Source organism: Lemur catta, chromosome 5 (assembly GCF_020740605.2).
Source record: "Lemur catta isolate mLemCat1 chromosome 5, mLemCat1.pri, whole genome shotgun sequence".
In the NCBI taxonomy this organism is placed as follows: Eukaryota; Metazoa; Chordata; class Mammalia; order Primates; family Lemuridae; genus Lemur; species Lemur catta.
This window is the reverse complement of record NC_059132.1, coordinates 11570454-11858811: the sequence shown is the minus strand read 5'-3', so window position 1 is coordinate 11858811 and position 288358 is coordinate 11570454. Positions and strand designations below refer to the sequence as shown.

Sequence of the window (288358 nt, the reverse complement as noted above, 5' to 3'; positions counted from 1 at the left end):
TTTACACCATGCTGCCACATTCCAGAGCAGGTGTTACTTTGGTTCAAGACTCAAAAACAACCTAAGTTCCATGAGGCTGGAGATTGTGTCTGTCTTGTTGATTATGGAGCATCTAGCATAGTGCCTGGCACATTGAAGTTATCCATAATGTTTAAAGGAAAACTTTAGATAAAAGTTAATAGAATTTATTTTAGTAAAGAATAATTCATAAATCAGGCAGGTAACCCAAAAGGAAAACAGAGGCAGGAGAGGTGCAGAGAGCTCTGCTCTGCAATATGAGCAGCAAGCTTTTGTAGATTAAACATGAAAGCAAAGTAGTAATAGAAAGATTACTTGATTGGCTACAGCTAGGCATTTGCCTTATTTGGCTATGATTTCTGGTGCAAAGTCCCCAGTTAGAGGTTAGTTGGCAGTTTCTGATTGTTTAAGCTTAAGTTCTGTTTTACTGTTCACACTGAATTGAGTTTTGCTTTGCTTATGTGGGAGGAGTTCCAATTAGAGAGACAACCTGAGGCAAACCTTATTTGCTTGAACACTAAGTGTTTGTTTAATGAGTAAGTGCTGCACAACAATACAGGATCACATTGTATTACTGATGTTTCACAACAACCCTAGGATTATTATTATTATATTCATGTTAGAACATTGAAATTCAAAAAGAGACAGTAACTTGTCACAAGTTCATGGAGCTAGTAAATAATAGAAGAGTCAAAACTCAAAACCAGGTCAGTCTGACCTCAAAGTCCATAGTCTTTAACTACAATTATATACTAGTTCCATATTTTCCAAATCTTGACATGTATATGAACCATCTGGGTATATTTTGAAAACGCAGATTCTAATTCAGTAAGTTAGGAGTAAGGGTCTGCAATTATGCATTTCTAAAAAGCTACCAGGACGAATTGATTCTGCTGTTCCACAGATTACACTTTGAACAGAAAAAAGCAGTAGTTCACATTCATAGAATGTCAGGGATTTTAAAGGAAAACTTAAGCCTGTCAAGTTAGAAATACAAAGACCAGATGTTACAAAGTGCTCACTCTTAGGCCATTTATTGATGCTTGCATCACTACTCTGCACTAACACCAGGCCCCATCCCATTGCACCCTACTACAGACAGGACACCACAGAGGGACACATAGCCAACACACAGTGATACAGCATGGAGGGAACCTGGGGGCTTTGGAAGTCCTGACAAGTGAATGCCCAAATTCTAACTATTTCAATTGGAATAGAACCAAAATCAAATATCTCAGGTTAGTAGATTTCTGCAAAATCTTACAAAGTAAAAGTCTTGACTTGTTTAGCAATCCTAAAAGTTCACAGAGAAAGTATTTTTCAACTACTGCAGCAAAACATACTTAGAGGGATTTGCTAAGAAACACGATGAACACGTGAACACCAGCTTTGAAGAGGAAGACGATGAGGATGAACATAGAGGTAATGAAGATTATGTGGAGGATGAGTTGGTCCATTCACAGAATGTGAGGAAGAGGAGGAAGAGAATGAAGACAAGATGAAGGAATCCCAGAATTGGGAAAGGGAGAAGAGAAAATATACCTCTCATTTTCAAAGAAAAGAATTTTAGAATAAATATTATGATGCCTATGTTGACAAAGAGAGAGAGAGTAGAAGATAAAGAAGAAGGTCTTTAAAGAAAAATGAAGAAAAAAGGATGAGCATGAGGAAGAGATAACAAGGTCATTCCAAAACCAGACTCCCTAATGCTGTCAGTTTTGTAATAGGATGGGCATTATTGTTATTTCTGTAGAAAGTATCATGTAACTTTTTATAGAAAGAACATGTTCTACTACTTTCACATTGTCATCATGCAAAATACACTTTATTAATCTGTCAATGATAATATTTGATATGGAGAAAAATACTCATTGATATCATTGTCAAATTCCATAGAAATTTATTCACAATTTTAATTTTTGTCATCTTTTTTCTTGTTAGTCATGATTAACCATCAATTAAAACATGACTGATTTTACATAGGTTTAATATGCTTTGTTTTATTCATGATGTGTTAAAGTTGTTTTTTAAAAAACAAAATAAAAGTTGCTATAATATGAAAAGGCAACAGTTTTTCTTTTTAATAACAAGTTGATCATTTTCATAACTGAGTCAGACTTCTCTCGTTTGAAGGCTTTCACTTTTTTGTTTGCTTTTTTGGTGACGGTTTTTAATGATTTTTAAAATTTATTTGTGTTTATTTGTTTTACACAGGAGTAGTTTAGACAGTAGCAGCCAAATAATAAAGATTCTATTTGACTACATAGTTCATCGATTTTAATATTCTCTGTATATCAGTATGTATATTGTGTGTTAAGTGCCTCACTATTGCTCCTTAACATTTTGAACTTACCACTTTTTGTGTAGCCATGTTTTAAACAAAACTCTAACTTTAAAAAAAAAAAGTAATTCTGGTTATTCCTTACTGCATCTGATTTTTCTCTATTTTCTCTGTATTGTAACTTAAAGATTTTCAAACCTAACCAAGTCAAATAAAAATGAACGTTTGTGATTTTAAAAAATAAAAAGCACACAATGGTTTTGTATTTTAAACCGCAGCGGCAATTGCTTTTCACAGCCGATTCAGCTCCACCCAGGCTGGGTCGCAGCCAGAAAGAACGCTATGGGCAGAAATGACTCCACCTTCTTCTCAATGACTGGCCCCAACCCAGCCTAAGCCCATCCACATTTTCCTATCTCTTGTGCCACACTGATTGTGTCAGGCATCAGTCAGCACATGACACTCCCTTGGCCACAATAAAACAGCACAAAAGTGGGCAGGGACATAAATAGGGCAAGTCCAGAAAAGAGCAGGAATTTCCATTCCTATGGTCAAGGTCAAGAGGAAAATAAGGTCTCTTCTGAATCATGTCTGCTATGGTTTCAACATGTCCCCCAAAGTTTGTGTGTTGGAAACTTAATCCCCAAAGCAACAGTGTTGAGAATTGGGGCCTTTAAGAGGTGATTAAGTCATGAGGGCTGTGCCCTCATAAATGGATTAATGCTGTTACCTCAGGACTGGGTTGATTATGACAAGAGTGGATTTGTTATAAAAGTGAGTTTGGCCCTCTCTCTCTCTCTCTCACTATGTGGCACCTTCCACCATGTTATAACACACCATGAGACTCAATCTCAGACTTCCCAGCCTCCAGAACTGTGAGCCAATAAATTTGTGTTCTTTATAAATTACCCAGTCTCAGGTATTCTGTTATAGCAACATAAAACAGACTAAGATAACGTCATTTGGAATTTCAGACCTAGAACTACTGCAGCCATTTCCCTACCCTGGAAACACAGCCTGAGGATAAAGCCAATAAATGGAAGAGAAAAGACAAGAGAAAATCCAATGGAAGCTGAGCAAAAGCTCTGAGAGAGCTATTTCTGAAGCACAGGTTATTTCTGGACTTTTCAGATACTTGAGCTAATAAACATTTGTTGTTTAAGCCAGTTTGAGTTGGATTTTCCATTTCTTTTAACCAAAAATATCCTACTTGATACAGTAACACAATAAAGTTCAAACTCAAAAGCCGGTAACAGCTAACCTTTTATTACTTCTCTGTACACAGCCCCAGTCTTCAGCCGACCATTGCCCAGTAGAACTCTCTGTGATGATGGAGCTGTTCTGTATCTGTGCTGTCCGACACACTAGCCACTAGCCATGTGCAACTACTAGCCCATGCAGTGTGGCTAGTACGGCTGAGGAATTGAATTTTAACTTAATTTAATTAAGTTTAAAAGCCCACATGCAGCTAGTGGCTACAGTATTGGACAAGCATAATTAACTTAATGAAATTTTCCTTGAGTGTAACCCAGTCTTTCCACCTTCCCTTGCTTACCTTGTTCTTTCTGCCTAGACTACATTGTTGTCTTTTGTCACATAGTTAAAATATAGCCATGTTTATAAGTCAAGTTCAAATACCTCTGGTTCTATGAAGCTTTTTTTGATTACACTATCCAGAACTGTGAACTTCCCAAATGCTTTATTTTTTTTTTCAAATTCCCTGGCATTTGTAAAGAAAGTATTGCTTAAAAAATGGATATTAATAAACATTTGTTTGTTTGTTTGTTTTTAAGGGACAGGTGTATCCATACTTGACATTGTAGGAAACAGGGAATCTAGTGGATCCCCTGAAAGGACAATGCTTCAGAGCCGGCACTCCGTAATGTTACAGAGGGTTTAGCTTTCAGGCTGTCACACTGATATTGAAATATATATTATATTATTATTTATTTTAATTCTTAATTGTACTACAGCTAAGAAGTTCTATAGATAATTAAAATTATGTGTGTTAATAGGATATACTCTCTACTAATTATAATACAATGAAAAGTATATTACAAAATATATGCCAAAAATGCAGCATTAGGGCTGATAAAGTAAAAAAAATCTTACTGCTCAAGTCCATCCACGCATCTGCATTACCACTGGCTCTAACCCTGCTTCAAGTCACTATCATTGTGGGCATTATTATGATAACGATAAGATTACTATAATGGTAATAATCTTCTAACTGGTCCCTTTGCCTTCAGTCTTGGTTCACTCTTCTTTTCTACTACAGATTCAAGAAACTGAAAAATAAAATCCGATCCTGTCACTTACCTATTTAAAACCTTTGCATATGGCTCTTTAAAAAAGTTCCAACTACTTAAGTAAGTTCACAGAATTCTAGATGAGTCAACCTCTGGGTATTTTCTCAGTTTCTCTTCACACCACTCAGTGATGTTTTACTTCATAGCCTTGACCTACTGAGCTACTTGTGGTTCTCATTTGCTGTCATGCTCTTCCCTACCTGTAAACCTTTGTCTAACTCCTGCGTATCTTTCACATCTCAGCATAGATAACACTTCCCTTGGAAAGATTTCCTTGGTCTTTCTTCACTGCTTGGAATATTCTATTACAGCAAGTATGATGCTGAAGCTTGATTCTCTGATACTTTGCTCATGTCCCTCACTAGACTGCAGGTTCCGTGGTGGCAGGGACAGTGTCTGTCCAGCTCACTGTCGATAAATGAATAGATGAAGGAGTGAAAACATAAATATATGAACAGTAACCAGGTTCCCATATTTCAGACTGGAACCCAGTTAGATGCATTCTTATTAGTGGTTTTGGCATCAGATAGAACTGCATTTAAGTGCTAGCTCCGCCCCTAACTAGTAGATTGACATTAGGGTAGTGAATTAAAATGTCCACACCTTCGTTTGTTTTTTCTTTTGTCATTGCTGGGTTTTTTTCTTTTTAATAATTTGTAAAATGAGGATAATTATACCCATCTTGACCTACATTTCGGGGTAGGGTAATTGTGAGGAATGCATGGGTTCCCACATGGGAGAAGGCCTTAAGTATGGGAATTATTGGCCGGGCGCGGTGGCCCACACCTAGAATCCGTAGCACTCTGGGAGGCCAAGCTAGGAGGATTGATTGAGTTCAGGAGTTCGAGACCAGCCTGAACAAGAGCAAGATCCTGTCTCTACTAATAGAAAAATTAGCTGGGCATGGAGGCACATGCCTGTAGTCCTAGCTACTTGGGAGTCTGAGGCAGGAGGTTCCCCTGAGCCCAGGAGTTTGAGGTTGCAGTGAGCTATAATGATGCCACTGCATTCTACCTGGGGTGACAGCAAGAGATTCTGTCTCAAAAATATATATATTAAATTAAAGTATTTCTTCCAATATTTAAAAAAAATTTTAAAAAGCAATGGGAATTATTCTTACTAAACTCTGTTGAGCTGTTCAATCAAAAGAGACAGAGAGAGCAGGATGCCTGATAGTGTACAAGGTAGATGTTCAGTTTTTTGTCTGTTTGTTTTTAATTCATTCCCAGGCTCTGGGTTGCTGTTGATGGCAGCTGTTCACAGCTCTGTCGTAAACAGCTTAGTGAAGGAGGCACGTGAAGGGTAAAAGGGTGGTGGCCAGATTAACTTTAGCCATCCTTGTCCACAACACACACCTCTCTGTCATGTATGGAAATATCTCAGAACGTGGGCCCAGCCCAGACCTCAGCAAAAATACTTGGCCTCAAAGATTGAGGGAACATTAAAACAACCTAAAAAATCACCTCTTCAGTCATGAATGCCAGTGCTAGAAGGAACCATAGTCATTATCTCACGGAACCTACTCATTGGAAATATGTAGAAACTTGGGCCCAGGAAGAGGAAAAAGAAGTACTCAAGATCACCCAGCAAGTTGTCACAGTTGCAGAACTGGTATGCAAGCTTAAGCCACCAGTCCACTGTATATTCTAATAATTCTCACTACCACCATCATCAACAAGACTATAATATTTTTTCTTTTCCTTTATGGGGGTGTAATTTATACACAGTAAAATGTTAACATGTATTTTATATACAGCTTAAATTTAACCTTTTAAGTATGAAGTTTTACCAAACGATTTTGTAATCAAACCATACTCATGACATAATACGTCCGTGATCCCCCAAAATTCTCTTGTGCTCATTTATAATAAGTCCCTCCCTTCCTACTCAGCTCCTAGCAACCACCCTTCTTTTCCTGTCCCTATAGTTTTGCCTTTTTCAGAATATCATATGAATGAAGTTAGAGTTATACATTTTGCAGCATTTTGTGTCTGGCTTCTATCGCTTAGAATATTGGAGTGAGATTCATCCATGCTGTTGCGTGGATCAGTGGTTCATTCCTAATGTTGATGAACAGTGTTCCAGTATGCAGATGTGCCACAGCTTTATCTGTTTACAGTTTATCTATTCACCAGTCAAGGGACATTTGGATTATTATGTTTGGGGCTATTACCAGCAAAGCCACTATAAACATTCATATATGATTTTTGTGTGAACATAACTAGTGATTTCACTTGAGTATATATCTAAGGGTAAGATTGCTGGATCATATGGTTAAGTATATATTTAACTTTATAAGAAACTGCCAAGCTGTTTTCCTATATTAATTCCCGCCAACACTGTATGAGAGTTTCAGTTTCTCTATGTACTGTTTAGCACTTGATTTTGTTTGGTTGGTTTTGGTTTTCTAATTTTAGCCATTCTGATAGGTGGGTAGCGATATGTTATCATAGTTTTAATTTTTATGTCTCCGATAACAAATGGTGCAGAATATCTTTTCTCATACTTGTCATTCACATATCTACTTTGATAGACTATTTGTTCAAATCTTTGGCCCCCTTTGTTTAAATTGATTTGCTTTTCTATTACTTAGTTTTGAAAATAATTTATATATCCTATTTATAATACAAATCCTTTAACAGATATGTGAGTTTTTTTCCAAGTTTATGGCTTATCTTTGCTTTGTTTTAGCACTATCTTTTTGTGTGTGTGGATCATGTTTTTGGTGTTATAGATAAGAAATCTTTGTCCAACCCAAGGATACAAAGATTTCCTCTATAATTTTCTTCTGAAAATTTTAGAGTTTAAGTTTTTACATTTATATGCATTCTGGAACTGGGGAAAAAAATAAATTTAAAAAAAAAGTTTTTACATTTAGGTCTGTGACCCATTTTGAGTTAGTTTTTAAGTATTTTAGAAGGTATAAATCAAGATTATTTTTCTTTTTTCTTTTAGCATTTCTTTTTGTCCAACTGTATCATACTATATGTTGAAAAGAGTATCTCCATAGGATTACGTATGCACCTCCATTAAAATCAACTGATCATACAAGTGTGAGTATATTTCTGGACTCTATTCTGCCCCACCAATACGGCTAGCTTTACTCAAATACAATGCTGTCTTAATTACTGAGCTTTATAGAGGCCTTGAAATTAGCTTGAGTGATCCCTCAGACTTTGTTGAATTGATTTATGCTCTCATCTTTATTATGTTATTTCTTTTATTTATTTTGAGTTTAATTTGCTTTTTTCCTAGTTTCTTAAGACAGAAGTCAAGGTCATTTTTTTCACTTTTAATACAAGTGTTCAATGCTATAAATTTACCTCTATACAATGTTTTAGCTGCCTTCCACAAATTTTTATATAGTATATTTATTTGTTTTTTAAGTAACACAGTAATTGTACATATATATGGGTACTTTTTCTCAATTCAAAATATGTTTGTTTTAGTGTCTCTTGGGACATTTTCTACTTGACCCATGGGTTCTTTAAGACTTTTTAATTTAATTTCCAAATATTTTGAGATATTTGACACATATGATTATTTGATTTCAAGTGTGATTCCATAGTAGTACAAAAGCATTCTTTGTATTATTTCAATTCTATTAAATTTCTTGAGGTTTGTTTAATGACCCAATAAACTCTATCTTTATTCATGCTTCCTCTGTACATGAAAAAAAAAAGAACCTTATTTGGGTTGGAGTATTTTATTAATGTTAGTTAGGTCAGTTTTGTTAACTGTGATATTCAGGTTTTCTGTATGCTTACTGATTTTCTATCTGCTTGTTCTATCACTGAAATACTAGTTTGAAGACTCCAATTAGAATTGTCAATCTATGTACTTCTCTTTTTTCATCTGCCACTTCTTACTTCATAGCTTTTGAGGATCTATTGTGACTTGCATACACACGTAGGATTGTAATGTTTTCTTAATCAACTCCTTTATGATTATGCAGTGTCTCTTTTTTATCTCTGGTAATATTCCTTGCTCTGAACACTATTTTTTCTGACATTAATATAACCATTCCAAGTTTCTTTTGATTAGTGTTTGATGATATATCCTTTTGCATTCATTTACTCTTATCTATGTTTTTACATTTAAAGTGGATTTCTTGTAAGCATAATCTAATAATCTATTTTACAATTAATGTGTTTAGATTGTTTACATTTAATGTAATAGAAAATAATATAAATAATTATTAATATGATTGTGTTAAAATCTATAATGTTACTAGATGTTTCCTTTGGTTTTCCATCCTTTTGGTCTGCTTTTGGATTAATTGACTATTTTTTATGTCTTTATGTTACCTCCATTATTGACTCAATAGATAAATCTTCTTTTATCAATCATAGTTTTCCTTCATTTTATAGTTTTCAATTTATAGTTTGATAATTTGTACCTTTAAAATCAACTCTGCATCTATTATTTCATTTGGTCCCACAAAAACCTTGTGATTTAAGTATTATTATACCCTTATCTGGCATAGATAAATTACCCATGACTGACACAGAAATGTTTACACTATTATTTAGTGCTATGGTCTTCATAATTTAGGGATAAATTGCTATTTCTATCTGACTACCTTATGCTTTTTTTAAAAAAAGTGTCCTCTTAATTCCATCCCATGTGCCAAAATGAGGCATGTCAAAGTAGCTCTTTTGGAATGCTGCCTCCACCCTCAGCCATAGCTCCAGCTGCTAGGAAAACAAAAGCCACTGAACTCTTAAATGCCTTCCTTATTTATACATGATCCCTTGGCTGGAGCCTTGGCTCTCATTTCAGTGGGGCTCTGGATTCACCTCTGCTACTGACCCCAATTGTCTATTCACACGCTTCATGATCACTCATTGCACACTCACTGCATTCATTCAACACTCTCTATTTGTCAGCCATAGTTGTAGGCAAAGAGTATTTGAGGATAAATAAGGCATGACCCATGCTTGAGGAGCCCACAGCTTAATGATGGTGGCAGACACACAAACAATAAGTTATGATTCAATACAGTCCATGCTGTAATAAAGGTGTGTGCAAAGTTAGCCCACAAGAGAAGTGATTAATTCTGCCATGGGTTAGGTCAGGGTCACAATGTCTCTCTGAAGGATGGAATATTTGAAGGATGAGTTGGTGAGGTTTGGATATTTCAAGCAGAACAAGTATAGTGATAAAGTAAAGTTCTGGAGGAGGCATGCCTGATAAGGTCAGATTGGAAGCCACATTGTTAGAGAGTGGCAGGAGGTGATAATGCAAGTAGTCAAAATTTATTAGATGCACATGGAGCTAAACTCTTTATAGCATGATCTCATTTATACTCACAAAAACTTTATGAGGCTGATACTCTTTATCTTCGTATTGAAGCCAGAGAACTGAAGTTTAAAGAGTATAAGCAACCTGCCAAATCACACTGTTAGTAACTGAAAAGATATTAAATTATTTTAAAACCAGGGTACAAACACCGGCCCAGCCTAGTAGACTAGATATAAACAACCAGAGTGAGCATCCCAGTACATGGCAGGTAAATACTAGCCCTGTGGAAGTCAGAAATGGAATGCAAGCCACATGACTCTAGAAGCTGTGCTCTAAGAATTATTCTACACTATTGCTGAGATGAGGCTGGAAATATTGATTTGAATTAAATATTAAAGGCCTTATTTGTATGCAATAAAGAGCCATGGACATTATTAGAGAAGGGAAATGATAGATGATATAAACATAATGATGTTTTATTTTGCTACAATCTGGATGGAACTGGAGACCATTATCCTAAGTGAAGTACCTAAAGAATAGAAAAACAGACACCACATGTACTCACTATGAAACTGGAACTAATTGATGAGCACATATGTGCATAGAGGGAAGTAAAACTCAACAAAAAGCAAGCAGCGGGGAAGGGGGAGGACGGGATGGGCGAAAACCTACCTAAACGGTACGATGAACGCTGTCTGAGTGATGGACACACTTTTAACCCTGACGCAAGCATTTTAAAAGTGACCCATGCAACCAAAAGATTTGTACCCCCTAATACTTTGAAATTAAAAAAAAGTAATGATGTTTTAGAAAGATAAAAATGGCAGCAATGTGGAGGAAAGCCTGGAATGGGGAGAGGCATACATCAGGGAGACCTTAGATTGCAAAGTCCCAAACTATGACACTTATTGTGGAAGTAATAGAATTTGATACATTTTAACGCTAGTTGGGAGAAGAATTGATAGGACTTGGTAAGAAAATCTGTTCTGTGGTGATAAAGAGTTAAAGAAAATTCACATTTCTAACTGGTAATTTGATGGGTGGCGATGTCCTTATCTGAAATTCTAATTAGGAAATTAAAAACAGAGGAAAAACTCTTAACTATGAGTTTTAATGCTTACTGATTTTTTTTACTCTCCACTCCCATTCTCTGTTCCTCACTCTTTTCTCTTTCTCTTCCCCATCCATTATCTCTTGCTAGCATGCTCATTAATTAAAACAAATTTCAGGATTCAGTTAGCTCGCTTTAATTTTCTCTTCTAATATCAAAACTAAAGAGTTTGAAGGTTCTTTCCTAGAAGTATGCTATGCTCTTCCATGCTTCTGTGCCTTCGCAGATGCCATTCCTGCTACCTGAAGTGTCTTCTCCACACCTTGCTTGCATAGCGAACACCTACACAATCACTTTTCACGGCCCAAACAAATGATACCTCCATGATCCCCTCCTCCCAGGCAATGTTAACCACTCCCTGTTAGTCTTCTATAGGAATCTGTTCATAACTCCATTAGCATTTCTCATATTTAAATTGCAATTATTTAGTTACATGTTTGCATCCTCAACGAAGGTGAGGTCAGGGACTCGTGTTTTGTATTTTCCTGTCCCCAGTACTTAGCAGAGCACCTGGCAAATAGTACAAGCTCAATAAATGTTCATTGAAAAAAGTAATTCATAAATGGATGTCTGGCATGAAGATGGACTAAGTTATAAGCTGCATTTAGAAAGGTGATTAGGGTGACAATGAAAATGGCCTCTCCTCAGCATGTCGACAACCTGAAAATGGGGGAGCCCTGCCTAAAGCCACATGCACCCCTTCTAAGGCTGGTCTGCAACTTTAGCCAGAATGAACCAAGAACAGGAGAAGGGTGTATGATTTCCTTATGAAACTTTCAGTATCCATATATGATTTCAACTTTTCATAGACTATCTAATCATTTATGTGACATTGCCCCCCCAAGTCCTATACTTCACTCCTTCACCTGAGTTGTATACAAGGAAACAGTTATGAGGGATTCTCCAGGTAAGATTGCCAGATTCAGCAAATAAAAGTACAAGATACTCAGTTAAATTTAAATTTCAGCCAACAAAAACTTTAATTAATTAATTTCAGCTAAACAACAAATACTTTTTTAGTATAAGTATGTTCTGTGAAATATTTGGTATATACTTATACTGAAAAATTAGTTACCCATTGTTTATCCAAAATTTACATTGAATTGGACATCACATATCTTATCATGCAGCCCTATCTCCAATTCACTTTCTGGCAAGGATTAGGAAGGCACTGTGTAAACTGCATGTTTGCTGTACCAAACTGAGCCAAAACATAGCTGAATAAAGTGGGCCATAACGTTATTCAGAGGCCAGTGAGAAAAACGGAGTAAGCACAGACGAATCTGTAGACCAACAGGCTGGTAGCTGCAGTGTTCCTGCCTGGCATGGGCTTTTGGCCAAGAGCAGCCACTGAATGCATACCAGTGCAACATAGTGGCATAGTTAAAAGCAGGCACTTTGGAGTCACGTGTTCTTAGGTTCAGTTCCCTGCTCTGGCTCATACATGATTTGTAACCCCAGGCAAATGACTTAACTTATCCAAGCTTAAATTTCCTTATATAAAATGAAGATAATAATGGTAGCCTCTCAATAGCTTGTTGATATATTGCATCTAGTTTGGTACCTGATCAGAGTAGGAAGTCTATTATTATTATTAGTCCTCATGCTGCTTGCATGGCTAAGTGTCACTCCCTCCCCTGAGACAATCTAAGGTAGATGGAATGGAATGGAATGGAATAGAATAGAATAAGTCTATTATTTATTTATTTTTTCACTTAATGTGTACAAGGCACTGTGCTAACTGCTTTCACAATTCAATCTTTATAACCCCAAGAGGTATCATTCTTCCTTATTTTATAGACATTGGATCCAAGGCAAAGAGAAATTAGGAAATATTTTAAGGTCACAGGGTCACACAGCTTATAACTGGCAAATCTGAAACTCAGACTCAGTTCTGTCTGATTCCAAAACACATGCTTTTAACTTTTAACCACTAATACATAAATTGAAATCTGTCTGTGAGGTTGCCAACACAATTGCAATTCTTTCCTACCCTAAGAAAGAAACTCTGATGATTTTAAATTAAGTATAGAAATGTCCACAGAAATTAAAACATTCCTTATTCCCTTCATTCCCATACTTTCTTGCCAAGTTAGAACTGTGTTACGAAAGAAAGTTCTCATCTTACTTTTTTTTAGCTTGGGAAAAACCCTCTTTCATAATCTCAGTTTCTCCTCTACCTAGAGTCAAACTGATTTGCTTATGCCAATGAAGAATAAGTCACATCTTCTTAACTGCTATGAATAGGACACACATTAAAGGTTCTGTACAGTTTATCAGGCATTTTATCTTTGTTATCTCCTGTATATTTAAAACAGTGCAGACAAATAGGCAGGAAATTATATTAAACCCCAATTTTACAGAAACAGATTCAGAATGGTATCAGTCATTTACCAGAGCCACGCAGACAATAACCAACAGACCATTAGAGAAGTCCAGGCTTTTCTTCTCAAAATGATGCATTAATTTATTTATTTGTTGGATATCTTCTAAGTACAAGGTACTATTCTAGAGACCAGAGCTATCTCAGTGAACAAAATAGACCAGAATCCTTCACTTCTGGATTTTAACATCTCTTAGGAAAAGAAACATTAAATCATCAAACAAAAATATTTAAGTGCTAAGAAGAAAGAACACAGAGTGTATAAAAATAATATAATGGAGAGATCTGATTTGGATTACAGTGTCACAGGAGTTTTCACCAAAATAAAAGGGACACTTTAACTAAAACCTGCGGCTAAGAGGAACATACTGAGAGAAGAGGAGAGGGCTAAGAACACAGCAAGTAGAGAAAATGGAGGACGGGCCTGGAGGGTAATTTAACCAAGGTCACACAGTGGGTGAGGTAGTGTTGATGACAGGAATGGGGGCCAGCTATCCTGATGCTCAGGACTGTGCTATTTTCTTGACACCAGACCATGGAAAGCAGCGGATTCAGGACTTGCCTGCATGCCTCATCCAGCTGCTATCCCTGAGAAGCCACTGGACTATCTTCAGTTGCAATGTCTAGAGCTTTGCTTGTCTCTACAGTGCATTTGTGGTGAATTTGAAAAATGATTCCAAGGCAAACACAGCCATAGGTCAGGATCCATGGCATGGCTAACAGAGGGCACTTGACTGTCATTCCCCCTCTAGCCCTTTGACAAGCACACTGCTCGATCATGAGAGTGACCCCAATGGGGTAAATCTACCTTGCTGATAGCTCCCTAATGTGGGTGACTATCTCTATATGACAATCCTTTGTATAGGACAGAGAGTCAGAGTCTACTTGAGAAGATAGGTTGGAGAACCTGGGAAGGTCATTGCATGCACGGTGCAAGCCTCTGGAGCTACCTGATGGCTTTTGGTGCCTTGTCAGGAGTACTGACTGGGGAGGAAGAGGCATTGCCCTAGCCTTGGCTCTGAGACACTGGACAAGCTTCCTTTTTCCATACCCCCAATAATTTTCCCATTTATAAAATGGTCCTCTGACACACGTAGGTACCCCCAAGTCCTCACCCCAATTAACTGGATTTACATTATACCATTTCTCAGGATAACCAGTATCATCTAGACCTGAGACAAGTTTTATCCACTTAAGTGGATCCAAAAGGAAGAGTATTTTATGCCTGAGATATATAGCAGCATCTCAAATACAATATTTTGTTTCACCAAGTGCAAATAAATTTAATCCAGGTAACTATTTTTTCTTTTCTTTTTTTTTAAGATAGTAAGGTAGACTTTATTTATCAGGGACCATGGTGATAGGTACAGGAACTATCACAATGGAGTGTGGTAGTGGGGGAGAGAAATTGGACACAATCAACTTCCAAACTTTTTTCTTTGATGTTTGCTATATTCCTTGCATAATATGTATTCAATTCTAAACAGATAGTTTTGCCCTCAAGAAGCTGATAGCCTATTGGTGAAGACATTTAAATAGGGACCTATCAGATACATCAGAGGATCACCTATCTTTGCTTGGGACAACCAAAACAAACCCAGAGAAAGTGAAGTCAAAGTTGACATCAATGCCAATCCTTGAGGATTCAGAAGAAATAAAACACTCTTCCCATAACAGACCCACTGGCTAGGAATCAACCTAAGTGTCTATCAACAGCTGAATGAATAAGGAAAATGTAGTATATATATATATACACACACAATGGAATATTACTCAACCTTGAAAAAAGAAGGCAATGCTGTCATTTGCGACAACATGGGTGAACCTGGAGGACATTATGCTATGTGAAATAAGCTAGGCACAGAAAAACAAATACATCTCACATGAGCTCATTTAGGTGTGGAATTTTAAAAAGTTCAACTCATAGAAGCAGAGAGTAGAATGATGGTTACCATGGTCTAGAGGTTGGGTCAAGGGATTGATCGGGGAGATGTTGGTCAAAAGATATAAAATTTCTGTTAGAAGAAATATGTTCAAGAGATCTACCCTACAACATGGTGACTATAATTAATAACAATGTATTGTATACTTGAAAATTGCTAAGAGAGTAGATTTTGTGTTGTCACCACAAATAAATGATAAGTATGTGAGGTCATATACATGTTAATTAGCTTGATTTAGCCATTCCACAATGTATATATATTTCAAAGCATCACCTTGTGTATTGTAAATATGTACAGTTTTTATTTGTCAATAAATAAATAAGTAGATCCACAGGCTGAAGGAGAAGAGAGCTACTAAAATACTTAGTTCTCAAACACTGGGGTCAAGGGTTCTATAGGACAGATGATGAAGCAACAAACTCTCTCTGGAGTAGGGTGGAATGGTCATCATGAAGGTTTCACGGAGAAGGGGGCACTTGAACTGAGACTGAGGAACAAGGAGGAATGCTCCAAGGGGAGATGGAGGGGAATCCCAGGAAGAAGAAAGAACAAGAGCAGAGGCACGGGGGTGTGAAAGGACACGCCCATGTAGGATGGGGGATTAGCTCAGTGAGGGAAGAAGCAGAGTGCACAGGGAGGGTAGTAGGCACGCCTCGCGCCAATCTGATTTTGTGCTTGCTCCTTGAGCCTGATAAATAAATTTGCCTGGTATCCAGCTCATTATCAATGCCAGCATTGAAGCTACCCCCGAAGATTCACTTTGGCGCCATTTACAGATACAAATTAGAAAAACCAAGAGAGTTTTTCTTTCCCTATAAGAAAAACGTTTAGTTTGAAAGATAGGTCAGGGCTCATTAGTAGGGATCCAAGAGCAATCTGTGCGGTCATCTTATGCAACAACCTAATTAAATTCCATAGCAGATGATGTCACCAAATATGCCCTATAAATGGAGCAGCGTTTCAGGTGCATTTCAGCAATTTGTCTGCACCAGTATCCAGAGGTACAAGAATGGCTGCCTCAGTACTTCGGCTGACAATTGTCCTGGGACTGCTCTTCTTAATCTTGACCTGCCATGCAGGTAAGTGCTTCTGATCATAGCCCGTGGCCTGTGCCGTGGTTAGCAGTGATTGGAGGAAGTTAGCGGCACTGATCTAGAAGCTAAAAGGAGGGAGGGGCCTGTGGGCACCACAGAAAGAGCACTGGACTGAAGACAAGAGCTGTACCTTCTAACACAAAGAAAGGATTTTTATTAAAGTCTGCTTCAGTTATAATCTCTATTCTCAGTGAATGTATGAAGTTTGAAATGATTTTTCCATATATATTCATATGATATAGTAACAATACCACATTATAAATTCATTGGGAGCTAGAAGGTATTTAATTTTTAATGATTATAGCTAATAATGTTCAATGATGAAGAATATGTTGTCTGGAATAAGACTCCTAAGCCTGGCTCTACCACTAATCAGAAATGTGACTTTAGACATGCTATTCAACCTCTCTAGACCTCAGACATAAATGGGAACATTTAACATTCCCCTAAAGTTATCATGAAAATTAAATAAAAGAGACAAAACACATTGGAACAGTACCTGGTCAATAGTAAGCATGCAGTAAATATTAACTGTTACTGTTGTCATGTATAATCTCATTTGAGTTTCATAGTAATCCTATTAGGTAAACATGCACAGTTTTATCATTTCTCTTTTTATAGGATAATAAACTCATCTTGCAAAGGGAAAGTCTCTTGAGCATAAATACAGGTGGAAGTGGCACCTGGGAGTGAAGCCTACGTTCCTAGATTCTTTCCGTTATAACTGAGGATCTACTTCTTTCCTATCTGTTCTATGCCCACAGAGGACCAGAAGGCAGCAGGCAGCATTCTCGTTAGTTAGTTTATTTTTTTGTCTGCAGAAGACTGTGAGCTCCTGACTTATCTCTATTCAGAATAATAGGTCAAAAAACACAGACAGTGCCAACATTTAGTAACAGTCCTTCGAGTGTAAGTTGGCAAACACTACAACAGGCAGACACTGTGACAGAATCACTCTAGGGATGGCCACAAGATTATTGTGTCCACTCCAGTCCTAAAGTAGTCACCACAGTGAAGTGAAAGGTGAAATTTGGGCCAGGTGTCGTGGCTCATGCCTGTAATCCTAGCACTTTGGGAGGCCGAGGCAGGAGGATCTCCTGAGATTGGGAATTCCAGACCAGCCTGAGCAAGAGCAAGACCCCATCTCTATTAAAATAGAAAAAATTTGGCAGGCATCATGGTGCAGTCCCAGCTACTTGGGAGGCTGAGGCAGGAGGATTGCTTGAGCCCAGGAGTTTGAGGTTGCAATGAGCTATGATCATACCACTACACTATAGCCTGGGTGACAGAGCGAGACTCTGTCTCATTCATTCATTCATTCATTCATTCATAAATAAATAAATGGTGAGATTTGACATTGAAGACCAATCCTAGATCTGTCTCTCATGAACTGTGAAACTGTAGTTAAGTCAATTTACTGCTTTGAACCTCAATTTTTTCATCTGTAAAATGGGATAACAATCAACAGTACCAGATCAAATGAATAGACTTTTATAATCACTTAGTAAACCATAAGAACTGTGCAAATATCAGTAATACAGATAAAAAAATTGAACAAATACAGTATGCCTGTATCTGTTTATATTGTCAATATTCTTTACAATCACTTTGTCTAAGAAACTCAGCCAGGTAGTTACTATAAATAAAGGCTATCCAGACTGGGCACAGTGGCTCACACCTGTAATCCTAGCACCTTGGGAAGCTGAGGCAGGAGGATTGCTTCAGGCCAAGAGTTCAAAACCAGCCTGGGCAACATAACAAGACCCCCCATCTCTCCAAAGGTTTTTAAAAACTAGCTGAGCATGGTGGTACATGCCTGTAGTCGCAGCTACTCAGGAGGCTAAGGCAGAAAGATCGCTTGAGCCTAGGAGTTTGAGATTGCAGTGAGCTATGATGATGCCATTGCACTTAACTGCAGCCAACAGAGCAAGACACTATCTCAAAAAAATAAAAAAAAAAATTCTACCCCATATTATACTTGAAAAAAGAAAATGTTTAACTATTGGCTGTGGTGATTTGTTTCTAGAATATCAAATTGCTTTAAAATTTAAAAGCATCTTTTAAGATTTTTATAATCTCCCAAGGCAATAGAGGACAAAGTGAATTATAAACCATTTTGTTGCCATAATTATTAATAATAGTAATAATAATACAGTAAACATTTATCGTGAGCTTACCTTGGACTGGTACCCTCATAAGTGTACACATACACATATATATGATATATAAAATATCTTTCAACTCTGACAACACCACAATGAGGAAACTGAGAGACAGAATGGTTCAGCGTTGTGTACAAGGTACATGGCTAATTTTATTTGAAGACAGGAATCAGGCCTGTAGGATTCCAAAGCATGTGATCCACCACGCTCTCAATATCTTTCAACATATATGTGGCCCACAGGCTGAGGCCAAGAACCAGATCTTCACCCTCTCCAATCCCAGGCTCCCTGCATACTGAAAAGCTAGCACTTAGTGTCATATTAAAATAAAAAGTCAATAAAATTAAACTGTTACACAAATAGGTAGTTAAGAACACAGAAAAAATGAACTCACCTTTCATGCAAGAAATTATTGTTTTGCACTTGGCAAATGTCTCCAGAGAACTTGGAGTTTGTATTATATAAGGTGAGTAACACGCTCTGTGGAGTTAAAAACAGTCAGACACCTGGTTCAGCCACTTTCTAGATGAGTGGTTTCAGGTGAGTCATTTAATTTCCCTGAGTATCTGTGTTCTTTTCTATAAAACTGTGATATCATTACTGAGCTAAATGAGGATTAAGGCATGCGATGAAAGCTTTGGCCCAGCACCTGCCCGATAGGTACCCCATAAATGAGTTCTGTTTACTGTTTTCCATGATAAAAACAAACCAATTCTTCTGGGCACTTTGGCAGCCCAGTACTTTAAGTGAGGGTCATATATATATTTGTCCCTTTTGGTCTTAACTCTTAGCATAGCTATGCATGTAATGGTAGGCTCAGAAAATACCTTTTGAATGAAAGGACCAACGGCTGAATGAATGATTATACTTGATGATTAGTATTCTGATTTTGTATATAAGTCTCAAACTGGTGCTCCCGTCAAATCTTTGGTTGTGGCCCAGTAAACAATAAATGTTTGCAAAATTGCATGACAATCTTTTTACAAATAGTTCTATTTTAGGATATAATATAGGTGTAAGGCTTCTGACATAATTTGACAGCCTCCACACAAAGGGTTGTTACATCTCCTTCATCCAAAGGCACAGGGATGCATTGTCTAGAAGTTGGGACTTTGTGGGTGGAAACTTATGGTGGGCTTGCCAGATAAAATACCAGACACCCAGTTAAATTTGAATTTCAAATAATCAGTGAATAATCTTTTAGCATAAGTGAGTCCTAAATATTGCATGGATCATTCTTATAGTACTAAAAATGTATTTGTTGTTTATGTGAAATTTAGATTTAACTGGGCATTCTGTATTTTTATAAACCAAATCTGATAACACTATCTGTTAGGCTACAATAAAACTGAAAAAATACAGGTCCTACTTCATCCTGTCATCAGGGTCCAGAGAGGAGGCCACACATAGCTGCTGTCATTCTTGTATCTCTTCTCTTCTCCTGAAAATAAAGACCACTAAGCAACGTCAACACGCTCTGAGGGACCTTGCATTTAACCAACCTCACTCTCTGCATCCTTGGCCCTCGATCCAAAGGGCACTCAATTAAGAGTCAAGTGTAGAGGCCTGCAGTAACACTCATTGGCTGTAGGGCAGGTGAGAGGATGGGTATATTCACACCTAATGCACACCGTCTGGGGGATGGACACACTTGTAGCTCTGACTTGGGCTGTGCAAAGGCAACATATGTAACCTAAACATTTGTACCCCTGTAATATTCTGAAATTTAACAAAATAAAAAAAAAATGCTACCCACAGACATTTTGCCATTATTATTATTACCACTGGCAAGCTATATTTCATTCCTGGCACCAGCACTTACTGGTTAACTCTGGGAAAGCTACTTAACCTCCGTGAGCATCAGTTTTCTCACTCACAAAATGGAGCCCATGTCTACCTAAGTATCAATGTCTGTTGGTCTGTTTCTCTGTTTTTAGGAATAAATGAAATAATGCATGTGAAGAGTTTAACCAGGCGGGCATTAGATGTTCAATGAATATAACTCTATAAGCCTTCATAATTAGTGAGACGGGTACAAAGGGCCCCAAGGTTTCCCTGCATGGAAAAGAGACTTCCTTGTTGCTAAGAATCACCTCTGAGATTCTGTTCTGTTTTTCAGATGATAAACCAGATAACAAGCCAGAAGACTCAGGCAAAAGCCCAGAGCCAGATTTCCCCAAATTCCTAAACATCCTAGGCACAGAGATCATTGAGAATGCAGTTGAGTTCATCCTCCGCTCCATGGCCAGGAGCACGTAAGCACCGAGACAAACCTTGCTTTTTCTCCACTTTGCTGTTGGTAATGACCACATCACATTAAAATGAATGAGAAACAAAATTTGTGGCACATGCAAATGTACGCTTTTTTATTGAAAAAATGTTGCCCTGCTTAAAGATGTGTTTTGATACAAAATGGTTCATCTCGAGACCAAACAGGGAGGAGGAGGAGCACTGCACCAGGGGACAGAAAGCCCAGTCCTGGTCCTGACTCAGGTGCTCTCTCATTGCATGATCTTGGGCAAAGCCCTCCCTCTTGGAGTACCTCTGTTTGCTCATCTGTAAAGTTAGAGAGTCTCCCCCAACCCCATGAAAGTACTGCAGTTATGTGGTGAAGGCAAGGGATAATGATAGGTTCATTAGTGATGGGGGTGATGAGCCCTGTCTTTATTTTCCAGTTTGAGCAGCTCAAGAGGCTTAGCAGAGACAGTAGATATCTCTCATTGGAGACAATCTAGAGACCCTCTCAGCATGAGTGTTAGTTTCCATCATAAGGGATTGCCCTAGGGGCAGATCACCCAACCCAGATGCTTCCCCGTGCTCTCAGCCTGCTTCCAAGCCCCTGTGCTCAATTCCTAGCACATCTTATCCCAGCCTACATAGCTCTGATTTTATACGACTACTTCACCCTGTTCTCAACTCTCCCCACATTAACCTCCCCAGTTCAGTACTCCAGGATCAAATTTGCTCTCCAGAACTTCCAGGAGCTTTTCATCTCCATCACTTTAAGCCCTCTGCTCTCTAGGTTTTACTTTCCAGCTCTGTAAGCAGAACTTAACTGTGGGTTATTACCCACCTGTTTTAGAATCCCCCAAAGAACTTACAAAAAAAAAAAAAAATGCAGGTTTCTCCATCCTATCTTGCATCCCTCTGGGGGGCAAGGCTAAGGGCATGCTTTTTAACAAGATTTCCAGGTGATTCTGACGTACAGAAATTTTTGAAAGCCATGTCCTTAAGCAAATGCTCTAGACTACATGGATGAGCCTTAAAGTTCCATATAGCATTTACACTTTTATTCATATTTTATATAGATGAGAATTTTTGCATTTTGATGAAGAAAGTATTTCTGACTTGTATTAAATTCTCAAAGGGGTCTATAAGCAACAAAAGACTAAGAACCACTTCTACATATTAATAGAAGCAGTGAGAGTCTTATAATCACTGATCTGCCTAAATCAATTTATTATCATCTGGCTGGGCAGATTATGCATGCAATCCTTCTCCACAAATTGTTAAACTCCCAGATGTTTCTTTTTTACTGTTACATTTCCTTTTGTGGTTTCTTTTGCAACTGTTGCCTTCCCATGATTGTTAATGTAAACAAGAAGGGAAGTAATAAGCAAACAATGAGTACAATCCATTAGGTACAAAGTACAGATTAGACTCCAGTTAAACTGAAATTGTTATATTAACAACAGAGCATAGCAAGCAGTTGGAACAATAATACTTCTTTTTTATTCCTTCCCTAGGGAATTTTCCAGGTATAAAATAGCACATTTTTCTCTATGTTAACCCTAAACATTGACTATCTCATATGCTAAAAAAAAATCAGTGTCAGCTCTAGGCTTGGAAAAGGCACCTCAACTTCTACCATTTCCCTTTTCATTTGTTATATTCCAAATGTGCCTCCTTTTCCCTTGCAGCTTCCACATTGGGAATACTGCCTATGATTTAATGACTTCCAAATTCATATTCCTATTGCATTCTTTTTCCTGAGCTCCAAACTGAAATAACCGATCGCCTGCTATAAAACTTCATCTAGGTTTTCCATGAATATCTCAAATTCAATTGATCAAAACCCAAGCCCATCATCTCACTTAAAAACTCACCTCCTTCTGTCATTGATTCATAACACCATCTGCCCAGAATCCAGAAACATACAGGTCTCATTGGCCTCAACTCCACTGACTATTTGGTCAAGTTGAGTACCCCATCATTTCTTTCCCAAGTTCCTTTTGTCAGATTTCTAATGATTTTCACTGCAATGTTTTCTGTGTTTCCTCATTCCAATCCATCTTCTACCTACTACCTGAACAACATATCAAAAATGTAAATTTGGTCATATCACTGCCATGCTTGAAACCCTTTCATGAATTTCCGTTGTCTACAAAAGTGGAGCAAATGCCTTAAGCTGATGTTAAAGATCCTTCCCTGATGCCAATGAATCTTTCAGTTATATCTCTCACCCTCTAAACCAAACACCTGATGCCCCAATGACAAATGATTTTTGTCTTCAGAGCAAGTCACCTTTGTATAAACTAGTCACATACTTTTTTTTTTCCTGCCAGCAATGCCTAGCCCCAAGCTCCAACCCCATTCTGTTCACCTGTCAATCTAATCATGTTCTAAAGTCCATTTCAAAAACAAAGTCTGTGAAGAAGTCACAGATGCCCACAATTAGAAAATTCAGTTTTTCATATTCAGGGATTTCATAATGCTTTGTAGGAATCTTCATAACAGGTTTTCCCCCATATTATTTTAAATTACTTATATCTGAGTGTGCCTCTTTTCTCCATGGGACCATAATCTCTTCACAAACCATATTTTATTCATCTTTTACCTCTTAGCAGCTACCCCAGTACCCAAGCTGGAGCAATAGGGTATAGAGTTTCTGGCATTTAGTAATGACTCTGGAAAGCTAAGTTTTAAACTTGGCTTTGCCATTTATCAGCCATGTGGTTTGCACAGGTTGGTTAATTTCTTTGAGCTTCAAAGGTTTCTTCACACATCAACAGACATAAGAAAAATTTATTCAACAACTATTTATTAATTTATACTACAGGCCAGGCACTGTTCTAGGTACTGAGGATATATTACTGCAAAAATATACCAAAACATATGCCTTTATGGAGTTTGTGTATGAACAGACATCAAACTATTAATAATAGGTTTGGTATCAGGTTCAAAGACATAATTATTCATAAATGGCTTGTCCATTATGAACTATTATGGAAATCTTAGGTTTCATTTCCTTCTGGCATAAGAATATCTGGAGAAGAAAAATGTGGCTCAAACATTATAAGACACCTTAGTGATCATTCTAACACTCCTGTTCAGTCTAAATCATAATTCATTATTTTCTCTTTATTTTTTTTTATTTTCAAGAGGATTTATGGAATTTGGTGATAAAAAAGGAGAACGTTCATCAAAGTGACCTCCCCAGGTGATTTTTAACTTACCATTTACAATTAAAATAATAGCATATTAGACAAAGGAAAAAGGGCCTGTCTGGTTTTATTTAATGGTTTTGGGTTCCCATGCCTATCTACAAGCAGAAAAGATGTATTTTTTTGTTCTTGCTGTTGTTTGTTTCTAAAATTAATTTTAAATCATTCTGCTAAGGGAGGAGGCACAATTGTGGGGATAAATGAGAAAGCACTGGGAGTTAGTACATGTATGCTAGGAATTTGCTTTGCTAAGAACTTACTTTGAATAAGTCCAGCCTATGAAATGAGGGAATAGTGCACACTAAAATCGAAGAACCCATGTAATCACTCAGTTAGTTACTCATGAGAAGAGTGAAATTTGCTGAACCTTATTAGAGGAGAAAGAAGTAGCAAAATCTCTCTATCCCACATGGTTAGATTTATGTGCAAACAATATAGTTTGAGTACTCAGAAATACCTGCTTTTTCCTTACTCACCTCTCTAATATTGGATAGTGACCACTGAAAGATAAAAACAGAAATGTTTTAGCTGGAAAAGTAATATCGGTAGCTTGAATGAACTCAGGATTTACTCTGTTTTAGGCATCAAGCTAAGTGCTGGATAGGTAGTATTTAACTCATAATCCTTAGGAAAATAGGTATTGTTATTTTTAAAATTTTATCGATAAAGAAATGAAGGCTCAGGAGTTTTGTTATGTCACCATATTAATAAAGAAGGAGGCAAGATTTGAACTCAAGCAGCCTGGTTCCAGAGTCTGTGCTCTGTCTCTAATCCATAGTGCTACTAGAGAGTAGAGCATAGTAGTATAGGAGGAGGCAGTAGATAATAATGGTTAGTTATGCCTGCATGTGTCCATAGAAATGAAACACTACTTTGGTTAGTCGGGTTACCCTTTAATGCATTGCCAAGAAGCATGGTCTTTCCCAACATCTATTTGTGACCCAGTCTGGAAACACTCCTTTCCCCTACTGGCTCCATTTCATAACTTGGATGTGATTAGTGTCAGTTCAGAAAGCTACTATCCCATCACCTAGAACTTAGCCCACCCTTTCCCACATGCTTCTAAGGATGAAAATCAGCCTTGGGTGTTGGAATCAAGTCAAGACATGTTCAACTCAGACACTCCTGCATCTCACCCCAAAGCCAGTTAGACTTCTAAAGACATTTGTTTATGTTTGCATGTCTTCCTTCCCATTTTCTCAGGGAACAGCCTACCTCTTATTGCAGGTGGCCTAACACCTTGCCTTCATTCAGCCTGCTGATACACACCTATAATCATTAGTAGTCACACCCCAAACCCTTGGGGTGTCATCCTAGAAGTTCAGTGTGTGAGGTAGCCCAATAGGCAGGGCACCATGGAGGAGCAGAAAGAGCAGAAGACATAGAGAAGATATAAGTTCTAACTTGGCCACTTATTGGTTCTGTAACCAAGCACAGGTCACTTCATCTCCCTGAGCCTCACTTTCTTCCTTATGAGTTTTTTAAATGTAGGGAATTAATTGTTCCAGATCTTAATGCCAGAACTTTTTTAACTGGACCTAAAAAACTTTGATTAGATTCCTGAACCAATTTTAGATGCCCTAATGAGCAGGGAGGAATGGCTCAATCTAGGGACATAAAAAAAATTGGTTGCACAAAATGGTAGTTAGGAAAAAAAAACATTGGAGTAAAGAGAAGGAAGCCTCTAAGGCAGAGGTTAAATTTTGGGTAGTTTGATCAGGAGTATCTCTTTAAACCCAAGTGACTGTGCATTTAATAAGTAGCTTTAGAAATTGCATTTGTATGATAATTGCCTCATCTAATCAAAAGTAAGTCATCACTTTAGAATTAAGTGAGTCACAGCAATACCTGTTTCTCCACTTCAGAAAACTTGTCCAAAGTTCTAGGTGTTTCTTAAATGAAGATGGATGAATAGATAGATAGATATCATGTGTTTCTCCTAGCAACAAAGATCTCTTTTTTCAACACATTCCTTTAATGCTTTTTTAATCCATGTCCACTATGTGTTAGATTTGGCCAATGCTGCTAGGATGAATAACACTAGCCAGCCATTGAGAAGTCTGCACTATCACATAGCACAGCATATCCCATAACTGTGGAAAGCAATGATAATGTATGCAAGGGTCTTGGGAATGCCTAGGCAAAAGGAGCTAAGAGAGAACACTTGGAGGAAGGTACGAGCATTATGAAGGCTTTACAAAGAGAAAGTGAACTCTGTGTGATTCTGCATGCAATCTCAGATGATGAGTAGAGTGGTACAGTACCAGAAAAAAAAAATCATGTAATAATTGGATATCTGATTGATCTGAGACTCTCTCAACCTCTGCTCTACCACAATAGCATGATTTCCAATACGCTAAAAATTTTCAATAGACTTAAAATTTCAACTCCTGTTGTTCTGCATTACTTCAAACCACATGGATTCAAGTCATCCCCCTTTGTGCTTAAGTCATTTGTCATCTTTAAGTATGAATTTCCTTTCCTGCATAAAAAAATCTGATGAACCTCACTAGATTATTAAAATTAATAAGAAGTAGTAGATGGAAAAGCACTTTTTGAATTCTGAATTTCTATATACATTTATTTATTGTATTTAGGAAAAATCTGCTACGGACACACTAGATCTCATGCTTAGACTTGTTGAGTCAGAACTTCCTAAGGAGAGACCTGGGAACAAGTAAACTGAGCAGGGAAGTCTGAGGCACCTGACGAGCAAAACTGCAACTGGGAACAACATCACTTAATGTTCCCTCCATGAAGTCTTACGGAAATTTTTTCTTCTAGAATTTAGAAGAATAAAAAAAAAAGGCTTCCCCTAAGGTCCACTTCCTCTTTTCTGAACACAAGATTTATGTGATCGGTGTATTTCCTTTTTTCTCCCATCTATCCAGAAACTCACCATGAAATTAGTGTCTTCATTTATCCTTATGTTTGTTGTATGTAAATTCGTCCTTTCTCTGTTTCTGATTCTTTCCTTATATATGTTGAATGTTTCTTTTTGTTGTTGTTGATCATTTCCTCAAGTATCTATGATAGTCGATTTCATTATGAATCTTCTTATATTTTAAAATGCAGAAGCATACAATTTTTAAAGAAACAGTTAAAAGGTTTTTTGAGGTTGGGGGGCTGGTTTTTTTTTTTTTTTTTTTAAGTCTTAAACCCTCTCTGCTTGGTAATTGTTTCCCTTTCTCTGGCTTGTGTTTCAAAGGACACACCTGTCTGGCTCCTGGACAATCCAAGGGCAGCCAAACCCGCTTTTCCAGTTCTTCTGCTTCATGAGTTTTCCAGGATCCAGGCCTCAAAGCAGCTCCCAGGAGTTCTCAGGATCAGGTCCTGGTTTCAGCCAAACACAACCCATTTTGAACACCCTGGCTTTGCAATTTCACTCCTAGAAAGTCAGAATAAATGTTTCCTCTTTGAGGTCACATACCTTAGTTCATGGAGAAGAAATTTGTGGGTGGTAATCATTTTTCCTGGGCATGTTCAAAGTTTTAATCACACACACAAAAATATGAAATATATATGTGTATTAATATGTATATGTTATGAACCAGGATAACCAAAGAACGGTTCAAAATAAGAAAACTAAAGCCCAGCCAAAGTAACAAGGTCAAAGGCACAGAGCCAGTAAGTGGCAGAAAGAGGATTTGAACCTGATTCCAAAAAACAAGCTCCTAACTCCTAAAAATATATGAAGTTTCAGTGTTTAAAGTTTCCTACATATTTTTTGGAAAATATTTACAAAAAATATCTGAGCCCACTCACCTGTGCTAGTAAACCAAAAACTGACTTTTTAAAAAACTGACTTTTTAAAAAACTGAAAAATTATTGCTGTTCCACAGTGGCATTATTTTTTCTCATAGAATAGCAGTGTCAGGGATGGAAGAAGAGTCCCAGAAAAGTTTAGTGCAGCCCTTTCAAGCTACTACCTCATTACTCACAGGAGGGGCCTCTGCATCCATTGCTGGGGGACTTGCTCACTTACCAGAGATAAAATCTGACCCAGCTGAGCTGGAAATACAGTATTCTTCCAGAATTATTTAATGTCGACAATAAGACAAGCCTGAAATCATAGAGCAAGACCACAATTAAAGCTGTGCTCTAGTCTAAAGTAAAAGTTCTGTATGGTTCTACTGTGTTCTCAAGAGCTGTCCTGGGTCCTGTCCTTCCCAAACATATAGGCTCTGAAAGAAACTCTTGTGGATTTTCAATAAATCTTTTGTTTGTTCGTCTGTCTTCCTGTTTTTACTTAGCCGGAATAAGTTTACATGCAACACAAAGAACCTTTAATAATTAGGTATATAAACTAAAAGTGAAGGCCTATTAAATATTTAAAAATGCATGTTACTTTCTATAATAAATTCAGACAACACCTGCTCTGCATTTTCTAGGGATTATGGCAATTTCAAATGCCATATTCCTCTTAACCAAATTACCTAGGATGTCTCTTACATTCGATATCTGGCACACAGCCTGCTTCTCCCCACCAAATGTAGCTGCAAAATATCTTTTCAGATTTTGAGTCACTAATTTTTGCCTGGAAAATGCATTTACTAATGTACTACCTATGTGTGAGAAACAAGCTCTTGTAAGAGCTTTCCTGCCTTTACCTTCACTTGTCTGTTGCACACTTTGAATTCACACTTTTGTATTAAGGGGAAACAAAACCAGGTACCAAATCAGTACTGAATTTGTTGCACTGCCAAGAGGTAGCCATCCAAGATTTCTGATGTTCTGTTGAGATTTTGAAGCTATCCCAATTGCTTTACAGTGAATGTTTGCTCTTCCTACCCTTTGTTGCTTCCCTTCCCTACCCTCCAATAAGAAGCATGTCCACAGCCAGCAGGTACACTGGTTTTTAAAGATCAAGAATCTCTTTCATCTGCGTAGTGTTTTTCTTTCACGACCATTTCACACCATCATCTCCCTGTAACCTCATAATTGCGATGTGATTGAAGCAAGCTAGTGAGGCATGATTTTCCTCATATGACAGGTGAAGAAACTGAGGCTCAGGGAGGCTAACTGATGTGATGCCTAAGATACCCAAGCTAGTAGAGGCTGCACGGGAGCTCCAACTGTGTTTGTCTAATGCCCAACACAGCATTCCTCCGTGACACCCTGAGGACATCACCCATACCGTCACTATTCTGTCCCCAACCTAAAGTTCCTACCATGACTCAAGTACTCGAGGGAATTTACATCTTACTCCTTACAGAAATGCTGAGCAGAAAGAGTACTTCTATATAAATAAAAATAAAACTCAATGGAAATCAAGCAGGGAGGAGGGGGGAGGATGGGTTGGGTGAAAACCTACCTAACGGGTACGATAAACACTATCTGGGTGACGGCACACTTATAACTATGACTCAAGCATTATAAAAGTGATCCATGTAACCAAAAATATTTGTACCCCCATAACACTTTGAAATAAAAAAAAACATTGAACTATACACCTTAAATTGGTGGATTGTCTGATATGTGAATTAGATCTCAATAAAGCTAAAATAAATCAATAAAAATTATATAAGATCAATGTCTTCTGCCATTTCCCATCTTATTCAAAGCAAAAGCTACATTTTTAAATACATAGTTGAGTGAATGGCATTTGCAAAAGCCCTGTGCCAGGTATCCCATGCTCCAGCCACGCGAGAAGGCCAAGGTGACTGGGAAGCCAAAGAGAGCCAAGGAGGGAAGCAAGTCTCCCAGGACTGTGCAGGTCACGGTCAGGACTTTACTCTTAAATCTGGGAACAGTGGGAAGTCACCAAGGTGTCTTAAGCATTAGAATGAATATGATCATTGTTGCATTTTAAAAAGATCAGTTGGCTATTGTACAGACTAGACTGAGGGGGCCAGAGCAAAGCAGGAAGCCAGGTAGGAAGCTCCTGAGTGAGGGAGCATCAGCACAGATGGAGTGGTGCGGGAGGATTCAAGAGAATATTAGGAGGTGAGGTTGACAGATGTGGTGATGAGCTGAATATGACATGTCCGGGAGAGGGGGTATCAAGAGGGACTCCGGAGTCTGACTAATACAACTGGATATGTGATGGTGCCATTGAGGGATATGAAGAACACTGGACACAAAACTGCCCAAGCCTTTCCTGGGCTTTTAGGATAAAAGTGCCCATGACAATAGCACCCAGTGCATGGTTTACCTCTGTCTACCTGTCTACCTGTCCAGGCTCAGTTCATGTTCCTCTGCTCTTCCTCACACAGCTTCAGCCACACAGATGATGTTTCAGTTCTCTGAAGAAGCCAAGTTCTCCACATCCTCGGGATAATCACACGTTCAGTACTTTTCACCCAGAATAGTGTTTGGCTGAGATGGGGTCTTCATATCCTCAAGTCCCAAGTTAAATGACACTTCCATAGAAATGACCCAAAATAAAGTAGGGAACTTTCCGTCCTATTCCCATTCTTAGATTCCAGTTCTTTTTCTTTACTGTTCTTGTTATAATTCATAATTATCTCTTTACCCATGTTTATTTGCATAGCTTCTGTGTCTCCCCTTACACTCTAAAATCTGTGGGGATGTGATTCACAACCATTTTTTTTATTGCTGTATGCTCCATGTCTAGCAAAGATGCTGCAATCAATATTCAATCATCATTTGTTGAAGCAAAAAAATATATATAGAAAACAAATGACCAATAACTATCATTATTATATTGCCATTACTGTTATCTAATCAAGAAAGTTTTCATTTGATAAAGATACATAGCAAGCTGGTGACAGAGCAAAGGATGAACATTTTAAGAATGCTTGAAATGAAAGCAGAGGTTGTTACTAGAAAGGAGGAGAATCAGGTAATTGCTGTTTGGTTGTGATTTTCCAGTGAAAAATTTAATACAATAGAAGGCACTGCTTCTTAAATATCTTGAATATATACCTAAGTAAAATGTCTTCCTTGATTTTGCTAATAACCTATGAGCGCCCCCTGCTGTTTTTAATCTGTCCCAACATCCTAAGAGCTCTTCACCTGGTTGCTTTATAAAATAAAAAATAATGCAGCAGATAAATTGTATTTATTTGTCTGCTTGTATTGCCTATCTTAGACATGGGAATATGCAAATATATAAATGTTCACTGTAGCACTTTTTGTAATAACAAAAAAAATATTAGAAACAATTTGAATACTCACAGAATTAACAGCTTAAATAAGCTATGGCTCATTCATGTATGCATGTTTGTAAATGTGTAGAAATTATCTCGAAAAATGTTACATCAAACTGAACAGTGGTTTCCTCTAATTTATGGGACTTATGAAGAAAGGGAATGAAAGTTACATATATGTACATATGTAACTACAGTTATAGGTCATTATGGTTATATATAACTTACAATAATTATATTTTATATAATTATGTGTATATCCTATATATTTACATATTCTGATTATCTTTACAACAATTTTTGAACTTTTTATTTTGAGATAATTGTGATTCCCATGCAGTTGTAAGAAATATACAGAGAGATCTGGCATATTCTCTACTGATTTTCCCCAATGGTAGCACCTTGCAAAACTATGCTACAATATCAAAACCAGTATATTGACATTGATACAGACAAGATACAAAACATCGTCATCCCCACAAGGATCTCTCAAGTAGTCTTTATTTAATACACTCACTTCCCTCCTGCTCCCACCTCCATAACCTTTGGAAATCACAAATCTGTTCATTATTTCTGTATGTTTGTCATTTTGAGAATGTTATATAAATAAAATTATATAGTACTTAACCTTTTGCAATTGACTTTTTTCTGCTTAGCATAATTCTGTAAGGATTCATCCAGATTATTGTGTATATCAATAGCTTTTTTCTTTATTGTTGAATAGTATTCCATCATATCGATGTATGACAGTTTGTTTAACCATTTATCCATTAAAGGATGAACAACTGAGTTGTTTCCAGTTTTTGGTGACTACAAATACAATTTCTATGAACATTTGTGTATGAGTTTTTGCATATACATAAGTTTTCACTTTTCTGGGATAAATACCCAGGAGTACAATTGCTGGGTTGTATGGTAGTTGGACATTTATTTTTTAAAGAAACTGTCAAACTATTTTTCCAGAGTGGCTGTACCATTTTATTTTTACATCAGCAATGTATGATTGATCCAGTTTCTCTATATCCTCACCAGGACTCGGTGTTACCACTTTTATAATAATGTTTATCATCAGTTTCTTTTTGTGCCATGTAGCTTCCCAGATATAGTCTGTCCTTGGATTCCTTCTTAACTCAATCAAGGAAATCTCTTTGATATACCCATGGGAAAAACCTCCAGTCACAACAGATTGCAGATTACTGCTATTACTCAGAGCTCAGTGATACGGAACTCTATCCCCAGCCTTCTGCATGTAGTACTTTCATGAAGACAGAGAGATATACTACTCAAATATACAAAACACACCAAGCTGGGAGAGAGAACAATGAATGGCTTAATAATATGACTGATGGAAGAAAAACAAAGAGGGCAACCCAACAAGGTAAAACTTAACAGAAACAAACCTATCCATTCAGTAAACACAGAGCCAACATTTTCTTCAGATTCCATGCAATGTGCTTGGGTCACTATCTATTTGACTGTACTGTCTAAAAAAGAAACTTTGAGATAAGTATGAAAACAAGTATGTCTAAATCTGTGTTATGAATATGTCTGTTGATTTAAAATAGCATCTTACTTTTTTTTCAGTCAGCACTGAGAGTCTGTTGAAGATTTTGAAGTTGGAGAATGATGCTTGTATTTTAGGAAACCATCTCTTGTGCTGTGTGGCTGATGGCCTGGAAGGAGACCTTTGGTAATACAGAGGACATTTGAGAGATTAACACAGTACTTTAGTGAGTAATGACAAGGTTTTAAGAAAAGTAGTAGCAAGTGAGGATCATGAAAAATGTATGCAATGGATGTGAAAAGGGTTTATAATGAACAGGGTTTGTCTACCAAATGGAAGGAAAGGTTCATGAGAGGAAGTACGTAGGATGATTCCCAAGTTTCTGTTTTAGGCAACCGTGAAAATAGTTGTGCTATAAACTGAGATAGGAAATTAGAACAGAGGACTGCATTTTGAAAGAGAGATAATAAGTTTAGGTGGAAATCTGTTGAGTTGTACATTAAAAAAGAGCATCTCTTGTAGGTATCTTTAAGATAACAAAATCTCTTCTCCTTTTACAGGACACATAAGTTACAGCTATAGATTTTGGAGTTTCTAACATGGAGATTATATTGGCACCCACGGCAGTACACAAGATCCCCCAACAAAGATTACATACAAAATGAAAAGAGAAGAAGAATCAAGTTTAGAACCTTTGGAGGCATCACCATTCAAGGGAAGTAAGAATAATAAGGCTCATTTAAAGAAACAAAAAAATAATGGTCAAATAGTAGAAAACTTGGGATAGGAGGGGCAGATAGCACATAATTCATGAAAACAGAAAATTTCAAGTAGAATGGAAGCATCTGAGGTGATGATTACTTTGAAGTGGTCAAGTAATGGGGTAAATTACATTATAATAATCCATATTTGGTGCCTTCTATTCCTACAGGAGAATTATACATCCCCTTCCTAAAGAAGTCAGGAATGGTCAGATGACTTGCTTTGGCCAATGAAACATGACTGAAAGTGATATATATCACTTTTAAGAAATGTTAAGAGTTAGCCCGTGGTTCGCCAAGTTCTCTTTCCCTGTGGCCGTGATAATCCGAAATGCTCAAGACAAAGACTATTCCATCAGTTCCAGTTACAGAATTCAGACAACTCAGGGCAGAGCTATAGGCAGCCAGAGACGTCCATATAATGTCAGGAAAAGTCACATGTTGTGCACATAAGCCACTGAAATTTGGGGTTATCTGTTACTGCAGCTGCCAACCTAATCTATTATTACAGACACAGGTAAAATGAGGAAATAAAACAGGAAGTTTCACAAAGTGTAACTATTTTAGTTGCCAAAAAAATGGGGGTCAAGCAATGGCAGGAAAATCAAGATAATACTCATAGAGATGACATTTAACATTGTCCTACCCAGGAACCAACCAAGAAACAGAAACTACTGCAAGTACTTAGAACAGAATGAATGCAACGCAAAGAACTGATTGAATAGATGTTAAAAGAGTTAAAACGTCAACTGGATGGTGGTGAGGCAACCCAGAAACTGACAACAGTAGGAAGCCACCACCAACCTCAGCTGGAGAGAGAAAGAGAAGAGGTGGTGTGACCAGAGCCCACAGGCTGGAGTCCCCCCGAAAAAGCTGGAACAGATGCAGACCCTTTCCAATAGGACCTGGAGTCTCTCTCAGACATGGTGCAGCTACTTCCAGAGTCTTTTCCCAAATAGAGAGGCAGAGGGGGCCACACAATGATTTTCCCCTTTTCCCACCTCCTACTTACTGCCTAGGCCTCCCAAGGGCAGAATTCAGCCCAAATATCAGCTGACCTGGGAACCTGAGAAGTGCAACCTGCAGTGATCAGTGTCATGTCCCCTCTCCCCTCCCCTCAGCACAGAGCAGAACAGGGGAAGGGTAGGGACTGGATCCAAGGGCAAACAGACCCAAGACTGGCATGGGCCCTGTCTGAAGGCAGATGGTGGCAGACATTCTAGGTAGTAATTAACTTGGCTTTTCATTAACATGTGATAGCATTAGCAGGAAAGGGATTTAGTTATCTGTTCAGGGTGGCTGGGGGAGACCACAGGTGATGAAGGGAATATAGCTGAGAGCAGACAGATAAACAAAGGCCAGATACTGAAGGGCCTTGCATGGCACACTCAGGATCTTGAAATCTATTCTATAGGAGGTCATGACAGAACCAGAATTACACCTTGAAAAGAATTCTGTCATCATTGCAGATAGAGTTGGGGGAAGAAAAGACAGTTCATAAGCTATTTGCCTAAAGATGTTGTAGTAAAGGCCTAACGTGGTAGAGGGATCTGTGCAAGCTATTGAGTAGCCCTCAAGTCACTACAGACTTAATAAAAACTAGCATTCTGGTGATATAGACTCCAAACCAATGAAGTTAGTAAGACACTTGTCTTGTCAGATAATACTTTGAAAATTCTTTTTCATTTTTTAAATTTAAAAATTTCTGGAAATACTGTCAGATAAAGAACAGTTGGAAAAAAATGGAGATACTTGACTTAGAGATAAGGAAAGGGGAAGAAATGATTCTGTCCCACTTAAAATGCCTGGTTATCCTTATAAAAACAGGCACTCTAGAGTTTATGATCCGAGGGAAAAATCATCTAGCTAGACCCTTCTGAAGGGAGCCCCAAGAAATAAAAACAGGACAAACTGAAAATCTATGCATTGCTTTAATCATCCTTTTCAGAGGTCACTACATTTTAGGGCGTTCAGTCTATAATTGGGTAGTTTCAGTTCAGGACATGGGAGCATCATCCTCCTTCCACTTCTGCCTTTGTTCTCTCTTTATCTTGCCGTCACACCAAATATGACAGGGCCTCCTGAAAGGCAGAAGGACAATAAAAATCAGAGCAGCTTATATGTAATTAGCATGTTTAAAAAATATTTACTTTCATTTTCCCATTTAGCCACCATTTTATTGATGGGGACACAAAGACTTAGGGTAGTTAAGTCCCATCGAAAATCACCATGGTGGTCAGTGGTAAAATCACAGCTAGAACACATGTCTTTGTCATTTAAAAATTCTTTCTGGAAATGTAGCCATTGTACTTTCCTTGAGATTCCAGGACGTGCAAATTTTAGATGAGTGCAATCAGTGAAGGGGAAATACACCTTTCCCAGGGAGAATAGGACGGGGTGGGTGTTCAGGGTGACTCAGCCCCTCCCCCTTGGCAAATGCACCGCTCCAAGCTGCAGTTACCAGCAGTTTCTTCACAGATTCAGAAGCCTCCGGTCCCAGCTGGTCCACACACTTCTTCAGCCCTTCCACAAGGTGCTCCACCGAAATGCCAAGAGTTCTCAGAAGACGCTTTAATGGATCCAAGAGGGAAAGAATGCTGTCCAGAGGTGAAGGTAACACTTTGTCGAGTGGGACAGGAAGGGGCAAGCTGTTGATGAGGAATGCAGTAGCTGCAGAACAAGAGAGAACCCAAGTGAAACAGGCACATCTGTCTCCTATTTATGACCTCATCAGCCTCTGCTCCGTCCATCGGTAGCTCCAGCCCAGACCCACTCATCCTAATTTGCCATGACGACTTCTGCATCTTTCCTCAGCGAACTCTGTGTCCATCTTTTGCACATTGTCTGGTCTCTCTTCAAATGTTACCTCCTCAGAGAAGCCTGCAATGACCTCCGTATTTGGTATGTGGTTGTCTCCACAGCCATAGCCTGGAGGCCAAAGGAGATGCTGTAACGAATCTCCACACAAGGACGAGAATGGATCCAACCACACCACGGAGATTGTTCCCAACCAATTCAGCTCAACACTACAAACACAGCTGAACGCTGGCTCTGTGCCAGTGGGTGCGGGTACACAGACACATAACACAGGGAGACCTCACACAGTCCAGTGGACAAGAAAGATCTATCTGCTTTGCTAACACTATAGACAAAGTTCTATGGAAACACAAAGGAAGAGATAACTAATTCTATCGTGGGAGAGTGTTGCAGGAATCTTCCAAAGGAAGTGATGTTAGAGCTATGTCTTCAGGCAAACATCAGGATCTTAACGTAAAGAAGAGGGGCAGCATTTTAAAAACAAAATCAAGAAGGCACTAAGCTGTTAAGATGAAAGCGTATACACAGAATGGTGGGCTTTCTGCTCAGAGAGGCTAGTATGCAGATACCCAGTAGGCTCTTGCCAGGGGATGAAAGATAAAGAGGGTGAGGCTGCAAAAATTGAGTGAAAGTCAGATTTTTCAAAGCCTTGGATGCCATACTGATGAGTTTGGGAGCTATCATGGCTTTTACGTGGGACAATTGCATTTTATATCTTTGGCTTTAGAAAGATAACTTTCACATAAAGATGAATGGGAGGGAAAGAGTAGAGATTGGGAAAAATACATGACACATATATTTACAAAGACATGTATGCAGCTGTATAAATGCATACGTGTATGAGCACACACAGAAGAACACACATCCTCCTGCTGGTTGAGACCTGCCATTGTTCATTTTCCTTTGGAAACCTTTCAATTTCTGCACTCAAGTTATAAAAATGGAGCCTATGCACCTATATTCCTTCCAAAATTCTCCCCCAGAAGGAAGATATTTACTTCCCTCCATCCTCTTTTCTGCTTCCACCTTTGTCCATAGGTACTTGTCCCTCAACACTACAGAACAACACAATATCCAAAACTAGTGAAGTTACAGATTCCTCCAAAAATTCAATAAAAAACAAAAGCCAAAGTTGCCAGTGCAGGTATAGGCAGCAACTGGTTTCCCATGATTAATCTCCATACTTCTTATTTTCGACATTTGGTGAATGTCTTCTCTATATGTATTTATGTCTTCATGGGGGAAGATCTTCAAACCTTTTTATTCTGTCAATGAGCAGTCGCCATCAGAAAGTGGTTTTTTCCAATGCACCCAAATGTATCTTTCTGACAGTTGCAATGATTCCTTCCAAAAAGAATGAAGCAGTTCCCATACTGCTCCAAGAGTACAGCTTCTATACCCTTACTAGTAAATTAAACCCTTCACCCCTCAGTACACCCACAGAACTCTAGCTGTATGTCTCATCATGCATTTACAGTCATCTTATACCATATTTAGTAATAACTCCTGTAGAAGTCTCATTTGCCCTACCAGACTATAAGCAACTTTAGAACAATATTTATAAAGGATTAATGTCCGAATCTTCCAATACTTATCCAGTGTCCAACAAGTCGTAGCCACTCAATAACTATCTGTAGAGTGGCTGAACAGATGAATGTAGCTGTCTCAAGTGAACCAACCTAGTAACCTGCCTAATTGGAGATATTAGCAAGAATGACTCCACATAGCTTCTAAGTACAAAAGAAATAAGTTACAAAGTCAAATATTTTACCCAAGATTATAAGGAAAACTAGTGGTGACCAATGTCCAACAGTGAAATGTACTTTGTTCACCTCAGTGGGAGTTAGCTAGCTTCCTACATAGGGTGCATTAGGGCTAGTACATGTATTGGATTAGAGCTTGGGTGGGGGGCATCTGAAATACTTTCCAACATTACTATTTTCTGTGATTCCCAAACTCCTTCCAATTCTATAAATATGTACAATGATTATGAGTCAGTTAAAAATAAAACTTAAAAAACAAAATAAAAAATACAACTCCTTTTATCATACTCCACTGTCCGTGAGCTTAGGCTTACTGGTTGTGTTCTTATTAACAGAAAAGTAGAGAAACATCCATGTCTGAGGCTACTTACCAGAGTAGCTACAAATGCTGATGGTCACCAGCAGAAAGACAGTTACCAGCTTCATGACAGATATCTGTTATTTTCCTGAAGTTTAGAATTCAACCAGAAAACTCAGTGAGTCCCCCAAACCAGTGGTTTCACTTGATACAAAATGTGACAGGGGCTTTTGCACACGCATATTTATACACTCACTACAGATTTAAATTCCAGTCACTACCACTCACCCCGCCAAAGAAGGACATAAAGGTCATGTTTTCTTACTAAACAAATTGGAAGGTTTTCTGCTTTCCCTCACGTTCCCACGAGAAACAAAGCCTTAAACTAAAGCCTTCTCAAGTGCCTCTTGCACAAGCCCTTGCACAGAAATGAAGGTGGAAGGCAAAGAGCCCTCAGAATCCTTCTCCTGGAAGAACGCTGAAAAGAAGTGAAAATTGGGATCCAGAGGAGTGTTTTCCTGCAGTTTTCTGTTTTCCTCCAGTGTTCCATTGATTTAAAGTTTGGAGAATCACATGATCTGATGAACTACCTACCTGTGAAAGCCATCTGGGGACCACCTCAGCCCTGGTACGATATGGGGCCAGCTTAATGACATTTAGTGCCTCATTTTTCTGGAATTCATCTGCCTCATCCCCCTCACTCACCTACTATGGCAAGATTTTCAGATATCCGTTACCTTTACTAGTGTCCTTCAGTTATGTTGAGAATCTTCAAAGCATGTCTTCTCTGTGCCCTCATATAAAATAACAGGCTCTGGATCTAAAATCAAATACCTTTTTAAAAAATCCTGTAATTCAAGTTTTACTATTAATATTTGTGTCATCTTGGATTAGACTTTTTAAAATTATCATGGGTACATGATAATTGTATATATTTATAGGGTACATGTGATGTTTTGATACAGGCATACAATGTGAATTAATCAAATCAAGATAATTGAAGGATCCACCACCTCAGGCATTTAACATTTCTTTGTGTTAGCTACATTCCAATTCCACTTTTATAGTTATTTTAAAATATGCCAAACTTACTGTTGATTATAGTCACTTTGTTGTGCTATCAATTGGGTCCCCAGCAACAGGGTGTCCCACTACTTGTAGTGCTGTCATCTGGCCCCTTTGGGTGTGGTCCTTTCTGATGTGTGCAACCGTAATGACAGGGCGCTGGCACCTTTGTCTTATTCTTTTTCTAGCTATCTAAGTAATAAACTGGCTAAATCTCAAAGTGGTTTCTCGTATCTTTACCGACCAAATCAGTCAAGCTTTGGCCTTGGCCTTGTCTTGCCATGTATGTGTGAGCTCCACACCCTTCCAGTAGACTGCCAAGCTGCACATTCATCACATGGGTGTGACTCAAAGAAGAACATCAGAAGTTCACGTTGCACTTTGCCAAGTTAGAGGTCCTTGATTAGTGCTTCTGCTATAAATCATCTCCCCACTTCTAAATGTTTACATTCCCTATGATTCTTTTGACCAGCAGTACAGGGTGGGAGAGGCCTTTTGACTAAGGCATGTGGTCTCCTGGCAAGCTTGATGTTTGCTCAACACTGTCTCCAGCTTCTCTAGAAGATCTCTAGATCTTCCTAGAGTGGACACTGCTCTTTTATTCCCTGAGTGCCCTTGTTCTTTGCTTAGTAATTAAGAGCTCATGTCCTGAAGCCAGCCTGTATAGATTTATGGCCCAGCTCTTCCATTGGGGAAGTTATTTTACCTCTCTGGGCCTCGGTTTTATCAACTATGCTATAGTTGGGCTAACAAAACCTAGTTATAGGAATACTATGAGGGTTAATGAATTAGCACATGCAAAATGTTTACAAAAATTTGTACCTCTCAGAATGAGTACTCGACATATGTTAGATATTATTATCATCACCCTCTTGATCTCTAGTTTTAGTTTTCTAACCTCCCAACCAAAACCTTAATCACAGCAGCTACCATCACCAACAAGTTCATGAACACTACTTCTTAATTATTTAATTTTGAGTGATACTTGGGGACCTGTATTTATAATTTCTCTTTAAAGAATTTCACATTTCTTTGGCTTCTACACAGAACAGAAGGAGACTGGATAATCGCTGTACCCAGTAAACAAAAGGATAAAATTATATTGGCCTGCAAATATTCATCAGACAAGCCTACTACTGACTGAACAGCCTTGTAGCATTTATTTGATTTGAAGTTTGTTTTCACTTTACCTCTCTGAATAACTACAAAACCTGACTACCATCTACTGACATGACTTTCTTTTATAAAACTCTGCCCTTCAAGTTTTTCCCCTTTCCATGGTCCTCTGCTACAGGGTGAAAGAGAGGCCAATAGGCATCTAAATATTTACCAAAGTATTTTGGTTTTTAAGGTTTCTGGATAAGAGTTGCAGTCAAAATATATTCTGACCCCTTGGGTGTGTAATCATAGCCATTTGTGATGATATAATGGAAGAGGCTTTGTCCAGTAGACCCCTTTATCAGAGGCAGGTATGTTCTAAGACCCCTAGTGGATGCCTGAAATCTCAGATAGTACCACACCCTATATATGCTGGTTTTTCCTACACATATATACCTATGAGAAGCTTTAATTTATAAATTAGGCACAGTAAGAGATGAATAAAAATAAGTAATAATAAAATACAACAATTATAATGATATACTGTAATAAAAGTTGTCACGTACTATAGCCATAACTTTTGAACTTGAAATGTGAAAGAAATACTAACACATTTTTTTTCCTTCTTCATAATTTCATGGATAAAAGAAGTTCTTATCATAGATCTTAGCAACATCAGCACCTGATTATTTTTGTTTCCTTTTTAAGTCAAAAATTTTTACTTTTTCACTTATAAGAAGCACTTTATGATTTCTCTTTGGCATCACTACTCTTGCACTTTGGGGCCCTATTAAGTAAAATAAGGGTTACTTGAATATAAGCACTGCAATGCAGCAAACGTTTATCTGATAACAGAGACGGCTACTGAGTAAGAGGCTGGTAGCATCTACAGCATCGAAAAGCTGAACAAAAAGATGATTCCTGTCCCGGGGCACAAGATTTCATCATGCTACTCAGAATGGTGTACAATTAAAAATGTATGTACCTGATAGGTAATTTTTGAGTTGTTTATTTCTGGAATTTAATATTTTCAGACAGTGAAAAGTGAAACTGTGGATAAAGGAGGGACTACTACACACTATAGATTGTTCTGAGCTCTTGTTGACAAGAGTGTACCAGATTTATATTTATGATTTATAGTAATATATCTATATTTAATATTTAAATTCAGATATATATTCATATATTTGTATTCAACATTTACCTCCAGCGCTACCCTTTCCCCTCTCTTCCAGTTTCAAAACTTCACTCGCTTGTGGGTCCTCCCACAAAGTTGTCCCTCTCATCTCTGAGGAGGTACCTGTTTCTGACTTTCTGTATGTGGGGGAAATCCCTCGCTGTTCCTATGATTCAGTAGATGAGCCATTCTACCTGTGCCATGACCAGAGGGAAGTTCTCTGAGCCTCAGTTTTCTCATCTACCTCCATATCCCATGAACGTGGCCTTTGCAAGGACTAACATTTCATCCTTAAAATGTCAAACTATTTTAAACCAAATTATAATTCACACATTGGTATTGTGCTTTCTGGTTGTAAAATTATCTTTATTAACTGGCTTATTTAAGCTTCATAAGAATCTATACTATCTATGGCCATACTACCCTGAACTTGCCTAACTTTGTCTGATTTCAGAAGCTAAGCAGGGTCAGTCCTGGTTAGTACATGGATGGGAGAAGCTATACTGATTTTACAGCTAAGGCTCAATTAGATTAAGCTTATTTTTGTAGCCTGGTTTCACAGGTTTTCCAGATTCAAAACCAGTCCTACAAAGTCCAGTGATCTTATTGCCATCTGTGATTAAGCAACCACCCCTTCCATCCCATAGGATATTCTCTGATGTGGTTGTTAGAATCCTACCATGATACCCTTCTGATGCCAAAGTACAGGACCACAAAAGGGTTAAATTGGCTCTATAATGAGCACCCCATAAATATTAGCTGTTACTGTTATAATTAATATCAAGCTTTACTCTGCCCATGTACTTTTAAATTACTTTTTTATTTTTTAAAAATATTAGACATAAATTTCATGAAAGATAAAATCATATTTCCTAAAGTCTCATTTATCTGGGCCAGAGGCCACCAAACTTCAAGTCTTTGATGAGTAAAAACTGTTCTTATCCTGCACTCTCACCCTGAAAGAATTCAAGGCTTTTAGAGAAACCTCAACACATGTCTCCATGTTCCTCTTTTCAATTGTACCATTTAGGTCTTCAACACACAGCCTTCCCCAGTCTGGCAGCTGACCCAGACACCTGCAGAATCCTTTGGACCCGTAGATCCAAAAACCTCCAGGAAGGATTTGGCCACTACAAAACCCACCAGGGAAGCAGAGCCCTGAGCTGGCCAAGGTGAGTGGGGGGCGCTCCACTGCCGAGAAAGGCACGGGAGGACCCAGCGATTGTCTGGAGGTGGCCATTTGGGGAGACAAAGAGTGAAAAGTCAGGCAGGGATTGGGCAAGAAGAAGGAGGCTTCACTTGAATAAATGAGCAAATAAGACAAGGGAAGAAATTGGTGATTTCTACAAGAGGGGTTCTGCTTTGTATAACTCTTTAGATTCCATAATTTATATATACACGTATCATCTCATTGAATCCTTGTCCTTTATCAGCACTATAATTAGTAAACAAATGTTTATAGAATGGTTAGTATAAATCAAGTATGGAGGATAAAATAATTTGGATAATAATAACATCAACAAAAATAATGATATCAACATGTTGGGTGTTTTTGATGTATCAGATATGTTTCTAAATATTTCACAGAATTGTCACCTTAGACCTTTGCAACAACCTTGTGAAGTATGTGTTAATATTATAGATTCCTTTTAAACATGAAGAATATAAAGCTCAGAGAGAGTAAATCTCTTGCCTGAGGTATTAGGTGGTAGAAGTAGAATAAGACGTGACCCCTGAGACAGATATCAAGACAATTACTTCTGACACACAGGTGCTACTGCTGGAATTAACATAGACCAAGTGCTCTGAGCAACCAGAGGAAGAAGCAACCACATCTACTAGTATGTGTGTGTGCAGGATCCCACTGGTAGAAAAGCATGGAGAAGAAGGCGTGCCAGGCAGCAAGAATAGCATACACACAATCATAAAGGCATTAAACAGAACTGAAGACTGAGACACCTTGAGAGTTAAAAATCAAAATAGGAAAACAAAACAAAAACAGACAGCAATTCCACCCATGTGCAGCAGAAGTTACTAGGTTTTTCACAAGGAAGTGATAAAACAATAATTCATACAGATTAGACATTGGTGTAACTCATGCCTGGCCCCTAAACACAGCCGATGTGACCACATTCCCTTAGGGGAGCTTGAAGGGTCAGTCAATGGGAGAGAGTCCAGCTCCTCCAGATCACCACCTTCTGGCTGCCCCTTCCCCATAACAGGGGAGCACTGTGATGAGGTGAGGGAAAGAGAGGGTTTGGCCGCAGGAGGTCTTGGTTCAAGACCTGGATCTGCTAGTTCCTAGTGCGGTGAGCCATAGGAAAACGGCTTCTTTGAGTTTTTGCTTTCATCTCTGTAAAATGAGCTCAATTATAAAACATGTCTCACCTAGCTAATATGGCACTGTGGAACTTACTAAATAGTGTGAAGCACAGGAAAGCCTTTTCATAAACTAAATCGAGGATATAAATGTGAGCCTCCTTCAGGCCAAGGAGGAGAAATATACAGTGAAAACCAAAGATCAGGCCAAGTATATGAATTTTTAATTAAGCAGAACTAAGCTCAAAACTCATTTCTACTTTTTTACTACGGGATATTTGACTTTCAGCAATTTATTAGCCTCTCTGAACCTTAGTTTCTTCATCTGTAATAATTCCTTTCCACATCATAGATTTGTTATGAGAAATAAGTTAAGTGCAATATAGAAGCAGAGTACTGGACACATAGTAGGTGCTTAATTCATGATATGCAATGTATGGAAAGCAGGTAGCATGGTGGCTGGCACAGAATAAGTGCTCAAAAATGTAGTTAAGACAATGATATGGAAACAAAGAAGAGGAGGAGGAAGAGCAGGAGAGATGGGGAAGGAGGAATGCCACAATGGGGAACAGTGCTTCCTACAGCAGGGACAGGAAAGCTGTCTGCCGTTTCCACAAGAAGGGAAGAGGTAAGAATTCAAGCAGTGTATGTAGCTGTGGAAGTTTGAGTCTAGCTGAACCTTGTCTATTTTCACAGTAGCATGGAGACTATGTCCCTGCTGTCACTGCTGACCACGGAGAATCCCACATCCGTGCCAGACTATTATGACTCTAAGGAGAGGGTCAAATCTGCTCTTAATATCTTTTCCATGATAGTCTACTCAGTGACTTTCTTCCTCGGCTTGGCTGGCAACGGCCTTGTCATTTGGGTAGCTGGCTTCCACATGGCCCACACAGTCAACACGGTGTGGTACCTCAATCTGGCTGTGGCTGACTTCATCGTCATCCTCTCGCTGCCTCTCCAGCTGGTCATGGTGGCCCTGCACTACCACTGGCCCTTTGGCCGCCTGCTCTGTAAGCTCAACAGCACTGTGTCTCTCCTTAACCTCCTGGCCAGTGTCTTCCTTCTGACCCTCATCTCCATGGACCGCTGTGTTGCGATCCTCTGGCCAGTCTGGTCCCGGAACCACCACACACCAGCTAAGGCAGCTGTGGCTGCCTCAGGGGGCCTGGCTTCTGGCAGTCTCTTTCTCTATTCCCTACTCATTCTTCAAGGAAACAGTCGTGCTGGAAGGAGTCACCTATTGCTACAACAAATATGACCTGTGGAATGAAACTCAAGGAAGTTATTGGCTGTGGAAAGAGATCATCATTCCACGATACCAAACACTGGTCACCAGCCGCTTTGTCTTTGGCTTCATTCTCCCTGTGGCTGTCATCACCAGCTGCTACATCCTTGTAGCCTTGAGGTTAAGAGAAAGGCAGCTGGCCAGGTCCAGCCGACCCTTCCGGGTCCTTGTGACGGTGGTGATTACCTTCCTCCTCTGCTGGTTGCCCTTGCAAGTTTCCCTGTGGCTGGACTTTGTATCCTCCCAGGAAGACAGGGAGGACATGGACAAGGTGGCCAAGCTCGTAGGCCCCCTGGCCTCCTCTGTGGCCTTTATCAACAGCTGCCTCAATCCGGTTCTCTGTGTCTTCATTGGGCATGATTTCCAGGAGCGCCTGCTTCGCTCCCTGCCAGCTGCCTTAGAACAAGCTCTCAGCGAAGAGCCAGACAGAAGCCTGAACCCCAGCTCCCAAATGAGTCCTTTATGATGTGACCCAATTTCCTACTCCATTTGATCGCAACTCACTCCACCTTCCTCAACAAGCCTACAGGAATCCAAAAACCAACAGAATTTAAGAGAATAAGTAATAAATTTTAAATGGGCTCCAGGTCCAAGGCCATGTTTCAGGAATAAAACCTGAAGTCCCTGGGAGGCAGAGGCAAGAAACAAAAAGGGTCTCATTCTAAAAAGGAAGACATACTGAACAGTTCACCGAGATTCAAACACAGAAAAGATAGGAATCTAGGGACAGAGCTGGTCATAAAGTAGGATCAAGACCTGCAGCAATGTTAGAGTCCAGAGCGCTGACAGGAGCCTGCTCACATTTTACCTATGCAAGGTTAAGTTTGAACATAAGCAAAGGTAAAATCTGGTGGAGATAAGCTAGCTTGATTTTAAAACTTCAAGGGAGAGCTCAATGTCATCAGGGTCCTTTTGATGACCAGATGGCCATATGGAGTCTTGGCACCAAGGACCTTGGGAAGATGGGCCTAATACTCTGCTTGTGTGTATGTTATGTACTACGTGCTGCGTGACTGTTGAATAAATAAATGGAGAGAGGAGAAAAAAATTATCAAGAGACCTCAGTCATTCCCCATATTTAAAGAACCTCTATCAATGGGTACAAAGTTACAGCTAGACAGGAGAAATAAGTTCTATTACAAAATGGGGTGACTACCATCAACAATAATGTATTAAATATTTAAAATAGCTAGAAGAGAGAACTTTGAATATTCTCACCACAAAGAAATGGCAAGTGTTTAGGGTGCTGGATATGCTAATTTCCCTCATTTGATTATTACATATCTGTATATGCGCCAAAACATATACTGTTCCCCATAAATATGTACAATTATTATGTGTCACTTAGGGATGGGATTAGAATCCAGATCACCTGCATCTCACTTTAAATTTCTTCCTGATACTCATGAAGCAAAACTTGAGACTCTAGCCAGGAGTCGTGGCAAGTGCCTGTAGTCCCAGCTACTCAGGACGGAGGCAGGAGGATTCCTTGAGCCCAGGAGTTTGAGGCTGCAGTAAGCTACAATAGCATCATGCATTCTACCTAGGGTGACAGAGAAAGACTCTGTCTCAAAATAAATAAATAAATTAATTAATTATAAAAAACTTGAGGTTCATCATCAGGCTATTTCCCAGTAACCTATGACCCTCTTCAAATCTGAGTGACTGACACAGACCTAGGTAAATGATTAGATTGATCAGATTAACATGCTATCCAGGGAGGCCCCATGTCCCTAATCCAGCCTTGTAAATGACTGGGTCTACACCCACTCTCTTTTCCAGGAAAAATAAAAAGTTACAAGGTCCCAAATAACAAGGAGCAACAGAGGTAGAATTACATTTTTCTGTCACCTGATTCTGGCTTACTCAGCTGCTTAAAAAAATAAATAAATACATAAAAATTGCATCTTAAAATTGCTTATCAGTGAGAGCTGCATGAAGCCATTTATATAGAACAGTGGTTCTCAAAGTATGGTTCCCAAACCAACATCAAGGACCTCTCCTGGAAGCTTGACAACAAACTCTCTAGCGCCCTCTTAGACCAGCTGAATCAGAAATTCTGGGGGTACAGCCCAATAATCTGTGGTTTAATAAGCTCTCCAAGTCATCCTGATATATGCTTAATTTTCAGAAGCTCTGATATAGAAGAAAGAACACTTGTCTTAAGATAAAATAGACCATGATTCTAGATCACCCTTGTTAACAGGATAGCTTTGAGACAGATACTTCATTTTAGTTGCTTTACCTTTTAAAATTGAAAACAGTCACTGTCTTATAGTGTTGGTGAGTGTTAGATAGGTCATGTGTATCTGAAGGCATTTTGTACATAAAAAACTTCAAGGAAAGTGTTCTCACCACAAATAAATAAATACATAAATAAATATGTGAGGTAATACCTATATTAGTTAGATCTATTTAACTGCCAGGAGTTTGTGACTCTCCCAACAAATTGGGTCCCAGGCAGGAACGTCGCAAGAGATTGGAAATAAAAGAGATAGAGACAAAGTATAGATTAAAGTGATGGGGAAATCAGGGGTCCTCCAGCATTCCCATGAGCCAGGAGGCCACGAGTGGAGTCACACATCAATATTTATTCTTTCAGTAAACAATTATTATCAGTCGTTGGTTTACATGTACATATCATGAGTTTAAGTTTCCAGGTCTCCCAAAGTAACAATAAACTGCCTAAATATATACAAATTAAAGATAAAATCATGAGTCAGCAGTAAAGCGTATAATCCAAAGGGGAACAAAGAGACCACGTGCTTCTTTCTACTTTATCTAGTTCCTCATTTACTGAGACATGAACTCAGGAGAGAGATAGGAACATTGCCTCAAGCTTAGAATAGCAAACTGCTCTTATCTGCTGGGCTGACATCCTTTGATCATTCTGTCTGCCTTTGGATTACAAGCCCAGGTCCCTTTGCAGACATCCAGGCTGTGTCCCTCAGGCTTCAAGGCAGGGTTTGTTTGCAGACATCCCTGGTCAGTGGAATGTCCCCCTCAAGGTCAAACAGCTTTTGCTCAGTGAACTGACATGTCCACAGGTTGCTCTTTGGCAAAGTCCTGTCCCACTCCTGGGGTTCTCATGTCTCAACTCTAACCCTCAACATTTAACCATTGCACAGTGTATATATTTTTCAAAGCAAGCTGTTGCACATGATAAATATATACAAGATTTATTTGTCAATTTAAATAAATAAATAAAAAACTTTAAGCAAATGTAACGGATTATTATTCTGCCAGACAGGTCCTACCATGCCAATGGAAGGAAGCTGCCCCCTCCCCCTTCCAGCTCCTGTTTAGTAGGTGACCACAGATCATCCACAAATCACCAATCCAGTGGCTCCAGAGCGGATGAGCTACAGGCTGGCCAGAGAACTGTGGCATGACCTAACACCCACTCCCCCACCGTGCACACACACACACACACACACACACACACACACACGCACACTGAGCGAGGTTGAAGTTTATATTTCAGGAATAGGAAAATGTTAATTCAAGAAAAGGAAGCTGTGTGTGGTAAAAGCTGAAAATGAGAAAAAGTCTGCTGTGAGCCAAAAGGGGTCATGGCAAAAGGAAATTATAAGGAAGCAGAAACTTTAAGAAAGGTGAGTGAAAAAGTATAAAGAAATTGCTGTCTGGAGAAAAATAGTAAAGCAGGGAGGAATCAGAGTTGCTTTCAAAGATGGCAAGCTTGTGCCCGCTAGAGAGAGCAGAGAGACGGGCTGATCTCAAAAGGAATCTCTCCAGCACCAACTTGAAGCCCCCCTATTGAATGACGTTTTCCCTTGAGTAAGTCCCTGTTTTTTTAAAGCCAAAAACCTCAATTCAACACATTTTCATTGTTATCCTGTTTAGCCAGAAGACAAGAAGCCCCAGACTGTCCAGGACACGGGAGAATGGGTCACTGCCTTCAGGTACATGATGAGCTATCATAAGGAAAAGAGAATGGGCTTGCTCCACGTGTCTCCCAGAAGCCCGATCCAGGACAAACAGTCAGAAGTTATATGATCCATGAGGGCTTAAATAAGGAAGGCTTATTTAAACAGCTAAATGTAATCAAAGATGATATTTACCTTGCTATATAGTGATCCCTCTGGCAATGGTGATGTTCAATTTATTGGAGGTAAACTATATAAATCTCTAATGTTTCTGCCTAGGGTAAGAGTTGATATTCTGGTATGGAATAGTAAAAGCAGTGTCCTAAAAGAGTCAACAACCACGCTTTCCTTTGTGTTCCTAGCACCCTTGACCACACTTCCTTCATAGCTTATCCCATCATATTGTAGACACGTGAGTGCCTGCCTGCCTTTCCGTGGACCTGAGGTCCCTGGAATGCAGGGTCTACAGCTTCTTTTTTTCCAGTTCCCTGAAGATTGTCAAGCACATAGTAGGTGCTCATAAAGTGAATGATTAGACCAAGTAAAACTGTATTTAAAAATTATTCAGGCTTCTGGAGACACGTGGAACAAACCCATTCTCTTTTCCTCATTGAAATAGACTTGTTCTCTTTGTCTCCACTCACATTTTTTCATTTTCTAACTCACTTTAAATGACGTTTATATATTCCTTCCACCAACCCCTAACACCTAGCAAGTCTACAGAAGTATTTGATGGATAAGAAGGTACATCAGTTACAAAATTTCCCAGTGCTAAAGAATTGGTGAGGTGGAGGTGCTTCCCCATATGGTTCACCCCAGATGAACTGATACCCTGAGGGTTAGCAAAAGGACAGAACTGAGAAAAGAAACTTAGCATCTCATGAGGAGAAGAAAAACAAAACACGTAGGTAAAGTTCATATAGTAAGGGAAGTAAAAGCATAACAGAATTGGAAGGTAATTAATGGAATTTTAGACATCATTATTAAGGTTTTAGTGCCTAGTGTGAGAGACAGAGGGTAAGGGTCCTATAGGCCACTGTACTGGTCACACTGTCCTTGGACAACATTCTAGGCTGTCCCCTTTAACAAGTACAGAGACAAAATGGAACCATTCTAAGGAAGAGAAACTGGAAACAACATCAAATGAGAAGTAGTTGATGGACTGAAAAACAATATTCATATCCTCTAAGGCCAACAACTATGGGACTTTCATGAAGATGATGATAATGATGCTAAAACAGTCCATTGATTAGAATGAGGAGGAGCATCTAAGCTCAGTCCCTCACTGACTCCTGTGCAGTAATGTGCTCATCTCTACCACCTTCAACATTCTTTGACTGTCAGAAAGAAAGCCTAATGAAGGGAAGAACATTTCAACTCGGGTTAGAGTCTTAGTAGTACCAAAGACTCTGTTGCAATGACACCAAAGTGGTCTGACAGACAGGTCAGGGTAGATTTTCTGCATCCTCTAGGTGCCTCTGCAAAGTCAAGAAACATTGGGCAACAGCAAAAAAAAGACATCATGGGAGAGCAGGCTGCCATCTAATGTGCATTACAGTAAGCAAAGGTGGTTCATTTGTGTGGGGAGAATCGGTGACAGGAGAGGCAAGCAGATGTTTTATAGAGAGAAAAGCATATTGGATAAAAAGCCCAATGGTATCTGAGCAAGGATGGACAACATGGAACAGAGTTCAGAAACCTACCCACAATTATGCAGACAGATGGTTTCCGACAAGAGTGATACTGCATTGCAATGGGAGTAAATGGTATTTTCAGTCACTGAAAATAGGTTGACTATCCACAAATCCACACTGAAAAAAATTGAATTTGGATACCCATTTATAATACATCAGCCACAAATATTAATTACAATGGATTGTAGATCTTCTAGAATTATATAGAATATCTTCATGATCCTAGGGCAGGCAAAATTTTCTTTTAACAGGGTACATAAAAACACTAAGAATAAAGGAAAAGATTCTTAGATTGGACTCAATTAAAATTAAAAACCTTTGTTCTTTAAAATATATCATTAAGAGTGTGAAAATGTAAGCCACTCAGTAGGAGATACTTGTAATATTTATATCTAAGGAAACTGAAGCCAGCAGAATGAATAGACCTTGCAAAACATCAGACAAGTTTTCAGTGGCAGTATTAAATTAGCAATCTTGACCTCCTGAAGTTAAAGCCAATGTTCTAACAGTGTCATTAAGCTCAATTATATGTAAGATCTCTGTGACCGGGAACAAGAAAACTGAAATCTGTACCTGAATTTCTTTACTTATAAAATAGAAATAATAATCCTACAGTAATTAAAATGATGGAAATAAAATACCCTAGTGACTGACAAATGGAAAATTTTGCAAAATTTTAGAAGTAGTGGTTATAGCAATAATGATGAGGGTGATGTAATTAATATAATTATTATTAAGTGATAACTTTATAAACTGCCACGGGAGACAAAAAGGTGAGAAAATCGTTACTAATTGAATCAAGCACCACAGATATTTTAGCCACGCTGCAGAGAATGTGTTACAATCAAAACCATGGGAACTAGCTGGAGCATAAACAGTGGAATAAAAAGAAAAGGCTATTTAAGAAAAGCCATGAAGTTCCTTGAATAATGGAAAATAAGATGCACCTCTGTCAAAGAGGGTTTCGAATGTCAGGCTGAATATAATAGGCTCTCTATCTCTAGTTTCTGTCATTTTTCTTGCGAGTCAAACTCTGGGCAGGGGATGTGAAAATCAACAGGTGCCCAACAAACATCCCCATTCCAGCAAGCATTATCAACACCCATTAGAGCAATTCTTTTAAGTTTTGTCATCATTCTTTATTCACGTGAATAATTAGTCCTTGAACCAGAGAGGTGTAGGTCAGAATATGTTTGCTTTAGTTCCCAAAGATATACGTGCATAAATATGTACCCAGAGAGGTAAAGAAGGCAGAGATTTACACAAGGCTAGGCAATGTAAACATACTCAGTGTGACTAATAGTCTAGCACAGTAGCCGGCCTGCTCCAGTCCATGCACTTCCCATCCCCCGGGGCAAACAATATTTATTCTGTCAAGACACTGATCATATATAGCCTCAATATAGCATCTCTTGTTCCAAAATATAGATGGAGGATGATATCATTACTAGCAATTATAATTCAGGGGGAAATGACAGATAATATTTTTGCACAATATTTATTTATAATTTTTAGGTTTATTCTCACACCAAATGCATACATGATGATATGCAATTCTGTAGTTGAGAAAACTGATTTACCCAGAGTCATGTAACAGGTGAAATGGCGGACATGTAATTAGAGCCAGGATGTCTCTCCACAAGTTTTGTTTACCCTCTTCGACTTGCTGTTTTCAAAGGACCATTTCCCATCACAATTTTAGGGCCAGTTACTAACTAGATTATATCTTAGTGTTGCAGTGATTTAAAAAAAAAAAAAACTGTTTGAGGTCCACAGAGTATTATTGTGGTAAAACGTTTGTCAAATTACAGATCAGGATTGGTGAACCATGAGACAGACTGAAACAAAAAACAAAAAGTATCAAGAGTCATCTCCTGTAATAAGACTACATTTTGTTTTTTTAACAATTGTGTTTGCTCATATGTGTACATATACTAGTCCATAACACAAAGTTTATTTTTAACGTTAGGTTCACAGCCAAAATGTTTAAAAATCACTGTTTGGTGGAAAGAGCCAAAGCTTTGGCATCAGACAGGCCTTATTCTGAATATTATTATTGCTGCCGCTTTTATCTAAAGAGTTCCTGCAACAAGGTCCCAGCCAATTCCCTTCTCCCCATGCTGCTTGTCAAACCCAAAGAAAAAAATCCTTTTCTCGAATATTAACCCCCCTCTCTTAACAGTGGCTATTGGAACTTTCTTACTGGCAACAAAACTACTATTTAAATAATGATTTGAGACAAAAAGTAAAAAAAAAAAACAAAAAACAAAAAACTACTCATTCAACCAATATCTATCAATGCTAAGATTAAACTCTGAGGGCAGAAATCATAGCCACTACCTGGCACTCAGCTGGGAGCTTTTAAATAGTAGGGACCCGATGAATGTTGAGATTATACCAATAGTTAAATGAATAAAATGCTGAATGAACCAATGAATGACAAGTCACTGGAGACACAGAAATGAACAAGGCATAAACCTTGGCCTTCAAGAAAATCAGTATACACATTTATTACTTAATGCACATTTTCAGCAAATATTTATTGAGCACCTACTACTTTCCAGACATTTTACTAGGTACTACAGTAAACAAAGCAACCATATTTACTCCCTAAAAATGAAGAGATATTACATAATAACCATGCAAATAGCTATAGAATTAAGCTTATTTTTAAGTACAATGAAGGGCATCATGAAATCATACAGTAGGAGGGCCTAATCTCGATGTGAAAGGAATGAAGGAAGACTCAGAAAAAACAGCTTCATAAGGAAATGCCATTTAACTAGAGTCTTGAAAGTTACAATCTTTTTTGTTTGTTTTTTTTTTTTTTTGTCCTGATAAGAAGGAACAGAGAAATGACCAGTATAGCTTGGCAGATGGAACAAAGAGGAAACCGATGAGGAATAATAAAGTAAAAAAGGTAGACAAGAGTCCAGTCTTGCACGGCCTACCCTTCCTGAGGATTTTGAGCAACGAGAAACTGGAGAGAGACATGATCACATCTGCACTCTGTAAAGATCCCCTGATCGTTCTGTGGGCAGCAGCGTTGAGGAAAAAACAACAATACAGGTTGGGAAACCGTCTGAAGGAAATTGCAGAATTCCCAGGGGGAAATGGTGGTCTCATCTTAAATATGACAGTGGCAGGTGATGAGAAGTGTCTAGAACTGAGGTTAGTTTGGACACAGACCCAAGAACAGAACTTGGTGACAAATTAAGTGTGGAAGACGGTGTGTGAAAAGGGGAAGAAGCGTCGGGGAGGACGCTGAGCTCTGGGCTTGAGCAATTCACCGGAAGCAAAAGAAGCAGTGGGAAGAATAAAAAGAAAAATATTTGTGCTGAATGATCAAAATAGCAGAGTGGGATGTATTAAAGTTGAGGCGCCTATAGGATATCCAAATGAAGACGTCGAGAAAGCACTTAACACCCGCAAAGCTTTTCCCTTTGCTAAAAACCAAAGTCCTTCCTATGGCCTGCACAGCACGTCACACTCTAGGCCCTGCCTGCTTTGTTTATTTCATCTCCTCTGTTTCTCTCTCTCCTTTGCTTCAGCCATGCTGTCCTCCTGGATGTTTCTCAAACATGTCAAGCCAGCTTCTGCCTCAAGGCCTTTGGCCCTGGTCGTCTGTCTGTCTGGAAAGCATGTTCCAGAATATTCGCATGGTTCAGTTGAGTACTTTTTTCAGGTCTCCGTTTGAATGTCACCTGATCAGCAAGACCTTCTCTGACCACTCAATAATAAATATCTCCCAAATCCTCCAGCATCCTTTATCCTCTCTTTTCTTTTCTTCATGATATTCATCAGGATCTGATATATTTTGTATCCTTTATTATTTTGCATTGTCTGACTGCCTCAACTAAAATGCAATGGAAGCTCCATGAAGACAGAGACTTTGGAGACTTTATTCACTGATCTGTCCCAAGAGATTATTACAGTGCTTCTTAAGACCTGGGAAGAGTCTGAGAGTTTACCCTGCAAGTCAGCCTGCCACAGTATCATGGACGCTGGCAGAAGACACAGAGTCTTGGGTCCGAGGCAAGGGACTTAATTATTCCATAGCCATAGCCAGAGTGTGAGCATTTATTCTGTGCCCCAAGCCCCAGTGTCCACAGGGCTATGTGAAGAGCGCCAAGTGATACCTGCACAGAAAGTACATCGTGTCACAGGAAAAGGACGCCAAACTTTTAAAAATCTCAAATCTTTTTAAAAGATCAGCAAACTCACCTGAGCTTATGCTGGAAGAAGATACTATCTTTATTATACTAGGCAAACCTGCCTTCTGCTGCAGAGGGAGACGTTATTTTATTTTCTAAGGGCATTTTTTACACAAATGCCCTTGCAAAGAGAGTCTGAAGCAAAGGTAATCAGTGCCTCTGCTCACAAGACTGCAAAAACACAGAGAGAATAGAAAATTAGCTCCTAACAACATGCAGTAGACACTCAATACACATTTTCAAGTGAAAGGTCAACCATTTCAGTTGGGTACTATTATTATTTCAATTTTCAGGTAAATAAATCAAGGCACAGGACAAGTGGACCAACTTTCCAAGAACACACAGCTACCAAGTCACTCCAGCAAGCACCCTCTAGCTCCAGAGTACACACGTTAAGGGTCTGAGTCCTCCTTCTCTCTAACCTGCCCCTCCATCTGGGGCAGGTTACTTTAGGCTTTGTGAATGACAGAAAAGCAGAGAAAAGAGAAAGAACAAGAAGGAAAGAGCAGAATAAAGAAAGAACAGAGGCGGGTCTTTTAGCTATCCATACCTGCCCAGCTATGCAGAACGACAGAGTAGAAGCTATCTTTGAGTTGACCTTACAGATGAGAAAACTGGGACCCAAGGAGGGAAGGGCCTTCCTATAACCACCGAGGGAGTTAGGGATCAAATTAACCAAACACCAGAGAACTATTTTCCGGACACAATTTTGGCCTTGCATATTTCAGACCACCTGGCTCCTCTCACCTTTCTTACATCGCGTCCCCTATCCTGGAGGCTCAGCTATGATGACACAGTTAATCAATAACCAAGGAGACCTGTGCTGGAGCGCAGGAGGTGGGGCCTCGTGGCCATCTGTTTATATGACCCTTCTAGCCCCAGGGTTCAGAATAGAGGTGGTAAGTTCAGTGCAGTTTTCAACTGACCTCTGGATACAGAACTTCAGCCATGAAGATAACAAGCATCTTTCTTCTCACTGTCTTGGCCCTGTTGAGTTCATCAGGTAGGTAACTGCATATTTTTCAAATGTTAAGTAAAAACCTTTCCGACCTGTTGCTTTGCTGAGCACATTAACTTCTGAACTTTGGACACAGTCTAGTCGTAGACAGATCTTTTGGTCCCCATAAGATGAAATAAAATCAATGGATGAGAACTATAGGAAGAGGAGTTTTTAATGTAAAATTGAGGGAAACAATTCTACTAGTGATAACTGTTCGGAGATAAAATGGTTTTCCTTTTGTAATAGGAAACCTTTGTCAGGGAGATGCTGGAGGAAAAAAATGGTGGAAATACTTCAACCGTAAATACCCTTCTCATTCTGTAAATGGCTAAGGCCAATTTACAAATTTTAGATTCTCGTGGAATTGCATAAAATAGATAACAATGACTTCTGGTTACTCAGTATAAAAGGCATAGTTTGATTAAAAAATTTAACTTTTGACCTGCAGAATGTTTTGAAGAGAAACATTTTGCTTGAATAGATGGTGTACGTATGTCCAAACTACATCTTGACAATGTTGACAGAGAATTCTGACCCCATAGAATTAAGATCAGTTTCCTTTCTATCATTGGAAATGATTAACATTTTCAACTTCATCTCTGATCTGGCAAAGAATCCTCCTGGGAGCCGAATCAGCACTTTGTTAAGAAGAGGAAGAATATTGTTGGTTGTACTTGCTAAATATTGATACAAACAGTGGTCCGCCTTCACTACATAGTGAGCTAAGAGCTACCTCCCTAGCTAGATCACCTCAGTGACTGCTGATATTAAAATTAAATCTCACCAACCTTTTCTCCATTGGGTGCTATCAGAGTAGTTCCCTTTCCCTTCAATGAACTCATTCACAGTTACCATCCCCTACATGATGTCAGCAAGACCTGCTATTTTCTGGAGAATGCAGAATGGCTATTTTGACTAACTGTAAATTCATAAAATATAAGTTGGACCTACAGTCAGCATAATGCCACTGTGGGAACTAGCTCCTAGGGGACTGATGGTGAGTTGGCAAAAAGAGCTCCATTTCTTAACATTACTTACAAAAGGGGACTTAAATGTAACTGTCAAGATTAATTTTGCATCAGAAGACCTGGTTACTGCTAGTGAAATAACTGTTTCATAGCTAGTTATATAAATTCTCCATACCTTCATCTGTAAACTGATAGAAAGATACTTATACCTCACTAATTGTGAAATCAAAGGTGAGTAACTAATTGTTGTGAGAATGTAAATGAACGTTCAAAAGCTGCTTGCTCAGTGCCTGATACATTTCAAGCAGTAAGAACATTATTTCTATTTTCAAGGAAATAGATCAACTTTTCTGAAATACCAAACTGAGATACTTTGGTCGTAATCAAATTTTTACTTAATTTTTTCAAGGTTTCAGCAGGCAAGGAGTAGGTGGAAACCAGACCTGCGTCCTTGAAGGTGGATAGATATCAGAAGGGTTGGGGAGTGGAAGAGGCCAGTAGAGAAGTCTAGTCTTCAATGAAAGCAGAGAATTCTGAATCTGCATAGATCTGGCTTCTCTCCTTTGGGACCCACTTAACATGTCTGATTTATGTCTTCTAGGCAACTGTAGACTTAACAACCAAGGAAGACAGGTAAAGAGAATTTTGTAATTTCTTATTTCTCATGCTGGAACTGTTGGATCCAACTACAGCACAGTCTATCTGTTACCTTTCAGCTGAGCCTGAAGTCAAAATGAATTCTGGAGAGGCTTAAGCTATGAAATACAAATAGTAATAGCAGTTTTCCCCCATGGGCTTATACTCAAGGATAGATTCACTGATGCATAGACAGGTTCTATGCAGTTGTATAATGCTTACTGTGAGGGTTTTTTATATATACTAATGCTAGCCATAGGACAAGTATTTTAGGTAGAAATCTTCTCAAGTCCACTCCAAGTAGCCCTTCCTCCTTAGAGCCAATTTGATCATGTTGGCATGTGGTTCTCCCCATCACCAAGGCACAGCTCTAATTTGTAATGAATGACAGAAAACAATAAGTTAGTTTCTCCCTCTAGAAAAACATTCTACATCTAATTTTTTTCATGTTTTCCTTGTTTAAAAGGTAATTTCAGTAAATTTGGAGACCAAAGGAAGAAGTGTTCGTTTTCTCATCACATTTATATCTAGTGGGAGGCCGCTGATAAACCAAAAGTTCATGAGTGAATAAATTATTACATTTGTGATAAGTGTTATGAAGAAATTCTAGAGACCAGGCACAGTGGCTCACACCCATAATCCTAGCCCTTGGGAAAGCCAAGGAGGGGGCATCACTCGAGCCCAGGACTTTGAGTTTGCAGTGAGCTATGATGAGGCCACTGAACTCCAGCCTGGGCAAGAGTGAGACCCTGTGAGAAGAAAGAGGAGGAGGAGGAGGAGGAGGAGGAGGAGGAAGAGGAGGAAGAGGAGAAGGAGGAGGAGGAAGAACAACTAACAAGTTGTTCTGGTGCCATTAGAAACTTACCCTAGAGATCAGGGAGGGTGCCCCTAAGTAAGGGAGAGTTATTTTGAGCCATAAAGGATAAATGTGTGTTAGCAAAACATAACTGGTGGTGAGACATATAGAATGAAGGGGTTAAGAGCTAAAGCTCAGGAACTGGAATGATTGAGTTTGAATTTTGGATCCAGGAATTATTTAGCCGTGTGGCCTTGGGTAATTTCATCACTTTGTGCCTTATTATCGTCACCTGGAGAAGAGTATAATAATAAGTTCACAGGACAGTTGTGAGGTGCCTTAGGACAGTGCCTGGCCTAGAACAGTCATTTGGTTATTATTAACTCTTACCAGAATAGAGTGTGAAGACTCCAAGAATGGAAGACATCTAGTACCTTTAAATGCCTAAGAGAAGACCAGTGTGTGTGCTCTCCAGTGGGCAAGGGGGAAACATGCCCTAAGGTGTGGCCGACCTGAGAGGAGCCAGCACCTGCAGTAATTGTAAACTTGAACACCATCCCACTCATAACAGCACTATGAGATTGGTGGGAAAATAATATTATTCCCATTTTGCAGATGAAGTGACTGAGTTTCAGGGAGGCCAAAGGGCTTACCGATATCATATGGCTTGGAAATAGCAGAGGCATTACTTAAAACCAGTTTTTCTGACTCCAGATCTTGGGTTCTTTCTCTTGGAACATGCAATAGCATTCTCCCAATCACAGTCATGCCCCAGAGAAATTAAAACTATTTGGGAGATTTTGTTATAAACTCAAAGAATGGAAAATGATGGGAAATTATTGTTTCATTCCATTTTTAGCCTACTTGTATAGAAATTGGTGGATGCAACAAGGTTTATGACCCTGTCTGTGGAAATGATGGGCGTACTTATCCCAATGAATGCACTCTATGTCGTGAAAATATGTGAGTACAAACTTGAATTTTTTAAATATATTTTAAGTTAGTTGTCTTTAAATTTTTATATATCTATCCCTCTAAATCCCCAATCAATATACCGATAACATGAATCTTACCACAAGAAAAACAAAATATCTACTTTTCCCAAAAATAGTTCTCTTTTTTCCCTCCTTTTTACATATCTGGTATGATCATCTGATGTTTAGAAATCACCTATATGATAAAATACCACATTTCTTACAGCAAAACCCTATAGAGTTTGGATTTTTTTAAAAAGCTCATATACACAGAATACCTTTAACTTTAAAAAAATAATTCTTGGTGATAGCAATAATTTTGTTTTCTAAAGCCGTCAAATATACAAATACAAACTGTATAGATTGGGTGAACAGAAATGTATTTTTGTAACATTTTTATTTGTGGATATGAGAGCCAGGCTCAGTAAAGCTTCATTTTCTCAAGTGTCCGTAAGCAGATTTAGGTCCTACAGAGAAATAGATTTGCCACACATTTTCCGTCTCGCTCAGCAACTGAACACTAATGTATGCCAAGTTTCATGGTCGTCTCCACTGCTTTCACTGTGCTTATGACTAAGAGAAAAATAGGTCACGAGCCCATACATGACTTCATATAACTTAGGGAAAATGCCAGAAAATGAGGTATAAGTGCTGTAAAAGGGAAGCAGAGATACAGATTTCTTCTCATCAAAAAAGGGTCAAGAAAGGATTCATGGAAAGAATGCCATGTCAATTTGGCTCTGAATGCTGACAGCGTTGAAAGAGCATTCAGGTTAAATAAAGATGTGGAAAGAGGAAAACTAATCAAAGAGATTCCAGAAGTGACCTCAGTTCTTCTGGGATTGACTTGATATTAAAGACTTTGACTCAGGCTCAGAGGACTGCATACATTTCCATCATTCCACTGAATAAATTCCCTTACCTATAACACAAACCCTCTCCTTGGGCTGTTGTAAACAATTTCAGAAAATTCTCAGCGTTTAGCAAGTATTGTGGAAATAGGGCCCCAGGGCAAGAGGTCTAATATCCTAAAGTTTTATATGCGAAATATTTGGTGTTCTGCTTTGTGGTGAATCTGTTTCCACAACTGAGACTTGTAAAGAAATTTGTAACCACTTGTTACACTTGTTCATTTTCTCATGAACTATGTTGTTGACATTAAGATCAAACATCATATTTCCACCCAAGGGGAGGAGAAAGCAAGAGAACAGCCTTGAAGCTTGAGAAATTTCCCAGTGCCAAGACCAAAAGGCCCAATGTATAATTTATAGTGAAATATTAGGAAAATATGAGCAGAAAGCTGGGATACCCTATTCCCCCTTAGCCTTTAAAATCTACCAGTTCCTGCTTGTTCTATTAATAGTCTTTCAAAACTATGTGGGTATGAGAGGAACGGTTGTATGCCAGAAAATATAACATCTCTTCCTTTATTTCTCAATAAGAAAACTTAGGTCTAGAGACAAAATGTGGCTTTCTCAAATATAACATATCTCTTAATGTACTATATTGCCTTTCTGTTGCCCACTGAAGGTCCCAAACAAATCCACTACAGAGTAACTAGGAGCCAGGCCTGGACTCTGGATATTGGGTTTTGAGACAAGCAGATAACACCTAGCAAGGCGTTGCGTATGGTAGTCTCCTTGGTCATCATGTGCTTGGAAAATATGTTCAGTGAAGACTTTTTCTATTTCTTCTTAGGGAATCTATACTGGAAAATTCTTGTCTATAGACCAGCACTGTCCAATAGAACTTTCCATAGTGGCAGCAATGTTCTATGTCTGTGCTGCCCAATACAAAACCACTAGCCACTAGCACTTGTGGCTAGTACAATTGAGAAATTGGATATTTAATATTCCTTTACTTTAGCTAATTTAAATTTAAGTAGCTATATGTGGATAGTGAACATATTAATCCATAATGAACAGCACAGCTATAGAAAATCAACTATTGTTTACTCTGTTTAGATATTTGGTTTATGTATTTTAACTGATTTGGAAATCAGTATTATGAGCATAACTAATGACTATGGGACAAGCAAGCATTAAAAACTCTTAAAATGAAACGTCAACAAAATCCAGATAAATGCGTGTATAAAAATATATGAAAGTCAGACAGCTACCCATGATAGAGAAACAGAAGAATTTTTGTAAGCTAGCATATTCAAGGAAAGGATGGTTAGAAAAATGAGAGATTTGGAAACAGTCTTCTAAGGAACAATTATAGGATTCAGAGCTATTTAGCTTAGAGAAGAGAAAACTGTTCAGTGAAGGTGATGTGGGGCAAGTAGAGAGGTTTTAATCTGGAGGGAAGGATGCTTAGAACTGGCAGGAGCCATATGGGGTAAAGATATGATTTACTTTTACAAGACCTCACAGATATGAATCCTCAAAGTTCTAAGAAGAAAGTTCAATCAATTAGAAGGTCCTGCAATAGCCCAGGCACCAGCTGGAAACCTGGTGGCAATGGCAGTGGCATCAGAAACAGAAGAAGCAATAATGAATTCAAAATTAATTTCAGGGGTTCACTGTAACACCCAACTAGATCTGTAAATTCTATAAGGATGGACATCTTTCCTTTCTGTTGTATTCTGAATGTGTGTGATAGTAATCAGTAAATATTTGATGAATTAATGAATAAATAAATGAAAGAAAGAAGGAGAAATGGAAATAAATCTCAAACCTTTCTATTTTAAATGAAGCTGTTTTTCTCCTATAGTCACTTTTTTGTCAGTAAAGTTTAAGCCGATTTTTTTTTTCCGATCTCTACCACAGGCAGCGACAGTTTCCTGTCTTGATTAAAAAAGAAGGGCCTTGCTAAGAACCAAGGTTCCAAAATCCCATAAGGTCACCACGATGCCTGGCTGGCCTGACTGTTGAATAAATGCATCTGAATACTTCTTGTTCTTATCTGCTTTTCTTCAAAGGTATGTTTGACTAGATCAGGGACAGGGGACTTGGGCAAGGCTCAGACTGGACCAAGTTTTACAAAATACAGAAATCCTGTCATTTGAGACAGTCTCCCTCACAATACTTTTTCCTTTCCCCCTTTCTCACATTCTGAGGCCTCTGTTTTGCAGATATTAAGTGACAGGACACAGTTAATCATGAACACATGTAATCCTGAAGAGAACTGGACTACCATTTTAAGGAATAATTGGAAAATTCTAAGCCCAGAAACATGTTACCCATCGCATTTAGCTGATTGAAATTAGGCTTCCTTGGGATTTAGTTGAGTATCTATTATGCTTGGCACAGGTCTAGGTACATGGGCATAGAGCTGCCTGTCTGGTGAAAAAGAGTTTAGATCTTGTGATTTTCCATATATCTCAGAAGGTAGACTTTAGGTTAGACATGACCTTCTCAAAGACTATCCCTGTCTTGTGAGTAAACTTACAAAAATGAAATCACCTGCCTAATATCACCAGCAAACAAAGTGGCAGAGTTAGGCTTTTAATTCGGGACTTTTTGAATTCAGGACTTTAATTCAAGACTTCAAGTCCAATGCTTCTTCCTGTAAACCACAATCACCTCACATAGACTACTCTTCCCCTATTTCTTCTATGGGAACTTTAGATAACATCCTCCTATTAAAAGGGCCTATGCATTTCTACCCAGGGACAGAAATAAGACAGAAGTAAAGAAGTGCCCCCAAATTAAAAAAAGTGACTACTACAACTACTTAAAAAAAGAGAAGGGAAAGCAGCTTGAATTTCTGAGCTCATGAAGAACTAACTAGCCTAGAATGGAGAGGCAGGTATTAGGCTAACAGAGCCTGAGAAACACCAGATTTTCTGGTTTATAATAGATCACCCGTTGAACCAGAAATAACGAATCAGGGCTATTCAACACTTGCGAAACACAGTTGCTCGACACTCTGAAGTTTAGGTTAACTTCTTGTGATATTCAAAATGTGCATATCTTGAGGTTTCAATCTGACCACTAGAGGGTGGTGTAGGCTGCCAAGCGACTCAGCCCAGCCAGAGCCTAACAGCTCTCAGCAAACATGGTGCTAACAGGAGTTACAGATGCAAGATGGCTTCCAGCACCTGTCTGGGATGCTAGAGGACACGTGAAGGGCACCTCTAATATTAAGGATCTCTCCATGGTAAATGGAATTTAAATCATTGAATGTTACAGATCGTCATGTCTAATTGGACCATTCTACAAGTCTGGAGAGATGTTCGGAGATTATAAGCAGAGGCAAGACATAAACCCAGACTGTCTGCCTTTGATATTTCTGCTTTCTCTCTGAGCCATCACAAAGCACGTAGATTGCTATGTTCGTGGATGGTGGTTATGTTTTAAAAGAGATGATTTACAAACCGGAATGTGTTTAGAGAAGGGTAACTACCAATGTTGATAAGAATTGGAAATTTTGTCCTATGATGAGTAGTTGAAAGAAGTAGGAAAATTGGGGCTGAGAAAAGGAAACCCCTTAGAACAGGTGGGTCTTTTGAAACAATTTAAAAGATAAGAATGTGAACACCATGAAAGCAGAAATTTTGTCCTTTGTTCAGTGCCATATTATCGCCTCAAAGACAGTGTCTAACACACAGGAGGTGCTCAATTAATATTCTTTTTGTTACATAAATTAATGGGGAAAAGGAATGAACATGTTCTGGTTGCCCCTAAAGGGCAGAGTTTAGACTAATTGGGTAAAGATTAAAGAGATACTAACTTGGGCTCAGTTAGAAAATATACACTGTAATGTTTAAGATCAGAGGCTCTGATTTAGTGAGCCTGGGCTTGAATCTTGTCCCGCTGCTATCAATCCCTGTGTCCTGGGAGAAGTCACAGGATTCTCAAAGTCTCAGTTTCCTCGTCTCTAATATGGAGTTAATGATAATGATGCCTTCATAGAGCAATTAGCACAATGCCTGCCGTATAGCAAGTGTTTGAGAAGTATTAGCTATTATTTTTATTATTGTCTTGTAACCCTTTGAGATCCCTAAAAAGGCAATTAATTGTCTCCTGCTACATACACATTTCTATGATAGGAACTTTACTTCTTCATGTCACAATTCATTGCCTCATCGAATGGTCAGGGATTTTGGGGAAGACATTCCTCAGCTGGGTACAAGATTGGGCTAAAGTCTCTGTGCTTTTAACTGTAAAAAAATTCCAGAATTATAAACCACATCTCCAAAGTAGAAGAAATTCAAGAGTAGTGACAGAACAAATTTTATAGACTGAGAAGGGTTTTGTAGTCCTAAGAGGGAATAGGGTAATAAAACTATTAGGTTCGGAGCCGAGAAAGAGACATGAAGCTTCATGTGTAGCAAAACGCTGTTTATTTTGAGCATCTGGGTACAGATGGGCGGAGGCAAAAAAGCGTCCACTCCAAGGGAGGGGAAAGCCTTGGGTTTTTCTGGGGGGAATGAGCAACACCTGCAGAGATAGGGGAGGAGGTAGCTTCATCCTTATCACAGGGGATAGGAATGCTGGCATGGCTACAGCTCTCTGTGGTTGAAGTTAGATTTATAACCTCAGATTCTCCAGACTCCTGCGGCTTTTGTTTCACAGGCTTTAGGATAATTTTGGGGTTCCCACCTGGAACAAACCTAACAAGACCCAGCTCACATTATTAGGTCCCCATCCCTGGATAAAGAAAAGACTACAATTGTCATTAAATGCAAGACCACAGAACCACAGGCAAATTCCAAAAGGGCACAGTCATAGGGTCGATGCATTTTTGTAGTTTCCTTTATTGCTTTCAGAGTATTTGAAATATAAAGCTATCTGAATAGAACAGTATAGACAAAAAAAATTTTGTCCCATTGAAGAAGTAAATTTGTATGAAATTAAACATTTTTTAAAAATAAATTACACTAAGCCTCCTGAGAAATAAGAACATGAAAAATATTGACATTTTATTTCCATTTCTCTGAACAAATTTATCCCTTAAAAACCTTAGGTTATTCCAAGCATGTAGAAATAAAATTTATTTGCATACTAAAGGAGGCAATTTCATAAAAATGTACAAAGCTCTTATTTTTCCAAGCTCTAGCACTGCCAACAACTTCCTTTGTTTTCTTTCATTGTTTAAATGGTAGCTAACTTTTAGCTAAAAATATGGAATATGTAGATAGTAAAATGTTTGCAAAAAAGGAACAATAAAGACGTTTGTTTTTAAACAAATCAAAAGTTACTAAAAAGTCAACAAATAACAAAAACAGTATAGGCTGGTTGGAGATCAGGTCAAAAGCCTCTTAGTTGGGTGAGATGCTGTTTGTGGTCATTTGGTTTTTAGATGTGTTAAAAATAAGTAAATAAATAAAATAGAGGCCATGATTAGATACACCAAGGCCAACTGCCCATAGCCACATAACCAAAATTTAAATCGTTCTGATTTTCTACAGACAAATCAGTGTTTCCAGCTCTGTGGCCTTAAAAACAAACAGATGCCAGCCAATCACAAAAAAGGTCAAAATACTTCTTCATTTCTGCTCTATAAATTGTGCTGTAACTGCTGTAAAATTGAGATTTCATGCCATTTCTCTGGTTTCAGTTTTCCAGTTCATTAACTGTTCTTTGGTATTCACTATAAACTTTTAAAACAATTCTAACTTGATCTGATTGTATTTTTGACAGATACTAGGCAACTCATTTTACTCACTGCATTTGTAGTCATGAATAAAAAGTGTAAAATAAAATAAATAATTTTTTACTTTTATATTCTCTGTAGGAGGAAGACAAAGAATAAGAAAATTGAGGATTAGGATCAGAGGAAAAGTTGTATTAGAAATAGAAAATAAGAAAGATGTCTAACCATGGAAGTTAGAAAAAGGCAGAAAATGCCATGCATATGATTAAACAAAATAAAACAAAACACAGACGTATCACCTGAATAGACAAAGAATGAGAAGCAGAGAAAGACCGTGAACATTTAGTAAGGTGTATAGTGAATATGATTCTGGAAAGCCACATGCATACCACGTTATGTTTAATAGTTTGAACTGCTCATTCTAAATGTCAGTTTTTTAAAAGCACTTTTAGTGAATTGAATTGCATGTGTTTTTCTTTAAAATTTACAACTGCATTTTTGAGATAATGTTTTTTGGCATTCTAGAGACCTTTAAAAATCTTTAAAAGAATGACAATAGAAATCAACTTGCAAACCTTACAGATGTAAATTAGCACAAGGTGAAAGTTAATGAAGAATAATAAAGATATTAGGCACTAACGTCAAGGTTAGCTAGAAGAAATTCTATGTACCAGATCTGTTATTAAATGTTTCCCGTTCATCCTCTCAAGGCACCCTGAGATCTTCATTTTAGGAATGAGAAAACTGAGATTTTAACTCACTCAAGGTAAGAACTAGTCAAACTGCAGAGCTATCTGTCAATCACTCTTACTGCTGCTATTGCCTCCACCTCCTGTAGCAGCACTGATGACCTCCCTTTCTTTGAAAAATAATTTATTCAAAGTTCCCTGAACACACACACCATGCTCTCTGGCCTCTGCCCTACTCCTCTGACTGAATTGTCCTTTTTGTTTTTCTTCCACACAATTCACACACATGCAAACACACACATTCCCACGCATGTACACACTCCATCCATCTTTTTCTTGGTTTATTAGAATGCAGGTGTCACCTCTTCCCGGGACCCTTTATCGATCCCCTATAACTCAGGTAAGTACCCTCCACTTATTGCTCCTTATATGTGCTTACCAACTTCTGAGATGTCCTTCTAAGATTTCTGCCACTACGAAGTTTTCTGACTTTTTCTGTTTTCTTAGTTTTCTAAGTATCCTAAGGGTGGCATTGGAATGGGGTCAATAAATCTGTTTCATAGGTAGACGCTCTGTCTCTTTTCCCACCCCATGCTCCCCAGACAATTACTGGTATCTAGCAGGGCTAAAAGTCAAGGACCAACAACATTTTCCATGGAATATAAAACCCGTTCCTAAAATGCATTACCTCTCAAATCTAACGTCTTCTCCATTTCCTCAGCAATGGCCCTCCTTAAGCCCAGCATTGGTTCTGACACGGTTTAATGTAACTGACTAGAGGCTCCACCTGTTACTCAGCTTATCTTCCCTCCCATACATTCCCCAACCCTGCCCACTGCACAATGCCAGTTCATCCTGAACCAGAGGATGCTTCTAAACCACAAAATAACTACAGTAGTACTCTGATGAAAAAGCTGTGATGGCCATACATTGTCTACTAAAGTTCTAATCCGACCTGTTGCTTATAGCCCTCAATTATAAAAAACCTCACATGTTCCTGTCTTTAAGCATTTTTCCCACTATATTGTCTTTCCACACTCCTTTTTCACCTGTCAAAGATTTTACCTACTTAATGAACATCACACACACACAAATGCTATCACTTAAGGTAGTGGTTCTCAAACTTTATTAACAGAAAGCATAAGAGTCACTTGCAGAGCTCCCGTACGATTTGGATGGCTCGGCCTCCCCCTCCTGATATTCTGGGTCAGCTGATTTGGGGTAGGGCTCACTGATTTGTAGCCTAACTCAATTGTTGTATCCCCCATACATTTTTCCTGTTTTCTCAAACTGATCTCTTCCAAATTCCCATAATAATTTGTTGGTTCCTCTCTATTAATAATTGCAGTCAACCTGAAATATAAGAAAGTATGTGCATATTTGTTTTTTTGTTTTAGTTTCTCAAGTAATTATCTTTATATCCTGCATTACACAATCACAGCACATTGTCAGTGTGCTACCTCAATGTGTAAATAAATGAAAGTTCATTTTATTGCAAGAATACTGAAGTACTCAACTTTTTTTTAAGAATTGAGTCTTACCCTTTTATTTTACCTGAAAATTCCTGTTTGAAAATTGATCCGATCAAATGTTTAAAGAATTTAATCAAATGTTTTGATTTAATGAGGTTGAAATGAAATTTTGAACAGTAGAAAGCTAAAGAGGAATAGGAATATTTTTGTAGGGGAAAAAGAAGCCTTTAATGAATAAGTGGTTGATTTTCCATTTCGTACTTGACTATCTGTATTTCTGTAATTTTCAAAAACCAAACAAGATTTTAAAAATTACATAAATAGTATCCAACATAGAATCTGTTTTTGCAACTACAGTCTTACTGTGCTACAATAATTAATGAACCTTTTTTGTCCCCATTAAGTAATACTCTGTCTAGTGTCTCAAATGTCAAGCATTAGATATCTTTTCTCTTTATCTACTAGCAAAAACAAAAAGAAAAAGCCTGCTATATTCCTTTTGGAAGGATTTTTAAATGCTAATTAAGAAGTATTTTTTTTTTTACCCTTTTCAAAACAGTTTTTTTTTTTTTTAAATTTCAGCATATTACGGGGGGACAAATGTTTAGGTTACATATACTGCCTTTGCCCCACCCAAGGCAGAGTTTCAAGCATGTGCATCCCCCAGATGGTGCACACCTCACTCATTAGGTGTCTATTCAAGATAATGAGCACTTAGAGTTAATTCTTTTAGAGCTCAGTACAAATAAACCAAATGTCTATTAACCGTACTCTCCATATGCCACCTGCCAAAATCCATATCTGAGAACTCAGAAACTCTAAAATAAAGGTGGGGAGAGGGATATCATTTAGCTTTATGAAGATATGTAACACTCCTAAAAAATAGGATACATAGTCTGTCATGAAAACAACTCTAATTTTGTTGATGATCTGAATAATGTTTCATAAAAATTTTCATAATGAAAATACAATCACTTTCAGCTGGAAAATATATCACCTTAATACATTCATAGGAAATAATCCTTATTTAAATGCTGTACACTTATATAGTTCAGTGAGTATTTACAAAGATATGTGCTTATGAAATCACACTATAATAAAAAAATTAAATTTTTCTATCATACCCAAAAGTTCCCTGTGCTCCTTTGTAGCCAACATTGCCCCTTCCAACTCCATACAATCCATCCCTGATCTGCTTTCTGTCACTCAACCTTAAGTTTGCCTTTTCTAGGATTTTACATGGATGGAATCAACATTATGTGTTCTTTTGCATCTGCCTTCTTTCGTGTATCATAATGTTTTTGAAATTCACCTGTGTTGTTGTATATATCAATAGTTCCTTCTTTTTATTATTCCTCAGTAGTATTCCATTGTTTCAAGATACCACAATTTGTTTGTCCATTCACAGGTTGTTGGGCATTTGCGTTGTTTCCAACTTTGCTTAAAACATTTCTCAACCATTATGATTAAAGTTGCTGTGATCATTCACATATAAGTATTTGTGTGGGCATATTTTTCATTTCTCTTGGGGAAGTACAAAAAAGTATAATTGCTAGGTCATACTAAAAGTATACTTTTAACTTCATCAAAAACTGTCAACTGTTTTTGAAAGTTATTGTATCATTTTACATTCCCACACTAATGTATGAGAGTTCTAGTTGCTACACATTCTCATCGACACTTGGAATTGTCAATCTTTTTAATTTTAGCTATTTTAGCAAGTTAGTACGTATACTGATATCTCATTGTAGTTTTAATTTTTATTTCTCTGCTGATTAGTAATGTCGAGTATCTTTTGTGTATTTATTGTCCATTTCTCTATCATCTATAGAGTATTAAAATCTTTTGCCCACTTTTAATTGGTTCGTTTTTCTTATTATAATTATTAAATTGTGAGCAGTATTTATTTTCTCCCAAGTATGTGATTTTGTTTGTGATTCTGTTAATGGTGTTTTCCAAAGAGCAAAATATTTTTATTACAAGGAAGTTCATTTTATCAGAGTTTTTTTCTTTTATGTTTTATACTTTTTATGACTTATCGAAGAAATCAGGTCACACAGATTTTGTTCTGTGTTTTCTTTTAGAAGTTTTATAGTTTTATCTCTAGGCCTATGATCATTTTGAACTCATTTCTGTGTGTGGTACGCCATGCTACATTATTTTTGACGTCCAGTTTTTTTCATATCATATTCTGTTTTTCAGTCACTATTTCCTGATATCCTCTTTTTAAGATGAACAAATGAAAGAAAAAGTAGTACACTTTTAATGCTCTTAGATAAAGAGGATATGGTATCAATTCTCTAAGGAAGAAAGAAAAGAAAAGGAAATAAAAGAAAAGAAAAAGGAGAAACAGAGACAGGGTCGTAGAGAGACAGGGATGGCAGGAGACAGGGAGGAAAAACAGAAGAAAAAAGATAAGAAAATAAAGAAAAAAAATCCAAGTACCCTTCTGAATCAATAGCTACTTTTTAATGCTTTCTGTGGTAACAACTTTTAAAGTCAAACTCTGTTGCCATGACTACAAATACAAATGAGTTTCTACCTCTTGGTTCAAGAAAAACCTCCAAATGAATATTGTCTTAATCCAAAAGAGATCAAAATAAGCTGAGTGCAGTGGCTTCTGCCTTTGGGAGGCTGAGGCAAGAGGATCACTGGAGGCCAGGAGTTTGAGACCAGCCTGGACAATAGAGCAAGATCCTGTCTCTAAAAAAAAAAAGAGAGAAAGGAAAGAAAAAAAGAAATCATAAATAAAATCATAAACATTTACTTGAAGAAGGCTCTTAATATTTTCTGCTGAATTTTACAGGTGCCACAGGATGAAATGTGGACTCAAGCTTTGAACAGTTTATTTGAAAGCAGATGTCTGCATCACTAGGATATGTGCCTTGTAGGGGAGGAAAAGATTATTTCTTCACCCATTGCTAAATTCTAGATTCTTGGCTGTGACACTTATAACAAAAGACAGATTAACAAGAGAAAAGCATGCAAGTTTATTTAATATAAGTTTTATGTGACATGGGAACTTTCATAAGGAAATGAAGACCCAAGGAAACAGATCAACTTGTGTATTTTTATTCTTAGGCTTGATGAAGAAGTAGCTGGAAAGCGTGATTAGACAAAGGGGATATGATGTAATGATGGTAAGTGGGGGAACTAAGCAAGGCCTGTTTGTTCAAATTCCACTCTGTGTCCTTGTGTCTTTGGAATAAGGATGTTTTTTTCCTCTGAGTAGAGGGAGGGATTTCTCGAATGAGGATCTAATGACCTCCACAGGAGAAGGGAGAGAGGAAGATGAAGAGATCTTTCTGCTTCTGTGGTTTTCTCAGTGCCAACATGCCGTATTTTCAGGTAGCCTGTCCTGAATGCCAACAGCCTCCATTCTGTACTTCAGTTTTCCAGGGATAATCTGTTCATGGAGGTATTCCTTAGGTATTTCCAGAAGGGATGATCAACTGGAAACTTTTCCTGGAGTGTTCCATGTGAAATAAATGATATTCATTACTATAATGTAGCAATTAGGGAATGATGTAATACTCTCCCCAGTCGGCTTACTTAAACTGAAGGTGGCTCAAGAAATCTATTCCTCTCTTTCCATCACCTCTCACTTTCATCAGCCTGTGGTGAATAATCCATGCGTCTTTACCTCTGCTTTTGGCACAGAAAAGAGAGGAAAAAGACAAGAAGATAGTAAATAGCTAAAAGATTGCAGCACTTTGTGGAAGGACTTGACTTAACCTCCATAACAGTTGGCAGATATTGATCAGAAAAATAGAACTTCAAATTGAGCCCATTTATTTGCCTCTTATTATGACATGAGACCTGAAATACCAGTAAAGCTATCAGTATTTTAATATATTATTAAAATATTCCAATTTGTCTGTTTTTTATTGAATAAGTATTTGATGTAGACAGTAATAGGTTGGGCACTATTTTTACATTGTTTGTCTTCCTTCATCCTTTCTCTTCTAGAACTTTCAAAACAGTCCCCTCTCTTCTCCTATGTCTGCTCTCATTCTGTCAAAACTTGTAAGTAGGTGAAGTAGGTTTGTGTCAGGAATGAGTGTGCTCTCACTGTTGTCATGCTACGAAGTTTTTTCTGTCTCCCCAGTGGGCGTTCACCATCCACACCATTCCTTCTGCTTTCTCTCTCTATCTCTCTATTTCTCTGTCTCTTTCTTTCTCTGTCTTTGTCTCTCTCGCTGCCTATTAGTGACTCAACCATCCACCTCTGCCTACTGTTGACTCTATCCATCACCCAAACTGGGATTCACACTTAGCTCCTTGCTCCTAATCACCCTCTTCCCCTATATCACAAAATCATTTATATTTATTCCTTTAAAAATCCACTTAGGTAAGTCTTTTTATTCCCATTTTGCAGATGAGAACATTGAAGCTCAACAACTTCAGTAACTGCCTGCTATCAAAGACTTAGTAAATGGAAGGGCAGGATGTGGATGCCTAACTCTTTGACTCCCACTGTGCCATGCTGCTTCCTCTGTGCCTTAGAATATTGTGTCTCTTGATGTGAATTATAATACAAGAGATCAGTTAACCTCTACATGTACTATGCGTTGTTTGCAGACAAAGGAAACAGCTCCCATAAGTAGGTAACAAATTGAATACATTTATCTGCGGTCTTGAGTCTTAAAAAAATAATTTAAAGGCAATATTAATTTTTATTTGAAAAACTATTTAAATTTCTGTGTGTATTTTCCCAATTAATGGATAATAAACATTCCACTTTTTGGCATTAAGGAGTTCCTCACATGCAAAGAAATCGGCAACCAGTGGCTTTCAGAATGGAATGTGAGCTTTTATAGGACATACCTGTTGGGATTCAGCTTTTGCCTCGGTGCTAATTTAAACTCCAGTTATTCCTGCCCTTTCCTTTTCACACGTTAGACCTACTTCTAGTTGCTCTGAATACACTTTGCTTTTGCTCGTTTACTGCATCTCTTCCCCCTCCATGACCATCTTCTTGCAGGGATGGAGGGAGTGGGTCAGTCCTTTCCCTTGGGCTTGGTGGCGCTGTGCACACACCACTGCCATAGCACACCTCGTGTTTTAATCATGCATTTGTGTGATCTGTATCCCTCATATCAAAATTCCTTAAGAGCAGAGGACATGTCTTATCCATGCCTTTGTCTTCAGGAGGCTCAATAAGTGGTTATCAACCTAAATTTCCCTAAATAACTGAGTTTACTATTATACAGCCCCCCCAAAACTATAAATCTATAAATTAAAATGAAATCTTATTTTTCAGACTAAAAACAAACTCCAGTTAGTTGCAAAGATAGATTCTGTTATTCCAGATATATTGTAGCAATAAAATATAAACAAAAATATTTTATTCATTGGAAATCAATTTGATATAGTTTCTTAGTTCTGTCTTAAAATGATGTGTGGTTGTGCTTAGTTAACCTTTTTAGGCTTTAAACAGGGCCTTCTACAGAAGGCAGGCTACAATGGGGCTTAATATGATAAGTTAACTCTCAATTATTGGAAGAGATAGTAAGAGACTGTATGGTAAGGGCTGTCTGTGATTAATTATTCAGAGTTGGAACAAGAAAATAAAGCAGCATTTCAATTTTGCTCTAACGTCTCCTCAGGACACAAACTGGCTGCTGAAACCTCTTTATTATTCAGAGTACTTCTTGCCTTTTATCTTCAGTCAACCTATTAGTTCAGCTCCCAGAAAGTATTCAAGGGAAATAATTCCAAATCACTGTAAGGACCGGTCCACAAGCCTTTTCCTGTAGAACCCGGTATTCTGAATTCACTCATTCACCCGTTAATTAATTCATCCAATACAATGGCCATCTACTATATGCCAAGCACTGTTTCACTGTTCTAATCCCCGGGGCTTCAAGAATAACTGAGTCAGAAAAGATGCTTCCCACCGTGGAGCTCAAATGGAGGCAGGAGGAGTCATTATCTTTAGATAATGCTAAGAACTGTAAAGGAAATAAATAAGACAATGTGGTAAGGAGTAATGGGAGGGCACAGGAGAGAGGACACAGTAGATTAAAAACAGCCACAAATTATTTGCAGCAACTCTCATCAAGAAGTAGGGTCTATTTCCCACCCCTACATCTTGTCTAGCCTTGTAATATACTTTGGCCAATTGAACGTGACCGAGATGACACTGTGCAACTTGCAATTTCCAAGCAACACCTCAAGAGGCCTTTGAGTTTCTGTTTTCACCCTCTCGAAGCACAGGTGTTTTGTGAGGAAGCCCAAGCTAGCCTGCTGCAGAGGCCATGTGAATAAAACCAAGGCGTTCCAGCTGACAGCTCAGCCAACTTCCAGGCAGGCGAATGAAGCCATTTGAGAGCCAGTCCCAAGGAGCTCTTCCAACTGACGGCAAATGCATGTGTGAACCCAGCCAACCGGATGTAGAGCAACGTAAGCTATCCCAGTAGAACCCTGACCAAATAACTGGCTCTCTGAGTCATGAGTAAAGAAATAGCTGGTTTCTTTATTTATTTATTATTTTTTTAATGTTGAAAATTTTTTAAATTTTTATTTTTATATCCCATTTGAAGCTTTTTCCAGGAAACAAGTAATACTATAACAAGCATGTATATAGCACTTACTATGTGCCAGCCTGTTTATACAATTAAACATGTATTAACTCATTTAATCCTCACAATAACTACATGTGGTTGGTACTGTTATGACCCAATTTTTAGATTAGAATCTAAGGCACAGAGAAGTTAGCTGATTTTCCCAAGATCATACAGCAAATAAGTGCTGGAGCTGGGATTTGAGCTCAGGCAGTCTAACTTTAGAATCTGTGCATTTTAACATTGTATTTTACAGCTCTTTGCCTCTAGGAGTGCTGTACATGTATTTAGAGAAATGGTTGTTTCAAACCAGGATGCATTTGGTGATTTGTTCCATGGTAATAGATAACTGAAACTGAAACAAAGGTGATAGAGCTACTTTGGATGGGATGGTCGGGGCGGGCATTCATGAGGAGGTAGTATTTGAGCAGAAACTTAAATAATAATAAGCAGCCAGCCCTGCAGAGTGGGTGGTCAGCTGGGCGAAATGTTCCTGAGAAGTTCAGGAGTGGGACAGGGAAGACTTGCTGGATGTTTCAACAGGGAAACCATTAATGACAGACAAGCAATTTCAGGGAGTGAGCTGAGGACTGAATGGGGGGTGAGGAAGTGGAGAAGATTCGTAAAGAGAACTATTTCAAGAAATTTCATGGTCATTGAGAGAGCAGAGAAATGGATCTGCATCTGGAGGGAAATGTGGAGTCAAGGGAGGGCTCTGGAACCTTCCAAAGCATGTGTGTGTACCAGTGTTGGGTAGAGAGGGAGAAATTGATGATGCATGAAAGTGGGAGCTAGTTGTAGGAGTAATGTGGTCAGGTTTAATGACTAGAAAGCTTAATTACCCAGGATACTGTTTCATGTTATTAAAAAAAAAGCTTTTGGGTCATGCTTTTGCTCAGAGCTGGTCTTAAACTCCTGACCTTAAGCAATCTTTCCGTCTCAGCCTTTCAAAGTGCTAGGATTACAGGTATGAGCCACTGCGCCTGGACTAAAAGTCTGTATTTTCTACCACTGTCCTACTGCACTGTAATGTGGGGCAATAAAGGATGAAAAGTCAGACAGATGATAGGAATGTAGCATGGTGCTGCATTGCATTGCTACAGCATTTCTGCTCTGAGAAACTTACCTGTCTGCAAGGAAGATACAGGAGATTGGATAAGGAACTTGAAAATAACTACTTGTTGTATAACCACATATTCTAAGTCCTGATTTGCCTGGATAAATGAATGAGCCCTGACTTACTCACACTGAAAGGCTGCGTGCCTGCTGAATATACTCCCTAACTGGCCTCTGCATCTTCTGCTTCAGTGTTTCTCCAAAAGTCTCCAAAGGGTTTATTATATGAGCTCAAGAATCAGTGCAGCAGTCTCTGGCCTCTGCACATAAGGACCTGCCCTTCCTCAGTGCCACTAAGCACGCAGACCCTGCTGTTTCCAGATGCAAACTCACACGTGGTCTGCTCTGCTTCTCGTCACCTTGCAGGAGTTCTCATCTTCTCACAGTGGTCGACCACTTCACCCTGGCCACCAACGCTCTCCAACCTTGTCAGGCAGAAATGCTTAGTAGTATCTTTCAAGGTAAGGAGAGTTCACTCTCACCTCTAGTTTATGCTCTTTTAGACAAGGAGAAAGCTCTTTCTCCTTCATGTTAAGCTCTTTTAGTTTGGTAAGAATTGTCTCCTTCTTTTAGAAGAGTTGTCAAAGCAGGGCTACCTGGGCCTTGATTTGTGAACGTGTTGAGTAGGCTGCTTCTTTCAGCTTCCACCCAGAGCACAGCATACCTGACACCCCCAGTGTGACAGAGTTAAGACTGGCTCAGGGTCCAGTGCCACAGTCTACCTGGAAATGTCATTTTCATCCACTCTTCTTTTCATTCCTCTATTTTCAGTTATTCCTCCATCTGCCATAAATATAGCTATAAAAATGGGAGGATATTATGAGAGATGAAGCAAGAACCCCAATATTTAACTGTGATTCAATGGATTAATTTAAAATACAATCTGGCACGACCAAGGAAAGTTAGGAAAAAGAGTGTGAAATTTCATCTCTCTGACTTCAGGATCAGATCATTGTGCCCTTGCTATCGTGTGTGAGGTCTCTCCTAGGAGCAGGAAAAGAAATTAATATTTATTCCATCTGTTGATTCAGGTAGCATAAGGGCTGGCTGTTGTGACCTCAAAAAGTCAACCACTGGCTTAGTTTATTCAAGGTCATAAAGATCAAGCCTGTGCATAAAATATCTCAAGCTTGAAGCCCAAATGAGATTGCATAAGTAAAGCCACTCTCATCCTCTCGTTTGTATGTTTTCTATAAATATCTAGCTTCTCAAATGCTCCTTGGGCCAGTTTCACTATCTCATTAATTAATTAATTAAAACAATTGGCATGTGCTCATTTTGCCTTTGTCTCAGGGTCCTGATTTTACCATTTTGGGAATTATACTTCAACAAGGGTTAAGAGTTTAATAGATTTATGTGACAGATAGATTGGAGCTTTATTAAGGATTGAGAAATTTATTAGAAGGAGAAATGGATGCTGAGATAAAAGAAGGAATTTGGACTTAGGGTAAAAGAAAAGAGGTTTAGAAGAGTTGAAATGAGAAGAGGGGCTTCCCTGAAGTCTAAATCCCCATCTCTGGGCTTGGTCCTGCCTTTCTTCCATGGTTTTCATTCAGAATTAAATGCACTTGGTCCAGAACAGTAGTTTCCGATGACACATGAAAAGCCTTCAGCTTGTAGCGGTAGCTAGAGCCAGGGACACGTTAAGCAAATGTACCAGGAGGCAGTGGGGCAGTGGGCAGATGCAGAGATCTCAAAGATTTCCTCGCAAGGTTTTGTGTCCTTGGTGGGAAAAAGGAAAAAAAAAAAATACCCACAAAAGTCAAACTCCCTCATTGTGCATTTTTCTAACATGGATTTGTTGGCAAGCTTCAGGCTCCCAATTTCACACTTCAGATCAATTGTGAGGAAGAAATCGAATAATAATAAAATGTAAATACAGGATGTAAATATTTAAAGAAAGCTGGCTCATACATATGTGAGACAGACCATGAAATCTGCAAGCTCCACTTTCGGACAACTCTTTTGTCCATCGGTCCCTCTGCACCTGGCATGCCTTTCAGAGGGAAATAAGTACTTAGCTGTCTGCAGGACCTAAGGGATAATTTGGGGGTCTTGAGGTAGGAGGTGTTAGGGAAATTTTTCAAAAACTTGAGGGCCTGAAGGCAAAGATTGGGGCTTTAAGACTTTCATAAGAAAGGTTCCTATCTGGGGGAAACGGTCATGTAATAGAACAGCGGGAATTCAGGGAGATCCTTCTACATGCCAGACATGTGCTCAGGTCTTTACAAACGTAATTCATTTAAGTCTCCATTTAGTGGACAAAGGCGGCTATTACGCTGGCCTCATAGATGAGGACAATGGGCTGAGAGAAGATAGGGTTACAAGGTCACACGGTTAGGTGGTGGCAGGATCAGGACTGGAACCAAGGAAGAGGCCAAGCTGGCTGTGGGAGGGGACACAGTTTGGAGCCCTGGGAAACTCAGAGTGAGGAAAGCCATTTTTGTTGGCTCCCCGCTTCTCAAGGTCCTTGGGAATTTCCTGAATGAAAATCACGATGTTCCCCCAGGGCCTCGCCTGCTCTTTGCAATCAAAATGCTTCCTTTGCAGCAGCATAAACTCCGTGACCACTTACCTGGATGACTGATTCATTGTTAATCCTAATCCTCGAGAGCACCAAGCCTAGGGAGGCAGGTAGGAGGGACTCCATGCAAGTTGAGTGCTTAGAACGCCCTCAAGTTTCCCCACATTTCCCCAAAGCCAGAGCACCGAGATCTTTCCTCTTTATTGCAGGTGAGAACGAAAACTTGACAGTGCCTCCTTCCGAATGGAGGAAGTTAGCTGTCTGCTTAGAAGGAATTCCTCCCTCTCCCTCAACCCCAGCACCCAATCCATCAGCAAGTCTTTGCAATTCTACCTCTAAAATGGATGTGAAACAGTCCAATTTTCTTTATATCCATTGCTACCACCCAACCTAATCATTCTCATCTCTGGCTCAGGTGACCATACATGCTAACTGCTGCGTCCACAGTCACCCACCACCAGCTCATTCCCACAATGCTTTAAATCAATTTAAACTCTTCAACAGCCCTTTGTACCATTTAAGAAAAACTCCAGTTACCCTACGGTGGGCCGCAAGGGTCTGCGTGATTTAGTGCTGCCCCAACTTCCCAACTTCCCTTCATGCCCATCTCACTCACCATATCCCAGCCTTCCTGGCTTTCAGAAACATTTCTCTTTCCTGGCTTTCTCTCCTCAGAGCTCATCCTTCCGCATGAAACTCTCTTTTCTCAGCTCTCACATGATTGTCATAACCCAAATGTCATTTCTCAGTTTAAAGGTCACACCTCCGTGAGTCACTCCCACGTACCTTACCCTCAGTCCTGCTTCATGCTCTCCGTCTTTCATTGCTTCATACTACTTGGGAAAATTCAATACTATTTTAGGGCTGATTTTTTGTTCTTTTGCTTCCCTACCCACTAGACTCTAAGCTCGGCAAGGGCAGGAACTATGTCTGTTTTGTACACTACATGTGCTAATTGTACTCCCTGGCCCATGTTCTCTCCTCCTAGTGCTGTTGTAAGACATTTTGAATCCCTAAAGACTGTAAAAATTATAAAAAGTATGATGCTTACCATAGATAACTAAAAATAAAATCCACACTAAAGTTAAAATAAAACTTGCACATACACTGAAATTAAACTGGCTTCTTCGTAGATTTTCTGATTTTGAAAAAGGTCATTGAAACAGAACTTTTCTCTTTCCTTTGGTGTCTCCGATTTTTTTATTAACCTAAGCCCATGTGTTATCTGCCATTTGGGTAATATACAACTGCCCAGGACCTGAAAGGGAAAAATTGTTTCTTGTTTCAGCCTCAGAGCAAAGGTTTTTATCATCATGTAAATCTTACTTAATAAATCTGTAATGGAGCTGTGGTCACTGTTAGCATCATACCTCTGTTCCTACTGTAGGAGGAATTGCTCTTTGGGTCTCTCTTCATTCCTTCTGATGCCACACAGCTTGTCAGTTCGTTAGCTCTTGACAAACCCTAGTCCCCTAAATAAATAAATAGGCACGTTCAACAAACATGTAGGCAACCTATAATAGGTATTAAGGGTCAAACAAAAATTGAGTAACATGCCACGTTCTTCCACGTATCAGGACCTGCATATTTGAAACCACCTGCCCCCAATCCGCCTGACATTCCCTCCAGTAATATTTCCCCTGGGCTCCCAAACTAGGTTATAGCTTTCCTTTGTCTGCTCTCAGAGCTCCCTGTATTTCTCTTTTGTAGTGCTCAACATAATTTCTTTTAAGTGATTATGCAATTTCTCTTTCCTTTCAGACTATAAGCTCCATGAGGGGAGTGCTCATGTAACCTGATTCACAGTTACATCCCTGGTGCCTGGTACCAGCACACAGTAGCAGCTAGCTGTAAGCATTTGTTAGATTAATGGGTCAATAAATGAATAAGTGAGCAGCATCCCTAATCGCAAAGGGCTTACACTAAAATTAGAGAGAAAGACAAAGAAAAAAATATCTATCATTCACCATCATGAGTGTAGTAATTAAGATGTGTCAGGGGCCCATGGGAACCTCAGTTTTAATGCTAATCCTGGTATTGGTGAAGATGCCCTGAAGGAATTGATAGGTAAATCTTAAAGGCTGAAGAGTTGGGGAAATGAAGACAGTTTGGGAGGAAACAGGGTAAGGAAAGACAGAAGAGTCCACCTGCTACGCAGAGAGTCGCCCATAACACGGTCGGCCACAGGAGTGTAGAGTTCGTGGGAGAGTTCTCCTAACATATTTGCTTACTGATACTGCTGAGAAAGAGTCCACAGTGAGGTCAGAATGATATCCTTATTCTTAGCAAACTCAAGAAGATCCTTACAGTGAAGTTAATTCAGGAACAGAAGAATAAAGGCTGCATGTTCTCACTTACTAGCAGGAGCTAAGCTATGGCTACACAAGGACACACACTGTGGTACAATGGACATTGGAAACTCAAAAAGGGAGAGGTGGGAGGAAGATGAGGGATGAAAAATTACCCAGTGGGTACAATGTACATTATCTGGGTGATGGATACACTGAAAGTCCGGATTTCACCATTATACAATATATAATATACATGTAACAGAATTCAACGTGCATGTTCTAAATCTACTGAAACAAAAAGAAGGTCCTTACTGCTTACATTTAATGTTCTCTGTAAATATACAATGTGTTAATAATCTCTTATAGAGAAGATAGGTGACAAACAGCAGTCACTTCTGAACTCCTTTCTTTCTGCCACTTTTTTTGGGGAAAGCAGGGCGTTTGACTATCTCTGAGATAAACGTCTCTAGAATTCCTTATAGTCTGCTGACTGCTGGTCTGCAGTCATAACAGCAAGTTTTAAAAATAATCCTGAGTGATCTGAGTATTTTGGAAATATCCAGAAAAATGTGCTGTGCATAACAATAGTTATTAAAACATATGTCCATAACAATATCAGTTGCTATTATTTATCATTTGTTACCTGCCAAGTACCCCTTAACACTTTGCACACATAAACTTTAATCTTCAAAACAATCCCATGGGACCCAGGACTTCCAACAACCCTGGGAGTGGGCCTGGAAGCAGATCTTTGACCTCAGTCCATCCTTCCTATGGGACTGTAACCCTGGCAGACTGCTTGACTGCAACCTCTTGAGACCTTGGGCCAGAAGCTTTGAGCTAAGCCATTCCTGGATTTCTGACCCACAAAAAACTGTGAGATCATAAATGTTGTTTTAGGTGCCAAAGTAAAAAACCCTACAAAATAACATTTCAGTAGGGTTGATACTGCCATGATGTCATACATTTAAAGAAACTGAGGCAGAGCAAAATCAACCAAATTGCCCAAGGTCACTGAGAAAACCAATGAAGCCTGGACTCAGTCCAGGCAGTCTGACTCCAACGTCCACACTTTGCAGTTTCCTCCCATTATGCTGTGGTATCTCCTGAAATTTTAATGTGGCTTTTGGAGCCAAGACCCACGCTCTACTTTTTCAGACATCTCACAGAATTCAGAAGTCAAAGCTGGAAAGGTCCCAGGAGAGGCAGACAGTTTGGTCACCATTAGTCCTATTGGATGAGAAGGTCTTAGAAGGAAATCAGTGTTTCCCAAAAATTATTGTGCATGCCGCTGAGGATATTCTAGATGACTTTGAACATACATGGGCAAACTTTTTTACTTTAATACCTTTGTATTTGTAAAATCTGTGTCAGATAAATATTATGCTAATATGCATATATGCTAAAGAAGATAATTAGTATAATTGTCTTAACATTTGATTATGAGAAATATCAACAATATGTAGGCAGTCCCCAGGTATAGACAACACCACTTATGATGTTCTATACTTATGAATGGTCTCTCAAGGCTCCCCATAAGAATAATTTATAATTGAATAATTAAATTAATAATTTGGGAACTAGTTTCTTCCACACATGTAAACAAACCCACATGGTGTGAATGGTTCACTGATGCATCATCTTACACTAGTGGCTAGTCTCATAGATACAGAGCCAAGAAAGTTTATGACGAAAGAATTAGCTGAAGACTTTTGTCTCATTGAAGTGGGATTTGCTAAGCTTGAGGAGTAAGATCCTAACATTGGGGGGTTTACAAAGCTTTACTGTGCAATTAGTGAGACCATCAGCTGCTACAAGGTTATTTATGATGAAAAAAAGGAAAAGGCTGTGCAAACATCCCTAGATACCTTTTTTAAGAAACTGACTTCAGTGGTAAGCTCCCTCCTGATTCTCCAGCCCCCACCTCCATCCTCTCCAGCACCCTCTCCATCATCATCTTCCCATTCATGTCAGCCTACCTTCTTGCCTCAAAAATGTCCCTTCCAGTAAGCAAGATATTGATGCGACATTGGGTGAATGTTAACCTTTAATATTCTTTTTTGAAATTTCTCCTATCTCCTATCTAAACTTTTTGTATGAGTTTATTTTTATGTCCTGTTTATTTGAATTAAAAACAAGAGCACAATAGATTTGTAACTTATTATAACAGTACAGGGGTATTATTATTATTACAGTATTATACTGTATTATTATTACCACATATGAGCCATTATAGTGTTATTATTATCATTATTATTATTATTACCATCTATGTGCTGTTCCTCAGGGATCTGAGTTACATACAAATCAGACCCAAAGATGTTCCCGGGAACGTATCTCATCTGTAACCTGGGAACTACCTGGATATGCGAACAGATAATATTATAATAATTTATAGAGCCATGAGTCAATGAAAAAAGTTGTTATTTTATTTATTTTCTGGCTTATTCATCAACAAATATTTACTGAGGACCTGATATGGCCCAGACACTGGTCACATACAAACAAATAAACAATTCCTGCCCTCTCATGGCTTTCATTCTAGTGGAGAGAGACAAATAACAAAATATTTAAAAGCACAAATAAATAATATAATATATTAGTAATATTATAATATAGTATACTATATCAAATTATATTATACTGTATATATTATAACATATGTTATATAATATAGTATATTATTAATATTAATTATTATAGTAATAGAAAAATAGGGCATGGTAAGAGAGGGGATGGTAATAGGTATGAAATTTTAAATTTTCTTTTTTAATTAAAAATTATTATAAATGAAGTTGAAGTTTCTGTTTTACTAAAACAATTAAGAATTTGTTTTTAGTTCCTTTGTTTGGGGCCACTCTCTTGCCCGTGCCTATTTTTATTTATGTTCTGCTGAAGCCAGAGACAAATTTCATTTTAAAACGACTACATGACAAATCAAGTGAATCATAGCTAATGAAAATAAATACTTAAAGAAAACTATTATTCAATAATGATAACAGTGCTACATGGATATGGCCAAAAATGGCTAAGTAGTATTTGAATGGTGACATTGGGGAACTGCTCAAATAGGAAACACCAGACTCGTCTCTCCCCCAGCTGACCCCTGAGCAGTGACTCCTGTGTTTGTGTTGACAGAAGAGGGGAAATCTATTAATAGAATCACCTCAACCAAGTCAGCTCTTCTCACTAAAGACGAAATGCTGTCACGAGGCCAGCTGGGAAGGTGCTGTCACCTCGGTGTCTGGGCTTCTACAGCCTGCAACTTCCTTCTCTGCCTACTTACAAGGCCATTGCTGTGGACAAAGCAGAATGCAAAAGAAGCGAGATGATCACAACCCATCCCTTTATGTCACACAACTAACACTGTATCATGCTGATTCGGAAGTGTGTGCAGGCTGTGTGGACGGTTGAGGCTCTGGTGGAAGGCAGGGGCCAGTAGCTCCACAAAGTAAGGAGCAGGCATTCCCTTGGAGAGGACCGGGAACCGGCGTCCGGTGCCAAGGAAGAGCTGCAACTCTTTCCTAGACCACAAACAAGAGTCGGCGTTGTTAGAATAAGCCCCGGCGTCAAGAGTGACCCCATGCAGGAAAACATCTTCTCATGTTTTAATATTAATTACTTACAAGCCAGTAACAAATAATTATAGCTAACATTTGTTGAAGAGTTACTATGGGCTACATATTGTGCTAATGCTTTACATACATCATCCCATTTAATTCTTATGACTCATGAGGTTCTGTGATTATTTCCATTTTACAGATGAGGAGACATAGGTTCAGGGAAGTTAATTAATGTGTCTCAAATCATACCTACAGTAAATACTGGCCCCAGAAATCGAGCCTAGACAGTCTGACTCTGAAACCTGTATTAATCCCATTTGGATTTATAAATAAGTCTGAGTTAAGAACAAAGATTACCACCATTCCATGGAGGAGTGGCAGAAAAGTACAGTGGTTAGAAGAGCAAATATTAGGGTGAGAAGGGTCAGCTTTAATTCTGGCTCTGCTGTTTATTACTCATGTGAATCTAGGAAGTTTATCTAACTCCTCTAAGATTTACAATGTCCTCAACTGTCAAGTTTTAGAGAACATTTAATCCCTTAGGGCCTCCAAGTCTTTGCCACCACCACCACCATCATCATTATCATCAGGACAGCTATCAAGTATTTAGGGTTTTCTCACCTTAATTTTTTCTACCGTGAACCTGAAATTGCCATGTTGTTTACCTAACCTCTCAGTTTAAGAGGTGGCTACAATGTACTACTATCTTACTAATAATGGCAATAATAGTAAATATTTATTGTACACTTACCAAACGTCAAGTGCTTTTAGTGCATTATATCATTCGATCTTTACAACCACTGCATGAGATAAATACTAGTGTCATATATAATTTATAGTTAGAACTTTCCTGGAACTCCACACTGCTGATTTCACTTCCCTTTCTCCTACCTACCACCCTGACTTTGGAACTCCATGAAAATGGCATGAAATTGCCTGCAGGAAATTGAACACTCTAGGCACTTGACACTAAAAAGATCTGGAACTGTCCTCCAACTAGTGCTACTAAGAACCATAGATGGTCAAAGAAATTTACATTTCCTCTAGTCTAACTTCCTTTTCCTTAGGGAAGTGTCAAATGCCTCCAGGTCCTCTTCGGAGGGGGAGCCGGAAAAACAGTGAAAGTAAGTAACTCACCTGAGAACCGGAAATAGTGCAAAGGAATCAGACTCTTCTTTTATTACAAAGTACAGCCACTCACTTTGCTTTTTCACAACCTCAACTGGCATTGAGTAAAAGAGGCTATAGAGGACAAACCCATTCGGAGTAATAATGATCTACTATAATTTTCTCCCTATTTGTGATTATTTTTTCTGATCGCAAATTTAATACATTTTATTGGAAAACCATAGAAAATGCAAAAAAAAAACCAGCTAAGCTGTTTCATATGTTTCGATCTAGATTTCAATCAAATTTTAATTATTCTCTTCCCTTGCCTATCCACCCTCGCCCCATTTTTAAAGACCCGGCGTCCAGTGTAGGAGAGACCAAAAGCATCCCGGAGGACAGCACCACAAATTCGCTCCCCTCCAGCCCCTGCGGCTCGCTTCGCCCATCCTCCCTCCCCCTTAGCCTGGTCGCCTACCATTGGCCATTGCCATGACAACCGGCAGCTGCCGGGCCGGCAGCCTCTACTGCAGCAGGGGTGGGGCCGAGGGGGAGGAAGAGGGAGAGGAGGAGCCAGAGGAGGTGTCTGCTGCAAGTTCCTGGCTGCTTCCGAGCTCACCCCATCCTCCGAAAGGGAGGAGGCCCAAGTGGTGATGCTGCTGCTGCCGCCGCCGCCGCCGCCTCTACTGCTGATACTCTAGTGGGGCTGGAAGGGTGGTTCCTATTCGCACCGTCGCCAACCAGAGACGGAGGGGAAAAAATCCCAGCAGCCGCTGCTGATGTTGGGTTCGGAGGCTGCATCCGACTTGGTCACAAGGAAAATGGATTCAGTTTGTATCTCTCTCTCCTTTAAACAGCTTCTCCGGGTCTCAGCATGGTGAGTAGGGGACAGTGGGGCTACCTTCGTGGTTTAGCACGTTATTAAATGACCTGTGCATACATTTGTGGCCTGCACTTGAACAATGACTCCCGTGCATCAGACTGGGGGGGGGGTTGTGGAGACAGAAATGGGGATGGAGGGAGAGGAAGGTTGCCAGGGAGAGAGAAGTGAGAAGGCAACCAATTGTGTTTTGGTTTTTTTTCTTTAAAGGGTGTTCTGATTTTATCTCGAACTGGCTCAGAATGCAGACTGAGCCACTTGGTGCCTTTCCTCCCAAGCTTAGCAACAGAATCAGGGGGTGGAAAAGGAGCTAACAACAAGAAGGGGTGTTATTGAAAGGAGTCGTTTCATTTGCAGCTCTCACATATAGGGTTGGGCCTTCTTAAAAACACGTTTGGTGTCTCATGGGCTTCTCGGACTCATTAGAAGGTGGTTTTGCTTATTTTCTTCATTGCTAAGAAAAAGTGGCCACAGAATTTAGCATTCTATTTTATATTCTAATGTACTCTGGTTGAGAAACCATTTGATGGATCCAGAGTTTCATGTTTAGGACGTAGCTTTTATTGTGCACATACACATATATAACTTATGGATCTACATATCATATATACACATGTTACTTAGCATTTATATTGCATTTATGAAGCATGTTAATATGTAGAGTGCGCTAAGCAATCATTTTCATGGGTTTTAAATGTCCTTGCATGCTTGGAAGTAATTGCATATTTTTGAAACTATGCTTCTGGTTTGCATTATTATTCATTGGCTTCATTTGGATTAATGTGAGATTTATTCTTGTTATTGTCTCTTAGTTTCATTGTGACCAATTAGGACATATGCCTGATCTGTATCCTAGAACTAGATGTGAATTCAGAGCCTGCCTCTTTTCTTTATTTTTAATAGGGTTTGTGGAGAGTGATATTGAGGGCCCTGAATTTACAACGATGAGAAAGGGAGGTGGCTTGTGGTATTATTTTGTGTCCCACATCTTGCCAAATGAATGTTGAAACAAATCAGTTTTCTTGAAATTCCACCCCAACCTTTTCACGTTTGTGCCTTGTGTCCCAGGAAGCACAGCTGAGCTGGAAGGTGAAATGAATTCATTTTATTTAATAGTGCTGCTATCTGCTGTTCATTCCTTCAGTATCCAGGCACCATTTTATAGTGCTCTCAAAGGTTGTATTATGGGTCTGCTTCTGTTAAGCGATTAAGGAGGAAAGGAGAATTGTTTTGAAAATTTAGGTGTTCCCAAGTACTGTAGCCTAGCCATTTCCAAATTAGTCTGCTTACACAATGAAATGAAACAAGAGAGTGAGCAAAGCTTAGCAGGAGAACATGTGGCTTACAGCTGAAATGGGGGGCTATTGTAGTTTACAAATGCTTACTGAGATCTGCTTGACCTTTTATTATGTCAAGGCTTTAAGGCAGCTCAGGAGACTAAAGACGCCCGAGATGAGTAGGGTGCATGGCTCCATTACCACCCAGGATAATGGATTTTATTGAATAAAAGCCAGAAAAAATCCTTGCAGGTAAAAGTGTATTAGAAATATCGCATTCATCATTTTATCCATCAACCTTTTCTCTAACAATATCATTGTCAGTGCAGATATTTTTTATAATGTAAAATAATTTTTTTTACTTTCATCTTGCATTTTCTTTTACTTAATACATACTTCCCCTTCATTTATAATTTTTACATTTACTTGAATCAGGTTTATAGTTAATTTCTCTGAGAATAATTCTTCATTTGGTTTATGCATTGGAAGGCTCCTGAGTGACTTGATTTAATATGCTCATAGCATGGCATATAGGACATAGATTCACAACTCTGCAAACTAATGTTATCGTGTGCTTAATTGTAACAACTACATAAAGTAGGACAGGAAAAGACATACTGAGTTTGTCTATCATGTTAAAATACCACAACACACTGCGTCCTGAATCTTTTAATGATAACTTTTGACTTCCAAATATTGAACTTTTAAATATATCTACAGTAAACTTTAAAAAATTAAGATATGTAGTATTTACCCTGTTTCATGCAATGTTTTTATCTTTTTCATTGTTGAATTTTCATTTGGATGTGGTTCTATAGGTAGGGATGGTACAGTTTGAACAGAGGCAAGCCCCTGTAGGCCATGGGCTTAGAACTCCCTATAGATAGTTTGCTTCTTCCGTATGGCCAAACCCTGACGGAGACACAGGTCTAGTTTTTGACCCTACAACTTAAGGTGATTATATGGCTTTTGCTAAGGGGCCACAAAAAAGTGAAAAATGTTTAAAGGACTATAATTTGAACTCTCCGAAGAAAGATAAAGAAAACTAGGATGACTTCATTTGGAGAAGAGAATACTGAGAAATGACAGTCATTTGTTTCAGATAAGCTGAGAGTTTTATGTAGGGCATTTCTTATTGCTATTTTTTGAAACCTAAAATATGGTCAATAGCCTTCAACTTCATTAGGAAAAATGAAGATTAGAAATATAAAAATGTGGAAGTCCCTTAGAGCAAGTGTGAGTAGTTAACTGGGTAATCAGATAAGGCAGTGCACTCTTCTCTCATCAAAGCCTCCAAAAATATGACCTAAATATGCTTTTGTCTGGGATGGACTAGATTTCTTCTCAAGATCTTCCCTGGCTTTTTCTAACATAAATCGTTCATTTAAGAGTGTGTATTAGTTGTTTAGGGTCAGGTACTTCTAGACCTATGACAGTAAGTCTCCATTTTGTAATGGGCTTCTAAATTATGGTATCTGGATATTTTTAAAGAAATCCATTGATCATCTTCCTGGAGAAATTTACGTGTAATCCTGCCAGAATGCCAAGAACTGAACATTGGCTGGTTCATAAGAGCTCATCTTTCTCAGCAACTTTATGGAGTGTAATGTCAAATCCTTACATTAAAATTATTCCTTGTATGGTTAATTTTGAAAAATGTAATGTGTTATTTAGTGGGGTCTAGATACAAAACAATTCAAGAGCCATCAAGATGATGTCAGAGAAAACCAAATTATATCAAGATATATACAAGTTAGTGTTTAAATGTGCCATTTAACAAACTAATTTATTAATTACCTTTTGCTCAAACACTGTCTTGAAAATGCCATTCTTGTTGGAATGTTAAAGTTAAATATGCTGACTGGTTTGCAAGCCTTCAGTAAAACTTGTGTTCATTAAAACACACATTGCTTAATTTCTTGCTTTGTGATAGAATGTTTCTTTTTTCAAGTGACCTCAGAACATGTTTCAATTTCATGTACATGCTGCAAGTCTCCTTCAGGATGACTTAGGCAGTATGTGGAGAGTAAAACTGTTTTCTGCGTTTCTCATCGGTTCATAAAATGTTTGTTTCTCATGGTTGGAGTCTCAAAGAAAAGCAAATTTATCATGTTAGTTTCAACATAAATAATAGTCGGCTTTTACTGAAATAAATGTTAATAAATTTATACTTGGTTGTTACTCTGAGAGGTCAGTTACGATTCCCTCTGTTTACATATCCCACTATTATTCCCTCAAGTGCAAATGTGCTTTCAAATAGGATGAATTAATCAATTGACTAATAATTATTTATAGATCTCTTATAGACTACGATAATTTGCATAGGCTAGCAACAAAGAATTTCCTTGGAGGACATAAGATACACACACGTGAAATAGTTAATGATGAAAACAATATAGTTGTAATTAGGACCATGATTACACCTTACGTTAATATAGTCTTTTATAGTTCTCAAAGTCATTTTCCATTCTTTATTTTTCATTTTATATTCCCGGCAATTTTATCATATCTGTAAAGCTGGTATTATCCTGATTATTTTAAATAAATGGAAACAGATTCAGGGAGGTTAGACTTTTCCAAATTTGTGTTTGGTAAATGGGCTACCACGGGCTGGATACCAAGTCTCATGAGCCCAGGTGTATTAGGAAAGGTAACAAGTTACCTTGCTGATTTGAATTTTAGAATATCAAATATATTAATAGTAAATCTGCATTGTGCAGCTCACTCGTTTTTATTTGGGTTTTTATTTGAATATTTCAGGTACCATGATTTGCTTTTTGGCCATATTGAATTGTCAAATAAACTGTCTGCTTAGGCTATCAGCCAAAAAAAATGCCTCACATGCAAAAATAGTTTGGAGAAAATCTGGGCTTCTTGATATTTCAGGAAAGCATAGAAGTGGGCCAGGTGCGGTTGCTCACACCTATAATCCTAGCACTCTGGGAGGCCAAAGCGGGAGGATCACTTGAGGCCAGAAATTGAGACCAGCCTGAGCAAGAGCAAGACCCTGTCTCTACCAAAAATAGAAAAAATTAGCCAGATGTGGTGGTGTGCACCTGTAGTCCCACTACTGTGGAGGCTGAGACAGGAGGATTGCTTGAGCCCAGGAGTTTGAGGTAGCAGTGAGCTATGCTGAGGCCACTGCACTCCACCCAGGGTGACAGAGTGAGAATATGTCTCAAAAAAAAAAGAAAGAAAGAAAGAAAGAAAAGCATAGACGCATTTTTCTGGGTGAAAATCAGAACTTTGTTGGACTGATAGGCACTTACTTTATGGCTAAGTATTGTTTTATTTTTAATGACATAGAAGTTTTCTGTGCTTAGGACTAAATTAAGATTCCTCTTAGTCCTGTATCTTGAAAAAAGTTATGTCTCCTCTTACCTATATGTCCTAAGCATCTTGTCACCCATACTTTCTTAAAAATAAAAATGATATTAAGTCACAAAATAAGTGTTCATCAGTTCAACAACTTTCTGATATTTTCTCTGGACAAATGCTCCCACACTTCTCTGAAATATCAAAAATCAAACAATTGTTTTCCAAATATTCTAATTTTTTGGTGTCTCCCTTTCTTTATTAATGACCTAGGCACACACTTTGTCTGACTATTTGTAATTCAGCCCTGGCCAAATAGCAAATCATACCATCTGAACTGTCATTCCACATTTGGAAAAAAATGTCCTTTATAATTAATTAGTTTGCAGTAAAAGTGCACACTAAAGACATTCTGTTTTGAATCATTATTCACTATTACAATTAAATTTTGTCTTTTAAAGATTTTTTTCACATTTAAAAAATAATGCATCCCCATTGTGGAAAAAAAAGATAATACAGAAATATGTAAAAGGAAGATGAAAACCACCCCGTAAGTCTACCATCACGAAATCATTACTGTTAGCATTTTGGAATATTTCCTTTTAGATGTTTTCTAAATGCACATAGAAACACATGCAGACACACAATTTCGTAAATGGACTATACTTTGTGTTACTTTGTATTTTTTTTAACTTTATGTATGGTGGCCATCTTTCTAAGTTAATACCTATGTCTTCACTAAATTTTCAATCTCTGTGTACATTTTTCTTGATGATTCAACTATTTTTCTCTTACTCAGGGGTCATTATACTTTGCTGTTAAATACTTCTTGTGATACAGGTAGATTCTGCTTGTTTTACAGCAGCTGTGAGTCAGGCATTACTTTTCAGGAAATAGGAACTCTTTTAGCCTAAGCTGCCACTGCATCTTACAACGGGTATTAAATTAACCTTGGTCATCTCCTGTCTGCTGATAATGAATGAGCTCTGAACCCAAGTCAGTGAAATCCCTGTTTGAATCACTGAGAATTTCACCAGGTACATGCATCGGCAGCAAAACGACCAAAAACAAAAACAAGAGATGTGTTTCATGTTATTTTTGCCCCAGTATGTAGTGGTGCATCCTGTAGTTTGAACCTCTGTGACCAATCGAATTCTTCATGGGGAAATATTTAAACAACATACATTAGCTGTCCCATGACTTTTCAGAATAAACCAAGATGCATTTTTATCATTTTTTCACTATATTCATTAAATATGTATATAATAGTTTTCAAATGAAAGCCCAATCATTGGACTCTTCCCCTTTTAAAATATGAATGATTGGATTCTTCTTGTACTTTAAGTCTGAACTTTGTAACTCCTTGGAGAGGATCCCTAGGTATATCTCCCCCGTTACTGTCTGCATGCTGTGTAGAAAGTACTTCACAGAACTTAATCAAAAGTTGCAATTATACAGCTATTTATTTGCTTTCTTGATTTTTTTCCCCCTACCTTTCATTAGCTTGTAAGCTCTGTGAGGGCAGAAAATGAAACTGTCTTGTGCACAAGACAGATGCCTTGGCACAACCTGCGTGCTCAATAAAGACAGGTTGACTGGCTGAACGAATGAATGAGGGTCCCCTGAAGGACCTCTGGCCTAAGATTGTAGAAGAGATTTCCACTAGTCTAGTTCTTTAAACTGTAATTCTCATCCTTTTAATTTGGCTGGAAAAACAAAATGGATTGCATTCATATGTATGATATTCTCAGGATGTTGTTAAGATTTTGATAGAGAAAAATCAAATCGTTAAAGGTAATAAATCACAGCAATTAACAATCCATCATTAAAGACTGTCCACAACATGCTATGACATAAGCATATTACCACTTCCGTGGCTCCTTTCATTCCTTTCAAAACCAAATTGCAAGGCAGATATAGTAACATCGTTACATTAAGGGGTTAACTCTGAATTCACTGTAATGTATTAAAATACGTTAGTGATTTAATTATTATTTGCATCAAATTACATGATACACACTCACAGCCATTTTGCTATTCTAGAAATCCACTCTATCAAATTCACTAATCATAAACAGATCGTTCTTTCATATCAATATCCAAAAGTTAAGTTGAAACACGAATGTATCTTACTCCAGAGGTAAATTAAGGCAGCATCCTGCTTTCATAAAAGTTTTGAAATCAAATACAAAAGGAGTGACTTGAGAGAGAGGGGTATACTTGGCAGACACAGAGACATCCCTTCAAAGATCATAGAGATGGGGACAGCCGTCTCTACGGGTGTTTAACCTGCTGATACACTGAAACTTAAGTATGAGGAAAAAGTCTTTGTTGCCTTTCTTTGTTCAGCATCTAAGTCAAGATCATGGCCTTTACTACAATTCTTGACATTCAGGAGTCCAACTGCAGTTAAAATATACACAGAAAACCAAATTTGACGCAGTTTAGCCAACAATATCTTGTCAGAAAACAACTCATTGGTATTATTTTCAAGAAGGAGATTTTGCTGAGATTATCATGACTCAAAAAAAAGCCTGTGAGCATGTGCTTAAGAAAAGAGGGTGATATTTTCATCATGCCTTCTGTTCCAAACTGGAAATATTCCCCTGGAAAATGCTTCCCAATATAACCACAATAAAAATGTAAACCAGGCAAATGTTTCTCACTCACATTTCTTATCTAGCTCTTTCTTGTGCAGCATTTCATGGAGAGAGGTGCCTTCTAAAACTAAGCATAGCTCTTATTCTATACTTACCACTGATCTGTATTTAAGGCCTTTAACCTGCTAATAGGCCAAGCATACTTAATCTGAACATAATTTCCAAAACAAAATTTGTGGGGTTTTTAAAGTGCAAGCATACTGATGCAGACAACTAGACAGAATATTGTAAATAACTGTTATTCTGTAAAATCTAGGCTGTTGTGTCATTCTACCAATAAACTATTAAATGAAGGACAAAACAACCAAGAATAAATTTTTATATAATGATAACCAATTTGGAGAATTGATATTAAAAGATTGCTGGTAGGAATTCCCATGGGAATTCACAAGCTGCAGATTCTGCTATTTGACACTGACAACATAAAGAGAAGGACTTAGGTTTTTTGAAGATATTATAGACCCTAAATTTGCTTTCTTAGGAATTTCCTAGGTAGTTCACATTATGAAATCAATATTCCGGAATTACAGGGGCTTCTTCATAATCTATTGCGCTCTAGTTACCTAGACCCAAAAGGAAGGAATTATTCTGACTCCACTGGCTCAGTCTTTGTCTCCTGTGTCCCTTAAGGAGTAGCTTAAGTGGTAGCTAATTAACCGTAAAATGGATTTTGTATTTTAGAGAATATGTAATTTGTAACTGTATTATGGAAAACTTTTGAGTTTTGACTTCCTTTTATTTTTAAAACACTTCCCTTAATTTAGATACTAAATCCTTTAAATTTAGAATTTATTGTATTTTGAGCCAGATGCCTAAAACATTAGCAATAATTAAAAACAAGTCTCAGCTTTTTAAAAATGAAGGAACAAGGGACACCTTTCCCCAATTAATTCTGCATAGAAGGAATGTTTTACCTGTCTTGCTCTCTTCTTAGCTGGATTGTCCACATTTTTGACCCACAGGATGCAATGCTACACTCTGAAACAAGAGAAAGGAAAATATCAGCCTGTAACAAGGGAAATCGATTCTTGCATCACTGTGCGACCTTCAGGTTTTTATCCTCTATAGGTTGAAAAGAGCCCCATGTCCAAATGCATGCTGCATTTATACTCATACTCTTATCTGGGCAGGTCTGACTATCCAATCTCTTTTGATTTTATATTTTTCTTTTACTCTATTTATGGGTTTTGAAACCTAAATGGTTTAGCCAAGGACCCTAGAAGATAGTAAAGAGACAAGATTGATATTTCTAGTCAGTCACTGGTCATTTGCTTACTGAACTTTCACTAACATTTCTATGGTTTGAAAACATTAACTGTCTAAATTTATTTTGTGTAATCCTCTTGCTATGAAGCATTGATCTTTGGTTGTGTAGTCAACTGTAATCTAAGCGAAATTGATCAGTTCTCAGTTCACTTGGTGCCATCACCAGCCACGTTCTTGATGTGCTTAAATGCTGTTTGCCTAATGAAAGGATCTTTGTGACAGAGAGTAGCTGATGAAATCATAGGGAAGCATTTGGTTCAGGACTCAGACTTTTGGCAAAGAGGCACTCTACTCTGGGTCAATCTGAAAATTTTTTCAGACTTGATGCTGACTCATCTTTACTCTTTAGAAGAAGTGGGGAGATCCATAGTTAAGAATTTTCTTAATTCAAATAAAGTAAGTTATTCCAATTAATGGAATAGCTCTGACCCTCTTAATAACAGGGATATCTGATATGCTTTGAATGTAACAAGTATGAAAGGAATAAAACAGAGCAACTCACTTTTTCTAAGTTATCCTGAAAAAGAGAAAAAGAGCTAAATTCCTTGAGCACCTATTATATATCTATTATGCTGAGTGTTTTTATCCATGCCCATTTTTGCAATCCTTACAATAGTCTGGTGAAGTAGGCATTTTTCTTCTTGTTTCACAAGAGAAAAGTGAAGCTCCAATAGATTAAATTTCTTATCCAAAGCCAGTCAGTTAGTGAGTTTTACAGTTCAGATTGAAGTAAGATCCAGCTCAAGGAAGTGTTTGTAAATATGAGTAAAATGTTAGCAAGAAGCAATATATGCTTCCAGCACAATATTTTCTAAAACACTTTTATACAAAATTTTATATTAATAATTTTGGTATTTCAAGAGATATCAGAATATCTGCCTCCTCTTAGAAAATAAGAATATCTGGCAATACCAGGCCCACCTTTGCTCATGGCAGACACATTTGGAGTTGAACCGTGGGCATTCTGGATGGGTGTTGTTCTCTGCTGCGTGTGCTACATCCAACCCCCATCTCATTCTCATTGATGCTTATTGTTCTTGGGGTAAACATTCAGGTTTCATTAGGATAGAAGCTGAAAATGAACATATAGAGTAGCCCTGCAGGCAAACATTTGATAAAAATGAATTATCTGTTTGAAATTTAATGCCATAGAAGATCTAGTTCGTGGGCAGTCACAATGACATTTCAACAGGATAATTTGCAGCTTCAGATGTTTGCTCTTACATCTCATCATTTATTTATTTTATGTCTTTCATAATTAGTAGGCTAAGGCATTTTTTGCAAAATTAATATGTGTTGAAGACTTTATTTTACAAGTTACAAAAAACTTTTAATATTTTACTTAAATCCTCACAAGAATATATATGGGATAGATATGATACGTTAATATATATAACTTAGGTCTCTTGGTTCTTCTCATCAGATCTTTGCTTTCACGTAGAATCAGTGCCAGCCAATCTATGGGTGCCTGTATGTGGAAACAACCAAATTAAGCCAAGGGTTGTTCTTCTTTTTTTGGTGGGGCACGGAGAGGAATAGGAATAGATAATCCTTGCACGTGTACCGTTATCCTCACCAACATCACAAAAGCTTCACTGAAGATCCTCAAAATAGAAAACATTCATAGACTTCTGATTATCAGCCCTGATCCCTGTCCAAAGGGAACTTATGTTTTTAAAGGAAAAAAGTGCCAAATATAAATAGAATATTAACACATATAACAACCATAGGGGATGCATAAATAGCATGACACTTCCCTACAGAAGTCTTTGTTTTTGTGAACTGACTACTGTATCTTCTAACCAATGGGCCTAAGCTAGCAATACACACATTTATAAGAAGGGCTGTGAATCAATATCCAATACAGTTCCTTTCCAATTCCTTTCTTCTCTTAAGATATATTTTTCATTTGATGAGTCAAATATCATAATGTTTACATCAGTAAATGGAAATTATTGAGATTTGTCAATTTACTTTTTGGACTAAATCCAGGTTCAAAAATGTCTAACGGTTTCTTTCAAAACATATTTGACATTAATGTTAGTTTTTGTTGTGTTGGTTTATATTTGTTTTACTACCCTCGCTAGATACCAAGCATTGCACTAAAGTTGTTGCATACCTTGTACTGACACACCTTGAAGAAGGTAATACCATCCCTGTTTTATACATAACTAAACCAAGTTTTATTGAGGTAACACAACTCAATATTTACTCAAGATCATCCAACTAATTGATGGAACCAGATTCTGACCTTAATTCTAAATCCAAAGTTGCTCTTAACAAATAAGTAAAACTACTTTCTCTTGTTTTAATGAAAACTTGGCTGTGCTCCAGAAAATTAAAGTAAATGAAGGGAAAGACAAATATGTTTTTAATGTTATTACTACTGTTAAATATCAATCAAGACCCAATTCTTGCTACAAAGGATAGCAACACTCTGCTAAAATTTACATTCAAGAACAAAGTCCCCATAACCACGGTTTTCTCAGTGAGGAAAGAAAATAAGGGGCTGAATGCATCTCAGTCCTGAAATAAATCATTTGGAGATTTGTGTTTAAATAACTATTAAGAGACTATGTGTGAGTTATGTGTATTTCTATAATATAATCCGAAATTCTCTTTTTAAAACAAGATTTCAAATACGCATCAAATACATTTTTAAAAAGAAAATTACCTACCTAGTTTCCCTTTCTACTTTTTTCAAACAATAAAGATGCAAGACAACATTTTGTGCTATATCTTTGACAGTTCTGTAAACTGTGAACGTTTTTCTTTTCCTCTGGATTCAGAGAGCAGTTTCATAGGAATTTCTGGAAAAATTCCCAACTGCAAAATAGACTGAGCAGCACGTATTTTAGAATTTAATGCAATGAGCAATATAGTTCCTTTGGTCTTATAGTTCTCATGGTATAAATTCGTGCAACTCAAGACTTTCTTGTTTCAATCTTTTGCTTATAGTAAATGGCAGGAGTTATAACAAGAATAAGTTTGGATGAGAGAAGATTGAAACCTTGATTTGTTTGTTGGTTTCTGTATACACGATAAATTAATTGTGACCTCTCCCAAATGTGGAATACAGTGAAGCCCTTTAAATAGTATGCTGTAGAAAATGTTTAGTGATATAGGAAAATACATAAGATATGTCTTTTAAGTTAAAGAAAAGGTCAAAAATCAAAAGATAGAATTTAATCCCAATTTTGTGAAAAGGGAAAAAAATTACACAAACATATATACATTTTCTATAAGGACCCAAATAGTGTAAATTAAAAGATTAACAGTAATTAATTCTGGGTGGTAAATTTATAAGAAATTTTTTTGAGTTTCCTATGATTTCCAAATTTACTAAAATGCATTTTATTTATCTAGTTAGCAAAATGTGGTACATATTTTTAAAGGAAAGATTTTTGTCATCAAAATTTTAAAATCATCCACAACCTCAAATATTTCACTGTCCAGAGTGACTCTACCGGGCTTCTGAAAAATGGGAGTTTTGGTCTACCGGGTCAGAGGTTCCAAAGTGGTTTCCGTAGTCAGCCACAGTGTCCTGTGAGCCAGGAAAGAAGGGGCGGCTGAGAGGGAGAGGATCCAGCTCTCTAGACAAGACACCCCCTGGGTGTTCTCCTAAAGTTTTGAAAAATGATCTTCTCCCAGGATAGTTTGGAAACCAATGGTATAATTAGTGCGATTGATACACTGTGTGCCAGAGTACCTAATTTTGTTTTTCACCCAGACATTCAGCATCCTATTTTCAATAGTCTCTAATGGTTTTAGTTCATAGTAGTTACTAGGATCCATGGTGATAAGACAGAACTCTAAGTTGAACCCCATGTGGCTCAGTCACAATCCATTTTTATTGAAAATGTCAAAGAAGGGTTATTATAGGAGGGACAAAAATCCACACAAATGTTTCAAAACTCTGAGCTTCTTCTCTTTAGGAGGTAAGGCATAGTTGTCCCCGTCATGAAGGACCTGCTTATACTTCTGCTACTGTTTCTGTAATGTAGATGAAATCTTTCTGTTCGTGGTCCTAATAATAATGATGACAATGCTAATGATGATGGTGATGATGACGGCAGCTCACGCTTTGAGGATGAGGTCCGGAGTGGCATGACTCCTGGGACAACACGTCTCCTTGAGTTCTGTGGTGGAGGATACTGACGTAGCACCTGCTCTGTGCCGGCTGAAGTTCTGAGCACTGGACAAGCCCAACGTCTTTGAGGCAGGGACTATTGTACCCCTCTTTTTGCCTCCTTTGTTGAGGAAACTAAGAGAAATGTTGAACATGCCCAACTTCAACCAGCTGATAAATGGTTTGCTGAAAGGCTCCTTAGTGCTTGACTTTACACTAGGTGTGTGGAATAAAGATCAGAACTCTGTTCTCAAAATGCTTGCAGAGTAGTAGGGAGACAGGTCTATAAATAAAACTAATTAACAATAAAGCATTACAAACCTTGTGATAGTATGGCCTTCCCATTCAGCCACCAGAGGATATGGCCTCAAACAAAAATTTGATACTTTAACATTTGCTGTCAAGGCATAGAGTCTTATTTCAGATAAAACATATTTGTGCTTTACTGAAGAAGTAAAAGCAGAATGTGAATTATTTATAGTGCCTATTTTTTATTGTTCTTTATTACATACTGTAATGATATATGTTAGACAGTATGTTTTAATACTGTCTAACCAAACCCATCTAAATGGTGAATGTTAAGGTAACTAACATACCTTTTATTTCTTATGTGAATTACTAACCAAAGAACATATTTTTTTAATGACATCACCTGGTAAACCTGTTCAGTTAGGAACGAGAGATATATTTGAACACTTTGAATTAAAACAGAACTTTAAAATCCTCTTCAAGCAGAATGGAAGTGGGTGTTCTTTAGATTTGTGGTCTCGATTTTAATACAAAGAGGAATTAAGTTTAAAAATAACTCAAACACCTACGATGGGTTGTTCTAAGTTAGGTGTATGTGTGGGGGAGTAAATAGTGAGTGAGAAATCTACAAAGACGAATAAGACTCAATCCTACAAGCAGAGTAAGCAGTAAGCATCGAGGCACTAAAATTCTGCCAAGAGACCCAGAGGCCTTTATCAGAACATAAGAACATTTGCAAATTTGCTATCTCACATGTGAAAATCTACTCAAGAAAACTTGCTCAGGGACATCAATCAAAGCATATGAATAGGGAAAAAAAACAGTAAATTCCTGAAAATTGGATTTATAGACCTGAAAGTGTGTGTATGTGTGCGTGTAGGGGTGTTATAAGATACCTTGCCTTAAAGTTAAAAAAAAAGTTACAGTTACCTGGAATCAAGCCACAAATGGCCGTTATTTAGGGAATAATGCAGAATATGGATTTTTAAAGTAAAGCAAAACAAAACCACACAAACAAATCCCTTGGCAGCATTAATGGTTTGCCGTGTTCTCACTTGCAGCCTGCTTGAAGCTTTATCACTTGGGATATATTAGAAAACAGCGTATAAGACTGAAGTTAGAAATGACCATTAAATCCTGAAAGGAAAATTATGAATGGCTTTCTAAATTTTTTTTCCCATTTGAACTCTTTCTTGCATGTGGATCTAATGAGGGCATATGCATGTATTGAAAGTAATTGAAAACATGTTAGATACACTGATTCCAGTCTCAGTCCAGGAGCTCTTTAATTATGATTTTTGTTCTATATTTAGTACATAAAAAATAATCGTGAAAGTAAGAAAAAATATAAACCTGGAGGGAAGAAGGTCACTGAGTAATTAATCAGAGTATTGATCCTGATTCACTTGCTTTCACTTTGGAGTTTTTCCTTCTTTGAGCTACAACTATCAGTGCTTCAAATTCAGCATTAAATAACCTGTGAGCTCTGTCTGTGTGTAATCAAATGCCTCTGAGGCAGAAACCTGTGAAACCATCGCAAGTTCCTAAACTCTTTGTTTTCCCTTAAGTAAAAAGGGCTAGATTACCTACCAGAAAGACTCTTGCAGCTGTAACCCTATATGTTTATGACTCTGTTAGTGTCCATCACGTGTTCTGTCAGTCCTTTGTCATAATAGATGCTTGCTAAGGTAATAATGCAATAGCGACTTTTTGTCATTTCTCTCTTTCGTTGTGTACATGTGTGTGCATGCGCAGTGTTGCCTTTCAGTTTAGCAAACAGGTCATTAAATCCAAGCTGTGCATCAAAAAGTGCATATAATGTGGTCCAGCTGCCAGGCTAATTAGTCAGTCCAACATGTAAAAAAAAAACTCATTTCACTTTTTCTGCTTCAGCATCCTTGAGTGCTGATGTTCAAGCACAAGGTGAATGATTGATTGACAGAGATATTATTGAGAGGTTTTCTGGCTTATTTAAGGGGTTATATGAGATTCCATTTAAGGCCTCTTTCCACCCAACATTATGAATCTATGATAAGCAGACTCCCAAGGTAGGGACATTCTCTGTCCTGAGAAACATTTGCTCTTGCACATTCAGAAAGTCACTGTCTAGATTTCCCTTTCTACAAGGCCATGTTGGAAGCCAGCTTAGCCATATGTGTGATATTTTAATCAAAGTATGAATATAGCTCTCCTTGAAAGAAAAAAATCAAATGGAAAAATAAGAGGTTATCTTTTTCCTTCTGTCTCATTTCCTGGGATATGTATTGCTGGTGTATATGGAGTCAGAAGAGTATCTCTTATAATCAGAGAATCTTTTGACTGGACAGGTTTTCTTTTCCCACAGTCATTATCTCGGTACCAAGTTCACTTACTCTGGCTGTGATATTTTTAGGGTGAATCATTGTGACAGTGCAAAGACACAAACCTGGGAATTAGAAATCCTGACTTTAATTTTGTTCAGCTACCACCTAACTGTATGACATGAGGAGGCATCTTGCCTATTCTTGATTTTTTGTTTTTTCAATTGTAAAAGACAGAGATAAAAGATATCACCTCCTTTTTTTTGTCCTTTCAAAAGGAAAAAAAAGAGTTGAAAATGTCTACATCAGGGTCTCTCTTAATTGCTTTCAGATATGTAGGCATATTTGTAAGCTGATTGAAGAAATTTTCTGAAATTCAAAGTCTTTTTATTTGCCCTTTCATTTTCCAGTGGTAGTGATGACAATTATTTATGAATATTTATGACTTATTGTCCTATTAGCCTACAGTCTCCTTGAGGGAAGTGAGGTGGGAGGGAGAAGGAGAAAAGAAGGGAGAAACAAAACCCTAAAGAGTAGATCAGAACCCAAAAAGGGGCAAGGGAATTGCAGATGGCTCAAAAATGCTTATTAATTTAACATTTTAAGTTTGTAATATCTAGCTACAAAGTATAAAACTGCACAAAAGTGCATTGATTGGTTGAAATATAGTGAAGATATAGTGAGAGAGCCTCACAGGAAGTATGTGTTATAAATGTGTTAATGGAAAATAATCCAAACTCTGTAAAATAATTTAAAGAGGTTTATTCTGAGCCAAGTTTGAGGACCATGGCCCAGAGCCATGCTCAGGAAGCCCTGAGCAAGGGGACTCGCAGTGGTTGGGTTACCATTTGGTTTTATACTTTTCAGGGAGACAGGAATTACACATAAAGTCATAAATCGATACATGGAAGGTGAACCTTGGTTTGGCCTGGAAAGGAGGAACAACTCAAAGTGGAGAGGGTCTTACAGGTTATACGTGGGTTTAAAGATTTCTTTGATTTTTTAATTGGTTAAAGAAATGCAGCTTTGTCTCAAGGCTTGGAATGTTTTAAGTTAGGATAACGAAGTCTTCTAATCAAAGACAAGGCACCTGACATATACCCAGACTCAAGTGAACTGTTAAGTAAATTGAGGACCTGCAGGTGTGGTTCAAGCTTTGTCTTGCATAGCCTTAGGCCTGTTCATGAGTTACAGAGGACGTCTCCAAGGCATGATGACATGCCTCACCTCCATTCTCATGGCCAGCAACTCAGCTTTAGGGCACTTCTGGGGTCCCCTTGGCCAAGAGGGGGTCCATTCAATCAGCTGGGGCAGGGCTTAGCATCTTATTTTGGTTCACAAATGTTTAAAAAACTATTACAGGTAAAAAAATTGCAATGATTACAAAGATGTTTAGAGTGAAAATGTAGATTTGGAAACACTGTATCTATTAAAAATATGTTTGTATGTTCATAGGAAAAAAAGGCCTGAAGGAAATACAAAAATATAAGAAGTGTTTAGGTGGTAGAATTACAGATGAAGTTTATTTTTTATTCATCTGAGGCGTGTTGCCCAAGTTTTTTTCCAATGAATATATATTACTTGATAAATAAGAAAAGAAGCAAACCAAAAAGAACTTGTAAAGTTTCCTTTACCTGAACATTTTAGAAAGTTCTTGATGGATATTAGGTAGGGTAAGGTACGTGGCCTCATCTTTTTCCAACTTTGAAGTGAATGGTTTCTTTGTTCCCTTGGTCTTTTTTATTTTAATGTGAATTAAAATAATTATCAACCATAACTCTATGCAGGAAGTGTACACTGTCCTGCCAGTATCACAGCTGTAAAGATACTGAAGGAAAAGCCACAAGACCAGGTCCAGCAAGCCAAAGCAATTACGTCATCACCTTCAGAAGGAAAACACACAGCTTTCTTTATGTTTTATCTACTAATAGTTATGCAAATTAATATTGGCTCATTTCTTTTTTGGAAAACGCAACCATTGGTTTATATTCAAAATCTTTTTTTTTAATTTTCAAAATGAATTATGATAAACCATTATTGTTATCTATTAGTATTTATTCAGTACATATTCATACTGTGATCCTTCTTAGTCATTCTTGTTATTTTTTTAATGTATCCGTTGTGAGCATGAATTGCTCTTTCCATAAATTATAGATCAGTTGAAGAATTTCATTTGTCCTTTTTGCTTAACTTAATTCAATCTCCCTACCATTGTTTCGTGTCTTTGCTCCGGCATCCCTCCTCCACCCCTCCTTCACCCTGCCCACTTCCAATATCCTCTTTCTGCAGTTTGCTTCTCTTCTATTGCTATGTTGCCAGTATCTGTGACCCAGCAATTGGACAAATCTTGCACGGGCAGAGTAGTCCAGCAACTCAGACCTCCCCTTGCCTGAATTCCTGTCATACTTGTGATCACTACTGAACTGTTCAGCGCATAATTGTTCTCCTTGTTTCAAATGTTCTCATTTGAACATCTGGATTCCACATCTAGATTGAAAGGCCATTGAAGAATTTACAGTCCTCCTCCTGCTCACAGAAGTGCAAGGAAACCTCTTTTTAGAGGATCAAATTCTGTGTGCTGTGTACTATTGCTAGGTGTTTTGTATCGTATCTCATTTTTGCCTGACAAGTACTTTGTTAAGTTGGTATTAATATCCTCATTTGTCACAAGAGGAGACTGAAACTCAGAGAGATCATTTTTGTACCTGAGCCCAAACAGCTGGTTACTGTCAGAGCTATCTGTGTCTTGGTCTTTAAATGTTTTCCATTCCACCACGGTGTCTGGCTAGTTGATACTAGGTGACTGTAATGTGGTAACTCATTATTTACAATTTTATTTAATTTTCTACCTTGTCCTACTCTTGCTTAGTTTGACACAACTGAGGTAAAATTTAATGGTAGAAAACATTAAATATAACCAAATTGATTATTTGCTTTTAAATGACCTTCCCTTATTTATGCCAAGTTTTCATTCCTCTCTTGGTATCTTCCCCATGATAGTTTTCCACTCCCCAAAGCTACATTAAACCCCAAAATTTCCAATTCATTAACCTACTCCCCTCTCCCAGGAATTATTGATAAGCCCTCTTCATTCCCTGTGTGAAAGAACCTACCTTCTCTATGTTTCAGTTTGAGATTCCTCCACCTTGAAATTAAAATATTCACCCAACTGTGGCGGCACCAGGCTCCAGAGACAAACTGCAATGAAGAGGAAGCATTGATTCCATATTTAATTCCCTGCAGTGCCTTTAGGGTATTCAGAAGCCCGTGGTAACCCGACCCCAGCAGCAGACAGCAGAACAGAATATTTAGGGAGAAAATGCTGAGTAGGAAAATGTTCTCCTTCAACTGCGATAGCTTAGCCAGAAGAAAGAGAAGACAGCCTTATAGCTGCCCCCAAATTAACCAGCATGTTCCCCCTCTTTTGTCCACCGTGTGTTTCTGTTTGTCAGTGAGATGAGCTGGGTTTTATCTTTCCATTAATGCCTTGTGAGAACTGAAAGAGAATAGTTGAGCACACAGGCAACAAAGATACTGAAGGAAACCGTCTGAACTCAGCTATCCAGGCTATTCTAACTCTTTGCCTCCCCTGCAAAGTTCTCCTTTGTCCCCCCAAAATTTGTATGGAACTGGGTGCCAGTGGTCTGGGGTTTGGTGCTGGGGTAGTCTCAGGCCACTCACCCTCTGTCATGGGCAGTCAAGAGGTGATGGCCTGAGCTGAGATTTAGTTCAGGGTTAGAAAATCTTACACATGCACATTGTTCATTAAAATGGTTATGTTTTCATTCTCATACTCTGTCGACAGAAGTTTGAGAGGGAGAAACTTTCCAAAAGGCTTTTGTCAATTCATATCAAAACCCTTTGAGTGATTATGATATTAGGATATGTCTTTGGGAAATAATTAGGTAAGAATCACTTTATAATTTATCATCAATATGCTTTGTACTACCAAAAATTTGAAACAACCTGTTATGGACTGAACTGTGTGCCCTCCCCCAAATTCGTGTGTTGAAGCCCAAACCCCCAATGTGACTGTATTTGGAAATAGGGCCTTTAGGGAGGTAATTAAGGTTACATGAGATCATAAGGATGGGATCCTAATCCAATATGACAGGTGTACTTATAAGAAGAAAAAGGGACACTAGGAATGTACACACAGAAAAGGCCATGTGAGGACACAACAAGAAGGCAGCTGTCTGAAAGCTAAGGAGAAAGACCTCAGGGGAAATTAAACCTGCCAACACCTTGATCTTGAACTTTGAGCCCCCAGAACCCTAACAAAATGAATTTCTGTTGCTTAAGCCACCTCGTCTATGGTATTTTGTTATGGTTGCCCTAGCAAACTAATATACAACCCAATCATCCAAAAATAGGAGAAAATTACATGAGAGTACAATTTAACATTAGTATATAGTGCAATTATTAAAATATAGGATTTATATTATAGTTATTGATATAGAAAATGATACAAATATACTTTTAGTTAGAAAAGTAGGTAACCAAAAAATACACACAGTATGATCCCATTTATATAAAAATGTATTTATCTGTGTGTGTGTGTGTGTGTGTGTGTGTGTGTATGATGTCAAGAACTACATGCAACAAACCCTCAAATCCTTTTTAGACAGTTTTCTTTTCTTCCCACCCTCTCTTCTTTTCTTCTTTCCTTTTTTCACTTGTCTATAAAGCCTGTTTTTTCCTGATGAACATGAATTATTTTTGAAACTATTCATAAGACATGCATTTTCTTCTTTTTTTAATTTCAAAATATTACAGGGGTGCAAATGTTTTGGTTATATGTATCAATTTTTGTTATGCTTGAGTCAGGGTTATGAATGTGCCCATCCCCCAGATAGTGTTCATTGTACCCGTTAGGTAGCTTTACGCCCATCCTCTCCTCCAACCTCCTCTCTGCTTGATTTCCACTGAGTTTTACTTCCTCCCTCTGTGTACACGTGTGCTCATCAGTTAGTTCCAACTTAATAACAAATACATGTGGTGTTTGTTTTTCCATTCTTGAGATACTTCACTTAGGATAATGATCTCCAGTTCCATCTAAATTGTTGCAAAAGGCCTCAATTCATCCTTCTTCATAGCTGAGTAGTAGTCCATAGTATACATATACCACATTTTTTTAATCCACTCATGAATTGATGGGCACCTAGGTTGATTCCACATCTATGCAGTTGTGAATTGGTTTGTAATAAACATTCTAGTGCAGGTCTGTTTTTGATAAAATGACTTCTTTTCTGTTGGGTAAATACCAAGTAGTAGGATTGCTGGATCAAATGGTAGGTCTACTTTTCGTTCTTTGAGGAATTGCCATACTGTTTTTCATAAAGTTTGTACTAATTTGCAGTCCCATCAACAGTGTATAAGAGTACCTTTCTCTCTGCATCCATGCCAGCATCTATTGTTTTTGAACTTTTTAATAAAAGCCATTCTACCGGGGGTAAGGTGATATCTCATTCTGATTTTAATTTGCATTTCCCTGATAATTACTGATGTTGAGCATTTTTTTCATATGTTTATTGGCTATTTGTCTGTCTTCTTTTGAAAAGCTTTTGTTCATGTCTTTTGCCCAATTTTTAATGGGGTTGTTTGTTTTTTCCTTGCTGATTTGCTTGAGTTCTTTGTAGATTCTGATTATTAGCCATCTTTTGGATATATAGCTTGTGAATATTTTCTCCTATTCTGTAGGTTGTCTATTTGCTCTGTTGATTATTTCCTTAGCTTTGCAGAAGCTTTTAAATTTAATCAAGTCTTATTTAATTTTGCTGTTGCTGAGATTGCCATTGGAGTCTTGTTCATAAATTCTTTGCCTAGGCCAATATCTAGAAGAGTTTTTCCAACATTTTCTACTAGAATTCTTATGGTTTCATACCTTACATTTAAGTCTTTTATCCATCTAGAATTAATTTTTGTGTGTGGTTAGAGATACAGGCCCTGTTTCATTCTTTTGGGTGTGGCTATCCAATTGCCCAGCACCATTTATTGAATAGGGGTTCTTTTCCCCGGTGTATATTGTTGTTTGCTTTGTCAAAGATCAATTGGGTATATGTGGAAGGTTTTATATCTGGGTTCCTCTGTTCTGTACCATTGGTCCGTGTCTCTATTTTTGCACCAATACCGTGCTGTTTTGGTTTCTATAGCTCTGTATAGTTTGAAGTCCGATAATGTGATGCCTCCAGATTTGTTCTTTTTGCTTATGATTCCTTTGGCTATTCAGGCTCTTTTCTGTTTCCAAATGGAGTGTATAATTGTTTTTTCTAGATCTGTGAAATATGATGTTGATATTTTGATGGGGATTGCATTGAATCTGTAAATCATGTTGGGTAGTATGGACATTTTAACAATGTTGATTCTACTGATCCATGAGGAAAGTATGTTTTTCCACTTGTTTGTGTACTCTGCCATTTCTTTTCTCAGCATCTCTTAATTCTTTTTGTAGAGATCTTTCATCTCCTTGGTTAAATATATTCCTAGGTATTTTATTTTCTTTGTAGCTATTATGAAAGGTACTGAGTCTTTGATTTGACTCTCAGCTTGAATATTATTGGTGTATAAGAATACTACTGATTTGTATACACTGATTTTTGTAGCCTGAGAGTTTGATGAATTTATTTATCAATTCCAGGAGTCTCTTGGTGGAGCCTTTGGGGTTTTCTAGATATAAGATCATATCATCAGGCCGGGCGTGGTAGCTCACGCCTGTAATCCTAGCACTCTGGGAGGCCGAGGCGGGTGGATCGCTCGAGGTCAGGAGTTCGAGACCAGCCTGAGCAAGAGTGAGACCCCATCTCTACTAAAAATAGAAAGAAATTATCTGGACAACTAAAAATATATATAGAAAAAATTAGCTGGGCATGGTGGCGCATGCCTGTAGTCCCAGTTACTCGGGAGGCTGAGACAGTAGGATCGCTTAAGCCCAGGAGTTTGAGGTTGCTGTGAGCTAGGCTGACGCCACAGCACTCACTCTAGCCCGGGCAACACAGCGAGACTCTGTCTCAAAAAAAAAAAAAAAAAAAAAAAAAAAAAAAAAATCACATCATCAGCAAAAAACAATAGTTTGACCTCCTCTTTCCCAACTTGGATACCCTTTATTTCTTTCTCTTGACTGATTGCTCTGACTAGCACTTCCAGTACTATATTGAATAGAAGTGGTGACTGTGGGAACCGTTGTTGTTGTAGTTCTTTGGGGGAATACTTTCAACTTTTCCCCATTGAGTATGATGTTGGCTGTTAAATATGGCTTTTATAATCCTGAGATATGTTCCTTCTCTCTCTAGTTTGTCAAGGGTTTTTATCACGAAAAGGTGCTGAATTTCGTTGAATACTCTTTCTGCATCTATTAAAATGATCATATGGTCTTTGTTTTTGTTTCTGTTTATGTAGTAAATCATGTTTATGGATTTACGTATGTCAAACCATCTTTGCATCACTGGGATGAAGCCCACTTGGTCATGGTGGATTGTTTTTTTGATGTGCTGATGAATTTGGTTTGCTAGTATTTTAATGAGGATTTTTACATCTATAGTCATAAGGAATATTGGTCTATAGTTTTCTTTTTTTGTTGTGTCCTTTCCTGGCTTTGGTATCAAGGTGATACCTGCTTCATACAACGAGCTGGGGAGGATTACCTCCTCCTCAATGTTATAGAATAATTTGTGGAGTATGGGTACCAGTTCTTCTTTTAGGTCTGGTAAAATTCAGCTTTGAATGCATCTGTTCTGGGGCTTTTCTTTGTTGGAAAATTTTTTATTCCTGCTTCAATCTCGTTGCTCATTATTGGTCTGTTCAGGAGTTCTATCTCTTCCTGACTGAGTCTTGGGAGGTTGCATGTTTCCGGGAATTTGTGCATTTTTTTTCTATGTTTGCAAGTTTATGTGCATAGAGATTTTTGTAATATTCATGGATGTTATTCTGTATTTCTGTGGTATCAGTTGTAATATCTCCTTTTTCATTTGTGATTGAACTTATTTGGGTTCTTTTTCTTCTATTCCTGGTTAATTTAGCAAGAAGTCTATCAATTTTGTTTATCTTTTCAAAGAACCAACTTTTTTTCATTGATCTTTTTTGTTTTCCATTTAGTTTAGCTCTCCTCTGACCTTAGTTATTTATTTTCTTCTGCTGGCTTTGGGTTTTGTTTGCTCTTTCTTGAGATGTGTCATTAGATTGTTAATTTGTAATCATTGTCTTTGATGTAGGCATTTAAGGCTACGAATTTTCTCCTTAGGACTGCTTCTGCTGAATTCCATAGCTTTCGGTAGCTTATGTCCCCTTCATCATTTAGTTTGAGGAATCTTTTGATTTCTATGTTTATTTCATTATTGACCCAATAATCATTCAGCAACAGGTTGTTTAATTTCCATGACTTTGTGTAGAATTGTTTCTCTTGGAGTTGATTTCTAGTTTTATTCCACTGTTGTCTGAGAAGATACATGGTGTGCTTTCTATTTTTTAAAATTATTTGAGACATGTTTTGTGGCCTAAAATATGATCAATCTTGGGGACTGTTTCACGTGCTGATGAGAATAATGTATATTCAGTAGTTTTTGGGTAACATGTTCTGTAAATGTCTGTTAAACCCATTTCTTCTACAGTCCCATGTAAATCCAGTGTTTGTTTATTTTCTGCTTTGATGATCTGTCCAGTTCTGTCAGTGGGGTGTTGAAGTCCCCAGCAATTACGATGCTGCTGTTTATCTTTTTGCTTAGATTCAATAGGGTTTGCTTTATGAATCTGGGCACTCCTGTGTTCAGTGTGTAAATATTTAGGACTGTTATGTCTTCTGTTGAATTTCTCCCTTTACGATTGTATAATGACCATCTTTGCCTTTCTTTACTATTGTTGATTTGAAGTCAATTTTATCTGATATGATAATGGCTACACCAGCTTTCTGTTGTTTCCATTTGCATGAAATATTTTTTTCCATCCTTTCTCCATGAGTCTGTGTGAGTCTTTGTAGGTTAGTGGTATTTCCTGAAGACAGCTAATATTTGGGTTGCATTTTTTGATTCATTCAGTCAGCCTGTGTATCTTAAGTAGGACATTCAGACCATTCACATTGGTTGATAGAATTGATATGTGGGATGCTGTTCTCTTCATCCTGTTGGGTAGTATCTTATTGCTTTGCTTTACCTTTTTTGCTGTTGTTTTATATGAGCTTTGAGCTTCAGCTTTTGGGTGGTTTCACACTGGTGGGTGTCACTTGGGCTGATCCATGTACAATCTGAGTATTTCCTGCAGGGCAGGTCTGTCTTGACAAATTCCCTTAGTGTTTATTTGTCTGGAAAAGTCTTTATTTCTCCTTCATACATGGAATTTAGTTTTGCCAGATACAAAATTCTAGGCTGGCTGTTGTGCTGTTTAAGAAGACTGAAGATGGGACCCCAATCCCTTCTGGCTTGTAAGGTCTCCATTGAGAAGTCTGCATTTAGCCTGATGGGGTTTCCTTTGTAAGTTACTTGCTGTTTTCACCTCAAGCTTGCAGAAATTCCTCTTTCATGCTGACTTTGGCCAGTCTGATGACTATGTGGCTTGGTGATGCCTTTTTGCAATGAATCTCCCAGGTATTCATTGAGCTTCTTGTACCTGGATGTCTAAATCTCTAGCAAGAACAGGGAAGTTTTCCTAAATTATTCCCTCAAACAGGTTTTCCAGCCCTTGTATGCTTTCTTCTTCACTCTCAGGGATGCCTATTACTCTTATATTTGGTCATGTTATGTAATTCCATATTTCTTATAGGCTTTGTTCAGTCCTCTTAATTCTCTGTTCTTTATTTTTGACTGATTGAATTAATTCTAAGGAGTTATCTTCAAACTCTAGGGAGATTCTTTCTTCTGCCTGGTCTAGTCTGTTCCTAAAACTTTCCACTATGTTTTGTATTTCCTTAAATGAATCTTTCATTTCCAGAAGTTCTATTTGGTTTTTCTTTTTTTAATACGTTGATCTCTTTAGTAAATTTTTCACCATTTCCTGAATTGTTTTTCTGATTTCTTTGAATTGGTTTTCTGTTTTCTCTTGGATTTCATTGAGCTTCCTTATAATCTATATTTGGAATTCTTTATCTCTCATTTCAATATTTTCATTTTGGTTGGTATCCATTGCTAGAGAGCTGGTGTTCCCTTTTGGGGGTGTCCTTTCACTCTGATTTTTTATACTTCTGGAGTTCTTTCACTGATTCCTTCTCATCTGAGGCATATGTCCCTTCTTATTTTTGGATTTTCTTTTGTTTAGATAGGGCTTTTTTTTTCTCCCCCCCACTTGTAAGAGAGTGTCTGTGGCATAGATTGAGTAAGAACCTCTGGCTTTTCTTGTGGGTGCTCTGATGGGGGTATAAGTTCTGAATGGATGCCTTGGTTATAGATAGCCTTCATGTGGTGATTTTCTCAGGTGCTAGTTGTTTGTAGGCTGTAGTGGTGGTGAGCTATGTGTGTGGGCAGATTCCCTGTCTCTCATTGATGAGGGAGGATGGAGGTCTTTGAAATCCTTTCTCTTTCCCCAGCCTTGTCTTCTTAACAGTGTGGATTGTATTGGCATGCCCATTTTAATCTCTGAGACAGCAGGTGGAGCTTATGGGTAAGAAGCAACCACACCCTGTATGATTGAGTCAATAAATTATGTAAAGGGTTGTGCAAATTGAGTTCCCCATTAGTAGGTGGTGCTTGCTGGAAGGAACAAGCTGCAGTGCTGTATTTAAGACCTGTGACCAGATCTAGCCTCTCAGGAGAAGCACTTGAATGTCCCAGGTAATGTGTTTGGCCCTGGAACTTACAGGTGAGTCCTTATTCTCCACCACAGCAGAGGTGGGTGGGGGTGTAAGGCTGGGCAGGTCTGGGTTGGGTGAGCTTGCCCTCAGGCTTCACAAAAGCTGGTAAAGTAGCTGTTTTGGCAGGGGTCAAAGATCTGCTCCCAGCCTTCTGGGGAAAGCTGACAGGAAGGGGCTGAAGTGGCCCCACTTACCCAGAAAGTCTGCTTGTCGGGGCAGGGCCATCTGAGATCCACAATCTGGCTGCTGAGAGCCAGGTTTTGCTGTTCTCTCCTCCTCACCTGCTCCTCAGTCCCCCTCTGGCATCTGCCAGCAAGCAGCAGCTCAAATGAGGTGAGTTCCCCCATGATGGTACTGTAGCCTGGGAGCTTCCCTGTCCAGGATCCCACCCTGGGCTGAGAGCATGGCCTTCCCATGGGGGGAGGAGTGTTGTCCAATTGTGCTGTGACTGGGACCCACACTGCACTGTCTTTTCAGTGATACCCACACGAGCTCCCTCACCTCCCGAGATTACACAAATCTCCCCTTCTTGCCCCCAAGGAACATGCTTGAGTCCTGGGGGTGCAGAATCTGGCCTGTGGGCCTGTCCCTGGGTCCCCGAAGATCAATCCCTGACCATGCCAGAGAGGAGTGCTTGTCCTGAGTTGCCCATTTGGTGTTTAAGCAGGTTTGATGTACCTTCCCTTGAAAGTACTGATGGAACAGCTGGGCAAGGAGCACAGCGGAGGGCCAGGGAGAAGGGAGCTCACAGTCCAAGCACCCCTTGGTCCTCTGTAGGTCTTTAAGAGGAATGATTTGAGCCCTACTCTCTGTGGAAGCCCCAACAGAGGGGAAGCAGCTGCTCCTGAGAGCCCCTGCTCAATCGTGTCTCCTGGCAGCTGCGGGCAGGGGAGGGGAACAAGAGGAAAAGAGTCTGAATGGAGGAAAGCTAGCACTCTGGTCCTCTCTGTTCCTCTCTCCAGAAGGCAGTCCAGCTGGAACATCCAAGCTCTGAGGTCAAGCAGTTCCCCGGGGACCCACCATGCCCCTGTAATTCCCCGAGTTTGGGCAGGAGTTGGGAAATGTTTATGTGGGAATGAGCAAGATGAAAACTGAGGGGCTGAAGCCCCATGGGGATGACAAGCAATATGGTGCCTGCTGTCTTGGCTTGTGTCTGTGGCGATGGGAAGGGGCCTGGCAGCCTGATGCTTTGTGCTCAAGAAGCTCTCAGTTCACTGGCGGCAGCAGCTTTGGGGCTTGTGAGGGTGGAAAGGCTCTCCAGCTGCTCAGGAGCCCACTGACTGCCAGAGATGCGAGGTGGGGAGAATGGAACCACTCCACCTCCCCTTTTCACTGGACTCCAAGCCTCTTGGGGGTTGGTCTCTGCCGCTATCTTGCTCCTTCTTGTTCTGCTCCACAAGTTCTTCCTGTGGATTCTCTGGTAGGTTCTGGCACTTTTCCCTCAGAATTATACCTGAACTATAATTGTTTATTTATTTGTTTTTTCTTTTTCATCTAAAATTTCCCTTCTTTCTGAGATGATCTGGCAGCTAGTGTCTCTGGTCAGCCATCTTGTCTCTCAAGACATGTGTACTTTTATCCCATGTTTTAAAAGTGGCTTTCAAATGGAATAAAACTTATCTGGATCATAAAATTCATGAGCTCAGTATGTCCCAGTATCTTACAAATCCATGCCTGCAATATCATTAAATATTTAATCATTGTATCATTATAATTTAACTGTTTTCATTCCCATGATCAAAAAGTTCACTTTGTACACTACTTGTCGTATTTATTTAGCATTTTTGGGTGATAAAACATATACCCTTTTTACTGTCTGTTTCTAAAACTTAGTCTAGTATTAAGTGTTGAGAGTACACACTTGCAGAGAGAAATGTCTGGATTTAAATACTTGCACAGTCACTTAGTGTGACCTTGAGAAAGTCACCTAACTTACTCAAGTCTCACTTTTGTCTGCTGTTAAATATAGAATAATTATACTTTTCTTGTAAGTTTGTTGTTAAGCTGAACTTGGATAATATATCCAAAGCACTGAGGTTAAAAATAAAGGTTCTGGCATTTGTGCCTGGGTTTAAATCACCTGTCTGTCTTACTGTGTGGCTCTGGACAAGTTATGTAACCTCTCTGTGCCCAAGACTCCTCATTTGTAAATGAGAATAGTCACGCTACCTACATAATATTATTTTTGAGTATTAAATATGCTAATATTTATAAAACTATTGTAACAGTACCAGCACATAGTAAGACTATGTAGATATTTATGAACTATATGAAGAATTAATACAGGGACTGGCATATAGTACTTACCATCAGAAGAAACTCATTGGCAAAATATAGTAGCTCAGGTGTTTTGTATATTTGGGAAGCAACTGTGTATTTGTCAGCTCTTTTCTTGCTGTACAACTGTTGAGAACACTGATTGAGGAGCTTTTTCCAGAATCTGTTACTTTAAAAAATTCTATTTATTATAATATAAAAGCAGATATCAAAGTTTACTAAAAGAAGGAAGATTCACCCTGTGTCCTTATTTACATGTTTTTTAGTTACTCATATTTCCTTCCAGCCTGCCTAACACATACGTGAAGTGTAGTTATAATTAAAATGTCTATGCCCTGGTATATGGGCCTTGTACTTTTCACAGTGGAAGAGTGTTCCTGTACCTGTCAGGCCATGGGAGGCTGTGCGTTCTGGGTGCCATCCCCTCTCACCTTCTCAAGGGCTTTTCTCTGGTCATTATTTTCTCATTCTCCTGAATTGTCCATTTCTTCCTCTCAATTGGATCACTCACATCAGTATATAAATAGGCTCTTGTACCTAAAATCTCAAAAAGAAATTCCTCTTTGGCCTCAAGATCGCTTTCAATCACTATCCTATTTCTATTCTACCCTTTACAGCAATGTCTGTTGGAAAAGTCATCTCTCAGTGCTGTCTACACCTGCTCACCCCACACTTTCTCTTTCACCTCCTGAATGGGTTCCTGTTCCCCTGCCTTCCCCTTCCTGCCTCCAAGCGTACATAAATGCATACATTTCTTCCATGATCAGCAGCATTGACGCATGGGGACTCTCTTCTTTTTCTCTACAAAATTCAGTTTCCTTTCATCGAATAGGATAAACTTTGTGAAAGAGAAGAAAATAAGCATTATTGGGCACCTACTGTAAAAGGTGACAGCATCTAGCACAGTTTCCTGAACATAGGAAGTACTTTGTAATTGTTCGTTTTTCTTGTCTTCCTTTTACCTCCCTCCTCTGCACTTCTGGTGTTTCGTTCTCTGTTGTTCACCTGCGTTAACAGATGGTCGATCTAGGAACAGCAGCTACCGTGTGGGAAGGGTAGAGTGCAGGCTGTTATACTGACAAGTCCTGTCGGAGGACAAATGTGTGGAGCCCTGCACGTTTTTGATGGCTTTAGACAACGGCAGGCATCCGTCCGCCCTGCTTTTCTTCTCTCAGTCTCTGTTCTCCCTCTACCTGTCCCAGTCTCCACAGAGTGCAAAAGAGTTTCCCCTGACAACTGTCCTAAAGAGATTTATTAGATCTTGTTTGTAGAGCTTTTTCAATTCCTTGAACAAAAAGCAATACAAATACCACACATCATGCTGAGCAAGTTCTTTTCTGTTTAATGTTTTATAACCATGAGAACTTTTCGTGAACAAAAGCTTTTCTGAACAGCTCAAAAGGTGAAGTATGCAATAATTCTCAGGATCAGTGATTAGAATGCTCTGATCTGTGTGTGTATCAAAGGAAGGGGTGAGGGCAGGAGCCCTCCCTGTCATTTTTTGACTGACCTTTACTGACTTAAAGGATGTCTCTTATAAAGACAACACAAACACAGATTGTCTTTGATGGAATTCTTCTCTCTGATGCTTTGGTCACTACATGAAAAATATAAGGTGCTTTGAAAAGAAACAATTCTTTCAAACTATTATTATACTTTCATTTAATTTACTGTAGTTGGACTATTAGTAATCGCAGTGAATATCCTTTTTAAAAAAGAGTTTAAATATTCATATTGATCCCTTCCCTTGGCACTGATACGGTCATCTGTTTATCATACTTCCATATGGAGGCTTATAAGTCACCTGTGTTTCTTTTTGTTAGAGCAATGCAGGATATGCACACACATGCGGGTTAATTTAAATTATCTCAATTCTCACTGTGGGTCCCTAAAGGGAATGTGTTTACTTTTAGCCTAGTATAAGTAAATGCCCAGAGGACCCTAGCCATTAAATTCTTGTAGATGGACTAGTTACTAAAGAAAAAGAGCCAGGCGTGGTGGCACACACCTGTAGTCCTAGCTACTTAGGAGGCTGAGGTGCAGGATTGCTTGAAGCCAGGAGTTCAAGGCTGTAGTTACACTATGATCATCCCTGTAAATACCCACTGCACTCCAGCCTGGGCAACATGGCAAGACCCTGTCTTTTAAGAAATAAATAAATAAAACATAAAAACAAAAAGTTACTCTGCCTTGGTTAGTTTCTACCAATGAACAAATTACCGAGGTACTGAGAAGAATTGCAACCTGTCCCATGAACAAATTTCAATATCTTTTCAATGACTTCTATATGTTTTTTATAATCTCCCTTAACTAACTATTTGACCTTTTGAGTCATTTCCCAGAAATGGTGGATTTAGTGCAAGACAAACGAGCTGAAGTCCCCTGGGCAGACTTCCTGATGCCAAGACTCACCGTCCCCACAACCTTCTGACCAATGCACATAGCCCCTTATTAGTTACACCACGGCCTGCCCCATGGCGCGTGGTCTCTCCCTTAAAAGCTCATGATCTCTGTTAGCCATTAGTCGGAGAGAGACGGATTTAAGGCAGTTCCTCCCGTTCTCCCAACAAGATGTCGTATTAAAAATTCCTTTCTTCCTTGGCAGTCTTCTTCGGCTCAATAATTGGATCTTTGTGCAATAAGCAACTGGACCTAGGCTGAAACCCCCTTGCAGTTTTGACAACAGAATGGTGCCTGATCCAGGTTAAATGTTATTGTTAACATCCATGTATGAGTATAACTATTACTTGTGTTGTTATTGTGTCTTAACTCTTTATTTATTCTCATTCCACACACTTTGCCTGGGGATAGGCGATCTCCCCTCTCTTGTGGCTCCTAAATCTATGTTTTTGGGACAAATCTCTCTGTTACCAATTATTTCTCAGATTTATCCACTTGAACATCCACAGGCCTTCCTCCTGTGTTCCAAATTTCACATCAACACCTACCCAGTTATTCAAGCCAAAGTCCCCGGTGTCATCCATGATATCTCTGCTCCATCCATCCAGTTAGTCCATTCTGAAAGCACGTTGATTCTCCCTCCACAGCATTTTTGCATAGCCTCATCCTCTTTGTCCTGGCTGCCAGTACCCTTGCTTAGACCATCATCATCTTTCGTCTGGATTATTTCAGTAACCTCCTAATGTTAATAGGTAAGCTAGCATTTGGTTTCTCCAAAGTTTGTTCCCAGCTCTTGGATTTATCCAAGGAGCTCATCCTTGATCTTGTTATTCTGATTCTACAAGCATCCAGAAAGTCCTTGCTGCCTTTGGAGTAAAGCTGCATCTCTGTAGTGATAAAATCTGTACTCAGTTTACTTCACAAGGCTTATACTGAAATATTCACAGCCGATCCCCACCTGTGCACCTACCCGACACACCTCAATACGAGCTGTCTTCTGTTCATAATGTACTAATCTCTAGTCTCAAATCAAAATATTGTATGTGTACATGCTCTACCCTACCTGGTGACAGAGTTTAGTATTTAAAAGCCTAGGCTTTCAAGTCTTACAGACCCAGAATAGAATGCAAGTTTTGCCAATTGCTGGCACTGAGAACCTGGCTAAATTAGTTCACCTTTCTGGGCCTCAGTTTCTTAATCTGAAAAGTGGAGATTTAAAGCAAGCTTAATTTATTGGGTTCTTGTGAGGAATGAGTTATAAGTGCAAGTAAAATAACCTCACTGTGGTAGCTTTTAGTAGCTTTTAGCTTGTATTACCCAGAATGTACCTGTCATCATACCTGAATTCTGAAACTGTAGCCATCCTTAGAGCTGAGCTGTAAACTTTCATGTATAGCTTTCCTTGACCTAGACTTCTCCCAGCTCTACCCTCGTGAAATCACTATTAATCATCCTTTTATCTAAGTTCCCAGAGCATTTTGTAATCCTTCCATTATAGCATATGTCTCAATGTATTATTTTTATGGGTCTGTCTCCCTGACTGGGAAGTGAGTGCTCGAGGGTGGGGACAATGGCTCATTTATTTTGTACCCTGGGGCCTAGCACAGATCCTGGCATAGAATAGGCATTCAGCAATTGTTCACCAAATGGAACTTGTTACAAACTTTAAACATCCTATTTCCCTCTTTGTTACACTATGTAGGGGTCGTTATGCTGAAAACTGAAAAGCTAATCCAATGATAGCATTTTTAAATCTCCTGTTTTTATGAAATTAAAGCTGGAACCATCAATGGGACATCCACTCTCCAAAAACCAAACTTAGTAACAAATAGAATCTTAAGAAAGGTGGGGGGTGGGAGAAGGAAACGTTTAATATCTTGAGTGCTAAAATCACATGGTTTGTTGGCACAGTGAAGTCAGCGTAGCTGCATCATTGCATTAGGAGGACTGCAGGAATTCATTAGCCACTCAGACAATATGGTTTGAGGGCTCACTCTAGTCATCGGGCAGATGTTCAGACATCTGAGAATGGCTGTAATGTTCCAGACACAAAAAGTAAGTGCCTACTGCAACCCTTAGCTATTATAAGAAACATCTTCAACAAAAAGTACATTTGGCTGGGCGCACAGGCACAGTGTGTTACACCAGACTCACCAATAATATTTACTAAGGAGGTGATTAGCTTTTCTCCCACTAGAAAGATGATTAGTACACAGAGGAAAGTGTGAGAGGTGGCTGCTAGGATTGGATTCTTTAACGCTTGCTCTAGGGCAATGTCTTCTTTTTTTAATTGAGAAATTTTATATTTACAATATAAAGTGGATTTCTAGCTTTTCTTGAAAAAACCAGGCCTGGCAATATTGCGTGGTTGCATTTGCACAGAGCCACGCTCAGTGGCAGCCAAACTGCCCACGTAAGGGAGGCTGTTGCCCCACCCGTTCCCATCCGTCAGTACGTGGCCCCTTCGCCATTTATATCTCCTGAGTCGACCCTGTAGCAAAGGCGTTTGTGATTCTGATCCCTTCCTCTCAGCCTCAGTCTCCAAATCTGTAGAATGAGTACAGCAGCAACTAGCTTGAGGACGTGTTGTTTGGATGAAGTCATGCAATTTATGTGAAGTGCCTCACCCAGTTCCTCATGCCACAGTAAGTTCTCAGGAAATGGTTGCTGATTATCTTTTCACTTCAAAACCAATACTTCTTGCACCTCTGCTGTGTGTCCGGTACTGGGGGTAGGTGCGGAGATATAATGTTGAGCGATACAGGCATGGTCCCTGCCTTCAGAGAGTTTATGGTTTAGCATCCAAGGAAATGCCAGTTGTAATGTCATCAAGAAAAAAACAACGGACAAACCCTGTAGAAAAGGTATTTCAACCTTGACAGTTTCCAACAGCTCTTCATTCTCGCTTTTCCCACAAAGCTGCCCCTCCCCTAGAACTCCCTGTCTCAGCAGATGGCCATGATACCCACTCAGTTGTTCTAGCCAAAGAGCTAGAAATGTTTTGAGTCCTTTATATCTTCTCCTCTATCCCCCATGACGATCCGTTCGCCACCAAATTCTGTCGTCTCTTGCAAGGCGTGTCCTAGATCGGTTCACCTCCCCACGTCGGTACTGCTGCCAACCACCGTGGTCCAAGCCCCATCACCTCCGCAGTGGGTGACCGCACAGCTTCCTGACTGTGGCCCCTGCTTTTCCACCAGCAAACTTTTTCTGTAAAGAGCTAGCTAGTAAATATTTTAGGTTATGTGGGCCATAAGGTTACATACCACAACCAATTATGTCACAACCAATTATGCCCTTATAGCACAAAAGCAGCTATAGCGAATACAGTGTCCTGGTCAAACTTTGTTTACAAAAACAGGCTGCAGGCTGAGTTTGATCTGTCTGCAGGCCATTGAGTGGGACCCATCACAGTTGTCACTCACTTAACCAGACCCCAGCGATGGTTTCTCAAAGCACTTGGAATACAGCCCGGCTTTCCCGATCATGGTCCGCAGAGCCCTCCTGATCCAGCAGGGCCCCTTTTCACCCCAGCCACGCCTGCCTTCCTCCTGGGTTTCAAACAGAGCAAGGTAACTCCCTCCACGGGGCCTTCGTACTAATTGCTCTGAATCCTCCTCCCCCATCTGAGCGTGCCTGATCCCTGGTTATAGTTCAAATGCCATCCCTGAGAGAAGCCATCCTAACCCCAGTCCATACTCACTCCATGTGACAACTCAAAGTCATCGATTACTCTATTTTATGTCCTTTTCCATACATCCCACCATCAGAAAAATCTCTTACTTGTTAATCTGGCTGATTTTGTGTGGTGCTCTGTATTTACATACCAGCTTGTGGGCCACCGTGTGGCTGCTCTGTCCCCAGAGTCTTGCTCAGTACCAGGCACAGAGCAGGCCTCAAAAGGACTTTTTGGGAGGAAGAATAAATAAATAAATAAACACTGGAAATCGGCACAACCCACAGACTCACTCCAAGACTGCAATCCCTAGAGGCCCACAGAACCTCGTCAGTCCACACAGACCACCGCTGTATCCTGCCCTCCTTGACCAAAAAGTGCCACGTAGATGCAACTGTACAATCCTTTCAGCCAGAAAGAATTCCAGATGGAAAAAGAGTAAAATTCATCTAACAAAGAGCCTGTGTCCTTGCCAAGTGTGCACTGATTCGGCTGTGCGGCTGGTCTTTGTCTCCCGCTGGCCCGTGCTTAATGTCTAGAGGGAGGTACTTGAGGCAGAGATGTCCCCGTGAAGATTTGCTTCACAAAACAAGGGTTGTGTGTGTGTGTGTGTGTGTGTGTGTGTGCACGCGCGAGGGTGTAATTAATTTTTCTTTTTGTCTGAAGTATGAAAGCCACCGTGATCCAAACTACATCTTCCAAACAGACTCCTTGAGTTGAAAGGGACACAAAAAGGTTCTTTTTCTTAAAAGCCATCTTGACTCTTCATTGGAAAAATATAGCCATTACTTTTATGGGATGATGGGAAATAATTTAATACCGATGTTAGTGTACTAGTCTGCTTAGGTTGCTGTAATGCAAGACTATAAACTGGGTGGCTTGAACAGCAGAAATTTATTTTCCTACAGTTCTGGAGGCTGGAATTCCAACAGCAAGGTGCTGACAGAGTTGGTTTCCAGTGAGGGCTCTCTTCCTGTCTTCCTGGCTTGCCAATGGCTGGCTTCTTGCTGAGTCCTCACATGGACTCTTTTTTTCTTTTTTTTTTCAGACAGAGTCTTACTCTGTTACCCAGGCTAGAGTGCCATGGCGTCAGCCTAGCTCACAGCAACCTCAAACTCCTGGGCTCGAGCAATCCTCCTGTCTCAGCCTCCCGAGTAGCTGGAACTATAGGCACGTGCCACCATGCCCGGCTGATTTTTTGTGTATATATTTTTAGTTGTCCAGATAATTTCTTTCTATTTTTAGCAGAGATGGGGGTCTTGCTCTTGCTCAGGTTGGTCTCAAACTCCTGAGCTCAAACGGTCCTTCGGCCTGGGCCTCCCAGAGTGCTGGGATTACAGGCGTGAGCCACCGCCCCAGCCGTCATGTGGCCTCTTATCTGTGCACTAGGAGAGAGATTTCTGGCCTTTCTTGCTCCCCTTATAAGGACACCAAACCCATCAGATTAGGGTCCTACCCTTATGACCTCATTTTAACCTTAATTACCTTAGTAAAGAACCTGTATCCAAATATAGACACATTGGGCATTAGGGCTTCAACACGTACATTTTGAGGGAACGCATTTCAGCCCATAGCAGTTGGGAACCTTCGAAGGCTGCAATCTCATGTAACATAGGCATCTTTATCAAGGTTGGGGGAGAGGTATTGTGTGTGTGTGTGTGTATTTTCTGGCGACATGAGTGGTGTCTTCCTTGGGAAATCTATGTGCTTACTCTTTCTTTTTATTGCGTCTCACGTTTTCCACCAACTGTAATTGTGCAGCTCCTAACAAATTGGAGATGAGTGATAGTACAACACGTGAGTTCACTCTCAGTGCGATTGGGAGTAAAGGAAAACTCTCACCATGGGGGCCTTTATCACACGTCTTAACAACACAAAGGCAGCCACTGGGAATTATGTCCTCTGGGTTCAGAATGAAGCTGTTTACCACGAAATGACACCCCCTTCCTTCCATTTCTCACAGGGCCCTTTTGGGGAATCTTTCCCAAGTGAGCTATTTACTTTCTGTTCTTTCATCTTCACTCAAGTTTATTTCACAATATTTGTGGTCTTCTCTGAGGAAGGTTTTACATCTAGACAAGAGTGATTGCTTAGATGTTAAGGAGCTCTTCTTTAATTATTTGACTTTGTGAAAAGAAATAAGTTTTGATGTTATCAAGCAAACTTTGCTGAGTACTTACCATGTATGAGTCACAATGCTAAGTGATTTTCATGAATATTCTCATTTAATCCCATCAACAACCCTGAGAGGGGAGGTATTATTCTTGTCTTCTATTTATAGGTAGGGAAACTGTGGTTTAGAATGAGTAAGTAAAACAAACAAACAAAAAAGTTAGTAAGGTTGGGGCAAGGTACCAGCTCAATCCAATTTCATAGCTGAGCCTCTTAACTAAAGCAAAAGTTGTTTCTCATTCATTAGTCATCCATAGAGCAATTGAACTCAAACCCCTTGTCATTATAAAGTGTCGGCATATATGCAAACTATTTTTTTTTTGCACCACTTGATTTTTCATAATCTAACTTTCAACATGAAGATTAATTCAGTCCAACATTTACCAGGTATCTACTACTTAGAAGACAAAAATATTTATATTGTAATTACAATTTTCCAGGAACTGTTCTGTGGGATTTATATGTATTATTTCACATAATCCTGATAATAACTCTATTAGGTATTAGCTGCATTATGATTATCCACATTTCATACACAAGGACACTGAAGCACAAAGAATCCAAATAAATTCCCGAGTTCGCGTAGCCAATAAGCCATAGAGCCAGGATTTGAACGCTAGCATTCTGTACTCTTTAAAATACTATGTTATACTTTTCTCATTTGTTAACTCTATGAAACCTTAGCAGAGTGCTCTGTACAGTGTCAGCATTCAGTAAATGTTCCCAATTATTATCAGAAACATAAGTGCTGAGATCTCCATGGCAGTCTGGCATGATTAGGGAAGGATGGGTGTCATTGTCCTTGGGTGGTCACTAAGGGCCACAGCAAAGACAATCACTGGTCATTATGGTGAGGATACAGAGATGTCAGGCCAGGGCATTGTTACTCCTGGCATTCTCTGTTAAAAAAGCAAAGAGTAGTTAATCAAGCAGAATCCAGCAAAATGCAAAAGTTTGGGAATCTAAAAGAACAGGTCTTGAGTTGTCCAAATCGTTTTAAGACCGTTCAATCTTCATTTTCCTGCACCAGTTAGTATTTTGCTGGTGTGCTATATCCTCAGGCCATTGGTGTTTGTTAGTGTAAAGCGAAGTTTCATCCCCCAGAGTTTGGCTGTCTTTGTTTTCCTGTAGGCTGTGGTATTCAAGAAGCACCCTATGGCTGCTTGCAGAACCTATAGCAGGGGCTGAGAACAGACCTCATTTTAAAACTCTGATGCTATGTTCACTTAAGGATTGGTAAACAGTCGCAGAGATTGAAAGACATCCTTCATCCATTTTAAATCTTTAAATTTTTGCACCATTGCAAGACCTTACAGCCTATAGCGAGTTATGATTAATTTTACATCATCCATATTGTAATTGTTTTTGCAAGGAGCACACATACTGTTCTACATCTTTTTCTTTAAAACAGTACCTCTGGATTTAATAGGTTTGAAATATATAACAACTTGTGGAGAATTGGTTTGGATTTTTATTCATTTTCAATACAACTGGAACCTCCAAAATGGGAGTAGCCTAAGCCTCACTTGGCCTTTGAGAGTCTTTGGTAATTTATTTATTAATGTCAAAGAAGTCCACTGAACTTTTAAGAATCTGGGCATGCTCTGAGTGATGTCACATAACGAGTCAGGTTGGATGCTGTTGGTTCCTTATCATAGACATAGTGCCCCCATCATCAGGAAATAAAACGTGATGGCCCAGAGAAGACTCACTTTCCTTTGGCAAGCATAGCTGGGAAAAAATTTCATTCATTATCCTAGATATTAGTATTTCCTGTTACCCTTTGGAAACAGGCCAATTTGCTGTGTTGGTTCATTTATTTGGCTTTTTCTCTTTGAGAAGTAAATGAGGTGACTTGCTTTTTAAAAACAGCGAGGGAGGAAGAGAGAAAAGAAAGAAAGAATGAAAGGAAAAGAAAGAGAGGAAGAAAAAAGAAGGAAGGAAGGTAGGAAGAGGGCAAGCTGAGTGTTGCAGGGAAGGGAAGGCTTCTGATTAGCCTTGGGAAAATGCCAGCCTCCGTAGAGGAGCATAATTTTCAATTCAGTTTTTCAAGGCTGAGCCTATTGGAGAACACCATTAAGAAATTGAAGGCTCTATGGGCCTTCTGATATCTCTGGAGAATTCACAAGGAAACCAGAGCCAACTCAAATGAAATACCCTAGACCAAAAACAAGAGAAGGGAGACAAATCCCCTTGGCAGATGTCCTGTACTCATTAGGATATTAGGAGCTGTGGAGCATTCTCAAATAAAAACTCAAAGTAGCTACCCAATTGGACTGTCCAATCAGGCAGCCTATCTGTGAATTATTCTCTGGAATAAGGGAGAGACAATAAGGATAAATTACTAATCCAGGTTCCTGTCTCGCCCGACCTCGACCCCAGCCAATTAGTGAACAGTAGAGACTTAAAAAATATCAAGACTATAAGTCTCCTTTGAGATCAAATCCAGTGCCTACATTTTATTGTGAGGGATGCACAGATTCTGATTAAAATAAAAGATCTCTCCTCCACGCACACCCACCCACTCAAGGACTATTGTTCAAGTGCCATCGGCGATTTTCGTATGTTTAGCAGGTAAACCAGCCTTCTACGTGATCGTTACTTCACGTTAGATGAAGACCGTAAGCTTGATGTAGGCAATGTGCTTGAGTGTGATAAGGAACCTTGGCTTGTCTCGGGTCAGACGGCCTTGGCTGGAAGCCTGTCGCCCCTCCTGCAAGCTGTAGGATGCAGAACAGTTTGTGTAACCTCTCTAGGCATGTGTCCTTATCAAAACAACAACAACAACAAAATCAGCAAGCACTCCCTCAGTGTCAGCGTGAGGATTCGTAAGATGATGATCTCAAGAAGTAACACAGCAGCTCCTTTGTTTGTTATAGTAAGTGCTCAGTAAGGTTGATTATGATTATGATTATGATTTGAAAGGTTTCTCACAGGGAGAAATCCAAACACTGCAGACTGGGAAAAAAGTGTATAGAATTCTACAGAGCGAATCAAAATTCAGACCTACTTCGGGTTTTTAATGCTATAGGTCAATACATCTTGTAAAATGCCTACTATGTGCCAAGTGTTGTGCTGTACATTTTTCTAAGCCATTAGTACTCATTTCAATAATTAATTTGCTCCTAACCCCAAAACAGTGTCGGGATGATTAACAACCTAGTAAGTTAAAAAGAAAAAGCCTAGGGGAGGGAGTAACAGAGTTAAGTACAGGTCATCATTTCTTGAGGGACCAACTAAAAAATGTAGGATGATGGACAGCTGCTCTCATTTGTGTACACAACAAGCATTTTTTAAGCACCAACAATCTGCTTTCTTGATCACGCTGCATAAATTAACCCCCATCTCTCTATTCCCTTACCCTGTTGGACATTTCTTCTCAGCACTTATCACCTGCTGTACTACACACTTATTTTTTTTTTTTTGGCTGTCTTCTCTAAAATATTGCAAACTTCATGGGAGCCAGACTTCATCAGTTGCTTCCCATAGACCTGGCACACAGGCACATGGTAAATGCTTGATAAATATTTCTTGAGTATTTAACAAAGGAAGAAAAGATTGAAAACAAACTTGCTCCTTGCTACAGAAGAGCTCAAGAATGAGTTGACTTAGAAGAGAGCAAAATATTAGCCAGTGTGTTCCCAGGAGACCAGGGTTGAGAGGGGGACATCGTGCACTCTAACTACATTGAATGAATAAGCATCTGCGTGTTTGTGACAGCTAAGGACATCTCTGGTTGTCTTAAGGAACATGTTGTAACCCTGCCGAAGACCCACAAAAAATTCAGTGAAAGATATTGATATAATAGGATAAGAATATATATGACCCACAGGGCTTGTGGGGAACAAAGAGAGAAGGTCCCAGATGAGGCAATATCAAAGTAGCAATACGCTGTTGAGCAGTATGGTTTATGGTGGCAAAGCTGTTTTCTTTTAATACAGTGTGCTTGTCGGCATGGGTGTGTATGTGTGTGTTTGTGTGTGCATATGGATGTGTTTAAATAAAATCTTGAGCTGGACTTTTTATAATTTGGCCAACATTAATACTACTGCCCCCTTGACTGTTAAGGTTAGGTGACAGGGAGCAGCAGGTGGAGGTCATCTTGAGTTCTGTTTCTTTTCAGCACTTTTGCTGATGCCTGTACCCACACTTTATTCAGGCTTGGGTATTGATTGTACTGACTGCTGATTCTAAACTAGTAGCATTAATTCAATACTTAATTATAGCTTACAGGCTTTCCCTGGAGCTAGAAAGAAAACACTTTCTTGTGCTTTGCTGAAGCAAAACTATTTTCCTCTAGTTAAAATCTAGAATGAATATGGCCCATTTCTACCAGCTTTCTGTGTAATTATTTTCTTTCACCAAGTAACAAATATATTACCAAGCTTTATGGATAATACACAGCAAAACAAAGATTTCTTAATCTGGCAAATTAATCAAGCAAGTAAGCAAAATTCCTTGCTTCTAGGAAAAAGTAGATACCTATAACCTTTACTTTTTTATATATTAAACAAGTTATGTGTGTTCATTTTAGAAAATTTAGGGAAAAAAAAGTAATGCAACTCAAATGAATAGACAAATAAATACCACACATAATTGTACTCTCTAAGAAATAGTATTTTGATATATCACATTCTGAAGCTGGAAAAGTTACATTTTTTAAAAAAAGTATATACCTGATAAGTTTTTGGCAATACAGTTATCATTGGAATTATGTTAAATATACTCTGTGCAAACATCTTTTAATTTATATTTGGAGAAGTACTGACATTTTAATATTTGGGTAAAGTAAAAGATTTTTTCATCAAGTGATATGCTAACACCTGATTTAGCTTATTAGCAAGTTTGTATTTTAGTTAACTGGGGTTTTTGCAGCAGGATATATCTGTAATACATTTTCAGGCCTGAAGGGACAGGGCTCTCTGCACTGATAAACTTCGTCCTAAGTCAGGCCTGTGTGAGGATAAGAAGTTACTTGTCTGGGATACTGGGAGGGGCTGCAACGAATGATCTCATTGGTCCTTCCCACTCTAGCGATTTATGATCACATTAAAATACCTCCCTACATAAAAGAAACCCACAGCTCATTTTGGAGACAGTGTTCCCCTTCACCAGCCCTACAGTGAAGTCTGCTCTTCAAGCTGGGTTGTGCTAATGATAATAAGACCCCTTTCCCCTAGCTATCATCTATCAAGCACATACTAAGTGCCAATCACTGTGCTAAGCTCTGGTCTTGGAGACAGAGCCCGACATTAGAGCTTTACCCTTATCCTTCATTATGCCAGGGAATTCCAGGACGATGAGAGAAGAACATGCAAGACAAAGATTTCAGGCTTAGTGTGACCACCCCATACTACTACTTTTAAGTTGTCCAAAGGTTTCTGGAAATGCAGGTATGCTGAGCATCAGTGGGAAAGCCCTGGCGTCGCAGGGCATGTTCATCAGGACAACCATAAGGTTCTGGTCCGGGAAAGGCTCTCAGTCCACTGGCAAAAGGAAGAAATTTCACAAAAGCTGCTTGTCCTTTAGGAACAAGGCTGTGACTAGACCTGTCTGCCACAGCTCCCTAACTTCCAGCGATGTGCAGCCTGGCTTCACAGTGGACTAATAACCAGTAAAGTTTTGTGATGTATGTACTGGCAGCCAGTCCCCAGTTTCTTCTTTACTTCTGTGATGAGTATGTGTCTTGCATTCTGATTCTGTAACTAGACATGAGATCTTAGTGCTACCTACCTTCCCATTTGACGTATTATTTGGCCTTACATTGTGTTGTGCTGGAGGATGTGTAACAAGCACTCCTTACCCATGGTGGCATCTGTCTAAAGCCAGGATGGCAGGTTACAAATGTAACTCAAGAAGCACCATATGATTGTGTGGGTGACAGTCTGATGTCCAGCAAATAAGAGTTTCTAGTTGATTAAAAAAAGAGAAAGATCTGTTTATACCCATAATCAATTGTACTTTGAACAAATACAGCTCATGGAACATGAATCAAAACACTTTATTTTTATTTTCCATTGCTCTCTTTAAAATGTACCTACTAGATATACTCTTTCTATGACCCTGGGCAGCAAACAGGCAGGGGCTATGACTTCTCTGGTCAGTCTAGAAAGTCCTGTGATTTCTTTAAGTCACAGATAATCTCATTTCAGGAATTAGGCTGTCTAGTCCCAGAGGATGATCACAGCTCTGAACTTGATTTGGGGAGGTTCTTCTTGTCTTTTTTCTCACCCTCCAACTCCCTCTCTGAAGCTGGAGCATTGGAAGGGGGAAGGGGACAGGACAGAGAAAGTGTCGTGAACTGAGGCTCTGATGCTGCTTCAAGAGGGCTTCATGCTCTCTCCTGTGGAGCTGTTGTTGGCCGCAAGAGAAATGCATTTGAAGCTGACTCTTTTACCTTGTGGACATTTTTGTGGGTTCTTCAGAGGCTCTTTTCCGGGCCCCTGGAGCTGTTACTGTCATGGCCCAGGCAATGCAGCTCTTGGGCTGGCCACCTCCTCGCTCTGGTGCCGGGTGTTGGGAGTACACTGTCCATAGACCCTCATGGATAGAGTCCACTGCCCCTTCCAGATGGTACTCTTGGGCGTATGTGAAAACACCCCGGGCTGGTTTTTCTCTTCCTGTGGCAAAAATACAGTGGGAAACTCACATATTCTTTCACCTGCTGGAGAGGTTAGAGAGAATGTAGTTGCCCTGTAGATGCAGCAGCAACTTGTATTCACTGTCCCAAGAAAGCAGCTCATCCATTTCTCTGCTGCCTTTCACATTTTCTTGGCGAGAGTCACACTCAAGTCCATTGCCGCTATGGTGCTGAGAAACCTGTATTAAGCTCTCCCAGTGGGCTTGTTCAAGCCTCTCACTAGGCTGCCGTGAGCAGGGCCCTGTCCCCTTGGTGAGGGTTAAGGAGCAGGTGTGACATATAATCCTCCAGTCCTCTTTCCCCAAATCATCTAAACAAACCCTTCTGCTTTTCACCCTCAAACATTTTATTTCCTACATCTTGTTTAAAGATCCCTGGGTGAAAAACCCAAGGGTCATGAATCTGGTTCTCTAAATTTAGATTTTGATCTGGTATCTCTCTTTGATTTGCAGAATCTGTTATATCTTGAGCATCAGTTAAGACGTTAACATTAACACCCTTTTACTTTTTTTCATCTCATGATCTCATTAAATCCTATTAGCAATCGTGTGAGGTAGTGGCCACGCTTACCACTCTTTTCCTGATGTGAAAATTAAAACTTTTCAGAAAAGCAACTGGTCCAAGCTCATGCATCTGCTAAGTGGCTATATCTGTTCCTAAGCTTTTTTTTCATTCCAAAGTCCAGGTTCTAAATCACCAACTTCATGTTTACTAACAAACTTACCATCAAAAATCTAATGTCCTATAAAGGAAGTTCTAAGGTAGTGTTCAGAACTAAATTGTCTGCCTGACCTATCTATGCATTCAATTTTCTTATAAAACACACATCTTAAATTCTTTTGTCTTCGAGACATTGATACTTGAAGCAATTATAACATTTTATAAAAAAGAAAGTATATCTTATATATTTCACTCAATAAGACACTTGTATTAACTCAGATACTTAAGTCACCCAACTTAATCAATCAAAAAGAATTTTGACTACCTTTTATGGGAAAATTATTTTCCAGCAGAAGAAAGAACATGTTTCATGAACAGAATCTGAAAATCAATCAACAGCTGCCAGAGTCAGTCCTTGTATGTCATTGTAAATAGCTAAACTACAGGCCTGTCACAGTTTAATTGCATTTTTGGTGTGGATGTATACCTTAAAGATTACGAAAGTAAGAGAGTTGTGGTAAGATCCTGCTCAGTGTATCATTTGCAACGTTTGAGGATTTCAATTCTAAATTTATATCATCACCATCTCAGTTGAGGGAAATAAAAATCTCAGGGCTATTTACTAATGAGTGCTTTCTTCATTTCTTCCTGCCTACAGGAAAAAGGACTTGAATATCTCAGCCTAAAACAAAAAAATAAAAAGTTACATCCTTCTTTATTTATAGTCATGATTTATAACACTGCAAGAGCAGAGTTACAAGGCTAGCACAGGGCACAAGAAAAAATTTTTTGATAATCCTGTGCTTCAGCTCTATATTTAATTAGGAGATGTTTTAACATTAAAGTGGGAAGTATTTTCATTTTTCCAGATCAGGCAATATGTAAGTCTCAGAAATTTAAATTACATACAGCATTCAAAATTTCTATCATGACAATAAATATTTTTGGAAATATTCTGACTTTTTCCTCTAAATTTGTGTTCTTGAATGGAGATTGCTAGGCCTGAAATCAGATAGTCAGCAAATATGTTACCTAACAGGACAAATGTTCATCCTTATGGTAAGAGTGGTAAATAAATACTTATATGGTCTTATAAATCACATATCTCATGCATGAATAGTAACTAGATCTCACCCTATTAGGTGCAGTGTCTCTTCTAGAAAACCTCTCTCTTCTTCCCTAATTTGGAAACTCAGCTGTAAAATAGTTATACTCATCAGATATGTGTGAAGATTGATCCTAAATTCACTAAATTGCTACCAGTTACCTGAATACCTTCAGTATTGAAGCAGTACAGGGCTCACCTGAAATTTATGCAAAAGATACATATAAATAGTCAACATCAGAAATCTGTAAAATCCAGCATTTTGATTAAATGAATTCTAAGATACTCCCTTAGTAGCTAATGTTCTTTAAATCAAATGGATTAATCTTCCTAGAATGTTTTTGGCAATGATTGAAGCAGAATTGTAATTTTAATTAATTGAGAAATTAAATAAGCTAGAAAACCTCAACTCTTCAGAATTATAGGTGAGAAATAGTTCACTTTATTTTTTCTTAAAGCAGGGTTAAGGAGTGAGGGGTGGGAAAGAGCATTAGTGCATAGGTATTGCCTCGTTTAATCCGCCCTGAGGCTCAGCAAGGAGAGTGACTTGCCCAGAGTGATAACAAGTTGCCCTCCAAGCTGAGAAGGAACTCTGAAACTCCTGACTTCAAACCAGCACTCATTCTAGTCCACTGGGCTGATTTTAGTATTTCCTAGAAATAGAATCTACACTGAGTTACCAATAGCAATGTTTGCTAGAAAGTACAACAGCTAAAAAACATTAAGTACTATGCCTAATAAACAGAATTTTGAGGTGGCCAATTATTAAACAAAGCTAATCATTAACAAACCATTAATCATCTGATTTGTGGAAACTTTTGAAAGATGATGCCGGTAATAACAATAAGCAACATTTGAAGAGTGCTTTAGCATTTGAAAATCACTTTCATATGCTGTAAATTGTCTGATCTGAGTTCACACCACCCCGCGTGTTTCAGTAATGTGGCCAAGGTCACACTGTTGGCAGAGCTAGCACGCAAACAGGTCTGGCAGGAGAGAAACATTGAAATAGACACCTGTGTAGCAAGGATCTCGAAGGAGCCCTTCTTCGGGGTCCTGACCCAGCATATGCAGATCCACAGGACTTCCACTCTCAGGGTATTCCCACTCTGACCCTCTGCTTGTAATCTTGCAAAACTCCTGAAAGAAAGATGTTTGTTCTACTTCTTGCAGTAGAGCATTTCTTTCTTATAGGCATGTCTGCAAGGGCCCTCAGGGTGCCCCCTCCATCGCTCCCTTTTACTCAGAGGATAAATCAGACTCTGTGTTCACAACCCACTGGAAACAGAAGGCAGCTTATTAGCGGTTTGTTAAGATCTGCATGTAGTTTGTAAATCTTACCCCCAAATCAATTACCGTTGTTCTTGGAAAGCAATCAGTTTTGTCAATAACCTTACGTACAAAGATGCTGAAACAGCAATGGAAAATGGAAGGACGGAAAGTTTATCAAGCATAAATAGGAAAACAAAAGAGCATAGGTAGCAAAATGGAAAATGGCAGCACAAAAGGGTAATAATTGGGAAAGGCAAGAATGAAGCAGTGCAGTAATCGTGTAAACATGATAAAGACATTCTTTGTTCATTCTCTCCTTTCTTGAGCACAGTGCAGCATAGACGGAAGTTGTCCATTTCAGCTTTTCTATCTCTGAGCTACTCTCACATCTAAACAGATGATATTATCATGAATAATGGGTTTTGTTTAAATTTCAATCCACATTTATTCAATAAGCATTACTTGGTGACACCTACATTTCCACTATTGTGCTCATTGATGGGGATGAAATGATTGATACCATCTCTCTCCTTAAGAACCTCACAGTTTAATGGATTAATAAAATCCTCACCTAAAGCATGATTTAATCACAAGTAGTTTCACACAGCCAATGTCTATCAATTGAAAATTCTATAAGCACCATCAAAATCTTAATTTTGGATATTTTTTTGAAGGTGCCAGGAAGACAGAAGAATTCTAATATAAGATCAAATGGCAGGATGGTCTCAGATGTGTTTGAATGTCATACTGTGAAAGAGAAACGTCACAGCATGAGGTTAAGAGCAAATCCAAAAGTCAGACAAACCTGAGTTTAAATCCTGATTTCATGTAAAGGTACCAGCTGTGTGACATAAAGAAAGCTCCTTAACCTCTCTAAGCCTTAGTTTCTTAAAAACATGAATAACAAAAATAAAAAGGAAAAAGAAAAACATATGAGTGACAGTATTTACCTCATCGGGTTTTTGTGAGGAATGATGTCAAGATGCAGGTAAGGCTCTCAGCACCTCGGAAAAGTTCAAGGCAAATTTGTCATTAATTAGTATTAGTATTATTTGTCAGTGTTATTATTGTCTAAAAGAACACAATAAGCCCTATTTTTTTTTTTTTCTTTGAGACAGAATCTCACTCTGTTGCCTGGGCTAGAGTGCCGTGACATCAGCCTTGCTCTCACAGCAACCTCAAACTCCTGGGCTCAAGCAGTCCTCCTGCCTCAGCCTCCCGAGTAGCTGGGACTGCAGGCATGAAACACCATGCGCAGCTAATTTTTTTTCTGTATATTTTTAGTTGTCCAGATAATTTCTTTCTATTTTTTAGTAGAGACAGGGTCTCGCTCTTGCTCAGGCTGGTCTCAAACTCCTGAGCTCAAACAATCCGCCGGCCTCGGCTTCCCAGAGTGCTAGGATTACAGGCATGAGCCACTGCGCCCGGCCTAGCCCTATGTTTTCTCCTGTATCCACCATTGAGGCAGATAGAAACAGCTATATTTAAATTCTAACACACTCAACTTTTTAAAGAGATGGAGCTATCTCTGTTTTCTGGGATGATAATTTGCAGCTGTGAATAGAAATCTGGCAGCTCTGCAAAGAGAAGAATATTAAGAATTTCTCCAGTAAGTTGGAAGAAAGGAACAAAAACAACGATGATTGCAAATGCATCCACTAATCTTTTTTATACTTATTTTGGGCATTATGGGAAACACATGGGGTCACATGACCTGCTTTCTTAGATGCTTTTTTTTTTTTTTTTTTTTTTTTTTTTGAGACAGAGTCTCGCTCTGTTGTCCTGGGCTAGAGTGCAGTGGCATCATCATAGCTCACTGCAACCTCAAGCTCCTGGGCTCAAGCCATCCTCCTATCTCAGCCTCCCATATAGCTGGGACTACAGGTCCACATCACCATGCCTGGCTAATATTTCTATTTTTCATAGATGTGGGGGGTCTTACCCTTGTTCAGGCTGGTCTTGAACTCCTGCCTCAGCCTCCCAGAGTGCTGGGATTACAGACGCGAGCCACCGTGCCTGGCCTCTCAGACGCTATTTAATCAAAGCTTTATGCAGAGTCAATTAAATGTGCTGAGAATAAGTCACCAAACATGGACTAGAAACCTAAGGTAGTAGAGATCTAGAGGTGCAAATCAGGAGTCTGTATTAACCACATTTCTTAGAAGTAAATTTAGGGATGAGAAAGAGATCACCTGGTGCAGATTAGAATTTAACTTGCAACTACTCATTGACATTTAGTTTTTAAAAAACCCACATAATAATACAACATGTTCGAAGACTTTCTGTAGTAATGTTTGGTATGCGCAACACACTGATTCTAATTGAAATGCTGAGCAATTTGTTTCTCCAAGGCTCAAATTCCTGATGCATCGTCTGAATATCAAATACCCAGAACAATGCTGCAACGCTGGGAGGTGTGCAAATAAATGTGCTATGTCGGGCTTCTGCCATGATACCGAGAACAGCTAATTTCAAAATCATCCTCAGCCCCAGATGGCTGGAAACAAAATAGTTTTGAAATCTAGGTGACCTATTTTTCAAAACTATTGCTGCGATTATCTTGGAGGAAAATAATCTGGATAAAAAGAAGAGGAGGGCGTTGCTGTGCTTTCTGGACTTTAAGTCTGAAGCTCTTCTTTCTGGGTAAACATGACCATGAATTTAAGCAATCGTGGGTATAATTGCATGCTGTTCAAAGAACTACCGCTTTCACAACTCCTGTAAAAGCTGCATCCAGAATCCCTCCAAAGAGGCCCTCTTTATTCCCAAAGCTTCAGAAGTAAAAGGATTGTATATAATTCATTGTCCAGACCTATATACTTTTAGACCACTGTTAATAGTTACACCAGGAGAGCAGGTGTGAAGCTCGTCTTTCAAAAGCAAACTGAAGGCCGGGCGCAGTGGCTCACGCCTGTAATCCTAGCACTCCGGGAGGCCGAGGTGGGAGGATCGTTTGAGCTCAGGAGTTCGAGACCAGCCTGAGCAAGAGCGAGACCCCGTCTCTACTAAAAATAGAAAAGAAATTATATGGACAGCTAAAAACATAAATATATGTACAGAAAAAATGAGCCGAGCATGGTGGTACATGCCTGTAGTCCCAGCTACTCGGGAGGCTGAGGCAGTAGGATCGCTTAAGCCCAGGAGTTTGAGGTTGCTGTGAGCTGGGCTGACGCCACGGCACTCACTCTAGCCCGGGCAACAGAGTGAGACTCTGTCTCAAAAAAAAAAAAAAAAAAAAGCGAACTGAAATACTGAAATAGTACCATCGTTTTACCTTGAAGTCTACCTCACATCCCTTAAAGGATTTCTTTCATCTTTAATGATTTATTTTTCTAAAAGTTCCAACCAACGCCTTCTATGTGCACACTAGATCGTCCTGGTCTCATTGAACTGTCTCCCCTAGTTCATCCAAAACGGGACTGGTGTGGTTCTTGTTTCTTCATCACGTCACCTCTGCACATCTGGCCTGAGACACTCACCCTCATTTCCTGCCTGTTCGTTGTGTTCCAGTGTAACAACTCTGTCTCAATTCTTCTGTTATAGAAAAAAATTATTCAATGGCACTTGTTAAAGCATGGTAAGGAAGACTTTATTAAGGACCATCATGGTAGGTACAGGGACCACTGCAAAGTGGGGGAGAGAGATTCAGCTCAACTCTGAACACAGCACGAGCAAGTGGGAATGTACAGCCTGGCAGCAGGGTGGGGGGCAGTGGGTAGAAGATTGCTAAGCAGAAACATCAGTGGAAAGGGGAATTCTGGCTAAGCTGACCTAACAGGATGCTAGCCAATGACAGGCCAGGGCGATCAGACATCACCTGAGGCATATCGAGGGTGATCACATATCAAGGGTAGGGGGTTCTTGTCAGACTGACTTAGCAGGGTTCTTTGCCAAAACTGGATTTTACAAATATGTGCACAGTTGGATCTGGGAGAAGGTTCAGGACCCTAGCTAAAGTTTGTCTGGGCAAAGAATCTTTGTTACTTCCTAACACCTCTAATCTGCTAGTATTCTTTAGCAACCTTCTAAGCTGGCCTGAAATCACTCAGGCTTGGCCCACAACTGAAAAAACAAATAAAAGCATGTTGGTAGGAAGTCACCCAGCATATCAGACTCTGCAGAGACCATTTATTGAGCATGTTCTATGTGCCAGGCACAATGCCAACCACTTTGCCTACATTATTTTTATTTAATTTTTCCAGCTATCTTGTCCGATAGTGGTTATTATCCCTATTTTATAAATAAGAAAGAGAGGAGACTTTTTATGTGACAGTATCTAACCTGCCTTAACCTTTTAAAATTATAACACTTTAGAGACATAAACCTTAGTGATTTTTCTGTCCTCCCCTCCCCCAGTCAGGTTTCTCATGATGACACCTGAGCATCTTTTGGATTCCAAAGGGTTGTCTCAAGCGTCCTCTCATTTTATCCTCAAGAAGTAAGGTGACAAGCTAGGCGAGACTGAGATTATAACTTTATAAATGAGAAAAGAAACATGGAAGGGTTAGATATCTTGGACAAGGTCATGCATCTGTGACTACACCTGATGTCAGCCAATTCTTAATTTAGGGACATCCTGACTTACTATGTGAGAGAGAAATTTCTTCTTCCTTCCTTCCTTCCTTCCTTCCTCCCTTCCTTCCTCCCTTCCTTCCTCCCTTCCTTCCTCCTTTCCTCCCTTCCTCCCTCCCTTCCTCCCTTCCTCCCTCCCTTCCTCCCTTCCTCCCTTCCTCCCTTCCTCCCTTCCTTATCTATAAGGACAGTTATTAAAAAGGAAAAGAAAACTTATCAATCTGTTGATCCAACTCGTTGAAAATCAGTTCAAACATCCTTAACTTAGGAAGACATCATGAATGAAGATGGAGTGGGTACAGGAAACTCTCCCTCCTGTCTCACCATTCTAGGTAACAGACCTGGGATGAAGTTTGAGCTAAGCCTCCTAGTAGCCTGATTAACTCAAGGGATTTAGTAAACCACTCTAAACTGGAATTTCTTTTTATTACATTAAAATGATAATAGTTCTTACCTGATACATTTTTAGATGGATTTTTAAGGGACAGATTTTAAGGCACTTAGTCCAATGCCCGGTACAACAAGTACACAGCACAGTGGATGTTTTTCTTTTTATTGTTGTTGTTACTACTGAAGAAGAGCAAGAAAAACCTAAAAAGGCAACTGCTATATAAAACCTTGTCTCCTTATATCAAGCTGCAGGTGTGATAAATAAATAAGAAAAAGATGACAAAAATAATGGTACTAGAAAATGTGTGTTTGGCATGTTTACATGAGGCCATCATTTGTAAGCATATGGCACATTAGATGGTGAAAGAAAACTACCTTGCATTATAAGTACTTTAGAATAAAAAAAACTGAATTTAAAGTCAGGTCCTCAGTAACTCGGTGCTTGACAAACAATGAGTATTCAAAAAATGTAGATCTGTGAATAAAAGGATCATTTATTAAATTAGCTTCTTGTTTATCTCTGTAGCCCTATTATCTCACAGCACACAAAATAAGTTCTCAGTTAAGTGTCTGGTTAACTGAATTATTCTTAGTAATGAATAGCATCTTCTGGATATTGAATTGGGTTTGATCGAAGGCTCTTTGGAGACGTGAAAACCCTTTCCCACATGCAGTGAGAAACTATTAGGTCATTTTATCACAGTATCTTCAGATATGTTCTACATCTCCCTTTTTTAGGTTTATGACCATTCATTATATTTTTTAAAGAGTTAATATGTTTGGGGTGGCTCTCCCTGGGTTACTGTAAAGAGACAATTACGAAGCGATGGCGGGTGGATGAGACAGAAAGAGTACTTTGTAAGCCATGTGGTATTCTTTCCTATAATGTCTAATGATGGTTGATACAGACTGCATAATGAATGAGACACAAGGCAGAGCTGTAATTGCTAAAAATAACCATGTCACAAAGCATAGAGGAGTGAGAATCATCTTGTGAATATTAAGGAGGAGTATCAGCTTTTTACTATATTTGACCAATGGTTACCTGTTCTAAAAAATTGCCTATGATTCAGTGCCCAGTTTTGAGAGAAGAGAAAGCTCCTTCTTTGAAAACGATGACCAACCTTTACCCCCTAGTATTTCTCAAAAGTAATGTTAATAGCCCAAAAGGAAAATTGTAATGGAACATACCACCTAGAATATGCAGGCTTTGTGTTAAATGCTTCCTCTATTCTGTTTGAATAATTTTTAAAATCATACAAATGTTTCCTATTTTTGGAAGAGTTATTTTACATGATCTCCACATTAGTTTGAAATATATTCCATTTAACATATGTGGGATTTGTGGAGTAGAATTTTATCTTATTCTCTAAAGATGAAATCTTTTTTCACAGATTAAGTGCAAGATATAGAATTATTTTTTCTTAAAGATTTATATAAGCTAGAAAAAGGGGGTTCAAATCACAGTACTATATGGTAGTTTATAAAATGTTTATTAAAATGTTAGGATACCAAATGTCTTGTAAATCAACATATTTACAAAAGTGCACATGTATCTGGATTTTGTGTATCTCATTATGTAGATATGTGATATTCTCTCTAGTGTGATATTAAAATAAGATTAACAGGACATAAAGCCCAAGTAGCTTTGAAAGCCCAACCCTGCTAGTGAAATGCAAAATTTATAAGTTATACAGTATCCTGAAATGACTGTTATTTCCTTTAGTTGTACCACAGTGCTAATTATGCATGATTAAATTTTTCAAAATTCAAAAAGTAATTAATAACATAACATTCTTACTTTTCTCTCCCAGAAATGCTTTGCTGATGCTGTGTTAAGTATACTCATTTTTTAAAAGTAGTGCAATCTCCTGCAATAACTACATGAAATGGAGTTTCAGCAGGGGAAAAAAAAAAGAGATACAAGTGGAAATAAATTGTTTACTTAATTATTATTGAATATTGTCATTGTAACTATTTTCTACCTTTCATTTTTAATTAGATAATTCTTTAAGAAAATTAGTTACTTTGACATCAAGAGTTAATTATAGTCTTGTTTCATCAGACGAAACACCAAACTTGTCAGATAATTTAGTTTCTTCTTCACTTTACTTCTAATGAGACCAAAATATTGTTACCTTCTTCCTATGACTGACATTGTACCATATGATCCTTTCATTAGCTACACTTTGCTGGGGCTGGTCATATATTTAAAAATCTCAGGTCAAATACTCTTCGCCCTATGAGACAAAAAAGAAGTAAGAAATGTCAGCCTGTGATATTCTGGAGCTTACTTGTGTAAGTCCCCAAGGATTTAGACGTTTGGGAAATCATGGAGGGGAATTTTTAGGAAAAGCTGTTACTTACACAAGGAACCTCCCATGTGCAAAGCACATAATGCAAAACAAAGAAAAAAAAAGAGAGGAGAAGGGAGAGGAGGGGAGGGGAGTAACTAAAAAAAGCAAGGAGATAAACCTGAAATCTGCGTTGGCAAGTCATAACAGCATCCTTAAAAGGTTGCACAGGTGTTTATAAAACCATCAAGGTGAGAATTGCAACCAGGGCAAAATGCTAAGATTAGTCATTTGCAGCAAAGTAGGGTAAAGAGTACAAAACAGCAATCAGTTGATTTTTCAAATGTTCCGGAGGACCCTTTAGAAACCATTCAGTTCATTGGCTTTAAAATGTTGCACTATGAAATACTTTTGTATTACAAATTATTTATCAAAACTTGAGATAAATAGGAATGATACGTGTTGAAAGGAAATATGATGTTCCATAATTATTTTGAAATATTTGTCATCTTGAGGGTGACTGCTTTCAAAGAGGTCTCAGTCCTGGGAAAAAGTCAGGAAGGTGATACCTATTTCTTCCCACACTTATTATGGAGGAAATATAATTTAAAAATAATATCATTAGATGTCTTGAAGGGGCTCTCTTTTATCAGAGAGGAATGTTTAAAAGAAAACTCCTACTGTGCATTTGAATTTGTCCATTTCTCTTTATAATTTGGTCAACTTTTGCCCTATGTTTTTTTAGACCATATTTATTAATAGATAACATGCAAATTTAGAATTGATACATCTTCCTAGGGTACATTGACTTTTATCATTATTAAGTTATCCTATTTGTCTCTAGTAAAAGCTATTTTTATGGTATTAATGCAGCCACCACAGGTTTCTTTAAATTTTGTTTTTACGTTTTGTATAATATGATAACAAATATACAAATATGTATATATTTTTTAATTATTCTATGTCTTTGTACAATAGATATGACTCTTTAGAGAGCCTCTCATTTTGGCATTTTTGTTTGTTTTATCCCAGTGTGCCAATTTTTATCTTTTAATTGATGTATTCAGTTTATCCAAATTTAATGTAATCTCTGACATTTGAATTTACATCTACTACCACTATATATATTTTGTATGCCCAACAGTTCTATATTAGTTTTTCTCCTACTCTCCTTTCTTGACTTCTTTTGGATTGATAGGAAATCTTTTAATCATTCAGTTTCTTTCATCTATTAATTTAGAAGTCACAGACTCTTTATTCTTTTAGTGTTAATTCTAGTAATTATATTCTTGTCTTATCAAAGAATAATACATACATTTATCTTCCTCCTACCCCTTAAAACCATATTCACCCTTCCTGAATTATAGAATTAGATACTATTATTTTTGTGAATATTTCACAAGAAATATTCATATTTTAAAATAATTGGTGTTCATTTACATTTGCCCAGATATTTATGGCTCTTTCCCACTCCTTATTCCTTCCTGTATCATTTTCCTTCTGCCTGAAGAACATCTGTTAGATTTTTCTTTAGTGTGCATCTAAAATGTCTTTGATTCGCCTTCATTCTTGAAGGATATCTTCAGGGGGCACAGGATTCTAATTTGGCAGTTACTTCTTTCATATTAAAAATATCCTTCCACTGTCGTCATCTTCTCATGTTTCTGTTTAGAAATCAGCTGTCAGTTTAATGGCTCTTCTTTTATAGGTCAGCCATCTATGTTTCTCTGACAACATTTAAGATTTCCTCTTTATCTTTGGTTCTTCCTGGTATGTCTCTTTAATCATAATTCCATCTTTTGGCCTCTCCATGCTTTTAACTTGTCTTTCATTCCCTGATTCTTCTGTTGCACCTAAATTTCCAATGAATTCGTCTATTGATTTCTTAATTTTGGTTGTTTTCTTTTTCAATTTTATAATTTCTCTGTTTTTCTTTGCCAAATTTCCTGTATCATTTCTTTTTTAATTTTCAGGTTGCCTTTCAAATTTTTTAAGCTTAACTTTTATCTCCTTGAATCAAGTAAGCATAGTTGTTTCACAGGACCTTTGTAATACAATATTTGAAATCTTTGTGTATTTCTCTTGTCTCTTGGTTCTTCTGGTTCTTACCCATGCTGTTCTGTCTCCTCATGTGTTGGTTACCTTTGATTGTGTGCTGAACATGGTGTTTCAATAATCGTTAGTATTTTGAGCTCCCCAAGTCAATTTTCTTTTGCTTTTTCCAAGCTTGTGTATAATAGCAATCTGGGATTACCTTAATTTAAATTCAGGGTTTGAGGTTTTCTGGGTCACCCAGATGACTATAGTCAGGCTTCAGTCTTTATGAGTACTCATTTACTTTTATTTTACCTTTGCCTTTAGGATGTGGCACTCTGAAGTCCCAGCCCAAAGCAAGGAAGGTTTATCTGGATTCAAAATTTTCCCCTATAACCCCCATTAGTCTATCAAAAACTCAGTTCAGCCTCCTAGCCCTCTCTCCTGGGTCAGCAAATACCACCAGAGCAAAAGCCCCTGAGTGCTCTGTATTCTTGGCTGTGAGCTTTTATTTTCCCCCAGATCTCAGCCTGATAATTTTTTATAATCTCATTTGCTTTTAATGCTTTTTAAAATTTGCAGGGTTTTCTCTAGCCTTTTAAATTATCTTTATTGGTTGGGGATTATTGAGAGTTACCCAGGCTGCTATTAATTAAGTAGAATCCCCTATGTACTTATAATTTTATCATTTTTCATATTGTTCATTTCCTCATAAGTAAAAAGGGGATTACCTATTCCTTGGACTGTTTTAAGAAAATCGATGCATGTAAATCCTCAAGAATAGTACCTGGTATATATTGAATATTCAATAAAGTTTAGCTTATATTGTATTTTTCTAATATTGTTACTGTTTATTATTAATAAAAGTGTGTAATGTAAGACAAGCAAACTTTTATGTTAATGAAGACTCACATGTGCAGAAAAGCCTTCCTAGTTTGTCAACTGTCAAAAGAAATTAAAAGTATGTTAAGCAATTTTGTATTAGTATAATAAAAAATATACTAGTTCTGCTACAATCCTTGAAGTTAAAAAAAAATCTGAGCCAGCTGCATTATATCACCCCTGGCTAAAAATGTGTTAAATGTAAAATGTACCAATTTAATTTTATACAATATATTATTAATATTCAGGATGTGGTTTATTTTTGGAGGTTGCCAATTTTGATAGGTCCTTTTATTCTCTATTTCCTCCCCTTCCCATACACATATTTCTAAATTATTAGCTGTATTCCTTAAAGGAACCCTGCCTCGCTAGAATGACTTGAATTTATGGACTCAGCTTAACAAAGAGAATTTATTTCAATTCTTAGCATTCTCAAAAGGATTATTGCTTAGGCTTTTACTTGAAAAGGAGAATAAGTGTCTGTGTTTGAAGCAAAATGTATGCCCTTCCATTTTTGCTTTAAACATTCATAGACATGGCTATTATTTCCATTAGAGTGGAAGGAGTGGGTGCTAGCTAGGTGCTGTGTGGTTATGGTGTCAAAATCAAGATGGATGAGGGAGCAACCAAGTGAAACATCCAATTCCTAGTTTTAAAATATCCCCTCCTCCTCCCTCCATTAAGTGATATTGGCAAAGCAATTTTATAATGTGAGAAAGCCACACAAAGAGATGAGAATGCAGCCCTATGTAAGTATTAGTAGTGGAAGGAAGGACTCAAAAATTTGTTCCCTGGCCTATTTGTTCCTACTATTTCAACAGATATCATATGATTTTAGAAGGGTTTGTATGAAAAATATCATCATTTTTCCCACCAAAGTAAATTTTTTTAAAAAAAAGAGAGAAAGAGGAATTTATAAAATGATGGATAAAAAGGCACTATCTAATCAAATCCTGTCATTTAACAGATGTGGAACCTGAGACCTAGAGAGGGTAAATTGCTTCATCATGAATAAAATTGGCTGAATCCTTTGTAGATTCTGGATATTAGCCCTTTATCAGCTGTATAATTCGCAAATGTTTTCTCCCATTCTGTAGATTGTCTTTTAACTCTGCTGATTTTTTCTTTTACTGGGCAGAAACTTTTTAATTTAATAATTCCCATTTATTTTTATTTTTGCTGTATTTGCCTTTGGGGTCTTAGTCATAAATTCTTTGCCTAGGCCAGTGTCTAGAAGAGTTTGTCCAGTGTTTTCTTCTAGAATTTTTATGATTTCATGCCTTACATTTAAGTATTTTACCCATCTTGAATTAATGTTTGTATATAGTGAGAGATAGAGGTCCTGTTTCATTCTTCTGCATATGGCTATCCAGTTTTCCCAGCACCATTTATTGAATAGGGCTTCCTTTCCCCGGTGTATGTTGTGTCTGCTTTGTTGAAGATTAATTAGTTATAGGTAGATGATTTTATTTCTCAGTTCTCTCTTCTGTTCCACTGGTCTATGTCTCTACTTTTATACACTTTTATACCAGTACCATGCTGTTCTGATTGCTATAGCCTTGGAGTATGATTGGAAGTCAGGTAATGTGATGCCTCCAGATTTGTTCTTTTTGCTTAACCATTTGAACTCTTTTTTGCTTCAAATGAAGTATAGAATTTTTTTTTCTAGATCTGTGAAATATGACATTGGTATTTTGATAGGGATTGCACTGAATCTGTAAATCACTTTGGGCAGTATGGATATTTTAACAATGTTGACTCCACCAATCCATGAGCTACAAAGAACTCAAATCAGCAAGGAAAAAAAAAAAACCATTAAAAAGTGGGCAAAAGACATGAACAGAAGCTTTTCAAAAGAAGACAGACTAATGGCCAAGAAACATATGAAAAGATGCTTAACATCACTAATCATCAGGGACATGCAAATTAAAGCCACAATGAGATGCCACCTTACCCCTGTCAGAATGGCCATTGTTAAAAAGCTAAAAATCCATAATAGTTGCTCACATGGATGCAAAAAGGAACGCTTATACACAGTTGGTGGGACTGCAAATTAGTACAACCTCTATGGAAAACAGTATGGAGATTCCTCAAAGAAATAAATGTAGACTTACCATTCAATCCAGCAATCCCACTACTGGGTATCTACCCAAAGGAAAAAAAGTCATTTTATCAAAAAGACACCTGCACTTGAATGTTTATTGCAACACAATTCACAATCACAAAGATGTGGAATCTACACACACACACACACACACACACACACACACACACGCCCCCCATGGAGTACTACTCAGCCATAAAAAGAAATGAAATAACGTCTTCTGCAGCAACTTGGTTGGAACCAGAGACCATTATCCTAAGTGAAGTATCTCAGGAATGGAAAACAAACACCACATGTACTCTCTAATAATCGGGAGCTAAACGATGGGCACACACAGGTGCAAAGAGATGTAAAGGACATTGGAAACCAAGAAGAGGGGGAGAGTGAGAAGGGTTGAGGGGTAAAAACTTACCTATTGGGTACAATGAACACTATTCTGGTTTTGGGCATACTAAAATCCCTGACTTAAGCGTTATACAAGGTATCCATATAACAAAACCATTTGTACCTCCTTAATATTTTGAAATTAAAACAAAATTGCCTGAATCCCTTCACCAGGCTGAGGCAAGCCCAGTGGGAACCTTGATTTAATAGGCCCGAGGAGTTATTTCCTGGAGTAGCTGGAAAACATGACTGCTTCGAGTGAGTGTGGATTGTGGCCAACAAGGGCAGGCTAGAACGGGAGCAGCAGCGTGAGATGTGGGTCAGATGGCAAGTGGGGAGTTGAAGACAGGAGACAAAGCCAAAGGTGAGATTTTGGGAGATGTGGATCAGAAAATAGAGTTCAAAGTACAACACGGTATAAAATTTCAGGTTCTACATTATGAATAAAGAAGATTCCTTGTAGAATGTTCTAACACAGCATGAAATCTGTTTAACTAGTTTAAAGTTGTATAGCTGATAAAGACCTCTTTATCAGCACCATACAGGCTACATTTAATAAGAATTTACTATGGATCACACTCTATGATTTACATCCATTACTTCATTTAATATTCTCAAAGAGCCGTAAGATCAGTGATGACACTATTCTGTTTTTATCAATGAAGAAACTGAGGCTTAATAAAATTAAGTTACCCCCAGATTCCATAAGTATCTGTCTTTTAAGCTGTCTGCACTCTTACCAATATGCCCCCCTGCCTCTGTGTACTGTAGCATTTTTTTCTCTGCCCGATGGAAAAGTCTGGGAAGGAAAGAAATCTATCCTTGTTATTCACTACTGAGTTCTCACTTCCAAACAAAGTACTCAGTGCAAAATAAATAGTTGTTGAATGAACTAATAAATGAGTGAATAGAGTATACCATTTTATCATCACTCCTGGAGACTGGCAACTACTTTACTGTGACTCGAGGAAACCTAGGCTCTAGGTTTGATGGACATTTCTCCATGTACCAGGCACAAGCATCTATTTCTTCGCAGTAATGATCGTATTTGCTTTTGCCATTAAGCCCAGGTTCTCAAAGTTCCCATGAAAATAAAAATTTAAAAAGTTTTTTTTAAGGTAGATCCATTTATGTCTCTACTATTGCAAAAGTTGGCATTTAACATGTTGTCTTTTCAACCTGGGTGAATAATGTTTGGAAAGATTTAAGAGCCTAAGACTTTTGCTTAAATAAGAAATAGTATAAAGGTTTTTATTCCTCTCTCTGTTCAGAAGCATTCATTTGTTACCTAGACACTTTACTGCTTGGAATACATCTCTATGACTGGTTCAGAAATCTGCATCAAGGTATAAAATAATATTATCTTACATTTGCATAATGTAATTAAGTTTTCAGAGCTGTTTCCCATCACATCTATCATTTTATGTTTCTCTTTAGCAGAGCCTTGGTGAATTTTGAATCTATTATGCCATAATAATATATAGTTGAATACCATTAGAGGGATAAAACTACAACCTTCATTTGTACAGCGCTATATAACTGCTTTCACATGTATGGTCTTCATGGACCTCACAACAACCCCGAGAAAGAGATAAAGCAGGTATTGTCATCTTTATTTTACAGACAAGAAGTTAATTGACTTATTTTTGGAGGTCACCGTGCTAGAAAGTGGCAAAGTCTAGAAATTAATTGATTACTTTTGAAGGTCACCCAGCTAGTAAGTGACAAAGCCCAGACTAGATTCTAGAACTAATCCTAGGATTTTTAAGTGTGTGGGGATTTTTTACATTTTTTTAATTATTATATCAGCATATTGTGGGGGTACAAAAGTTTAGGTTATGTATATTGCCCTTGCCCCCGCCACCCCGAGTCAGAGCTTCAAGCGTGTCCCTTCCCTAGACGGTGTGCATTGCACTCATTATGTAGGTATACACCCATCCCTTCCCCGCCCCATCTGCCCGACACCCAATTAATGTTATTCCTGAATGTGCTCTTAGGTGATGATCAGTGAAACCAATTTGATGGTGAGTACATGTGGTGCTTATTTTTCCATTCTTGGGATACTTCACTTAGTACAATCAGTTCCAACTCTATCCAGGAGAACATAAGAGATTCTATATCCCCGTTATTTTTTATAGCTGAGTAATACTCCATGGTGTACATATACCACATTTTATTAATCCACTCATGTATTGATGGGCACTTGGGTTGTTTCCACATCTTTGCAATTGTGAATTGTGCTTCTATAAACATTCGGGTGCAGATGTCTTTTTTATAGAATGTCTTTTGTTCTTTTGGGTAGATGCCCAATAATGGGATTGCTGGATCAAATGGTAGGTCTACTTGTATCTGTTTAAGGTATCTCCATATTGCTTTCTACAGAGGTTGCACTAGTTTGCAGTCCCACCAGCAGTGTATGAGTGTTCCTGTCTGTCTGCATCCACCCCAACATTTATTGTTATGGGACTTTTTGATAAAGGCCATTCTCACTGGAGTTAAGTGATATCTCACTGTGGTTTTGATTTGCATTTCCCTGATGATTAGAGATGTTGAGCATTTTTTCATATGTTTCTTGGCCATTCTTCTGTCTTCTTTTGAAAAATTTCTGTTCATGTCCTTTGCCTACTTTTTGATAGGGTTGTTTGACTTTTTCTTGCTAACTTTCCTGAGTTCTAAATAGATTCTAGTTATCAGTCCTTTATCAGATGTGTAACATGCAAAAATTTTTTACCATTCTGTAGGTTGTCTATTTACTCTCGTGACAGTTTCTTTGGCTGTGCAGAAGCTTTTTAATTTGGTCCCATTTATGTATTTTTGTTGCTGTGATTGCCTTTGGGGTCTTCTTCATAAATTCTTTGCCTAGGCCTATGTCTATAAGAGTCTTTCCCACATTTTCTTCTAGAATTCTAATAGTTTCATACCTGAGGTTTAAGTCTGTTATCCACCATTATTTGATTTTTGTGAGAGGTGAAAGGTGTGGGTCCTGTTTCAGTCTTCTATATGTGGCTATCTAGTTTTCCCAGCACCACTTATTGCATAAGGATTCTTTTCCCCAGAGTGTGTTTTTGTCTGCTTTGTCAAAGATTAGATGGCTACAAGAGGATGGTTTTATATCTGGATTCTCGATTCTGTTCCGCTGGTCTGTGTCCCTGTTCTTGTGCCAATACCAAGCTGTTTTAATAACCACAGCCTTGTAGTATAGTTTGAAGTCTGGTAAATTAATACCTCCCATTTTATTCTTATTGCCTAAAATTGCTTTTGCTAAACAGGGTCTTCTCTGGTTCCATACAAAGCGTAAAATTATTTTTTCTGTATCTGTGAAAAATGATGTTGGTAATTTAATAGGGATTGCATTGAATCTGTAGATCACTTTGGGTAGTATAGACATTTTAACAATGTTGATTCTTCTGATCCACAAGCATGGTATGGTTTTCCACCTGTTTACATGTTTTGTGATTTCCTTCCTCAGTGTTTCATAGTTCTCCCTGTAGAGGTCTTTTACTTCCTTAGTTAAATGTATTCCTAGGTACTTTATTTTCTTTGTTGCTATTGTGAAGAGTATTGAGTCTTTGATTTGGTTCTCAGTTTGACTGTTATTGGTATACATGAATGCCTCTGATTTGTGTGTATTGATATTTATCCCAAGACTCTACTGAATTCATTTATCAATTCCAGGAGTCTTTTGGTTGAATCCTTGGGGTTTTCTAGATAAAATATCATATCATCAGCAAAGAGTGAGAGTTTGATCTCTTCTGTCCCCATTTGGACACCTTTGATTCTGCTTTCTTGCCTGATTGCTCTCGCAAGGACTTCCAGCACTATGTTGAATAGCAGTGGGGACAGTGGGCAACCTTGTCTGGTTCCAGTTCTAAGTGGGAATGCTTTCAGTTTTTCCCCATTTAGTATGATGTTGGCTATGGGTTTGTCATATATGGTTAAGCCTGTGTTTTTAAATTTTTTTCTTCTCTCTGATACTTTACTATATATAAAATTCATACCTTTTGATTTTAGGTATTTAACTTGACTATTCTTTTATAGACAGCTAATATATGTGATAAATGAAGTGATAAAATTGTGTGTTGCAGCAGAATCTATATATCTCCATAATGTTATGAAGCACTCATGTTATTTAAAAATATTTTAAAATATATGAAATAAAAAGTCTCCACAATCTCTTGAAAAATAACTAAACCCAACTACAGGATGAGTAAATTGGATTCCAAGAAAATTAAATGATTTACCTAAGTTCAAGAAGGTAATTGGTAAAAGAGCTGAAAATGGAGCTCGTGTTTCGTGACTCATTTATTCATGTGGCACTCTTTCAGACTTCATTAAGCCTCTAGTATATGCAGGTCACTCTATTAGGCACTGAAGAAGGCAAAGACAAGGAGAATGTCATTGCCTTTGAATAATTTGTAGCCTAACAGAGACATAAGGCATGCACATTGATAAATAAAATGAAATATAGAGGATAAAGGGACTTAAAAAGAAACTACAAATAGGAGAACAATGGAAAAAAGATTAGAATAATATTTTCACCTCCTGTTTTCTTCACACTGACCTCAGAGTAAGTCATTAATACATGAAATGCCTAATTATATTTTTAAATATCTTGAAACATATGTTACATACATCAGTATATACACCCATACATGTTTACACAGATGCTTTTGTAGATCCATGTAATTATGTATAGAATATGTATATGTGTGTAATTGTAGGCATGTGTATAAGCGTAGATGCATATATAAATACTTTTTAGGGTGTGTGTGTGTTTACATATACAAATATATGCAAGTATACATAAGGATCTCATAATATAGAACCTGAACATTCTGAGTTGATACTGAGATATTCTCAACTCCCCTAATGTAATTTAAGTTTTCATAATACAATGATAAAATATCACTTGAACGTTGGACAGCTCCATAAATCTAAATTATGTATGTCATTCATTGAATAGATCTTATTTGCTGCCACAGTTCAACTCCTTGATTTATTCAAAATACCTCCTTTTAGATTAAAAGATTACTCTTGGACTTTGCCGCTCCCATCGCCAACATCAACCATTGAATATATTTGGGGGGTGATTTCAACAAGGAAACAAAATGTGCAGTTGAGGGCGGTGTCTGTGGTTTCACTACTTCAGCAGAGTCGCCGCATTTCTAAACAGCAAGGCCGGCTTGCCACGGGGGTGGTTGCTGAGGTCTGCTCCTAGAGGTAACCCCAGCTGCACGCTGGCTTCCCAAGACTCACAGTTTAAATCTAGGAACACACAATGTGGCAACTGGCTTCGTGTCACGGACCTTTGAGGTTTCTCACAAATGTTGTATTTGTTTGATTAGTACACACTGATTTACTAACATCTTTTCAGGAATAAACACATCAATTTTAAGAAGCATCTCAATTTCAGAAACATGGAAATGTAGAGGAGAAAATTCATATTAGAATTGAAGGAACAGAAGTTAAAACTGTGGACAAAAAATAAGTTTAAAGAACTATTTATTCTGTGGATTGATTGTTAAATTAATCATAATGAAAATATAAGTGTTGGTAATCGTAATTCCAACCTGTTTCTCTTCCTGCATGACTAGCTGTTAATTAAGTTAGTGTTTTGAAATGTGGTGTGCATCAGAATTCACCAGGAAGCTCCCTAAAAATGAAGATTCCCAGTCCTCCACCTTAGAGCTCCTTGTTGGGAGTTTGTATGGCTAAAGCCTGACTTCTGTATTTTGAACAAACTCCTCAGGTGATACTGATTTTCTTCAAGGTTTGAGATTTAATGTCTAAAACCTAGTGCTGAGGGAAACATGAATCTTTCTTTAGTCCACATTCAATTTTAAATTTTATTTTGATTTTCATTCTTTTGTTTGCTTTATTGTTTTCAAGTCTACATTATCTTTCCATTGTCACCTGAATCCTACTTTTTTATAATTTCATCATATGTATCTAACCTACAAAATATTTACATATTCTTTGACTCAATAATTATATGTTTCCAAGAATGTGTCCTAAGGAAATCTTTTAGAAAATAGGCACATGTTTGTTGATAAATATATAATAAAAATTTAAATGGCCCTCCTCTCTAACTCATAATCTTTGGAAAAAAAGTCAAGATATGATCCCCAACTTAAGCTCTTTTCTAACTGCCTTTCCCCAGACCAACTGATGCAGCTCGCATCAAAACAGCCCAAGTTCTGTCCTGTGGAAGCATTTGGTTCAGATCATGGCTCTTTTCTATCCTCTTATTTCAACTTATTTTGCTACGAAGACTCTTTACTTACTATTTCTGCACTGATTTACTTATCACTCATTGGCTCATCACAACTCTAGCATCACAACCCACTGTTATTCTTTACGTCTGTAGCCAGTTAGACATTTGGAAAGGGTAGTGCATGATGGAAAATGAATATTTTTATTAGTTGTGGAGCAGAATATGTCACCAGGGAGGATGTACCAATGCTAGGGCGACTCTGGTGGTTACATATTTAGTTTCTGAAAGCAGCAGCATGATGTGCCATGTCACCCTGAGAAAATCTGGTGTTAGTCCAGTATTTCCTGAAGTATAATGTTAGATGGAACATGAGTGGATTTTTTTCCCATAGTGATGTGTTTATTGTCACATGTATTAGAAAATATTACTAACACACCACAGCATTGGTTTTATAGATGTGTGTGCTTAAGCTGAAGCTAAAATGGATGGACTTTATGGAAAAGAGTAGATTTAAAGAAAATTTAATTGAACAATATTAAGTTGATGTGGATATGGTGAAAATTGTGAGGATGATACAAAAACGCCTACAGTTTCAGAAACCCTGCGTATATTGATGCTGGTTGCACATCTGACTTGGGCCCCAGGCGTCACTGGGCGCACGTGTTCATTTCTGTCCCTTCTTGGACTCAGCCATCTTGGCTGCACTCGGTGAGGATTTAACACAGTGCTTGGTATGTAGAATTAACTAAAGTTTCAGATTTTGGAGCATTTAAGATTTGGGATTTTCAGATTACAGATCTCCAACCCTGTAGTATTTATTTAGGTAGATCATAATTTTAAAAATAAATAACATAATGTACATAATATTCTAACAATACTGCATGGCACACGGAAAATACTCAATACTACATTATTATTAGTATTAGCTTTTTTAAAGAGATGTCTGTTATACCGGATGACCCTAAAAAAGTATTAAGAAAACGAGTTTGTGAGTATTTATGACCAAAGATGTTAACACACAGGCATCACTGGGAAGGGAACAATTCTAGGAAGTGGGCTAAGATAGAGGAAGAACACATTAATGGAACATCTCAGCCAGAGCCCCCATGCCCCTTCCTTGCCAGTGTTGTCCTAAAAGATTGCTGGTCAACTCTTTGTTAGAATGTACTTACACTCATTCCTGATATTCAAGTTTTAGGGAAGATGGAAAAAGCCAGTATCCCTTTGGAGCCTGTCTTGAATCAGTCAGCTGAGGCAATTCGCTTCTGCAAGGGTCTTTCCTTATTAACAAATTTAAGATTTTTGTGTCAGATCTAAATTTTATTTTTTAATAGCTGCATGATATTCCATTGTAGAGATATCCCATTATAGATTCTGATATGTAGATTGTTTCCAGGGTTTTGCTACCAGAAACAATACTATAATGTTTGTATAATGGACCTTATACAAAAATCATTTCACACATGTTCAAATACTCCTATAGCATAGATTTCTAGAAGTAGAATTTCTAAATCAAAGGGTGTATTCATTTTCAATTGTTAAATATGTCACCAGATTGCTCTATAGAAAGCGTGTGCTAGTTTACACTCTTGCTAAAACCCAAGAGTGCTTCCCCACATCCACATTAACACAGTGCACTTAAAACACGTTTTTTATCTGATATGTAAAAAAAAATAGAATGATAGTTGTAAATTACAAGTCCTTAATTAATGCATAAGGTTGAGCCTCTGCTCTCTTTTAGTGCTTCCGGTTAAACTGAAAGACCAACCTCCCAGCCACACCTTTATCCTGAGGATAGCAAGTTGGAGCACTTTTCTGCCCTAGAATTGACCTTAGATTTCACTAAGTCCAGCAACTTCACTTTGCAGATCTGAAAGGTGAATTTCCAAAGACATATTCTTTACCTGACAAAGTGACCACTCACTCTCTCTGAGTTAAGTGCTCTGAATTCCCTTCCCAGCTGTCATAATCCATTACTTAAGACGCAGAAGATAAGTGACTTTATTAGAATTTAGGGGTTCAAACTTAGCTTGATCAATACCAGGTTTTCACACATTCATAATGGGCTCATCTGATGCAAAAGGCATTCCAAGGAACCAAGAAATCAGACGACAATTATCCTTAAGAGCAAAGAACATTCTTTCTTGCAGCACCAACGAGCATATTCCAAAGAGATTTTACTCACGCATCCTGGATATGGCATATGATGAGATAAAATTATCCAGGCTGATCTGTGTGCAGATGTTTGCCTGTACCTTGTTATTCACACTCTGCTATGTTGTTAGTGCTATTTTTTCTCCCTGGTTCGTCCAATAAATGCTGTGTCCTTCAGAAAAGTGAATAGTGAATAAACGCAGCTCCAGCAGGCCTTGGACTACCTTCACATGCAAATGAAGTGCTTCCTTGGAGAAGCTTCCTAACTCCACCCAGAGCCTTTCTGCAGAGTTAGAATAATCAGCAGTATCAAGTACACATGATTATTGACAGCCTGTGATATTTAGAAGTTCAGGAAATGAAACTTCTATCCAACTTCAGTATAGAATAATGACTGTAAAGATTGATTACCAAAGGGAATTCAGTTGATTTTCCATGAAGAAACAGATTGATTATTAATGGATAATTCAGTCCTCTGGGAGAATGAGTCATTCCTCCTCGGTTGCCTTTCCTCTTACCTTGTTCTATCTCTATTGCTGGAGACTCTCTCCTCTCTGTCCTCCCTAACACCAAAGTCCCCAGTAGGCAGAGGCAGGGAAAGAAATGGAAAGTACAGCCAGGCACCCCATAAGGATGTTTCAATCAACAGAGCACACATACAGCGGTGGTTCCATAGATTGTAATGGAGCTGAAACACTCCTATCACCTAGTGACGTCATAGTCATCATAATGTCATAGCATAATGCATTATTCGCATGTTTGTGGTGATGCTGATGTAAACAAACCCATGACACTGGATACTGCCAGTCATTTGTCTTAACCACTTACATATGTTTAAAATCTGTCTTTTTGTTCATGTTATTGAATTTCTTCAGATCTATCTTCCAGTTCACTAAGTGTCTCTTCATCTCTATCTAACCTAATGTTCACCACCCATTTAATTTTCAATTATAAATATTTTTTTCCTTGCTGAAGGTTCAATTTATTTATTTTTATAACCCCAAATTCTTTGCTTATATCCCTTATTTTATTTTTTAATATGTGTGGCATTTTTAACTATTTTTAGCATAGCTTATATTCTACCCCTAATAATTTCAATATTTGAATCTTTGAGAGTCTGATTTTGTTGTCTGTTCCTCTCCTCTCCGTGAACTTTTTTACCTGGGAACTGTACATGGGGAAATTTTTTGAGGTCTGTGTTGAAGGGGTGTTTATCCAAAAAGGTTTTGAGTTTGCTTCTCTTTGTTCACTGGGAGAACCAAACTTTAAGCCAACATGTCTTTAACTAACCCAGGTCATGTACATTTAGGTCACACACCACCATGAAGGATGATGACTTGTGGCTCCATGTCAGGGGATAATTTTCCCCCTTATTCACATATCAGCAAGTTTGAAATAGACAATTTGTCTTGGTGCTCTTCTGATAAAGCAGGATGTTTTTTAGTTCTCTTTGGGAACCCAGTTTTACACAAACTCCTTTATAAAAAGTAAACCCTAATCTTGAAGCACTAGGGCATGTTTCCTATCCCCCGTGCCCAGCAGTCATCACATTTTGGCTGACGCCCTTAGGATAAAACCATCTGTGGTGTTTATTTATATTTCTGGAATCCTATTTTTGTTTGGTTACTGGGTTTTGCGACTGTTGTTAATCCACAAATTTTAGGTAACTTTTTTTAAGTGGGTAAAATATTCAAGAAAACTGGTTTACTCTATGACTGGAAAATAAATTCTTCTTAATTCCTCCTTATTCCCCAAGCTACTAAGCCCTAGTCCCACCTCACATGCCTCTATACCTATCCTTTTGCTCATGGTCTTGCCTTTATGTAAAGACTCTCTCTCTAATTGTCTTTCCACTAATGTAAACATGTTCCCAAGATCTGTCCCTCCATTATCTTCTCTTACCCAGAAAATCTCTCCACATCTATGCTTCTCCATTTCTACCTTAGGCTAGAGCCTGATTCTGTCTTGTTCAACAATTGCAGAAGTTTTCTCACTGTAGCCTATCTTGACTTACTTGTACCCATGTCAACACCTACTTAAACCATAGGCAATCCCTGTGACCTGCTAAATGAGGACCCTAGTTGGCCTAAACTACCCTTCCAGCTTTATTTTTTAATTTCCTTTACCCTACACCTCAAACATGATGTGCCCTAGTGTTTTTCCTACCATATGTAATCGTTGGGTGTATATTTTTACCTGCTTTATTAGATTAGGGTCACAGCATGAGCAAAGGCCTGGAGGGGTAGAAGAATATAGACCAGTTACAGAAAAATGTGGGCAGTGAGTAGATCCCATACAGCCAAATCTTAGAAAATATGGATTGTGATAAGTGAGGTTCAAGCTCTATTGTTAAGAGCTTTCAATGCTGACGAGGTGCATCATTCTATAGGCCACAGGGCACCTATAAAAAATCATATTTATTTTTGTACTACCACTCAGGCAGCATACATGAATGACTTCCCCTGAAGCTGTGCAACATTTTAGTCTTAATAAACCTGATACCATATAGAACAACATCTTAAACATGGTTAACACTCAGTATATGCTTACTAAGTTTTGCCCAACCTCCATAAGGGATATATCTTAATATTCTGTAATTTCCTAACCTTTGCTGAGATAAGGAAAGTTAAGGCTGTTAGCAGCCTATATATTGGGAAGACCTCCATAGAATATTGTTGTGTTTCTGTCTCACCTTTAAAATGGAAGCAAATATCATAATATTATATTCAGATTTTAGATACTGGATCTGTTTAGGCTTAAAAATGTGTAATTTAATAGATAGAACTATGTATGATTCTGCATAACCTTGCCGTAAAAAAGTGTTTTGGTTATATGTAACTTACGCCTCAGTCTAAGAGGCAGGTATGCCGGTTGTTAGACCTTAGCTTCTGTAAATCAGCATGTAAGAAATGAATACAAATGAGGGGGGAGGTCCCTGAATTTGTGCACTCTCTCTCCTCTGTCTCTGTCTCTGTCTCTCTCTCTCTCTCTCTCTCACACACACACACACACACACACACACACATACACACACACACACACCCTTCATTTCCATAACAATAGAGGAAGAAAAGAGAAAAGTAAGCCTAACTTTGCTGGTCAGAAACTAAAGAGAAGCATAAAGATGTGGGCCCAGGGCATAGGCTAGGGATGTTGGAGTTGGAGCAGTGCCATTCCCCCTCAGTAATGCCCCAGGAAGGAATCCTATTCACCTGGCTCTCTCTAGACCAGAAACGTGGGAACTGGTGTAGCCAAGCTGCAGACTAAAGGAAGCTGTTAACCCAGTGTCTATCATAAACTTTGCCTATCTTGAGTCTATGAAAAGAAAGCCTGGATGGATGCCTGAGAGTTTTCTACCTTGGGGGCAAGGGTGGAAGGAAGCCAGGCAATTGGTGCCATTTTGCTTTTCTTTCTTATCCTCTCAACCACTAAATAGGCTTCTCTTTGTTTAAGCTTGTGTTCCAAAACACTTAATTTAGTTGGACCATTGGCAGCTATTTCTGAATTGCCAAATTTAGTACAAAAAAATCATTCTGTAAGAGTCCTGGCCGTTAATATTTATCACATCTTTAGTTTGATTTGATTCTAGCTTGTTTGTGAATACTCAGCCCTATCTGAAATTTGAGAATGAAAGGAGAAACCCCTTCTGGTCCTGCATCTAAAAATGGTCACATATAAAACAAATTGGCTTAGTTGCATGTGCTTTTATAAGTTACTCAGCCTCCAATGTAGAACCTTAAACAAACAAAATTTGTCACAATTTGGTAAGCTCTAAGCCCATATGTGCGTTCTTTGGTCAAAAGGACAAGAGACAAAACATTTAATTCCTACGCCTGACAAAACAGTTTAGTTCTCTGTTTTATTTTCATTTGACAGTTGTTTCCATTTTTACTATATAGTTTTCAAAGATGAACTCTGACTCTTCAGCAGCAAAGAAGAGTGAATCTGAACAATACTAAGAGATGAGAAAAGTTTGAGAAAGATGCAGTCTCAAAAGAAGTAACAGGAAGGCACATTCAGGGTGGCCGGAGAGGCCAAATTATACATCGAACTCTAAAAGCTGCAGATGGAAATTGCCAGCCACAAGGAGGGAGGGAGGAAGGCAGGAAGAGAGAATGACAAACAGCAGCTTTATAACAAGCATAGCCTATCAATTTTGCTAGACGAGTGTAGCATCTGTAGGAATCTTGTTGGCACACTCATTTTCCTGTATGGCCTCACCCTCTCTCAGGAAGTCCTGCCTTGGGGTAATGACTGCTTGTGGTGTAGACAACCCATCAAGGAGTCTTGTTTCTATTTTAGTTGCCCGTGATAACGACTGTGGCCCCACTACTAACCACAGAAACAAAATGGGAGACACTCAAAAAGAGAACAAGCTGCTTAGCATCTGCCTGGAAAATGACCTTTCTCTTCTCTGGCCAAAATAGATCATGAAAGGAATTTTTTTTAAACGTTGATATTTTCTTAATGTAGGCAGTAGTGATTTCCAGCTGACAATTCAGCATTAAATCTGAGGTTGAATGAGAGTGATCATATGTGACACCCGGAAAAGAGCTAAATTCTGGCTATTCTGGTATCAATTTAAATGTATTAATTGTCTATGAAATTCTTTACCAAACAAGTTCTCGAAAATGTTGTTAGAAGAAAGTATTTCACTGAGAAAGGGCAAACACCACAGGATACCCCTTAATGGTTTTGATTTTCTGAAATCTGATTTTTCCGATCAGAAGTTTAACCCCCAAATTCATTGTAATTCTGAGTATTTAAACCACCCAGTTAACCCGAGTTTCTAACAATTCTTTGAAATTTTGACTTGACAGGACTAGAAACTGAAGTGTAAAAACTCGAATTTAAAAAAAATTACCATAAAAATAAATGAATGCCTTTAAAAGAATGAAAGCAGGGAGTTTTAATTCCTTTTATTTTGACATTTTATTGTATGCCCCTCACTCCCTTGCCAAAAAATAAAAAAGATTAATTAAGCTTTCAGCATTTTTATTACAAAGAGAGGTGTTTGCAAAATCTCTTTCCCATCCTTAACTCCACACATCACTCACCTGTCTATTTTGTTCATTGCTTTCTAATTCCTAAAGATGAAAGAGGAAAATTATTTGTAATTTGTAGTTATGACATAGAATAGGTGAGATTAGCTAAACGAATACTCATCATGAGTTCATCAGATGTCAGATGTCTGAAGTAATAATAATAGTGAAAATGTACTGAGTTTTACATGTGCCAGTTACCCTTGTATGTTTTTACCTGGACAGTATTAGCTTATTAGATGCAGGCAACTGCTCTATGAGGCAGACACTAAAGGCTGGGCAGAGAAGAGTTACGTAATGTGTCCAAGGTCACGCAGTAAATGGTTAGAGCTGGTCCTTAAGCCTGGGTCTGACTCCAGAGCTCTTGTCCTTAAGCCTGAAACAGCATCATTTTTTCCAGTAATTTTTAAGATAAATGAATATGTGCTTATGTTTATAAATAGCTAACTCAAAAGACAGAAAAAAATGTATAACTTGTACTGTTTCCATCAAACGAAAATTATTTCCAGTTTTCAATTGTATACAAAATTGATGGTGCAAATAATTACTATTGTGCTGATAGTAAGATAAAATGATAAAGAACATTTAATTTCCATAACTTACATTCAGAAAAGGATCTGTTTTCATTTTTCATAGGTTTACAGTAATTATTATCAGTGGTAGTGTTAACGTTTTTTCCTGATATTATGAACTGTTTTATCAATCTTATCATTACTTGCAGACTTTTTAAAAGATAAGTGTTCTTAATCTAACTCAGTGAGAAAGAGAGAGAGAGGGATCTTTGTTTTGTTTTTAGATAGACGCTTCCCCCATGTCCCTAGGTCAAAATTGCAAACACAGTACTCTTTTTAACATTCACCAATGCATTCATTCATTCACTTTTTCTTTCACTTAAAAAATATTTATTGAATATTATACTGATTTTATACTGGTCACTAGGGTGAGCAAACACAACGCTATCTCTGCTTCACAGGACTTCCATTTTAGTGGAGGAGATAAATATTGATCAAAAATCAAATATATAACCACAAGCTGTGACACAAGCTATTTAGAAAAAATAGCTGATGCTGTGAAAACATGTGCTAGAAGAACCAGGCTAATCTGGAAAACTCAGGATGATTTCTGTATTAGTTTCTCAGGGCTGCCATAACAAGTGACCACAAACTGGTGGCTTAAAACAAAAGAAATTTATTCTCTTACAGTTCTGGAGGTCAGAGTCTAAAATCAGGTTTCAGCAAGGTTCGTTCTTTCTGAAGGCTCTAAGAAGAATGTATTCCACGCCTCTCTGCTAGCTGCTGGTGGTTGCTGGCAATCCTTGGTGTTCCTTGGCTTATAGACACGTCACCCCAATCTCTTCCCTTATTTTTACATGGCATTCTCCCCTCTATGTGTCTGTGTGTTTGTGTCTAAATTTCCCTCTTCTTAAAAGGACAGCAGTCCTCTTAGTTTGATTACATCTGTAAAGACCCTATTTGCAAATAAGGTGATGTTCCTGGGTGCTGGGAGTTAGGACTTGAGCGTATCTTTTGAGGGGCGCAGCTCAACCCACAACAGCTTCCTTGAGTCAATTACATTTGAGCTGAGATCATTAGAATCTAAGGAAGAGGTTCCCTGTAAACGTCCTCAGGCAGGAAGGAGCATCCTATTTGAAGACTTAAAGGACACAGAGACAATTACATACACAGGGAAGCACAGAGACGAAGAGACCAAAGGATGTCCGTGCACCACACATCGGCTCCCACACACAGACCCGTCCTCCCACCCCACGAGGCATGAATATCACAAACCTAGTCTTCATTCCAGGTCTGCATAACCGTTGACCAACCAACACCCTCATGTGCCCTTGAGTCGAACAAGGGGAAAACACTCCCCTTTTCTGGGCCAGACTTTAGGAGAGAAATTCTATGTGGTAAAGCTTTCTTCAGGGCCAAAGCTTGGGCCGTGGCATGACATGAACTCAGGGTTTGGTAGAAGAGTTGAGTGAGGTAAATCCCAGCTTTGTAACAACTTGGATAAGTGCATGATTCTGAGCCTCAATTTTCTCATCTAAATAGTGAAAAGAGTAGTATTTGCATCAGGGTGTTACTGTGCATATTAAATGAGACAAAGCATATGCAAATACTTTGTGAAATTCTAAAATAAGGGAAAAGAATGTTACCTGGAATAGGGAAGATTCAAAATGCTTGGCCTTTTAAGCCTAGCACAGTCCACCCAAATGCCTTCACAGTGACAGAAGGCGCTGGGGTGGGGGAGGGGAAGATTATTAATAGCATTTCTCAGTCTGTATTCGGTGGAGGAGGTGAGAAGGTTAATAATAACAATAACATTTCATCTGTGCACAGTGGAGGGAGTGGGAGAGTTAATATTAGTCATTTTAATAACTGAATATACGTGCAGTGGTTTATCAGTAGCACTGTTTTCTCATATCCAATCTTATGCAATGTTTGTGTCTCCAAAACCCTTTTTTAAAATAAAACTCATATTGGTGGATGAGAGGTTTTTTGGGTTTTTTTGTTTGTTTTTAGTATAGACCTATGACAATGATTGTTTTAAGATTTCCTGCTTAAGTAGAATATGATCAGAAGTAAAAATAACAATGTTACAGATGCATGGAACAAAGAAGTCTAGGATGGACAGTGGCGGATGAGAATTTTTAAGCACAAATCTTCCCATCCACTAGGGCGTTGGCAGGAGTGGTTTATCACAGTCACTGATCTGAGAAGGTTGAAGGGAGTGGTGAGGAGATGATAATTAATAAGGAAAAGGAGAAAGGAGGCTGGAACAGAGCTTCGGGCACCCCCACCTCCCAGGAAGGCGCTGGAGATGGGGGAGACTGGAGAAATCACCCAGCACTGATCCTGCCCACCCTAAGGGTCTCAGTACTGCCAGAAATTGATCACAGTAAGTAATCTGTCAGAGTTGTGGTCCAGGTGTGGTTTCTCATGCAGGGAGCAACGCAGTGTGCCTCATACAGTGGCCACCGAGCTGTGGAGGGTTACCTGCAGACTCACCTGAGGGGGACGAGGGGGCGGCTGGAGGCGAGTTTCCAGAGGCTTTGACATGAGCGATGTAAAGCATCCAGGAAAACTTTCTGACCGCCTTGTGAGCTGGATCCCTTTACCCCATATATCTTTCCAAAATATTTTTATGCACTTGTATACATGTATGTACACAAAGAGTGTGTGTGTGTATATATGTGAATATATATATATATAATTTCTTTAGTTTTTACATGAATGGCATTATGCTTTGTGCTTCATTCATCATCTTGCTCTTAGACTGAATAATGTTTGGAAGTGCAGCTAGCCTCGTTGGTTCATAAAGATCCACGTATGTATTTTTAGACTATTGGGTAGTAATTTGTATATGGCACATACCACTTTATTAAGCTGTTCCCTTTTACATAGACAATACTTTGTTTCTGATTTTTAATTATTACAGTGTTGCACAGGTGTAGGTTAGATCTTCATTGTTACCTTTTAATATGTTATATATTTTGTATGTTTACCTTGCTGATTTTGTTTCATTCTACTCGAGCATAAACTCCATGAGGACAAGGATCTTTGTCTATTCTATGCAACACAGCTCTGTCTCCAGCCCTTAGAACTATGCACACAGTAAATATACTTTGAACAGAACTCTGCCTCCACGTAGAGTTTTGGAATAACTGTTGTCCTTTTATTAGGAAGACAGCTCTCTGAAGGCAGGGACAGTCACCCTCTTCTCTTTTAGCTGTGGTGCCTGGCACAGAGCCTTGCTTAGAGTGGAAGCTTAACAGATTTCAGAGAAAAACAGTGTGGTGTACCGTTTAATACTTCATCAGCCCGTCCTGGCCCTGCGTCTCAGCTCAACAACTTCCTGACCCTGTGCTTCTGACCAAACATCAACCCACAGAGGATTACCATGGGCTTGCGTGGTCCGTCTCCTCACCGCCCCTGCTCCCACACTAAGCTAAGCCGCTACCTGCTCTGGATTCTTGTAGGAGCCTCCAAACCAGTCTCCTTGCTTCCCCCTTATGCTAATTCTCCTCTTAGCAGGAGCAGTCCCAGTGAAATGTGAAAACCTAAGTCAGATCAGGGCACTGCTCCTCTCACCCCCGCCTGTGGCTTCCCACCCACTTTGGGTGAAAGCCCAAGTCGATGTGAGATGCCCTGCAAAGCACAGCATGGCCTGCACATGCCTCCCGCCCATAGTGTGCCCTCCGCTTGGCCGCTGGCCCAGCCCCTCATTCCTCCAGCCTTCCTGGCTCCCTGAAGTTCCTGGACTTTGCACACCTCTGCTCACTACTCCCCTGAACACCTTGCGCCCAGACACCAGCCTGTGGTCAGACAGCAGCTACTTAGGCCTTCCACAGCTAAGTGTCCAACCCCACCTGGACACTTCCTGTGACTCTCTGTCCTATGTTTTTTGTTTTGTTTTGTTTTTTGGCATGACACTTTATCATAATCCAGCAGAGTTTATTTATTTATTTATTTATCGTAATTATTGCGTGTCTGTCCCCACTAACACGTTAGTCCTGTGAGTCTGTTTTACTTATTTTATTTATTCACTGGTCTATCTTCCATGCCAAGAACAGTGCTTGGCAGCTGTGACGTGTTCAGTATGTATTTGTTGAATAAACTGATTTTGAAACAGAGCACTTATTTAACACATAATCTGCGTTATGAATGCATAACCTGCAGTATTGCATGTGACTTTCACGTAATCCTCTGAGGAGGGTGCTACAGTGATAGAGGAAGGAGAATGGGCTCCACAGGCAGAGAGCTTGGATTAAATCCCAGCTCCATTGGTTACCGGCTTTGAGCAAGTCAGTCATTTATCTTCTCTAAGCCACTGTTATGCCATTTGAATGAATAAAAGGGAAATATTGGGTGGATGTGGTGGCTCACGCCTGTAATCCTAGCATTCTGGGAGGCTGAGGCAGGAGGATCGCTTGAGGTCAGGGGTTCGAGACCAGCCTGTGCAAGAGTGAGACCCCGTCTCTACTAAAAATAGAAAAATGTTTTTGCTGGGCATCGTGGCACACACCGGTAGTCCCAGCTACTCTGGAGGCTGAGGCAAGAGGATTGCCTGAGTCCAGGAGTTTGAAGTTGCTGTGAGCTAGGCGGATGCCAGGGCACTCTAGCTGGGCAACCAGAGCGAGACTCTGTCTCAAAAAAAAAAAAAGGAAACATTAATGATTATTACTATTTCTTGCATTTCATCAGTCTCTGTATGAATCAGCCAATTCAAACTTTAAGTTTTTCAACCACAGTCCTAGATTTAGGCATCAAATTCCTTCTTATTTAATTATTTATCTTGTGTGATCATTTAAGACGTAATAGCTACTATGTGTGCACTTTTTTGCAGGAGTAAAGTACTCCCTTGTCTGTCCCCTATTTCACACTGGAAAAATGTTAACTGCTAGGTTATAAGCGCCCTGAAGAATGGGATTTCTAAGTGAAATGCCCTAAGCGATTAACTCAGTCCAAACTCAAGGCTGTGTATTCAACAAACAGTGAATACTCAGCCTTGTGTTAAATCTTTGTAATGCTCTGGACAACAAATGTGTTCAGTGGCCTTATACTTTGATTTCTATAGAACAGGACTTGTTCTTAAGTCATCTGAGAGTTTTAAAGGCAATAATAGATATGAAAAAAAAATTCTTTCTAATCCTCAAGCAGAGACAAGTGCCACATAGTGGTTAAAGACAAATGTTTTTGAATCAGGCTGAACTGGTTTTAAATTTTCACAGACCCATGATAGGTTGTCAAGAAACATCAGTTGAATCAATGAATGTGCATACGCATATAAGTTCTATGACGCTGGGCAAATTTAAAACTTTTCATTTCCTCTTTTGTACAATAGGAAAATGATAACTACTTTATGCGTTGTTTTAGTGAGATAATACATGTGCGATGGTAAATACTGTGCTTGAGGTATGGAAAGATTTCAATAGAGTTATGATTAAACAATTTTTTCTACTCTACAGTTCAGAAAATAGAACCCTCCTTCTCCAAATTAAATGTTTTACCTGAGTTGTAAGAATACAGATGAGTTTAGGGTCAGACATAAAAATGAGCTCTTTCCAAATTCTCTCCTTCTGCGTCTTACCCCAACTCCAAGTTAATCAGTACCCTTGATTCATGTGTAATTCTTGCCAAATTTTCTTATACAATATTTACTCATTCCGTGGATCACATGGCAAATCCTCTCTCATCTTTCAAGACTCAGCTTGGCCCTCCCTTCTGCTAGAAGCATTCTTTGGCCTCCCCAGGGAGCTGTCTCCTTCTCTGAGCTCCAGTCCTGCCTGGTCTGCTTCTCTATGGTAGCGCTCATTACACCTTTGGGCCTGCAGTTCATTATTTTCATGTTGGTCTCTCCCAGTGGGGAAGAGTTGTAGAGAGATTCATAAATCATACATTCAGGGCTGGACTAGATGACTTGTAACACCCACCTCAGAGCATTAAAAAGATGATGCGTGTAAATAGCTGACCACAAGGACCAGCAGTAGTAAACGGTCAACAGTAATAATTATTAATATGATGCTGATTAGCAGCAGTGGTAGTATTCATCGGTCACAGTATGAGGCGAGTAAGTGGATGAAGTATAGTTATTATCTTTACAAATGCTATTATGACCTAACATATCATAGGCCAGGACTCCAGGGCTTTGGAATATCAAAGATTGCTTACTATCCAAAGAGGAAATACTGGCTCTCAGAATCTTCTGAGATTCTGAGACTTGGAAGAAAACATTTTGAGCCCTTGGAACTTATTTTTTGTAACAAAACTGTCTATAGAAATAGCTTAAAACTTACAATGAGAGATTGTACTTCCTAGTTTCTGTGCCAGGAGGTAATAAGTCAAAGAAAATACTGGGGAAAAAATGTTTCTCAAATATAAATTGCTTACCGTTGAAAACTAATACGTTTTATAAGCTTAATATGGGGTAAAATAGCATTATGATCAATGGTGAATTACACCTCCTCCTGTAATAGTCTGTAGTTTGGGAGAACAGCATTAAGATTTTGTGGGTTTAAGGAGTTCTTTACTCTTGCCAATAACAATTTCATTTGACTCCACTCAGGTACTCCTTCAACAAATATTTTCTTTTTAAGTATTTGCTGTAAGGCACTATGGGGTGAACAGGCCCAGGGAAACCCCTGCCTCTACAGAGCAAAAGGGGGTAGAGATATTGAAGGGGAAAAAGTCAATATCCTAGGTAATGCGATGTGTTTCCCTGAGTGACCTGTATCCTTGAGCTCTGTAGGATACGCATGGAAGAGGCTGCAGGCAGGGAAAGGTGCTCCCCTGAGAAATGCAGTCTTGATAGAAAATAATGTCCCCAGTGAGTTCCCCAAAATGACTCATTCAAGCTCCAATCTGATTGACTACATAGCCGCTTCGTGAGAGGGCTGGCGTACGTTCAGAAGGAGTTTGTTACGGCCTCGTTGATTCCAATTAAGTCAGGTTTTGCAGACTGGACAATTGTGCTGTGACTTGCCGTGGCTAATGGCTGGTTCTCTCTAAAATGAAGAGGAGCGTCCAAAGCATTCCAGATTAGGAACAAAGTCTCCCCCACCTTTTCCTGATGTGATGTCAAAAGCATGACCAGTGTGTCCCAGCCTTCTGCCCAGCTTCAGCTGGTTGTCTACCTTTATTTTCACTTTGCTCCCTTTCCTCACCAAGTTCTTGTGTTGTGGTTTCTTCACCTACCTCCTCCAGAAACATTATTTCATTTATATTATAGAAGTGATACAACAAATACAGAAATCTTGAGGAAGAGAAAGAAAAGCCTCAGTTTAAATTAAGATCTTTTATCATCTACCAAAGAAATTATTGCTATTTGAACACCTATTTTTATATCTTTATATATGTAAATACATGTACTACCTCCTTCATCTTAAATGTCTTAAATCATATTATATTGATGTTTATTTCTGTAGAGTGCTTGGAAATTGTTTTCCATTAATGTGTGGAATAAATTTTTAAAAATAAATAAATATGTAAGATAGCAGTACTGCTGTCCCTCAAATGAGATTTCTCTAAAAACAAGCTGGAGTATTTCTGTTACAGCATTATTTGGAACAGTTGGCTTTATAGGCTCTGGAGTGAGGCTGTCCATGTTATGTACCAACTTTGCTATTTACCACCTACAATTTTGCACAATCCATGTTTCTTCTTTGAGCTTCTTTTTTCTTAGCTGTAACAGTTATAATGTAAATTAAATGAGAAAATGAATACGGATCATTTAATGTAGTGCCTTGCAAATATTAAGCACCCTGAAAATATTTGTTGTTATTATTTCTAAGCACATGGATGACTCCTTTCATCTCACTGAGTCTATTGATTCCACACACATTCTTCCAGTGTCCCTGCGTAAGAGCTGGGTGTCGTCTTCAAACTTTCCTTCTCTCTTTCGCTACTTCCCAGGGATCTTCACATTATACAGATTTTTCCTGCATCACAGACCAGCTGGAGAGAAGCACGAAGAAGCTTCGGGCTCCAACACATCCTCATTGGACCCTTTACCTAGCTCTGTGACTTTGAGTAGGGGAACTGACCTACCAACTCAATTCTCCCATGTGTAAATTGGTAATAATAGCGACATTATCTCATACTCTTGTTTTAAGTCCGAAATGGGAGGATGCACATAAATTGCTGCATTGTACAATGCTTGGCACATATTAAGTGCTCTATAAAGAGATGTTGAATGATGTTGAAGAAAGTTCCTTTAACTTAAGAAAGAGAAAAGCCCTTCTTCCCCTCCATTAGAGTCCAAGCTTCACTTTTTATGTCTGAACACTGGCAATGAATCCCTATGCAGACTTCCAACCTCTAGTTTCTTTCTCTTCCATTCTGCCCTGCACATAACTTCAATATTATTAATAATTTTTCTTAAACTGGAACATGCCTCTTCTCTTAAAAATGTTTACCAGATTCCCAGATACCCATGTTCTAGCCTGCTGTTTTGGTGAAGTCATCTATTTATTCAAAAATATTTATTCAGAATCTTCTTGTGTCCAGTACTGTACTAGCAGTGGGATTTAACAAGGAGCCAGATAGACATAGTCTTCACCTCATGATACATTTCGTCTTGTTCTCGCTGTGTGTGCACATATGTTCCTTTGACACTTAAAATGGCAGATTTATTTGGTAGATACATATTGTATCATCTTCAACTCTAACATAATACCTTGCACATAATTAAGGTTTAAGAGATGGTTGATCTGATTTTTAAAATGATTTTCCTGTGGAATTTGGCCCATAGGGTTACACCAACTACATTTCATTAATCAGCTTCATAGTCTTGCTTCCACGATACCATCGACTGGACAAAAAAAATGTAGATATGCATTGCTCTATGGGACAAAACTCAAAACGGAATCCTAAATCTTAAAAAGAAATCTATATTGCTCTATAATTTATTATTATACCATATTATAACATAGGGAAAATACCAATAGCCAGTTTCTCTTATGTAGAATATGGAAAATTAAATATACTTCTTTATGATAGAACTATTAATATATAACATATCCAAAAGCTATTTTATTTAAACTTTATGTACTTTCACTTGAGTAACATTAATCAGTATATATTCTTATATTGAAATTGTTCTGCCTTTTCTTAATAGGAAGTACACATTCTTCACCTCCTGTCTAGAAATTTCTGCTCATATTTGATACTTCGTAAAAGGTGCCTTTATAATAGTTTTTTTTTTTAATTCACAGTCCTTTACAGTCACCAAGGAAACAACAGAATAGGTTATGCATGCTTCACTTATACCTAAAATAGAAAATCTTGCTGTCAATTGTAAATATAATTCCATGAAGGCCACTCCCTCTAATAATTTTGGGTGCTTTTCTTTACCTTTATTACCAGCTTGTTTTTAATAGCAGTGCACATATACAGCACGTGCTTGCTTTAGACAGGCGCTCTGATGCATGTTTCTTGTTGCTCTGTCTGACTTTGAATACATAATTGTTTCCTGCTGTGTTTGAGATTTCCTCCACCATGTCCAATGAAAATGATACTTCTCGCTCTACAACAGCTGCAAAATACTTTGAATCCAGAAAGAAAAGACAATGAAATAAGAATATATGGCACTTAGAGATGTACTTTGCTAAACTCATCCTTGTGAAAGCTTTCTAAATCCAGATAAAAGAGTACAATGCAAGATGACTTGCCCAGTGCTGAGGAGTAAAGTTAAGTTTGGGACTATGATGGATAAGCAGGATTAAGAAATCTCAGCAAATATTTGAGGTTGCAGTGAGCTATGATGACACCATTGCACTCTGGCCCGGGAAACAGCGAGACTCTGTCTCCAAATAAATAAATAAATGTATCTCAGCATATGGCTTAAACAAAAATTCATTTAATTTTATTGTTTAATCCTTAGATCAATCTTTTAACTTTTGCCTGAAATCAAAATAGCCGTTCAAGGGTTCCCACAAAGTAAAAGAAATTTCCCATAATAAATCTTATTATAAATGATGTCTGTACAAATTGTGAAACATGTACCTCAATCTCAGTATTTTCCTTGGATTGGGATCAATGTTAATTAAATTGAACTCCATGATAGTCATTGTTGACAGGTACTATGAGCGCCAAAATGAACAAGACACAGTTTTACCCTTAAGTGGGAATCAGTCACCTAAAGAAGAATGACAACATGAATGGATTATGGCCACAGTCCCCTAACTGTTCTTTGTACATTTGTGTTTACCACTTCCATCCATTCCACCCTCTATTGCCAGAGGACTACGACTAAAACCAAAATCTCATCAAGTCACTCCCCTATATGAAGCCCTTCGGTGACTACACATTGCTGTGAGGATAAATTCCATGTCCTTTAACATTGCTTATAGTATCCTCTGCCTCCCGCCCACTGCTTATCGCTCCAAGCTCATCTCCTGCTGTTTTCCACTCACTTACCAAACTCTTGCCAGGATTTTCCCCCAGCGCACGTTCCTATTCTCTTTTACCTCTAGACCTTCATACTCAGTACTCCTTTGGCCTAAAACATTCTTCTTTCCCACCCTAACCCTTTGCTGACTGATTCATTCGCATCTTACGGATCTTTGTGATGTATCACTTTTCCTAAGGAATCTTCCCTGACCCACCAAGACTCCTGTGCTTCCCATCTCCTATCCTTGGTGTAATTATCACACTGTGTTAAATCGCTGATTCCTCCTCTGGGAAGGGCAGGGAATCTGTCTCTTGCTTAGCACAGACTTATCCTCCACCAGGTGCTTCATACGTACTTGTGAATTAATGAGTGGGTAAATTAATGAATCAGTGATGAATGCTGTAAGAAGTGTCTTCAAAGTGAAAAGGAAAACCAAGTTGAAGGAATAATTTATTCCACCCAGGGTATGCTGAAGAGGTGCAAAGGAAAGTGATATGAGATGACTTGATCTGGCCCTAAAAGATGAGTAGGAGGGAGTTCACCAGGGAGGTGAGGAACGAAGAGGGAAGTCAAAGAACTGCATGAGCAAAGTCAAGGGTTTGCGTAGTAGATCAGTTCTGGATGAATGCCACCTGCTTTGGATTTCACCTTACACACTGCTTTTGCCAAGCTTCCATGCAATCCCCCTTAAAGATATGGGATGTCCCTCGTATGTGTGCTGAGCATTCTCTTCCTCTACACTTTATGAAGTATATTTCAAATACAAAGTTTGAAACCTAAGATCTAAGACACAAATCCATCAAGAGTAATAACTTTTTAGTTATATTCCTTTCATGTTAAAAACAACACATTGACTTTAAATCATTTGTAATGATAACAATTGCTATTATTATTATGTGATAAAGAGGGAAATTTGGTGGAAGAATAGGAGACAGAAAAACAAACATAAAGAGACATGCAAACATGGCAATTTACAATCCTGAAGATGCATAATTGCTACTATGCTGAATATCAACATTTCAGATTCATTTTCTTCTGAACGATGTGTAATGGATTAAAAGCCCTTTGACCCCATAGCCAGGCCACCACGTTCCCTTTATTTAGGGAAACTAGAACTCCAGGTCTGGACCGGCTTAAACAGCAGCCCTCCCTCCTTTACATTAAATTTCTGTGTCAAGTTCACGAATGCACAGTAAGACACTTTTCCTGCGTAGAGAAGGGTTTAAGAAGTGACAATATGTCTCTGCAGGTGACCAGGAATAAAATATGCAAGATTAATTCATTCATTTTAAACACTAACAGCATCTCACTCAGAAGCATCATCTTTGGAGAAGAAAGGAAGCTTAGACACACTAACAAGGCTTTGCTAGAGTAGACATTGTCCAAATATTAATTATGGAGAAAGATTGATGCATGCAGCTCCCTACATGTGAACTCTAGTTAGTTTATATAGCAGTTGCTTTCAAATCATAACTCAGTGACAACAGGCATATTGGAAACCCTGAGATTAATAATGACTTTATTCAGCTTATAGCTCGGGGCAGAACCAGCTACAAAGCCAAGACCCCCGGGAATACTGATCCTGTCAATGCAAGTCCCATTTCCCCAAAAGCATAATCATGAATTTCTTTAGTCTTTTCAGGGACCTCTGTGCTTTCCTTGCCCTGTCTTTTTAACACAAAGTGATGATAAATCTGTGTCTTCTTTCCTTGAAATTTAAGCTGGTGTTTAGAAAATAGTTAGGTCCTGGAAAAACAATAAATATGACAATGACCGTAATAATTTGCTAATTATTTTACACATTGTAACTCATTTATTCTTTGAAAGAGCTCAGTGAGGCCAATCCATCCCTTTCCCCATTTTACAAGGAGAAAACAGAAGCTGGGAGAGTTTAAGTAACCTCTCAAGAATATACAGCTAGGAAATTTGATTCAAAGCCAGTTTTTCTGATTTCACATCCCAGGCTCTTAGCCACTTCCTTCTACCATTCTATTTCATAAGCCCCCAGCTGACACTTTTCATTCTTTGCCATCTCCGTAGCCTACCGGCAACCAGAGCTGAATCCTGCCGCCTCCTTAAGAGAGGGTCATGGTATCTAAGACGCTTTGGAGACTGACAGATGTGTATTTGAGTTTCAGCACTGCCGTTTCGTAACTGTGTAATTTTTTACAAGTTAATTAACCTCTTTGATCCTCAGTTTCCCTATCTGAAAAATAATAAGATTAAATATATGAAAGGGTTAACTGGGATAGTTCAGTGAGTTAGTGCATAGCAGTGCCTGGCGCAGAGTAAGCTCATTAAGGTGGTAGCACCATTCGGGCTGAGCCCAATGTCGCCCTTTTCCTGAAGTTTTCATGTTTTCTCAGTCCACTGTGAGCTGCTGTCACAGCATTTGCCATTCACTGCCCTCCTGCTATGTCAGACACCATCAATGACAAGGGCTCCTTGGGTGGCCCAGAAATATTCCTCTGTGTGCAGTGCTGCCTCCAGTCACTCTCCTTTGTGCTCCCCAGCCTACTCCTTAAGGGGTGAGTCCCTCTTCATGGCCGGCAGCTTCTCTAGAAGCCTGACCTCACGCCACTGACGCAGAAGCAGCACAAGCGTCCATCGGGCGATGAATGGACATTGGGGGAAAAATGTAATTTATCCACATAATGGAATATTATTCAGCAATAAAAAGAAATGAAGTATCAACAACATGGACGAACCTTGGCATAATGAAAACATTATGCTAAAGTGGAAGAAGCCAGTCACATACATGCGCACACACGCACACACACACACAATGTTGTATGACTCCATTTGTACAAACTGTTCAGAATAGGCAAATCCATAGAGACAAAAAGTAGACTAGTGATTTCCCTGGGCTGGAAGAGTTTGGGGGAGAGTAATAGTGATTGACCCCTAATAGGTATAGGGTTTCTTTTTAGGGTGATAAAAATATCTATTAATAAAACTGATTGTGATGATGTTTGCATAACATTGTGAATACACAAAAAAACTACAGAATTGTCCATTTTATTTTTTTTATTTTTATTTTTTTTGAGACAGAGTCTCACTCTGTTGCCCGGGCTAGAGTGAGTGCCGTGGCGTCAGCCTAGCTCACAGCAACCTCAAACTCCTGGGCTCCAGTGATCCTACTGCCTCAGCCTCCCGAGTAGCTGGGACTACAGGCATGCGCCACCATGCCCGGCTAATTTTTTCCATATATATTTTTAGTTGGCCAGATAATTTATTTCTATTTTTTTAGTAGAGATGGGGTCTCGCTTTTGCTCAGGCTAGTCTCGAACTTCTGACCTCGAGCGATCCACCCGCCTCGGCCTCCCAGAGGGCTAGGATTACAGGCGTGAGCCATCGCGCCTGGCCAGAATTGTCCATTTTAAATGGGTGAATTTTATAGTATGTGACTTACATCTCAACAAGCTATGGGAATAAGAGGCAGCACAAGGAAACAGAAGAGTTGTAGTGCAATTAGAGCCTGAGAATCATGAGATTGCCAGGCGCCCATCACAACTGGAAAAGTCTTTGCAAAGTTCTTCTCCACCAGAGGGGTGTATAGGATCATAGTTATAAAGTCACTTACCTTAAGGTGTCCATAAACTGATTCTATCAGTCATTTCCTATGATGCCTTTTTCTCTTCTGAACATGCATCTAATTTTTCCACCCTTTCCTTTTCCTTCCTGGGACTAAGGTCACAGAACATCTCAGATTAAAAATACATGAGGGCAGGCACACAATATTATATTTTTTAGAAAGGATTATAATTTTCAATATACAATGTATCTATTGTATCTGTTGCTTTGCACATTTTTGCTGGCAGAAATTTCAAAGAGCCAGTGCCCATTATTTATAATGGGAGAGGGAAATGTTCAAACCAGTAATAATGTTTAAAAATAGGGCATGATTCCATCCACGTCTCCATTGTGTCAAAGTTGCCACCTCCTTTTTGTCTATGCAGGGCTGTATTATCTCTCATATGGGCCTTTAGAGCAGCCTAATTGCTTCCACCGGTCCCATCTTCCGTGACACGGACAGCCACCTCCCTAAAATGCAAACGTGAGGCAGCACAGCCCAGAGGATAAGAACTTGGGTGTCAGTCTCAAACTGCCTGGATCTGAATATCAGCTTTACCACTGATCAATTTGGTCAATTTAGGCAAGTTACTTAATCTTTCTGGGAATCATTTTTTTTTTCCTAAATTTTTGTGAAGATCAAATGAGAGCAGTATGTTATATGCTTAGTGTAATGACAGGTACATAGTAAGCAGTTAGTCACTATCAGCTCATTAGTATTATTGCATATACTCAGATGCTGCCATGCTTCCTCATTTCTGCATAATCCAGTCCAGATTTTGAAATCTGACTCCAGTCTGTCTTCTCCCAGGTCACAGCCTTCACTAAACACATCAGGCAAATGTGTGGCTCCAGGTTTTTGCTCAAGCGCTTCCCTCTGCCATTCCCTGTCTCCAATCAGAAAAGCCCTTTCTTCATTCAAGAAGACTATACAACTATGCAGAGACCATGAAGCTTTTCCAAAGCTCCTTTTCCCTCTGTGTTCCAACAGCATTTTAGGGATTTGAGAGCAGTTGGCCAAAAAAAAAAAAAAAAGTCATATTTTGTAGATAAAGTAAACAGAACTTCCTGGTGAACTGCATAAAAGAAACAAGAAATAAAGTAGAAGAAAGGATGACTTCGAAGCTTATATCTGGAACAACCGGGCATGTGGTGGTGCCATTTAATGATAGAGGAAAATGTGGGGAAATTAAGGTTTCGGGGACTCATAATAAAGATATATGCATTAGTTACACTTGGTTTGAGATGCCAGTCAGACACTCAAGTGGATTTCCTACATAAGCAGTTGGATGTACATAAAAGTCTGAGGCTTGGGGAGTGGTCGGGGCTATGGATCTAAAACTGAGAGTTATCACTATATAGGTGAGGCCAGTGGAGGTCACTTGGAGAAGCGAAGGGAACAGCAACATTTAAGGATCAACTAGAGGAAGAGAAACCTGTTCCACACGGATATGTGAGTTTGCTTGCCCCGGTGCCTACTTGAGGTTAAGTACTGTCTTCTTTATCTTTACGTCTAGAAGTGTGGGTCACACCAATGTTCAATAAATGCTTGCTGAATTCACTTCAGTACTAAAAGCAAAGAAAGCTGGCCTCTCAGAGTCTCCCAGCCCTGCAATTTAGCGATTTGGCAAGTTTGCAAAGAAGCATGAAGGGCAACTTCAGCATCGAGCACAAGACGGGACATGGTGGACGGTAGAAAGGCTCACCCTCCCTGTCCCCCAGCCTCTGCCTATCTCTGTGCCCCCAGGGACACTCCAAAGAGCATAACCCCAGTGCTCATGAGGGGATGGCACAAAGCCCAGGATCCCAGCATGGTCCTCGAAGCTAAAGGGTCTTAAGAGAGCAGCAGCTGCTGGAACATACGGGGGACCAGCAGGAGTTCCCCTCAGCCCTGGCCTGAAACTCCTCAGTGTACACAATACCGGTTCTCTGAAAGGCTGCGTGGGAAACTTTCTCTCGGATCTTGTCATGTTTTTTCCATCGACTTCAGTGGTTTAATATTCATATTTTTCTGCCCCCTTGTCCTTATGAAGGATTCAAGGATTTGTAAATCAAAACACACGTGCCCTCCTCTTCTCCCCTCTTGCCACTGTTGTGATTAGACTTTTATCATCGTTTGCCCAGACAAATTCAGTAGCTTCCTACCTGGTCTCCCTGCCTCCTTCTCCTCCCCCCGCTCTGCCACCAGAATAACCACTTCAAAGTGCTGCTCTGTCAGGGCACCCGCCTGCCAAGAACGTCAACAGCTTTACCACAATTCTAAGCTTGGAATTCTAGGTGTCCCCACCATCTACCCTCTCCAGGAAAGTTTTCCGGCGTGATTAGTTTCCTTCAACCATATCCAGGGTTGTAATTAATCAGGTCCCATTTTTCCGCACAAAATCGTCACTGTGAATTCTCTCTGTTGTGTCTCAGCACCTGCCATTTTCCTCCTCCAAGACGCTTCACCTGTTTCTCCATCTGTTATTACCTAACCCACTCCTCAAATTCCAGGCCAATGGCATCTTGTTCAGGGAGTCTTCCTTACTCACCCGAGGCAGCAGGAGAGGCCCCTGCCTATACCTCTGAAACATTAGTGTGCATTTCTTTAAAAACTCTTATCAGAGAGATGATGGGTGATGACGTTGATTAATAAATAAATGGGTAGCTTTTTTTTTTTGCTTTGAAACTCTGACTTATTTTTTTAATTTAACATACAGTACCTACCACAGCACATGGAAGGAACTCTAACAATATTGACTAAATGAATGAATTTATGAGTGATTCAATTAATCCAGTAATCCATTAATAATTGTTAATCCCCACTTTCACAGTTTAGCCACTGCATAATCCTCTGTCTTCGTATATTGAGTTTTCTTAAAGTTGAGGCCCTCTGCTTTATTAGGTCACTAATAAGGTGCACAGTAGCTGTGCACCTTATGGCCGGAGCATCAGTGAGTGACATGCAGGAGAGAAAGATAGAAGAGTGGGAGGGTTCTGGCACATGGGAAAGATGGATGCTTATCGGGAAGGATGTTAAGCAGGGCACTGACATGGTCAGACTGACCTTTGAGAAAGATCACTCTAAATTTACCTGCAGAGTGGACAGGAGACACTGGGGTATGGGAGAGGCTGAGAGTGGACTGACTGGCGCTTAGCCCGGGTCTTTGTCAAAACAGTGACTGCGGCCTCTTTCTCTTCCCAGGGCTTCCAGGGCAGCGGTTGAGGAGACCTTACCAAGGAGCACCACGCAGTAGATGCGGAGACATCGCCCTCCAGGATAAGAAACAGTAACATGGCAGCACCTGTCTGAAAGGAATTAAAAACCAACAGACTCCATTTAGAAAGGAACAATGTCCAAGAAAGGGCGAAATAAGGGCGAGAAGCCCGAGGCACTCATCGTAGCCCTTCAAGCTGCCAATGAAGACCTCAGGACCAAGCTCACAGACATTCAGATAGAGCTGCACCAAGAGAAGTCCAAGGTGAGCGAGGGCTACCTGAGGCCAGGCCTGGCTGTGTCCACATGCAGTGAGCACAGCTCTGCCTGCTGGCCTGCCCCAGGGGACTTTGCTAGAGAGGGCAGCACCCTGGTACACAAGGAGACTCTCTTGCACAGGATACACAGGAGTGAGAATAGCATGCTCACTGGACAGACCCTGCCTCCTCAGGAAGCCTGGTTCAGGAAGCCAGATAGAAGAATTGAGACCATGTCCCCCCCACCACCACTATCTCCCAACACTTAGTAGTTGTTTGACCTTGGACAAGTTTCACCCTTGCCCTCTATAGCCTTTTCCTCATAGAGCATTCAAAGCAATGCTTCGAAAATGGATTACATCATGTCACTCCACCGCGTAGTACCCTCCCACGGCTTCCTACCTCTCTTGAAGTCAAAGGACTTTCCCTACGACTACAGGATACCACTTGCAGCCCCTCACTTCTCTCTCTCTCTGCCAGCTCCAGCCCCTTCGCTAGATCTAGAGAGATGCTGATCACACTTAGGTTCTCTGCCCTTATTCTCCCACTGGTTACCTACATGATCCTTCCCTCTCCTCCTCTAGACGTCTGCTCAAGTACTACTCATCTGACCAGTGTCTGAAACAAAACACTACCCCATGCCCAGTTACTCCCCATGGCCTGTTCTTGACTTATTTCATAGCAATTTATACATTTATGCATTTACCTGTTTAGTCCTACTTCTCCCCAATCCAGTGTAATTTCTTTTTTTTTTTTTTTTTTTTTTTTTTTTGAGACAGAGTGTCACTCTGTTGCCCGGGCTAGAGTGAGTGCCGTGGCGTCAGCCTAGCTCACAGCAACCTCAAACTCCTGGGCTTAAGCGATCCTACTGCCTCAGCCTCCCGAGTTGCTGGGACTACAGGCATGTGCCACCATGCCCGGCTAATTTTTTTTCTATATATATATTTTTAGCTGTCCATATAGTTTCTTTCTATTTTTTTTAGTAGAGACGGGGTCTCGTTCTTGCTCAGGCTGGTCTCGAACTCCTGAGCTCACACAATCCGCCCGCCTCGGCCTCCCAAGTGCTAGGATTACAGGCTTGAGCCACCGCGCCCGGCCCAGTGTAATTTCTATAATAGCAGGGACTCAGCTTACTTTGTATCTCTAGAGCCTAAATCATACCCAGAACTTAAAATCTAAGCATGTATTTGTTGAACGAATAGAGGAATAATTGAAAGAAAGTTCATTCCTTATACTGTGGTTTCTTCATCAGTAAAATATCACTGCGATCTCACAGGGCTGTGATGAAGTGTAAATTAGACAAGTACGTGAAGTACTTATGAGTATTAAATGAGAAAATTTATGTCAAGTGCTCAGAGAGCTGCCTGGCACATAGTAAATTCTCAAAAAGTTATTCGTATTAGTATTTTTCCTAATAGTCTCTTGATTTGAGGCAGTTGCTAACAGAGTTAGTAAAGTCTCTTTACTTCTCTAAATCTCATCATTTGCGTGTATATACTAACACATATCTCACCAGGACAGTGTGAACATCAAATAGGGCCATGGCTAGGAAAACATTTTGAAATATCCAACCTGCCTAAGACCATGAGAGGTTTTTGCTCGTTGCAAACCAGAGACAAACATGGCAGCATGAAGTTGCCTTATTTAGATAACTTTTTGTATAGTAAGAAAACATTCTTGATCAACAAGCAATAGGTCACAAACCAACAAATAACCTTATTCCATCTTATCTATCTCTTCTCCCTTAACATCACTATTACATGTCGATTTGTTATTTCTCCCAAAATCTATTTTTCCTAGTTTCAACAGTAATAATAAATAGGCTTTAGATCTGCCAAAACCTGTGGCCACCTGTCTTAGGTAAGCCTTCACCTTAAATAAAAAGATGGCAACGTAAAGTTTGCAAAGGACATTTTTTAGTTTCCATGAAACCAAAGGGAACATGATGCCATTTTTAAAAAAAACATTTGTTTGAGACTCAGAAAACCTGGGCATTATTTGTCTTTATCTGTCCTTGGAGACAAAGGTTAAGTGTCTCCATTTCTCCATCTGTAATTCAGATGACTGAATCTCTTTCTCCATGTCTGTGTCTTTCATGCATCACTGTGCAAGAGAATAACCTGGGGGAACTTATTAAAAATTGAGATTTCTGAGCCCGAGGATTCTGATAGAATAGGCAGGTGAGGCCTGGACTTATCATTCTGAAACAGTCCAGGTGGTGCTCACTCAGCCTTTGTGTTGACAAACAGTCCACCGTGAGATTTCTTCCAGGTCAGACAATCTATGAACATTGCACTGGTTTCCCCTTTCCCTGGGGCAACGTACCATATCAAGGGAAGCAGAACTCCTTTAATTATAGTAAGGACAGGATGACAAACTGTGTTCATAGGAGGCAGCTTGTCAGTCTGGAGACGGGAAACCATAAATTGCCGCTGCTTTACAGAAAACAAACTCACGAGATTCCAGAGAAGCAGAGGCCCCGGGGACTTCACCGCTGCCAATTTTTCACACATTCAGACCTGTTTAAAATGGGGAACTCTCGAGCTGGAACGAGGCTGCCTGCTTCTAAGGGGCTGGCAGCGGTGTCTCAGCCGGCAGGCCAAGCACAACCTCCCCTTCCTCTGACAACAGCCAGGCTGCCTCTTGAACCAGAGCACACGGCCTTCCCCTTCCCCTCTGCTGGCTGCCCCTGCCCGGCTCGCTCGCCTTGGCGGTGAATGACAGTCCCAGCACAAGAGCCCAGGCAGAGTCTCCCTGCCTGTCTGCAGCCTTCCCTAAAGAGCAAAGGGAATTTGGAGGGCAAACAAGTCATAAAGCAGTTTTATTATAAATAAATATGATTGTGTTTTCAAAGGGCCAGGCTTTAAAAGAGAGCATACGAACAATGCCAAGATGTGAATTTACACTCCCGGTTTGGCTCCAAGGCTCTGATGACAAAATGACAATTCAGCTACAGGGGAAAAGATGCGTTAAAGAGTGGAAACCTTCGGGGTGATGGAGCATTACTCATTTTTCCAGCAAGACAAATAATCCCATTGACATTTACAGAACCTCCATTGTGTATAGAGCAGAGTCGTTGAGTGCTTTGGGGGGACAATATAAATAGCTACAACTTATTGAATGTTTACTCTCTGTCACATTCTGTAATAAGTGCATTGCCTCCTGCCAGAATCCCAGCTCTTCACGAAGCAGCCGAGTGACCCCAAGCAGGTGACAGAATCCCACTGTGATTTTCTTTCATCTGTCAAATGGGACGATCATGGTATCAACCTCACAAGGCTGTACTGTGTGTGTGTGAATTTTTGAGCAATTGTTTGTGTCAGGCGTGGAAAGCCGTTATCTCATTTCATCCTCATCTCCCGCCTTGGAGGTGGGCATGGTTGTTATTCCCATTTTCCATATTAGGAAACTGCCTGGCATGTGGGAGGTGCTCAGGACTACCTGTGGCATCAATTTACATGATTCCTTCATAAGCTTTTCCAAAACCCTGTGGCGTAAGTATTGTCATGGCAATTATTTAGGTGGGAAACCCCAGGCTGGATGGAGAAAGCATTTCTACCCAGGTCTGTCTTTTCCTTGGACCAGCATCTGGGCCATTAAATGGTGATATTTGCCTTTGTTTATCTCTTCTATGGACACCATGAAGTCATGATCTGATGCTTAGTGTGTTTGAACACTCCAGGGACTGCCCCAGGGCTTTCTACTCTTTTTTTTTTTCCCTTGAGACAGAGTCTCTCACTCTGCCTGGGCTAGAGTGCCATGGCGTCAGCCTAGCTCACAGCAACCTCAAACTCCTGGGCTCAAGCGATCCTACTGCCTCAGCCTCCCGAGTAGCTGGGATTACAGGCATCCGCCACTGTGCCTGGCTAATTTATTCTATATATTTTTAGTTGTCCAGCTAATTTCTTTCTATTTTTAGTAGAGACAGGGTCTCGCTCTTGCTCAGGCTGGTCTTGAACTCCTGAGCTCAAACAATCCTCCTGCCTCGGCCTCCCAGAGTGCTGGGATTACAGGCGTGAGCCACCGTGCCCGGCCAGCTTTCTATTCTCTCTCAGACTATAGTTGCATGAAGAGCATGAGCACAGTGACAGAGCGGGAGAAGGGACAGGAGCAGAGAATGGGGTTCCAGGGGGTATAGGCAGCAGGGCAGCAGGCCTGGGAGAATCTGCTCCAGACAGGAGCTGCCATGTTGGAACAGCCCAAGCCTCACAAGCATTACAGCAAACCTGCGATGACAAAGGCCCAATTACTATCCTGATTTCACTGAGAAAGGAAATGAGGTTCAAACCATTTAACTCATTTGCTCCCAGAGACACAGCAGGTGGAGGAACCCCAGTGGGAATTCCCATCTTCTGTAGGAAGGTGGATGGCAATCCAGGTGTGATGCCGAATGTCTCACTCCACTGCACTCTTTTGCCTCCAGGGCACCCTCAGAAAATCGGCCAACCTTTTATATCCTCAGTGACTGTTCCCAGAGTCTCTCAGGGAGCAAATTTGGGATGGGGTATTTCTCCCTATCTGCACCTTTAGTTTTGTTTTTAGGAAGCATAAGTGGCTGAAACCAAGAAATTAAAAAAAAAAAAATAGAAACTTTTGCACTTCCCCAGGTTGTGTGAGGCTTCTGTTACAAGCCCCTTCCTGTCATGGCTCCTTCATGTCTCCTGTTTGAGAGTTACTTTGTGCCCAGGAAAATCCCTGCCCGCTTACTGTGAGTTTAGATCCCAAGGAATAGCCAATGCAGATAATCCAAGCCGAAGTTTGTGTTCACTTGTCTTGCCTTGATGACCTTTCAGCTCCTTCCTTACCTTTGACTGAGCTGTCCAATTTTTAATCCTAGATTCCTAAGATCACTTTAAAGCTCAAATCACCACCATCTTTATCTTGGCAGAATTTACACTGACATTTTCCAAAGGCCAAACTAGAATTAGAGAAGAAAAGAAGAAGGAGAAGGAGGAGAAGGAGAAGGAGGAGAAGAAAGAGTAGGAGGGAGGGGGATATTTTATATCATTCTGGGCAGTAAGTTATTAGCTTGATCCCAATATCAAACTATGAGCTATCCCGAGACACCCCTACGTGTCGGTTTGGATCTAGCTAGGGTTGTGCAGTTTGAAAAGCTTTCCAAGTGATCTGTATTGACCTTTTTCCCCACTACTGGGAAAACTACTATAGCAATACTTTGTAATTTTACTGTGCATACCAGTCACCTGGGGATTTGCTAAAATGCACATTGTGATGCATAGATCTGGGAGGGAGCCCGGGATCCCCCATTTCCAGCGAGCTTCTGGGTGACCCTGGAGCTGCCTGTCTGCAGACCACGCAGCGCAGGTAAGGCCCCGGGACATCAAATATCTGTCTGAACAAAGTCATACCGCCATCCTTAGGTATTTCCTCCTCTTACACACTGTATTCCTAGCTTTCCGGCTCGTGGTTCTGTTCCCTCGGAGGGCCTGGAATTTGAAAAGAGACGAGGGATTAAGAGATCACAGGGGCCTGAGCCGCAGATCCTGCCTCGGAGCACACCTTTCCTCCCAGGCTCATTTCGCTTCACCCTCTCGTCTCTCTGCCTTTAGGTATCGAAGCTCGAGAGAGAGAAGACTCAAGAAGTGAAGAGGATCCGGGAGCTGGAGCAGCGCAAGCACACGGTCCTGGTGACAGAACTCAAATCCAAGCTCCACGAGGAGAAGATGAAGGAGCTGCAGGCCGTGAGGGAGAATCTCATCAAGCAGCACGAGCAAGAGATGTCGAGGACAGTGAAGGTGCGAGACGGAGAGATCCAGAGGCTCAAGTCGGCTCTTTGTGCTCTCCGGGACGGCAGCAGTGACAAAGTAAGGACAGCGCTCACCATCGAGGCCCGGGAGGAGGCCAGGAAACTGTTTGACGCAGAGCGCCTTAAGCTCTTGCAGGAGATTACGGACCTGAAAACGGCCAAGAAGCAGGTGGACGAGGCTCTGAGCAATATGATCCAAGCGGACAAAATCAAGGCCGGGGACCTCAGGAGCGAGCATCAGTCCCACCAAGAAGCCATCTCGAAGATCAAGTGGGAGTCGGAGCGGGACATCCGGAGGCTGGTTAGTACCGTAGGCCCTTCCGACCGCTGCGGAACCGTGTTGCAGACTCCGTGGCATTTGCTTCGTCAGGGGTTTGCTTGTCAGTGGCTTGTGAACGATGCCTACCTTTCATCAAATGCTCTAAGATACGGGGTAGATCAATAGGTAGGCAGGTAGATAGATAGATAGATGTGCTCAGGCCAAACTTGGAACTGTAAAATAAATGTGAGAGATTTTGGAATCACCTTTCCCATAAAAACTAGATTCTCCCAGCCCCACATATAGGGAGAGTATCCGTTCAGTGACTCCTGTTTTCTTGGATATTTATTAAAATATTATAAATTATGAACTCTTGCAAAGTCAGCCTAATTTTGTGGGCTTTTCATTTATAAAATCTTATTGGGTTTTTTAGAGAGGGTAGGGGAACTTCTGTGGCTTTCAAGATGCCTGAAAACGGTGGCCACTGGGAACATCTTGAGTGACTCACCAGCCTTTTGTTCAGGAACTAAGTCTGGAAGCAAGACACAAAACTATAAAATCCTTAGTCATTTTAAAAATAGATTTTTTCCCCAATATAAGCAGGGGCCATTTAAAACAGGAGCCATTATAATTTTTTAGTTGGGTGTCGCTCCTAAGTAGCTTGTTTGCTGTTTATAATTTCTAAGACTTACCTTGGCCCTTACTGAGTTGGGGCTTTTCTTCTAACATGTATGACCAAAAGCCACACAGGCCTCTTGCCATGCTTAAAAATAAAACAAATGTGACTATCATCTGAAAACTAGAATGTCCTTGTTGACCTTATCCAATTATTGGGGTAGAAGAAATATTTGTGTTCATCTACACTCCGATCTTTAGCATTAGTTATATCTTAGTTGCGTCTAATCAAATTAACCATCACCTGTTATAGTGTACTTTGTGCTTCTCTAAAAATAATGTTTTCTTAGGAAGAACTACACATCTCTTTTGTCTTCCAATTCTAAGCAATTACTTTCTGAGAATCTTAATTATGTTCCATGTATGATATCTCTAGGATTTTAATTTTAAGGTCAAAGTGCTAGAACATTTTTAAAAGCTAATGTGTGATTTTCTTTGTACTGTGATACAGTGTGACTGTAAAATATTGCCTTTGCCATACTTTCTGAATTCTTTATCTGCAACTTATTCTATTGCACTGTTTGACAATAACGACCAAACACAGTGCAGAAATATTGGTCTCTGCCCTGCCTTTGGTTTTTGAAATGACAATGGCTGATGAAGAATGAATCGAGACTTGAACTCTGGAGTTGGCAGGTAGGTAAATGAAAAGGAAGTTTTGCATTAAATATTTTGTTTGTTAATGGTTTTCAATGTAAAATCTATAAATATATCCACTTGTAAATCTGCAAATTTTTGCCATGACTTTTTTTTTATTAGCATATTGCTGAAGGAGACGTGAAATCCCTTTTAATAATAGTATAAAACCTAAGCCACCTGAAGAATAGTTAAAAAAAACAAAAATGGGTGCAAAGAGAATAACATGGGAAACTTTTCCAATAATGCAGATATACTTACTTGTCTTCATTTTTTCCTTCTTATTGCCTTGTCCCTACCCCCAGTCCCAGCTCCATTTTTGGAACTGGAAGGGAGAGAAATGGGAGCCTTTCTGTTTAGAAAATTTCCCCAGAGAATTCTGTATGTACCCCTTGCCATCTAAAAAGTGGAGCCTTGGCTGATTTTCAGTATTCTGAGATCAGAGCCCATGCTCATAATCACGATGCAACAGAGTCTCCTCAGTACTAATTACTTGGTACTCCACAGAAAACCACTCTGGGAGATGCTGGAAGTATATGAATAATCTTGGAGCCAGTGTAGCATAGTGCCTAACAGACCCCTAACCTTTTACAGTCAGAATATTGAGTTAAAAGTCAGGTTTCACAATTTACTAGCCACATGATTTTGACCAAGTTTTTGACCTTTTGCGTTCTCAGGCATTATCTGTAAAATAGTGATAACAGAACCTACTGAATGGGATTGTTATAAAATAAGGTGTGTAAAGCTCTGAGTGCAGTCCCTTGGGTATAGTAAAAGATTGGTAAGTTTCAGTTATGGTGATGGTTATGATGAGGATGAATATGGACAGTAATGGAATGCCTTCCCAGCAAGTTCATTTAGGTAGAGTACATAAAAACCAACTGGGAACACGCAGATACGGAGCTTTATTAAACTGTAGATAAAATAACACTTAGATGACAGATCTGACAAATGAAGGTGCTACTCAGTTAAGAAAAACACTGGACTCAAGTCTTCTGCAAGGAGATAGAAACTGAAGACAATACTTTTATTCCCAAATTAACAGAACAATATTTGATTCCTCACCAGGTTATCAGATAATATTATAGGATCATGTGGAATTTAGTCCAGTGCCCTCCCAAAATTGACCTAAAATTTAGTCATGTGACTTAGAGGCAATAGCTCACAGATATTTATATGTAGAAAATATGTGACTGTGTAACATCATTTCTGTCCCAGATATTTTTGTTCCTGGTCTAAGAGCACGGCAAAGAAAGATTCATACAAAGTGATTTGTTTTGTATAAGGAGACACTATTAGAAAAAAGGGAAACAACATATTGATGTTTGTATCAAATATCTTTTCCCTATCGCCATTTTGAATATTCGATAGAATGTAATGAAATGAGAAGAAAGGTTTCACCTAATGGCTACGCTCTCTTTGAAAATTGTTTCCAGACATTCACCGGTGGAACTCTGATCAATTGGTATTGAATGCCTGTGATCTTTAGTTGAGAAGTACCTCTGAGGCCATGTTCAGGTTTAACAGAAATGAGTGTTAAGATCAGTAAACGTATCCCACAGATGTGCAAGGGGGACATAGTGGCTAATATTACCAGTTATTTTCCATCCGTTTCTAGTCCCAACAGTGATTTTCTGATAGCAATGGTAAAATGGTTGCTAAGAACTGGCTGCTCTGAAATACCCATAGGAATGGAAAAAGCCATAACACATGAACCATGGAAGGACGTCCGTCCAAATTCACTACCTGAATGCAAGCATGTTAGTCTTTGGAAATGACTAGGCCACTGGAGGTCTGTAGTTTCTTCAGTTGCAAATGACCTACTAATAGTAGCAACTACTGTTTGGGTTGAACTTGAATGCCCAATCCCCCAAAGAGGAGGTAACATCAAAATTTGTCCTAGGGAAACACTGTAGTGGAATGTTTAGTATTCCTTTTTGTTAAGATTAATGCCCCATTTCAAAGTTAGCCTTTCCTTTCCATATCTAACCAACCCAGACCATTTCAAACAACATATTGAATCAAAACATCTATACAGAATATACTAGAGAGAAAAAAATTACTCTCCTTGCCATTAACCTAGGATAACCATTCATTATACAATGTTGCCTCATCTTACTCATGAAACCAATACACTTAATACATTTGTAGTAGTAATGATTTTTTAATCTATCAGTCAGATGAAAGAAGTTACACTCATATCATAGTAAAAATGCATTTCTTTAGAGCATTGTTAAATAAAGTGTCCTGGGTCTCATTTAATTCAGATGGATGAAATCAAAGCCAAGGACAGGATCATCTTTTCCCTGGAAAAGGAACTGGAGACTCAAACGGGCTATGTACAGAAACTCCAACTGCAGAAGGAGGCTTTGGACGAACAGCTCTTCCTGGTCAAGGAGGCCGAGTGTAACATGAGCAGTCCAAAACGAGAAATTCCAGGAAGGGCAGGAGATGGCTCCGAACACTGCAGCAGTCCTGTAAGTCCCCTCCAGCTAAAGCCGAGAACTCACCAGTCATCTTTTATTTAGCTCCCAAGTTTTACTTTTCACTTAAGCTCTTTTCCTGTTTACTGCAAAGCAATCAATTCTACCTCGTATGATAACACCGGCTAGTATCTTGGGAACAGAGTTTTCTAAACTCAGACAACAAAGTGGTCTGCCCTGCATTAGCAGATCACACGAGAGTTTCAGATTTCTTTAAATCCTTTATAGAGCTTTTCCAGCCAGATGATACCTATCCAAATTTAAGTCTGTTATAAAAATCATAAATTAGATGAAAATATTTTCCTCTTGCCAAGATTGGTAAATTTCCCTTTTGTGAACAATTGGGTTGGAAATTGGTAAAAATGGTTATCATCTTCAGGGCTTAAAACATATAACTGTATAAAAGCTGAAACCATTTTATAATCTTTGTCTGAAAGCTTCTAGTCTGGTTGCACTTGCCACTTATTTCCCTGGATTTTCATCATTTTATATGAGAAACTATTTTCAGAAGTGCATGATAGAAATTGGCTTGCATGTAGTTGGCTATACATATTCTACCTTTCAAATTATTTAGCTGCTATAATGATGAAAATGTATTATTTAGGAACAGAGATGGGTTCCAAAGTACTACTTAGAACTAAGTAATGAATAATTTATGAATCAGTATTCAGGATATATATATCCTAGTAGGTGGTGGGATGAATACTGATCTAGGATTTAGCAGATGTAAGTCCTGTCACTGACGTGCACCTGCAATATAGTGTAATTGTCAAGGGAATAGTCTCTAGAGTTAGACCCTTTGGTTCAAATCCTGGATCTGCGATTTATTGTGTGACCTTAGGGAAACCACGTTACCGCTCAGCTCCCTCACATGTAAAATAGAGGCTACAGTAGTACTCCACAGGCTGGTCTAAGGATTAGAAGGAATGATATATAAAATGTTGAGCATAGAGTCAGGCACATAGTTAGCATTCAATACATATTTGTTATTGATCTATTGATATTAGCCACAAGATCTTGATCGAGTTATGAACTACCTGAATCCTCTAGGCTATTGTGAACCTAAGGTTATAATGTGCGTGAAACTGCTTTGTCAACAGTACAGCACTATCAAAATGTAAGATGATAACAGAATTGCAAGCATGTGATAATAACAGTCCTATCCACTCTACAGCAGAGAATTAAGCCATGACTGCGGTGTGTCAGGTGATTCATGGCAATTCTGCCAATGGGCAAGCCGGTCGCATTGGGTGAAATATACTAGTGAGGGCTAGCCTATAAACTGCTGCCTTTTATACATGAAGGTCAGGCACCAACCTTTTCTCACTCTGACCTTTTTCTTCAGGAGAATGCAAGAATTTACAAAGCCCGTCCCTGTCTCCTACTCTGTTCCCTCTGTGGCTAAGTATAATGGCCAGACAGCTGTCTGAGCTGTGGGAAGCAATGTGCAGCCATGACACAAGGGATGCTCCTTGAACCCTGTGTAATCACAGCGTGACCTTGGTCTCACCACACACAACTCTGATAAGCTGATCCAACCCTCTGCATCCCCCCTGCCCTAAATCCCGGCTCCAGGGAGTATCTGCCACATGGAATTCATCTGCATTTTCAACCAGGCTTGGTCTGTAACCCAAGTGGTGATTATTGGGAGTTATAAAAGGGTAAAATTTACTGTTCTCTGAATAAGAGAACATGTTACTCTCACTTCATGGGCCTGATAAATAGAACTGAGCCCATTACTTTTATGAGTAGTGAGTGGTATTCCAGAACGTTGTGAAAAGTGTTACTGAAGAATTATCCATTTTAATTTTCATGTGTAGGATTTGCGAAGAAATCAAAAGAGAATAGCTGAATTGAATGCCACTATAAGAAAATTGGAAGACAGGAATACCTTGCTTGGAGATGAACGAAATGAATTGGTGAGCTATACTCAAAATTTTGTTGTTGTTGTTGTTATTGTTAAGCATTATGTTACAGAAGTGTATATCGTGTCGTAGAAATATACCATAATAGAAGAAAGTGCACAAATAAGAAAGTTACAGTTCAATAAATATTCACAAAGTGGCACACCCATATAACCACCACCGGGATGAGTAGGTGGAAGATTACGAGCGCCTCAAACCTCCTTCTAGAAACCCATCCCAATCACCATCCTGTTAAAGTTAACCACTATGCTTACTTCCATCACCATAGATGTCTATCACTTTTTAAAAATTCTTTGTAAATGGAATCATACAGTATTCACTGTTTTGTGTCTGGCTTCTTGTGCTGCTTTTGCTCAGCAGTATTTCCGAGATTCATCCACTATGCTGCGTGTAGGGTTCATTCATTTTCATTACTCGATAGTATTGATATATTATAATATATTTATTCATTCTAATGTTAATAGACATTTATGTTGTTTCCTGACACTTTTCAGCTGTTAAGAATGGTGCTGCTACATGTCTTTGGTGAAAAATGTGCCCATCTCTGGTAGGAGTATACAAAGGAGTAGAATTACTGGATCTTAGCGTAGGCATGTAGTTAGCGTCAGTAGTTAATACCAGTTTTCTCAAGTTGTGGTAACAATTTACATTCCCACCAACAATGGATGAAAATCGCGGTTTCTCCATATCTTTGCCAACATGCAAAAATGATTGTTAATTTTAGCCATTTTGGTGGTCATAAGGTATATCTGATGCCTTATATTGTGATTTTAATTTTAATTTTCCTTCTTATTTTTTTTTATTTTTTTATTTTTTTGAGACAGAGTCTCGCTCTATTCCCCAGGCTAGAGTACCGTGGCATCAGCCTAGCTCACAGCAACCTCAAACTCCTGGGCTCAAGCGATCCTCCTGCCTCAGCCTCCCGAGTAGCTGGGACTACAGGCATGTGCCACCATGCCCGGCTAAATTTTGTATATATATTTTTAGTTGTCCAGCTAATTTCTTTCTATTTTTAGTAGAGATGGGGTCTCGCTCTTGCTCAGGCTGGTCTCGAACTCCTGACCTTGAGCAATCCTTCTGCCTCGGCCTCCCAGAGTGCTAGGATTACAGGCATAAGCCACCGCGCCAGGCCTATTTTCCTCCTTATTAATGAGCTCGTACAGTGGCCTTTCGGATATCTTTTACGATTTTTCCCTTAGCCCATTTTCTGTTGTGCTACCTTTTTCTTTTTTTTTTTTTAGAGACAGACTCTTACTCTGTTGCTAAGCCTGGAGTATAGTGGCACAATCATAGCTCACTGTAGACTCGAACTCCTGAGCTCAAACGATCCTCCTGCCTCAGCCTCCCAAGTAGCTGGGACTACAGGCATGCGCCAACATATGTGGCCTATTTTTATTACTAAAATTAGGATTTTTTTACATCATTTGTGGGATATTTGCATTTAAAATATCCTGCTTTGTGGCTTACATTTTTATATTTTAAATAGCATTATTCAAATAAAGGAGTTATTTTCAGCCTTTCATTTTTTCAAATATATGCATTTTAGGCTATAATTGCCCCTCTAAGCCTTGCTTTAGCCTCATCCCCCAAGTTTTGATGTGTCATAATATATTGCTCTTTCATTCAGAATCTTTTCTAGTGTCATGCAATTTGTTCTTTCATCTATGGGCTACTCAAAATGTATGGCTTAATTTCCAAATATTTGGAGATTTTGAATTATCTTTCTGTTATCAATTTCTTCCTTAATTCTACTATAGTATGAAACATACTTTGTATTATTTCATCCCTTTGAAATTTGTGGAGATTTTCTTTATGATTCCAGCACATGGTCAATTTTAGAACTGTTACATGTTTACATGAAGAGATACTCTACAATTACTAGTTGCAGTTTGATTCGAGTTTATTACTAGCCTTGTTTAAAATTTTCTATGTCCCAGCATGGCACACCTGTAATCTTAGTACTTTGGGGGGCCGAGGCAAGAGGATCACTTGTGATCAGGAGTTCGAGACACTGTCTCTACAAAAAAATACGAAAAACAATTAGCTGGTTGTGGTGGTATGCACCCGTAGTCTCAGCTAGTTAGGAGGCTGAGGCAGGAGGATCACTTTAGCTCAATAGTTTGAGGTTGCAGTGAGCTCTAATAACACCACTGCACTCTAGCCAGGGCAGTAGAGTGAGACCCTGTCTCAAAATATATTGCTTCTTAGTCCTGTCAATTTTGCTCTCTATATATTTGAATTAATTACTAGATGCACATAAATTAATATTTATTATATGTTTTTTGTATATTGACCTTTTTATCATTATGAAATTTTTTTTTCTCTAGGAATATTTCTTGATTTAAAGTCTTTGTTATTAATTGAACTATATCAATTTTTTTCTTTTAGTGTTTGTATGACTATATACATGCATGTGTATATATATGTATGTGCGTGTATATTTAAATATATTTATATATAAATATATAATATGTATTTTTAAGATACATATTTATAAATATACACACATACAGACATAATATGTATATTTTACTTTCAACCTTTCTCTGTTATGTTTAAGGTATATCTTAAAAGGAACATTTTGTTGGGTACTTTGAGACTGTGATTAATGAAGTATAGAATGGTAGAATTATAGATATTTTCTTTGTGCTTATCTGCATTTTCCATGAATAGTATATACTAAATAAATTTAAATATTTAAAACTCATGTCATTGACCTCCAGGAAAGAGACCTAGATTAAAATAGTGAACCTAGTGGAATAATTTATTTGTCCTATGTACACAATATTTCATATTAGTGCTTCAGGTACTACAGTTCAAGAACTAAGGATTAAGTCAGATTATTTATGAAAAATAAATCTAAATCTGGCCTTTAATATAAATGGAGTTTTCAAACTGAGATTGAGGTGGGGTTGGGGCCGTGCTATTTAGGAACCACAAGGGGAGCTTTTACAAACATTCATAGGTGGCTAAGTCTCCTACCTCAGCACTTCCCACGTTTGACTCTGAAGGACGGGAGTGAATACTCTTAAAAATCCTCCCAAGTGTTTCTGATACACCCCTTCCCTTTTCCCTGCTTTGGCAGCCCCTCCCCCAATACATAGTCACATTCTGAATCATTAGTATGAAAAGAATGAACTAACCAAGAAAACTTTAAAATGGAAATCCACTATGTATAGGATGATCATAAAATGTGTCATCCAAACTGGAGAGTTTTAAGAATAAAAGGGGAGACTATTTACAATTACCCCAAGACAACAACATTCATAAACTTAAACCAGTGGTTCTCAACTAAAGGTGATTTTGGCAATATCTGGAGACATTTTCGGGTTGTCACAACTGACAGGTTGTTACTGGCGTCTAGGAGGCAGAGGCCAGGGACTCTGCTAAACATCCTGCAATACACAGGATAGCTCCTCACAGCAAACCAAATATCTGGCCCAAAATATCAAGGCTGCCGAGGCTGAAAATCTCTGCTTAGACTAATCTGGCGAACAAGAGTGTGGTAGCTCTTAATTATGGGTGGGTAACAGCACAATCATACTTTTCCTAGGCTTGGTAAAAATTAGATATTCTTAAACACAAACATCAATATGGTTTCATTACCTAGGTGTGTTTTTCCCTCCATAAAACTTCCTTAAAAATAACCTTAGTGCAAGTCAGGAGATTTCAGTAAGATCTCCCAGGGAAAGGACTGGCTTTGGGGATGACGAGTCCTGGATTCAGGTCCTGGTTGCGTCACTTAGGGACCCCATGACTTGGATGAACTCCTTTATCTCTCTGAGCCAATGAGGACATTGCAAGTCCATATTGAGGCTGAGCACAGTGGGGAAACCGAGGTAGAGGAAGCGAAAGGGAAAAAGAACAACAGTTACTCTCCCAGGTATTTCCAAAAAGCAGTCTCTCTGCAGCACCTCCTTTAAGGTTATAGATTGATACGGGGTTATGAAGAGTACAAAGAAAAGCCACTGAAGAAAAGCCATTAAAGAAAAGGGAAAACAGAGCAGTCAGTCCGCTGCATGGAGGACTGGAGTGTCGGTAGTTAGTTCTGAGGCTCAGAGTGAAGCAGACAAAGGTGACTCCAGAGGTGCTTTCACTCCCACCAACTTAGTTCCCCTGCCCCATATCCCCCAAACACAAGAGACAAATGTTACCTTATTTCTTCCCAGTTAAAACGCGTGCGGGAAACCGAAAAACAATGTAAACCTCTCCTGGAAAGGAACAAGTGCCTTGCCAAGAGAAACGATGAGCTGATGGTGTCCTTGCAGCGCATGGAAGAAAAACTAAAAGCCGTTACCAAGGAAAATTTGGAAATGGTGTGTATCACAGACTCTGCAAAACTATAGCTTCCTTCTTTGTATTACTCCAATAACCTGCCTTATTGTTCTCAGCTTATTCTTAAAATACAATGCTATTTGGATTTTCCCTTATGTAAGCAAGGAAGCTTTAAGGAAGAGAGCAAGAGAAGCTTGCTGGCTCTGAATTTTATGGGGTTTCTAAATTTGCAGAACTGTGGGAGTGCTTCCAGGAATCTACACACTCCCCAAAAGCTCAGAAATGGAGAAGAAAGCTTCAACATAACTCCTCAGCCACAGAAACCCTTCTTCCAAGATTTCACTAGTGTGCTATTTACAAACCTATACACCAGGCACACCTTGTCTTCTGAGCTCTTGCATAATAGTTGGGAAATAGATACCATTACTTATATTATATATGGACAAGTGATATGCTGATGTTTTCCTTAATAGACTTCCAATACATCCACAGAGATCTTCAGACAATCCCCAACAATTTTGACTTATTATAGCAGATAAAATATGCTTGAGGATTCTAGTTGGTGTGTGTGTATTCAAGCTAGGGCAATTTTCAAAGTTAGCTGGAGCTTCATAAACTTTCTACAGGTATTTTATGTTAATAACTAAAGTTTGGGATCCTTAAATTTTCCACCTTAACTTCTTTTCCAATCCAGAGAGAAAAAATAACATCCCATCCACCATTGAAGAAATTAAAATCTCTGAATGATCTCGACCAAGCTAATGAAGAACAAGAAACAGAGTTTCTAAAACTTCAGGTCATTGAGCAACAGAACATTATTGATGAGCTCACAAGGGTAGGTCTTGATCGATCTGTAAATTCTAAATTGTTCCCAATGACAAGTAGCCAATAAGACATACACTGAAAGCATTTAATAATTTTGGATAACCCCAGAGGTCCAAATTCATTTGTTCAATATGTAATTATGTTTAAGAGACTTTATTCCAAAAATATTTTATGTTATTAAACTGCTTTATACCTTTTCAATTATAACCCTTTGTTAACTAATTTGATAACATAAATAATAACTGCAAAACACATTAAAAGAACTTTCAAAAGCGTTGTTATATAAGTTGGTAGGTAGGGTGGGTGTGTCTTGTAATTGCCTTCCAATATCACGATCCTGAGGGTCAGAGATTGAATATGTTGCCTACAATAACAAGGTCACATATCCCTCTTGTTTCCCAGCACCTAATTCAGTGTCTAGCACATAGTTACAGTTTAATAAATGTTCATTGGGTGAACAGCAACACCACAATTACATAACAGAGCTGAAATTCCAGTCCAGATTTTCCGACCATTGCTGCAGTACCTGCTGAGTGGGCAGGGCAGTTATTACTCCCATCTGTGTCTGGCTGAGGTCTGCACCAGCAAAAATGGACGAAGACCTCTGGATGCCTTTGGTTTTTCTTCTTTGCCTCTCTTTCTTCTGTGAATGACATCTTTGGTTGCTCTCACTTCAGGACCAAGCCAAGGCCTAGAGACCTGAAGAACCAGGGGGATTTAGCTAGTACTTTCCAGAGCAGGGTGAACAAAATGATTCACTGCCATTGAGAGAAAGATTATAATTTCTGTTTATAGTTATAGTTCATCTTTTTAAGATTTTACGTTGAGTATATGTTATAATGCATATACTAGATTAGGAGGGTAATCTAAGGATAGAATGTATAAATTTTAAAAGTCTCAGATATACTGGGGTTGCGTGATAAAAATGTTTTTACTTATAAAGGTGAAAAATAAAAAAGCTTAAACACCACTAGCTTAAACCAGCTCATTTATTAAATGTGGTCTGAAGCCTCTTCCCATCACTTTATTTTCACATCCTAATAAATCTTAAAGATTCACTAGTCCAGAAATTTGCCTGGCTTTGAGTATCCTGAGATTAAGCTGTAAGTTTCTTATAGAATTTTAGCTATTTAGGCATATTAATCACACTTTCAGGAAGACATGCCATGTAGGTTTTTTGTTTGTTTGTTTTGAGATGGAGTCTCGCTCTGTCACCTGAGCTGGAGTGCCGTGGTGTCAGCCTAGCTCATGGCAACCTCAAACTCCTGGGCTCAAGTGATTCTCCTGCCTCAGCCTCCCGAGGAGCTGGGACTACAGGCGTGCACCATGACGCCAGGCTAATTTTTCTATTTTTAGTAGAGACAGCATCTCGCTGTAGCTCAGGCTGGTCTCAAACTCCTGACCTCAAACTATCCTCCCTCCTTGGCCCCCCAGAGTGCTAGGATTACAGGCGTGAGCCATCGCACCAGGCCCACACCATGTAGTTTAAATTTGTGCAGCAAATACATGGAATATTTGGTGGATAAACCCTAAATTCCTAGGATATCTCCATTCACAGCAAGAATGAATCAAGAAATTGATCATTAGCTCAGGTGTGAGCCCCGGCCCTGAAGCTCTACATGAACATCTTCAGATCAAGAAGACTTTACTCTCTTCTTGGGGCCTTAAAAAAAAAAAGAAAGAAATTGATAATTATTTCTAGGCATTTTTTGAGATTCCCAGAAAATTAAAAAAAAAAAGAAAAAGAAAAAACCAGAAGTCAAAATAAAAACACTAAATAACTCTAACCAACTGGATAAACTGGATACTCTCTCTGTTCTGTGTCCTATTTTCAGGGATTGCAGGTGAGAGCAAAGATCCCAAAATAGTCCAAAGACAGTTTTCTATGCACTTAACATGACTGAATGAAAAGAATAAGGTTTTACTTTATTGTGAAATGATATTTTTTAACACAAATTTAAAGTAATTTTGGATTTGGGAAAACTGTAGAACTGTGCTTAGAGGGAATATGAGTAATTATTTTTAGAGCTATTTGATTTTTAAGTATAAAGTAAAGAATTCTGATTAGGAACACAGTACACTCTCTGATTGCGAGGCTCTTAAATCCACATACATTATCAGCCAAATTGTAGAATATTCTTACTTTAAAAATATTTACATATCCAACCCAAAAGTTGCCAAAATTTACAAAACAAAATCTTATTCTGTTCTAAATGTTATGCCTTAGGGGGAAAACAACTCTTTTCTTTACCAAACAAAACAAAACAAAATGAAAAAAACAAAAACTATAGGGAGATATCTACCAACTCTCTAACTGAAAAGTCCTTCATCTGTTTTTCAGGATCGAGAAAAGCTCATCCGCAGGAGAAAGCATAGAAGAAGTTCCAAGCCAATTAAGGTAATAAGAAAACTAGGCTATCAGGCATTTGCCACAAACAGCCAGAGAAATGAGGCTTGGCGTGGAATCTGTCTGCAGAGGTGTGATAAATCAGATGTTCCTGAACTGCTGCAGTAAACCATGGCCTTTACCTGTTAGAAGAAGATCTTTTGCCTGGGCATTTCTTAGAAGTCTAAAAATGATTGTGTTGTGGAGTTTGGCCTGAAAGGGTTTGCTTTAAAATAACTTTCTCTAAATGGAGATGCCACTAGGTTTGATGTAGAAAGGGTTGTCTGACAAGTTGAGAGTCACCCTCCAAGAATGTGTAAGAGATACACATGATTTGATGTCTTCCACTGAATAATTAAATTAGAGTCTGATGCCCAGGCTATAACTGATTAATGTATTTTCATCATTTACTCAGACAATATTATTGGTAATGATACCCCAAATTTATCAATATCTGGATAGTCTTTTATGATCCACAAAATTTTGTTATAGTTTGTCTATTTGTTTGATTTTTGTTTTTGTTTTTGCCAAGTCCATTATTTGTTCTGGATGTGGAATTGGATAACAAGACTTAAATCTGAGAATCCCCTCCACAAAGGTGCCTTGGTTTTTCAAAGTTATTTGATCATAGTTTAAATACCTGAAAGAATAAGTCACATTAGCTCACCATGATATAAAATATAATATAAAAGAGGCTTCAGTGTTTCTATGAATCTTTCTTGAATGTGTTAGAAGTGAAATAATATGGGAGAAACATTTATTGGCATTATTCTGTTCATGCCTAATGTTTTTATTATATCAAAGAAGCCTTGAAGGATCCATGTCTTTTTTTTTTTTCTTTTTTTATTTACTCCACAGTGACTTGGGAAGGATCCATGTCTTTTGTGTTCAGTTACACTCATGCCAGTTGGCAGTGTTTTAATGCTCAACTTTCCCAACTTTTAGCTGTGTTGGTAAACATGTACTTTCCCTCTATTCAGAGGCCTGTTTTGGACCCATTTATTGGCTATGATGAGGACTCCATGGATTCAGAGACATCATCCATGGCCTCATTTAGAACAGACAGAACACCAGCTACTCCTGACGATGACTTGGATGAAGTAAGCTTTTCCATTTCTCTAGTCTTGGGTAATATTGTCACTAAATCTTTCCTGTAAGGGAAAGAAAAAGCATTTTACTTTTCATCTGTTTTATGAGCAGCACAAAGTGATCTCATGATATTGACCAATTTTGAGACCACATGTGACCTTGTTACCACTTGAAAAATAGCTTCACCTATGTCAGGTAGCCGTTTTGGAAACGTCTCTACAGTTTAGCTCTATAACTTGAAAGCTTCTTTCAAAATAAAAGTTACTCTCTAAAATTCTTCATCTAGGGAAGGTATGAACCGAAGAACCAACTTAGAAGCCTTTTGGATACAGTCTAAGACTCTGTTTAGCAAAGCGTGTTCCATGGACCACTCTCACCAGAGTGATCTAGAGCAGTGGTCCCCAATCTTTTTGGCACTAGGGAGCAATGGGGGATTGGGGGTGCAGGGGGAAGAAGGTGAAGCTCGGACAGTAATGTGTGGCCTACTTCTTAACAGGCCATGGACCGGTACCGGGTCTCATGCCAGGGGTTGGGGACCACAGATCCAGAGGGCTCAGTTACAATGAAAATTCCTGAATCCTACCATATAACTCCTAACTCAAGATCTTGGGGGTGAAACCCCACAATCTGCATTTTTCACAAAATTCCGTGGTGATTGGATTATACTGTGAAGTTTAAGACCTAAAGCTTTTTATAACTTATCTGGGAGAGAAGTTGTTGGAAATGAATATATTGAAAAGAAATGAGTAAAATTCTAAGATATCTAGAATCTAAAGACGTTAGAACCAGCTAATTCAGGAAATTTAGATGCAAAATCTAGGTATGACTCTTTCTCATTTGGATCCGAAATTGACTGACATCCACGTCCAAATGGGTAATAATCAGAAATGTGTAAATAAGTAAAAATGCTTGTTTTTTAAAAATAAATATTTACATATTTCTGCAATGTCCACCTTGAAGGTATTAACAGTATCTGTGTCCATACACACACTTCAGAATTAAAAATAAAATCAAACAGAATGTTAAGACAAGCCTTTTACTTCTTTTTAAAAAGTTGAAAAGAAGTTAGTGTTTCACATTGAACACAGGACCTGAACATAACACAATTATGTTTTGGCTTTTTTTTTTTTTTTTTTTTTTTAACCTCAAGAGTCTAGCAGCTGAAGAATCTGAGCTACGATTTCGGCAGTTAACAAAAGAATACCAGGCCCTCCAAAGAGCCTACGCCCTCCTGCAGGAGCAGACGGGAGGCATCATTGATGCTGAACGAGAAGCCAAGGTCAGTGTGGCCTGTGAGAATGCTCTGAATTAGCCCACAGCAGTCACACCGCAGAAGTACCATGGACATAAATGTATCAATAGGACAGATTTCCCTGCACCTTTCTCTCCTCTGCAGCTTTTGAACTGTTTTATCTTTTATGTCAACAAACCTTGAATCTACAGACATTAGAACCAGCTTAGATCGATGCTTTTGTTCCTTTAAGGATAGTTGAATATATAGTTCTTATTCTTGCTATTTGAAAACTTCACATTTGCAAAGATAGACAGTATCGGATTTTGATGATCCATTTTTAGTTTCTTGCTTGAAAATGAACTTTTAGCTTTCAAAAGCAAGAGTTTCTTTTCTTAGTTTATAATGGCACAACATTACATTTGACAGCGTACCAAGAATTTTCACAGACAATATCTGACTTAACCCTTGTGACAGCCCCCTAAGGCAGGTATTTTCTCATAGAGGAATTTGAGACTCAGCAAGGTTAATTGAAGTGCCCAAGATCACACAGCTAGTAAATGGCAAACCTGGGATTCCAACTCAAATCTCACTGGGTCATATGTTCTTTTCATTATACCTTAACTGCCTATCATAAGCCTATTTCAAAAAAAAGGAAAAAGAAACACACACCACACTAATACTTAACATTTATTGAATCCTTGCTGTGTTCTAGGTATTGTGCTGAGCACTCTACATGAATTATCTGTGTAATCCTAAAACAACCCTATGAGCTAGATCCTGTTATTATCTTCTTTATACAGAAAAGGAAATAATAGCTTAGTAGAAGTTAAATGTAGCTTAGTGAAGTTAAATTATTTACCTAAAGTCACAAAGCTAGGATATGAACCTACCCTTCTGACTTTCGCCATAACCACCAGGCTGTACCTGCCTCATCGATAAATTTACATGAGGCAAAGGGATCATGATCACCCAGTGATTTTATCCCAGTTTCTTTTTGGAGGGTCTGCAATGCACTAAGGAGTGTTGTAGGAACTACTGTTAGTTGTTTAGTGGGAAAGGACATAACACTTATAAATTTTTAAATGGTAATGTGCATACACACATGAATGCGTAAGTGAATAAACATGTTTAAAAAACACTAATTTGGAATAGACAGGCAAACAGTCATTAGAAAGGAATGTGCCTGTACACCTTCATGTCTCTGCCCCAATACTTTAATATTTGTGGTTTTCACTATCAGTATTTACTAAGCATTCTTACCAACATAGGACTGAGCAATTAAAATAGTTGCATATGTCTTGTTTCTTGGAGAAGTGATGATGTAGAAACCAGTCCTCTCTCTCATTGGATTCTCTCATCTGAAGGTTTAGCATTGTCTCTGGCCATTAAAGTAAAACAAGAGTAACACATTGAGCAAAATACTCTGAAAGAAATCAAGATGTTAGAAACAGAACAACAGAATAAATTCAAAGAACATAGAAATGCAAAAATAGATAATATAGATGAAAGCATTAATAAAAACAGAAGATATCATTTTGATATAAGAAAAAATAGATTACAGTCAACATAAATTCAAGGTTAAAATAGATCTTAGTAAAATTAAGCATAGCCCTTTTTTTTGGAGTTGATAAAGGTAAATATAGTGTTTAATAGTCCAAAGAAATATTCTGCTCACAATGAAGAATAAGAAAATTGATACCTACCGTTGCTGTTTTTATTCAACCTTGTACTAAAGAATTTAGCCAGATCCTAAGACAACAACAGCTAAAAATAGATATATGGGCAGGAAACAAAAAAAATGAACCCTAATTTTTTGCAGAAAAATAGGATTGTATAGAAAGAGAATACAAGAGAATCTAAAATCAAATTACTAGACTAAATGACATAGTACAGCAAGGTTGCTCCATAGAAGATTAGTGTCTAAAACTGCTTATACATACACACAAAATATACAATAGATGAGAGGTAGGTAGGTGGACAGATAGAGATTGATTTGCCTCTTAAAGAATGGAAAGAATTTAGAAAAGCAAAATGGGACAAGGCTTTATTGAAAGGGAACTTATTCAAATAAAGAGAAAAGCAGAGAGTTACTAGGCATATTTAGGAAAAAAGGATTTCAGCAAAGGAGTAGATTCTAAGTTGATGAGTAGCAGGAAAAGATTGGAAATGTAGTGGGAATCCTTAAATGCCAAACTAAAGAGTTTGAATATTAACCCGACAATAAAGGGAGCCACAGGTAGTTTTTAACAAGCATTTAGATCATGAAAGTCGTTTAGAAAGATTCTTTTGTCATAGAAAATTCTTCTTTTTTTCTCTCTCTCACTTGTTGAGTTCTAGTCAATAAACATGAGAGGAAGGACAATATTGAATGACCATTTTACTTGTTGAGTTCTGGAATTTTGATTTCACCAGGCTCAAGAACAGCTCCAAGCAGAGGTGCTAAGGTATAAAGCCAAAATTGAAGATCTGGAAGCGACCCTGGCTCAGAAAGGGCAGGTAGGCATTTGGTTGCTGGCTCTTCCGCAGATGCAAACAATTCAGTCTGACCTTCCTCTAGCTTACCTGTGCATGGGCCACCTCCAAGACACGGCTTGGCTCTCCATGGGGACCTTTCTCAAACTGCGTCAGAATGTTCAACTCTGTATTTCTGTCCCCGGTGTTGTTCTGGCCAGAGTGTGAACCCAGCTACAACAGTGAATGAGGTTGGGCAAGAGAGAAAAGTGCCAGAGGAGGAGAGCCCTGTACAAATACCTGGAGTTGTCACAAGCTGCGTCCTTTGCCTCTATGCTACATTTATGGTTCTGCATTTTAATGTTTTCCATCCATATGTATCTAGCCTGTGTGCATTCTGACCCTTTTCACTTTTTGCCTGTGTGGTCACTTCTGAGTCCCCAGAAGGCTGGTCCTGGATTATTCAGACTGTAAAAGGTAGAGGTAGTGAGTGACGATGAAAAGGGGGTTAAATTTTCCTGGCAACTTTGGCCCCAGTGTCTTTGAAGAAGAAGCTGGCAGGGGTGGGCGTCATTTACCAGTCATTGGCAGGCAAACAAACGGGGTGGAAAGAAGACTTCTCTGGCAAAGTGGTTTGACGACACAGGCTCTTTCGTGCCACTCTGAAATGCTGACTGCGCGATATTCTTTGTCAAACAGGATTCACACTGGGTAGAAGATAAACAACTTTTCATTAAGAGAAACCAGGAGCTTTTAGAAAAGGTATGTTGGGCGCAACACCTTAGTGGGGCACAGGAGAAAATGATGAGAGATCCAGGAGCAGCAGGAGGTGCTCTCAGGAGTGGCACAGGGGCCAGGGGAAGGGGAGGCTTTTCCGACGCTGCTCTGTCCTCTGCTGCGTGCTCAACTGCATCCCTGTCACCGCCATCACCATCAGCTAAGTGGCACATGTGCATGGCTCTGCGCTGGGCATTGTGCAGACTCGAAAGGTTGTGACCCCTGAAACCTACCGATTTGTTAATCATATATATGTACTGTATCTTACTGTGCATATATATATAGAAACACACACACACACACACACACACACACACACACATACTCACGCACATCCTATGTGGTTGTCCATCTATAAAAAAACACTCTATGAATAAGATTTGTTATTTTGTGCAAGGAAATGACAGAATCTGACTCCAAGATCATGCTGCAACCTAGCCCAGATTTGTATTCTCACTTTTAATCTTTTTGCTAAGCTTGGCTGTTTCTACTTCTTTTTAAAGGAAAGAATTTTTTTAGCTGCATCCAAAGCACAAAATAGTATGTCTAAGAAATTGGTCAACAAACTAAGATACAAAAACATGGATTAGGCTCAAGAGGTAGAATTAATTCTGGTTGTCTGAACATGGGCTTTTGATTTGGGGCAATTAAACGTAACAGAGATCATTGTTTAAGTTCAAAGATGGCTTTTACTTTGGTATCTTACCTTCCACAAATCTAGTGAAAGATAACAAAATAATCTTGTGTTATCCTTGACAAAAACAGGATTTGAAAGCCCATTTGAATAAGGAAAATAATTCTGCAGATCCATTCATAGTTATGTAGGAATGATTTTAGAATTATTTCTAGCAATATTTTCCATCCTTGGCAAGTAATAAAAGTTAACCAAAACTCCCTGAGAAGTAAGCATGAGAAGGAGAAAAAAAGTGCTTGTCCTCCCTCCCCTCTAGTCTGGAAGAGTTAAGACATCCTATATCTTACTTTCTGCATGATGTGAGACAGAGCCGATGTATACATCATATAGAGGCTGGATAGCTATCCAAAATTGAGAACTGGTACTCTCGGAAAGGTTAAGAGGCCCTTTAAGGAAACATCACTGGCATTGGTCCTGGTCTGTGAATTGCAATCTGTGAACCACTGATCTAATTGCTTCACTAACCGCTAGAACCAGCACTCTCCCCAAATATCTCATCACTGATCCAATACAAGATTCTAGGAAGTAGAATCTCCTTTATAAACTAAGTCAACTTCTAAAAACTTTTGAAAGTTCACTAGACCACAAGTATCTAGGGTTGACTATATTAATTAATGTCACATAATCTCTAACTATTTCCCCACCTTTATTTTCCTATTAGTTTCAGAGATGCCCAAGAATAAGTGTTATTACATCTCTTTATCATCAAAACAATGATTCCCATTAAGTTTTCTATCTGATTGTCCTTTAGTCTTGATTTCTTTGGGCTAAAGGGGGAATTTTTGAACCCAGGCTTCTAAGAATAAAAGGATGGCAGAAATGACAATGAAGCTAAACATTTTACTTCAGACATATAGATTTGGGAAAGTAAGATACATCCTATGATTGTTAAAAAGCCCCTGGGTTTGTATTTCTAAATTCAAAATTTTAAATAGTTACTGTGCAGATAGCCCACACATACTACTGCTATCAAGAGAAGCCCAAAACCTATTGCGCTTCATGAAGATTTTCTGATCCCTAAAAATCCAAAGATTCAGATATGGACCCTGTCTACAGGGGGAGGCACATTTGTATACAGATAACTGAATTTTATGCTTCATCGGGTTATACTGGAGATCCTCTAAGAAAGTCTATAGGACAACAGAAAGAAGAGGTGTCACTTCTGAATAAGGAGACTGGGGAAGGCTCTTATAGACATTAGAGCTCAGTGTTCAATGAAGTGTAGGATTTTGTCACATAGAAAAGGAGATGGGGAGCCCTTTTCAGGCAGAGGTGAGCAGATACAGAGTTCCTGGAGAAGCCAGTTGATTGGGTGAATCAGGGTTTCTAGATTCTAGTGTGCACGATCACATGTGAGTGTGTGAATGTGTGTGTAGAGAGGACAGTGATAATACTTAAAACTGGAAAGCTAGGTGGTGATCAGATTTTTAAGGCTTTTGAATTCCCTAGTAAGGAGTTTGGCTCTATTCTGTAGGTATTTGGAATTCAGCAAAGTTTTATATATAATGAGAGCTGTTTTTAAAAATTTATTAATATTTGATTTATTAACATTAATAATCTGACAACTCTAATTCCAGAAATGGGGATGTCAATCCTTCTTATATATATCATTAAATCTGGTTCTAGTATAAACTGTCTCGGACCCACCACAAGGACATAGTAAGTTTTCTCAGAGCCACAGGATCCCTAGATTTTATCCCAAGGAACAGAGCTGTCTTCAGCATTTTTCTCTATAACTCAAAAAAATTCGATCAAAGGATAATGAGAAGGAAAGCCAAAGACTTATTTTATTCACATCTACTTGGGAATATTTTTCATGATCTGGAAGATTTATTCACTGAATAAATTAATACTATCCATGCTTGCTTTGCAACATTGTGGATGTTTTTTGCAATGCTTACCTAACTTCAGGATTTACTTTATTAGATAGAAAAACAGGAGGCAGAAAACCACCGGTTACAACAGGAACTACAGGACGCCAGAGACCAGAATGAGCTGCTGGAGTTTCGAAACCTAGAGCTAGAAGTAAGGAAATGATGATGATGATAATAAAACTATTACATAATAATAATTCACATGTACCAAGCACATCAAGGAGCTAGGGGCTGAATTAAGCCTTTTAGATTCATTCTCTCATTTGTCCTCACAATCACCCTTAAGATTACAAAGCTGAGGCAACTGAGATTAAATAACTTGCCCAAGTCCCGTGACTAGTAAGTGGTAAAGCCTTGATGCAACTCAGAACTGTCTGCTCAGATATTGTTCTTTTCGACATTGCTGACTTTGTAAACAATTTGCTAATGAATAATTTTTAGATAGTTAAAATAATAGATTTCAAACCTCCTCCATATTTCATTGCTTTTAAATAACCATGTCCATCCTTCATTGAATTTTAATGTATTAAAATTGTTACTTCAAGAATTATATTTCAAAATGTGTTCTCTATATAAACATTTTTAGTTAAATTTGAATTTATAAAAGTAAATTTTTTAGTCCCTAATGCATTTATGCAAAAAAAAAAAAAAAAAAAAGGTTAAGGTGCAAGGTAACTTGTCTTAGGAAATACCTTGATTAATCTGACCCAATTTTAGGGGTCGATTTTTTGTTTTTCAAGTAAAGCATACAAATCAAATCAGATTTTGCTTGTATCCTGCAGAATCTGGCATAGGATCTGGTTGAATGTATGTGGATATGTAAAAGGATAAGGAAAATTCCCATGGGATTTCACTATTATTTTTGCCAGCAATTTCTTCCTGAGGTTATTTCAAATCAGGTCTGGGTAAAAAGTTAGCAGTTGGCATGCTTCAGTGAAGAAGAGTAAGTCATCTTTTGTAGCCCACATACCTTACTCATAAAGCCTGAGTAGATTGAATATGGAGTAGGCTGTTAGCTGCCATAAAAACTTGCGGCGAGACCCCTCTTTGTGATATCTGAAAGCTCTAAATATTCATGCAGTTTAAATTGGAACTCCACTTCCTGAGTTTCCCTGATCAAAAAATTTGCAAATATGGATGACACCATCTATAAATTCTTCGCCCCTACCTCTTAGTTGACTAGTCAGTTCTTTTCCATTAAATTTAAGCATGAACATCTTGAGTTTGATTTTTTTTTCCAAATGACACTAACTGCTGAAATAGCATAAAGAGACCACCGATTTAGTCTTTAATCAGTTATTGCTTTTTTATTTTAATTTCTGTATATTCTTCACTGTATTTCAAGGAAAGAGAGAGACGATCCCCTCCATTTAATCTCCAAATTCACCCATTCTCAGATGGTGTGAGTGCTCTACAGATCTACTGTATGAAAGAAGGTGTCAAGGTAGGCAGCTATTTAATTTTTTATGTTTGTAGAAATTAGAAACACTGGGAATTGGAAAAAGGGAGGTTGCTCATGACTGTTTGGTCTTTCAGTCACTGGATGTCATTTTGATACAAACTATGTAGAAATTGAAAATAGGCACATCTATTGGAAAATCAATAGAACATAAACAAAATATTAATAAATGTATGACAGATGTACGAATGGTCACAGCAAAGAAGACAGGCATCCACGATTATTTAGAACAGAGTAACATAAAGAATGATATAGAATCACAACATTTAAGGTAACTAGCCTTAATTATCTAGGAGAAATACAAAATAAATTTAATGCTTCAAAAAACGTATTTCCTGTCTGCCAGATGAGAAAGTTTTCTTTGAACCCCTTTGTTGTGCCACGCTAGGTGCTGTGGAATTCACGATCATGGAGTTTCAGAGTTGGAAGAGACCTTGAAGTCACCTAGTCCACTTTCCCCTTTGCTGTGTTTAATTTAGGGAGGAGTTCTCTTTTGAAAGTGTTTAGTATTTATAATACATTGCTGATTAGATAAAACATGATTTTATCTTTAGTGCTACTGAAATACATTTTAAATATTAAGGTTGAGTTGAGGTGTCTCTGTCTCCCAGGAAATATATTGTCCTTTAATGTAATGAAATCACATTGTGAATATATATTCCCTTGGGTAAAGCTGGGATGCCTCTGCTATTCCTGGTCTCTCCTTTACCTTCCGCATGGCCCTCCCTGCTCCCACTCAGCTGCCAAATATACTTGCTTCAGTTGCCTTCCCTCTTCCTATGACATTAAGCCAGACTTTCCCTTTCCTGGTGGTAAGGCTTTGCTATACTGCTGTTTGAATGTAAGAAAGTGGTACTAGTGAGGTACAGATAGGGAGAAAAATTGGGCAGTAAAATTGTGCTTCCTTGTCCTTCATCTTAAACCACTTACATGGTGTTTAAACTCCTGGCTTTCCTGGGCTGCATGAAAATTTGCAAACCAAAGTAATTGTTTTGATTCAACTCTAATTAAATAAAAAGCAATTTTCTTTGTCTTTTTCCTAGATGCTTTTTTTTTTTTTTTTTTAGATAAATCACAAACAACCTAATCCAATGCATATAACTTATATCCAAGGGAACTCTTTCAAATGGTGGAGTTCAGCTGCTTCAAACTGACTCAAGGAATAGAGAAAAAATAGTTTCCCGTAGGGTGAAATTAACGTTAAACACCTAAAAAATGGAATTTGCACTATAGTTTTTCTTGTGGCAGTCAAAATTCTGCCAGGTCAGAATTCTAATTAGAATGAAATTGGTTATTTTATATTTATTAATATAAACTATTACTTTTCTTTGTGCCTGAAATCTATCATAATTGGTAATTATTAGAAAACAGTCAATGATCATATATTCCAAGTCCTTACTACATGCTGGACTCTTTACCACATAGTGTCTTTATCCTCAAGATCAGCCTATGAAGTAGGTATTTATTATCTCCATTTTGCAACTCGCAAAATTGAGAATGAACTGTTAGGTAGTATGCACAAGTGCACTCAGCTTGTAAGAAGCAGTGTAGAAACTTAAAACCAGGTGTGTCTGATTGAAAACATCCCAAGGAAGTACAGCCCTACAATGTCTTCCTCTAACTTCGTGTTCTGGCACTAAACTTTGACTTGAATGCATCTCCTTGTTTTTTCAGGATGTGAACATCCCTGATCTCATAAAGCAGCTTGATATCTTGGGTGATAATGGGGTAAGTAATGAATTGATTAAGTGTAGAATAGATATGAATTTGCCTAAACGGAGGCAAGAAATACTTTCCAGTGCATCATGTGTAAAATAATAGTGAGGTGCCATGTTTACGTAAAGATTTTAGCTCCCTGGAGAGAGTCTACAATTTATCAAACAACTTGGCTAAGGGCTTGGAGGGATCTCTGGAAGGTAGTAGCAGAAACAGGCCCTGGTAAAGTGTTTTTCATGGACATATTTCAGGTTTGAATGCTGACCACATCTGCAGTGATTAAAGCTAATTACTGCCTGACTGTTGCATAGAAGCATCCAGTGTGAAATTAATCAGTCATGCAGTTGCAAATGCTGCTAAATACTAGGGTTGTTGGCAGCCCCATAAAAATGGACCAGGAAGCTATAATCCCTTTTCTTTCTAAAAACACCTCCAGACAGGGTCAAGGCATATTAATTCAGTGGGAGGACCATTCATTGTGCTACTAGATGAATGATGTGTATAGGTTGAAGGAGTCACCGTTTTTTCCCCCCTTGAAAAATTATCAAAGGAGAGAACAGAATTGATGAAATCACATCAAAATTGCTATGAAGAGACTGCTCTTTATTTCATTTTGGTATCTGTTTTTCTCATAACGTGACTATTAATGAAGTGTGCTTACAGTGACACAAATTAACACAGTATTAAAGAGATGTAAAAAATCACATTTAATATATTTCTTTGAGGTTTTGCATTAACTCTGTTAATTATTGCTAGACAGAATAGGATTTGTTACGGTCCCACACATGCATATTCAGTACTGTCTGTGGCAGGCAGTTAAGCAGTATTTTTAGTGTAAATATTATAGGTATCTTTAGCTTATTTTCTCTTTTTATTTTTCACAGAACTTAAGAAATGAAGAACAAGTAGCCATAATTCAGGCCAGCACCGTGTTGTCCCTGGCAGAAAAGGTAATTATTTGTACTAACATTTTAATCATCTCTGTGTCTGGCTTAACACCTAAAGAGCAGGGTAGAGTGTGAAGGAAATTCCTTTTGCACACGATTTCATGTTATTGAATACATAATACACCTTTTATTTTTAAGGGTGATACAACCTAGATGGAATGAGAAAACACAAAAGAAAAGTCTACACATTAATTTGGGATGGGTGGATAAATTTGGCTTTGAAGTCCCTTAAAAATATAGTTCTTTAAAAATGGGAAACTTCTGGATTACATTATTCAAATAATCCCTACCAAGCTGGGAAACCAACAAAGAAGGTTTTTGTTGAGAGGCGGTAAACTGTAGCATTGCTTTTGTCATAGACTTTTCCTTGGGTGTGTACCTAGCGACTGTTCCCAGTTGATTCTGTAGCTTAGTAGTAGCTTATTGCCGTCTCATTCACAAAGCCCAATGTGGGGACTTTCAGGAGAAAAATCAATGCTGGGTGTGCTCTTGCCCCCTTGTGTCTAAACCTGGTAAATGGCAAAAGAGAGAGAGAAGAGGAAAGAGCCCAGCGGAGAAGCCAGATAACTTGTATGGAGGACGCCTCCACAATGAGTGCATGAAGCCAGGACTAGTAGCACGCACCTGTAGTTCATTACTTGGGAGGCTGAGGAGGGAGGATCACTTGAGCCCAGGAGTTCGGAGCTGTAATGTGTTGTGATCACACCCGTGAGTAGCCACTGCACTCCAGCCTAGGGAACATAGCAAAACCACATCTCTAATAAAATAAAATAAATCAGCACAGTTGAGAGTCATGTGTACTTGGTTGGATAAACAGAGAACTGTATACATTCATTGAGATGCTTCCTTAATTCCTAATGCATCAAAAGCTTGTTGGAAATTAAATGAAACCAAGTGCAAGCAATCAGCTTTCTCCAATCTGCAATGAGGGACTGTTACAGGTCAAATGACACCGTTAAATTACTAAAAATAACTACATAAAAAAAAGTAGGGGAGCAAGAAAGTATTGCTATAAGATAAAAAGAAACCTAGAAATAATGGAATGAATATTTGTTGGATCCCAATTTAAGCAAAACCAGGTGCTTTTTTTAAAAAAAAGGACATTTTGCTAACAATTGGGGAAATTTTCATATGGACCAGATATTAGATGACAAAAGGAATTGATATTCTGCAAAGTGTGCAAGTAGCTCTGTGGTTATGTTATCAATGCTAATATCAATACCATGTAACAGAATGATACATTCTGCATATTGGGAAAGTTCTTTTTATGTGATTTAAAGTGTTTCCACTTAACAAAAATAATTCTTCCACACTTTGCTATAATCAGTTTTACATACTGAAAAATTACCATTTCTCCAGTCTGCCTGGCCATCTTCCTCTCATCCTGCTCCCTCCAGCTATCAGACATGGTGTCCCTTCTTCTTGCAACTTCCTTTTCATTTTTTCCTAGTCATCTCCTCTCACCAATTTTTCAGAATCCAGTACAATTAACACTTCCAAGAAAGCCGTCTATGGTGCCCTCCAGTGAGAGCAGAAGTCTTGGTCTTGTTCACCATTACAGCCCGAGTACCTACCTAGCACTTGGTAGACATCCATGAATGCATTTGTTGAATGAATGGATGGATGAATGAATGCATAGAAGACTATAGTTTTGTTTCTCAACTAAGTAATAAAAGTACATTGTTTTCACTTCAGTTCTCAGTATGCTTCCTGATATGTAAGGGAAGGAGACTAAGCACCTTAGTGGACAGCACACAGATATATGTCATATCAAGCAATCATGTCAAACACTTTTGTCTTGTTAACCCTTTAGTGGATCCAGCAAATTGAAGGAGCAGAGGCTGCCTTGCACCAGAAAATGATGGAATTGGAAAGTGACATGGTGAGTACAAAGTTGAGGTATCATAAAAATTAAGAAAAATTTATAAGGCAAATGGAAAATGAAAGTTGCCTCTACCAGTTTTATCTGGCACCGCTGAAAATATGTAGCCTCATTATTTTGTGTTCAGACCATGGAACAAAATTCCCAGAAGTATCCAACAATTTGAAGTTACAGTCTCATAAAAAAAAAAAAATGTGTTTTTGGGAAATTTCCAAAACTAATGCTGAAGAAAATTGAGTTAGGTGTTTCCTTGTGTTTTCTTTCTTAGGCTAAATAATTTTTCTACAGTATTTAATTATTAGGGAAAACTTAATGAATGGTGGATGTAACTCTGATTTTAAAAATCCCCAAGCCACCTCCCATCCATTAGGATAGCTCCTATCAAAAAAACAAAAAAATAATGTGTTGGCAAAAATGTGAAGAAATTGAAACCGTTATACACTATTAATGGGAATGTAAAATGGTAGAGCTGCTATGAAAAACAGTATGACAATTGCTCAAGAAATTCAAAATTGAATTACCATGTGATCCAGCAATACCACTTCTGAGTATATATCCAAAAGAATTGAAAGCAGGGTCTGGAAGACATACTTCTCACCCATGTTCATAGCATTATTCACAACAGCCAAAAGTTAGAAAAACCCAAATGTCCACAGATAAATGAATGGATAAATAAAGTATGATATATACATACAATGGAATAGTATTTAGCTTTAAAAAGGAAAGCAATTCTGATATAGCTAGCTACAATATGGATGTACTTTGAGGACACTATATTAAGCTAAAAAAACTAGTCATAAAAAGATACCATATGATTCCACTCATGTAAGGTATTAGAGTAGTCAAACTCACAGAAACAGACAGTAGACTCTGGTTGCCAGAGGTTGAGAGGAAGAGGAAATGTAGAACTGTTGTTTAATGGATATAGTTTTAGTTTTGCATGATGAAAAAATTCTGGACATTGGTTGCATAATAACGTGAATACACTTCCTACTTCTGAACCATACACTTAAAAATAGTTAAGGTTGTAAAGTTAAGTTATGTGCATTTTACCACAATTAAAAATAAAAATAAATCCCCAGGTCTAGGAATTGGTTATTATTAACTTACAACAATGACTAGAATTTTATAACAAGACTATCATTAATATTATCATGATAACTAAAACACATGCAATGGATTCCTATCTGGTCAGGGAGTCCTGTAATAAGAACAACTTGCATCTACATAGCATGTTGCAGCTTACAAACCATTTGCTTGTATTTTGTACAGGGTTCACATTTTACCAAGAGGTTAGGCTCTAAAGTTAAAACAAATAACAAGACTCATATTCAATATTACCCTTGAAAGCTCTTTAAATGCACAAATATTAATTACGTAATCAGCCTGTACCAGGTACTGTTCCAGGCACTGGAACCCAGGCATCATCAGGAAAGTCGACAACAAAATTGCTGCATGCCGACTTATATTCTCTTACAAGTCAACACAATTGGGTTTTTCTCCAGGGTTGGAAGAGGTCTTTGTTCCTTCAGTTAAGCACTCAATGAAACAATTGATTTGCACTTGGGACTATGTTGAACACAAAGATACAGTTTTGAATGCCAATGGCAAGATGCTCATGATGTGAGAGGCACACAGAAATTGAGAACAAATTAGGGGACGTCAGTTTTATGTCTCCCAGCTCACATGGGCATTGTGGCAAGGGCCGACACCCACCCGTTAAGTGGCAGTGTGGGTGGATTCACTCCTACTTTTTAACTTTTTTTTTGCCACTTCCACTTTTTAAACTTATTTGTCCTTGTGTTTGCTAACTGTACACAGATGAATTTGTATAAGTTAAACTTGTTTATTATACAGGGCTGCTACGTATGACATTTTATAAAAGTCTTCCAAAGATATACTATCATAATAGTTTTACACAGATAGACTTATTATTTAACACTTGTCAAAATCTATACTTACTTACATACTCTCAGATTGGCATTAAAAGTCTTTTAGAGCATTCCACGTGGGTTTTTCGTTATATCATTTATGCTTCTTTCCCTTGATTTTCGCATTCCCTCTGTGAGACTGTGAAAGTTGGACAACGTCCCCAGCAGGAAAAATCTATGACTCTACAAATACTAGTGATTTGTCTTATGGTAGAATTACAGAAAACATTAATCAATACAATTTGTATGTCACTTTCTAGTTAACTAAGCTGACTCTATTTATCAATATGGCCCTTTATTATAGGAACAATTCTGCAAAATAAAAGGCTACCTGGAAGAAGAACTAGACTACAGAAAACAAGCTCTTGACCAAGCATATATGGTAGGTTCAAGTGACAGACACCCAGAGTATTCACAATTATATACCATGAAGTAAAGTATCCTATTTACTTTGCCATGCCATGTGCTTGAATAGACCACAACATTCAGGAATTATTCATTAGTTTCCAGTTTTAATTTTAGAACAAATATATCCTTAGCTCTTGCTATTATAATAGTCTTATAATATTTGATAAATATTACATGATATTCATTTCTTAAATTAAATATATATTGTTAGATAATATTTAGATGAAAGACAGATTGGATGGCAGTGTAGATTGAAGAGAAATTTTTTTTTCTATTCCTGTTCCTTCTGTATAAAGAGAAATTTTATTAAATCCAATTTTGGGGGAGTCTGATCTAGTTGGTAGAATACTAATGTGTTTAATGTGTATATATTTAATTCATTTATTTCTCACAACAGCCCTATGAGGTGTATATCAGATTATTATTTGTATCGTATATATGAGGAAAGTAAGGTTTAGAGAGCATAAGAATTTTGCCCAAGTTGGGAAACAGGTAGTGTGTAGATCTGACTCCGGACCCTGTGGCCGTAACTACCATAACCCAGCCACAGAGAAGGAGGCCGTGTTGGTAAGTGAGTTGTGCCTTTTTCTCTCCCACAGAAGATTATGCTGATTGAGAAGCACATTTGATCCATTCCCTGTATCAAATTCATATCATACAATTCCTAATATTGGACTACAGCTCACATTTCTTCTGTCCTGATGCCCAGCCTCCCCCCCACCCATTAATTCACAGTAATGAATCAAAAGAAAAAGAGCAAACTAAAGGAATATTTCAAGGAGTTGCTAGCAGAGGTTTTTATAATGCTTTCCTGGAAGCAGCCTGAGTCACTTTTGGGAAAAGAGTGAAGCACTTAGCCCGTGCTGTAACAAAGATGAATTAGTCTTCCCCCTCCAAAATGAATAAGAGATTCTGAGCATTGTTTGAGAAGAGAATGCGAATTGGTGCTAGTTAGAGAACAGAAAAGAAAGTGATTTTTCCCTCCCTTCCTACCCTTTCACCTTTGCCGCTTCTATGTATACATAAAATAAGGTTAAGATGTATGTTTATGGGGTACCCAAGACTATTGAGTACTCATTCAAAAAAAAAGAAAAGAAAAACCTATTTAACTTTAGGACAATATTCCCCACCAAAGCATGTCTAGTTGCTTCTGTCAAAGTTACAGGGGATAAGAATGTAGATTTTGGCCACTGTATCTGCAGCTTTTGGAAAAAAATAAAAACCAGAAATGAGGAAGTAACCCTTCATCTATAAAAGAGGAGAGTCAAAGAGAAATATTGTAGCTAGAACAACTATAGATCTCAGAGAACTAAAAAACAGACCAATTCCAAGACTGCAGGTCCTTTTTTGATCTTATTTCCCAATTTTATTTCAAGAAAAAATATGGAGACTATAAAGCCATCTTCAAGTACAGAGGTTTGTCATGTGGAAGAGAGAGGGCATTTTTTGCATGAGATATATCTCCAATTTCAAGTATTTTGTTCCAACTTAGACCACTTATTTTTAAAATTACAGTCACCATGAGAGATGACTTTAAATATCTGAAGGGTTGTCAAGTGAAAGAGAAAACAAACTTATTCTCAGCTACATTTGAGAATAGGAGGTACAGTTAACTATAGCCAAGTAACGGCTTTCTAAAAATGAAAAGTATATGGAATGGACAGGAGCCCAAAAAAGAGAACACATTTCCCCTTGCTAGAGAAGTTCACATATTGGCTAATGACCCTTATGGAATGTCATAGGACAGGGATTTTCAAAAGAGCAGTTAGGCTGGAAAAGCTTTGAAATTGCTAAGACCCTGTAAGTCTAAAGTAATGCATCTATGCACATACACATACATAGTGTACTTTCCCACACCACACCTAAATGCCAAGTTCCAAAGTTAGACTTTTCTAATTCTATTTGCCAGAGAATCCAGGAACTAGAAGCTACTTTGTACAATGCTCTACAGCAAGAAACTGTTATCAAGTTTGGCGAATTATTAAGTGAAAAACAGCAAGAGGAGCTGAGGACGGCAGTAGAAAAGTTACGGCGGCAAATGCTGAGGAAGAGCAGAGAGTATGACTGTCAGATTCTTCAGGAGAGAATGGAGCTCTTACAGCAAGCCCATCAGGTGAGGACGGAGTCGCCGCATCTGTGTAGGGTCGGCACTAAGCCAGTGGGACTCAGTGCTGAGTACATGGTATGGAGTGTGGGTATGGAGAAGCCCAGGAGGTAGAAGTTGTTTTCAGAGACAAAAATAAATAGCTGTTGTTTCTCACTTTCACTCAGATACAGGATGACAGTTTTGTAATGATTTGGTCTTGAGAAAATTGGCATGTCAGAAGCATTGCATACTGCTACTATTTTTAGAACTTTGTCAGAAAATACTATTAGAATCTCAAGGAGGCTGATGATCTCCCCTGTGCAGGGAAGCAGTACACTGTCCAGGGCTTCCCTCCTTCCGCTCACGCCAGTCCGAAACCCAAGCAGCCTGATCAGATAATCTGAACAGGGTAGAAGAGAAAAGGGCCTTTTTTTTTTATTCCCAGAAGAAACAGCAACAAGAACAAAGCCTGGAAGGTCCATTTACTTCCTGGCACTTGCTATATGTCAGGAACTTAACTAAGGGCTCTTACTCACATCATTTCATTTAATTTCCATAATAGCCCTATGAGGTAAGTATTCTTATTGTCCCCATTTTGGAGATAACAATACTGAAGATAAGAGTGTGTAAGCGATTTGTCCAAGATGACACAGAAAGTAAGAACAGAGTCAGGATTACAGCAAGGTCTACCCGACTCCGAGGCTGGTGTGACTAACCACTGCACGACACTGTCAGCCATGACTTGTATGATTCCTCCAGACCAGCAAGGCTCAAAATAGGCACCCAATAGTAATTTCCAACCAAAATTCTTAATTTCGACTCTTCATTCATGGCATAGCTTGACACGTAAAAAAGCAGATTCAATAAGAATTCCCCAAATTGAAAGTGTCAGGCTAGAGTATTCAGTCCCTAGAAGCTATAAGAAGCAACTGGTACAGTTGGATCCATAAGAGGTAAGAAACATGTGGTCATTAGCGATCAGTGAGTGGAAAAGGAACAGGGTTTACTTTGTGACACGAATAAGAACAATTCACGGGCAACACGACACTTAGTACACTCCAGAGGCAGCCAGGAGCACTGTGGATTTTTATAGGCTAACAGGTTACCCAAGTTAGCAGGAGACTCTGAAGCCATTTGTCCCCAGAGATGATAAATACAAGCACGTTTCTATCAATACCCCTTCAGATTCCATCACAAAGGTTTGGGCTTTGACCCATGGAAAGAGTTTTTAAAGGCTTTATTAATAGGCTCTATGGCATCATTGCATTACTTCATGCCTTCTTTCCTTCTAGCACAGGATAAAAGTGTCCTCTGCACAAATCTGTTAGGCTACAATAGCATTTAGTTAATTTCAACAAATTGGGAGTTATATCATGGAATCCAAAAAGTATGTGTTGTTAAGATGGACTAATAGTTATCTCAATTTTTGATAAAAATCCTTACCCCGTTTGAGTCTCTCTTTAAACCAGCTAGCTAAGGTACTTCACTCCTGAAAGAGTGAGTTTTGTTTGTTTGAAGTTATCCAGTTTGAGTTGATAGGCACATTACATTTCTGAGCCTCAGAGGGTTCCACTGACTGTCTCTTCCCATTTCTGTTTCCCAAACAAGTGTTCATTTGAATATGCCTTTTCCAGTTATTTCTTACTCTCCTGCTTCCCTTTTAATCAGTAGCTTAATTTCATAGAATTATTCCAGAAGGCATTGGCCAGGATTTGTCATATGTAATTATGTAACACACTCTAACTTCTAGAGCATATTAGACATTTCTGCTTGAATGTTTCAGAGTGAACTTAAACATTCATTCTTCTCCTTCTCTCCTCTCACCCCATCTGCCTGTTTTGGTCAGTAGAATTATCATATCCACATCATTCAGGCTAGAAACACTGGAGTCTTTGTCCTTTACCTCCAAGAATTAATGCCAACACATCCATCTGGCATTTCCCCTGAAATGTTTTTGAAGCTGGTCCATTTTGTTTGCACTTGTCACCCAGGCATGTATGTGCAGGACCTTTCATCATTGCAACAGCTTCTAGGTACTGCCAAATGTCCTCTGTGGTAACCTGACTCCGTCATTGACACACTTATTCAGTCAAATCTTTAAATGCATTTCCTAGATGCTAGATGCCGTGCTAGGCATAGAGAATTCACCGTGGACATTCACCATGGAGATTAATACAAAGAATAATTATGATACATCTTAATAAATGGCACTTTAAAAAGTACATGCAGGTGCCATGGGGTCTTAGTTCCAGCTCTCCTCTCCTTGGTCTACCATGCATATCGCCACAGAGTCTTCTCACCTTTTCTCATGGTGCATTCTTGCCCAGAAGCCTCCATGGTTTCAATTTCCAGTTGAGTCAACCGTTGTGCAGTTCTCTTCATTAGCTGGCTACCTCTCCGAAAAAAACTTGATGAGAAACAATCTCCAGAGCATACTTTCCATTCCACTCACACAAAACTTCCTGGTACCACTTGGGCCATTATTTCCCACCTCTAAGCTGTTGTGTGTGTGATTGCTCACCCTAAAACACCCTTCAGTTCCCATTTCATTGATCCAGACATTCTCATTTTTCCAGTCCCAGTTTAAGATCCACCACCTTCAAGAGCCTCTGCCTGATAAAAAAAAATGGACCACACACTGCTGAAAACATCTACATTCCACACCCCTGTTACACACTCATTCAAAACCATTCATTGAGAAGCCGCTGTGTACCAGGCACTGGGAATGTGATGGCAAACAAAGACATAAAGGTCACTACTGTCATCTTACAGATGGAAAGGGACAAAACCACACATGAACAGTGACCAAAACAACTTCAGAGAGTGGCAATAAGTGTTATGAAGAAAGTTATATGATGTGTGTGAGTTTGGGAGTAAGATTGGCCACTTTAGACTGGCTGGTCACAGAAAGTCTCTCTGAAGATGTCTAAGACCCAAGGAACCAGCCACACAAAGATCTTGGCAACATGTCCCAAAACTTAGGGGCAGCAAGGGCTAAGTCCCTGTGGTGGGAATAAGTTTGGAATATTTGAAGAACAGAGAAAAGGGTAGTATGTCAGGAGCACACAGAGCCAGGGTGAGGTTGATAGGAGGTGAAGTCAGAGAGCTAAGAAAGGGCCAGACCATGTAAGGCCTTACTGGAGTTGGGTTTTATTCTGGGTATAACTCAGCCAGTCTTCCTCTTTCCCCTTCCCACCCCCTTAAACTGGAGGGACAGGGGTGAGCATTCACATTTAGAGAGTTCACATTGGCTGCTGTAGGTGGATGTAGGATGGTCAAGATAGGAGGTAGGAAGAGCCAGTGGTGAGCTATCATGCCAGTCCTGATGAGGGATGACAATGACTTGGTGTACTAATTGGTTACAGCAGAGATCAAAAGAAGTAGGTAGAAAAAGGATCTATTTTAGACCTGACAAGGTTTCCTGTTGGATTGGATGGCAAGTGGATGGGAAGGCAAAGGAAATCAAGCATATGTCATACAATGTAGCATAGCAAATTCATTTAACAAATATGCATGGACAGCTTCTCCATGCCAATCACTGTGCCAGGAATTGGAGATGGCGATGAAGCTGTACTGATTTTTGCTGTCAATTACCATTTCTACTTAATTTTGTTATTCCATCTGGACCTGATAGTTCTTTGTGATCAGGAACTAACTGATGCCTTATCTGTATTCTTTGTTATATCCAGCACAGTCCTGAACATGCAACGAACGAGGTGCCCAAAAAGCACAGACTTGATGGCTGAACAGATACTGCAGTACTCACATGCTCATGATTTTGTCAGTATAATACTTACCTGTAGACATGCCAAGGAATTACTTGCACACTTAAGGTGGAAATGTCTTGCAAATTTATGCTTTTACTGTAGCTTTGGAGCATAGACAGCACTATGGAAATATACACCAGCACACACATCACACACATATATACACACCATCCCCTTCTCCAGCATCCATTGTCATGTAATTTCAAGGTCAATTTCGATGGTCTCATTCTGACCAAAGCACACCATCCCCTCCTGCACAAACCTCAGCTCCTTTCCTTTAGAGCAGGATTTCTCAAACTTGGCGGTACTGACATTTTTGAGCCAGATAATTCTTTATTCTTTACTGTGGGGGCCTGGGGGAGGTGCTGTTCTGTGTACTATAGGATGTTTGGTAGCATCCCAGGCTTCTACCCACACCCTAACTTCTAACTGGGTACACACAGTACCCAGTTGTTATAATAAAAAAAGATGTCCAGGCAGTTAGATAGTAGCAGTGGTTGCACAACTTTGTGAATATGATAAAAACCACTGAATTATACAATTTAAAATAAACAAATGTATTAACTAACTCTTTAAAATATCCAGAAATTGCCAGATGTCCCTGGAGGGAGGGGGGCAGCAGGCAAAATCACCCCCAGTTGAAATCTACTGTTTTCGAAAGAAGGAGATGTGATTTCCAAGTTCAAGTATCCTTTGTTCTAGCTTCCCTTTTTTCTCCCCATGTCGCATTATAAAAACCTCTCTTTCTAAATTATCGCCCCATTTGGCTTCTAGTGTTTTCTTCTTAGACTCTCCTAGTTTTCTATTTTCTAATTATTCCCAACAGAGGCATTAAATAACAAGCCTGTGGGGTATATCTATGGGCAGGAACACAAAAAGCCTTTCAACTGCTAGATATAAATGTGAAGTTTTTACCTGTAAATAATTTTCTATGTAATGTCGATTTCAAGTTTGTTTTGTTTAAATTAGTGGAATTTTGTTAAATAGTTGACAGGTAAGTTCAGAGACAATCATGGAGCTTCTTTGTCTTTCAGATTACTTGTGCTATTTTTGTTATGTTCTGGGTTTTTTTCCTAATTATGGTTCCCTCCTGGGAATTTTTGTTGAAGTATCATCTCTATTTTGTTTTATGAGAATTAGCCAATCCTGTTTGGTGAGGCTATACTACCCCGAAACAGTTGAAATAAGGTTGAAAAAACAAAGGTTAGCAAAGAACAATGGTATTGTTTACATTTGTGAGTCAGCCTTAGCCATTTTTAATGTGATAATAAACAACCCAAAATCTCAATCCAAATGGTTTACAATAAAGCTTGTTTCTTGCTCACTAGCTCTGGGACATACTGCTCTCTCTACAAGGATGTAATATTCCCACATCCCCCTCCAACTCACATTCCACTGGCCAAAACAAGTCTCATGGCCAAGCCCGATGGCACCCTATGTCAGCGCGGTGGGATCTATACCTCTCTCACTGGGAACGCATTGGCAGGCTCAGGCCCAGTACAAATAGGTGGCAAGTATTTTTTGAAAATATAATCAATGACAATGATTTTCCACCACAAATATGGGCCATTTTTGAAACATGCAGTACCCTTTTGGGTAGGGAAAAATGTACATGTAATGTTTCCATCTGCTAGTACAAATGTTCATATTTTTATAGTAAGTTTTGCATTTTAGTTTGGTGAACGATTTTTCTGTACAACTTCACACCCACTAATGCTTTTTTTTTCTTTCTTCAGAGAATCCGTGACTTAGAAGATAAAACAGACATCCAGAAAAGACAGATAAAGGATTTAGAAGAAAAGGTATGCGTTGAGTTCAGTATCTATTTTATTCTCTATTTGTTCAATCGGAAAGTCATAGTGATGTTGCTCACTGCATTTGCTTTCTGGCTGCTCAGTTATTGTGTATCTTGCAGAGGCAGGTGTAGCCACTGTAAACATAGCCTTCACCTTCAGTCAGGCACCAGAATTCCTGGAAAGGTTCTGGCATCAGTAACCCAGCCTTGACATGTTTGCCCTTCGTGTTGATTTTTTTATTCTTTTAAGTGTTTTCTTTTTTCATCTTCATTTCCTTTCCAAAAGTTTCTTCTGAGTTTTGTTATTCTGCTTTGCTCTTTCTTTTAAAAATCTTTTTAGAACCTTTTTAAAATCTTTCCCATTATTATTCATATAAAAAGACCTTTCATCTTTATGTAGTTTCACCTGGACAGTAAGTTCAGAAACTTAGGTTGACCCACGATAATTAGATCCTCCTCTCACTGGCCTACTGGTCTGAAGGAGTAACTGCTGCTTCCAAGTCAGCCAGTGTTTGGGGGGTAAAACACAGTGGTTCTTAGAGGGCACTGGGAAGTGTGTGTGTGGTGGAAGAAGGGACAGGGAACTATCCAGGAGGCTGCAGTGAGCCAGACTGTCCCTGCCCAGGACACAGCAAGGATGGCAAGGATTTTGTCTGGATTCCAATCTGATTGACTGGAAGTAGCTACCCGAACCCCAACATTGAAAAAGGAGAGGGCTGTTTTGCAGTATTTTCCACGGGCACACAAGAAGAAAATAGCAAACCATCTGCCATTCCTGAGACAATAGTTAGAATTTGGTTCATCTCAAATTGCTTCTATAGTTACCCAAATATGTGAGGTCAGAGAGAGTTGGTGGGGTCTAGTAGCCAGACCACCAGGCACCCAGCTTCACCCAGATTCCTATACAGGTGGGTCTTCAGGGACTCATCTGACCTTGGGTAAGTGACTGTACCTCCTGTGTCTAAGCCATGTCTATAAAACAGAGATGATAATACTTGCCCTTACCTCTTCTCATGAGTTCCGTGAGGAACAAATGAAGTCACTTATATGAAAAGTAGGAAAGACTAAGAAAGTGTAAGTCAAATTAAAGGTATCATTTTTCAAATTTCCACCCCTCAAGTACACATCTTCTGCAAAATTTTAAGTATGAATTTCCCTCATTTCAGAAGTGGGCTATTTGGTTCTACAGGATCAAACAAGGCAAAGATAAAGTGCAATAAGCCAAGGACTGAGTCTAATTTCCCAGTGATTGGCAGGAAGACCCACCGAGGGCAGGGATTGCTCCCAGCTTCCCTGGTTGTCAGAGCCCATGCTGGAAGTCTTCCGTTGTCCACACCTTTGAGTGGCCAGATCTTAGCCATTCTCTCTGCTAATCCATAAACTGTCTTAGGGCTGGCTCAAGGGGAAGTCAAGGTTAAGGCAGCTCTGCCCCCAAAACTTCATGATACCGTTCAGTCCCCATTCAGCTGAGGTTTAAAACCACAAATAAAAGGGGGAGATTTTTTTTATATATCTGTTAATGTTACCACCCTAGATTATTCTCTAAATCCCATGGAAATGTTGGGAGAAGGGGAATTAAGATTATATTCACTGTCAGAATTCAGTATGAACTTTTTCACAATTCTTTTGCCCAATATACTTCACAGGTCTGAATTTCCTAAACATTTATGACAAAGAGGTAATATACAGAACAGAAAACAAGGACTCTTTAGTTATCAAAGCTGCATATTTCACAGATGATAGCAAATTAAACCACTTCAAAAACAATTCAGCTGATTTCAGATTAGAGATTTGACTGAGAGGTGAGGTTTACAAGTCACCTTCTATTCACTTGACTTCAGTTCTGTTTGCCCTCAAACCAGGTTAAAAAGGCTAAAGATCCCTTATGTCAGAGATACTCTTCATTGTTTCCCTTGGGGTACTTGAACACCCAGTCAGGGTACATGCAATATCCCTCCCTTATTGCTCATTTCCATGCTCACAATTAGTACGAATCAGGGGATAACAACAAACGCAAAATTATTTCAACTGTACGCAACACTTTACCTTATCCAAAGCTCTTCCACTGCCATTATCTCATTTGATTCTCAATTATTCTGTGAGACAGACACAGCAGATGTCATAATCCTCTTCTATGCAGATAATAAAACAATGGTTCAAGGAAATTAAATAACGTGCCTAAGATTAGATAACCAATCTATGGCAAATTAAGACCAGAGAGGTCAGGGTGTCTGACTCCAAGTGCCATGGTCTGTCCCCTACACTGCAGGGACTAAGAATCTCATTACAGACTAAGTGATGGGCATCTCCTCATGCCCAGAGAGGTAGCTCTGATGTCTGATAGTCTCTTAGGAATAATGGGAAGCCTTCCATTCCTCTCCTCGAGCTTCTCCTGCTAGTTATATCTTCAAGGAATGAAAAAAAAGGGACCAAGTTTCTGCTTTTCAGAATAATAAACCAACACATGGGTCCTAGCACCATATTTATAACTTGTTTGTAGAATTTAGCAATAGTGAAGCAAGAACTTTACATGCAGTGGCGTTAAAGGAAATATGCAAATAACATGCACAATATGGCAATGCCACAGCCTTGATTCAAAAATGTGTCCAACAGGATGTCCCTGGAGTGTAATAGTCAGCAAAAGACTTACTGATTCTGCAAAGGTGAACCACCAAGGAAATCAGTTATCTTTTGAAAACTGACCTGAGCTGTGACCTTTTATAATTCACATACAGTTAGTTATATACCAGTGCTACACAAGCATGAGTTTGTCCATTCCATTATCAGCTTCTCTAGTGAAGTTTCTTGGTAAAGAGAGACAAATAAGACTTCATTTAACTTCTGTGAGTCAAATAAAGAAAAGTCTATCTCAGAGGCATGACAGCTAGAGCAAAATGGTACATTAAGTGTCTGAAGCACCCACTGATGTAGAAGCATGTTTCATACCAATAGCACGGCCACCCACCCTCGCTTGCCCAGGGCAGACCCATTTATACCTCTTGCCCCAATGTAAGTACCAACAGCGTCCATTTCCTTCTCAGAAGTGTTCCACTATGGATAATTAATTATATGTTTACCTTACATATTAATATTCTCCCTGCGGCACCTTTGTCCTAAAACCTACCACATAAACCACATAGTGATAGCATTGAGTGATTAAGTGTATGTTCTGATCATCTTTTGTGTTTTTGAAATACCCTCCTGTATATGAAAGACAGAGCCAAGGATACATAATGAATTAAGACTCAGGATATCTAAGCTCCAGCCCTCGCTGTGCCATGAAATTGTGTGAACTTAAACTATTGATTTACTGCTCTGTGCTTATTTTTGTCATCTATAAAATTAGGAGCTTAGACCAATTATCTGTAAGACCCACTCACAATTCTAAAATGTAGAATCAGTGTTAGCTGAACACCAGCATTGCTGTCAGTAGATACATGAAAGGTATGGATTGTTTAAACAAAAAGGTAATTGAGGTATATGTGAGCAGTGGTCGTACTTGAGCAATGTGGAAAAGCTGAGGTTTTGTACTACCTGAAGGGCACTACAGAAATTCAGATTTACATAATCTTCTTCTTTTTCTTCTGCAGTTTCTGTTTCTATTCTTGTTCTTCTCTCTTGCCTTTATTCTATGGCCTTGATGTCAAGGTGCCTCTTAAAAGGTAAGATTCCATTTAATTTTCAAACTGTGGTTCTAAGAGGTATTTGATAAGAAGGATGCTGCCTATAGTTACTATGCTCTGTTTTTTAAAAACAGACACACTTGGTTTGGTTAGCCTAAATACTGTAAAATGAGACAGAGAGACAATCTATATGGGTGATTATTGGATAAATAAAGAATCTATAAAGTGTGCCGGGAACCAAGAATATTTTCCACTTAACTGTATTACTTTGGGTAGTCACAATATCTGTGGACCTTAGTATTCTCATCATAACCTCCCATTACCCAGAAAGAGTTGCTTCTATAAATGCAAAGTAAAGAAATACGACTTTATCTTTAAACTGGCCTTCAGCTAGAAAGTTCTGATTCTGTGAATCTAACAAGCTAATAATGATTATTATTTTCAACCCTTTTCTCTAGTCTCTCTTCATCAGAACTCAGGAAAGCAGGCTATTTAAGGGAAATTGAATCTTGTTTTCAAATAAGGGAATTTTCAATGTCAATTTGGAAAAAAACGGAGAATCTTATTACTAATACCAAGTTCATGTCTCGTGAATACATGCATAAATAATCCTAGCCAGTGATTCCCAGTGCTTAAAAATACAGACCCCCAGGCCCTGCTCTAGACTTAATGGATCAGATCACTGGAAATGGAGGTGAGATGGAGAGGGAGAGGGTGGGAGAGATGGAGAGCAAGGTCTGGTCTGTACTTAACAAGCACGCCAGGTGATTCTGATGTTCAGCCAGGTATGGAAACCACAAATCTCAATACCATTGTTAAAAATACAGAAGAGCTAGCTGCTATTCTAAATCCATTTGTCATGGTCCAAGTCAATTTTTATTATCCTATAAAGTTATATTGCATAGATATATTCCCTGGACCCCATTTTATTTAACATTTCCTATAGCAAGTTGAAAATGGAAGAGACACACATTTCCTTTGTAGGTATCAACTCTATTACCTGGATGTGGGACAGACAAGTAAAAGTGCTTTAGCGTGACCTGATATAAGGAAAGAGTTAAGCAGATATGTCCAGAAAGTTTATGTCCTCTTGAAACCAACTCTCCGGCTTTATTCCTTCTTCCAAAAGCTTTCTTCTCAGACTAGCAACTATCCCTTATCTGGCAAGAAGGGTGACAACCAGGCAGCACATACAGAAAAGGACTGAATCTCTTAAATTGAATAAGAAATTGTAATGAAATGAGATTCTCTAGGAAAGGATAAAAATGGCCAAATATCAGAAAACAAGCAGCCTTCACCCTCCAAAAAATACATACGCAGGGTAAATAGAGTTCAGTAACAGACAAGTAAGACAGGTGGTTTAGGGAAGAAAAATCAAACCTCATAAATACTAACTAAAAAATGAGAAGATTTAAACATTAACATCAATAATGGCTAAAACTTATTATATGCTAGGAGCTGTTCGTACATTTAATCCTCGCAAAACCCCCTATGAGGTAGGTACTGCAATTATTCCTATTTTACATTTGGAGAAACTGCAGCATGTGACTTTCCCAAGACCATACAGCTACAGTTGGCAGGACTAGGATGTGTGTCCAGGCAGCCTCATTTCAGCATCCACTTTAACTACCATTCTGCCTCACAGACAAAAGAGGGCATTTCTCCCATATTTTGAGCAACATTGATGTCCACATGTATCAACAGCCAGAGGCATCTTCTATTTGTATGGCACTACTTCAAAGCTACTGTCTTTTTGAAATTACAATGTGCTGATCTGGATACCTTTTCCCATTGGATGTAACTCCATGAGGGATGTACAAAATTTGATTTAGTTTTCCTCCAAAGCAGCACAAAATTGACACAGTAATTGTCTGATAAATGAAAGACTATCATGATATTTTAAAATAATACAGCAAATTAATGCGGTAATGAATCTGGGCAGTATAAAATATATACCAGAAAATGGCTGAGTAGTTTATTTTTATTTATTTATTTGAGACAGAGTCTCACTCCATTGTCCAGGCTACAGTGCTGTGGCGTCAGCCTAGCTCTCAGCAACCTCAAACTCCTGGGCTCAAGCAATCCTACTGCCTCAGCCTCCCAAGTAGCTGGGATTACAGGCATGTGCCACCACGCCTGGCTAATTTTTTCTCTATATATTTTTAGTTGTCCAGATAATTTCTTTCTATTTTTAGTAGAGATGGAGGTCTTGCTCTTGCTCAGGCTGGTCTTGAACTCCTGACCTCGAGCGATCCACCTGCCTCGGCCTGCCAGAGTGCTAGGATTACAGGTGTGAGCCACTGCGCCCGGCCCAGCCGAGTAGTTTAGAATGCACAACTTTGAAGTTAAATATACTGTTATGCTTGAATCGTGCTGTTTCCTAGCTTTGTAATGGTAGGCATTTATTTAATCTACCTGAGATTAGGCTTCCTATTCTATAAAATGGTTATAATTATGTTGTTAAATATTTACAGTATAGTGTTGCGTTGAGAGAATTGTAATGCATATAAAAGATATCACATTGCCTAGAAAGTAGTTAAATGATCAGCAACTCTTAGCTATTATTATAAAAAGTTAGCTATCACATTTACTGAGTTTGCAAATATATAAATTCAAAATTATAACCTCTCGTACTGCCAAGTAGTTTACAGCCTAAATCCAAACAAGTTGTTGCTTTTTGATCTCCTCTTTTCAGGGAATAATCTGGATTTAAATAATATAAGGGAATACCACATCACTGAAACTGATAAATGGTGCTTATGTCTCCAAAGTAGGCACGACAGAGATAGGAATAAGCAAGGAAGAAAGGTTCTTGGCTTGTTGATGGTAGTAAAAGCATGCTGCGAATAACTATAAAAAAATTTTCTATACTAAATTAATGATTTATATTCTGCTCATAAACCCAAGACTAACTTAAATTATACATAAAGGTACCCTCCTTAAAATGGAGTGACTCATAGTTATCTTTTAGCAATTACCTGTCACTATTGTCAGTGATGGTATGGAAGCCACAAAAAGCTCCCTAGAAGACACTCTTACTACACTCAGTGCTTGATGACTAAATAACTCAGCTGCATGGATTACGTTGGGACTTTTACCTTAAATAGGGGGATCCAGATAGTTCCAGAAGATATCTGCCATGCATTCTGTTTATTTCAAATAATAGCATACCTCTCACTGTGTTAGAGTTCTCCAGAGGGACAACCAATAGGCTGGATGGATGGATAGATAGGTGAGAGGGGATTTATTAGGGGAATTGGCTCTCATAATTACGGAGACTAAGAAGTCCCATGGTAGACCATCTGTAAGCTGGAGAACCAGAGAAGCAGGTAGCATGGCTCAGTTCAAGTCAGAAGGCCAAGAACCAACAAAACCAAAAGCATAACTCTCAGTCCAAGGCTGAGAGCTTGAGAGCCCCAGGAGGTCACTGATGTAAGTCCTAGAGTCCAAAGGCCAAAGAACCTGGAGTTTTGATGTCTAATCCATTCATTCCACTCTCATGGCCTAATCACCTAATGAGGTGGGACCTAATTAGTCTCCACCTTCAACTGTTGCATTGGGGATTAAGTTTCCAACATATGCTCTCTGCGGGACAGATTCAAGCCATAGCACACTAATTCTTCCACAAAAGACAATTACACAAGGAGACAAAGGAAAGAAGAAAATGAGAGGAGTAGAAAAACAGCTATCACCAGGTTAGTTGTTATATCCAGGTTACAATGACCCATTGAAAATCCTCCTCTTCTGAGCAGGGATGAATTAAAGAAGAACATGAGAGCACCAGCTTTGTTCATTATGAAGTTGGGAAGACCAGAGAACAGGTGATCATGATTCTTTATCCACATACTCTGGTCTAGTTCATTTTTTTTTTCTAGGTCATTTTTGATGATACTTCTCTAGTGTCAACCATTAATTCTTGAACTTGACAGCTAAATATTTTGATTTCCTGTCTAGTAACATAAAAAATGTTGAAAGGCACATAATACTGTATTATTGTTCTGATGCAGAAAAAAAAACTTAACAAAAATTAAAACTGTATAATAAAAACAGCCAGAGTTGACTGGTTATAAATTATCTGTTAAAATATGCAAATGTTTACTTTTTATTGCATTTATATTTTTTCACCCCCTCCTCCCACCAATGCCTACAGGTAGCCTGTTGAAAAGAAATGGCCACATGATCAATCTCTACTGTATTTGTTGTCTAAAATAGGAGAATTTCACTCCTTATTGTATTATATTGGTAAGGAAAGTCTATAAGATGAATCACTGTATGCCAGTTAATAATTCATTTCTCTATGCAAATATTTTCATTAGCCTTTATCCAATCGTATTAAAATTGTTTTCCTGTCTCACAAATTGGACTATTAATAAAGCAAAGAGTAGGGCTTATGTTGTATTCATCTTAGTATCCTCAATGTCTACAACAGTGCTTTGTCTATACTATGTGCTGAATACATTTTAAGTTGACAGATGGACTAAAGGGTAGATGGATGAATGAATGAAGAGCTGGGCAGTTAAGTACGAAAGCAGATTTGTGATGTTAGATTAGAGCCACGGATAGCATAGTGATGTTATGCTATTAACAATATGCAAGGTAATATATCTGATTTGTTCCTCATATGTCATTTGGAGACTAACTTAAAGAATGCATTAACAAAGGACAGAGTACATAAACAAATACATTCTCCCCCTTGTCCACAGCTGGAATAGACTACCAAATGGGCTCAGTACTTCTGCTATAGACACTCTTAAAACCCATTCTCCACACAGCAGTTAGAGGGAGTTGTTTGAAACCCAAATCTAATCTTGCCCCCATGCTGGGAAAACATCACCATTAGGATCAAGTCCCAGTTCTTTAATATGGCCAGCAAAGCCCCATATGGTCCAACCACAGACAGTCTCTCAGGCTTCCTATTGCTCCAGTTTCCCTGGATGAGCCACTCTGCCTCCTGCCTGCCACAGGGTTTGCCCAAGCCGTCTCTGTCCGTAGAACGCAACACCTACTCACCCATCCTTTAGCTCTCAGCTCACTTGTGATTCCCTCAGGAAAGCCTTTCTCAATTTCCCTCCTGGACAACTTTTACAAGCATTTAGATATATGTCTATATATTTTTTTAATTAGTGTTTCTCTTCCTCATTGTGTATAAGCTTCATGAGGGTAGGGATAACATATGTTTTGTTTTGTTCACCCTTGTATCCCAAATACCTACACAGTACCTAGCACATGGTCAACAATCAATAAATACTTTTTGAATAATATAACAACCCTGCAAAAAGATACTATTATACCTCTCTTTCTTAGTCTGTTTGTGCTGCTATAACAAAATACCTGAGACTAGGCAATTTATAACCAATAGAAATTTACTTCTTACAGTTCTAGAGGCTGGGAAGTTCAAGATAAAGATCAAGTTCAAGATCAAGGCACCGGCAAGTTCGGTGTCTGCCTCCAAGATGGCGCCTTGCTGCTGCATCCTCTGGAGGGGTCAAACACTATGTCCTCTAAGGGTTAAAGGGATGGCAGAGCAAAAAAAGTCAAGCTATTAATAGTTCCATCCAGCCCTTTTTATGAGGCACTAATCCCATCCATTCTGCCCTCATGGCCTAATAACCTCCTAAAGGCCCCACCTCTTAATACTGTTACATTAAGGATTAAGTTTTAACATGAATTTTGGAGGGGAAACAAACCATAGAACTCTCCAAACATTAGTTTCCCAGTACAAAAAAATTAGGAAATAATAGCACTCACCATTTTTCTGATTATTGAGTGATATTATACAGGTAAAGCAATTAGGACAGTTCCTGGCACATAGAAGGTCTCATTAAATCCAAGTTCCTAGGACATACCAAGAATTCTATCTTGAATCATGCCTTTCAAGATATACTTCCATCTAGCAAGACCATGTTTCCCACACCACCATCAACTGGTTAATATCCATTCATCCTTCCCATCTCAGTGGAAAATCAGGGAAGCCTCCCCAGATCCTCTGGTTTCAATTAGGTTTCATTCAACATTATTATCTGTCTTCCCCATGAGGATTTTCATGGGTCAATTACTTAACAATTCTCAGTGTCAGTTTCCGCATCTGTAAATGGAGGTAATAACAATAGCTACCATTTATTGAATACTCTATGATAAATTGCATATGAGGATTGAAGGAGTGGAAGGTGTCAGAGATGGCCCTTTGGTTTCCAGATGAGGTATAACTGGTTGGATGGTGAAGCCCTTACAGATACTAGAGTTACAAGTCAGAAGCAACATCACTGTACTTGTTGAGTTAGAGTTTGGTAGCACGGAGTAAAGTCTCAGAAATCATAGCTACAATTGCTGTTTCACAGAGGATGAAACTAAAGCTCAGCACTTTTAAGCACCCTATGAAAAAGAACCCCTGTGTGCCATTAAGTAACCCCGGTGCAGTTATTCAGAATGCCTATTTGAATAAATCTGGCCTTACTGTAGAAACAGTAGTTCCATTTACAGGCACTCCTCAATTTATACAAATTTAACATTCCAAAGGACTGCCTATAAGTCCATTAATTTTTAAAACCAACATGTATTTACTCAACTAATGGGTTTTACCTCAGTTTTTATAGGTTGTACCATTGCTGGTACAGTCCACAGCTTCTTGCTGAATAGGTGCCTTTTGATGAAGTATAGGCAGGGAGACAACTATACTACCACCCCTGTCTCTGCCCTGTCATCCCTCTTCAATTCTCTGCTCAGGCAGAAAAGGCAAGATGAGCAAGTCTGTGTTTGAGCAATAGAAAGTGAATCTCCCTTGGTACACGCACAACCAATCTCTTTATGTCTCTTGGCACCTTCCCCACACTCCCTCAGTGTGGTCTCACCCCAACCACTGCACTTCCTTCCCACAGGTCCCCCTCTTTGACTATGTCACTCTTTCACCCTAGCCCAACCTAGTCTTGGGAGCAAAATGGCTCTGTGAACATGCATTCCAAATATGTCTGACTGACACTCACAGGAAGAATTTTTTTGAATCTTTAGTTTGCCTCTGTGTGGTAGACTGGAAGTGTCTTCTGGGTACTGAGTGCCTTTCCTCCACTTTGGATTTTGGTCACCATTTCTGAGATAATGAGATAATGGTAAAGTCCTTTTACAGAATTAGTATCCTTATTTTATAGATGAGGAAGAGGCTTAGAGAAGTTAAATAACCTGTCCTTGGACATATAGCAAGAAAATGGAAACCCTATTTTCTCCATCTATGTCATTCAGACTGTAAGACCATGTCCTTAAGCAGCACATGGTACCACATCCTCTGTGCCATTTCCAGCTTTTGTTGGAAGAGAGCATTATGACCTAGACTTTTATCCAAGTGAAAACCCAGACATACGGACTTAAAGAGTGTTCCTCTGTTTGAGCTAGAAGTACTAACTGGGACAGCCCCAGGATAGCACCTTTTCAGGGACATCTCTGGACCAACCAGAAACCTGTGTGGCAGAATTCCCAGGGAGTCCTCCAATCAGGACTTTAGGGTGCAGACAGTGTGCCGATGGTTACAATTGTTGGGGAGGAAATGTGACATAAAAGTAAGTTATTGAAGGGCATGGACAGACCTGTTTTTAATATAACATCTTAAATTGATAGTTTGGGACATGATGACCCTTGCACTTCTTAAGGCATCACCTTAGAAGGCCCCAGAGGAAAAAGCAATCATGATGATAACTAATATTTCAGGCTACTTACTATGAGACTAGAACTGCTAATTGTTTTGTATGCATTATGTTGCAACAATCCTTGAAATAGATACTTCTGTTTTCTCACTTAAAATTAAAATAACCAAGTATAGAGATGTTATGTAACTTGCACAAGAGCGTACAGCTCAAAGAGTTGGTAAAGAATAAAAAAAATATTTTTTCCTTAAAAAAAAGTTTGTTTTCTTATGATTCCATCATTAACAGAAATGATAATTAAAGAATTTTTTCCTCTGTTTTACAGAGTAACCGAAAACATGGATAAGACCCCAGAAATGCAAATGCTTTTAAACCTTCAAAGATGGCAAAATTGTTTACACCAGTGAAAGGGAGATCAAAAGCTAAGAACTACCCTGTAGCCAGGACTACAACTGTGTATTTTAAAGCCATTATTCAAGGTTTCTTACTTGACAGTTCCTACATGACCCTGTTGAAAATCTACAATATATGCTGCATTTAATGAAACATGTATATGTCAAACCAGAAGAAAAGAACTAACATATATTGTGTAAAGAAAAAAATTCAGCAATGGAACCAGTTTCAGCAGATCAAGCAAAGATGTGTCTTGGGCATGGAACCAAAGTTACAATGAAACATTCAACCCCTGCTGTGCAGGGGGTCATTTTAATGTAACACCACACCCCATGGAAACACTAGTCCTGATAATAAACATCATTTTAAAAGATCAAAACAAAAAAACAAGGGCGGGTGGGGAATGAAGCACGAGGAATACCTATGAGGAGCTATTTACAATAAAATGTTTCATTTGAAAAGTCTGGTTTCTTACTACAGGGATTTGCTTTTCTGTCTTTGTGATTATTTTTAACTCAGGAACAGAGACATCTGCAATGTGAATGGGAAGAAAAGCCCACTCCATTTTGTTTTTCTGCAAAAGGTGGAGCTTATGGAATTCATTCCGCAGATGACAGATGAGAAGTGGATCACAGCGACCCTAACTAAACTGACAACCAAGTCAAAGGACCCGGGTGGAATGTAACATACGAAATAAAAGCAGATTTGATGCTTCCTTGTCCTTCTCTCACATCTGCGTTCCTCCACCAATGGACTGATCTCATTCATGTTGAAAATTAAGAAGACGATACTCTAAATCACAAGCTCTCTGACTTAGTTCTGTTTAGAACATCTACAGGGAACATGGGCCAGAGAGCATCTCTGAATCTTTCAATTTCCAAAATACTGATTTTTAAGTGGCTGCTTAAAAATTGCTGCAAATGAATATGCTATATGATTTGGGTAAAAACACAATAGAGGTGATAAGTAAACTTCTATCAACAGTTGGGTTTGCCACAGAGATGTGAATATTAAGCTAAATTATGATTATTTTTAAAAGCATCCTGATATGCCTAGAGCATTCTGACCTCTTGTTGTTTCGAGTAATAACATTCTTTCCCAGACAGCTGACAGCAACAAGATAGCTCTACTTTTTTATATAGAAATAACACTATGTTACCAATAAGGTCATTTTCTACCAGAGACGATTAGAAGACTGGTACTTTTCCTAAGTTGTGTCTTGGATTCAGCTCTGAGAACAAATATATGTTCCTGAAAAGCTAATTTTACACCTCATTTACTGTAGATAACAAAACCACCTCAATTTTTCAAATTTTCAAGGTTTTATTTATGGGGCTAGAATTCCCATGCATACGGAATGTGTGTTAGGGAGCCAGAAACTCTTTCTATGAAATGCTACACAAATCTTTGCATATGTGGGTTCAGAATCTTGTCCTTCAGTTTTAGCACTGGCATTTTCAAAGCCAGAACAATAACTGAAGAAATGTACAAGAAAAACTAGAACACTGGGGTCCCACTTTTTGTTCTTAGATTTACTGCTGACCCAGGTATCTTTGGCCCAGTCACTTAACCTCTGTGTGCCTCAGTTTCCTCATCTGCAAAATGGGGTTAAATGCTTTTTCATGAAGTTTTATTTGCAATTTTGGAATAAGAGGTGCTTAAAATAGCACAAAGTGCTTTGTAATTATTACAACTGCTGTATTATTTGACTTTCCTATGTTGTTGAGGAAAAGATTCCCCTGTGTAATAAAATAGTGCTTCAATTTAGTTAAATCTAAGCACTGCAGCACTGAAGCTTTCCCATCAACTTACCTGGGATGTTATTAGCAATAAAGATTGAGAGATCTGTTGCCAGGATCTCTAATAATCTATAGCAAATAGATCATCTCATGCTATTGAATGAGATAGAAGTGTATGTCATTTAAATGATAAGCATCTCCTGGCTTTCTTGATTGCATATGCATGCCATCCTACCAAACACCACTTTTATCACAGGAGAGCCAACCATGAAATGAAGGTTTGGCGTGAACTGACTGTATCAGATAATTAAACTGATTATCTCTTCCATTTGGGGGGAAGGTCAGGTGATATGTCCTATGAGGAAGATATGAAACAAACAATCCTGCCGGATTCTTTGCTCAACTAGGTAGGTTTCAGATTAAATATGAATGGCAGGTTTATCGTGTGGGCAGTGTGAAAGAGGGTACCTCTGTAATGTCTGTGACCCAACCCTAGCAAACCTGAGTCAGAAAATATGAAATAGGATACATTGCTCTCTCACGTCTCAGACTTTTTTTTTCAACTGCTCTTCATTTACTGTTCCCGAGCCCATCTGAGCAAACCCATACTCCATCTGCTTCACCAAACATACTTTCCTTCATTTTGCTTTTCCCACCAAGAAACTTGTAGGTTAAAATTTATATTCAAGAACTGACTACTTCTAAATGATTAGAATATTTGCAAAAGTGGTATGGTTTAATCATATACCTTATTTGCTATAAATCAGATTGTACTCTACACACACAAAATCATATGAGAGTGATGGCTAGGATGACCATCTAAGCAGCTTTAGATGTGTTTAAGGCAAATGCAAAAGGAGGGATTTTTTTCTCTTTCAAGATCCAGGGGATTAGTAAATTTCTCTATATTGTAGGCTCAACGGTAATATTTCCACAAGTCTTCCTTGTGATCCTTGAAATTAACATATCATTGGATAAGTCTAAATATTTTCATAGATACATCTGTTTTCTGTTTTCATAATTATAAAAACATTAGCAAAATTGTAGATGTATGTTCCAGTTTCTCATGGATCCATGGAAATGGACCATCTCTAAATGAATGCCTCCCTCAGAGAGTATGTTCAGCAATGCCAAAAAAAAAAGTCTTGATAATAGAGGAGTCTCATGTGGCTCCACTTCTTAAAAAGAGCAGATAATCCCCACTCCAGTTCTTAAATTCTGCATCTGAAATCTCCTGACATATTTGGCCAGTGAGTTAGCAGCAATCAGAACAGCATTCTTCAGGGTTCATTTATTTAATTTTCCTTAATAAGGTGTTCAGCCCTTGGAAAATAAACAGAATTATTAAAGATAGTTTGAGATAAATGAAAGCCCCAATTTACATAGTTATTCAGGACACAAAAATTTCCATGAGAAGGAAAAAATGAACACACCATATTTGACTGCCCTACTAAAAAGCATCTATCATTAAATTGACTGTCAAACTTGTTTTAATGCCTCTCAACTTTTATTTTAGGGAATAAAAGAATCTGCCGGAAAAATTTAGATTCCTTTTAACTTGTGTCATATAAATTATATTATTGCCAACGGTTTAGGGGTAGAAGAATAGAGTTTGCTTTGATTTTTTTTTTTCAATCCACAAATAACTGCCTGTGCAGGTAGTCTGGGTCTTCCCAACTCTGTAAGAGACAATATTCAGGGCATGGGTCTTCACAGAAATAGAAAGGGAACATGTGTTCTCCTCTAGTAATAGAAGAAATGAAGTTTGCCAAATAATTTTTGCTACAGTATTTTATTTCAACTTACTTTGATTGTTTTGTTTTAAATAAATCTTTGGCAAACATGTTCTCTTTTGCCTATTTATGGTCTTTTTCTGTAAACCCATTGTATAATTCGTATGTTCACTGTCTTCAATGTAATTCATAAGTTTATCATTTTAAAATGAAGCACATCTTTTTCACCTGCCTAGGCTTTCATGGAAACTGTAAAAAGAACGTTTGTTGGTTTTGTGCTAATGTTTAAATAATTGGATCATCTGTGGTTGTTACATCAAAACAGATGAATTATATAGACATTTTATTTTTAAAATATTTAATTGCATTCTTTCAATCTGTCAAAGAGTGGCACATAACACACACACACACACACACATACACACACAAGACAGAATAAGAATTTGCTGTGTATTTAGGGGTTGCATTGTTTGATGCCCTTTGAGAAATTTTTACAACAAAGTTCTGATAATCATGGCTTTTAGCAGCTTAATTCCAGTACTTTAGTAATTTAGATTTATCTGCTATATTGAAAAAGTTCAATATAGCTTTCTAAAGATAAGGAATCGAAACAAATCTTAGATGACTTTATGTCATGAGTTAATGCTTTCAGGATGAACCCAAGCCCTTCTTTAAGTGGACTTCTAAGTCTTAAGTCAGGAAAGTTGTCATGTCATTTCTGTATAATATACTGTCTGGAGACTGAATTTTATGCATATTGGCAAGAGGATTCAGACTTAATGGAGGGTTGGAGTTAATCCTTTAAGGCTTCTTCAAGTGTCAAATTCTATGATTTGGTTTCAGAACTGGGCAGGACAGATTCACATTCCTTTACTGTCTTTAGTTTGGCAGTTTAGTTCTTCCTAAATAAATCTTCTATTGTTGAGAGTCCAAGTCCAATGTTTAACCAAAGTTACTAAAGATATACTTAAAGGGGCAATGTAGCAAAAATAAGATTATAATTCGCTATATTCAACCTAGTGTATCAAACTCAGAGGTACAGGTGGTTGATGTGGTGAGGTTTCCTTCTCTGTTTTCGGTTTCTTCTGCATTGAGGTCTTTGTGCCCATGTTTATGTTTCTATCCTTGTTACGTGCAAAGTTCTCTAGGGTGGGAGTGGTGTCCAACTCAGTCCAATTTTGCCTACAATCAAGACTCCACTGACTAGTAACAGTGGATGATGCAGTTTCCCAACCAAAAGCAGATCCCAGCGTCCTTTAATAACAACAACCACTTCTATTGACCAACATCTCAGACTGTGTCTAATCCCACATTTACTGTAACAACTTCCCACAGTGAGGCAGATCAAAACCCAAACATTTTTATAAATACGTGATGTACATATATACACATATTCTGTACATACTATGGTGGTGTAAGCGCTTACTAAATGTGTACTTCTGTCCTAGAATGGAAGACTTAAAGAAGGTGTTTTTTCCCTGATGCTGCTGGGTAACTCATGTTTCTGTTTAGCATCTGGTGCCTGTGCTCTTCCCCTCCCTGCCTACCTCTTCTCTCTCCTCCCTGCCGTCTGTTCATTACTGTTCTTTCCTGTTGTTGACTAAGGCAGAGACTACTCGTTGGTTTTTCAATGACTCACACTCATAAACCAGCAAATGGTTTGTTTTTGTTTGATCGTTTGGGGTTTTTTTTTTTTTGAAGAGCAAGAGAAAGTTCATCACAATCCACAGTATTAATACTAGCCAAAAGCCCTGTATCTTTGTCAGTTAAAAATCTCATTCGAAGAGGAGTTCATGCATGTTTTAACCTTCAAGATCCAAGTCTGTGGGGACTCAAGTATAGAGCTCATGTGTCTGATTACAAAATTCCCCCAGGTGTCTACCATGTTAATGTAGCCAGGGGCCCAATTTCTTAGAGCTTTCATCCAACCAACTGCCTCAGCTGGGGTTCTTTCTGTCCATCTCATTAGCATGACTCCACATATCGCTTCAGTGTTTGTTTACTAATGAAAGAAACATATAAATTGACTGAATTCCACCAGAATGATCCTCTGAAGTACACCAAACATGTACATGTACTGTATGTATTACCGTAGAGATTGGAATCGACTTATTGTATGTAAAGTTTTATGAATGGTTATTTTATAATTTATGTATTTAATATAGGAATCAATGAACTCTGGTGTTTTAGTTTATATAAAAATAAAACAAGCTGCATTTTTTAAAACTTTATTTTGCTTTGTTCATAGGATTTTTTTTTAACTGAACTGTTATCTACTTTTGAAAGATAGGGTGAGTCAAATCTGGGCTATTAGTATAATGTCAGGAAATAACCTCTACATCAACGCTAGTATGTAGATTTCTTCTCCTCTCACCACTCTGAATTTTTTATTGTTTTATACTTTTTTTTTTAGAATTTAGAAGGAGGAGGAGGAGAAAACCCCACAAAAAAATAACCAGCACCTCAGGAGTTAGATTTTTCTTCCCTTATGAGAGATAATTTACTATGTTCCCAGTTTGCCCAGTTTGCTTGAAATGCAAAAAGAAATCTAAAATTTATTCATGGCATCTTACCAATTCTTTCTATTTACTTTCAATGAACTTTCAGTAAAATAAGACAGATAAAGCCAAAACAATGCAATGGAAGTCAATACAGGATGGTTAAATCCATAAGGATTCCACAAGCCACTAAGTATCCTCATTAATCTTCCATTCCAGACCTGCTCCTTCTACCTTCCCCAACTCAGTGAGAGATGCCAGATGGAATTATGGTGGATTCATGGACTTATTTCTCCTCTCCTTTTTTCCCCCCATCTCTACATTCAAACCTTTACAAGTCTATTGATTTTAGTTCTCCAATCTATCCTCTATTGTCCATCACTTCTACTAAGAGTTTTTCACCTGAAGTCTTGCAGCAGCTTCCTAGTTAAATTACCTCATTCCAGCTAGGGCCCCTTTAAGTATAACCTACTCATTGTTTTCAGCTGAATTCAATGTGAAACTCATACCAGGTTGTTCTCATCTTTAAAATTCCTCCTTGGTTTCCTGTTGCCTACTGCAGTTAACTCTCAAATGCTTATGGGAACTAGGCCTTTAACATAAACATGGGATTTAGGACTGGAGTAAGATACTGTAGCCAAATTGATCACATGGCTACCGTTTTATCTAACCCAGCACTAGAAAATAAAGTTAAGCCCCCTCCTTGGCATGACCATCTATGTCCTGCGGCACTTACCTAATACAGCCTTGTACTGTTATGTCCCATTGCTCCCAACACACACACACACACACACACACACACACACACACACCACGGCAGGTCAGAAGAGCTGGTAGTTATGCAGGCTTCAGGTTGAATTCATGATTTGGATGTTGCTTTATGCTCTTTATGGCTGGGAATGATCTTCCTATTTTTCCTCACCTGGATAAATCTTACTCCTACTTGAAGACTCAGCTTAACCATCATCTACTTCACGAGTTGGACAAAATATCCTTTGTTTGTTCTCCCAAAGCATTGTGTGTACCTATATTGCCATGTACCATGTATATTAAAGTTACCTGTTCTGTCCCTCTCCACTTAACCCCCAATTAACTCTGAGTTATTTGAAGGCAAAGAAAACACCTTTTTCAGCTTTCAATCCTCAGCACTTCACACAGGTCCCAGTGCCCAGCAGAGTCTTGCTAAATTATTCTAAGTCAGTTGTTTTTGTATTGGACTGTGGAGGGAGGAATCACTTCTTGTTTGGGTGATCAGAGAAGGCTCCATGAAGGTGGAAATAGGTGAACTGGCCTATTTTATTAGAAAGTTATTTTGTTCTTGTTCATAGGGGGTTTGGGTTTTTTTGTTTGTTTGTTGTGGGTTTTTTTGGCTCTTATTGTTGTTGTTTTGAAACAGGGTCTCTCTCTCTCTGTCACTCAGGCTAGAGTTCAGTGGTACCATCATAGCTCACAGCAACCTCAAACTCCAGGGCTCAAGCAATCCTCCTGTCGCAGCCTCCTGAGTAGTTGGGACTACAGGCGTGCACCACCACACCCGACTAATTTTTCTATTTTTTGTAGAGACATACAGGGTCTTGCTCTTGCTCAGGCTGGTCTCAAACTCCTAGCATCAAGCAATCCTCCCACCTCAGCCTCCCAAAATGCTAGTATTACAGAACACTGCGCCTGGTGTTCCTAGTTTTTTGCTTGTTACTTCTTTCCTTTCTTCCTTTAGATCTGTTCTTTTGCTTTCTTTCTTTTTTTTTTTTTTTTTTGGAACGAGGTTTTTTGGTTGTTGTTGCTTTTGTTTTTGTTTTTCATCAACTAAAAGCTCTTCAGAACACATATTTCCTGCTCACCTTCCTTTCCTGGTTGAAATTCCCCATTCCTCTGTATTCTACTGTCTGACCACAGGAGGGCAGCATTTGTCCAAAAGTCCAAGAAAAAGTGTGAGTTTGTGGAAAACCTCAAGCTGATTTTATGTGTTATTTTGTGCCCCTTGGCTTTGCATTTCTATTCCCCAGATCCTTATGAAAGCAAAAATCTAAATATAAGCATCGCCCTGTCCAATCTTCTGGCATGCTTTTTCAGCATCTCGGTTTTTGCAGCCTCTTCTTATCTCCGTGAAGCTGGGTTGTTTTCACCACGGGCCTCAGATTCATTTGCAAATACAAAGGCCCAGGGAAAAACTTAGCGACCAATTGGTCTCCAAATAACTCCAAACTCTTTCTGAGGCCAGACAAAAGGGGTCAAGGCAGTTCAACAGATTCACTCCCTAATTCCCCACCTCGGAAACAAGTTCCCCACAGAGAACAGACAAGAAAAGGTATGTTATTGTGTCTAGAGTTTTTCTTCCTATGTGGATGACCTTGAATTTTTTAAAATAACAGTGTTATGTTTTAAATATCTTTGCCAGAACATATTATCTTTCTTAAAGGGATTTTTAAAAGGAAAAAAAAATAAGGATTGGCTTTTTAAAAATATTTACCTCCCAAGACGCACAAGAATGAAAAACAGCAATAATTTCTTGTTGTTCTTACAAAGCCTACGCTAGATAAGCTTTTATTTCATTAGTCTGCCATTCCTAACCATAAACAGCAGTTTGCAAGGCACTCTAATTAACAGAGGATCCCTTCTTCTTAGTACTGGCATCTCCCCAGTTATTAGGAGCTACGATGGGAAAGCACAGCTCAAAATAAGCCAGGTGCTTCAAGTTTGTTTTAATTACAGATGGAAGTAAAGCAGAGACCCAATTATGTTGGCCTTTTCTCTTTCTGACCTATTTTTCTTTCTAGCTTGTTACAAGAGGCAATATGTGTACAGGAGAAAGACAGACTGGGTTCCGGTCCTATCTCTGCCACTAAGTATGTGTCCTTGAATGAGTAACTTAACCATTCTAAACCTCCCTTTCCTTATTTGTAAAATGGGATAATAATATCATTTCCCTTGTCAGGCTGTTGGGAGGATTAAATAAGATATGTAACAGGATTAGTACAAAAAGTTTTAATGCGTGGCTGGTATACAGTAAGGGCTCAATGAATCACGCTTTCATTAGTTATGTTTATCAGTTCATTCATTAGCATGAAAGGATACAGTACAAAAGGATAATATGAGAGTATAAAGCATGAAAGGAAAGTAGTATTCAACAACGCCTCTTATCCCAGACATCCCTGCCTTCACAGTCCTTGCTGTCTCCTGATGCCCTCTCACAAAGTCTTCAGCATTGCAACGTTAAGTTAATGAGCAGTGATTTATTTAAAGGACCACGCAAAAGTCTTCCTGTTCAGGCGAGGGTTAATAGGCCTTAAAAGAGGAACAAACAAGTGGCAGGCAAATCCCAGGCAAAATGCCAAGATCCGGACACTTCCAGGAAGCCTGTGCAAGCCCACTGCTACCACAGGGGGGCGCTGTAGAAGAAAGTGTGACGTAGGGCACGTCTCATTTAAACAGTACTGACAATTAACTTTTCATTTGAGCATTAACTGTTGTTCATGTATGTACATCACAACGAGTTATTTTTCAAGACCTGAAAAGGACCTTAACATTTTCTCATTCGTTTTATTCATTCATTTTTTTTAACAAATATTTATTGAACAACTATTATGCAATGTGGCAGGCGTCCTGCATATGAATGACAATGTTGTGTGATTTGAATATTGCCAGAGCTAGTAAATAACAGAGCCAAGGCCTGGGTTAGATAATCCGACTCCAAGTTTAGTGAAATTTCCACTAAAAATAATAATATAATTAATTTGTTTAATATATTATATAATTATATAATACATAAGTATATTAATATAATTATCAACATAACTAAAACACAAAAGCCATTATATATTAAATAAATAACAATATAACAATGACTGGGCCCCTATAATGTATAAGAAATTTTTCATGCATTTTTTTCATATGCTAGATGGCCTCTAGAGTGGTCTGAGATTACAGGCTTTAGAGTCCTAAATTTGAGTCTGGATATCTACCCAAAGGAAAAGGAATCAATATATAAAAAAGATTTAACTGCACTCATATGTTTATCACAACACCATTCACAATAGCAAAGATATGGAATCAACCTAAGTGTCCATCAACGGAGGACTGGATAAAGAAAATGTGGTGTAGATACACAATGGAATACTATTCAGCCATAAACAAGAATGAAATCACATCTTTTGCAGCAACATGGATGGAACTAGAGGCCATTATCTTAAGTGAAACAACTCAAACACAGAGAGACAACTGCCGCACATTCTCACATATAAGTAGGAGCTAAATAATGTGCACACATGAAAGCAGAGTGTGGAATGGTGGACAGTGGAGACTCAGAGTGGTGGATGACTGGAGGTTGCTTGGTGGGTACAATGTGTGTTGCTTCAGTGATACATACACTGAAGGCCCGGACTTTACCACAATGCAATATATTAATGTAGCATAATTGCACTTGTACCCCATGAATATATACAAATAAAAAAGAAATGAGAGGGAAAAAAAGAATCCTATGTTTGAATCCCAGCTGTATTTCCCATTAGCTATGTGAACTTGATCAACTTAATGAATGTCTTTGAGGCTCAATTTTCTCATCCATCAAATGGAAATAATATTATACAATGTGGGGTTATGGTAAGGATTAAATTAAAGTGAATTAAAATGAAGCATTGCAAAAATGTAAAGATGATGCCTGGTACAGGGTAGAAGCTCTTTTTCTGTCTACAATTAATGTTCTAAGGGTTAAGAGAAAAAGTAGCTAAGTTTTTCACTAAACATAAAAAGATATGGTGCTTTGCTACCTGAACACTTGCAAATCCACACTATTATCTGCAAAGAATCCCTGTGACTTTTGACTCCTTTTCAAGTTTAAACCAAGGTTTTCTTCCCAGTTCCCATCATTTGCCCAACAGAAAGGACCCAGTGAGTAAGTGCAGTTCTAGAAAGAAAGAAATGGGACTGGGAGGGGTGAAGGCCCCTGAGTGTGGCTGAGATCAACAGCTGCCTGCTTGTAGGGATTGAGAGGGGCTGAAAGGCTTCTCTCCACCACACACATACACACACACACACACACACACACGCCCTCAAATGTTCCCTTGGAGTTAAATATGTATCTACATTCCAGAAAGTCCCTGGGTAAAATGGAAGTAAGTTACCCATAAAAGTCATATAATGAGGTATTAGACTCTATTAATAGAAAACCTTGCCTTTTTATTAGGTTATTTGGGCGCCATAACTTACAACCCAGAGGATAAGAAATGTCATGAATGATAAGAGAATGTCCTACTAGGGAATGAGGTTTTACTGAGAGACCTAGTTGAGAAGAGGTATTTGGGGAACTGGGATTAACCAAGACAAACCGTAAATGCCACACAAAGAGTGGAGTGCTGGTAAGTGGGCTCTGGGAAGTGGGGGCGAGGGGGTGGGTATTCTATTTGCAGATTTCTCTGAGGTCATTATTTCACCACTGCTGATTTAAAGCTACCAATGACAAAATTCCTGAATGTTTACTGATTGGCTTCCCGAGCTGGTACAAGCCAGCTCAAGCACATCATTACCAGTAATTTGGCAAGGATGAGGTTACTTCCTGCCAGTTTGTTACAATATGGGTGATAAATAATCCGACTTTTCAAAGTAGGTATGTGCTTATCCCTATAAAGTTCAATATGTTCTTTACCCAAGCCCATTCTGCTATTAGCAAGGCTCACTGAGGAATAATGACTGCATGTAAAAACTGGTGAAATATGAATAAAGTCTGTCGTTTGCACATACCAATGTTAATTTCCTGGCTTTGTCATTTTACTCTAGTTATGTAAGTTGTTACCATAGGAAGGAGCTAAGTGAAAAGTACATGAGACACTATAGGTATTATTTTTCCAACTTACTGTAGAGTTTATAGTTATTTTAAAACAAAAAGCTATTTTAAAAAAACCTCAAACAATAACAGGAAAATAGAAAGATAACAGGAAAATTTACTCCCAAATCATAACACACAGAAATAATCCTGATTAACATTAGGTGAACATTATTCTAGACATTTTTGTGTGTACATACACAGATAAAAGGGGGAAAGTCGAGGCTACTTTTAGAGAAATAGAGTTCCATAATAGATCCCATTTTAAAATACATGTGAACAATTTAATTGTACTTGAATTTCACAGAAGAACCTGATGTTGTTAAACTGTAAGAATACACTTCAAATAAGTTTGTTAACCTCCCCCCACTCCTCCACAGAGTATTGGGTTTCTTAGATGACCAGACCAGAGCCTGTGGGACCATTTCTTTGACCCTAAAATTAAAGCTTTTAAAATTATAAGTTGAGTTCATGTATTTCCTGTTCTCAGAGATCATACCACTAAGAAAGGAAGCCTTGAGAGATCCCACCCACTAAGGTTTCAGAAAAGAATGCAAAAATCATTGAGATTTAACTCTTCAAAACACTTTAGAACCTTCACCAATAACTAAGCTTTTTATATTTGACTCCCTGCTCTGTTTCATAGCTGAATCTTTTGACCACACTGTCCTCTCTTTTTATCTGTAGCTTTAGGCCACCAATATGCTAGTACAGTATTTTGGAAAAATAACACAAAAGTTAACATTGATATTTTGTCATAGAGTTTTCACTTTGCTAAGTATTTCAATGGGATAATAAAACCACCTTACAGATGTAGCAAACTTTATAGTTTTAAAAGCTCAACCCAGTTTTTACCTCCTTTGAATGTCACAGTAACTCTGTATAATAGCCCAGGCTGGTATTTTGCCCCCATTTTAAGAGCAAGAGTGAAGCTCACAGAAGGTGAGCAGCCTGCCCACAGCCACAGGGAGTAAGTGAAGGGGCCATGGGGTCTTACAGATTGCTGGCATTTTGTCTCTTCTATCACATGTTAATAGAAGCCTACTATGACTTTAGGACTCTGAAAACCCCCATATAGCAAAGGTAATTCAGTGTCATTTGTAATACACAAAGGAAATTCAAGCTTAAAAGGAATTGAAATCTTCCCTATACCCAGAAAAGAAAAATATTTCAAACCTACTAAGAGATTTTTTTTAAAAAAACCCAGATTAGCAGTTTATTCCATCTCACGTGGCAGGATCCAAAGGAATGGAACACAGGACAGAAAACTTTTCATTTTGTATAGGGAGAGAGAATATTAATAATAACTAATATTTTTTTATGTCATGGCATGTACAAAGTGCTTTGTTTGTATTACCTAACACTCATAACGATCCTTTGAGGTAGTTATTATTATCCCAGTTTTTGTTTTTGTTTTTTTTTGAAACAGTCTCACTCTGTTGCCCGAGCTAGCGTGCTGTGGCATCAGCCTAGCTCACAGCAACCTCAAACTCCTGGGCTCAAGCAATCCTACTGCCTCAGCCTCCCGAGGAGCTGGGACTATAGGCACGTGCCACCATGCCTGGCTAGCTTTTTATATATATTTTCAGTTGTCCAGCTAATTTCTTTCTATTTTTTAGTAGAGATGGGGTCTCGCTCTTGCTCAGGCTAGTATTGAACTCCTGAGCTCAAACTATCTGCCCACCTCGGCCTCCTAGAGTGCTAGGATTACAGGTGTGAGCCACCACGCCCGGCCTATTATCCCAATTTTGCAAAAAGAGAGACTGAAGTTTGAAAAGATCAATACAGGTAGGAAGTAAAAGAGGATCTGGGATTTGAGCCCATGTTTGTCTAATGTGAGGCCCTATTATACTCTCTGGAGAACAGAGAAAGGCCATATAAGCAAATAAAACCCAAGACTAATGAATAGTACAACTGAAAAGAAGGAAAATTGAATTGACCTTTAAAATTTTCATATATTTTCTACATTTTTCTCCTATTCCCCTTTTCCCTCCAATTACCTAAAGCCACGGACCCCATTTCCTCTCTTCCATATCTAAAGTTGCTCTCTAAAAAGCGTGTGGATCTCACTTAAGATAAAGGACAAGTGACTCTTCCCAACTTTGGAAGACATTTTTCCTGATGCTTTAGATCAAGCTTTAGCTCATCTTTTGGAAGCTTAAATTGCTCAGTTCTCAAGAACTAAGGATTTGGGATAGAAAAAAAAAACAATTCTAAAAAATATGGCATACAGTCAATTGATCTTTGATGACTGCCAAGACAATTAAATGGGAGAAAAAATAGTCTTTTCCATAAATGATGCTGGGACAATTGGATATCTACATGTGAAAGAATGAGTTTGGACACCTACCTCACATTATGTACAGAAATCAGATCAAAATGTATCAGACATATATGTAAGAGCTAAAACTATAAGACTCTTAAAAGAAAGGTCTAAATCTTCATGATCTTGGATAAGGCGATAGTTTCTTAGATATGACACCAAAAGCAAAAACAACATTAAAAAATAAACTGGACATCATCCAACAACCCAAATGTCCATCAACTGACAAATGGATAAATTAAATGTGGTATGATCATGCATTGGCAATGAAAAGAAAGTATTGATATATGCTGCAAAATGGATGAACCTTGAAAATATTATGCTAAGTGAAGGAAGCTAGTCACAAAGGACCACATATCGAATGATTCCATTTATATAAAAAGTCCAGAAGAGGCAAATATACACGAATGGGAAATAGATTAGTGATTGGCCTAGGGCTGGGGTGGAGTGGGAGGTTGAGAGGTTAATGGAAATTAAAAATGTTTGTACTTCAAAGAACACTACCAAGAAAGTGAAAAGACAGCCCCCATAATAGGAGAAAATTTGGAAATTTTCTCTAATAAGGGACATGTATCTAAAATATAAAAAGAACTCTTAAAACTGAATAATAAAATGCAAATAGCCCAATTTAAAAATGGAGAAAGGATCTAAATAGTTCACCAAAGAAGATATACAAATGACCGATAAGGACATGAAAAGATGCTCAACATCATCAGACATGAGGAAATAGAAATCAAAATCACAATGACATCACTTCACATTCACCAGGATGGCTCCAATCAAAAAGAAAGATAATAATCACTATTGGCAAGGATGTGGAGCACTGAAATCCTTATACACTGCTGGTGGGAGTGTAAAATGGTGCAGCCATTTTGAAAAGTATTCTGGCATTTCCTCAAATTGCTAAGCTTAGAGTCAACACCATATAACCTAGTGATTCCATTCCTAGGCATACATCCAGGAGAACTGAAAACATGTCTATACAAAACTTGCATACGAATGTTCATAGCAGCATTATTAATAATACCCCAAAAGTGGAAACAACCCAAATGTCCATCAACTGACAAATGGATAAATTAAATGTGGTATGATCATGCATTGGCAATGAAAAGAAAGTATTGATATATGCTGCAAAATGGATGAACCTTGAAAATATTATGCTAAGTGAAGGAAGCTAGTCACAAAGGACCACATATCGAATGATTCCATTTATATAAAAAGTCCAGAAGAGGCAAATATACACGAATGGGAAATAGATTAGTGATTGGCCTAGGGCTGGGGTGGAGTGGGAGGTTGAGAGGTTAATGGCTAAGGGCCAAGGAGATTTTCTTTTTTTCTTCGGAGACAGGGTCTCACTTTGTCGTCCAGGCTGGAGTACAGTGGCATGATCATAGTTCACTGTAACCTCAAACTCCTGGGCTGAAGAGAGCCTCCTGCCTCAGCCTCCCAAGAAGCTGGGACTATAGGCCCAGCTAATTTTGTTATTTTTATTTTTTATGGAGATAGATATCTCTTTCTGTTGCCCAGGCTGGCCTTGAACTCCTGGCCTTCAGTGATCCCCCTGCCTCAGCCTCCCAAAGTGCTAGGATTATAGATGTGAGCCACCATGCCCGGCCAAGATTCTTTTTTATTTTTTTAGTTGATGAAAACACTCTAATACGTGGTAGTGATGGATGCACTACTCCATGAATTTGCTGAGTCATTGAATTATACACTTTGTAAGTGTAAATTATATAATATGTGAGTTATATCTCAATAAAGCTGTTTAAATATGGCAAGCAGCTCATGGGAATACAAATGAAGACTATGATTAAAATATCACTGCATACCTATTAGAACAGTTAAAATAAAAAATAGTGGCAATATCAAATGCTAGTGAGGATGTGGAGAAACTAGATCTCTCATACTTTGCTGGTGGGAATGCAAAATGGTGTAGCCCTTTGGAAAACAGTTTGGCACTTTCTTAAAAGAAAACTTTTTATATAAATGGAATCATACAAGATGTGGTCCCACTTTCTTAAAAGAAAATACACTTACTGTGCAACCAAGCAACCGCACTTCTGGGCATTTATCCCAGAGAAATGAACACTTATGCCCAAAAAAATTTTGTACATGATTGTTCATAGCAGCTTTATTTGTAATTTCCAAAATCTGAAACAACCAAAATGTCTGTTCAAGAGGGGAATGCTTAAACAAACTGTGGTGCAATCATACCACAGGACACTACTCAGCAGTAAAAAGCAATGAACTACTGATACAGCAACTTGGTTGGATCTCCAGGGCGTTACACTTAGTAAAAAGGGCCAATCTCAAAAGATCACCTCCTGTATGATTTGACTGATAAAAAACATTCTCAAAATGTCAAAATTATGAAGATGGAGAATGAATTAGTGGTTGCCAGAGGTTATGGAAGGTGGAGGAATAATGGGTATGACTCTAAAGGGTAGCATGAGCAAAATTTTTGTGGTGATGGAATAGTTCTGTATCTTGCTTGAGTTGGGGAGTGATTACAATAATCTGTGCATACAATAGAGTGACATAGAACTGTGCGCCTTGTACTAATGTTGATTTGTACTTGTCCTATACTTAGGTAAGATGTAATCGTTGGGGAAAATTGAGTGACATGTATAAGGGAACTTCTCTGTATTATCTTTACAACATCCTGTGGATGTATAATTATTCCAAAATAAGAATTTATATACGTGTGTGTGTGTATACATATATGTTAATATATGGCAATGCAGCTGGTGGACACTCAATAACTATTACCTAAGCAAGTCATATAGGGGATACGTATAAATGTACAAGAAATGCAAGAAAATTCTTGCATTTTAAGCCCATTGCTCCTTACACTTCTCAGACACATCCAAGATAAAAGCCAGGAGAAATGAGTCATCTTTTGGAGAAGTTATAATTCCTTCGATGCCTTGTCTACATTGAAAATGTATGCAAATAAATGATAAATAAACATGACACACTCCCTAAATTTTGCCAGCTTCTAAATATTCATCCCTAAAGTGGATTTTAGTCTCTGGAGATATCTAGATTGTGGCTAAGATCCCCCAATCTGGAGGAAAGGCTATGCCACAACTTCCTTTCCTTCTGTAGCAATTTCCCCCTTTCAGGTTCTTACACATGTAAAAAGCCCCTCCTCTTTCACTCCGTGGGGCAGCTGGTTTCCAGCGTTGGAGTAAATGCAAACCTCGTGGTTCAGAACATGCCAGCAGCTGCCAAAAGAATCCTAATCTTTCAGTTCCTGGACCATTATGAGGAAGGGTTTTTGGCCAAGGTAATCAAAGACTGACTCTACTCCTAGCACAAGCCAGACAGCCGGGGTGGAGGGATTCCCCTTGGAAGCCAAGCTCAGCTTCTCACTGGTACAAACTTGTTTCGGAGGCGGGGGTCTCAGCTGCATGAACCTCATTCCTTACTTGGTCATGTCCCTCCCCAACAGGAGTGGGGAAAAGCTCTGTGCACTTCGTGGACAGACACCAACTAGAACCCTGTGTGTTTAAGGCTGCCCAGGCCCTTCAGGCCTGGATGGACTCAATAAGGAAGCCCTCACCACATTGGAACCCAGACACATTTGCATCCGTCTCTCATGACAACCATTCAAGCCTTCCACCTAACTCTGGACTCACCCTCCCCCATGCCCCGCTTTATTCCACATTGTATATTTATTTTCTCTACAAAGTCTCATACAACCCACAGCATAGTCTAATTACTATTGTTAACATTATTAACATATAACAGTCACCATTTCACAAAAACGTACTATGTTCCAGGTCTTTGTACACATTATGTAATGTAATTATGACAACAACCATAAAGTTAGGCACAATTATCATCTTGGTTTTCCAAACAAACTGAAAACAACATCAACAACAACGACTGAGATCTACATATTTCCAACATCCTTGCTCTTAATAGTTCCATTGTATGGTCTCACTGCTCTGCTGAAGGACTTGTATTTCCATGGTGGATGCTGTGACCTTTGGAATATGACACACCTGGGCTTGAACCCAGGTAGGTAATTCACTTGATAAATGGCACTTGCAAAGCACATAGCCATTCGAGCCTCATTTCCTCATTTGTGAAAATCAGGGATGAAAATAATACCTGCCTCACTAAACTGTTATGTAAGTTAAATGAGTTAATAAAGTACTTAAAGTACTCAGCATGATACCTAATAAACCGTGGACCCCAGTAAATGGCCATGAAATGAATTAAGGAATGAGTCTGTAAAAATTAACATGAATAGGGGAGAGAAGAGACACAGGAAATGCCAAACAGTGACTAACAGGAGAGGAATAACATTTGGCCTTGTGATGTGGCCGGAGATATCTGGATAACAAAGTCCCAAGTCTCTCTCCCATCCCCGTTGGCTGTTGCCATCCATAGGCGTTCAATGCTAATGAGGCCATAGCAATGAGGTCCATGCCCTTGTGATAATTCACCTTGCTTGGTTCCGCAGGCTCCAGTGGCATTTATAAGGCAGATATTCCAAAACACTGCTTTTGAGAGGGACTAGTCCAAAAAATAGTCACATCTAAAGAGCTCTCTGCTAGACAAACAATTGCAGACCAACATGCCACTAACATCAAGGGAGGGATAACTTGAACAGAAAGCAAAATTCACAAGAACACTGACTCATATCTGTTGGCCATCAGCTCACTGTTTCTGGGACTTTGAGATTTCATTTACTCATAAAATAATGGAAAACAATAGAGAGAAACCTGAAAAAGGTATTTTATAAACTAAAGGACACTTTTAGACCGTAAGAGTAGAAAAAACTTCTCTCTCTCTCTCTCTTTTTTTTTTTTTTTTTTTCTGAGACAGAGACTCACTCTCTTGCCCAAGTTGGAGTGCAGTGGCATCATCATAGCTCACTGCAGCCTAAAACTCCTGGGCTCAAGTGATCCTCCTGCCTCAGCCTCCCAAAATGCTAGGATTACAGGCATGAGCCACCGCCCCTGGGCATTATCTCCATTTTTTCAACTGTATAAAATTTGATTCACAGTTATTACACTGATCTTATTTTTCTTATTTTACTGTGGACCCATGAAAATTTTGTTCTGGGCATGGCCAGAACAAAAAACTTTTCCAGTATATGGAAAAGTATTTGGGTATAACTTCATCATATTATTTGTTTCATAAAAACCCAGAAACAGAAATATTATTCTGTGTACAGAGGAAGAAACTAAGAAATGCACAGGGTAAAGAGATTTTACAAAGACACAACGCATTAAACAGAGTGGACTGAGACCAAGAAGGGTCAGTATTAGGAAGTTCTATGATGCAGTGCCCGAAATTTAGGAGATACTAGGTAATTCATAGAAGCTTAGGCATAGCAAAACTTAGGCTACAGATATATAGCTGTAAATCCATAAAAGAAAATTAAAAATTTTATCAATTATCTATAGGATTTTTCGACCCTCCAAAAAACAGAATATGTATAGATAGATAGATATGAAATATGGCTACTGATTTATTATAAGGATAATGTTTTAATCTGTGTATTACATATTATGTAAATTCAAAGTGAGAGACCACAGCAGCCCCACTCTCTCCTTCTCTCTTTCTTCCTTCCCGGGCATTCTTTTCCAATTTCTAGCACACACTCCACTACATTCTTCATTCCACCCAATGCCCTGGACTTTCATACATTCTGCATACTTTGAAAGAAAAAAAGTTGGAGTGAGTAAAGTTTTTACATAAGTTTTCAGAAACATGTTGATAATGAAAACATCTTGGAAACTCAGCTAATTGAAAACCAGTCAAAACTTTGCTATGAAGTCCTAATATCATGTTTAAGTATTTCCATCTGAGATATATCAGCCTGGTTCTACCAGCTAAGACTTCTCAGCTCCCGAGTCTGCAGAATTGCTCTTCTGTAGAGCCACTACTTTAGAGCAATGCCTGGTGTCACCATAATTTTTGCAAAGAACATTCTTTGATGGAATAGACACCCTGCATGCAAACACTAGAGCTGGGTGAGTCAGTTTATAGCCAACTCCATTCTTGGGAATGATCAGAGGGCAGAGGTCCCAAAGGCAGGTCCCGTGGACCACTATTCTTCAGAATGTCAATTATATTCCATCCTACAAAGAACAGCACTCCACTCCAGCAACAGCACTCCACACAACAGGAGTGGCAATAAAAATGACAACAGAAAAATGCTTCATATTTGAGCTTATTTGATTAACACTGGATTATGTTATTTTCATGGAGGCCAGCTTAGAACCTTTTTCCTAATGGTCATTACGAATTCAAATATGCTGAGTTTTTCAACTATATTTGATCAAAGAACTCTTTTTACAGGGTTGAGAGAGGTAACTTTAAAAAAAAAAAAAGAGTCCTAGATTATTAGCCTGTGAAACTGTGGTTTTGGAAATTATGTTCAAGCGTCAATATGTTAACCAGTATAGCTTACTTGAGACCTTTCAGACTTGTAATTCTTTTTTTTTTTACTAACTTTGTACCTTAAAGTGAAAAGATAAATTGCAGACTTATTTTTTATCCTCCAAAACTCATGACTCCTTGGCCTTGGACCTAAAACATTCTATAATTTTTCTCCTTTCCAAGACTCAAGGCAACCTCCCTCCATAAATCCATCCTCAGCCATAATTATAAAACTAAAAATTTAATAAAACCCCACAATGTGCCTATAAGCACAAAATGTATGCAATTTTTCACTGAATGCACAAGTCAATGCTATGAAATAACTATAATCACTATCCCCTTTATGCAGATAAAGGATCTAAGTCTTGCCAGGTTAAGGCATTTTTCAAGATCACTTGGATAATTATTAGAATCCAGGCACACTGGATTCAGAGCCAGCATCTTTCCATACCTATTCTTTCTCTGTACAAGTTCTAGACCCTTCCTGTGTCTGTCTGTCCTTGATACTTTATCATAATTGGCTGTGTAAGAAACTCGCATATGACTCTTTCCACTTCTCCCGACATAGTGCCTTAACAGTGTGCTGGGTGCTTCATCAGCACCTCTTGATTTGAATAGAGATAAAAAATAGCAAAAAGGATCAAGACATCTGCAGTGGGCCAAAAGGGGCTGCCTGAATGTCCCTTCCCAGACAAAGGCCGTGTCCATCTCTTTCTTTTGTGAGCTGCTCCACACTTGAAGGATCCTCACGGAACACAAAAGACTGGTGAAAAGGGAAGAAACGTCCAGCTGACTAATAAAAAGCCTTCTCTGTGTCCTATCCCTCTGACTTGGACTCCAGTGAATACCATTTGTTTAAATAATGATCAGAACATAATAGATACGATGAGGTTGCCAAGAGCCCAGCCATTCAGCCTCTGCTTGGCTAAGGGGAAAAAAAAAGAAAGGAAAAGAAAAAAATAAAATAAAACACTAATGTGGTCATGGCATGGTTCATTGGGCTTAGATTTCCCCACACTGAAGTTTGAACTGGGATTCTAAGATCTATCAGTTCTAGAGAATAAACAAGTTGACAGACAGACAGAACCTTCTCCCTATCTTCAATAAATAAATAAATGTATGCAGGGTAGAAATGACTGGTGACTATCTAGGAGTAATTATCAGAGCAGTAGACCTTAGTGATATTCCCTTCCTGTTACTCTCCTAGTTGGGGTGAGGCGGGTGATATATTTTGGAATGGCCCACAGGAGTAAGGCATAGGACCTTTGGTGTCATTAGAATGAGGCTTAAGGCCTAGCTCTTCCTTGCTCACATTATGTGCCGTTCATCGAGTTAGTATTACTTCTCTGAGATTTGGTTTCCCTAGCTAAAAAAGTGGAGAAAATACAACCACAAGTTTTATGAAGATTAAATAATCTGTTGTACCCAAGGACTGTGGAAATGGAAAAACTTTGCTCATTGGAAGCCAGAATCCCCGCTATTGAAACCATGGATGATGTATCACTCTTTTCCCATCTCCATTCTCACCTGAGAGCCCCAAATTCTCCACCCTGCTTTAGCCACATTAAAAAACAGAACTGAAAAAACCAAGGGCATGTAGCATTAATACTTAAAATCCAGTATAGTAGTTGCTACTCATCATGTACCAAAATTCACAACTATCCCTGGTGCACCTTGAAGCCTGACATTCTGAGTCATAGAGACATGATTGCACCTCCCTCGCCTCCAGCAGAGGAAACTCAGAACTGCCTGATAAGGAATGGTCACTGCATGCTGTTCCCACACATGGAGACTGGTTGTTCAGGTCCACACTTCTCTGGGCAGGAGTGCTGCAGCCCAATAGTAAAGCCTACGTCTCATAGTGTCACCAGTTGTGTTTCTCTTCATCCAATTCTCTATGTAACCAGGGGGAGGTACCAGATGGTGGTTAATAAACCTGTCCACTGATTGGAACCCTGCACACCTAAGAACCAAGACTTCCTACATAGCATAGCAAGTGCTTAAAAAAATGGAAGCCACTTTATAAATGTAAGGTATGATCAGTGGGGTGAGAAACTTCTTTCCAAGATGGGAAGAATTTATAACCGTATAAGTATTATCATCAATGTGGCTACAGAATATTATCCTCACAATTCATGAAATGTCTTCTAATCTTCATCCCTTTTGCTGAGACTTTTTATTTTTCTTATAGCCAAACTACTTAATCTCATTCCAGATTAATTTGTTATTCTCCAAAATATGCCAAAACATCTTCTTGGCCAGCTATACCCCATTACTCCATTCTCTTTTTACTCTTGCATTACCTTCCTGCTGTATACATGGACTCTATTTATAATTTATATCAAAAGTGTACCTTGGCTGGGCACAGTGGCTCATGCTTATAATTTTAGCACTTTGGGAGGTTGAAACGGGAGGATTACTTGAGCCTAGGAGTTTGGGCTTGCAGTGAGCTATGATGACACCACTGTACTCTAGCCCGGGTGACAAAGTGAGACCCTGTCTCAAAAAAAAAAAAAAGTATACCTAAATTATTCTAAAATAGATTTGGATAATCTCAGGTGCGCTTAAATTAACACTATCCCCACCACTCAATGTACACAATTATTACATAAAACCAGGACTCTGAGAAAAAAGTGACCAAGTCCCAACAAAGAAACTATCTCTCCCCTCCCCTCCCCCACTGCTGTGGGTTTGCAGAGGATTTGCGGCCTTCACACTTGAGAAGCTAGAGACTGTTAGGCCCCATGGGAATAAACAAGGAAATTGCTTGTTTATTAGCGTAAATTAGATACAACTACCTAAAAAATTCAAGTAAAGGACAGCATTTTTGCTCATTAAGTATTTGAACCTGTAAGCCTCAGAAATTTTATCTTGGCCTGATTTGGCCAATAAATTAAAGCATTTTAGTTTACTCTTTTTCTTTGCCTAGCTAGAACTATCTATCCCCAAGCTGAGCCCACCCAGGGTAGTTCTTTAAGAGAACGTAATTGGGGAATTTTGGTCTCAGTGTGAGGCCTTCAGAATTTAATCATAAGAGTCCAAAATCAAACAGGCCTTTAAAAATCACTTCTTTCAGCTTTCATACAAAGAACTTCCTGGAACACAGGCAAGCACCAGACTGGGTCAGCCCAGCATCTGCTCCCCCTCACAAAAAGCTAGACCAACCATCCTTGTCTCAGGGGGCTCCTCAGGCAGCAGGGTGGGGGTCCTTTCTCCCAGTCCTCTTTCTCACATCTCCCCCTGCTCCTACCTTTGAAAGGAAGGCCAAGCTGAGTGATGAAGAATGTGTCCTTGTGAAAAAAGGTGTCAGGGATTATGAGATGATGTAGCTAGCAAGTTCCCTAGCTAAGAAGAGAAACATGCAAATCTAATTCTGTGCTCTTCTGCTTTTGAATCCCAGTGAAAAAAATTCAAAAGATAATGATTATGTCAAGAAAAACACAAGGTCCCACCAGACTCCTGGAAAGGAGCCTTTTTCTTGAGCAGAGAAATGCATATGAAGACACAAACTAGAGAAGCCAAGAATTTGGTAATGAAGGGGATGTGGAGGGAGCCAGAGGGGAATACTGTATCTTGGAAGGAAAAGAAGTTGAAGCCAACAAGACGTGCAGGCCACAGAAAGGGGGAATTGGGGGAGAGAGAACGTGTCTGGCATCTAAACAGAAAAGAAAAAAAAAAAGTAGAAAAAGAGCTGAAGTAGGAAAAGTGGATGTCATGAAGTTTAGACATATATTTGAGATGTTAATATATTTGCAAAAGAAAAAAATAAATGAATCAACCTTCAAGCTGTTGTAGGGTGAACAGAGATAGCTAGAAGATCCCATCAATTGGGGTTGTAGTTCCTATTTTTTATTGAATTCTTTGAAAAGGCAAAATTGATCAATTTATCTCTGTAAATTTAATGCCTTTGGCACTATGAACTTTAATGAACTTTTTTTTCTGTTCTGATGGCAGAATTAATTATTTTGGTGGCGTGATAGGAGAGAATAGGGTATATGAGACAAGAGAATTCTTCCCTCAACTAGTTTTTTGTATCATGACTGGATTTCCACTCAACTATACTTCGATAAACCCATATTTTGTGCTTGGCGTTTTCAGATTTTTATGATTCCATCTTTAGGTATATGAGAACTAAGGGTGAGAGGTTTAGAAATTTACTTCAAATCCCATGACCAAAATTTGAAGACATGTTTTTCACTCCTGGATTAGAGTTCTTTCCACCACACCTGTCACCTGTGTGTTTCTCAAAGTGTGGGCCACAGACCAGCAGCATGGGCAGCCTTAGGGAGCAGTTAGGAATGCAGCATCTCAAGTTCTACCCCAGACCTCCTGAATCAGAACCTGCATTTAACACGACCCCCAGGTGATTCATACGCACGTTTCAGTTTGAGAAGCTAGCGTTCTACCAGATGGCCTTCTCCAGCTAGAGGGCATCACTCTGGCTAGGAAATAGCTGAGAAGAGTTCTGCATGAAATTTGAAAAACCTATGCCATTAAGATACCATAGGGGGACAAAAGCAAGCCAGAAAATAGTGGGCACAGAATAATTCCATTTAAAAATAAATGTTATATATAATAGGCATGTATATCCACACAAAAAATAAAGGCTGGAAGGATTTAGGTGAAAATGTTCTCTCTGGTGATGGGATGATAGGCACACTTTTGTCTTTTTCTTACTTTATTTCTTTTTATTTTTGTTTGTTTTGTTTCCTTTTGATTTTTTAGCTTTAAGAAACACCTGTTTACCTGTTAATTTTTAAAAGTTAGTTTTTTTTAAATGATCTTTGCTGAATCTGGCTTGCTAAGGGGTGAGAAAAGTAATGCACAGGAATGCTGGGAATTTGGCTGAAACATCCCAATAGAATGTCACCACTGAGGTTTTCTGTTACCAACAGAGCGAGCTTGTAGGGCTCCCAAATGTTCTAACATGTCAGCCTCCTGCAGCCACTCCACTCACTGCCAGGAAGGGGCTCATTCTTCTGGCCCCCAGGGGGCAGTCCTCTGTAAATTTACAAGAGCTTTTCCCTCACAATGTGAATAATCAGGCGTCATGTTGGCCATAACTCATCTACATCAAGGATCTGAAAGATTCTGGGCACTTCAACAACAACAATAAAATCCTATAGACATTGAGAGATAATATTTTTTAAACAGAGGCCAAATCCCCAAATAAACAGAAGAGAAACAGAACACAAACCACCCACATTGCTCAGCCATAGCACCAAAGAATTTCTAGCTACACTGGTATCTTGTGTTTGGGGAGAGAGGGGAAAGGTGGGAAGGACACATATAACAAAGACACTAGACAAGGTTCAGATGGCTTAAGAAAAGTTCTGGTTCTACTTTTTTTTTATTTCAAAGTATTAAGGGGGTACAAATGTTTTTGATTACATGGATCACTTTTGTAATCCTTCAGTAAAAGCTATAAGATAGCCTATCACCCAAATAGTGTTCATTGTACCCATTATGAAGGCTTTTGCCCCTCTCCTCCTCCCTTCTCTCCCTGCTTGATTTGCACTAAGTTTTACATTCCTCTGTGCACATGTGTGCTTATTGGTTAGTTCCGGTTTAATAGCAAGTACATGTGGTGTTTGTTTTTCCATTATTGGGATACTTCACTTAGGATACCGGTGTCCAGTTCCATCCCAATTGTTGTAAACAGCATTAATTCATCCTTTCTTATGGCTGAGTAGTACTCCATGTTATATATATATATACATACATATATATATATATGTATGTATATGTGGGTCAAGAGCAAAATTAAGAGGGAAATCAAAAGATTCTTTGAACTGAACGACAAAGGAGACACAAGCTATCAAAATCTATGGGACTCAGAAAAAGTATTCTTCAGTGGCAAATTCATAACATTAAATGCCTTCATGAAAAAGGCAGAAAGATCACAAATTAACAATCTAATGTCACATCTCAAGGAACTAGAAAAGGAAGAGCAAACCAAATCCAAAGTCAGCAGAAGAAAAGAAATAACAAAGGTCAGAGTAGAACTAAATGAAATGAGAAAAAAATACAGAAGACCAACAAAACAAAAGGTTGGTTCTTTGAAAAGATAAACAAAATTGACAGACCACTTGCTAGATTAACCAGGAATTAAAGAGAAAGGACCCAAATAAACTGAATCAGAAATGAAAAAGGAGACAACTGATACCACAGAAATACAAAACATCATTCATGAATATTCTATGCACATAAACCAGAAAACGTACAGGAAATGGACAAATTCCTGGATTCCTGGAAGCACACAACCTCCCAAGACTCAATCAAGAAGAAATAGAACCCCTGAACAGACCAATAACAAACAACAAAATTGAAGCAGTAATAAAAAATCTCCCAAGAACAAAAGTCCCAGACCAGATGGATTCACAGCCAAATTCTACCTGACCTACAAAGAACTGGTACCCATACTATAGAAATTATTCCATAACATTGAGAAGGATGGAATCCACCCCATCTCATTCTATGAACCCAGTATCACCTTCATACCAAAGCCAGAAAAAAACACAAAAAAGAAAACTATAGACCAATATCCCTTATAAATATAGATGTGAAAATCCTCAACAAAATACTAACAAACTGAATTCAACAGCACATCTGCAAAATAATCCACCATGACCAAGTGGGCTTCATCCCATAGATGCAAGGATGATTCAAATTAGATAAATCAATAAATGTGATTCACCACATAAACAAAAGCAGAAACAAAGGCCATAGATGCAGACCAAAATTCATCAGACTTTCATGATAAAAACCGTCAACAAACTAGGCATAAAAGGAATATATCTTAAAATTATAGAGCCATATATGACAAACCCATAGCCAACATCACGCTTAATGGGGAAAAGTAGAAAACATTCCCCCTAAGAACTGAAACAAGACATGGGTGCCTACTGTCAATGCTTCCATTCAACTTAGTGCTAGAAGTCCTAGCCAGAGCAATCAGTCAAGAAAAAGAAATAGAGGGTATACAAATTGGGAAAGAGGACTGGGTGCCATGGCTCACCCCTGTAATCCTACCTCTCTGGGAGGCCGAGGCAGGAGGATAGCTGGAGCTCAGGGATTCGACACCAGCCTGAGTACAGTGAGACCCTGTCTCTACAAAACAGAAAAAAAAAAATCATAAAAAAATACATAAAACAAATTTGGAAAGAGGAGGTCAAACTATCACTTTTCACTGACAACATGATCTTGTATCTAGAAAACCCCAAAGACTACACCAAGAGAATTCTGGAACTGATAAATAAATTCAGCAGTCTCAGGTTACAAAATCAATATACACAAATCAATAGCATTTCTATATACCAATAACAGTCAAGCTGAGAGTCAAATCAAAGACTTAATACCATTCACAATAGCTACAAAGCAAATAAAATATCTAGGAATATACTTAACCAAGGAGGTGAAAGATCTTTACAAGGAGAACTACAAAACACTGAGGAAAGAAATCACAGAGGACACAAATGGAAATGGAGGACACAAATGGAAAAACATATGTTGCTCATGGATCGGTAGAATCAACATTGTTAAAATGTCCATACTACCCAAAGTGATTTATAGATTCAATGCAATCCTCATCAAAATACCAACATCATATTTCACAGATCTAGAAAAATTAATTATACTTTTCATTTGGAACCAGAAAAGAGCCCGAACAGCCAAAGAAATCTTAAGCAAAAAGAACAAATCTGAAGGCATCACAGTACCGGACTTCAAACTATACTGGTTCTACTTCTTACTAGCTGTTTAACCTTAGGCAAGTCACCTAAATGTTCTGCCCCTCTATTTCATTGCATTGTCAGCTTCCCAATCATGAGCTTCCAGGATTTAATGAATACTTGAAAACTGTCCAGTGTACAAATGTAAGAGTGTCTCTGTGATATTGGTTAATTTAACATGTGCCCTCTAGATCCATCCTATGCCTTTCTCTGAGCTAGTCTGTACCTTGAGATGCTGGTGATTTAGGATTGTGTCATCCAGGCTCCTTTGCCCATTGACTTCTGTTAGGTTAGGCCAATGGTAAGTAAAAATAAGAGATTAGACAGCAGGAGGAGACAGAGGTAGAGGTGAAGATTTACTCCCTCACTCCTACTTCCCCCTTGCCAGATACCTACGTTACCCTAAGAAAGCCCCAGGAGCATTGTGCAATGCTGGATGCTAAAAGGCATCCTTGAGATTTGAGACATGTTTTGTGGCAATAGTTAAGTATTAGATTAGGTCTTCCTTTTTTTTTTTCTTTTCAGAGATAGGATCTTGCCCTATTACCCAGGCTGGTGTGATCATAGTGCAGTGGCACGATCATAGCTCACTGTAACCTAGAACTCCTGGGTTCAAGCAATCCTCCTGCCCTAGCCTCCCAAGTAGCTAGGACTACAGGTATGTGCCACCACACCTGGCTATTTTTTTAATTTTTCTTAGAGGAGGGGGTCTCACTATGTTGTCTAGGCTGGTATTGAACACCTGGCCTCAAGTGATCCTCCCACCTTGGCCTCCCAAAGTGCTGGAGCTACAGGCTGAGCCACTATACCAAGCCCTCTTTTCTCCTCCTTCTCCTTCTCCTCCTCCTCTCCTTCTCCTTCTCCTTCTCCTTCTCAATGGGAAACCCTCAGAACCAGAAGAATTTCAGAGAGTACTGTATTAGGTCTTCTTATTCACCTTATTGCCAAACACTGACTGTATAAACCTCAGAACTTTAGAATAGGGTGCAATTTAGGGTATTATTTAACTTTGTAGTTCCTAGACTATGGGTGACAGTCGCCTGGAATCTGAGGAGCTGTGGAACAGAACACCGAGTGTGTATGCTTATCTTCGCATTGTCTGCAGGTGGAATAAATCATGTATCACATAAGAAAACTTCCTGTTATATTCCAAGGGTATGTAGATAAAATCATGACACAATGTAAAGTCTTATAATATAAAGGCACGACTGAATTCACAGCGGCTTGTAAATCATCACATATTTTCTCAACAAACAGTAACAAAAAGTACAGCTACTACCATAAAGGGCCATTTTTTTAATATCAAACTTTTGGAAATAACTCATCTAGGTTCAGCTCCAATGAAGTCACTCTTTTTATTGTTTTGGTTTATCATTTTAGATAAATTACTTTCCCTTCCTTTGATTTGTTCATCAAAATCTCACTGAACTCCTCATACATGTCCAGCATTGAGCTAAATATTTGAATTTCTTCAAGAAGGAAAAAAACATCATCTCATGGACCTTATATTCTAGAGACAAAGGTACTCATTAGACAAATTATTACACAAATATTTGTTTAAATTAAATTTGTGATTAAATGCTATGAATCAAAGTTATAGGGTGAGAATGTAGATAAGGGACATAACCCAGTCTAAAGTGTTGGAGAAATACTCCCTAGGAAAGACATACAGTATTTAAGTTGAGAGTTATTAATACTTATCCAAAGAAAACCACTTTGCCATAATTTTCTCTTCACTAAGGCAATGAACACCACGTAGGACTTCTCCAACAAGTGTCTCTTCTATCTGATACCGTACAAACTGCTCAGTAACTCCCCAATGTCCTGCTCTTGAACATAGGCAGGAAAGAACTTTAAAATGAGCACTTTTAAATTATTGATATATTCCTTTCCACTCTTGTTACAAATGGGCATTCCACTTCTTGCCATGCATATAATTTTAAAGATGTTCACCTTTAGGCCCTTCATGTTAGATTGTAAAAGAAGATGGTAGAGTAGAAGTCTTATTATTATATTATGATTAGCATTTTTATTACTATTGGAAAATTAGCCTGGAACAGATGATAAATGTGAATACATTTGTTTAGTTTATCTTTAAAAATAATCTGGGTTATATTCAAAAAAATTTTAGCCTTTGATTCTCAAGATAGATTCTTAAGATTTTAAGTGTATATATATCATGTCAGTTCAGAATCTGGTTTTATTATTGTGCTGTAGATATTATGCTTTTATGAGGTCACCACAGACTGGGGGAAGGAAGCTCTTACTCCCTCCCTGTTAAATATGGAGTTGTCAAGGCCATGAAGTTGAATTTAACTTACTTTGCAAGACCTTTGAAAGCCTCTAATCTTTGGGGAAAAGAAAACTGTGCATATCAAATAAAGTAAATCAATATCAGCAAGGACCTTGGCAATGCCCTAATGAGCCCTAAGTGAATGCAACCATAGAAACAGTAGAGAACTGATAAAATAAGATTCTGCCAAGGCAAAATCTCTTGGCAATTGTCAAGATGGGTCTACACATAAAGCAAAGCATGAAGATAGAGTGTCCATGCTGGAAAACTGGGGAAGGCCTGTTTTATTTCCAAGGACAAGAGATTTTAGCTACTTGCCACTCTGGGAATAATATCATAGAAATATTTGGTCGAAGGTGTTAAGGACTTCATGGCTTAATTTTTATTTAATTCTTATCTCACTGTTAACCCTAAAGAACAAACTGTCTAGTCTCTGCTATTTCTGAATGTCAATGGCCTCTCCTGTGACTCCTCAAATCATACCACACCTAATGCCATCATAATCAGTCAACTTCCACACCAGACAGTGAAGCCTTAGCCTATTTATCCATAAGATTAGGATAATGCTAATACTTTTACTGATTGCTGGGAGGTTTAAGTGAGGCTATGCATGTAACAGATTTAAACACATAGCAAAGATTAAAAAGTACTGGCTATCATTATTAGTACTCTTGTATGATAGTTAGGAAAGTGGCCATGTACTTACCACTATATCCTTAGCATTCATTACAGTATTTGGCACATAGAAGATGTTCAAGATTTATGAAAAGAATGAATAAGGATATTATTAAAAACCTAGGATGCCCAGGCTTAAGAATTCAGAATGATGAAAAAATCTCTTTTTGTTTTTTACTGGTTACATAAAAAAAGTCCAGTTAGAGACCACATTTTTAATATGACACTGAGAAAAGAGAAAAATACGATGATTGTATCCTAAACAACAACAGAAAGAATGTGTTTCTAATTAGGGGGAAAATACCTTTACCACCAGCTTCCAAACACTGACTTCCTGAAAGAAAGTAGAAAAATCCAAATCTAAAATAAAAATCTACAGCTTCTCCAAAACTTATGCTCAGGGCCATATCAACTAATACTCCAGGAGGGAGTAGTTTCCATCCACCAATGAAACTTGCTTCCCTTTGCAAAGCCCCTTTTATAGGCATAATTCCTTTTCTATTTCCTTAGGGTTTTATTTTACTTTGTGGGCTGTTTGCAATATTCTGGTTTGAGGGAGTAAAAGGGAGAGAGGAGGCAGAATGCAGAGTGAGTTCCTCCAAATGTCAGCCTGGGTAGTGCCAGAACAGCTGGGCCTGAAACCCTGTACCCAAGGAGGGGACTGGTGTGGCTGGGAAGAATGTGAGCTCAGCCCCATCTGGTTTCTCTTAATGCTTGCAGCAAAAGGCCCGAGTTATTGCATTCTTTCTCGATGTCTTACATAAAATCAGATTATTAAATGCAGAGACAGTCGGCTGTTCTCTGTCCTCCTGGCTAACTTTTCAGCATCCCCATAGCAACGTCAATAAACAGAGAAGTAAATTAACTTCTGAAGAACAAGTCTGCTGGCTTTGCTGTCCAAATGACGCTCTCTCCCTGCTTAAACACTCATTCACACACACACACATAAGCACACACACACAGTTGTTATTGTTTTCCTTGTTGTTAAATCTATGTGCTATTGAGAAAGAGAGGAGAGAGAGAGACAAGGATGACTAACTCAGAGGGCTTTGGCCAGAGCAACTGGGTGAATAGAAGTGACATTTACTCAGAGGGAGAAATCTGGGAGGAGAGAGGGACAGGGTGCATGTGAGTATGGGGAGGGAATGAAGTCCAAGAATTCTGTTCTAGACATGATAGGCATCCAATTGGATGTTGAATAGGCAGTTGGATATGTGCTTCAGAGAATAGGTCTGGGTAGAAGATACAAATGTGCTAGTCATCAGCACATATTAATAGATAATATTTAAAGCCATGAGACTAAATGAGTATATGTGTTTTCTTATGGAATTAGATAACCATTTCTCTAGATTGGTGGTATTCACATTTTTGCTTGTTTACTACCTAAAATCTTTCTTTTCTTTTTTCCTTTTTTTTTTTCTGAGAGAGGTCCTTGCTCTATTGCCTGAACTATAATGCAGTGGCTTCATCACAGCTCACTACAGCCTCAAACTCCTGGGCTCAAGCAATCCTCCTGCCCCAGCCTCCCAAGTAGCTGGAACTATGGGCGTGTACCACCATGCCCAGCTAATTATTCTATTTTTTGTGTAGACAAAGGTTCACTACATTGCTCAGGCTAGTCCTGAGCTCCTCCTCTCAAGATGGTCATGTGATCCTCCCATCTTACCTCCCAAGGTGCTGGGATTGCAGGCATGTGCCACCATGCCCAGCCAAGATCTTCTTAAAACTACTTAAGTCCAGTCATTTTTAAGTTGATATTTAAAATTTCTCAAGTTTAAATGGCTTAAAGGAATGTAATTTTAAGCATATTATAAATATTGATGCTTTAAAAAGTAAGACTTAAACTATTCTGTTACACCTAATGTAATCTAACAACACAGTAATTTGATACCTACTATCACTCATTTTTAAAAGATAACAGAATATTGGGTTGCCAGTAATATGATGGGCTAGATACCTTGATATGCTTTACAATAAAGACTAAAAATGCTGGATAAAAGGTTAAAATTATTTTCTTAAAAGCATCAAAAAGCTGAGAAAGTAGTAAGAAACCTTTAAACCAGAGTGAAGTAGAACAATGATGCCATTTCCTCTATAGTCTTACAGGTGCTAGAATAGAATGTAAAGTCTAGGATTCACCCTACATGAGAAATACAGTAAGAGACCCACTCTCTCCAAAAATAAAATAAAAATAAATAAATCTATGTGCCATTTGGCCCAGTGATGACAAGATCTAAGAGCACAGCTTGGTTCCTATTACCTCTTTGTTTTAAAACACCTTCAATTAGTCACCATCACCTACAGAATTAACTCTGGTTCCTTTGTGAGATGTTCAAAGTTCACTTGATCTCTTTCAAAGCCCGTTCTCCACCATTATTTGTCAATGGCCCCTTAACCTTCAGTCAAGGAGAAAAAGGCCTAATTTCCTTATAAGAGTCTTTCTTGTCTGACTTTGGCGCCTGTGTCCACACCCCCAGCTATCATCTCAGCACAACCAAAGCAACCTTCGGGTTCACCTGCAACATGGAATCCTAACCTTCCCCTCCTTTCTGTCTCTACTGCCGCCAGCCTGGGCCAAACCACCCCCAGGTCCAACCTGGACAACACCTGCAATAAGCTCTGAACTGGGTTCAGTGCTTCTGCTACTGCCCTGCATGGTCTGTTTCCAACATAGCAATGAAAACCACCTTCTTGTTTCTTTCTTTCTCTTTCTCTTTCTCTTTCTCTTTCGCCTTCCTGCCTTCCTGCCTTCCTTCCTGCCTTCCTGCCTTCCTGCCTTCCTTCCTGCCTTCCTTCCTTCCTTCCTTCCTTCCCTCCCTCCCTCCCTCTCTCCCTCTTTCCCTTCCCTTCCTTTTTCTTTTTTCTTTTTGTGAGACAGGGTCTTGCTCTGTCTCCCTGGCTGGAATGCAGTGATATCATCATGGCTCACTGCAACCTCAAATTCCTGGGTTCAAGCAATCCTCATATGCCTTAGCCTTCCAAGTAGCTGGGACTATGACTGTGCACCGCAACACCTGGCTAATTTTTCTATTTTATCTGTAGAGATGGAGTCTCACTATATTGCCCAGACTGGTCTTGAACTCCTGGCCTCAAGTGATCCTCCTGCCTCGGCCTTCCAAAGTGCTAGGATTATAGGTGTGAGCCACTGTGACCAGCCAAGATTGATGTTTTTAAAACCTAAGTTTTATTAGGTCACTCCCCTGCTTACAACCCTTCAGTCACTTTCCTGGCACATAGACTAAGTCCGAAGACCTCAAGCCTACTGGGTTCTGTGTGATGTGGCCCGTGTCTATCCATCTTATCTCATTTTGTATCCCTTCTGCCAGCCCTGGCTCTCCAGAATCACTGGCCTTGTTTCACTTCCTGAAACACACACAGCCCTTCTCTCTTTCTGGCTTTGGCATTTGCTTTATCTTTCTTAGAACAGTTTCCTCTGATTTTATGGGGTTAGTGCCTTCTCACTATCATGCAGGCCTCAGCTCAAATGTTTTCTCCTTGGGGAATTTCTTGTCCACTCTATCTACAGTCACCCCTGTGCCACTTCAGTATGCTATCAAGTTGTACTATTATGTTTTTTTTTAGTTCGCTCATTTATTTGATAACTTTATTTGAGTCTCTCTTCTGGGTACACCCAAAATAATTGCAAGCAGGGTTTCAAATGATATTTGTACATTCATGTTTATAGTGGCATTATTTATATTAGCAAAAAACACCCAAATGTCTATTGACAGATGAATGGATAAATGAAATGTGGTATATACATACAATGGAATATTATTCAGCCTTAAAAAGAAAGGAAATTCTGACATATGCTACATGAATGAACCTCAAAAACATTATGCCAAGGTAAATAACCCAGTCACAAAAAGACAAATGCTATATGATTTCACTTATATGAGGTACTTAGAGTAGTCAAATTCATGGAGACAGATAATAGAACAGTAGTTGCCAAGGGCTGGAGGGATGGATGGGGAGGAGTTATTGCTCAATGGGTATGGAGTTTCAGTTTTGAAAGATGAAAAAAGTTCTGGAGATGGATGGTGCTGGTGGTTGCATAACAATGTGAATGCAACTAATGACACAGAACTTAAAAATGGTTCAAATGGTAAAAAAAGAAAGAAAGAAAAGAAAAAAAAAGTATCTCTTTTGCTGCACATCTGTAGAAACACAAAGCTGATTAGTGATTGCCTGAGGCTAGAGAGATTGGGGCAAATAAGTGATTGCTAATGGGTATGAAGTTTCTCTGGGGGTGATGAAAACATTCTAAAATCGATGGTAGTGATGGGGTTCCTCTTAAGACTCTCATTCCAGAGGTGCCCTCCCTATACCCAGAGGAAAGTCTTCTTATCCCTGAAGATACAGGGACACCGAAGAATCTGAACATCTGAACAAATAGGCCTCGCTAAATTCCCTGCAGCTTATTACCATTAGATCATACCCCCTTTGCCCAATCACACGTCTCTGCAACTGTCCACGCTTCGTAAAACCTAAGCATAAACATACATAGGTTTCTCTTTTGGGGGGGAGGGTCTTCATTTCTGAAGGCTCTCATATCACATGAAACTCTCCTTAAGTAAATTTGTATGCTTTTCTCCTGTTAATCTGCCCTTTTCTACAGGTGCCTGAACCATGAACCTAGCAATGGGTAAGGAAATTAAATTTTTCCTCCTCTTGTACAGTGGTGATGGTTACACAACTCTATGAATATGCCAAAAACAGTTGAATTTTATACTTTAAAAGAGCAACACAGGGTATTTGAATTGTATCTCAATGAAGTTGTTATATTAAAAACCAAAGGAACCTCCTTTCCTTTACCATTTGACAATCCCTTTACTTAGGCAAATAATGATCTTAGCTACCGATAACATTCCTCCTCATTAAGCCCAAAAATTCAAATTATTTTCTTCTTACCCATCCAAATTAACTATTATCTGTCCCATTTCTTTCTCATCCTGCTGTCTGAAAACTAATATGGTATATATCTATATTTTTTAAAGGCCTAATGAATGTCTCTATGACTAAACACATTTGAAGTAAAAATTCTGTACTACTTAAAAGATTAAACTAATGTGGAAAGTCCAGGAAACCTAGCAGACCAATAAGGAGGCTATATTTAGATAAATGTCACAGCAAACACACCAAACACTGCCCAGGGGCTCTTCTCTCTTTGCTGCCAAGGAGGAAAGAAACCATCAGTCACAGGGGTAAGTTTCACTTTCCAGAAAGGAAAAGTGTAGATAATGGAGCAGAGTTTCCAGCAGCCTGAGTCAACATTACAGTAGTCGTGTTCCAGATTGGCTGTTGTCCCCCAGAAGATAAAATCCTGGGAATCATCAGGAGAGCCAAGGTCAGAAAGGGCGACCTCATTCTATCACTTTTTAACTGTGTGATCTTGGGTGAGTCACACACCATCTCTGATCCCTCAGTTTCTAAGATTAAAATCTCATCCTTCCAAACCCAGTGTCTTTACCAATACCCCCCTAACCCTAGACACTTACTGTACTGAAAGGCAGGAGGTTGGGTTTGAGTCTCATTTCAGTGCTCGTTAGCTTGGACAAGTCAGGTAGTCTCAGAGTCTCAGTTTAAACGCTTTTAACATGGTGACAAAGGACCTTCACAAACACTGAAATCTGTGGCTCTTGCTTTATTATATTTTCTTGAATATTTCAAAAGTGTATAAAATCCCAATTAGGACTTTTCTGACATACAATTCAAATACCATTTTGTGTAGTAAAGGCAAAAGTTTAAAAGAACTCAAATATCCTTCAGCAGACCTTTATAATAGACCTAGAATAAAGGCCAAGAAACACTAAGTGGGAAGAAAAATCTAACTGTAGAACAGGATTGTTAATTAGATCTCACTTTATTTTTTTACCAAATAAAAACGTATAACTAGGTAGTATATGCGTATATACCTGTATATATTTATGTATACAGAGATAAATGCATGGGAGGTCACACACCAAACTCTAATATGTCTGGACTGTAGATAGTGTGTGTTATATTTGTGTGTGTGATTGTTGCGAAATAAGGGATGAGTTAAGATTAGAGTGTATCAGTTAGGATATCACTTTTCCCCTTACAGAACAGGCAACTTTGTGCCAGACTACCGCACTAAGCACTTTATATTTAGCAACTCATTTAATCCTCCACATAATCTGAGAAGTAATTGCTATTATTATTATCATTCCCATTTTACAGATGAGGAAAGTAAGACACCTAGAGGTTAAGTAACCTGCCCAGAATCACACTACTGTAAAGTGTCAGAACCCAGATTCTAACCGTAGCATTGATTTCAAGTTTTTTCCTCTTTAACCCATATGTAGCTATCAGCAGAGTAATCTTTAATTCCAACATGATCGTTCTCTCTTCATCACAAAGATACTACTGTCAGATTTCTCCAGTTTCTATTTAATATGGGTATATATTTCCCAGATAGGAGTGTGTGTAGGTAAAGGAACACCTGTCCATACTATATTAATCACCATTGGTATATTTGTTCATACCAACATGTATTTTAAAATCTTCAAAACATCCATTTTTCCCCTTATCTTTATAAATAGTCAATAAATTGAGTGAGGGTAAAACCCCACTATATAAATGTCAAAAACATTTCACTTCCTACTTGCCTCTACTTCCTGCCTCTGTCTCTAGAAATCTGAAGAGCAAATATCTATAGATAAATCCTAGCATACCCATAAACCACAGAGCTCACTGCCTGAGAGCACAAATAAGAATGAAAAGGACTGACAAGTTTTTCAACTTCTTGAAGACAAAAAGAATAGTTTAATTGCAACATAATTTGCCAGTTATCCAGCATGCTCCAAATGAAAACAGTTTTCAAGTACTATGGGAAAATGTCAATCCCATCTCATAAACTTCTCTTTGGCCGGTCCAGCCAGCTTTCTCTGCAAAGAGCATGAAGGCAGTGCCAGGCAACACAGAGGGGAAACAGGGAGGTTGGAGAGCAAGCATAGCACCTCCCAACACACACACACACACACACACACACACACACACACACACACACACACACACACACACACACACACACGGGCATGGCACTTAGTGACTATAATGATTACAGAAAAAGAACAAGGAAGTTCAGATTCTTGTCCAGAGTTCCTTTATATCATGACTTCAACCTCTTTGCAATTCCCATGTCCCCCATTTGGTGAAATCACATCCTTCCTACTTCATCTCTCACAAGAAACAATCGCAAAGTATCAATTCTTTGTTGAGTGATTTAAACATGAAAGATTTATAAATGGAAGACGTTATTAAGGTAAAATAATACCTTGGGGCCAGGGATGCAGGTAGACTGCTTTTCTTTTTCATGTTTTAATTTTTCTGGTCCATATGAACCTTGGCCTCTTGCTTCTCCTGCTCTCCTGGTCCTGTTGCATCTGAGACCACCCAATACCTATTTCCTATACACATTCCCTGTTCTGTGTTCAATTGGAAATGTTTATTAATATATTGAAATGACAAAATGACTTTTGTTTCTGTCATTTTGGCATAGGAGTGGAAGAGAGAGGGGGTCTAATTTATAAAAGGAGAGAAGAGAATTTCATAGTGATCAAGGGCAGAGACTGCCCGCCACTGACTGGACCCATTTCATCTTCTTCCTGGTCCTACAGCCAGAACGTTTTCCAGCCCACCTTGTACTCAGGTATGGTTAGTTAATAAAAAATCTCCCAATTGTCATCCTCCGGGCACTTTCTCCTTCTCCTGACTTAATGCTAAGAAGCACAGCAACCTTAGAAGCTAGGTAGTAAAGTAGCAGAGCTTCAGAATGAAAGGAAACTAGGCATCTATTGATATAGATGTGGAGGAGAATGGCCCATCAATGAAAAACACTTATTTTGAGTTTTTATATGGAAAGTAAATAAACTTCTCTGGTTTTTGAGCCACTATGCATTTTGCAGTTTGTTTGTTACGGCTGCTACTTTCACTTACTGTATACAAGTTTTCTTCCACTTGAAGAAAGACTAATGGGAAGAAGGCCATGGCTAAGAATTTTGTCAGGTTAATAGAAGACTATAATACCAGCACAACACCACGATCATCCGTTTTGGTTGAGAAAATAGAAGCCCTAGGAGATAAATTGAAAGGTCAAGAAATTAGAATAAAAGGACTAAATAAGTCTGCATAATAAAACAAGAAGAATTTTTAAAGTTTTCTAGAGTAATTTAAGAATGGCAAAGAGGCTCTTAAATGCAAATATTGGGGTTGAATATATAGATTGGAGATAAAAGAGGAAAATGCTAAAGAGGATGAAATGGAAGAAAATAGCAGCATGAGAGGACTTGCAGAGAAATTGGCAAGTGACAACTGCTCAACGGTCAGCTGACAGTAGGGTTTTAGGAACATGAAAATCTAATATTAATTTTTATGTCATTGGCTTTGTTACGATGTGACATATCTCCCGTCAACTAATGTGATACATCTTCCTTATACTGAGATACCTTAAGGAAATCAAGGAAAATATGCTGTGGATTCATCTGGGCCATACCTGGCCTGCAGGAAAAGAATAAAGACAGACAGGAAGATGAGAGTGACAGTAAAAATTCATCAGAAGTCAGCAAATGAAGAAGAAATACGTAGGAAAAAAATGTGAGCCTCCAAGAATCTTTAGAGACTACGGAAGGATGCTAAATTTTCTACCTGTGGATATGTAGTAATGCAAAGTATTCTTGCACACTGGCTCTAAAGTTGGACTACCTGTTACTTAACCCAAGTATCACATGTTACTGTGTGAGTTGGGACAAGTTAATTCATTTCTGTGGGTCTCAATTCCAGACCCCATAAAAAGAACAAGAATATTAGAATCTATCTCCTAGTGGCTTTATGAGGAATAAATGAGTTAAATGATGTTAAGAGCAATGAATGATAACCACTATATAGTAAGCCTTCAACAGATTTCATCTATAATGATTGTTATAATTATTATTACTATTACATGTGGAAGATAATGTAATGAAGCCAGGTATTGGTGAACTCAAGGCTTTTAGAGTATGTAATTTTATGAAGTGATTTATGATAAAATGACATGTTCAATGATTATAAATGAGTTTTAAATTAGTTGATAGAGCATAACCGATTGCCTAAAGAAACATTAACAAAATGAGGTTACTTCCTACTCAAATGGCTAAAACTAAAAAGATTGAGCATTCTCAAATTCAAACTGGGATTTGTATATGTTGCCAGTAGGAATAAAAAGGAGTACAACCACTTTGGAAAAATGCTTACTTTAATCTATTAATATTGAACATACACAAACCTATGGCCCAGAAATTTCAACCCTAGATGTATACCCAATAGAAATAAATGTAGTTGGTTATTAAAAACTGTTTACAAAAATGTTTATTACAGCGTTAATCTTAATATCCTCAAGATGGAAACAATCTAAATGTCTACCAGGAATAGAATGGATAAATAAATTATGAAGTATTCATATAATAGAATACTACATAGCAATAATAAAAATTAACTCCTGTTACACACAACATAGTCAAATCACACAAAAATAATGTTGAGAGAAAGAATCCAGATTAGATACTATATGGTTCATTTATATACAATGAAAAATAGTGGTATAAATATACAATGAATATATAGTCCTATGAATATATAGTGTTGAATGCTCAATAGTGAGATGAATATACAGTGTAATACTTCAAGGTGGTAATGACGTTTGACAGGCAGGGATAGTGATTGGGAGGGGACACAGTAGGATTTTTAGTAACTTTCTAGTTCTTTCTCTGGGAATTAGTTGCACAGATGTATTTACTTTGTCTTGAACTTTTGATTTGTGTTCTGTTATACTTCAGTATGAAGTTTTTGAAAAAGAGGACCTTTGATAAATTTAGGTTTAGAGTTAGTCCCACTAAATCCAGGGTGGTACTCGCTCTCTGCTCCCAGAATTACAAACTTTAAGTCTCCACCATTGCTCAGAGATGAAACTATAGAAAAGACTCTGGCCTTCCCACAAGATGACCTAAAAACAGTGATATTTCTTAAAGCAACTAAATAACTAAAACACATATTACAGTTGGTACCCCATAGGCCAGTAATTCCACTCAGAGCTGCTCCCAGGTTTAGAAAACTGAAAAAGACCTTCCATTTCCACAAGCCTATTTGTCTCACTATTTTCATTGCTGTGCACAGCAGGAATTTTTATTCTGCCTTTTTAAAAAATTAACTATCTTAGATCCAATGTTGGAATGCATTTGAATAAGATCCTTGCAAAAAACTAGTAAGCAATTTGTGATCCTTTATGTAGAAAGGATTCAAGTTCAGATACCCAGTCATTTCTATATTTGGTGATGTCATTTGTCCTGAAAATATTTCATCATCAGTTTAACAACCAGAACTTAAAACAAAAAGACCTCATCTTCATTACTGCTTACAACTTGTAGTCATATATTTATTATGTATTTGCTTCTTTAATCTCTCTTTATCTCACCCATGAGACTGTAAACTTCATTAGGTCAGAGATTAGGTCTTTGTTGGTTTGTTTGTTATATATCCTGCACCTATAAGATAGATGAATACATAAATGACTAAATATTTTTATGATTTATAAATGCCAGTATGTTTCCAAATGTTTGAGGCAAGTAAGCAGCAACAAATAAAATCTTATGCAGATCACTGATGCATCAAGTACATCAAGGTGGAACCATGGCACACAGTTGTCTTCAGCTATCTCTATGCAATCCTTAGGGTCCTCAGAGCAGAATAGGAAAACAATCTATTAATACCTACGTAAGTATTTATGTAGTTCTCTGTATTGTGTAGAACTATTCATTTATTCAGCTAGCAGGAAAGTTTCTGGATGCCGCTACCAAACCTACAAATAAAAAAGAGTAAGGCAAAGCAGAAACTGGACCACTGTGAATCCATCATCAGCAACCTCATTAGTCCATCCAAAACTTTCATTTTGTGTAGACTCTCCCTTCACATCTTTCAGCAATTTGTTGAAAGCTGTGGGGCTGTCAAGCAGACAAATAAAAGTAGATCCTATTTATTGAGCATTTTACTCTGTGCTTGTGCGATGCTGAGTGCTTTATGCACATTATGTTATATAATCCTGCTTATTGCCATTTTTTAGCTGAAATAAATCGAAGCTAGAAGAGATTTTAAAACTAGACATAAGTCAAAAATCTACTAAATTGGGATTTGAATCAAAATAATTGGTTCACTCGTCGATTCAACAAATATTTTTGGAGTGCCTGCCTTGTTAGATCTAATTCTTGCCTGTATCTTAAATAATTTTACTATCCCACCAACAAATAAGTGCCTTGTGTCTACCTATCATAGCAGGATATCCCACTATACCCTATTTCTTTTTATTCTTTTTTCTTCTTATCACTAGTGAGGAATAAGTCTTGTAGCTTACTATTTTTTTTAAAAAATTTCCATTAATATTACTCTGAGATACACTCAACATCAGTCAGAGAAAGGTATGCTTGCCTTGTATGTCATGCATTCAAATTCTACTCCTGAGAAGGTCTGTAAAGGAGCTAGCACTATTCTACCAGGATAGAGTAGGAAGGATGGTCCTCTTCCCATGGCCTTGACTTCGATGCTTGATGGAGCAGAGATTGGGCAACAAAAGAAACCATATAAGAAAAATCAGACACAGTGGATTTCCAGGCATCCATCTGTGGTTAACTCCATGGGACTCAAAAAGTGATTCAGGGAGAAGAGTAGAGACTATTTTCCATCTTATCTATATTTCATGTATGCACATGATCAGCTTCTAGTCTCATTGTTTCTTTTCTGATTTCAGATTGTACCTACATTCCTATTTAAGACATCATTTTCCTCTGGAAATCCCCAAGGCCTTTTCCTCAGAATCAGGTTTTTCAGATGGAAAATGTAAAACAACATGAAAAGAAGAGATTAGAGCATCCAACCCTTCAAGAAACAATTAAGAACCCTTCCTCCAAATCATGGTTTATTTCCTTGTTAGGCCATATGGTAAGTTATTTAGGAAGTACAGTGTTTCTTTGAGTCAGAGAATTCACAGACATACAGAGTTGACTTGGATTTGGATTTAAAACATACTCTGTGTTTTAGGGTAAAATTAGTCCAGAGAGATAATTTCATGACTACTTAGAACATGTCAGAATAATGACCTGGATAGAGAGACTGACTTTTCCAAGAAATGTGACTCTAATCTTAAGGGAATTAGGTGACCTCTAAGAGCTGAGAACATGTAAGAGACTCATAATAGCTCTCAATAAACTTCTGAGTCCATGCAAGAACATCAGTGGTTGTGTGGGAGTATGTGCCTCTCTGTGGTTTGTATAAAGTATGCAATGTATGATGTGCACATTTTCTGTTTGTTTTTTTTTTTTTGGTGTGTGTGTGGGTGGGTGTGGGATATTTCACCTGCAAGAAGCTATTGAACAAAACACTGTGAGATATTTACTCATGATACATAGATGTGATAATATATGCATAGAATATCAATATAAAAGGCCCACAAGATGACTTCACTGTAAAAGTGGTTCTTTCTATCTACACTGTGTGGATTCATTCATTCACTCACATAACAAATTCAACAAATATTTATTGGGTCCCTAGTCATGTATCTGGCACTGTTTAAAGTACTGGGTTATAGGAACTTTTAAAAATGGACAAAAATCTCTACCCTCCTGGGGAAGACAGATATAAAATATGTATCTATATAATTACCTGAGACAAGGTGCTACTATGGAGAAAGTTTTGAAGGAGAGGCAGGAGTTAGCTATCAGAGTATCTTCAGAAAAAGCATTTCAAGCAGAGTGAATAGCCAATGCAAAGACCTTAAGGCACAAGTATGCATGGCACAAGGCTAGAGTGGTGTGAGGGAGGGATCAAAGGCAAGATAAGGTCAGAGCTATAATGCAACTCAAACCTGTAAGTCTTCTGAGCATTTGTAAGGGCTTGACTGGTTTGACTATTATTTGGAGTGAAAGGGGGAGCCAATGCAGTGTTTTCAGTGGAGACATTACATCATTTGACTTACTTCACAAGGATTGCTCTGGCTGGTGAAATGTAAATGGACTATAGTGGGATAAGGCTTGAAGCTGAGGGTCTAGATAAGGAAATTGTTGAAGTAGTCTAGGTAATCCAATTGCTTAGACTAAAGTGGTGGCAGGAAGTGGTAAAAAGTGGTCAGATTCAGGACATATTTTATAGGTTGAGCAAACAAGATTTTCTGTTGAGTTAGATATGGGGATATGAAAGAAAGAAGAATCAAGGATGACCTTAATTTAATCTAAGCAATTGTAATAATAGTGTTACTAATAAATGAAGTAAAGGAGGCTATGGGAGAGGCAAGATTTCAGTGGACAATCAGGAATTCAATTTTGACATATTAGTTTGAGATAAGGCTGAATATAAAAGTCTGAGATTTGTGAGAGAGGACTGAGCTGTAATATAAATTTGAGAGTCATTACCATGTAGACATTATGAGATCAAAGAGGTGAGAGATCTTGCTGAGAGATCAAGGAAGATTACAAGTGAGAATAGGTCACTGGTGACCATAAAAGAACAGTTTCAATGGAGGAAAAGATGAGGTAGAAAAATCTATAAGATGATCTCCATCCATTTCTTTCCTCTCTGTATGTGAATATTGTTCCTCAAATCAAGATGGAAGGCTAATATTCCTCCTTTGGAATCCAGGCTAGCCTTTATGACTTACTTGACTGATACACACAACATTCTGGGAAGTGACAATATGCCCAGGACTCTTCAATATTTACTCTTGGAAAGCTCTCTCCTACAACAAACCACCATGCTGAGAGACACTCATGTCCCATGAAGAGTCCATGTCTAGATGTTCCAACTGACAGTTGACAGCATCCATTGCCAGCCACACCAGTAAGCCATCACAGATGTCCAGCTCAGTCAACCTGTTAGATGACTTCAGCCTCAGCCACCATCTGAGTGCAACTCTGTTGCAGGTTGGTTCCCCAAAAAACAGATTCTGAAAGAGTGGACGTTTATTAGAGAATGCTTTGAAGATCAGTACCTGTGAAAGGCAAGGATAAGAAGCAGGATTGGGCAAAAGGAGCAGCCAAACATGCTATGCAATCTCATCAAAAGCCTCAGCTGACCCTAGTTCCAAAGAGGAGATGATCTCTTGTAGCTGTCTCAAGTTGCAATGAGAAGGCTGAGATTTATATCCCCATATTAATCAGTCATCAGTCATTGGATGTGGGCCACCTTGGGAAGAATAGGAGACCTTGGATGAGATGACCCTCATGAGCTGAGGCATTGCCTGAAGGAGACTGACAGCTGAGGGCTCTCTGCCAGGAACTGAGGGAGTATGTTCTTCATTTTTGAAGTGAGATACATCACAGTGTTTAAAACAAACTTCATGATCGAGCCCAAGAGAGAACTGCCCAGCTAAGCCCAAACAACCCACACAAACATGAGAAGTAGCAATAAATTGGTGTTCCAAACGATTTATAGTTGGTGTTAAAGCAGCCATGTCTACCCAAAACAGAAGATAGATCAAGGACTGAGCTTTGGGGTACCTCAATGTTAAGAGATCAGGGAGAAGAGTAGGAACCAGTGGAAAGACAGAGAAGGAGTACAACTCTATTGCCAGTAGGGTAGCAGTAAACAAGTCTGATGTGCTAGACTCGAACCTGTAGACCCTCGATCCATTCCTCATCCTTTCTCCCATCTGGTCTGTCCTATAGTAGATTGACTTCTGCAGGCTGCTTTTCCAAGATTCTGGTTTCCAGCTGAGATTAGTTTAAGAGGGCAGTTACTAGAAACTGGAGGAAGGGGGAAAAGGAGAAGCCAGAGTTTTCCCTCTCTCTCTCCCTCCTTGGGGTGGTATCTGAGGTAGTGACTGTATCTCCTCCCTGGCTTCAGCTTTTGCCAGGCAAGCCCTACACAGTTCGAGACTCTGATGAGACACCTCAGCCCATGGGCTTTGTTACTAGCTCCTCTCCTTTTTGTTCCTACAGCCTAGGTTGGTGCTGTGTTTCTGCTGTTGCCAATCTATGAGTTGCCTATGTCCTATTTGGCTTTTTTAGCTCTTTTGTCAACTGTGTTATCCAAACCTTCCATTAAATTACTTCTAGTTACATAATAAGAATGCTTTCTGTTTTCTTGACTAGACCCTGACTTAATTAGGTCCTGGAAGCCGAATGAAGACAGTATATCCAAGAAGAATGAGGAATTAACTGTGTCAAATGCTGCTGAGAGGTTAAGATGAGGGCTGAGAATGGATTATTGGATTTAACAAAATGGAAGTCATTGGTGATGTGATCATAGCAGGTTCAATGGAGCGGTGAGCAAGTGAAGAACTGATGAGGTTCATCAGAGACTACCTCTGGAGGTGTGGTAGGGCCAATTCCCCAAAGGATTGGCACAGGAAAGACAGAATGGATGTAGGAAAACAACCATAATATCCTTTCCTACCAGGAGAGAAGCAGAAGACTGGGGTCACAAGAGGGAACTCATCTAGGCAGAAAGATCCAGGGTCAAAGCCAGAGCCTTGTAGGGAATAAACTCAAAGACTTAGGTACATGGCAGAAACACACACCCAAGCAGGGAGTTAAAGCCATATGAGATAAATTCAGAAACTCTGGTTAAAGCACCAGAAAACTCAGAATCCTTTTAGAGAACAGTGACTTTCTGCATTCCAAACTTCATTTTGGGCATTGGACAAACCAATTAACAGTGTATTGTGGGCAAGTTTATTGCAGGAAGTTAGTATAAGCTGATAAAATATGTTTACTTGAAATAAACTTCAGAATAGAACATTTTTGAGCAGTCTTTCCACTTGAGGGAAGCTCACCCAAATAAATAACCCTAAAAAAGAAAATGTTTAAGAAAGATGAATACTGAACTATTATTTATCAGAATAGAAAAGTTGGAAACACTTTAGGTGTTTAGGAATATAGTACTATGTAGATAAAATATAGAGCATCCACTCAGAGGACTATTATGAAAACCATGAAAAGTTATGTTTCTACACACAGATAAAATACAATTTAATGTTCACCTTTTAAAATGAAGGATACAGTATTTATATGCAGAACATAATTATAACCATTAATAAGTGGAAGTATGCCAAAATTTAAGTAGTATGAGGGTGGTAAGACCCTAGGCAATCTTTCTACTTTTCTATGTTTTATTCATTGACCACATATAGGTTTTTCAGTCTAATGCTCTCCCAACTGAGCTATTTCGGCGTGCATACATATAGGTTTTTAATAGTAGAATAAACAGTCTTAAAAGGGAAGAAATTTCAGGTGATAGGAGACAGATTATTCCCTATTGGAGAAATTCTGTATTTAGTAAGAGGCACAATACATATGGTTTCTTTTACTCTCAGGACAGACTGTATCCAGCTAATAAAAGTCTTAATCTTGAGCTCCACTTTCTTTGGTTGCTTGTGATTAGCACAATATTTATAGTTGTGTTGAAGCTGTCTCCCTTGTGATATTTCTCATCCCATTACTGAAGCTGTTAATCCATGTCATATCACAATGCTCAAGCCAACAAAATTGCATACATGCAGATATCATAGCTGACTGATGCAAGTTTCTTCGATCCTAATTATATAGACAACAGCTTTCATGTCATGCAAATAGTTTGAAAACCTTCAAGGAATAGAAAAAATAAGTATTCTATATTAAAGATATCTTTAACATAATCCTTGGGTATTTTAGGAGAAAAAAATCATGGGGGATTGAGTCTGAGGTGGATTTATGCCTTTCAAATATATTATGAGTTCTCATTCTCAGATTTGAGAGGCTTTATCCACAAATCTCCCCATCCAGAATCAACACCCTTTTCAAAGTACTCTGTTTTAAAACCTAAGTGCATAGCCTAAGTCTTATGTTTTCTTTACATTGTTGGAGAGTGTGTTCTAACAAAAGATAAAGGAGCTCTCAGACATTAAGTTAAACTCAGAAGAATGTCAGTGTGAACCAGTATAGTAAGTCCAACAAACCCCAATAACAAAGAAATATCTGGAATTCCATTATAAAGGAAGAGAATCCAACAGTTTCTTTTTGCTTTTCTTTAAGGTTAACCAAGAAGCATCAACCAATATTATCCACTTAGCTTTGATCATAACAATAAGACATTCCAGATATCTTGTGCAGACAAAGGGTAGAGGTCTAAACTTCAGTTCTTCTCACATTCCTCAAATTGTTTTAAAAGATGAATAAACAGTGGATGTGTTGTTTTGATAACCCAAGAAATTCCTAATCAGGTATATAAATGTTTTCTCCAAAATTTATCATTCTTTCTTCTCCTTGGGTCAGGTACTACATTTTTTGCTACTCATTATAGTTCAAATTCCTCTTCACTCACTTATAAATTAGTAATGAGCCTAACATTTTCAAGTTTTAACAGTGCCTTGGGTCAAAAACAGGGAACTGTATAGGGCAATGGATGCCACATGGTTTTAAAAGTGTGGACCAAGGCTTCAAATTCCTAGTTTCAAATCCTGCCTTTACCACTTACTAGCGGGGTGGCCTTAGGCAAGTTGCTGAACCTCTCTGAAACTTAGCCACTTCACTCATGAAATAAGGCTAATAGTACCTCCCTCCAAAGATTATTGTGTGATTAAATGAATGAATGCATGTGAAGCACTTTGAATGGCATTTAGTACATTGGGTGTATTAATAAAGTGTTAGCTGCAATCATAATCAGTAACCTTTGTGTCCAGCTCCAGGAAATTCTTTGGAGATGACTATACTCACCCTTCAGGATAATATGGTAGGGCTGATAGTTAATCTCTCCAGTTCATTTAAGTGAACATCTGGTCAAGTTTTCATTCCAAATAATATCAGTTGGAATGAATCAGCCAGAACATGACTAAATAAGGCAAACATTCTCTAATTCTACTGTATTGCTAACCAAAAATGTTTTTTCCCCTATGCTTAGGGCCAGAGACAATGTTAAGTCAGGGTGGTAATTCATTTTGTTTCATGGACAAGGAGTGTTTAAGTTAAATACATAGATTCCAATTGCAAATATCTAGATAAAATATTTTTTTTAGGAGCAGGAACTTATAACACCATTCAGTACTCCAGGAATGTATCCACCAAATCCTAGTTACTTTTGTGATAATTCTTCCCCCATAGAGAGGAAAGATGGAGCTAATATGACTGATCTACAAATAACAATCTTTACCAACATTGCATACTACTCTGTAAAATGTCACTTCCTGTCCACAAACCTTGATGTCCCATAGATTCTTAAAATGGCACAGATCCTTTTGCTTCATAAGAATTATAGAGATAAGGAGACCCTTGATGTTGTTTGTTGTTCAACCACCATAATTTAGAGACGAGATAATTTAAAGGTAAAGCAGAAAACTGACTTATTTAAGGTCATATAACAAATTTAGGGCAAAACTAGGGCCAGAATTAGATCACCTAATTCCTAAGGCAGTACATTTCACATGATCCCATACCTCCACAGATGTCTATAATTTCTACCTGAAATTATAGAAAATATCTTGGCACACTGATTTCCAGAGACATATTAGCCTGAATTTCCTTCTTCTATTGTCCATTTGCAAACTGAATAGTGAAACCAAAGTTCTTTTCCACCTTGGCCATCTGGACACCATATGTAGCATATTTGGCATGTTTAAAGATAAAACAAATTGTGCATGTGGCAAAAAAAAAAAAAAAAAACCCCAGTAAGTGATCAACAATGCATTGCACCTGGGATGACTTTAACTGTCTATTGAAAACTTAAGATGGGCCAGGTCTTAGGCTAAATTGTTTCGTTTTTAAATTTTTTTTTTTTTTTTTTTTTTTTTTAGAGATGGGCATCTTGCTATATTGCCCAGGCTGGATTCAAACTCCTGTCTTCCAGTCTCAGCCTCCCAAGCAGCTGGGACCACAGGCACATGCCGCCATGCCCGGCAATTGGGCTAAATTCATTATGGAATGATTTCATTTACTATTCACAAGATCTCTATGATATAGTTAATATTATTGCCACTTTTTGACAGATATAAAAACTGAGACTTAGAGAAGTCAGTTGCCCAAAGTCACAAAGATATGAAATATCAGAGTCTAGTCATAAACTTTGGTATTCTTACCCTGAAGCCTGTGTAAGTCTTTTCTGATTTGTGAATATCACTGCCATTAGCAGATCTATCACTGTCTCTAACTGCTCTACTTCTTGCTTTAAAGTTCACATGAACGCACCCTAGGTTTGTTGGCCAGATGCTGTTTTTCCCAACATTTCTTTAACACTTATACAACAGTTTGGTGGCAGGCAATGTTCTAGCAATATATGCATATCACATATATATTTACTTAATCTTTACTACAACCCAATAAGTTAGATAAAATTAATATCCTTATTTTATAGATAAGGAAATTCAGGCATTTGTCCGATGTCACATAGGTGTTAAATGGCATACTCTACCACAAAAGTTGCACTATTTAATGTCATACCTTTTTTTCTTTTTTCCTTTTCTTCTTCTTAGATCAAGAAGTTCTATTTCCTAAATAAAACTTAACGGAGAAGTGCTTTGCTTGAAGGAAGTTTGAGCGGTTCCAGATTTCTCTCCTCATTACCCTCACCACGGTAAACTTTGGGGTATATATCAAGGATCACAAATTGAAAACCACTGATTTAGAACGTGCTTAAATCATGTTTTTCTTCTTAAATTATTTTACATAATTAGTACCAGTTCTCAGCTGAAAAAAATTGTGTTGCCACAAGCAATAAGTTGCAGATGGTGATGAAACCATTAAAAGTGATAATTATAAGGACCATGTAAAAGCATGGCAAAGTGGCTATAAGTGGAAAAAAGGAACACAAAACTGCATGCATTGTATGATTATACCTGTGTCAAAATCTTTATGCATATAAATCTTGGAGTGGCTGTGTTAGAGCGGTGGAATTATGGGTGACTTTTTTCTTTTTAAAATTTCAGCTGAGGCTATTCTATCATCTAAATTAAAAGCAACCCAAGAAAATACCAAAAAAAGAAATATTCCCAAGAAAGGACTCATTTTTTAACCCAAAAGAAAGACTTCAGTTGTAGGTGAGCTATTAGGACAGTGATTCTTCTTTAGATTTTATTTTTGGGGTATCTATTTCATAATGATCTACTAGCATCTGGTAGATTAGTTTTATTTATTTATTTATTTATTTATTTATTTATTTATTTATTTATTTACTTTTAAGAGTCAGGGTTTTTCTATGTTGCTCAGGCTAGACTGCAGTGGTTATTTTCAGGCACAATCCCACTACTGACCAGCATGGGACTTTTGACCTGCTCTATTTTGGACCTGGGCATATTCACCCTTCCTTAGGCAACCCAGCGGTCCCTAGTTCCTGTAAGGTCACCATATTGACCCTGAAATTAGTGCAAACACTGATTGGCATAGCGCACAACAGCCCAGAACTCCAGGGCTCAAGCGATCTTCCTACCTCAGCCTCCGCAGTAGCTGGGACTACAGATCTGCTTGCCTGTGCTTATCTTCTTTGAACATCATTCAGCCATTAAAAGAACTATTTATGATAAGTTTGTCATGATATAGGAACATCTTTACTTTACAATGGTGAGTTTAAAAGGAAAGTAAAATATAATGTGATCACAGTTATTATAGTTATATATTTTTAAAAAGCAGCACATAGGAATAATGCCAAAAATATACACCAGAATATTAAGACTGGTGTGTTGGGGAGAAGGCAATCCATTGTATAATTTTTTTCCTTCTTTTATTTTTCTCTATTTTTCAAATGTTTTGCAATTAAGTATGAATTATTTTATAATGGAAAGCTATAAACTTCAGTGTTAAAAATAATCAGGAACTTAAAGTAAAAAGCCAGAAAAGGTAGCATTTTATTTGAGGATTCCAAGAGTGAAGGAAGTTGTTCAGAGTTCTATTTTCCATCTCTCCCTCCCTGGGAGATGGGAGATGGAAGGGAAGAGCAGAAGGAGCATCCAAGCTAAATGTAGACCCCAAATTCCTCAAATCTCCACAGGTAGCTAATGTTTTAGTCCCTGGTGTGTTGAACAAAAGCCTAGTTTCAAAAGAGTATGTACCTTGTGAAATTTTGAGACTATAGCAAGCTCTCTTCTCAAAGAAGTCATTTATTTTTAAATACAGTTAAACTCCAGAGATCCTTACAAAAAAATTTAAAAAGAAAATAGTACATCATTTGCAGTTTTCATTTGAAAACAATAGCAACAATTCTATTTAGGAACTACTTGCACCATCTCAGAAATTCCCAAACCTGGCTAGTCATCAGTACAGCCTGGGAAGCTTTTGAAAATAATAAGATGCCTGGGCTTGTAGGAGATTATGACTCAGTAGACAAGGGATGGAAGTCTTCTGTGGTTTGTTTAAACAAAGATTTGTAACCAGGTCAAGAAAACACCATTTTAAGGTGATTAACTGTTCTGATTTTCCTAAGCCTGTCCTAATTTTAGCACAGGCTAAAATTTTAGCTCCTGGGAAGTCCTATATCCCAGGAAATCCCTCAATTCTGGGCAAACAGAAACAGTTGGTAATCCTAAATCATTTTCTCTAGACTCCTAACCAGGACGTACACTTGAATCACCTGTAATCATGGTGCAAACACAGAGAAATAAAAACTGGAAAGAATGGAGTGAATACAAACTATCTCTTTGGGGAGCATTGAAACCATCAACACGGTCACATTTGAAAAAAGAAAAACCACTCAGATTTTTAATCTTCCGAAGTTCCTGAATGTTTCTCTTTCTCAACAAGTATTTTATGTAAGAGAATATAATAGATTCTTAGCTGTTATGACTCTATTCTAAAATGCCTCTAAAGAAAAGACCAAAAGAATAACAATTTTATTCAAAACGTAGGTCCAATCCCCAGCCATCATGGGTAAACATTGCTTTTATGTTTGTTTCTTTTCTTTTTGCCTTTCCAGTGAAAAATAGTAAGCCCAAATATTAATGAGAGGGCTTTCTTTGAAAGTCTGGACTAGAATTAAAGTGTTTGGGTCACTTGTTTCATCTGTTGAAGTTGGAATTGGGTAGAGTATAATTCTTGGATTGTATTACCTTCTTTATCTTTTGTTCAATAGCAATACATTTGGAGGTATGAAATAAGGAACTCTCCAGCATTAGCAGTGGGATGAGTGCTATTGTTATTATTGGAGATTTAGTCTATTTCAATAAGCACACATTGAACCATAAGAAGTTGCATAACTTTAAGCAAACTTCTTACAAATGTAATGACGAATGACTTTTTGCCCTTTCTGCATAAAATCATAGCGTGGGGCAAAAACTGACCAAATGGTTCATTTTCAATCCTTGTCCCAAATAAGACTATATTATTTTCTCAGGGAAAACAAAACACTGTTATTTTTACCTTTTTCAACTCTGGGTTAAGGAGAAAGAAATTATATGGAAGTCCAGAAAGATATGATTTCAAAACAAGTCCTTTTAACATTCATCCCCAGTACAGAATCTTGGGTAAAGCTTTAATAGTTTTGGTTATGCTTTCAATGCCTTATTTACTTTAACAACAGGCTTCCTAACTAGGATGAGAGAGCAAATAATCTTGCTAAATCAACTTGTCAATCAAGGGATGGCAATGGGAGGAGCTGGCAATGGGAATGGCAATTGGGAGGAGCTGAAATGACTTGTGTGCAGTCAGCTGGCAGTATTGTGTAGTGGCTTACACACTGGCTCTATAAATTTCACTTCACACAGCCTGTTTTAGTTAGGTTGACAAATTTAAACAGATTTGACAGAATAATTCATCCTTATTTTTGATGACTTATAAAGCTAACTAAGGAACCGCCCTGGTGGTAGATGTTTCTAACAGAGAGATAATGCCCTAGTCTAGAAGAGTAATTTATGTTTCAGAAACTGTGACAGTCTAGTGACTTCTTTCCCACCTCTTAAGATCACACCACAGTACCTTCTACCTACTTTACCAACAAGTAAAAATAATAAAGTTAATCAGAACCAAAATTCCTCATTGCAATAACAGTATTGTAGTGGTAAAGCACAACTCAGTGTTTTTAGTATATACACAGGATTGTGATGGTTGGAACAATTATCACCAGAATATAATTTCAAAACAGTTTTGTTTTCCCTAAAGAAACCGGTATTCATTACCAGCCAATGTCCACCCCTCATCATTGTCTCCACTCCCACCTCCTGTAGGGCTAAGCAATCACTAATCTGCTTTCTGTCTCTACAGCTTTGCCCATACTGGACATTTTGTATAAATACAATCATACAATACATGGTATTTTGTGTCTGGCTTCTTTCACTTAGTATGATATTGTCAAGGTTCACCATGTAGCATATGTCAATACGTCATTTTTTATGGCTGAACTATATTTCATTATATGAATATAACACATTTTGTTTATCCATTCATTAGTTGATGGACATTTCAGTTGTGTTTACTTCATGGCTACTATGAATAATGCTGCTCTGAACACTCATGTACAAGTTTTTGTGTGAATGTATGCTTTCATTTGTCTTGGGTATGTATATACCTAGGGGTAGAATCACTGGGTCATATGGTAATTCCATGTAAAGCCGCTATTTTGCCTGTCCCAAATCCTTGACTCCTTCTAGTAAAAACCCTCTATGGCCCTCTCCATTTTGCTGAGTAATTTCTTCCTCTTTGGCTAATCTTGGTAGAACTACCAATCAGCTCATCAAGATTTTCCCTGGCTATGGGGTAAGCAGGTGATCCAAGTTCTACCAATCAGATGCCTCTTCCTGGAGTCTGACTCTCTGGCTGAGGGACATCTACACTGAAAGGAGTCAGAGCTCATTACTTAATTTTCTATCATCTACATCACAGAGTGGCAATTATACTTGAACTTTTTCTTTAAGGATTGAGTTATACCACATCCTTCCAATAAGTTGCCTGATTTTGCTTTTTCCCTAAGTATGTCAAGGGTAGCTTTGTTGCTTACAGCTGTCTTCAGGCACATCTTGGACACTTTCTTTAGATATGTAAAAACACATACGTATTTATTACCCTGAACTGGTCTTTCTGTCGATGCTATAATTTAATCAACCCAAATTTTCCCTCCCCAGCCCATCATCCAAGAGGGAAAAGGAAAAACACCCTCTATTATATGCTTTGATCCCCCAAAAGAGGAGCTTCAAACAAGTCCCTGAACTTGCCCTGTGTCCCAAAGACAAAGATGCACATGCTAGAGCCACCAACAATAGTTCTTTCTTGGTCAGGTTATAATCAGAGGCATTTGCATCAGTATAGTCCCTGCTCTTTCATGTATATATAAAGGATGCAGTTAAAACAAATTAAGGGTTTGCATGCCTTTATTCTGTATTAATCCACAGAAGGGTTCTCCAAACCCAAAGATAAGGTCCTGAACTCCCTTCTTTCCAACTGTGAAAGACAAAATGCACAGGACGATTAAAAAGATGATTTTACTCAGGCTATTACAATACGAAAATGTTTATTAATGAAGACTATCTCAAAGAAAAGGAAGGGGCCTGTGGTTTTATGGAGAGTAGACAAGAGAATCATGAAGGGTGTGGGGGTGGGCCTCAACTGAGTCATTTGTGAAGGGTGTTTCTTTGTGGTTAGCTCTTTCCTGAAACAGTAAAGCTTCAGAAATTTCTTTTTGGGAACAGAGGACTTAGATAATGTTAGATTTGGCCCCTTCCTTCCTTCCTATTCCCCTTCCTTCCTTCCTTTCTTCTTCCCGTACTTTTGTTCATTCAGGAAATATACATTGAGTATCTCTTTTTGTGCTGGGACTAGGGCTCTGGCCTTAAGATAGAGGACCTTGCTCTCAAAGTCCTTGTAAAACGCCTCAGAGCTTAGTAGGTACCTTGACCTGCGTAGGCTGAGGGAGCCCTTGGTTTTGAGGCAGACTCTTCCTCTTACTACCTCATTCTCATCATTCCCATTCCCAAGTCACCTCTCTTCTGTTGGTCTCTTTGCTTTCAATCAGGATGCCCCTCTTTCTGAATAGCACTTCTACATTTTCCTACTACCTCCTAGGTCAGTCTAAATGTCTTTTCCTTCAAAGAAATTTCTAGATTTCAAATGTAGTACATAAGGTAGTTTGGGAAGGTTTAATGGTCCTACCAAACCTCATCCCAGTCTTTGATAGAGATAGAATATTTTTTCTTAATTTGAGGTAAAGTGGTATCTAAAAGCATCCTCACGACAGTCTCTAGCCTCCTCTTCCAACAACACTGACTCCTCTAAATGTCCCTTACATAGAAATTCTAATAAGTCCCCAGACCTGAATGAGTCACTCCTTTTCTTATTATATTATTTAACAATCTGCCTTATTAAAATTATTTATGAATGTCTGTTCTAATAGTTTGTAAGACATTTTTTTATTCATATGTTTATCTCCCAAAATGCCTTTTATACCTAGCAGGTATAAATCTTCCTAAGTTTGACAAGTAAGGAGGAATTATAAATACTGTAGGGAAAAAAACTTGTACTTCAGTGTAAAACTATGCATTGTCTATAGCATATCCTTCTAGTGCTATCTTATTCTGATTCTACGGGAGCTACAAATCTGCGAGCTGTAGATAAATGATAGCAAGGTCAAATAACTCTTGTCTATAGATGTGCAAATTCTATTCAGTAGAGGTTTAAATGACTTCCATCCCCCACTGTGGAAGAGTCCAGTTTTGCCTCTATTTAAACATTCATTTCAATATTCCTGACATATAAATGTATTTAGCTCATTTTTACTGATTTTAACACATCTCTATTTTCCTCATGACTGAGTTAAATAAAATCTTTAGCATGTGTTCTTTTTTATGTCTATATGAGAGTCATGATTTTACCTGTTTTTGAAAATTATATTTTAGCAAGGTTGAATTGCATTAAATTGCTCAGATCATGAAGATGAACTGAGGAAAATCCTCACAGGCATGAGTTCAGGGGA

General features: G+C 38.5%; 4 protein-coding genes across 6 annotated transcripts; 3 read left to right on the top strand and 1 right to left on the bottom strand.

Annotated features, from left to right (window-relative positions):
- The first annotated feature begins 16298 nt into the window (after positions 1-16298).
- C5H5orf46 (chromosome 5 C5orf46 homolog) lies at positions 16299-23976 on the top strand. Its single transcript, XM_045552671.1, has 3 exons — positions 16299-16368; positions 20665-20800; positions 23928-23976. The coding sequence occupies exons 1-3, from the start codon at positions 16299-16301 to the stop codon at positions 23974-23976; spliced, it is 255 nt and encodes an 84-aa protein (XP_045408627.1).
- Positions 23977-35283: 11307 nt separating this feature from the next.
- SCGB3A2 (secretoglobin family 3A member 2) lies at positions 35284-38464 on the bottom strand. Its single transcript, XM_045552670.1, has 3 exons — positions 38318-38464; positions 35828-36036; positions 35284-35447 (listed from the first exon to the last, which is right to left on the bottom strand). The coding sequence occupies exons 1-3, from the start codon at positions 38370-38372 to the stop codon at positions 35424-35426; spliced, it is 288 nt and encodes a 95-aa protein (XP_045408626.1). The 5' UTR covers positions 38373-38464; the 3' UTR covers positions 35284-35423.
- A 17420-nt stretch (positions 38465-55884) lies between these two features.
- Positions 55885-62177, top strand: SPINK1 (serine peptidase inhibitor Kazal type 1). Its single transcript, XM_045552574.1, has 4 exons — positions 55885-55993; positions 57364-57373; positions 59246-59349; positions 62132-62177. Exons 1-4 carry the CDS (start codon positions 55935-55937, stop codon positions 62175-62177), a joined length of 219 nt encoding a protein of 72 aa, XP_045408530.1. The 5' UTR covers positions 55885-55934.
- Positions 62178-85879: 23702 nt separating this feature from the next.
- Positions 85880-231721, top strand: JAKMIP2 (janus kinase and microtubule interacting protein 2). 3 transcript variants are annotated; one of them, XM_045552668.1, is made up of 21 exons: positions 85880-86108; positions 176001-176277; positions 181840-182337; positions 185874-186083; positions 187910-188008; positions 192184-192330; positions 192984-193124; positions 195456-195512; positions 196481-196600; positions 197740-197868; positions 200236-200319; positions 200974-201036; positions 203672-203770; positions 204965-205063; positions 206753-206806; positions 207679-207744; positions 209555-209623; positions 211859-211936; positions 213872-214075; positions 219552-219617; positions 231190-231721. In XM_045552668.1, the coding sequence occupies exons 2-21, from the start codon at positions 176149-176151 to the stop codon at positions 231208-231210; spliced, it is 2433 nt and encodes an 810-aa protein (XP_045408624.1). In that variant the 5' UTR covers positions 85880-86108; positions 176001-176148; the 3' UTR covers positions 231211-231721. The 3 variants fall into 3 exon arrangements, with proteins under 3 accessions (XP_045408624.1, XP_045408623.1, XP_045408625.1); XM_045552667.1 differs by lacking the exons at positions 85880-86108; positions 231190-231721 and adding an exon at positions 223201-223251; XM_045552669.1 differs by lacking the exons at positions 85880-86108; positions 200974-201036; positions 231190-231721 and adding an exon at positions 223201-223251 and having other exon boundaries at positions 176102-176277.
- Positions 231722-288358: the final 56637 nt, after the last annotated feature.

What these genes read in the sequence shown, in the direction of transcription:
- C5H5orf46 (XM_045552671.1), top strand. Translation starts at nt 16,299, where the DNA reads ATGGCTGCCTCAGTACTTCGGCTGACAATTGTCCTGGGACTGCTCTTC. An exon ending in AATCTTGACCTGCCATGCAG is followed by an intron (nt 16,369 to 20,664) that starts GTAAGTGCTTCT and finishes TCTGTTTTTCAG; the next exon opens with ATGATAAACCAGATAACAAG. An exon ending in CGCTCCATGGCCAGGAGCAC is followed by an intron (nt 20,801 to 23,927) that starts GTAAGCACCGAG and finishes TTTATTTTCAAG; the next exon opens with AGGATTTATGGAATTTGGTG.
- SCGB3A2 (XM_045552670.1), bottom strand. Translation starts at nt 38,372, where the DNA reads ATGAAGCTGGTAACTGTCTTTCTGCTGGTGACCATCAGCATTTGTAGC. An exon ending in CAGCATTTGTAGCTACTCTG is followed by an intron (nt 36,037 to 38,317) that starts GTAAGTAGCCTC and finishes CTTGTTCTGCAG; the next exon opens with CTACTGCATTCCTCATCAAC. An exon ending in AATCTGTGAAGAAACTGCTG is followed by an intron (nt 35,448 to 35,827) that starts GTAACTGCAGCT and finishes TCTGCCTTTCAG; the next exon opens with GAGGCCCTGTCATATTTGGT.
- SPINK1 (XM_045552574.1), top strand. Translation starts at nt 55,935, where the DNA reads ATGAAGATAACAAGCATCTTTCTTCTCACTGTCTTGGCCCTGTTGAGT. An exon ending in ACTCTATGTCGTGAAAATAT is followed by an intron (nt 59,350 to 62,131) that starts GTGAGTACAAAC and finishes TCTCTACCACAG; the next exon opens with GCAGCGACAGTTTCCTGTCT.
- JAKMIP2 (XM_045552667.1), top strand. Translation starts at nt 176,149, where the DNA reads ATGTCCAAGAAAGGGCGAAATAAGGGCGAGAAGCCCGAGGCACTCATC. An exon ending in CCAAGGAAAATTTGGAAATG is followed by an intron (nt 192,331 to 192,983) that starts GTGTGTATCACA and finishes TTTCCAATCCAG; the next exon opens with AGAGAAAAAATAACATCCCA. An exon ending in GAAGTTCCAAGCCAATTAAG is followed by an intron (nt 195,513 to 196,480) that starts GTAATAAGAAAA and finishes CCCTCTATTCAG; the next exon opens with AGGCCTGTTTTGGACCCATT.